This window comes from Melanotaenia boesemani, chromosome 4 (genome assembly GCF_017639745.1).
Source record: "Melanotaenia boesemani isolate fMelBoe1 chromosome 4, fMelBoe1.pri, whole genome shotgun sequence".
In the NCBI taxonomy this organism is placed as follows: Eukaryota; Metazoa; Chordata; class Actinopteri; order Atheriniformes; family Melanotaeniidae; genus Melanotaenia; species Melanotaenia boesemani.
This window is the reverse complement of record NC_055685.1, coordinates 4,551,954-4,791,431: the sequence shown is the minus strand read 5'-3', so window position 1 is coordinate 4,791,431 and position 239,478 is coordinate 4,551,954. Positions and strand designations below refer to the sequence as shown.

At 40.9% G+C, this 239,478-nt stretch overlaps 12 protein-coding genes and 2 long non-coding RNA genes across 25 annotated transcripts; 8 read left to right on the top strand and 6 right to left on the bottom strand.

Annotated features, from left to right (window-relative positions):
- Positions 1-14,670: 14,670 nt before the first annotated feature.
- Positions 14,671-35,616, bottom strand: LOC121637646. Its single transcript, XM_041981832.1, has 8 exons — positions 35,597-35,616; positions 34,370-34,474; positions 34,187-34,267; positions 21,987-22,400; positions 20,432-20,563; positions 16,925-16,975; positions 16,621-16,686; positions 14,671-15,414 (listed from the first exon to the last, which is right to left on the bottom strand). Exons 2-8 carry the CDS (start codon positions 34,380-34,382, stop codon positions 15,344-15,346), a joined length of 828 nt encoding a protein of 275 aa, XP_041837766.1. The 5' UTR covers positions 34,383-34,474; positions 35,597-35,616; the 3' UTR covers positions 14,671-15,343.
- Positions 35,617-47,535: 11,919 nt separating this feature from the next.
- On the bottom strand, positions 47,536-60,083 carry vps37c (VPS37C subunit of ESCRT-I). The gene is made up of 5 exons (XM_041984262.1): positions 59,547-60,083; positions 59,090-59,199; positions 54,925-55,096; positions 52,843-52,925; positions 47,536-50,645 (listed from the first exon to the last, which is right to left on the bottom strand). The coding sequence occupies exons 2-5, from the start codon at positions 59,180-59,182 to the stop codon at positions 49,917-49,919; spliced, it is 1,077 nt and encodes a 358-aa protein (XP_041840196.1). The 5' UTR covers positions 59,183-59,199; positions 59,547-60,083; the 3' UTR covers positions 47,536-49,916.
- Positions 60,084-62,355: 2,272 nt separating this feature from the next.
- On the bottom strand, positions 62,356-82,416 carry si:dkey-9i23.16 (uncharacterized protein LOC571915 homolog). 5 transcript variants are annotated; one of them, XM_041984269.1, is made up of 6 exons: positions 82,277-82,416; positions 70,238-70,316; positions 70,031-70,141; positions 66,512-66,568; positions 63,195-63,365; positions 62,356-63,060 (listed from the first exon to the last, which is right to left on the bottom strand). In XM_041984269.1, exons 2-6 carry the CDS (start codon positions 70,310-70,312, stop codon positions 62,950-62,952), a joined length of 525 nt encoding a protein of 174 aa, XP_041840203.1. In that variant the 5' UTR covers positions 70,313-70,316; positions 82,277-82,416; the 3' UTR covers positions 62,356-62,949. The 5 variants fall into 5 exon arrangements, with proteins under 5 accessions (XP_041840203.1, XP_041840204.1, XP_041840200.1 ...); XM_041984270.1 differs by having other exon boundaries at positions 70,238-70,313; positions 82,277-82,415; XM_041984266.1 differs by lacking the exon at positions 82,277-82,416 and adding an exon at positions 81,382-81,482.
- Positions 81,570-93,827, top strand: tmem176 (transmembrane protein 176). Of its 3 annotated transcripts, none has more exons than XM_041984265.1 (7): positions 81,570-81,696; positions 84,384-84,515; positions 85,352-85,462; positions 85,924-85,980; positions 86,214-86,360; positions 90,962-91,078; positions 93,592-93,827. In XM_041984265.1, the coding sequence occupies exons 2-7, from the start codon at positions 84,390-84,392 to the stop codon at positions 93,649-93,651; spliced, it is 618 nt and encodes a 205-aa protein (XP_041840199.1). In that variant the 5' UTR covers positions 81,570-81,696; positions 84,384-84,389; the 3' UTR covers positions 93,652-93,827. The 3 variants fall into 3 exon arrangements, with proteins under 3 accessions (XP_041840199.1, XP_041840198.1, XP_041840197.1); XM_041984264.1 differs by having other exon boundaries at positions 81,573-81,696; positions 84,387-84,515; XM_041984263.1 differs by lacking the exon at positions 81,570-81,696 and adding an exon at positions 82,549-82,575.
- A 3,377-nt stretch (positions 93,828-97,204) lies between these two features.
- Positions 97,205-105,493, top strand: tmem109 (transmembrane protein 109). Of its 2 annotated transcripts, XR_006010126.1 has the most exons (4): positions 97,205-97,535; positions 102,239-102,341; positions 103,960-105,006; positions 105,095-105,493. XR_006010126.1 is itself a non-coding variant. In XM_041984290.1 (3 exons), the coding sequence occupies exons 1-3, from the start codon at positions 97,332-97,334 to the stop codon at positions 104,331-104,333; spliced, it is 681 nt and encodes a 226-aa protein (XP_041840224.1). In that variant the 5' UTR covers positions 97,205-97,331; the 3' UTR covers positions 104,334-105,084. The 2 variants fall into 2 exon arrangements, 1 of the variants encoding a protein (XP_041840224.1); XM_041984290.1 differs by lacking the exon at positions 105,095-105,493 and having other exon boundaries at positions 103,960-105,084.
- A 1,306-nt stretch (positions 105,494-106,799) lies between these two features.
- Positions 106,800-123,017, bottom strand: wu:fc21g02 (cleavage and polyadenylation specificity factor subunit 6). The gene is made up of 14 exons (XM_041984288.1): positions 122,935-123,017; positions 118,962-119,007; positions 118,217-118,364; positions 118,082-118,139; positions 116,594-116,675; positions 115,279-115,394; positions 114,998-115,166; positions 113,696-113,826; positions 112,432-112,515; positions 111,631-111,660; positions 110,057-110,125; positions 109,809-109,943; positions 108,480-108,602; positions 106,800-107,883 (listed from the first exon to the last, which is right to left on the bottom strand). Exons 2-14 carry the CDS (start codon positions 119,002-119,004, stop codon positions 107,773-107,775), a joined length of 1,299 nt encoding a protein of 432 aa, XP_041840222.1. The 5' UTR covers positions 119,005-119,007; positions 122,935-123,017; the 3' UTR covers positions 106,800-107,772.
- A 3,571-nt stretch (positions 123,018-126,588) lies between these two features.
- Positions 126,589-140,729, top strand: zgc:165520 (uncharacterized protein LOC571872 homolog). Its single transcript, XM_041984289.1, has 10 exons — positions 126,589-126,800; positions 127,331-127,405; positions 127,484-127,583; positions 127,667-127,741; positions 127,879-127,949; positions 128,228-128,336; positions 132,571-132,644; positions 134,329-134,463; positions 135,040-135,150; positions 139,259-140,729. Exons 1-10 carry the CDS (start codon positions 126,771-126,773, stop codon positions 139,334-139,336), a joined length of 858 nt encoding a protein of 285 aa, XP_041840223.1. The 5' UTR covers positions 126,589-126,770; the 3' UTR covers positions 139,337-140,729.
- A 552-nt stretch (positions 140,730-141,281) lies between these two features.
- kdm2aa (lysine (K)-specific demethylase 2Aa) lies at positions 141,282-176,192 on the top strand. Of its 3 annotated transcripts, XM_041984286.1 has the most exons (26): positions 141,860-141,876; positions 142,362-142,413; positions 150,195-150,333; positions 151,328-151,406; positions 151,508-151,554; positions 151,769-151,947; positions 152,034-152,140; positions 152,227-152,320; positions 153,386-153,539; positions 153,620-153,735; positions 153,823-153,949; positions 154,881-155,101; positions 156,542-156,619; positions 156,945-157,072; positions 157,184-157,307; positions 159,096-159,224; positions 160,777-160,860; positions 163,963-163,995; positions 164,101-164,206; positions 167,382-168,002; positions 170,842-171,007; positions 171,160-171,396; positions 171,484-171,647; positions 173,322-173,468; positions 173,558-173,776; positions 175,285-176,192. In XM_041984286.1, the coding sequence occupies exons 2-26, from the start codon at positions 142,378-142,380 to the stop codon at positions 175,464-175,466; spliced, it is 3,717 nt and encodes a 1,238-aa protein (XP_041840220.1). In that variant the 5' UTR covers positions 141,860-141,876; positions 142,362-142,377; the 3' UTR covers positions 175,467-176,192. The 3 variants fall into 3 exon arrangements, with proteins under 3 accessions (XP_041840221.1, XP_041840219.1, XP_041840220.1); XM_041984287.1 differs by lacking the exons at positions 141,860-141,876; positions 142,362-142,413 and adding an exon at positions 141,282-141,433; XM_041984285.1 differs by having other exon boundaries at positions 141,823-142,413.
- Positions 176,193-177,860: 1,668 nt separating this feature from the next.
- On the bottom strand, positions 177,861-183,148 carry spcs3 (signal peptidase complex subunit 3). Its single transcript, XM_041984291.1, has 5 exons — positions 182,947-183,148; positions 182,195-182,268; positions 181,821-181,897; positions 179,347-179,462; positions 177,861-178,068 (listed from the first exon to the last, which is right to left on the bottom strand). The coding sequence occupies exons 1-5, from the start codon at positions 183,087-183,089 to the stop codon at positions 177,936-177,938; spliced, it is 543 nt and encodes a 180-aa protein (XP_041840225.1). The 5' UTR covers positions 183,090-183,148; the 3' UTR covers positions 177,861-177,935.
- A 3,443-nt stretch (positions 183,149-186,591) lies between these two features.
- On the top strand, positions 186,592-200,981 carry LOC121638062 (ankyrin repeat and SOCS box protein 5-like). The gene is made up of 7 exons (XM_041982496.1): positions 186,592-186,776; positions 192,354-192,433; positions 193,944-194,051; positions 194,133-194,286; positions 196,186-196,320; positions 198,292-198,483; positions 199,157-200,981. The coding sequence occupies exons 1-7, from the start codon at positions 186,656-186,658 to the stop codon at positions 199,282-199,284; spliced, it is 918 nt and encodes a 305-aa protein (XP_041838430.1). The 5' UTR covers positions 186,592-186,655; the 3' UTR covers positions 199,285-200,981.
- A 3,442-nt stretch (positions 200,982-204,423) lies between these two features.
- Positions 204,424-206,755, top strand: LOC121638063. The gene is made up of 3 exons (XR_006009984.1): positions 204,424-204,730; positions 204,924-205,026; positions 206,457-206,755. It is a non-coding gene; the product is annotated as an uncharacterized LOC121638063 (long non-coding RNA).
- A 528-nt stretch (positions 206,756-207,283) lies between these two features.
- galnt7 (UDP-N-acetyl-alpha-D-galactosamine: polypeptide N-acetylgalactosaminyltransferase 7) lies at positions 207,284-227,189 on the top strand. Of its 2 annotated transcripts, none has more exons than XM_041982495.1 (15): positions 207,284-207,609; positions 209,039-209,150; positions 211,341-211,653; positions 213,292-213,458; positions 213,630-213,760; positions 213,869-213,948; positions 216,085-216,267; positions 218,386-218,503; positions 218,575-218,697; positions 219,019-219,134; positions 222,579-222,681; positions 222,764-222,862; positions 223,649-223,774; positions 223,916-223,946; positions 226,087-227,189. In XM_041982495.1, the coding sequence occupies exons 1-15, from the start codon at positions 207,487-207,489 to the stop codon at positions 226,191-226,193; spliced, it is 1,932 nt and encodes a 643-aa protein (XP_041838429.1). In that variant the 5' UTR covers positions 207,284-207,486; the 3' UTR covers positions 226,194-227,189. The 2 variants fall into 2 exon arrangements, with proteins under 2 accessions (XP_041838429.1, XP_041838428.1); XM_041982494.1 differs by lacking the exon at positions 216,085-216,267 and adding an exon at positions 215,686-215,868.
- Positions 227,190-228,757: 1,568 nt separating this feature from the next.
- On the top strand, positions 228,758-234,899 carry saraf (store-operated calcium entry-associated regulatory factor). 2 transcript variants are annotated; one of them, XM_041983783.1, is made up of 7 exons: positions 228,758-228,968; positions 229,366-229,544; positions 229,683-229,875; positions 229,963-230,217; positions 230,294-230,477; positions 230,582-230,679; positions 234,011-234,899. In XM_041983783.1, the coding sequence occupies exons 1-7, from the start codon at positions 228,902-228,904 to the stop codon at positions 234,034-234,036; spliced, it is 1,002 nt and encodes a 333-aa protein (XP_041839717.1). In that variant the 5' UTR covers positions 228,758-228,901; the 3' UTR covers positions 234,037-234,899. The 2 variants fall into 2 exon arrangements, with proteins under 2 accessions (XP_041839717.1, XP_041839716.1); XM_041983782.1 differs by having other exon boundaries at positions 230,291-230,477.
- Positions 234,846-237,644, bottom strand: LOC121638795. The gene is made up of 2 exons (XR_006010080.1): positions 237,418-237,644; positions 234,846-235,844 (listed from the first exon to the last, which is right to left on the bottom strand). It is a non-coding gene; the product is annotated as an uncharacterized LOC121638795 (long non-coding RNA).
- Between the last annotated feature and the right edge of the window lie 1,834 nt (positions 237,645-239,478).

Here is a 239,478-nt window from a genome sequence, read left to right as displayed (position 1 = left end):
TGGAAAAGAAGTTGGTTCTGATGGGAAAACCTTGTATGGGTGATATGGTGACTCTCTGTGAGGGAGACAGACAGTCAGAAGTGACCTCACCAGAACTGTTTCTACAAGTTTCTGTGTCAGTTTAGAGTCTGGAAATGAGAACAGCTGCAAAAGCACATTAAAGCATCTTCTTACCCTCCAGCTGGATCTGCCAACGTAAAAGCTCACTCTAGGGGTCCTACACCAGGGGCTGAAAGAATAGTGTTCCCAGATGGGAACGGGGTGTATGTAAGGAATCGTCCTAAGCTAAATGGCAGTTCAACATTTGCGTTCTGACTGTGTGTGAGTTCCTGCAGTTGCAGTAAAGTGTGTGTCTTCTCACTGATCTGAGTCGTTCATTGAGGGGAGTTTTTCCGGACACCTCTCAACTGGGACCAAAAACCTTTGTTGCGTTCTTCTTCATGAACTTTGATGTCATTAGTGGACAAAGTGACCCCGACACCAGGCCGAATAAACAGAACGCTTTAGAAAGCTAAGTAGGAATTCTGCAGCGGAAAGAAAGACTTGTGGAGCTGGACGTAGTTTAATGTGTCCATCCTTAGAGCTGCAGTGCGTAGACGGGAATCAGAGCGTGGACATGTTAAATACTTCCAATGTTGTAAATTGTTACTAAAAAATAAATTTATACTTCACCACAGTGATGAATATTAGAGCAGCATTTCTTACTTTGTGTTTGATGGAGAAAGAAAACAGAAATAACAGACATGAGAAATGATGAATCAGATGAAAGCTGCTCCTGGATGAAGTGTCTGTGTGTCTGCTGCTGCTCTTCTCTTCTGGAGATGTTACCTCAATGTGTCAATGTGATTTTACTGAAGTACAAGGGAACAGCAATAAGAGACGGAGAATTCTCTAGAGGCAAGCGTCCATGAATAAGACCCCTTCGAACCTTGTCACAGTCCTTGTTTTTGGAAGGAACGAAAGCAGCTGATGATGCTGCGACGTCTCTTAGCAACCACAGTGATGCTTGATCAGCTGTTGCAGACTTCTCAAAGTTACTATGACGACAGTAACTTGATGACATCCTGAGATGCTGGATTGCTCTAGAAATGAAGGCAGTTCTCTTTCTCTTCCAATATCACCACCATCTTCATATTATTATGTTTCCATGTTGTTTGTCTTCATTTCACAACTTTACCTCATATCCACCAGGCCCCGCCCCAAAGCTCGGATGTGCTGCTCTTGATTGCAGTCATGATTTTCTGCCGCAGCCACTCTCTCTGTCACACCTGAGTTTTTGATGTTATGATCCAAAGGAACAAATCTCCTTTTCAGGAACCTTCTTCTGTACCTGAAGGGTTTTACTTTTGTTATTTTCAAGACCAGCAGCTGTTTTAGAAAGCTGCAGAGAATCTTTACTTAATCAGAACATGAGTTTCCTCCTTTATATCAGTGACTCCAGAGAAACCCGAGTCTTTTTTTAACCTCTTGATGTCAAATGTTGTCAAAAACCATCTCTGGCCTTATTTCTTAAAAAATATTTATTTATATCTAATTAAATGTATCTATTCATTATTTACTATTATTTATGCATTTATTGTTATTTTTATTTATTTGATTTATTTATTCAATATTCAGTTGCATTACATTTTATTCCAGTCTTTTTTTCCTTATCTTTTCTTCTTCTTTTTTTTTTTTTACTGTATTTATGTTAGTTTTATGTAATTGTAAATAAATGTAGACATTATTTAAGGTTAACAGGCATTTTTATTCATTTTTATGAGATAAAATAAACCTTTAGAAATATGAAATCATGTGAAACAACTGCGTGCAGTTTCAGGACTGATGCTGATTTAATTCTGTTTATATTTTCCCTCCTCATTTAATCTCCTCTCATATAGTGTCAGACCCATTGTCTCCTAAGCCCCTTCTGCTCTGCCTCCCCTCTCACCCCCATCCACACATCATTTTATAGATTAACATTCACTTTGTGAAGATTTTATCTAAAATCAGGACTTGCATCATCTCTGTCTGGTTTATATCATCAAGTTTGTTCACAGCAGTGAAACGGAAATGTGGACATGATGCTTCATAACTCTAATAAAAACAGGAAAAGCACTTTTAGGAAAAAATCTGGGTCCTTTTGTAAATAAAGAAATTTTTTAGTCTGGAACTGCTGTAATTTAAGACATGGGTATGAATAAAATATTTCACAAACATGGGAAATGTTTGTTTGTTTGTTTGTTTGTTTGTTTCTTTCTTTCTTTCTTTCTATAGATATACATCTATATGCACAAATTAATTAATCATGATTAATCATGATTAATGACCATTCATGACTATGCCTGAAATTTGCCCGGTTTAATTGTATTTTATCAACAGAAAAAACCAATGCTTAAGAAATTCATTGTTAACTGACCTTCACTTGGGTTTTCTTCACATTTTTTACATTAGATGATCACTTTAGTTGTAATAATCAGTTCAATATTTCATGCACTCTAGACCCTACAAAGAGGTTTCATATGTGCCCCCCTTTTTTCTTTCCAGTGCCCCTGCCTGGCCCATAATCAAAACCTTTTTAGACACATTGCACTCATACTGCCAAGGAAATTGTGACCATTATTATTCACACACATAAAGTCACTTCCAGACATCAGAGTAAAAAGAAAATGTTATACAGCATAACATAATGTAAACACATAAACAAAAAACACGGGATGTTATATTAGGCCTACAGTCTTACAAATAAAGTTGGAGTTTCACAACTAAATCACAACTAACACTGGTCACTGTCCTCATCCTCCCTCTCCTGGTCGTCCTCCTTATTGTATGGGCCAATACTGGGGATGTGAGTGGAATACTTCTGTAAACTGTATCATCAGTCATTCCATAGTTTATTTTCTCCAGTATTTTTCTTGTCATTTTCACCAACCCATCCCATGGCAACACATCCAGGCAGGCCCAGACCCCCTGCACCAACCAGTCCCTCCACCTCTAAGAGAGGGGGGACACCCCCAGGCACCAGGGCCCAGAGCCCTTGCCCAGCCCTAGAATAGCCCAGCCACCTGGTCCAGGGCCGACACCCAATGACCCAGGCACCACCAGGGGCCATGCCCCGCCTCCACAAGGCAACCCCAACCGTAGACCCCCCACAGCCCCCGACAGGGCCGGACAAAGAGCCGCCCCCATTGCAGAGCAGCCCAGTCCCCCACCATGGGAAAACACCAAGAACCCGCAACTACTAGTCCCCCCGCGCCAATATCCAACCCCCAAAGTTACAGTCCTCCACCTACACTAAGTGATGGAGCCAATCACAGGGGACCAGAAGGAGTGAAATTCAGCTAACTGGTTCTTTGAGGAGGCAGACATTGTCTCACTACTGATGTGGTCTACTAAGAGATTCCTAAACTGCTGAATACAGAGATTATTTTTGGTTTTCCAGTTCACAAGGATAGTTTTCTTTGCGATGCATAAAACCGTGAGGATCATGTGTGCATAGTTAATTGCCATATTAATGTCACCCAAGTCACCTAGTAGACACAGTGTGGGGTTTGCAGGAATATTACCTTTAACCATGTTGACATGTCTGCGGACAGGTGTGCAGGACCACAAGGCATGGAGATACTTGTCAGTCGTGTTATCAGTGCAGTGTGAGCAGATGTTTGATTGTGACAGACCCATCCTGAACATCCTTTGTCCTGTATAATGAGTTCTAAGCAGTTTACTCGGTCAAATACTTTTTCTTCATCTAAAGAAATGACTGTGGATTCCAGATTTTGTAGGGTAGAATAATCTATTATCTTAATTAATCTGTGTGTTAGTACAGAGGTCTCCAACCCTGGTCCTCAAGGCCCACTATCCTGCATGTTTTAGATGTCTCCCTGCTGCAATGCTCCTGATTCAAATTAATGGCTCATCAGTAGACTTGTGCAGATCTGGTCAGAGAGCTGTTGAATTTGAATCAGGTGTGCTGCAGCACGGAGACATCTAAGACTTGCAGGATAGTGGGCCTTGAGGACCAGGGTTGGGGCCCTCTGTGTTAGTAGTCTACCTTTAATAAAGCCTGTTTGGTCAGGATGTATTATTAGAGGGGATATTTTTCCATCCTTCTGGCCAGAGCTTTGCTGATTATTTTAAGATCTACATTTTTTACTGAAATTGGACGGTAAATGGATGGAAGTGTCGGGACTTTTCCTGGATTTAATAGTAGAGTAATATTAGCTAAGTTCATTTGAAGGTGTTTTTTGTTTTTCCTTTATTTCTAATATCATATTGTAGAAGGTGGGTGCCAGCATTATCCAGAATCCTTTTTTAAATTCTGCTGGATAACCATCTGGAGCTGGACCAACTGGACCTGTACCATCTGGACCATTTGGACCAGGACCATCTTGACCTGGACCATCTGGACCATTTGGACCAGGACCATCTTGACCTGGGGCTTTATTGTTGGGCATATGCTGGAGAGCTTCATGGACTTCATCGACTGAAAGAGGTGAATCCAAAGTCATTTTATTTTCTTGTTTTAATTTTGGAAGATTGACGTTACTAAGAAATTGATCAATATTCTCATCTGTTGTGTGTAGTTATAATTTATATAATATTTTATTGAATTCTCTAAAAGTGTTATTTACCTTGTCAGGGTCGTGGCTGATATTTCCTTCTGAATCTTTTACAGAGGAAATGGTTGTTTTCTCCTTGTTTGTTTTTAACTGGTTAGCCAGGAACCTTCCAGATTTGTTACCATGATCAATGTTCTCCAAACGAAGTCTTTGCTCCAAGAATTGTCTATTATTTCATTAAGTTCAAGTTTAGCTTTCCTTATAGCTTTCAGAGTGTGTTCTTCTGGGGAGACATGGTAAGCATCCTCTAAGGATTTAATTCTGAGTTCTAACTCTAAAATTCTCAAAGTTTCCTTCTTTTTGTTATGGGAAGAGAAGGAAATTATTTTCTCTTGCAATACTGCTTTTCCTGCTTTCTCTTTATTTTAATAAAGCCGCTCTCTCCTGATAACATTAGACCCACCGCTGCAGCAGGACCAGACATGGAGGAAGAGACATGGACAGCAGCCTCTGTATGTGGCCAGTGAGCAAGAAGTTTGAAAAGGAAAATAAAAACCTATGTTAACGCGTATTTACACCAGCCCTAAGATATATATATATATATATATATATTACCTCTCACCTCACCCATACAGCCCTCTGCATTGTGAGAGACTGCAGACCCTGCAGGCTGAGGGACCACCAGACTGTCAGGATCTTGAACTCTCTCCCAAAGCACACAGCCACTTTAATCACTTTAGCCAGACTATATGCTAACTCAATCTTCTTTGTTGCAGGAGTGGGTGGAAGCATAGCTTATATAATCCCACCCCAGTAAATTACAACAATCTTCAGATTTTTGAAACATTACCACAACCACTACAAGCCATTAGACAATCCATAGAAACAGTAGTCCTAAGTAACAATATTTGGGCCATATAATCAATATCTCCCAATGAAATATGTTTTATTGTACAACTATGTAATAATAATAATCATCGCGCTAACAACAATACTGTAATTATAATAACAGTGATACCCATATAGTAATATTATTCTTATTATGTCACGTAATCTATAAGCTTACAATAATCAATTACAATGATAGAGTTATTCAGTAATAATATTAATTATAATAATAATAATAAAACAATAATAACAATGATAACAGCAATGACAATAGCAACAATTATAATAATTACAAGAGAAATACGCCTTCATACTACTTCCTTCCAGACCATTTCTGTACTGTTCAAATACCATCATTTTATATACAGATTTAAATATATTGCACTGACTGTATTTTTGTTTTGTCTATTAATTATTATTTACGGTGCTTATTTACTTTGTGAAATAACTGGTTTTGTTTATTGGCTTGCATTCTTTATTTCATACACCAAGGTTTAAGATAACCATAATTTCAATTCTGTTTGTCCTGTGCATGCTGTAGAATTGACAGTAGCTGACTTTGATTTTGACCATTTCTCTGACTTCCCCAGCAAAATCTGAGACTCTGGATGAAATACTGAAGTAACATCATACATATCTGCTGATGGTGACCAGTTTGATCAGCTTTTAGTGGTTCCTACTATAACGTTGATTAGGTGTGGATATAGATTCGGCCACAGCAGGAGATGAAAACAGAGAGGAAAGAAGGAAAGAGACAAGGAGCCAGAGTCAGGACCAGGAGGAGTCTGAAAGAAAAGTGAAAAAACTTGGGAAAAGAAAGTGAAGAGGAGTGGAGGAGAGAGGACGGCTGAGCAGACTGAGACAAAAATAAAACAAACAGGAAGCTGATGTAAACGGAAAAGGAAAACCACAATCTGTACTTGGTAACCGTCACGTCTCACTTTCTCCTCCTCCTCTGTTTTTTTTATAAAAACAATAGTTTCTGTACTAGGACAGAAAACGCAGGTCAAACATGGGTCTTTCCATCTTTTCACTAAGATTAAAACCACATGTGGTTAAAAGGTAAATTAACATTTGTAATGAAGACAAGTTTTTTTGTATGTTAAGTTATTGCAGGCAGAATTAAACAGATAAACATTCTGCTTTTGGGTGCAAGTGTGACACGGCTGGAGAGCGAGCAAGGTGAACAGAGGGAAACAATACCAAGTGGGAGTGGAAAAAAATTTTATTCTTTCAACCCAATAAAATTATGTGCAGTATTGTTATAGGCGTGAACTAACTCTGGTAAACACTCTGCCCAACGACTCTGCTTCTCTACCTCTAGGGTACGGAGCATATTCAAGAGTGTCTGGTTAAAACGCTCTACACTGCCGTTTCTCACAGGGTGGTATGGTGTGGTGCAACCTTTAGCTATACCATAGGTCTCACAGAGGTGCCTCATCAATGCCAACTCAAAATGTGCCCTTTGGTCGGAATGAAAATGAGCAGGGCAACCAAATGGCTAAATCAGGGAGTCCATAGTGTCCTTACTATAGTCTGAGCGATCTGATCACAGGTAAGAATAGGAAAACGAGCCCATGCAAAACGAGTAAAGTAAATGGCAACTGGGAACCTGGAGAGAGCATCTGCATTTGCATTACTTTTTCCTGGGCGGTACTTTATGTCATAATCAAAGGATGCAAACTGTGCCACCCAGCGTTGTTCTACTGGACCCAGGCAAGCAGTCTGAAGATGAGCCACAGGATTGTTATCAGTATACACAGTAAATTTCACACCAGTCAGGTAGTCCTTAAACTTTTCAGTCACTGCCCATTTCAATGCTAAAAGTTCCAGCTTAAATGAGCTGTAATTAGCATCATTCTGTTCTGTGTGATGTATGCTACAGCTGGCATAGGCTCCATGAAAATGGAAGAGGTTATTTTCCATCTGTGGAGAAACAAATCAAATCTCAGCTAAAACACCATCAAAAACAAAATGGCCACTTATTTTTTATGATTTATTGTATTGGAGGCATTATCATCTTTAAATCAGATGCAAATGGTAAAATAAATAGGCTCAGAAACAAAAAATAGCAGGACCTCACGTGGTTTATTGTATTATATGAACTAAATGTAATACAGTCACAAACAAACTACTGTGGAGATTTACAGCCAACAACAATGGCTGGGAACCATCTTTAAAATGTATTAATCACATTTTAAAAGGTAGAACTTTGTGTTATAAGATATCAAGGAGAGGTAAAGGTACACTATTGCTGAGTCAAGCTCTTGTAGTCCCATTCACAATCACTGGCCCTTGCTCAGCCTTTTTCACCAAGAACCCAACGTGGAGCTTTCTCCCTGGAAAGATCACTTATCAAGTCATTGAAGTCCAGTTTTCTATTTTATACAGCTATTGTATTATATAGTATCTCCAGTTATTTGTAATAGCACCACAATCCTTATTTCTGGTGGCCTCCAATTGTTTTGTTTTACTCAAAGGTGCTTTCAGTGATTTCACCAAAAATGTCAAGGGAAATTGTTTTGACTACCAATACTCCATGTCATTGTTTCGCTCATGTAGCAACACATAAAAGTCTAATTTAAAGTTTCCAGGTGCTGCCTTCTGGCTGGCTCACTCTGGCTGCTGATAGGCCCATCACTTTGTCATAGGTATGAGTCATTTTCCCCAATCAGTCTGTAGGCTCAAAGTGAGTGAACTTGCATACAAATAAAACCAGATCAAAACGAAGTAAAATCCATGCAACAAATAAAACCAAACCACATAAAAACATGCACTAAATACAAATAAAATCTATCTATATATATATAAAAAAAACTAATTAAAAGAAAACCTCTAAGCAATAAAAAAGCACAATGGTCACAATATGTTATTCTTATATAAATTCAGCCAGACTGATTAACCTTTTTCAACTTTCATTTGTAACTTAAAAGTCAACATGAGCTGGAGCAAAGCTCTTCAGTAACGATAAGCAGAACTGGTCAAACACAACGTTTACAGACAACTTTCTGACAGTAAATCTGGATGGTCACTGTGCAGTATTTTTATTGGCTAGTTCACAAACATTATAATGGTTGTGTTGTCCATCATTCATTTACAGTCTTTTCCCAGAAGAAATAAACCAAACAACAGCTGTATTTCCTCCCACACACCTGTCCAGGTGACTGAAATCTATTTTTAAAGCTCCACTACTGAACTTTGGCAGATTTTCTCATTGAGAACTAACAACAGCTAATTCAGCTTCCATCTTCATCCTGTCTCTTCTCTGAGGCTCTCCAGGCAGTAAAATCAGCCCAATGTGGACTCTTCTGTCTTGTTCTGTCTCCCTCATCCTTTTACTCTCTTCCTCTGACAATGTTCTGTTGGGTTTCTTTGCTGAATCAGCCATGGTGTGCATTCAAAACGGCCAGTGTGCTGGTATCCATTTGCTGGCATGCGACACAATACTGTAAAGCGAAATGCTGCTGTAAAGTGATGCACCGGGACAGAAAAAAGTTATGAAGAGTGGTTTTTCAGCCTTGGGATGCTGCAGGGCAATAACTGTCAGTGTGCCATCAAACCGAGCCAGAAACACAACATTTTAAAGTCAGAAAGTTATGTATCACTACTGTAAATCTCAGATGTAACTGAAGCCAAAGGTTCCTGCTGTAGTACCTCATCATGCTGTTAACTGTGCTTCCCTTGCCTGGACGTGGGTCACCGGGGCCCCCCTCTGGAGCCAGGCCTGGAGGTGGGGCACGGAGGCGAGCGCTTGGTGGCCGGGCCTTTGCCCATGGGGCCCAGTCGGGCTCAGCCCGAAAGGGTGACATGGGCCTTCCCTCCCGTGGGCTTACCACCTGCAGGAGGGGCCATAGGGGTCAGGTGCAATGTGAGCTGGGTGGCTGCCGGAGGCAGGGGCCCTGGCAGTCTGATCCTCAGCTACAAAAGCTAGCTCTAGGGATGTGGAATGTCACCTCTCTGGTGGGGAAGGAGCGTGAGCTGGCGCGCGAGGTTGAGCTAAATGTAGTTGGACTCACCTTGATGCATGGCTTGGGCTCTGGAACCACTGTCCTTAAGAGTGGCTGGACCCTCTTCCATTCTGGAGTTGCTCCCAGTGAGAGGCGCTGAGCAGGTGTGGGCATGCTCATTGCCCCCAGATTTGGTGCCTGTACATCGGGGTTTACCCGGTGGACGAAAGGGTAGTCTCTCTCCGCCTTCAAGTTGGGGGACGGGTCCTGACTGTTGTTTATGCTTATGCACCAAGCAGCAGTTCAGAGTACCCATCCTTTTTGGAGTGCTTGGAGGGGGTGTTGGAGAGCACTCCTTCCGGGGACTCCCTCGTTCTGCTGGGGGACTTCAATGCTCATGTGGGCAATGACAGCGAGACTTGGAGGGGAGTGAGAGGAATGGCCTCCCTGATCTGAATCCGAGTGGTGTTTTGTTGCTGGACTTCTGTGCTCGTCATGGACTGTCCATAACGAACATCTTGTTCAGGGATAAGAGTGTCCACATGTGCACTTGGCACCAGAACACTTTAGGCTGCAGTTCGATGATCGAGTTTGTAGTTGTATCGTCAGACTTGCTACTGCATGTTCTGGACACTCGAGTCAAGAGAGGGTGGACAACTGATCACCACCTGGTGGTGAGTTGGCTTAGATGGTGGGGGAGGATGCCGGTCAGGCCTGGCAGAGCCAAGCGTGTTGTGAGGGTCTGCTGGGAATGTCTGGCGGAGTTCCCTGTCAGAAAGAATTTCAACTCCCATCTCCAGCAGAGCTTCAACCATGTCCCGGCTGAGGCGGGGGACATTAAGTCCGAGTGGGCTGTGTTCCGTGCCTCTATTGTCAAGGCGGCCAGCCACAGCTGTGGCCATAAGGTCGTCGGTGCCTGTCGTGGCGGTAACCCCCGAACTCATTGGTGGACACCAGCAGTAAGGAATGCCATCAAGCTGAAGAAGGGGTCCTATCCGGCCTTTTTGGCCTGTGGGACTTCAGAGGCAGCTGATGGGTATTGGCGGGCTGAAGGAGGGAATACTTCAAAGACCTTCTCAATCCCACCAACATGTCTTCCGATGAGGAAGCAGAGTCTGGGGTAGCTGGTACTGGCTCTCCCACCTCTGGGGCTGAGGTGGTTAAAAAGCTCCTCGGTGGCAAGGCCCTGGGGGTGGATGAGGTCCTCCCAGAGTTCCTTAAGGCTCTGGATGCTTTAGAACTGTCTTGGCTGACGCGCCTCTGCAGCATCGCGTGGACATCTAGGACAATTCCTTTTGACTGGCAGACCGGGGTGGTGGTCACCCTCTTCAAAAAGGGGGACCGGAGGGTGTGCTCCAACACAGGGGGATCACACTCCTCAGCCTCCCTGGTAAGGTCCATTCAAGGGTGCTGGAGAGGAGGGTCAGTCGGATAGTCGAACCTCAGACTGAGGAGAAGCAGTGTGGTTTTCGTCCTGGTAGTGGAACAGTGGACCAGCTCTACACCCTCTTCAGGGTCTTTAAGAGAGCATGGGAGTTTACTCAACAAATCTTCATGTGCTTTGTGGACTTGTAGAAGGCATTCCCCCGGGGACTCCTGTGGGGGGTACTCCGGGAGTATTGCATGCCAGACCCACTTGTACGAGCTGTCCAGTCCCTGTACGACCAGTGTCAGTGTTATGGACAGAATTTCTAGGTGCAGCCAAGGTGTTGAGGGGATCTGGTTTGGTGGCCTCAGTTTTGGGTCTCGGCTCATTGCGGATGATGTGGTTCTGTTGGCTTCATCGGGCCATGATCTTCAGCTCTCACTGGAGCGATTCGTAGCCGAGTGTGAAGTGGCTGGGATGAGAATCAGCACCTTCAAATCTGAGACCATGGTCCTCAGCCGGAAAAGGGTGGAGTACTCTCTCCGGGTCTGCAATAGGGTCCTGCCCCAAGTGGAGAAGTTCATGTATCACGAGGTCTTGTTCACGAGTGAGGGAAGGATGAAGCAGGAGATCGACAGGGGGATCGGTGCCGCCTCTGCAGTGATGCGGACGCTGCCTTGGTCTGTCTTGGTGAAGAAGGAGCTGCTCGAAAAAGGCAAAGCTCTTGATTTACTGGTCGATCTACGTTCCCACCCTCACCTATGGTCACGAGCTGTGGGTAGTGTCCGAAAGAACAAGATCGCGAATTCAAGCAGTCGAAATTAGTTTTCTCTGCAGGTTGGCTGGGCTCTCCCTTAGAGATAGGGTGAGATGCTCCTCTGCATCGAGAGGAGCCAGATGAGGTGGCTCGGGCATCTGGTTAGAATGCCTCCTGGAATCCTCCCTGGTGGGGTGATCCGGGCACGTCCCACCGGAAAGAGGCCCTGACCCAAGACACGCTGGACGGACTACATCTCTCGGCTGGCCTGGGAACGCCTCGGGATCCCTCCGGATGAGCTGGTGAATGCGGCCGGGGAGAGGGAAGTCTGGGTTTCCCTGCTTAGGACACTGCCCCCGCGACCCGACTTCAGATAAGCGGCAGAAAATGGATGGATGGATGAACTGTGAGGAAAGCTTTTGAGGCACATGGAGCTGTAACTGGTGTTTCACAGGAGAAACTTTACATTTAGACCACAGTAAGGTTAATCTGAGGTTCTCCACATCCATAGGCTGTTTGTCTTCCACGTATTGACTTACATGGACACTGGTTTATCAGCATATAGGCATTGTTGGTGTATGAACATGAATGAATGCTCGGTGGTTGTAGAAGCTGTTGGTGCACATTGGTTGCCACATTTCTGTCAGTCTGCCCCATGCTATAACTAACTTACCATCACCAATGTGTGAATATGGAGTGAGTGAATAATGTATTCAATGTGAAGTGCTTTGCTTTGAAGTGCTATAAAAATCAAATCTATTATTATTATTATTATAACATGGAACATAAATGTGATGCATTTATTTTCATAGTTTTGAGTTTTGAGTTGATTAGAATCAGAACTATAGACTTCTTCTGTACAGCCAGAAAGTTATACCTCTGAGTGTAAAAAAAGAGCCTCAAGGGTCCGTTCTAGGGTCACTTCTTTTTAACTTTTATATAGATAATATTGACCAAAATGTGTCCAATGCAAAGTTACAATTTTATGCTGATGATAGTTGGATGTATCCAGACACTCACTCTTTTAACTTTTAACACAGTTCAGCACGTTTTAGGATTTAAAACTTGTAATAAATGCTGACAAAACCAAAGTCGGGCTTTTAAACGCTGCAGCCAAACCACAGATCCTGATCCTGAGACTGAGTTCATATAATGTTACAAAATATCTGGATATTTTAATTCACAAATCTTTTTACTTTACTGCACATATTCATCAGCTTGTAAAAAGGTTGAAATTTCAAGGTTAAATCCTGGTTGCTACCACCTTTCTGTTGATTCTGATTGTGGGGATGTCTTATACATCCATGCCTCATCTCATGCACCATGCTCTGGATCATGCACCATCATGGGGATCTGAGCGTCATTACTAATTTGACATCAATCACCCATCATTGTTTGTTATACAAGCACCTTGGAAGGTCCGCAAGCTAACTCAGCATATTTTTGCTTGCACAGCCATATTTGATCTACTTCCCTCCTACCTCTCAACTTTCCTCCATTAGAAGACCTCAGGGTCTTATTGTTTTAATTTACTTATTGTTTAATTTACAGGATTTTCTTATCTGTGGTTGAAACAGGGCTGGAAAAAAGACGTTCATGTATGCCGCTCCTTTACCCGAAGTTAACTATAACAAGACTTAAAACTTCATGACTTGGTCTCACTGAACACTTTAAAGAAAATATTCCATGTTATAAACAAGTTAAATATCCATCCATCCATCCATCCATCCATCCTCTACATCTGCTCATTCCATTTCAGGGTTGCAGTTGGCTGGAGCAGCTACTAGATAGAGTGACAGGTACACCCTGGACAGGTCGCCAGTCCATCACAAGTCCAGCACACAGAGACAAACAACCACTCACACTTACTAAAGGTTAAATAAATGAATAGAAATAAAAAAAATTGAGATCTTTATTGGGATTTCTACTGTGTAAAAATATAGCCCAGTTTCTACAAAAATGTCAAATCTAAACATTTTTCACATATGAAATACTTGGTAGTTTCACTATAATATTTTATGTTCAAAGTTGTGAGGTGAAAATATTTCTTAGAAAACAGCTTTCTGCTTGGTGACGGGAGGCAAGACCAGTGAGTAAAATACTTGATTTTCCATAACGATGTATACCTGCAAACTGAGAAGGTGTGAAAAAGGTGACTAACTAAATTTCTCTAGAAGGATCTGGAGCGATTTTGACATGCAAATGAAGCATTCTGGTGTAATCTGAGAGGAAAATTAAAAGGAAAAGACAACAAATCTTGCTTTGTTGAACTTTTATAATACTGTGATTGCAGAAAGCTGTGTTTAACTCCCTTCACTTGGGTCATCAGCTCAATCTTAAACCTGGTCTATATGCACCTCATCCCTGACTAAAGCTGCGCTACATAAATAGCGTCTTCCTCCTTAAACTCCCTCATACTGGAAAACAATTGTTCAGATATCATTGGCTGGGCCGTAGATAATTTTTCAGGAGCATAAACGTTTGTTAAGACCAGCTGCATCGAGCCACATTAGTGAGCCCCTATAGTGAGTATAACAATCAATCATTAGACCAGAAACTGGTGTGTGTTTTACTTTCTTCTTATTTTACAACAATAATGTAAATTAAAATAAGATAACAATATGAAAACATTGGAAATCACCTTCCCACAATGATTCACTTTAAACTGACTGACATTGTAGGCTAACATTAACACACTAGTCACTGATGTTAGCTGACGTGCTAACAGACAGAAGTTTCCATTATAACGTTTAACATGTTATTGTATTATTTGTTATTATATGTTGGTGTCCGTGGCGATGCATCACAGGAAGCTGCATCATCAAACGTGCTTGACATAGCTTTTTACCACATCACTCCAATCCACTAAGAGTTAGAACATGGTTAGGGTTCATCAGATTAAACACACCTCATACCTGCACACTTGTTGCTTTTTAGTAAAAACTGCCCTTTCTGAATCCAAACATGCATCCATGTGAATCATACAGATTGACGTGAATGTCGTGTTGGAAAAGGTGAGGTTAGAGAAACAGATCTCCACACAGCAGATTATAGTGTTGACAGATAACCAGAACTAGCTCCAAATAACCAACAATGTCTACAAACAAAATGTCAGGGGTAAAGTTGTTGTTATCCACGACCCCCCCCCCCCCCCCCCCCACCCCCCACCCCATATATACTATATACTAATATACTTTGCAGGTAGGATGTATATTTATTTGAACCCTAACCATGTATGTTTTAACCCTTAGTGGGTTCGAGTGATGTGGAAAAAATGACGTCCACCTTTGAGTGATATATATTAACATATGCACTAATAAACACATTCAGGTTTTTTCCAGAGGTGTTCTTTTTTTCTTTTTTTTACTAAAACACCTTATCCTGGTTGGATTTAGGCTGTAACATCACTGTCACGGTTAAAACCAACAGGGACTGCAAACATTGAACTCCATCACTTCACAGTTTCTCTCAAGACCACGAGGAGGTCACATGTTTGAATGTGGATATGAACCATGGCAACAGTTTTAGGGAAAGCTGATCATGACAGGAACAAACAATAATCTAAATACAGAAGTTGTATCAAAGTTTCAAGGATTTTCAGTTTGTGTTTGTCTTGAAAAATCACAACAAGTCTACATATTGTAAGGAAAACATGTTCACAGGATATACAGAGACAGGATGGGATGATCAGTGGCTGTTGAAGATTACTGAGTTTAAGGCCATCTGAACCAACATTTCAAATGTTTTACTCTTCTTCTATGAAACAGTCCTCTCTGAAAACACACAAACAGCGCAAAATGAAGATGAGGACAAAGATGACTCTGATGATGGGGGTGGAAGACTCGTGTTAGAAATCGTAGCCACTGTTCCTGCTGCATGACATGTCGCTGCTGTCTCTGACCGTCAGACGCTCCAGAGCTGATGTGGTGACACACAGAAGAAAGCCATGTTTAAACTTCTATCCACAAACAACAAACAGTTTAACACCCTGTTTAGTTTCCCTTTCAAGGTTAAGTGATGAATCGTCATGGTGACGAATCTGCCACGGTCACAAATTGTTATGGCAACTAACTGTTATGGTGATGAATTTGCAAATCGTTATGGTGACGAACTGTTATAAAGATTAACTGATGAATTGTCATGGAAACAGATTTTATGGTGGTGAACTGACATGTTACAGCTGAACTGTTACGGCGACGAGATGATGATAAACTGTCACACTGTAACGGTGGTAAATTGTTATGTGATGGTGCTGACATGATGGTGGTGAACTGCTACAGAGAAGCGTTAGTGTTAAACTGTCATGTAAATGGTCTGTTAGGGTGACGGGTTGTTGTCAGAAAACTTATTTGTGTGAGTTACGTTTATCATTTCCACATCATAGCTCTTTCTGTCACTTCACTGGTGTGTCTGAATAAATCTGTGAGCAAAAGTAACAGAAATGTGAATGACTGAATGTCGTCAGTTTGTCACATGGAGAAATTAAAGTTTTTTTTCCTTCTTTAGTCTGCATATAATGGACCTCTGTGTCAACACGAAGAGATTAATTTAAAATGGAAAAACTATCCATCCAAAACTCAGCCAGGAAAGGCTTGTTTTATTTTATTATGCATATATTGGTTTTATTATGTAAAGCACTTTGTGTTGCTTCTTGGCTTGAAAAGAGCTTTAAAAATAAAACTTGATTTGATTTGATTTGATTTCCAGAACCAGGCAGAGTTCTGGTCCAGACTGTGATTAGGCCCCTCAAGGACCTTCACAGAGTTTTCCTGAAGCCAGCCACTAAAAGGGTAGTAAATGGGCTAAATCCTGTTTAAACAAATAACCCACCGTGTCTTTTTAAAAACAGTTTCTAAAAGGCAAAAGTGTAATTTGAGAAAATTGTCTCTACCCTTTGAGATTTGCTTTTAAAAAAAAACTTAATATACACACACACACACATATATATAAATATATATATATAATTTTATTTATCGGATATTTTATTTATTTATTTTTTATTTGTCCATTCGGAGAGGTATGTGCAGACTAAGAGGACAGAAATATATTTCAGGAGAAAGGATGCAAAATGTTGAAAAAGGTCTGAAAAGTTTCTGCTGTAAAACTGACCATCATGTATGTTACCTGGATACGACAGCCTCTTCTCTTCATCGTTGCTTCTAACTGCAGCTTTCCCTCGATGGTAAGAGACTGACAGAGACAGACAGCACAGTTACACAATGTACGACTAAAACAGTTGGGACTGTGTAACTTATAAAACCAGAATGCTGGTATTTACTCGTCTCATAAACCAACACAGAAAGCTTAAAACTGTGAAAGTGGGACATTTTTTATTGTTTCTTTAAATATGAGCTCAGTGTGACACTAACAAATGACGACATGTTTTATTGGCTCAGCATTTTTAAGAAACAGGGTTTAAGAGACTCACCGCTGTGACTCTGAGTTGGTCCGATCCAGCGTTCTCTCCTTTTATCTGATACTGAAAGCAACAACATTCACATCAGCTCAGCAGCTAACAGGAAGAATTTGTACGGCAGAGCTGCAGTAATTAAATGAGGACTGTAGGGGGTGCTGTCTGTGTGAGACTTTATCAGTTGTGAGAAGTCATCAGTTTCTGCACGTCTGTGAAGAAGAGTTTGTTTGCTCTGTGTACACACTCAAATATTAAACACCTGTTTTGTGGAGCAGTTTGCATCAGTGAGATTCATAACCAAGATGGCGGCTCCAGACTCTCAGCTGTTTACACTTGTTTTGATGTTTTTGTTCATGTTTTTACTCGCATTTTAAGACTGGAAACCTTAATCCAGAACGGAAAGGCTGACCTGCTGGAACTGGGCAAAAACTACGAATTTTCTGCATTGCCAAAGCCAGATTTTATTCTACCCGAACTGGAATGGACGACAGAGGCCCTCACCATCCCCCCTCTGTGACCCAGAGTGAGGAGGAAACAACGTAAACAAAAGCGGGGCTTGCTGGGCGGGCTGGAGGAGCTGTACTGCCTGATCACCGGGCAGATGAACGCTAATCCAGACTGTGATTGTGGCTGGGGGCTTTAACCATGTGGAATTAAAATCTGTCCCTTCCAGAAGCATGCTAGGCTGCAGCAGCTCCTCACTTTGGGATGCAAGATCATATTTCTGTGGAGCTGATCCCTGCCTACAGACCTCTGATCTGCAGGACCAAACTCACCACCATTCAGGTTTGGACTGAGGAGTCTTCCTTAGCCTTACAGGACTGCTTTGAGCACACAGACTGGGGAGTGTTTAAAGAGGACGCTGATCTGGAGGAAAACACGTCGTCTGTGCTGTCCAACCCACAAAAGCACTCACAGTTTTCCCCAGTCAGGAGCCCTGGGTGGAATGCACAGTTCGGTCCCTGCTAAAAGCCCAGGATGCAGCCTACAGAGCAGGAGACAAACTGGCTTATAGCAGGGCCCACAAAAACAGAAAAAGGACATCTAGCTGTCAAAACTAAGGCACAGTCAGTGCATTAAGGAGCACTTCAATGACAACAACATATGAAACATGTGGAAAGGCATCAAGACAGTCATAGAGTCCAAGCCCAGAGACTAGCAGGTCAGCACGACCCCACTCTGCCTGACACCTGGAACAGCTTCTTCCACTCTTCGACTCTCCAGCAGCAGAAGTACTGTTCGCCCTCCACAGCCAGAGGCAGCATCAGCTTTTTACCCTGCAGCTGCACTAAGGGATCTCCACAGAGGTCCCATAGCCTTCCACTGTTCCTGTCTGCCTGAAGTTGTGCCTGTGCCCAAAAACACAACCATTACCTGCCTCAGTCGCTCTCACCCCAGTCATCATAGAGTGTTTTGAGTGGATCCTCCTAAAGCACATGAAGGACACCATCCCCGCCGGCCTGGACAGCCTGCAATTCGCCTACAGGGAGAACCGTTCTATGGAGGATGCTGTCTCCATAGCACTTCATACAACCCTTACTCACCTGCAGCCTTCCTACACCCGTGTTAGTATGCTGTTTGTGAAATTCCTAGGTGGTGAGGATAGGGAAGTCAACATCTTCACCACTGGAATGCTGCAGGGTTGCGTGCTCAGCCCTGCCTTCATTTTAGGGTGCACTACCCCTTTAAGTTCCTGGCCTCTCCTGGACTGCGAACACTTCACACCTGGCGACGAAGCCCAACAATGGCTCTTCTTTCTCAGGAGGTTGCTGGGTCGGGACTCTTTTCTCAGCTGCTGGTGAAATTTCACAGAGCCACCACTGAGAGCATCTTGTGTCTCAGTGTGATGGTGGGGTATGGCAGCTGCACAGAACAGGACAAGAGAAACCTGGACAGCTCAGGGGATTGTGCATCGCCATCTACCAGATCTGGACTCCATCTCCACCACCCGAGTCCAGAAGAGGGCCAGATGCATTGCAGCTGACCCCACCCACCCAGGCAATGCCCTGTTTGTACCGTCTCCATCAGAAAAGCAGTACAGAAACATTAAAACCACCACAAAAAGACTCAGGCTATGTCCACACGGCACTGAAGCCGGTTCAGGTGGCGTCAAGTAGAGAAAGGCTTCAACATCCGCACGAAACGGCTGTAGTACATACTACAAAGCTGTGGGGGCGCTACGATGATTAAAGGGTAACACTCTAAAGCCAGAATAAGATGTAGTGCATGTGCATATAATGACATATCTGCTTGTTCCTGCTGTTGATGGTACAACAGTCCAAGACTGTGTTGTAAAAGCAGAGCATTTTGATGCTAAAGCTGTACCATGACAGTCTGGAGCAGCACCTCAACACAGCTGGTCATCGACGTCATTATTGTTGTTGTGTTTGGCGTGTGTTCATCACACTGATGTCATATCCTCTAGTGGTGCAGTAAAGCTGTCCTCACAGTACCACTGACGGTGAAGGTTTCAAACCTATCCACCTTGGTACCTGGTTTCAGATGTGATCTGGCTCATGGAGGCTAATTCCTGGCTTCATGGGGATGATAGGTAGATTGCTAAAATACTTTTGTGGTTTCACTGCAGTTCGGCCCCTCAGAGACAACTTCTTCCCCAGAGCTGTGAAAACAATAGCCCCCCCTGTAGTTCAACACTTACACACCCCAACGGTACTCGCACACATGCACCCAACCCTCCATATCCACACACACTGAAGATTCACACCTTCTCAGACACACACCTACACACAGACCTCCGTCCTTGCATGAGGATGCAATTTATCAGCCTGTAAATATTACTGCCTGCTGTGAATTCTTATTTTCTGTCAATATAGAGGTGTTTTTATATTACTTTTATATATTTTATTTCTTCACTTATTACTTACTTATGTATGCTTATTATATTTCTATTTTCTTATTTATGTGTGCTAAGCTGAGCGACTCCTCAAACTTTTGTTATGCTGCATAATGACAACAGAGATCTTGAATCTCGATGTTTGTGGTACACACCAACTTGGTCTCCACATGAACACTTTGACAGTCTGGTGACTAATTTCTCTGAAAAAAAGAGGATGTTATGAACCTCTTTGGATTTAGAAATATCTAAATTATAATCTGAATGTTTTGAAGTCAAAACAATCAGCTGAAACTTGTAATGTTAAATTTATCTCTTTGTTGTTATAAGTACATTATGAGTTTTCAGGCTTGAGTAGTTTGATCCATCAGCTGAGAGTTTCTGCTCTTTCCTCCAGCTGTCTCCATGGTTACAGCCATCAATCAATCCCCTCTGAGTTGGCACGAACAACAAAAAACCACAACACAGCCTCCTCACAGCCTTCAGCACAGAAGGTGTGGAGCAGGGCATCTGATTCTATTCTGTCTGAGTCTTTATCTTTCTTGAGCATAATCTTCAATTTAATGACTTTTAATCTAAAATATATGAGTTTTCAGGTCATTTGCACATCTGTGCTGTGTCCCAGTGTGTGTCGGCATACATGTGTGTTAGTGTGTGTGAGCACTCACGTCTGCTCTGCAGGGCTGTGACAGTCGGTCGGGTGAATCGGATTATTAAAAGGACCAGCAGAACGCAGCAGAGCAAAGCTGTCACCACTTTGAAGGCCTGCAGCTCTCTCTCCACATCTGGGGGATCTTCAGCTGGACAAACACACAGATGTTGCTCTGATGTTGGATCATCTACAGATCAGGTTCATATCATTTTTCACTGCTTTGTTTTGGCAGCATAAAGGCAGGAAAGTCCATCAGTTTTATTTCTGAACAAACTCTATTTCCAGAAAAGTTCTGACAGTTCCTAAGAACAAAAAAAACTAACATTTTTTGTTTGTTTAAACCTTTATTTAAACAACACAAGTACAAATATTCTTTAGTCTCCTTACTGAAAAACTTAATTTTGAAAACAGAAACAGAAACAAGACATTCTGTTCACTAATAAAAATTTGAATAAAAGTTTAAATAAAGAGTTAAATAAAGGTTCAAACAAAGGTTCAAATAAAGGTTGAATTAATATGTCAAATAAGGTTTAAATAAAAGTTTAAATAAAGATTTAAATAAAGTTTTGTATTAAAGTTAAAATAACGGCTGAAATAATGTTTTAAATAAAAGTTTAGAAAAAATTTGTATAAAAGTTTGAATTGAGGTTTAAATAAAGTTTTGTTTTAAAAAATTCAAATTATGGTTTAAATAAAGTTTTGTTTAAAAAAATTCAAATTATGGTTTAAATAAAGTTTTGTTTAAAAAAATTCAAATTATGGTTTAAATAAAGTTTTGTTTAAAAAAATTCAAATTATGGTTTAAATAAAGTTTTGTTTAAAAGTTCAAATAAAAGTTTCAATTAAGTTTTGTATTAAAGTTTAAATAAAGATTGAAATAAAGCTGTGAATAAAACTGAATGGAGGTTTAAAGTTTTGAAAACAACTTTGAATAAAGTTTTAATTAAATGTCTGAATAAAATGCAGAATAAAGGTTTAAATAAAAACTTGAATAAAGGTTTAAATAAAGTTTCAAATAAAAGTTTGAACAAAGATTTAAATAAAAATTTCAATAAGAGTTTGAATAAGTGCTGAATCAAAGTCTGAATAAAGGTTTAAATATAAATCTAAACTAGTGACTAGTGAACAAATGACGGCCATTTTTAACGCTTTTCAGAAAACTTTGGGCAAATGAGGTTTGAACACTTTAAAAAAAATGGACTCTGTAGGGCAGTGGTTCCCAACCTGGGGTCCGGGATCCCCAAAGGGGTTCCTGAGGCTTTGACTATCCAGAGCAGTTGTGATTAACCACACATTGTCCCTATTTTAAGATAAAAAGGGTAAATGTTAATTTAACTTTGGCTCTATTGAAGGACAGGACTCAGCCAGAATGCATCATTTATGGTGAGAATCTGACTTCTGAAAGCATCAAACAAGCATAGTTTTACATGAAGGCGGTATTCAAGGAAAATAGGTTGGAAACCACAGCTGCAGGGACTCTGCAGATACACCCTGTAAAAACTGAGAGAAACATGTCAAGCAGCTGAAATGATTTTTCACACAGATGGTGAAACTTTGACCAGGAGACCAACCTGTGCATCTGACGCTGAGGGGCTTACAGCTGGCCATCTTCTCGGCTCCCGTCTTGGTTATGTTATAACCCTCCGTGTTGTCCTTGTCAGTTGACCAGCTCTTCACATCCATACAATATTTATTGTTACACACATTTTTCAGAAGGATCTGAATGTTTGCATCCGGGCTGTCACACACAGGTAAGGAGGACTTGTTGAAGGAAAGATACGGGATCAGGTAGATGATGCCTTCACATTTCTTTGTCCAGTTGACCGTGAGGAGGCCCAGGATGGGTGTGAAGCTGTCGGCGCTGGAGGTGGGAACCACAGAAGGTTCAGTAGGAGCAGCAGAGCAGGAACAGGGGCTGGTGGAGGTGTTGGTCAGCTCACTATTATTGTGTCCACTAGTTTGGGGTAGAGATGATTGGTTCAACCCTGGGAGGAACACATGACTTAGTACAGAAAACACATAAACTGATTCTATAAATCAGACAGCATCACTGTGCAGGTATGTCAGGCACCTGTTCAGCATCTACTAGCCGGTTAAACATGTACTGACAGTCCATTAGCAACCAGAAAGACTCATCAGAAATCAAAACTGGGTTGTGATAATGGAAGAAGAAAGTCTGTGGTAAACAACAGTTTCTGACCTCAGCTTGTTGCATATTATGTACAAAGATGAGCACATTTTAAGGCTCAGCCTTTAACACCGTTTTCCCAGACTTGCCGGCCCTGAAACGCCACAGCCTGGGTTCTACCCAAAATAACTCAGCCCATCAGCTTATAAAAATAAATAAATAAATATATATATATATATATATATATATATATATAAATAAATATATGTATATATATATATATATATATATATATATATATATATATATATATATATATAATAAAAAAAAAATACATATTATATATATTTTTTAACATGTTTTTTAAGAAACCTATATATAATATAATATTAATATATATAGTAAAAAAAAATTATATATATATATATATACATATATATATATATATATATATATATTTTTTTTTTTTACATGTTTTTTTTTAAGAAACTTGATGGGTCGAGTTATTTTAGGTAGAAGCTGTAATTATTTTTATGTATGTTAGGTTCAGACGCTGGTCCTCCCCTCCAGGAGTCTGAAGTTGAAAGCAGGGAGGACAAGCTGAGCGCTGGTCATGACTGTTTGTTCGGAGAACCACGTTTCTGCTCAAAATCCTGTTCCTGGAGAACTCGCGTCTCCAAACATTAAATCACTGAAAAGCAGCAGGTTGCTGCTCTTATGTTGTTTCTTCTGCAAGATTTAAACCGTCAGCGTTTACAAAAAGTCCTGCAGATGTTTTAATAAGATTTTACTTGAAAAATAAAAATGAAACCTGACGGAAGCTCAGCAAACGTAAATGCTGCAAAAACTTCAACAGAAATGTCCCACAAAGTTTTAGATAAGGTCCAACTTTTATTTATTGATTCTGTTGAAAGATGCGTTGATATAGATCCAGTTTTCATCCGTGTAGTTTTGTGTCAACAAATCAATCAAACATCATTTTTTAACAAATCAGAATGCTTGATCACACACTTTTCCCACTCATTTTTAATCATTTTCCTTCTGTTTAAGCTGTAAATGCGCTAAGGTGTGTCCATTCTCATAATTACCTCGACACACTCTTCACTCACAGCAAGAGTTTCATGGGGAAAATGTTCTCATTTTCTCTGTAAAGCTCTCTGAGCTCTGACAGTTTTGCAGATGTGAGTTTTGGTAATTTGACCACAAACCCGCCGTGCACGTTGGGAGGCGGCACAAGTTTCAGCGGCATGAAATTCAAAGCCTCTGCAAACACAACTGAAAGTACCTCAGTGTTACACTGCGGGAGAATGCCGACATTTATTTGGTTGATTTTTTTCTTTTTTTTTTCCATTTGGACATTATGTATGCTTTAATTTGTTTTTTATTTATTTATTGTCTGTTTTCAAGAAGAAAAACTAATAAAATTGTTTTACTCTCCATGTAAAGACATCTGATGTCATTAATTTGTGCTTCACTTCTTCTTTCTCAGCAGGAATCCCTGCTTAGGGTAAAGGTGCTTGTTGACCCCTCTTTCCTGCCCTCTCCAACCCAGCTGGTCCAGGCAGAAGGCTGTCCCTCCTGGATCTGGTTCGGCTTTTACTTCCAGTTAGAAGGAGAAGGAGTTTTTCCTCTTCACTGTCGCCTCATGCAGCTCAGGAAGATTTAATTAATTTGATTAATCAAATTATTACTTACTTAAGTAATTATTTCTGTGAATTTGTTTATATGAAAACAATTATGTTTTGGACTAATGTGGATCTATTTGTTGTAATTGGATTATCGCTGGACTATAATGAACTGAATTGAATCGGGCTGTTTGTGAAGTGCCTTGAGATGACCTTGTCGTGCATTGCCACTGTATAAATAAAGCTGAATTAAAATGGTCTGTACATTTCGAGCTTAAAAAGTCTGATTTCATTAGATTTACTCTCATCTGTGGTTTACATGCAGTAAATAACCATTCTGAGAACTGTCATGCAAAATGTAAGAAATTCATTCTGAAATCCAAAATAAACAAAAACCATTAAACACAAACGATTTTAACAAGTTCTGAGGGTTTAGTTGTAAACGATAAGCTATAAATAGATGCTGAAGTTGACACATCCGAAGCAGCAGCACGAGTTGTGTGAAAGACGAAATGTTAAATGTGGATTATTGTCGTATTAATGAATCTGTTCCTGCCTGTAAGCTGTCAGGAAGCCTGAGGAAGACCGATCATAGCAGCTAACACACTGAGACCCAGAGGCGATTCTTGGATGTCCGGGAACTCCAAGCAAAATTTTACAGGGGGCCCCTCCACCCAGCATTCATTGCCCTTTTATTATGATATTGTATAATTATAATAATAACATTAACATGTTAATAATGTTATCTTTAAAGGGGTTGTTGTTACAGCATCAAATTCTTCAAATGCAATTTTTAAATGTTCTTTGATGCTTTCACTTCTTTTACTTTTTCTATTTTATGATTTAATCTAGTACAATACAGAATATTAAACTATGTGCTGAAACCTGAATTATAACCCTTTAGGACTATGTTTACAGCTAATATAGAACATGAAAGATGGATAAAGATATAAAGATAACATAAAGGTGAAAGTCTGAAAGCTGGACAAGAGAAGCTGAATTCTTTTAAGAGAAAAACATGAATTTGGTGTTTCTATTCAATTCTGAACATTAATTGAATTATTTTCCACAAAATGAAGCAGAAAGGCAGCTTATCTAAGTACCATCACAAGTCTGTGAGGTTCAGGTACCTTCAGGTGAATTTAAGTTTAATTCCTCTCATTAAACTCAACAATAACCAGAGATGTCGAGCAGACTCTACACGCTGGGGAGGATTAAAACTAACACAGACTTATTCATTTTATCGTAAGAGAATGTAAAACCATGAAATGATTCAGTGTAAATCCCAGCGAGATGCGATTCTGCTCAGTGAAGATGGACTGAGAGAACCAGTCAGAACCTGAGATTCTTTTAGTTTGTCCATGTTAAAGAGAACATTATCAGTACACGGCACCATTAATGCTGAATGGAGTAAGAGAAGCTCTCATACGCAGCACATTTCAAAAGAATCTTTCAGGTGTGAAACATCAGAGCCCACAGAAAACATCAGAACCAGCTGAAAATATCAGAACCAGCTAAAAACGTCAGAACCAGCTAAAAACGTCAGAACCAGCTAAAAACATCAGAACCAGCTAAAAACATCAGAACCAGCTGAAAATATCAGAACCAGCTAAAAACGTCAGAACCAGCTAAAAACATGAGAACCAGCTAAAAACATCAGAACCAGCTAAAAACATCAGAACCTGCTGAAAATATCAGAACCTGCAGAACACATCAGAACCAGCTGAAAATATCAGAACCAGCTAAAAACGTCAGAACCAGCTAAAAACATCAGAACCAGCTGAAAATATCAGAACCAGCTAAAAACGTCAGAACCAGCTAAAAACATCAGAACCTGCTGAACATATCAGAACCTGCAGAACACATCAGAACCAGCTGAAAATATCAGAACCAGATAAAAACGTCAGAACCAGCTGAAAAGATCAGAATCTGCTAAAAACATCAGAGCCTGCAGAAAACATCAGAACCAGCTAAAAACGTCAGAACTAACTAAAAACGTCAGAACTAACTAAAAACGTCAGAACTAACTAAAAAACGTCAGAACTAACTAAAAACGTCAGAACCAGCTAAAAACATCAGAACCTGCAGAACACATCAGAACCAGCTGAAAATATCAGAACCAGCTGAAAACGTCAGAACTAACTAAAAACGTCAGAACTAACTGAAAACGTCAAAACCAGCTAAAAACATCAGAGCCTGCAGAAAACATCAGAACCAGCTAAAAACGTCAGAACTAACTAAAAACGTCAGAACTAACTAAAAAACGTCAGAACTAACTAAAAACGTCAGAACCAGCTAAAAACATCAGAACCTGCAGAACACATCAGAACCAGCTGAAAATATCAGAACCAGCTAAAAACGTCAGAACTAACTAAAAACGTCAGAACCAGCTAAAAACATCAGAACCTGCAGAACACATCAGAACCAGCTGAAAATATCAGAACCAGCTGAAAACGTCAGAACCAGATAAAAACGTCAGAACCAGCTGAGAAGATCAGAACCTGCTAAAAATGTCAGAACCAGCTGAAAACGTCAGAACCAGCTGAAAACGTCAGAACCAGCTGAAAACGTCAGAACCAGCTAAGAAGATCAGAACCTGCTAAAAACATCATAACCTGCAGAACACATCAGAACCAGCTGAAAATATCAGAACCAGATAAAAACATCAGAACCAGCTGAAAAGATCAGAACCTGCTAAAAACATCAGAACCTGCTAAAAACATCAGAACCAGCTAAAAACATCAGAACCAGCAGAAGATATCAGAACCTGCTAAAAACATCAGAACCAGCAGAAAATATCAGAACCAGATAAAAACATCAGAACCAGCTGAAAAGATCAGAACCTGCTAAAAACATCAGAACCAGCTAAAAAACATCAGAACCTGCTAAAAACATCAGAACCTGCTAAAAACATCAGAACCAGCTAAAAACATCAGAACCAGCTAAAAACATCAGAACCTGCTGAAAATATCAGAACCAGCTAAAAACGTCAGAACTAACTAAAAAACGTCAGAACTAACTAAAAACGTCAGAACTAACTGAAAACGTCAAAACCAGCTAAAAACATCAGAGCCTGCAGAAAACATCAGAACCAGCTAAAAATATCAGAACCTGCAGAACACATCAGAACCAGCTGAAAATATCAGAACCTGCAGAACACATCAGAACCAGCTGAAAATATCAGAACCAGCTAAAAACGTCAGAACCAGCTAAAAACATCAGAACCAGCTGAAAATATCAGAACCAGCTAAAAACGTCAGAACCAGCTAAAAACATCAGAACCTGCTGAAAATATCAGAACCTGCAGAACACATCAGAACCAGCTGAAAATATCAGAACCAGATAAAAACGTCAGAACCAGCTGAAAAGATCAGAATCTGCTAAAAACATCAGAGCCTGCAGAAAACATCAGAACCAGCTAAAAACGTCAGAACTAACTAAAAACGTCAGAACTAACTAAAAACGTCAGAACTAACTAAAAAACGTCAGAACTAACTGAAAACGTCAAAACCAGCTAAAAACATCAGAGCCTGCAGAAAACATCAGAACCAGCTAAAAACGTCAGAACTAACTAAAAACGTCAGAACTAACTAAAAAACGTCAGAACTAACTAAAAACGTCAGAACCAGCTAAAAACATCAGAACCTGCAGAACACATCAGAACCAGCTGAAAATATCAGAACCAGCTAAAAACGTCAGAACTAACTAAAAACGTCAGAACCAGCTAAAAACATCAGAACCTGCAGAACACATCAGAACCAGCTGAAAATATCAGAACCAGCTGAAAACGTCAGAACCAGATAAAAACGTCAGAACCAGCTGAGAAGATCAGAACCTGCTAAAAATGTCAGAACCAGCTGAAAACGTCAGAACCAGCTGAAAACGTCAGAACCAGCTGAAAACGTCAGAACCAGCTAAGAAGATCAGAACCTGCTAAAAACATCATAACCTGCAGAACACATCAGAACCAGCTGAAAATATCAGAACCAGATAAAAACATCAGAACCAGCTGAAAAGATCAGAACCTGCTAAAAACATCAGAACCTGCTAAAAACATCAGAACCAGCTAAAAACATCAGAACCAGCAGAAGATATCAGAACCTGCTAAAAACATCAGAACCAGCAGAAAATATCAGAACCAGATAAAAACATCAGAACCAGCTGAAAAGATTCAGAACCTGCTAAAAACATCAGAACCTGCTAAAAACATCAGAACCAGCTAAAAACATCAGAACCAGCTAAAAACATCAGAACCTGCTGAAAATATCAGAACCAGCTAAAAACGTCAGAACTAACTAAAAAACGTCAGAACTAACTAAAAACGTCAGAACTAACTGAAAACGTCAAAACCAGCTAAAAACATCAGAGCCTGCAGAAAACATCAGAACCAGCTAAAAACGTCAGAACTAACTAAAAACGTCAGAACTAACTAAAAAACGTCAGAACTAACTAAAAACGTCAGAACCAGCTAAAAACATCAGAACCTGCAGAACACATCAGAACCAGCTGAAAATATCAGAACCAGCTAAAAACGTCAGAACTAACTAAAAACGTCAGAACCAGCTAAAAACATCAGAACCTGCAGAACACATCAGAACCAGCTGAAAATATCAGAACCAGCTGAAAACGTCAGAACCAGATAAAAACGTCAGAACCAGCTGAGAAGATCAGAACCTGCTAAAAATGTCAGAACCAGCTGAAAACGTCAGAACCAGCTGAAAACGTCAGAACCAGCTAAGAAGATCAGAACCTGCTAAAAACATCATAACCTGCAGAACACATCAGAACCAGCTGAAAATATCAGAACCAGATAAAAACATCAGAACCAGCTGAAAAGATCAGAACCTGCTAAAAACATCAGAACCTGCTAAAAACATCAGAACCAGCAGAAGATATCAGAACCTGCTAAAAACATCAGAACCAGCTGAAAATATCAGAACCAGATAAAAACATCAGAACCAGCTGAAAAGATCAGAACCTGCTAAAAACATCAGAACCAGCTAAAAAACATCAGAACCTGCTAAAAACATCAGAACCTGCTAAAAACATCAGAACCAGCTAAAAACATCAGAACCAGCTAAAAACATCAGAACCTGCTAAAAACATCAGAACCAGCAGAAGATATCAGAACCAGCTAAAAAACATCAGAACCAGCTAAAAACATCAGAACCTGCTAAAAACATCAGAACCTGCTAAAAACATCAGAACCAGCTAAAAACATCAGAACCAGCAGAAGATATCAGAACCAGCTAAAAAACATCAGAACCTGCTAAAAACATCAGAACCTGCTAAAAACATCAGAACCAGCTAAAAACATCAGAACCAGCAGAAGATATCAGAACCAGCTAAAAACATCAGAACCTGCTAAAAACATCAGAACCAGCTAAAAACGTCAGAACCAGCTGAAGACATCAGAACATCAGAACCCATTTAACATGTTCTTAAGTTCTGATTTAGATTTAAAGGATTTCTGGACCAGCAGGTTCTGTTTTACTGATGTAGTACACAGTAACAAGGTTCTGCAGATGGGTTTGTTTTCAGCATCCTGGAAACTGGATCTTCATGTTTTGGTCTTCAGCCTGAACCATGAACGAGATCTTATTATTTTTTTCTACATGAAGAAAACAGAAGACAGAACCTGGACCTACATGTTCTCAGACAAGTTTTCACCCAAACAGATAAATTAACTTATTGTAGTTTTCAGTCATCCGGTCAGACCTAAACTCCACAGATTTCTATGATTCTAACGTATAATTTAATAATAATAGTCTCACTCAGGGATTAATAAAGCTCTTCTTTTATTTGATTTATTTTAACTAACTGGAAGGCCCGATGGCCCGTCCACACTCAAGCTGGGAGATTAGATAAAATAACATTGAAATTAAATTTTAATTCAAATATAAACTAAATTGAATCTAGCAGATTTAATGTTTTCCTAAGCTAGAAAACTGTATCAGTTAGCAATAAATATCATGATGATGGTGAGTTTTTAAGGTACTATGGACGAAAATTAGAATCTTGGCAAATTCTGCATATTGACAGAAATATATCGTATTTTCATTAATATGCATTTTCCCATCCAAATAAACAACTGGCTGAATAAAATGAAGGTAATTTGTATTGTAAGATTACGATGATCCATCCAGTTTCTGCCGCTTATCCGGGGTCGGGTCGCGGGGGCAGCTGCCTAAGCAGGAAAACCCGGACAGGTTTACAGTGAACTGGACTGAACGGACTGTAGGCCTTACCACTATAAAACTTAAACCATTGAATTGAATTGAATTGAATTGAATAGAATTGAATTGAACTGAATTGAACTGAATTGAATTGAATTGAATTGAATTGAATTGAACTGAACTGAATTGAGCTGAAATGAATTGAATTGAATTGAATTGAATTGAATTGAATTGAATTGAATTGAACTGAATTGAACTGAATTGAATTGAATTGAATTGAATTGAACTGAACTGAATTGAGCTGAAATGAATTGAATTGAATTGAATTGAATTGAATTGAATTGAATTAAATTGAATTGAATTGAACTGAACTGAACTGAACTGAACTAAATGGAATTTAATTGAATTGAACTTTGTGACAGATTTACTTTATTTTGTGATTTTAACATTCATGTTTAATTATCTGTTGCAGAATCTTGTTATAGTTCCAGTCAGTTCTGATCCAGCCATCAGACTGGATTTTCGTTGGACTGGTCTTTACCTGGTCCGACTATTGGCTCCATATTTCATTATATTCTTTAATTGTGATGACAAAACACTGGCTCTCTGTGGAAAAACTGTGCCCGTGTTTTCTTTCTGGTCATAATAAAATACACAAAACATAAAGCATTCTTTAAATAAACACATTAAGAATAAAGTAATAAAAATATTTCTGTTTTACACTAAAGAGCCATTAAATGACTGATTATATGAGAGTAGCTTCGATGGTCCGGCTGCAGATCGGCTCAGTTTCGGCTCCTCTTGATTCATACTGATGAGCAAAAAATTCATGTTTAGATTGACGAGCACATCTTCAGATTAATTTAATTTAGTCAAAATCATCTTCACTCGGTCACAGCATGGTATTCAGTTCAGTTCAATTCAATTCAATTCAATTCAATTCAATTCAATTCAATTCAGTTCAATTCATTTAATTTCAGTTCAATTCAGTTCAGTTCAGTTCAGTTCAGTTCAGTTCAATTCAGTTTAATTTAATTTAATTTAATTTAATTTAATTTAATTTATTTAATTTAATTTAATTTAATTTAATTTAATTTAATTTAGGTTTATTTGTATTTTCCCAATTCCCGTAAATCGCAGGTCCAGTTCAATCCAACTCCTGCGCTCCCGTTAATTTCGGACTAAAAGATGTTCCATCTTTAAAATAAAAATATTGCGGTGGTATTTTCTTATGACACACTGCTGTGTCTTTAGCATCTTCTGGCACAAAAACTGGGTGTCAGCCATTTTTAATTTGAACAAATACAAAACAGAGATCCTTGTCACCGTTTCAGATCGTCTGCTTCATCACGCTCCCTCAGCTCTTATTTTATCTGTTCAGCAAAACATAAACTAACAAATCATTTAAAGAAATAAGAAAAACAGAGAAAATCCCATCAGCGGACACCCACCAACGGGTTAAATGTGTGTAGCAAATCCAGGCTCGGTTCGTGTTAAACATATTAAAATCACTCAGTCGTGATCCTGCAAACTGAGGAATTTACTTGGATTAATAACATTTCATTTTATCCACTTCGATTATATCACAGTGGGATCGTTGCTCTCTGACAGTAAGTAGAAAACTAAGATAATAAAATTCATTTTAAATCACCGTTAGTTCTGTTAGCTTTAGGGTTGATTTGACGATTTTATGCTAAATCAACTGTTTTAAAGGCCTTTGTTTCAGATTAAATGTTAGAAATTTAGTTTTTTAGCTCAGGTAAGTCTCATTGAGATCAAAGATAATAAAACATTTTATAAACAACCTCTTCTGCTGCACACAGACCAGGTAAACTGCAGTGATTTTAGCAAAGCTTTAAACTCATTCAGGGTAACGAAGGCCTGAAGCTGAAGTTCAGATTATAATTTGCTCCAAGCATTACTTGCCAAAAACCTGAAACGCTTTCAGGACCAGGTCAGTTTGTACTTTGGGGAAAGCAAATTGTAGAACACCCGTGGATAGAAGATTGTAACTCCCATCTTGTTAAAAGACACATAAAAAGGGTGCAATGATAGTTATTTTGATCATGGCCACATATGAATAACTCAGTCACATAAAGACGTCCAGTTAACTTTAGAAAGAGCTGCTGCCATCGTTCTGAGAGCTGACGTCTAAAAACCGAAAGAAGCTGAGTGGCTGAGTAAGAAGTCAGTCAGAACCTCCCTTTATAAAACATTTATTTCTACCACAAGGCATTTTTATTATTTTTAATCTTTATTTCCTGTCATTAAGTAAATGAGCATTTTTCTATTTATTGTTTATTTGGACGAAAGTTTATTAATCCTGCAGAGAATTTACAGCCTTAGCTCATTTTCCTGCATCGTCCACAGACGGGCCGAAAGTACATAAGAACCAGAGTGAAACATGAACACTACAAATTCATCAAAATATAATGAAAGCCAGGACACATGGGTCAAAATACGTCAACACTGAGTGATTACACCTGATTAATATGAATGGTTGGGTCATTCACATGACTGGCTTTTAACAAACTGCCTCAGTTTTGATCCGAAATTATCAACTTTTATTAATTATCAGCAACTTAACCCCCCAACTGCTACCGACATGGTAGCCCACTGCTTTGTACCAGAGATGTCGAGCCTAACTTCCTAAATGGGATTAATGAAGTAAAAATTATTATTATTAATATTATTATTATCAAAGTCTGTATTAAGCTGCACAGGTGGAATCTCTGACCCACTCAGCTGAAGAGTCTGATCATGTCAGCACTTAAAAGTCAGATTAAACAGCTTAATGAGACACTTTCTTCACCTTCCAGCAGAGTTTTCTGCTTGTGACATAAAATCATGTATTGAGTGTGTTTGAGCCATGTTCATAGTTTTTAGGCCTCTGCTTGAATATTTAAACTCCATAATGAAATGAGTACATCTGCATCCTGAGTTTGAATACTTCTGCAGTCATAGTAAAGGGGAGGTTTACTAAGATGTGTAAATATCAGTGTATGTGTGACCGGTGGAGAATAAATGAAAATTGCACACATCACAAATGAAAAAAAGTCGGGCTTGCCTAACAAAGCAGCCACTTCCAGGATGAATAGCTCTTAGAAATCATGCGGCTTTAACTCTTATTTAGTCTACTTGTAGTACAATATGTGAACAATATTTTCAAAAAGCTCAGCTGTGATAAAGCAGAACAACATTAGGATTTAGTACAAACAGGCGCACGAGGTTTTCATAACAGCCATTTTGTTACAGTTTGGCACCATCTGTCCTCAACATCCCCAACTTTGGGAACCTCAGTTTATAAAAGATTAAACACAGTTTCAAAGTTTCAGATTTTTCCTCAGCCTGTCCCCTCAATCACTGAACCATTTCAGTTGAGTCTTTTTGTTTAACTCCTGTTTTGTTTGCGTGGCAGCAGGAAATGACCAAACGGATCCCTGCACTGATGCACCGTTACCGGTAGCAACCCTGTAAGTAATGGATTTAGTTTCCACTCCGGATAGATGGCCGTCTAAACACCAAAGCTCACATGAGAAGTTAGATGGATGGTGAACATGAAAGAACTGTAAACCAGACTGAACGTGACTCGAACTGTGAAATAACCAGAACATCTCTGTGTAAATGGGACCCACTTCAACAGGCTTAGAAAAGAACCAGTGGACTGGTTCTAGAGGTTGGTTTCTAACACTGCAGGCTTCACTGAACAGAAGCTCTCAGTTGTCACTCTTCATTTTTAACATGTTTTGGTCCATTTAAGGAAATTCAACGGAACGTTTTTTCCAACCGCCCTGTCTTCTGTGTCTCAGTATTCAGTAGGAACCTAAACCAGATGGACTTACCTGCAGCCACAAGAACAACAGATGAGATGATCACCACGGTTCTGAGATCCATTACTGTGAACATGAGTGGATGAAGACAAACTAAGAGACGGCAGGAAAACAGACAAGCCAAATCAAATCAGAACGCCAACAACAGAAAAAGTGATGAGAAAGGAAGTGATGCAGAGGTGTAAGACTCCTCACCCCCCTTCTCCATACAGTGAATCACTTCATCCCCAGCCTGCTGCCGCCGCCAGTGAAGCTGCTGCTGCTGCTGCAAACCTGCAGATTTCCTCCCTTCAAAGGAAACTGGGTGAAGAGGGCGGGGAGAGAAAAAAAAACATGATCAACATGGAGGAAGGAGGAAGAGGTAGGAGGAAGAAGAGAAGGGAAGAGCTACGAGACTTTAGACTGAACTTAGTTTCAACAAGTACGTGAGTCACAGGTCAGAGCCATGTGGTACACCAGCACGAAGGCTTGACTAAAATGACCAAATAAAAAGTTACTGATATTATTTAACAAGAAAAATAATCATAAAAATACACGTAGAGATAATGGACACGAGCTATAAAACATCAAGTTTTTACACAGTGAAACCTCATAAAATTTCATTCTGATCCAAATGATCATTAAAAACCAGACGTGACTGATTCTCATTATTTAGTGACAAATCCAGAGGAGCAGCTCACTGAACCTTTTCCCACCGCAGATAACAAGAGTTAACAGACAATAAAATCTGGTACTTTTTGCAGACCAAGATTTGTTTTATAGATGATCATCTAAAGAAAACCCAATTTTTATATAAGTGTCTGTACCAGTTGCTAAATGTGAAGTTTGAAAGAGAGAAAACCATCAGTATGACTCAGTCTCGTAATCCTGAACGATGATAAAGATTCAGGAGCTTCTTATTTGAAAAGCCTGATTTTTGTTTTGCTGAAGAGAATTAAAAGCTTGTTGTAGTTATATTAAAGTACTGGCGATAAAAAAACGTGTCATTTGTTTTCAATTTTAAAATAAATAGTAAAAAACCAGCACATGTACTGACGATGTCATGATGATGATGATGAAGGTGTTAGTGATGATGTTTGAAATTTCATTAATTTTATTGATTTTTGTAGTTTGTGAAGAATTAAATTATTTTTATTATCATTTTAAGAAGATTTATATTTTTCACGTTTATTTAATTAATTTTATAAGCATTTCTTTAAAATATTGATGTTCATAAGTTTTTTTTGGATTTCATGTTTCCCATGCAATAAATATATGAACAATCATTTTCCTTTAAAAGACAAAAAGTATCAACATTGTTATTAATGTTGATATCAATGAAAAAGTATAGTTAACAAATGATTTTGTATCACAAGACAAAATGTTGGTAAAGTTTATCCCTACTTCAGTCACACTGAGGAGGATAGAAATAACACCTTCTACCTGAACACACTAAAACCTCCCAAACTGAGGACTTTCAAACCAACCACAGCACGATCAGCATGTTTGTTTTAGTATTTTTTCATCCACTGCATCAAAAGTCCTAAAATATCATTACAAACACAGTTGCTGGAAAGCGTGAGGCATCGTTGCCAGGGTAACACCTGAAAGAGCTTGAAGTATGAGAATAAAGATTAGCTAAATTTAATTTTCTTATATATTGTTGTATAATTTTTCTTTGATATAAGCTTTTCTAAATGCATACTTTAAAAGTTAATCATATAAACTGTCTCAGGAAGCATCTGGTCTACAGCTGGACTAAGACCAGCTGTGGGACCTTCTCCACAGCTGCTTTGTTTTAGCCTCTAATCACCATCAGCATTGATTTTTATAACTTTTAAAGTTGGTTATTTGACATCTAATTCTTGTGTTTCTTTCAGGGGCAACCTAGTGAAGTAACGTACCAGAAGAGGAGACTGAAGCCAAACATCACCAAAACGTTACTTAAATTTTTTTAAAAAACTTTGCAAAGTCGCACAAGCATTTGTCTTAAATTTAGTTTTAATACAACTTTATAAATAGTTATGTGATTACTGTCCCAGCTGCATAAGCATAGTTTTTTTCTACTTTTTGGCTTTAAAGAACACTGAGTTTGACAATTCAATACTTATTTAAAGAACACTGATGAAAACAGTAACACAAGGTTAAGAACATATTCTGTATTTAACTTATTTAGCTTAAGATGAGGCAGCTGGCCGCATGAGAATAATGAGGTAATGACGTAATGACTACTGACGTTTCCGATGCATCACACACGGAAGCTTTGGCGACCGACTGGGTGCACACATTTAGTTAACCTATTTTGCCACCTTGATAATTTTGTTTGCATTTAGTTAATATATTTTTCTTTGAGTTTCCAGTTCCTGGGATTATTACAGTCTTCACCATCACCCGCTGGGATTGGTCTATTGACCTTTGCCTCAAGACTCCTTGCACCTTATCTATCTATCTATCTATCTATCTATCTGTCTGTCTGTCTGTCTCTCTGTCTGTCTGTCTGTCCTTTGTATTTGGTAAGTAAATGTTTTTTACCTAATGTACTCAGATGTGTCGCTGAGACAATGAGACAACATTTAATCAAACTATAAGGGAGATTTTAACATAACTGTTTGTGTGATCTCGACTGGGTGAACACTTCTCGAGAAAATATGAGCATTTTAAGTTCATAATTATTTTATTGACTCGTCCGCCATGTGATATGGCAGCTTAGCACAGCAGTTAAATGTAACTTAGGAGTTCGCAGCACTTTGATTAAAGAAACGGTAAACAAACTGTTGTAATCCTGGCTACTTGTCCTCCACTAGGCTTTTATTTTTATATATAAATATTTTTTTTTATTTTATTACTTCAGGATCACTGTATGCCTTAAAGAACATATTAATGTTGTTTTATATGGGTTAACCATACAGTCTATGGGGTCAACGCAGTTATTTATGTATGTATAATATCCAATGTGCTTGCAAGATGTTACGCGTTAATCTAGGCTTTTAATTTGAAAGAATTATTCTAACTTCCGGGCCGTCTGTTAACATGTCTTCATCTTTCAATTCAGAAGGAAAAATAAAAAAAGGAATTGCCAAAATCCAAAAACGGGCCGGTTTTTAAATATGTTTTTCTTGTATTTCATCTTTGAATTCTGGGAATAGGAAAGGAAAATGGGTTCTGTTTTTCCCTTTTTCCAATTTTGATTGTAAATGAAAAAACAGAAAAATGACGGTACTTCCGTTTTTCCGATTTTGGTTTAAAACGAAAACAACGAATTGCCTGAACGTACACGGACCAAGAAAGTGTCAGAAATGTGTTTCTGTAATCAAACACAACGCCACGTGGACTCTTCATTCCTCTCAGTATTTTAGGTGATGAGTGAGTTCAGATCTGAAATGTCTCATATCTGAACACGAAGCGTTTCCAGAAACAGTGTGTGGAGAGAAAATGAATAAATACATGATCACCTGAATCTGTTACGAGCAAATATCTTCCCCCCCTTGACTCATCTGAGCTTCATCTTCCCACATCTCCGTCACTCTGTCTTCATCCTCCTCCTCTGCTTTACGACGCCGTAGAGATGAAACAGTTTTACTTCTTCCTCTCTGTTTCTATGCTTTTCTCTTTTAAGCCTCTTATTCTGCTCAGGAAAACATTCACAGTGAATTTGACCTTTACTGCAGCTTCCTCACAAACCGTCAGCCATGAGACAACCATCACGTTGTAATTAGCTCGTGAAGACATGACAACATCCCAGGCTCTGATAGTTACTGATAAAATCTGAAAATAAATAACATTTATTGGTCACTGTCAAGATCTAAATTATTAAATTAAATCTATCACCTATAATAAATAAGAGAAACCATGTATTTAGCCTGAGGTGTGTCAAACAACTCATACAGCATCATCTGGATATTGTTTATACGTGAAAATACAACAGACATGGTCCCAGGATTAAGCCTTGAGGAACACCTCTGGTCAAACTGAAGTAGCTAGAAGGAACACCTCGTCTCCAAACACACTGAGATCTGACTGAGGGATGATTTTCAAATCAACCACACCATGATCAGCATGTTTGATGATCTGCTGAGTTAAAAGCAATAAAAGACCAATAAAAACACAGTTCCTGCACACAGCTATGTTTAGTGCAAAGCAGTTTCATTAACAGTAAACATTTATTCAAACCCACAAACCTGCTGTGTTCCAGTCTCGTGAGGCAGAGACTTCAAGAGAAAATGAGAAATTTCTTTTATTTACAAAGAAAACAAGTTTTTATTTGTCAAAGAAAAACACTGAATATTTCATAGATGTGACTAAATCAAGTCATAGCATCAAAAATCGGACATTTTTAGAGCACATTAAAAAAAATTAGCAGTAACACAAAGCTTTACTTAAATCCACAAATCTATACATCGATGCAACATGAAGACTTTTCTTTCTTTCCTTCAGTTCAAACCAATATTTTAAAGATTTTCTTACTTCTCATGAATAAAATCAAACAGACCACATGATTATGTGTGTGTGTGTGTGTGTGTGTGTGTGTGTGTGTGTGTGTGTGTGTGTGTGTGTGTGTGTGTGTGTGGGAGGTGGGGGTATAGTTAAGTCTTTTTTTTAAGCCTGTGCATTTTTCCATTTGCACCTGTTAGAAATGCAAACAGGAGTTTTATATGTGCCTACATTAAAACCCACGTAAACGTTATTAAAATAAAGAACATTCACCAGGTCAAAGCGTATCGTGCAGCAAAGCACCTGCATGATCCCATCCCACGAACCTGCAACACCAACATGACACAAGTTTTTCTGCTTCACGTGTGACTGGGACACATGACGGACGATCAGCTGACACCAGCTAATCATGGTGATGTTGGGATAATAAAAAATAATTCTCCATGTAAATTAGTTTAAATATTAGACATGAAAGATTAAGATTTTTAATTAATGTTGTTTGCTTGTTTTTAAATTAAATTTAATATAAATTCAATGGAAACAGAAATTCTAAATGTGATCATTTTAATTGTGTCTGTGAATCATTTTCTATGACATATTTAAAACAATTTTTGTGTTAAAACCGTATTTTACCTGCAGCTCATAGCAGGTGGGAAGCCCAGAAGAGGGATTTGGTTGCTGACTTGAGCAAAGATCTTGGAGCTGCTTTGTGATTGTTACAGCCGCAGTGAGTCTGTTGAAGTTCCTACAGAAACTGGAGGAACACCAGTAGACTCAGACCACGTCTCAGTTCTGGCATTTAACACCAGCAAACTCAGATCTGCTTTTCATCTTTCAAGCCTCACAGCAAAAAGCTCAAATGTAGGAAAGGGAAAGTTTAAGGACTGGAATTTCTGTCTGACTGAAGCAGATGTTTCCCTGCAGTTAACAGCTGGTAACAGATGATCCAACAATCAGCCGTTTATTTGTCTAAAAGAAAAACTACCAGTTGCTGCAGCCGTTGTTTGCAAATATGAAAACGATGAAAAGTCGTCTGATTCGTTGATCTGATTGTGACCTCATTATGTTCTCTGTCTGTTTGCTTTAAACTCTTCATTTTTATTTCTATGAATACATTATTTTACACTTTACACTGTTTATAAGTAATTATTTAATAAATGTTTGTCAAAAAGTTCCACTAACTGTGGTTCCCAGAAAATGTTACAGGCACCATATTAACAACACGCTGCAACAACCAGTGATGTAATAACTAATGTAATAGAGCCAATAACATAATAAGTTGCCAACAATGCAAAAAGTGATTATGTTATTGGCATGATAAAAAATAAATACTGCAGCCAGTAAAGTAATCACACATAAATAAAACTGTCATTTCTCAGAAATTCATTATTTTTTAACAGTTTTTGTGCAGTTTGTTCATTAAGAAAATGTTTTTTTACTTTACTGGCAAGTCATTATGTAACTGATGTTTATTATTGGCCATTATTCCATTACTGGTTGCTACATATGGTGAATTAACATTGTTTATTAAATTCAAATGTTTTTCTTCTAACAAAGTGAGACAATGATGATGATGATGGAAGATTAAGAAAGAAGTCAGCATGCACCACGCCGTGTGTGTGAGCTCAGATCTGAAATGTCTCATATCTGAACATGAAGCGTTTCCAGAAACAGTGTGTGGAGGTTTGTGTCTGCAGGAGAGAAAATGAATAAATACATGATCACCTGAATCTGTTACGAGCAAATATCTTCCCCCCCTTGACTCATCTGAGCTTCATCTTCCCACATCTCCGTCACTCTGTCTTCATCCTCCTCCTCTGCTTTACGACGCCGTAGAGATGAAAAAGTTTTACTTCTTCCCCTCTATCTGCTTCTAAGTCGCTATCAGGCCTCTTATTCTGCTCAGGAAAACGTTTGTGAATCTGACCTTCACTGCAGCTTCCTCGCCAACCGTCAGCCATGAGACATCCCCCACGCAGTGCAGTTCGTCCTGCTTCATACAGGTGACAAACAAAATCTGCTTTTATTGATCATCTCAGGATCTATTTTCACAAACCGACGAACAGACAGAAAACTTCTCTTTCATGTACAACTGTTGCTGTTTTTTTTCAGCTATTCTTATTTTAAATATCATGAAATATGATGAACAAATACGAGTTTTTAACCTGTTTATACAGAGTTGTTACCACGGTGGAAACCAGTTTATGCACGGGTGGAGAAATATTTGCAAATAAACCAAATATATAATATGTATATGATATTATAATTTAATAAAAGCAGCTAAAATTACAGCTAAAATAAAACAAAATCAATAAAAGTTTAAAAAGATTAATTAATTTTTAAAAGCCTGTAAAAGTAAAATATGTAAATAAAAAAAAACTATGGTAGCATTTTTTTTGTTTGTTTTGTGTTTGTTTTCTTTTAAATTAATGCATCTGAGGGTTTTTATAGATTTTCTGACACCAGCGACATTTTCCTTTATATGTAAGTTTCCTTTAGAAAGTTCAGTGTTGTCACTAATCTGATGTATTCTCTATAGACCTATTTTAAATGCTCCAAATGTTACACTGTGAAAAGAGAAGTTAAAAGAAGGTGAATAAATAGTTTAAATTGGTAACAAATGACTGAATTAAGTTTATTAAGGTTCAGTTATTAAGTTTGTCCAAATCTACCATTTTATTTAAATTATTTAGCTTCTTTCAGATAAAGAATCTGAATCATTCTGACTAAATTTCACAGAAAATCCAGTTAAAATATTCAACTTGTCCCAAATATTCCCATTACACATGATAATATGGAGCGACAGCACATCATTTATTCATATATGTCCACATTTTATTTCTGTTTATTACTGAGACAGAACATCAGATAAATGAGCAGCTTTATTTCTACTGCAAGGTTGCATTGTGCTGCATTTCTTTCCGTCCTCCACTCTCACCCTTTTAGACCAAGACTCCCGACAGCATCCTCACAGGTCCAGATGTGGTGGACCCTGGTGATCCCGTCAGGTGCACCAGGTCACCCGACGCTGTGCAAAACTTAACAGGGTTAACACTGAAACAGAACACAATATTCACAATGTTTTAATGTAAACACAACACGGCCGTAAAGCAGTTTTATAGGGTATCAAACACAAAAGGCTAAATTCCTGCTGCACACATTTCCCATGAGGCTTTGCAGTCTGCACAGTTTGTACTGAATGATTTAAGTAGGTCTGACTGTGAAGTGGAATTCATTTAATAAATTAACTTAATTCAATCATTTGTTGGAAATAGGAACAATTTATTTACCTCTAGAGATCCGAGCTTTGACTTGCGTTACAGATTTCTTCTGGTTTCTGGAGTTAAAAGAACAAATAAATACAAATTTATGATTTATGATTGTACATATTTTTATTACCACGTCTACTATACATGATTTGGCTATAAATATAATTTAAAATTGAAAAATAAAATCTCTTCTGACACCATCAAATGAAGCGCTGAACAGTTCCAGTTACACAGAATTTAGTTTTATGGTGCAGAAAACCAAACATGCGACGTCCTGGTGGGACAAACCGACCAGCTGATCCAACAGAGGAATGAGGGGGATTCATGTGACGAAATGCTTCACATCAACGTCTTTAGATCCGTATATTCTTTTTAGAGTTGGTTTCAGTTCAACTCGATTTAATTCAGTTGAAATCTATTCAGTTTAATTTAGTTGGTTTACTTCAATTAAATTCAGTTTATCTTGATTTATAATCATTAATTCAGAACAAAAGTAATCTCAGGACACTTTCCAATATACAAATAAATATAAAATCCAATTCAATCCAATTCACAGCTTCAGTTTGAATGTTAGTTTGTAGAATTATAATAATTAAATGTTATTAATTATTTCTCTTCTTCTCAAATATATTCTGTATGGAGTTATTTTAAATTCTCTCTTTTTTTCGTGCTCCTAGTCCCGCATCTCCTCATTATCTCTAGCAAAGGAGCTAAATGAATATATATATATATATATATATATATATTATTATTATTATTATTATGAGACGAGTCCGTTCAGGTGGTCAGGATTACTACATACATTTTGGAAATGTGTACATTTAAAATAACTTGTTCCTAAAACGTTATTGTTACTGTATGATAATGTTAAAAAATTCAGATAATACTGGATTTTTTACTTCGAGACGCCTGTGATTAAATTGTTTCGTTATTTTGTAGATCTAATGTGATCTGTTATCCCTTGTATAAAAACAAAATACAGTGGAAAAAAATAAAGAGTTTAAAAACAAAAGAGAAGGCCTGCAATAAAATAAAATAGAATTAAATATTAAATATAAAACAAGTAAAAAGGTACAATACATGAACAATAAAAAATACATAAAAATAGTAAATAAATAGAATAAGATAAATCTATCAAATAAAAATAAATTTAAATTAAAAACAGAAGTGGTCTGTCAGAAATTTCAGGCTCTTCATAAAATGTTTGCTAAAGAATAATTTATTAAACGTAAACAAGGTGTACTTCTCTGCACTAAGTAAAAGGGGAAATGAACATTTAGAGTCTTTGTGCTGTTATTTTGCTGGTCCGGCCCACTGGAGACCACGTTGCTCTGAACTAAAATACCTTTAAAATCTCTGACCTAAAGCAGCTTTCATCGGGGAATTTCTGAGGATCAAAAGATAGAATAGCTTAACTCGAAAGTTAATGATCCATCCATTATGGTGCGAGGTTATATCTGAACCAGTCCCTCTGGAAGGTCTTACAAACGCACACAACAAGGTAGATCATTTCTACGGGGTTTGGCTACTTGGACTGTGTTGGACCTCATCTCTCTGTGGACGGGGATTCATGAACACTGACTATTATGGCCTGTGGTCACTTACACACAGGTTATCCTCTGCTTGTATGTCTGCAAACTGCTGGTCTGAGCTGCGTTTTGTTTTTGGTTTGTGTCTTTTGATTTATTAATAAAAAGAATAAAAATAAATAGAGACTGAAGCCTTATCAGCTGATTAGTAACTTATTGGCCACTAATAAAATCTAATGATCATTAGTTATTAGTAGCAGAAAATGCTGTACTTATTTTTAAACATTAACAGTAGATTTGGATGTAAATGGGATCCAGCAATGAGGTTTTCTTCTGATCAGCACTGCTCACACAATCAAACAGCACCACCTGGTGGTCAGAACCAGATCTATCTGAGACTTAAGGCTGCATCTCCATGGATCAAAAGATTTAAACTGCACTTATTTATAGAGCTGGTGTAGGAACAAAAACCGGCATACACCATTATAGTCAACTTTTGGGATTTATGAAAACCAAACTTGACGGGAAAATGTTCCTACCTCCACGGCAACTCTGACCCAGGTGTACGCACAAAATCTAGAGGAAGGGGAAACTGCGGTACAGAATAAAATCAAGGAAATGATGTGAAATGTGAGATATTTGTACACAATCCACTATTACCTTTCACACCACATGTTAGATATGAAAGCTGTTTGTAGAAATGAGTAAAGACAAACATTCAATATTAATTCTGCTAAGAGCGCACACTCTGTAAAAAACAAACAAAAAAAAAAAAACAGGAGTGTCAGGAAAAAGAGAGATGATATTAATAAGAACCTCAACCACTAAAACATGTTCTGTCATTGTAAAACAAAACTTACATGTTATAAAACACATCCAGATAAATAAGGCGACAGTCTGCTGCCAGCATGTAGCAGTCAGTGTAGCTTTGGTCCTTCATTCCAGCAGAGCAGGACCAGACTGGAGGCTGGAGGTCTAGAAGTGATGCAACGCTGACGAAACACACAAGAGGAGGATTTCCTTTTATTTATTTATTTTGAAACACAATCATTTTTTATTGTTGTCCTAATTTCTGTCCAGAGGGTCTTTATTTCCCGCAACTCCTTGTCTACCTGGTTAATAGCGGTGACTGTGTCCCTCTGCACTGCCCACCCAACTGTAACACCACCCACCCAACTTTAACAACGCCCACCGAAATGGAGCACCGCCCACACAACTGAAACACCACCCACAACCTGCTCGCCGATAGGTTTACTATCAGAAACCCTGAGTTTACCTGTTTCCTTCCACCTAAACCAGCTGTCAGGGATGGGTTGTTTACTTACTTGAATCTGTGAGCATCTTCTGTTTATAAGCAGAGTTTATGAAGTTACCTCCCTTCTGCAGTTTTTCCTCTGTTCCACCATCTTCACAGCTGCTGCAGATGTGTTTATGTTTTATCCAACATCAAAATAAATGCTGCTGTTTGTTTTCCTGTGTCTCTCACCGCAGCTCCAGACCTTTGGACTGAAGGCCTCTTTCTGTTGAAATGAACATATTGTCGTGGAACATCCTTCGGCATCTTCCTCAGACTCTCATCCTGCATCCACCAGCTTACCTCTGTGTATCCTGGCTCTGAGCTTGAATGTGCGCCATCATCTCTGTCATGGAGAGCAGAGGATAAAGCAGTAGAAAATGGACGTGTTACTGGTCTGAACTGGAGCTCTTGATAAACTTATCAATGCTGGCTGAGGGGGTTCTGATGATGTCACACAGGTCATGTGACTCTGATGTTAACCAGAATCCTGTAAAGCAGGGCTATTCAATTAGGTCCTACAGGTTTTCAATGTTTGATTCAATGGATCCAACAGCCTATGAAACACAACAGCTCATTAATTTGAGTCAGGTATGTTGGAGCAGGAAAATATTGAAAACCTGCAGGACTGTGGCCCTTACAGGACTGAACTGAATGGCCCTGCTGTAAAGCAATATGCCAGTTAAACTGGAGTGAAGCTGTCCCACACATTACCCAAAAATGGTGTGAAATGTTTGTACTGTTATCATTTTATTAAAGTTATTAAATGTTTATAACAGGGGCGGAGCTAGAGGGGTGGCCAGGGTGGCACTGTCCACCTTTGAAATCTGACTGGACACTCAAGGTGCCACCTCAGGTGACTGACAGGTCACTGTGGGAGGAGAATATCACCAGTATCACTACACCAGTCTAAAATAAGTTTTTAAATAGTTTTTAAAAACTTTTTAAATAGGTCCCATTTTGTGCAAAATAACTTTCTAAAGGTTTTCTAACAGTCATGTGTCCTCATAGCCTGTGTATGAGGCTGAAAGTTAAAAAAAAAAATTTGGTCACCTCTCTTGCTTGCTCCACTTTTTAGCGTACGTGTGCTCAAATGGGCGAGTCTGAGATCTTTCCCTTTGTGACCTCACGAAGGGAAATAACTACTTCCCCGGTAGGAGATTCCGCCATTGACACCCTCCCCCCACCAACACCACCACTACATTTGGAACGGCTGAAATTAAGAATAATACACTTTGAAAAAAATGTATGAGACCTTTGACATTTGACAATTGACTGCATGTTCCCATGAGAAAACTACTGATGTTATTTATTAACCTGAAGTTAGGATGAAGCTATATAGCAGTGCTAATCTAGTTATGGTGGCGCTAGAATAGTTTTAAGATAATGCAAGGAAACCATGTCATATTTAGTTTTCCGTGAGTGTATCTGGGGATTACACAACAACTCAGTTAATCAGGATTTTCAGATTGGAGCTGAAAATAAAGAGTGCCTCAGTATCCACATTACTTAGCACCTGAATAAGCCTAGCAAGGCTGCAAGTCAATTTTTACATAGCTATAAACGTCAGAAATATATAAGGTAATAAAATATGGAGAAATATATCCTGTAACCAGATTTATTTTGTACAGGGATGTAAAGTAAGGAAGCGAAAGGGAAATATTTATGACTTTTTTGTAACAAGGAAGGAAAAAGATCAGGCTGAGACAGGCCCCAGTCAAAGCCAGAATTACTAGGAGAAGAAGCCGTTGATCCCCCTACAGCAACACCACATACTACACCCCCCAAAAAACAAACTTACTTTTCTATGGACTTCTTTCAAATATTAGATTATTAATGTAAAAATGCTTTATTTCTCACGTCTCTCTGACGGGACCACAGTTATCACAGCAATGAATGTGTTGTGTTGGAGTAACAGAATCTCAGTGCATGACCCTCTTGATGAAGTCTCGCCCACCCCTCCCCATGTACAAAAGTCTAGCTCCACCACTGGATTACAGGGGTCATCAAAGGTCAACCAGCCCCACAACTGTGCAAAGTTTTGGTTATTTATGTTATTGCTCACACGTGTGTGGACTTTCTCCAGGACTGAGAAATAATTGGCTGAGTGGATTTTGATTTAGGATTTTACTCTTGTGTGAAGGTTTGGAGCTAAAATAACCAGTTATTATATTTATTGTTGCCCAGATAATAAAACTATAACCTACTATATTGGCTGAAGAGGTTGTATTTAACAAATCATTTGCCACCCAGGGGCATTGAAACTTTGGACAACTTTTAAACTTAAATATTCTTTGATATTTTTAAAATCATGGGGGCAAAAACAAAACGTTTAGAAACATTTGAAAAAGTTTCCCCTTTGTATTGTTCAGTGTATAAACTCCAGGGGAAAGTGTCCTCTTCCTGTACACAGAATAAGCTCAACGTCTGCTCACGATGTCTTCTTCATGGTCCCGTTCTCCAGAACTCTGAAACTGAGTTACACTTTAAAAGCTGAACATCAGCGTTTTCAGCTTTTATTTCCATTGGTGTCATTTGGTTTTTTATTTTTTTGCCCCCTTTTAATTTTGCTATTTGCATGTTTATTTCTGTACAGCACTTTGGTTCGGTGTTGGCTTTTTAGTGGCATCATTTTATTATCTGTTTCTGAGCACAACTTTAAAGGTGATTAAATGTGAAAATGTGTCAGAATCCTGAACGGATCCATAACGACATCTGTGGCAGATGTTGCTCTGAATCTGTGGACATTTTCTCCTCCACACACTCGTTCTTTGATTCCTCGATCCTTTGTTCAGAAACTGTTAGATTTAAAATTCTGTATGTTTCTAGCAGCAGAAGTGAAGACTCTAGGCAGCTTCGTTCAAATCAACGCCAGTTTAATTATTCACAACCAAAAGAAAAAAAAAACAAAAACAAGATTTAAACAACCTACAATCATCAGGATCATCGTGTCAGACCAACATGTCCGACTCTTATTTCCCTCAGAATGTTAATTAATGCTCGACCATATTAGGACGTTTCCCTTGTGCTTTTTCTAAAACACGATACTATCATCATCATCATCATCTGGCACTAAGTGCTCAGTTTAAACCTCATCATTCATGTCTCAGTAGGATCTGAAAGCTCCTGGTGATCCAGGCAGAGTGTGTGTGTCTGTGTGTGTGTGTGTGTGTAAAGGTAAGACTCATCTGCAGCTCAGGTGATTCAGGAGTTTGACATCAGCAGCTGAGGTGGTGGAGGAGAAGATGAAGAGCAGAACGGCTCATCATCCTTAAACACTTCTGTCAGATACAACATGACTACTGGACCCATCAGACACAGCTGTCTGACATCAGTGACATGATCAGTGGCTGCAGCAGGTAAGGACAGGTGCGCCTCCATGCTGCGCTCCATCTACAGTACGACTGACCCGGTTTGGAGAGGATCAGCTGGGTTCTGATGGGACTTCATCGTGATCATCCAACTTGTCCCACCTGACACAGAGACAGTCCAGAGGACGCTGCTGGCGGATGTCAGCAGGTGGAGTCGACAACATTTCCACAAGAAACGTGGTCGTGCAGACGGCTCAGTAACAGCCCAGCAGGGACAGAAACGATGACTGAGCGTTGAGTCTCCGACATGCTGCTTCTTCCCTTCACTCAGCTGCTGAACGTCCACCTTCATCATCTCCACATCGAGGAGCAGCTTCTCTCCTCACATGGTTCGCTGCAGTGGGTCCTGGTGGGAACCAGGTGGGTGCAACAGGTGGAGGTTTGTGAGTTAGAAACAACCCTCTGCTGTGCACCAGGATGACTTCAGTCCTCAGATCAACAGGGTGGATGTTGGTTGGTGCAGAGGGAGGAGCCTCCATTCAGCACTGAAACACTGCAGCTTCAGTGACCGAATCGGTCTACAATGGGACTGAACCGCATTATAACTGGACTGATTCTGATTGCAACAGGTAGAATCTAGTTTTAACCGGAAAGAACCAGAACAACTGATTAGATCTGATTCTAACCAGAATGAATCGGACTAACTGGATTAAATTGGACTGTATCTTGAGGTGAGGTTTGTTGTGAATTGGAGCTTTACAAATAAGTGAATATAAGTCTAAATAATAAATCTGATCAGCAGTCTCCACCTTCACACGCACGGCACCAAGACATGGACCAAAGAAAACTTCAGACCATGTTCAACAAGCAGATATGAAGAGGAAGGGTGGAGGCAGAGGAAGAGGGTGAGGCTCCATGTGGAGGACAGAGGAGAAGAAAATCAGCTGATCGAAACTAAATGTGTGAAGAAGTTATCAGACGTCAGGTTTACAGTAAACTTCTCAGAAGTGATGATGATGATGTGGCGCTGTCTGGTGAAACAAACTGCAGATATCCTCCATGTTCAGGGTCATACTGCAGTAATGTTTCATATGATCCTGACCCACAGACTAAAGCTGAGCTGAGAACCACCTTCCTGCATTTTACTGAACAGAAACAAACTTTACTGAGTCACGTTCAGTTGCATCTGGGTCTTCAACCTGCTGGCAGGTGGATTTGAGCTCAGACAGCTTCACCTGCTGTTTGCAGTGATTTCACGATGTGGCCAGCAGGTGGTGCTGTGGTACAAAGACACCAGGAGAGGTCTGGGTTGGGATTATTCTATCATGTCAGAAAGTTGGCCTTTTTTTTGTCTGCATCAGAACTGATTCAGTAAAGCTGTTTTCCTTTTCTGATTTCTCTGTGAACAGAAAGAAAATCCCGAAGTTACAGCAGCTCGTGTCCAGATAGCCAATAACTCTGAATCCACACCAGCAGAACTAAGATGACGGATTCTAAAATCTCCTTTATTTAACTGCATCTTGGGTTCTATTGTGAACACAGCTGGATCATTTCGTACAGCTGCTACCGATCTTCATCAGGAAGAGGAGTGTCCCTGTGTGTTCATCAAGACTTCATAGCAACACACACGCCTGAAGAGGAGGGAGCCTCGGACAATAGGAGGAGGAGGAGTGGATGAAGCCACAAACAAGTGTTTAACACTTCAACACAAGGCAACAACCTGAGACTAGTGTGGGGGGGTGACTGGGCCTGACGGGGGGTGACAGAGGACTGACATGGACAGAAATAGTGCAACAAAGTTCAGTAAAGCAACAGACCTCTGAAGAGATTAGAGGAGGGAGGAGAGAAAAGACAGAGGAGATGGGGGGGCAGAAAGAATCAAAGAAGGGAAGAATGATGAAGAAGTGAGGATGAAGAGGTGTAGTGCTTTCAGGAGAAGGGCTGTGGAACTCCATATCCCGGTCTGTACATGGGCCTCCCTGTTGGGGACTGAGAATTGGAGTAGGGGGGCCCAGCAGGGTAGCTGTAGCCCCCATAGCTGTAGGAGGCTGGGTAGGGTGCAGGGCCGCTGGAGGGGTGACTGGGGGTGTACTGACCAAATGCTGAGCCAGGATGGGGGGTGGGGAAGGAGGGCTGGGCTGGGTAAGGGCAGGTGACAGCAGCTGGAGGCCCAAAAGCAGGCCGGGGCCCAGAGTAGCCCCCTGCAGGGGGGAACGGTGAGCCAGATGGTGGGTAAGGACTGAACTGGGGTGGAGGATTGTTTGGGACTGTTGCCGCTGCTGCAGGAGGGGGGTTAGGAGGAGAGATGGGGTATGGGCTGTAGGGGAGCCCGGAGGGGCCCCCAACGGTCGGGGGGACCGGCTGAGAGGCGTTCTGGTAGCTGCAGGACTGAGGTTTGGAGTCCGGCTGCTGCTGATGATCTGTTGTTGTTGCTGTTGTTGTCTGTTGGTTCCAGGGGGAGGGGGTGGTGGCGGCGGTCTGACTGGCGCCTGCTGATGATGTCATGGAAGTGGGGTCGCCCTCACTCCTCTGCCGCAGGATTTCTTGGAGTTTCTCCATCCGAACACGTCTCCTGTGAGCCAAAGAGCGAAGGGACAGGAAGCGCTCCATGAAGGAGTCCAGTGGCAGAGAGCCCTCGAGAAACTCATCTGCCAGAGCCTGAAAACGCGCACACACACACACACACACACACACACACAGCACAATGAGCGTGACCATTTTTCTTAACACTGCTGCCATCGCTTCCTAAAGCCCAGGGACCCACAGTCCTGGTCACTGAGAACCGGTGTCCAGCAGGTTTTTAGAGGCATCCCTGCTGCAACAGACCTGATTCAAATGAAATGGATCTCTAACAACTTGATGCCAAGTTCTGCACCAGCCTCTTTATCCATGAACTGGAGGCAGATGTGTTGCAGCAGGAAAACATCTAAAACCTGCACAACACTGGTCCAAGAGGACCAGGACTGGAGATCCCTGCTGTAGACAATAACAGACTGCTGTGTTACTGATGCTTCAATGAAGTTAAAAAACAGAAAACCCAAACACCAGACCAGTGCTGGCTGTCAGTGTTCACATAAGTGCTGTGTCACACGCTGTGTTCAATAAAGTTTCAAATAAAAAATAACACCAGACCAAATAATCAGTCCACTTCAGAAAGTGGAGAATACCGTGAGAGTGAAAAAGTAGGACAGAAGTGGAACTGGACGGGGTGCTGGAAGCCACCACCTCCTCCCATCTAGTCTCCCATCACAGATGAAGATGTGGGATGACTACGGACCAACCGTTGCAGATAAAGTTCAGATCGGCTAACTGAGGCCAATCAAACACTAAAATCATTCATCTAAAGATAATCCTGAATGTTGCTGCATTGTTATGTTACCTGGCAACATTTTTAAATTCTCTCGGTCATCTGAAAATATAGTTTATTTTGGGAAACCGTAGTTTATAATGAAGCCTGACGACTCAACCATCAACTTTCTGGACCTTGCAAGATGTTTATGTTTACTTCAACAGAGTAAAGTCCTCCTACTTTGGTTCTGGGGAAACTGGTGTGAACGTGGGCTGGTTTGCCAGAAAGCACCAAATTTCTAAGAACCAGAAGCAGAACCATGTCTGTCTGAAAGCACAACAGCCTTTTTTAATTGATTTGTCTTCTTTGGTTCTTTGTTCAGTTTGTTTAAACGTTTGATTAACATATTAAGTAGTAACTATTTTTAATTACACACAAAAAGAGACTTTTATGAAAAAGTGAAATAAATAAAAAGGTGCTGGGTGCTGCACGGAGGAGCTGCTGCAAATCTCTGCTGAAAGTACAGAGAGAACGTTTTGGACATTTTGGGTTTTCGCTCCAGAACATCTGTAGAACATTTCAGGACTCAGGTGTGTGTCAGAAAACAACTTCAAACTGTGCTGTACGAGTGTGTGAGAACAACTGAATGTGCCTTGCATGGCAGCTTCCGCCATCAGTGTGTGAATGTGTGTGTGAATGGGTGAATGTGATATATGATGTATGATGTAAAGCGCTATATAAACACAGACCTTTTACCATTTGGACAGATGAGTCCAGATTTACCCTGTTCCAGGGTGATGGGAGCATCAGGGTAAGATGAAGGATGAAATGCCTACTGCACAAGCCTGTGGGGGCAGTCCATGATCTGGGGTTGCTGCAGTTGGTCAGGTCTAGGTTCAGGTCTAGGATCAGGTCTAAGTTCAGCAAAGAATGTGGCCAAAGTATTAGGCCAGCTGATACCAGAATATACTGAATGAACAGGTTATTCCATCCTCCCTGATGGCGCGGCCATATTCGAAGATGACAATGCAGGATTCATGGAGCTCACACTGTGAAAGAGTGGTTCACAAATGGATTGGCCACCACAGAGTCCAGACCTTAACCCCAGTGAGAAAATTTTGGATGCACTGGAGAGGGCTTTGAGCAGTGGTCGGACTCTCCCATCATCAACACAAGTTAATGGAGAAAAATCAATGCAAAACTGGATGGAAATAAATCTGCTGGAATCAAAACTAAAGGCGGTCTAATGAAATATTAGGGCATGTGACTTTTCTTTGGTGGTGGTTTTTTATTTGGTATTATCAGTGTATTTAAAGCACTGTCTATAACATAATAAGGTCATTTTGGATAGTGGCCTACGACTTTGGAAGAGATGGGTCCAAATGTGGCTTTTTAAAATGTACCTGCATCCACTTCTCCAGCTCAGAGTGGGAAAAATCAGCATGTGGACCCAGATGTAGTGTTCTCACTATGATGAAGAAGTGATATTTAGCTATGGCTAAATCCTGATGTCAGCATCGTCAGGGATCCTGACCTGTGCATCACTTTATCAGGTGTGAGACTGACCTCTGACTCTGCCTCGGTTCTGCCACTCTCTGTCTGTAGTCTAGACAGCAATGCTTCTGGAGACACCTGACCCATCATCCCATCTGAGGAAGAGGAAGAGAGCAAATTGGACAGTGAGAAATGTAGAAAAGCTAGTGGTGATTATCAGAAATTAGATGTAACAGTGGAGTTTACAAAGCAGCTTGTCTGCAGATTTAAATTCCAAATAATCAGGAACACTTCTGATTTTAATCAGCAGTGGAAAACATACAATAAGCTCAAACTGTTTAAGCAACAGCTGGAATATTATATAAAATCCCATATTTATAATAATAATGGATTAGATTTATAAAGCGCTTTTCAAGGCACCCAAAGCGCTTTACATTGTGTATCCATTATTCATCCACTCCTCACTCATACCTGGTGATGGTAAACTACGTGTGCAGCCACAGCTGCCCTGGGGCAGGCTGACGGAGACGTGGCTGCCAGTCCGCGCCTACGTCCTCTCCGACCATCACCGAACATTCACCCACATTCATTCATGCCAACACTGGAGCCAAGGAGGGTTAAGTGTCTTGCCCAAGGACACAAAGACAGATGACTGCGGGAGTGGGAATCGAACCGCCAACCTTCCGGTCATTGGCCGACTTGCTCTACCGCCTGAGCCACTGTCGTTTTGTTAAGGTTTGACTGGTTCAAACTGGTGAGATCTCCAGTACCAGGTGTGGTCAGCTTAGGTCTGAAACTGGAGCTACAGCTGTGTTTATAACACGGACTGGACATTGAAGGTCTCTGTGTATGGACCAAACAGGTCCAGGACAGGAAGTCACATCTGTCCTGCATCCTCACACATCTGGAACTGTGACTGTACCTGTACACCAGGCGTGTCAAACATACGGCCAGAGGGCCAAAACTGGCCCACAGGATGGATTTAGTTAAAGTGAAACTGGCATAGAAGACATTGTCTGTATTATTTTACTTTTTAATAAAACTGACTGTAATTCCTAATTTGTCCATGTCAGGTTTAACTTTTTTATGTTTAAATTAATAAATTTACAAGTAAAAGGGATAACTTGTTCTACCTTTTCTAGGTCGGACTTCATCTCATTAAGAGGATTTATACTGTGAGGTGAATCAGTTCAGGTGGTCAGGATCACTGCGCACACGGGAAGGTACATGTATGTTCATTTAAAATAACTTCTAGATCTTCAAAAATGACGAATCATAATGTAAAACACTGTATTTTCTGTATTGTTCCAGATATCTGTGATTAAATCTTTGTAATTGTGTAGCTCCACTGTGATCTGTAAGTTATAATGTACATGTAAATATGAAAATAAACAAAATAAAGAAATAAAATAAATACAAAGAAAGATTTAAATAAAGTAATATATACATACACACCATTTAAAATCAGTAAAATGTGTAAATAAATAAAATAACAGAATTATGCAAATGTGTAACTGAGGCTAAATGTTGCTGAACCTGCTCTTTTTTCCCCAGAAATTGCAGGTTGTTCAAGTGTTTTCTAAAAAGTTTGTTACATGTAAACATCTTGATGTACTTGTACTTCTTTGCACTTACAGAGATAAATGAGGCGTTTTCATAAGTTAATATGCTGTTGTTTTACTGGTCCGGCCCACTGGAGATCAGACTCGCTCTATGTGGCCCCTGAACTACAATGAGTTTGACCTTCCCGCTGTAGACGTTATTATTTTACTCTTTTCCCGTCAAAGTCTCAGCTTGTTACAAAATGTCATGCAGCTGAATTAATATATATTTACACTTAACTGGTTTTACACAAAGATGCAAAAGATGGAAGTTTGGAGCGTCTGCTGAGCAACAAGGAACATCTGAGTCTGGTTCAGTGTTTACATGCAGGACATCTTCAAGCTCCACCTCAGGGTGTGCTCCAGGCCTGAGAGCTTTGACATGCTCACACAGATTTATAGGTCTGGAGTTGTATAAACACTGATCCATCAACCACTTCCATATTCTACATCGAGTTGCTCAACAGACCAACGACATCACCACAGCAGTGATTTAGAGTCTGAACTCTTCATCCCTCTCTCAGTGTGCTCTTCCTCCCCCCGTCTCTCCTACCTCTCAGGGAGCAGTGATGTCTGTAGGTTTCTCTGACGTCCTCCAGCTGAGAGTATCTGGCCACCAGCACCTCCTTCTGGGACTCCAAACGAGGCTTCATGTCCAGGTTTTGCTCAGCCAAGCTGCGGTTTGATGCCAAAGCCATCTCTCTCTCCAGCTGGATGTTCTGGATCTGAAGCAGAGAAAGTGAGGATTAAATGGAAATATTTTCCTTCTTTTACAAAGTAACTATCCTTCTGTGGGGAGGCAGTGACAGAACAGTGTTAATTAATTAATATAGTATCATAAATTCCTACAGGAGTCAGTTCACACACGTTCATACACATTCATGTCCATGCTTCAGTTTATTTTCAAGTTGTGACTGTGTGGACGAAATGTGGTAAAACGTCTGGTTTGTTGAAATTTACTTTGGGATTTAGTGGACAATTTGTTTCCTTTTTGGGCTTTATTTGGTTTAAATTTGCAATAGTTCTTTTTCTGGTTAATTAAAACGCCAGCTTGTGATAAACACACATAAAAACATCTTTATCCTAATCTGCTTGGTCCAACAGGACTTCATAAAAGCTGCAAACGTCAAAAACCTTCTGCGATTAATCCACTTTAAACTGAACATTAACAGTCTGATGGTTTCTAAGTATAACCTGAGGATATGTACACAGTTCAGCTGTCAGATTATTTCAGAAGAAGTGAATGATAAATGCAGGAGGATGCCGAACATCAGCTTCTCTCAGAGACGGATCATGGTGATGTGTGGTTCTACAAAAAAGTTGAAGAAAGAAAGGCAGTGTTTTCTTCCAAAAGTCAGATGACAACTGGAAACAGCTGCAGTTTTGTTAAATTAAGTCAGGAACACAAAGAAGAGGCAGAAATTAAACATTTGAGGTCAGATGTGATGAAGGCTAACTTGTCTGGAGGATTGCAGGTTAGGCTTTCCACTATGAAGCATGGAGGTGTGAGCATCATGCTCTGGGCACTTGTGAATGGACGGTGGCTGTGAGTGGCCAAAATTCTTCCAGCTGATAATCATAAGTGAGCTGATTCAGTGGCCTCAGGTGCAGCAATGACTGCACTACAAGTAACTACTTCAACATTGTGTACATGTGTACTGTCTTCTTTTAAGTCCTTGGTTCTTTTAAGCCATTATTTATCCTAACTGGTGCTCTAACACCTATCACCTATCCAACATTTGCCCTCAAGGACCCACTTTGGACACCTCTGATATACATGGTTCATTCCAAGAGAATAAAAACATTAGTTATTTTAGTAAAGTGATTAGATACCAACAGAATCACAGTACATTCAGTTTTTTTATCTGGTTACACACCGCACCTTTAAAAGAATATTCTGCACCACTGCGGAAGTTTGATGAAGTTCAGTTAAATTAATAATTAAAGATGTATGTTTCAGTCTTTTGACCTTCCTGTTTGTGCATCCAGGACCTGCAGCGTTTATACGCCTAGTTGATCATTCTCTGAATAGCAAGATATTATCTGATAATATTAATACATAGTACAAGTTCAATATTAATACGCACCTACCTGTTAATAATAAATTTGAAATAAATTATCATTTATCAAAGCAAAGTTAGTTTGTGGACCAAAAAAAAAGACCTGGCTCATGGCTAATAATAATCACGGCATATATAAAGTTTCTTCAGCTTTCTGAGCAGCAACGTTTGATCCAGTGTTGCTGATGTTTTATTAACAGAAAGACACAGTTTTCTATGGACCACAACAACGGCATAAACAAAGAAAAAAGCTCCACTATTAGCTGCTAACAGCTCTAACATTAGCCCATACCGACTCATTCCGTCCTCTTTCCACACACACACACACACACACACACACACACACACACAGTAAACATAAAAATGCTGCCCTCTAACTTCCAGCCAAACCAATTTAATTAAGATGAGTCATCATTCACTGTACTGATTGAGCTTCTGACATGTTCAATGACACTCTGTAAATGTCATTACAACACTAACTGAATGTTTCATCTCAGCTGAACTGATTCTATAAGCACAGTAACAATTTTAACATGAGTTACATGTAAAATGTCACAGCCTGTTAAAATAATAACTACGTTGCCTGTCACAATAACAAATTTTGCTGTGGATAAATTTTCTCAGAAATGATTGCGATAAACGATAATATTGCGCAAAGCTATCATGTGTTGTCATTTTGAGACCATTTTCAACTAATATAATGACAATGCCATAATAATTTAAATACACCCTTTCAAAGATCAATAAACTTTCATTTCTAAAGAACATTTTACACTGGAACTGGAAGAAAATTTAAATATCAAAACAAAAACAATTAGAATGGACTCTGTCTCATTAACATTGAATGAAAACCAAACACAACCAAAAACATAAGTATTATGGATAATAAAGTCTCTGTTCTGTAAACAAAACTGCCCTTCAAAACATGTATTAAACATGGGGCTCAGACAGGGAAACCCAGTAAAACTGCCAGTTAGTATCACTTTATTAAAAAAAACTAGGGAAAAATATATTCTGGGCATCGTTGCTGTTTGTGAAGCTGAAATATCTCCCTCATCACTGTGTCAGACTGATCTATGACCACCTATGTCGGGATTGGGAATCCTCCCGAACCTCTTGCATTGCTCTTGATGTGTATTTCAGCATGAGAAATCGGAGGTTTATAGTGAGAGCGTAAGAAGCCACTCAACTGCGCGGGTCTCACGGCCGATGCGTGAGAGTTGGCAGCTCTGTAAAACAAATGCTGCATACCGGCTCGCACAGGTTAAGTGCTTCACCACGGTCTCGTGCTGCAACATGTTGCTGTCAAGTATGACACGAGAGAGATCACTCCTCAAGAAACCAGAGCGTTCAGTCAAGATGCTCCATAGTAAAACCTGTTGTCATACACAGCCTATGGTAAAGTAAGATAGAAAAAAAAAAAATAAAAATTATCGCGGCTGGCGAACTCATTGAGCTCATTTTTTCTTGCCGTGCAATTAATTGACTTATTGCGCCTAGTTGACCCATATAAACAATACAAACTTATCTATTGATTGTTTATTATTGTTATGAACAACAGACAATGAGCGCCTGTCCCACCTACCAAGCTTCTGGTTGTCTGTTGTGTTCAATTTTGCTTCAAACTCAAGTTTGACAAACAAAGGGGCTCAGAAATTACACAGAACCTTTTTTTTTTTATCTTTTTATGTGGGCAGATAAAAGTGTGGAGGTTTTATGTTTATTATTTTATCTATTACCTGTTTGGAGGCATTGTTAATGCAAAAATAACTATTTATTTAGATTTTATCTTGTCGTTGTACAGTTCTATGGTGTGATTTTATGATACTGGTGCTACTGGTCTCGGGTTAGATCTGAGCACTAAGAGAACATAAACCATGCATCATTTAGAATGGGAACCCAAACGGCAGCGGAGGCTTTCTGAATTATTATTGTTTCCACAACCAGCACCAAGCGGTTTAGATCAGTCCAATATAATTATTGTACAACAGGGACCAAAGTTTTGATTTACACAGTAGATATGGTTTCAGAACAACAGCAGGTTTATCTAAATTTTACAGGCCTGTTAGTTTAACAGTGAAAAATTGCCAGAGCAAATCATTTCTTTTAAATGCCAAGAAATATTGTCAGATATCTAATACAGAAATCAATAGCCTGATCATTTGAGTTTGAAGACACTGTGGAGAGCTGTTCTGAAATTAAATAAAACATTATGTTCACCTCGTTTATTGTTTCATTGCTCAGATAGTTTCTGCTGCCATTTAACAGGACATGTGTAAGGAAACTGGGTTTTTGATTTTTAATGAACTGAGGTCAAATACTGTCTGTGCAGAGGAATCATATTTCCAAGCTGTGAAACAGAAAAATGAGAGGGAGCTAAGGGTTCCCTGTCATCATGGAAGAGATAGGAAGTGAAAGACCTGACCACCTGGAATAATCAGAGCTTTTTTCCTCAGAAAAAAATTCAGAAATCTTTCAGAGATCAGTTTGGGGTATTAAACTGGAAACCAAGAATGTGAGTTTGAATGGTTCATGTTATTTTATTGTCCCCGATCAACAAACCAACCCTTAGAAACGTTATCTTTTCAGCCCCTAAAGCATGGAAATCTGTGCTACACGTAAATCCTGCTTGAGAGCATTGCTACTCCTTTCCTTTACCTCATCAGATTCCTGAGCCATAGACTCCACCCTCTCCGGGTTGTCCAGGAGCTCCTGAAGCTCTGATTGGCTCAGGTCCTGGAGCTTCTCCATTTGATTTGCCAGGATTGCTGTCAATCATAAAGGAAACAGGAAATAAGCAGTTAAAACCAGAGCTTAGAAACAAACTGGGCACTCACTTTAATTTAACTAATCTTGAGAAAGTAATTATTAGTCAGTGTTGATAATTTGAGAAGCATTCGCAGCACGTTAAAGCCAACAACCAGTTATCCAGTTATTTACATGTTTTCTGATAATATGAGCTTCTATTTTACCAATGCAAAGGGATATCTTTAAACGCCCCCCATCTTGTAGCTAACATGTTGAAGTCACATAATTTTCTGTGTGGAAACATGTGAGTGGGTGTGGGGCGTGAGGCTGGCTGTTCGGGACAGTGGACAAATGAACCGGTACTTACACGGTAACAGCAGACCACATTCAGTGTGACACTGACTGCTGCTGACATCTAACACCACCTATTTCTGTCCACTGTCAACTGACGGGACACGTCTCCGGGTCTTCGACTTGCCCTGACGGGGTCCAGCTGAACCAATCCGAGCCGAGTCGAGCCGTGTTTACCGCTTTTCGACCGGTTAGCTAGCTAGCTACCCGGCCAACGTCCCGCCTCAGCTGACGGTTCCGCGTCGAGCGAGCTGTTGTGAAGAGCGGCTGTGATCGCGATGGCAGTCAGCCAACGTCAACTTCCAAGAAGCCCAGCGACGCTCCAACATAAACCGATCCCTGAGTCGCTCTGTTTGACCTCGACGATGGCCACACACACGCTCTGTGGTCCCGCAGTGTTCACCTTAATAAACAGACCGAATAAGTCAGCGGAAGACGAGGAAAAGTCGACAAAATCGTTGGCAAAATAGGAAAGTTTCACTCCACTATTACAGGAACCGCCGCCATCTTTGGAACTTTCCACGGGTCGCGGGTGGTTTCATACAGTTAACACATATGATAACACAGTACGACTATTTATTATTATTATTTTAACATTATCAATACGTGTTTTAATTTCTCAGCGTTTAGACTTGCTGCTATCACCTGACACATATGTGTAAAGCGGTGTAAAAAGAGACCGCTACCCCTCCACAGCGGAATGGTACATTCCGAGCTCAGCTGATCCGAGGGAAACCCCTGTGAGATGTTCACGGTCCACACGAACTGCAGCGGGAAGACTCGAATCTGTGTTCGGACACTTTCCAGCCGCATTCGGTCTGAGTCATATAGGCGCGCACAGATCTGGTTTTGAACCTGATTAAAGCAAACACGATGTACATAATGACATTCATTATGTACATTCCTGAAGCTGTCGTTGGCCAGCAGCATCCTGAGAGACCACACTTCACAACTTCTTTCTTTTTTTCCACGAAAAGGTTTGGGCCATTGTTCATTCATAGGACACTGATGGTGACATTTTAAATTACTTAGACTGTCCACAAAAACAGTTACTGTCAGTTGTCAAAGCTATTCCCGTGGCTCTGGTAAATCTGGTTAAAGGAATGTTAGCAGTCTTATAACACCTACGTTTCCTGCTCTCTGTACTGATGAATACAACTTGAAGGAGTCATCACCTGGAAATTGCACTTTTTCATGTTAGAACATGTATATTGGTGTTGGACCAAAGTGTTAACTTCCCTGAAAGCATTTCTTTTGAAGACAGTCGAGTTTGTCCCTCTGGTCTCTTTGTTCACAGCATCCCAGGAGGCTATTTGAATAAGCCAGCCCCTCTTCCACGCCTAAAGTCATGCTTTAAGTGTAGAATGATATAATGATATAAAGTTATGCTTTACTGCTGACGCAGCCAACACTAACAACAACACTAAGGGACGAGCCTAACAGTTTAACTCCCTGCAACGTACAAATGAGACCGCGTTTTCTTTTTTATAAGTGGGATGAAGTGTAAATGTAAATTTTTGTAAACATTTTGTTGTAAACGTGGTTCTTTTTGTGGGTTTTTTTGTTTTTTTGTTTTTTGTTTTTGACAGCAATTTAGCACCCCTTCCAACAGATGGCGCCAGCCTGAGCTAACTGAGCTAACTCGGATCTAATGTGAGCTAACCGGCTAATGAAGGTAGGCGGGCTAAAGCTAAGGCTGTTAGCCGGCTAAAAACCGCGTTTGTGGTAGGCTCTCCCTTCTTTCCGCAGATATTGGATACCTGTTAATCAAAAGGACACACCCCTAAATATGCTGAATTTCAAGATTAAATAACATCCAAACAGAGAAGTTAGAAAATAATTCACCACCCTCACAGTTGTCATGAAGGTAAACTTGAACTATTAATCCTAAAATGTTTTTTTGTACCAGGCTTTAAACATGTTTATTTCTGCTGTGAAGTTGGTCTTTTTAACATGGAAGTCTATGGGGATTTGCTCTGTTTTGGAGCCCCTAGTGGATGAGGGGTGAACTGCAATTTTATTGCACTTCTGCATAGGCTTCACATTTCCCCACCGGAGGTTGCCGTTTAATAATAATAATAATAATAAATCTTTATTTGTATAGCACTTTAAAAAAAAACAAGGTTTACAAAGTGCTGAACAGCACACAGCAAAATAAGGTAATAAAATCAACAAAGAATTAAATCAGACTCCGAGCCTGAGAGTTAAGATACTGAGATGATGGAAGAAACACGTTTACAGTGTTTCCAAAAATTTACGTGGCAGAGCACTTCACCCCACTTATAAAAAAGAAAACACGGGGCTCATTTGTACATTGCGGGGGTTAAACTTTTAGGTTCATCCCTTAGCGTTAGCATTAGCATTAGCTGCGTCAGCAGTAAACGTCAGTGGCCAAAAGTATACATGAAATTGTGTACTGTCCTCTTCTATGGTCCTTTTCAGGCAATGTTTATCTCAAACGACGCTCTAGCACTTATCAAATATTAGATTTCTGTATTTGACCCTTGATATATTTACACACTGCACCTTTAAACAGCTTCAGACCTGCTTAAAACTCAGGATTTGAACCCTTTAACTGCCAGTTTGATTATTTGAATTGCTTCATTATTTATTAACAAAAATTAATTGTTTCACTTTTTATTACAAAAAAACAAACAAAAAAAAAAGGATTTGTTTTCCATATAATAAATATCAGGGGGATGGTTTTTTGGTGGTGATTAGTCTTGAGAGGGAGTCTCTGACACTACATGAAATATACTAATGCATTCAAATCCGCTTTGAGACGTCCAAGACTAAAAAAAATCTGTTTGATGACTTTACAGCAGTTTTAGTTTTGTGGACATATTTAATTACTGAAGTTGCCAGAGGGAGTAAACCTGAAGAGGGTACAGGGGTTAAGGTTGCAGTGGTCTTCAAACAGCCCCAAGCACTGAAAACAGCGATAATTTCTCTGGTTTGTAGCGGCAGGAACTCCCTTTTTCCCAGCTCTACAACAAATGGAAACTGTGACCTCAGACTTCGTTCTGGTGAAAACGGACTCACTGTTTTAGATGAAGCTTGACGCTGGGCTCTGTCAGCCCCGTTCTTTGGCTCACAGATTCCACAACAAGCTGGAAACTGTGACTCACTTTCATGCTGCAGAGCTCTCTGCTCATTTCAGACCTGATGACTGTTTTCATTCATCCACCTTCAGCCTCAGCAGAGATGGTGGACACTCTGTCTACTTTTAGCCAGTCTGGACAGATGAAGAGTTACAGGCTGACACAAGGCCAGATGTTACCCATCCAGACAAGTAATTCAATTACAGAATTAAACTTTATTCACACAGTGTGCTTTATATATGATTATCAGTCACTGCAAAATGAAAATGTGCACAAGTTAAAGAAATATCTTCACTGAAACAGAGGCCTGTCTCTGTGTTAGTCTTTTTTAAGTGTTTTGATGGCAGAGATGGACAGGAGAGAGTGCATGACCACGGCTCCAGAGTCATAGATCAGCAGCAGCTGGGTGATGCTCCAGGAATAAACCTGCTGGAGACAAGAGGACACATCAGTACTTACCACCTCAGTATTAATCTTTCCATGTCTACATGTTTACAGGAATGAAAACTCATGCATGTTTTATTAGGACAAATGGCAGAAAAAAGAGTTAGAGGAAAACTGACCGCCAGCTTCTCCGGGGGACAGTGGTAAAACGAAGAGTCATAGTAATGATCCGTAGGATGAGGCGGACACTGTTCTTGGTTGTGTTCAGAGTTGAGGCTGAAGCAGTACAGGCAGAAGGCGAGCAGCGACCCCAGCAGGCCGAGCAGGTTACTGCAGGCGCAGCCACGGAGCTGTGGAAGAGCAGTCCACAAGCAGAAGAGTCATCTGATAGCTAGAAGCCCTCAGATGGCACAGACCTCTATGGAGGAGTAAAAGTGCCACAATGAAATCATTAAATATATCATTAAATAATTACTTAAATGTGTTATTAAATAATTAAAATGAGAATTAAGTACATTAATGTGTTATTAAATGTATCATGTAAAAACATATATAATTATTTCACTATTTAATTGATTATTTCATGGTCCTGTGTTGCAGAGCTTCATGAATTTATTTTATCTGTCAACCTAGTCCATCAACAACAACAACCAACAGACATTTGTTATTTTTGCTGTAACCAAACTTTTAATGGTATTTTTGGCATCTATACATAAAAGTTCAAAATATTAATAAAAGGCTGGAAAGGTCATTGGTACAAATAAAAAGGAGCATCTGACAACTAATTAGGTTAATTGGCAGCAGGTCAGTAACATGACTGGATATAAAAGGAGCATTTACGAGAGGCAGAGACTCTCAGATGTAAAGCTGAACAGAGGTTCACCAATCTGAGACAAACTGGGTCTAAAACAACATAGTATTATTTAATTGTGATAAAAACTACCTATACTGTTGATAAAATTAGCAAATAAAAAAAAAATTGTGGGTAAAAATGGCTCATAACGCCCCCTACAGGGTAAAACCAGGTTTTGTTTTTTTGTGACATAGAGTCGTACTTGGGGCTTCTTTAAGCCACGAGAAAATTTTAAAACCCCACAGCCCCCTCCCCCCAGAAGCAGATAAGAGGGTCCTCGCCTTGCGAGCATAGAAAACCACGCCCACCAACGCATGTGAAGGGATGTGAACTTATATGGTGTAGATCTGCTAGTTTTAGAATTCTGTTCTTTCACAGAGTTTCTGATGAAATATTTCTGCAACAGGACGGATTTGTGCTTTTGAAAGGTGTGAAAGTAACACCAGACTTTATTCTTTACCTGCTGATCCTCATCTGGCAACAGACAGCAGCTCAAGTCGTAGCAGCAGCAACTTCCAGCAGCTGCCACAACCTGCCGCGAGTCTCCACAGCTTTCCAGAGCTGCTGGAGCTGCTGACAGGCAGCTAACAGCGCTAACGGCTCAGACTGATACGTCCAGGACCACCTGGTTCATGTGTAGCTGAGGAGGTTCAGGAGGGGAAAAGTCTTCCACCTCAAAGACGCTCTGTGGCGTAGCTGCTTTGTGAATCTCGCTTTGCATCTTTCCAGCTGCTGCCTGTCATTCAATCATTTCTGACTGTTTATTCCCGACCCACCCACTCTCCACCCCTGATCACCCCACACCCTCCACTCCAACCCTTGTAGTTTCTGGTATTTTTCAGAATTCAGCAATGGGTGGAGTTACACAGAAAGTAGGGGGTGTAGTTACACTTTAAAAACGGACATGTTTCTCCACTGGACACCACTGTATGGGCTCAGGAAGACTTCCAGAAATTACTGTCTGTGTACAAGGTTCAGCCTGAAATCCACAAATACAGGTTTAAGGCCCATTTATGGACCCATATGTACATGAACAGGAATGTCCGTTTCAAACATCATACGTTGCCACCCTCACACTTCCATGCATCTTTTATTTTGCAGTGGTTGTTAAGCCAATTCACCCACGATGCACAGCTGTTGTTCATCGTAGTCTTCTTCTACTTACATATGCAAACGTGAAGGGAGAAGGACAAAAGTGTCTGTCTTTTGCATTGAGCATCATGTAATCATGTAAAGAAGAAGTCATATGTGAACAGGATCCAGAAACACTGCCGTCTTCTCTGGACCAAAGCTCATTTAAAATGGTCTGAGCCAAAGTAGAAACTTGTTCTGTGGTCAGATGGATGACCACACTAAAGAGACCATCAGACCAGAATGGGACAACATTCCTCTCCTAAAACTCCAGCAACTGGTCTCCTCACTTCGCAGATGTTTACAGACAGATGTGAAAAGAAGAGGGGATGCTACACCATGCTGAACATCACCCTGGAACTACTTTTTACACCATGCCGAACATCACCCTGGAACTACTTTTTACACCATGCCGAACTTTTTACACCATGCCGAACATCACCCTGGAACTACTTTTTACACCATGCTGAACATCACTCTGGAACTACTTTTTACACCATGCTGAATATCGCCCTGGAACTACTTTTTACACCATGCTGAACATCACCCTGGAACTACTTTTTACACCATGCTGAACATCACTCTGGAACTACTTTTTACACCGTGCTGAACATCACCCTGGAACTACTTTTTACACCGTGCTGAACATCACCCTGGAACTACTTTTTACACCATGCTGAACATCACCCTGGAACTACTTTTTACACCATGCTGAATATCATTCTGGAACTACTTTTCACGCCGTGCCGAACATCACCCTGAACTACTTTTTACACCATGCTGAATATCACCCTGGAACTACTTTTCACGCCGTGCCAAACATCACCCTGAACTACTTTTTACACCATGCTGAACATCACCCTGGAACTACTTTTTACACCATGCTGAACATCACCCTGGAACTACTTTTTACACCGTGCTGAACGTCACCCTGGAACTACTTTTTACACCATGCTGAACATCACCCTGGAACTACTTTTTACACCATGCTGAATATCATTCTGGAACTACTTTTCACGCCGTGCCGAACATCACCCTGAACTACTTTTTACACCGTGCCGAACATCACCCTGGAACTACTTTTCACGCCGTGCCGAACATCACCCTGGAACTACTTTTTACACCGTGCCGAACATCACTCTGGAACTACTTTTTACACCTTGCCGAACATCACCCTGGAACTACTTTTTACACCATGCTGAACATCACCCTGGAACTACTTTTTACACCATGCTGAACATCACCCTGGAACTACTTTTTACACCGTGCCGAACATCATCCTGGAACTACTTTTTACAGACATGTTGCTGCCATCAGAGTCACTATGAGTTAATGTTTTCCATTAAATAATAAAATGTCTCTGGTATGTAGTTTATGTTCTACTGGGAATAAAATATGGGGTGATGAGGTTTTATAAATAACTGAATTATGTTTTTACTTGCATTTTAAAGAGTATCCCAACTTTTTGGGAATTGGGGTTGTAACTTTTACAAATGAGCTTTCCCAGCTTACCAGCAGTCTGCTCGGGTTCCTCTCATTGGCCATGGTGAAGGATCCTCCTGCCACGATCTGCAACAAATGAAAACTTTACAGATTAACATAATATCCTCAATATCATATTATCTTTAGATTAGTTTTTAATTTTAAGTGAAAAAGTATATTTCCTTTGTTTGCCTCTGGTTTACTTTTGAACATATTTCCCATTAATATGTGTTTTTTGGGTCACACTGACTGTGTGTGACTGTGTGGCAAAAAATTCTGCTTGGGGCCCCATAAATGCTCAGGTTGGCCCTGAGTGGTGGGCTACATCAGCAGGAATGATGAGTCTGCATACAGACTGGAGATGAAGCTCCTGGAGGATTGGTGCAGAGACAACAATCTGCACTGATGTAGAGAAAACCAAGGAGATGATTGTGGACTTCAGGACGCCCAAACTGAGCCCATCCCCTCCCCTTTACATCAGAGGTGCAGCCATGGAAGTAGTCTAGCTTTAAGTACCTGGGCGTCAACCCTGACAGGAACCTCACCTGCAGCACCAATACATCTCATCTGATAAGGAAAGCCCATAAATGCCTCTACTTCACTGGGAAGCTGAGGAGAGCTGGGGTCAAAAGCTCTGTCTTGATTTCCTTTTCCGGATGTGTGGTGAAGAGTAGTCTCTGTTCCAGCATCACTTTGTGGAACGGAGGCTGCATCACTGCAGAGAAGAAAAGACTGGACACGGTGGTGGAAGCTGCTCAGAGGCTTACCCACCACCACAGACATCTATACCACCAGATGCAAGAGAAGGGCCTCTGGGATCATGAAAGACCCCATCCTCCCCATCCATGCTCTGCTCCTCTCCCCTTTGGCAGGAGGCTGGGGAGTATCAGACACAGAACCACCAGACTGAAGAACAGCTTCTATCTGGAAACTGTAGCACTGCTGAACTTTTTTTTTTACATGTGGAATAGCACTGGGGTTCCACAGGAGTCTGTTTCAGCTCCTTTTCTTTTCACACACACTACACATCAGACTTTAGGTACAACTCAGAGTCCTGCCACATTCACAAGTGTTCAGAGGACACAGTTGTTGTGGCACGTGTGAGCGGTGGACAAGGGGGGGAGTATAGGGACCTTGTGGAGGCCTTCACAAACTAAAAAGGACTGTCTTCTGTACACCACCAAGACTAAGGAGCTGGTTGTGGATTTCAGGATAGCTAAAACAGCAAGCCAGGAGGAAATAGAGACTGTGCAGTTCTACAAATACCAGACACAGCATACAGGAAGTGGCGGAGTCACCTTTTCTTCCTCAGGCTGCTCAGGTCTGTAGTGTCAGCAGTGACATGCTGCAGATGTTCCATCACACTGTCATTGCAGGTGTGCTTTTCTATGCTGTTGTCTGCTGGGGGACTACAGACAGAGGCTGTAGGCATCTACAAACTGGTAAAAAGGCAATTTCAGTGCTGGGTAGGCAGCTGGACCCTATTAGAGCTGTGATGGAGCAGCATTTCCGGAGGATCGATTGATTGATCTACACGATATTGCCAGAAGTATTCACTCACCCATTCAAATAATTGAAATCAGGTGTTCTAATCACTTCCATGGCCACAAGTGTATAAAAATCCAGCACAGAGGCATGCAGACTGTTTCTACAAACATTGTGAAGGAATGTGCTCAGTGAATTCCAGTGTGGTACTGTGAGAGGATGCCATCTGTGCAACAAGTCCAGTCGTGAAACTTCCTCACTCCAAAATATTCCACAGTCATCTGTCAGTGGTATCATTATAAAGTGGAAGCGACTGGGAATAACAGCAACTCCGCCACAAACTGGTAGGCCGCGTAACATGACTGAGTGGGGTCAGCGGATGCTGAGGCGTATAGTGCACAAAGGTCGGCAACTTTCTGCAGAGCCAATTGCTACAGACCTCCAAACTTCATGTGGCCTTTGGATCAGCTTAAGAACAGTGTGAAGAGAGCTTCGTGGATTGAGTTTCCTCGCCCAAGCAGCTGCATCCAAGCCATGCATCACCAGATGCAATGCAAAGCATCGGATGCAGTGGTGTAGAGACGCTGCTACTGGACTCTGGATCAGTGGAGACGCGTTCTCTGGAGTGACAAATCATGCTTCCCCATCTGGCGATCTGATGGAAGACAGTGGGTTTGGGCGTTGCCAGGAGAACGGTATTTGTGTGACTGCATTGTGTAAAGTGTAATGTTTGGTGGAGGGAGGATTATGGTTTAGGGCTGTTTTTCAGGAGCTGGCCATGGCCCCTTAGTTCCAGTGAAAGAAACAAAATCCATGGGGTGGCGTGGCTCAGTGGGTAGAGTGGTCGTCTTGTAGCCTGAGGGTTTCCAGTTCAATCCTCGGCCTGTTGAGCTTATGTCGAGGTGTCCCTGAGCAAGACACCGAACCCCAAATTGCTCCTGATGGGTCATGATTGAGTGCCTTCTTGTGTAAATATGTGTGCGAATGGGTGTATGTGATGTGTAATGTAAAGCGCTTTGGGTAAAATCGCTATATAAATACAGACTATTTATTTAGTATTTATTAACTCTGAGTGCTTCAGCATACCAAGAGATTTTGGACAATTCCAAAATTCCGACTTGTGGGAACAGTTTGGAAAAGACCCTTTTCTGTTGCAACATGACTGTGCAACAGTGCACAAAGCAAAGTCCATAAAGACATGAATGAGCGAGTTTGCTGTGAATAAACTTGATTGTTCTGCACAGAGTTGGGATGAATTAGATCGGAGGCTGAGAGCCAGGCCTTCTCATCCTGCATCAGTGTCTGACCTAACACATGCACTTCTGAAAGAATGGTCAAAAATTCCTAGAAACACACTCCTAAACCTCCTAAATCTATCTATCTATCTATCTATCTATCTATCTATCTATCTATCTATCTATCTATCTATCTATCTATCTATCTATCTATCTATCTATCTATCTATGTAAATATTAAAGCAGCTTGGAATCATATGACATGTTGCTGTGGCTGTTATTCTTTGGTTTGGGTAACTAAAACAACTAGTTAGATTAGTTTAGTTCAGATGGGAATATTTTCAGGCCTCTCCTCATGTCAGCCTGTGTTTCCCTGTGTGAGGTGGATGTTGTTGCTTCATGTCACCACTGAGGGGCGCTCTGAAGTTAAAAAAAACTTTGCTGGTTATTCACGGCACAGTTATAGAGATTATTATTATAATTATTATTATAATTATTATTATTATTATAATAATTATTATTATTATTATTATTATTATTATTATTATTATTATTATTATTATTATTATTATTATTATTATTATCCCAACAGAGAATATAAACATACAAAACATGTTTAAAATAAGCATGAAGCATGCATGTAAATGAAAAGCATTAGTATAAACTGTACCTATCACACCAAATTACCAATGTTCCTCAATAGTAATCAAATAATATTAAATTGTGTTTCTTATCATGTTTCTTATCATCAGTTACAAGCTGTTTTCTCTGTCATCTGAAGGTTTTCTTCATCTAAGCTGAAGCTGAATCTGACTGCTGAGGGACGTACCAGGATTCCCAGGATGAGCGGCAGGATGAAGAGCTTTGGCAGATTGTGGTCAGTGTGGGCCATCGAGGCAGACAGCAGGACCTGGAACAGCCCCAACAGGATGGTCACCACCTGCACACAAAGGACACTTACTACCCATTCATGGAGGTCACAGGTTCAATTCCTGTAATTTTGAGTGAACGTAGGCTGAGCGCTGCCTGATCTCACCGCAGCACTTTCCGGATCAAACCAGGGGACGAGACGATGTGACCGAGGTCCGGCCGCTGTCTCCTCAGAAGCCATGCTGCTGCAAAACAGGACATTAACAGCAGGTCCATCAGAGCACTGTTAGAGTAACTTTATTAGTACAGGTTCCAGAGACAGGGACGACAAACCGAAGCTGGGTCAGATTACAAGTATTTTGAGTCTTAATCTCTGGTTGTTCCTCTTGTCCAGTCAAACTGGAATCTAAGTCTTTTGGTTGTTTTTTAAAGCTTCATTCAGTTAACTTATGGGTCAAGTTTCCAGACTAAATAAGCAGAATCAGCTTCATGTGTCTAAAGATCTACAGCATCTGCTGGTCCAAACAAAAGTTGTGAAAACAAGCAGATTGGCAGAAACTAAACTAAACTCTGAGTCTAAAATCAGATGGAGAAACCAGAGACTGTTTATAAGATAACATAACACTTTACTGTCCACTTGCAGCGAAAATTGTGCTGCAATATCGTATCAACAATCATTACAGACAAAACTGTAGCCTTACAAAACAGACTCTCTAAATATCTGTAAAACATAGAATCCATGAAAACATCCTTTAAAAGTGCGAACACATCCATCCATTAAGAGCTTACAGATAAAAACCAGTGTGAAATGTAGAATAAATTAATATTTCTCCTCAATCTACCTGATAGGAGCTGCTGATACTCTTCGTAGAGGATGTGAGAAGGGTCTATGGTTATCTTATTTGCCAGTCAAAGGGTGTGTGTAGAGACCACCCACCCACAGCCACTGGACTGAAGAGCTAATAGACCTGAGAGGTTCCACAGGCAGATTCCATGAGACCAGACGGTAAGAATTTTGTTGAAAACTGCAGCCGTCTGCTGTTGAGGTGTAGCAATATACCCAATCAAGCTTTTTCCTCCCTCTCTACCACCCCATAAAACTCCAACAAAATGTTGTCCCATTCTGGTCTGATGCAGGATTCTAGCTACTCTACCGTCCTGGACCTTCCTTGATTTCTGCTTTCATGATGCTCCAGATGTTGTGTACTGGTGAAAGGTCTGGACTGCAGGCAGGCCAGTTCAGCAGCCGGACTCTTCTCCTGTGAAGCCATGCTGCTGGGATGGATGCAGGATGTGGTTCAGCAAGGTCTTCCCTGAAAGAGACGTTGTCTGGATGGGAGCAGATGTTGCTCTAAAACCTCCATGTACTTTTCAACATTGATGGAGCTTCACAGATGTGGAAGCTGCTCACGCCATAGGCACTAATGCAGCCCCATCCCATCAGAGATGCAGTTTTTCACCTGTCCACTGATAACAAGCTGGATGCTCCCTCTCCTCTTTAGTCTGCAGGACACGCCGTCCATGGTGTTCTAAAAGAATTTCACATTTTCATGCGTGTGACAACAGAACAGGTTTCCACTTTGCCTCAGACCATTTTAAACGAGCTTTGGTCCAGCAGTGTTTTTGGTCCAGCCGTGGGGGCTCTTGCTGGGGCTCTCCTCTGCCGCCCTTCGGGTGGGGCTGGAGTCGTCTTCGTGGTGGGGTGGCTTGGGTTGGTGCTCCGGGTCTGCTGCTGAGGGCCCGGGCCTCGGGCCCTGGTCTGCCTCTTGCCTCCTTGGAGGCATGGTCGCATTTGCATGATCTCACTCATCACTCTTCATCACTGATCACTCCTTGTTTCTCATGACACAGTCACTGAGTTGTCTAGTGGGTTTTTAATACTAAGCGATAAGTATAAAATTTTTTTTTTTTGTATTTTTCCTGTGAGTTAGTATCTGGTTGCTGTTATGTCTTTTTGATTTGGTTATTATTTAAAAACTCTTAATGACTGGCAGCCCTGTTTTTTTTTTTTTTGTTTGTTTGTTTTTTTTTCTGTGTGTGTGTTTCTGTTTTTTGTAAAAGTTGTAGGAAATTTTCTGGTGTGTTTATGTACAGGTGTAACAGTTTGTTGTCTGGTGATGGTGTGGATTGAAGGGTCGTTTCCTTCTGTCTGTGATCTTTTTGTCTCCTTTCTTCTTTCCCTTTTGCTCTTTTTGTTATTTTCCATCTTTTTCCGTCCCCTCCGGTCAGGTCCAGCAAGATTACATAGATTCTGTGATTCAAAGTAAATAAATAAATAAATGAATCAGATTATCAAGAGGAGCCTTACCCATAGGCCTCCCCTTGGCAGAGCAAATTTGTTCAGCACGATACAGCAACCAGATTATCATTTTGCTTGCTATGATGCTGGACAGGACAAGTTAAAAAAAAAAAAAGAACAGGTTTCCACTTTGCCTCAGACCATTTTAAACAAGCTTTGGTCCAGCAGTGTTTCTGGATCCTGTTCACATCTGGCTTCTTCTTTGCATGATGGAGCTTTAACCTGCATTTGTGGATTTCCTGGTGAACTGTGTTCACAGACAGTGGTTTCTGGAAGTCTTCCTGAGTACATGCAGTGATTTCTAGTAGAGAATCATGTCTGGTTTTATTGCAGCGCTGCCTGAGGACCCCAAGATCATCAACATCCAGCCTTGTCCCCTGCACACGGAGATTTCTTCTGATTCTCTTAATCATTTGATATGAATCACTGTAGATGGTGGGATCTTCAAAGTTCTCATACATTTACCTTAAAGAAACATGTTTCTGAAATTGTTACGCAACTTTTTGACAGTTTATCTCAGATTGGTGAACCTCTGTCCATCTTTCCATCTGAGACTCTGCCTCTCTGAAATGCTCCTGTGATACCCAGTCATGCTACTGACCTGTTGACCTGTTTGTATTTTACAAAGCATCCCAACTGTTTGGGAATTATATTAGTACTATTAATCACAGCAAGGCCTCAAATGTCAAAGCAACAGCAGAGACCTGGTCTGATCAGATTCTATTACAGAAATGTGTTCCCAGGTTTTTGTTGCCCCCGTTCAACCTCTTTATGGAATTGGGGTTGTAAATGTAAGAAATTACATGCATACAGCTGATGCTGGTTTGAATTAGATTATAGAAGGTTTCTGTTTAGGTAAAAACCGCACTGAGGAGGATTTCTTGAAGAAAAATGTAAACATTTCAGTTACAAAACCTTCTGTACTTTATATTTGATGGTCACACAAAAATAATTGTGTGTAATGTGATGGAAACCACAACTGAGTAATAAAAAAAAAATCTTTTCTGAGTATTTTTGGACCCTAATCATGTATCTTTAACTCATCATAATAGCTACTGAAACAGAGGCTGACAAGTGATCTGAGGAGCTTTGATGATTCAGAGTCAAGAGTTTACTGGTTTTTTACCACAACCTTCCTCCTGACAAGTCTTTTTCCTTTTCATCAGGTCACAACCGCGTGGAAACACCATCAAAAGGGGAACTGTGGGAGTAAACATCCCTACTGGACAGTTTTTCAGTTTCATGAGGTTGTTTTGGATGTGAACATGTTGAGGTGGGAAAGAAACCAGCAGTAGTCAAAGTACTGTAAAATCTCAGTCCTGAGAAAACACATGAACCTCCGCAGCTAACTCCTTAAACTACACTGTTATCATGTTTAATAAACCTTAAGCCAACAGAGATGAAAACAGCCGAAGAACAACATGATCACGCAGCTGGAGACGGTCAAAGTGGGACGCCCATAAAAGGAAGTTGTGTGTGTATGTGTGTGTGTGTGTGTTGTGTTTATGAAAGAGCAGCCAAACATGTTTCTGTTTTCTGCGTATCGGAGCGGATCCACAAAGACGGAGGAATGGAGAACAAAATGAGGCAGTGAAAGAGGGAGAAAAAAGGAACTGAGTGTGTTAGTTCATGAAAACCACATGTCACTATCCTCTGAGGAGAGACAGGAATGCTGCAGGATGAGAAGCAGATGTGGAGGCGAGGGCGGGAATGAGAGGAGGAAAACACTGCTGGTGATAACACAGACGAAGGAGGCCCCATAGAAAAATGGAGGACATTTTGTTCTATGATAATCTGGAAAAAGTCCCTTCATTAGAGTAAATATTTATGTTACAGTTGTGAAAAGCAAAGTCCACCCTCTGATTCTTAATTTTACTTATCAAAACATTTTAAACTCCTCTGGTTCTCACCAGGTGGTAAAAGTTCAGCTTCAGATGCATCAGACTGTCTCATCATTTACTGAAAATGAGCAAAAAGTCAGAATCACTGTAAGAACTGTGTCCACCTCATGATGCAGCCGCTTGTAGAAGCTGCTTTAGTATCAGTAATTGAAGTAAAGGTTTACTGGATCATCTTCTCAGCCTCTCATATGGTCGTGGAGGAACTCTTCTTTCCATCGTTGCTTCAGCTCACTGAAGTTTGCATCTTTAGCTTCTGCAGCTCTCTGAAGGTCCCACCACAGCATTTCTGTCAGATTGAGGTCTGGATCATGTCAACATCTTGATTCTGTTGTAGATCTGCTGCTGTTTGGGATCATTGTCCTGCTGCACGAAACAGTTTCAGCCAAGCCTTAGCTGCCAGACAGACTCGTGTGTGACTCTTATACATTGGTAGGGACGAATCCAGGTAAATCCTGGAAGTAAACCTTCTACCAAAGCAGAAGGAAAAAGAAGCACACTATTTTCTTAACAATGTCTGGAAGGACTTGTGCAGTTCTTGGCTGTTTGAACAGCAGCGGTACCTGATATAACCGTAGAGGAAACACTGGATTTCTACGGAAGCGTGGAGCTGTCACCCAAATAAAAAAAAAATCGGACCTTATCACGTTACAACGTGATAAGTTTATTGTAAAAACGTAAAACGTATCACGTTAAAACGTGATAAGTTTATTATAAGAACATAGCCTGTACTGTATGCAGATGTTGTTACGACCTATATTGGAGCAAAGTACATTTTATGGAAAATATACTCATCAAGCAGAAACTTTTCAGTTCTTTTTGACAATGATTAATTGTTCTACTCTGGTTTATTGTTGTACAGAAATGAGAAACACGTAGGTCACCTGCCTGCGCACAGTGAGACGGTGCGTGTGTGTGTCTGAATTGCCACAGAGCAGGCATCCCCAACTTGGGAACTCTTGAGCCAGTGTCCGTTATTACAATAAAGTATCACGTTATAACGTGATACGTTTCACGTTTTTACAATAAACATATCACGTTATAACGTGATAAGGTCCGATTTTTTTTTTTTTTATTTGGGTGACAGCTCCACGCTTCCGTAATTTCATACCCAGCTACATCAGCATAGTAAATTTAGGTGAACAGTGGGCAATCCAACACTAAATTCTACATATCCATGTTTCTGTCCATCATAACAAGACGTAACAAGTGACATTTGTTACACTAGTTCAGTGGTTCCCAAACTGGGGGGCGGGCCCCCCAGGGGGAGCCCAGAGCTATGTTAAGGGGGGACGCTGCAAGGCTAAATAAAATTTATAGTTTTTTCAGTGCTAACAAAACATGGACAAATTTGTGAAAGTACCAAATCAACAACAGAGATTTCAACTTCCTAAAAAAAAGAGACAAGTAAACATGATGAAGCATATTTCGCTTTGGACTTGACCAGGTAATAGTAGAGTAATTGTAAAGGTCAATGGTGGGTAATGAAGAGAGACCACAGTGTGTTTTATATCTTAAAATATCAGCATCTGACAGAATGAAGCCAAACAAGTTCTATCGTTACTTGGGGAAGTCTCATCCTGAACCCAAAGAAAAGCCTGTTGATTACTTTAGAAATAAACTAGTCAGCTGTCATATATAGCAGAGTTGTTTTACTAAAGCAGCATCCATCTCATTGAAAGCTCACCTCACCTGAAGTAGATCAGTTTCCTGGTTTAAAACGTCTCATACTGTAGCAGAGGAGCTGAGAGTCCCTTCTGCCACTGACATGGTTTTAACTATAGTTAACGAAGTAGCAGCCAATTAACTAAAGACTATTTCAGGCCACATTTCTTCGTATGTTTCTTTGTAAGCATCGAGGTGCATGTGGTAAGGGGATCAGGGGGGTGCCTGCAGAAAACATTTGGGAACCACCAAGAGACAAGGTGCTGCAGTGTTGCTGAGAGTAAATGACGTTTAGTAAATTTAACGTAATTTCTTCTTATCAGGGGAACTTTGTGACCAGAAAATAAAAACCATTCAGTCTTGGACCACAAACAGATCATGTACAGGGGGGTCCTGCAGCCTAAAGACCAGAAATAACAGAAATATGTCAGATATATTACATAAGAGAGCTTTTGCAAAAGGTTGAAGCCATTTCTTTACCAAGTTTTGTTCAATTATATCCAGATTTGAGTTTTCTATTCCAGTGTGGATTGTCAGTTATTAAAAGCCATTTCTGTTTCTGTAGTTTTTAGATCGCCAGATAAGACGTCCTCATCAGTAACTGTGGACTGCTGTCTCAAGTGGTCAGTCCAGTAACTATCAATGTTGCTGTCCATGTCTGCATGCAGTTGCAGATAAAAGTCACAGCAGTAATGGCACAACACATAAAACGGTCATAGGAAAGGTCTATACCAGTGTTTCTCAATCCTGGTCCTCAGGAACCACTGCCCTGCCTGTTTTAGTTATTTCCAACTCCTACATATCTGATGATTAACTGAACTGCTCGTCAAGTTCTTTGCAAACCTGCTAATGAGTCATTAATTTGAGTCAGGTGTGTTAAAGATGAATACCTCTAAAACGTGCAGGGCAGTGGTCCCCGAGGACCAGGACTGAGAAACACTGGTCTATATGGAGGAGTTCTTGGTCCCCTCAATAACTATAAGATGTCCAGGCCCAGATCATCATCCCCCCACCACCATGTTGACAGTTGGTCTGAGGTTTTTGTGCTGCTATGCCGTATTTGGTTTTCTGTATTTTACATCTCCACTTTGGTCCAGAGGACATCGAGCAGACATAACTGGGTTAATCTGGCTACTTTTGGCTCCGTTCTCCTGCAAGCCTTCCAAACAAGCCATACTCGTATTTTTCTAATTGGACTGTCATGAACGTAAACATCTACCATGCTAACTGAGGCCTGGAGAGTCTGAGACGTAGGTCTTGGGTTATTTGCAGTTTCTCTGAGCATTCTAAGGTCAGACCTTGGACTTGCTGGGACATCCACTCCTGGGAAGATGGTCATCTCTCTTGAATGTTTTCCACTTGTTAATGATCTTTCTCTTTGTACAATATTAGACTACAAATAGTCTGGAAATGACCTTATACAAGGTGTAGTGTGAGTTCAGTCCTAGAGAATGCTGCAAGTTTTTGTTATTTCCCTGTTTCAACACACCTGATTCAAATGAATAAGTCATTGAGCAGAATAAGCTGTTGGATCCAGTTAATTTGAACCAGGTGTGTTGGAGCAGAGAAACATCTAAAACCTGCAGGACTGCGGCTCTCTATGACCGAACTTGTCTACCCTTGCCTTATAACCCTTCCTAGATTGATGGACAGCAACATTTGCTTCTCTAAGATCATTGTTGATGTCTTTCCTCCTTAGCAATGTGTAAACACACACCTGAATACTGCAGAGCAACAAACTGACTAAATTTCTGCTTTTATGGAGGAACTCACTCTGTTCATGATCAGTTAATCAGTGCTTTGACTGCCAAGCAGCACCTGGCTGCTGCTAAACCTTTAAAATCCAGCAGAAACAGAAAAGCTGGATGCAGCTTTTCACACACTTATTCTGACTTTTAGTTCATGTCTAGAGAATAATGACACAACGTGATGTGTCATGTTGTTGATGTGAAGTTTGGTGCCTGATGAGGTCCAGCCGATTTATGATGTCCTGATACATAAAACTTTAGACTACGGTGGACTTGAACAGGCAGCTGCAGGTGTTTTATGTGCTAGATTGTGATTAAACTACAATAACATCATCACTAACAACATCCTCTTCCTCTGCACAACAGTAAATATACATCTCATGAACAAACTACATTTGTTTTTGTGTCACAAAGCAGAAAAATTTCATAAAGCGCAGGTTTTTCTGTATGTGTGTGAAGGTTTTAGAGAGCGGGCTGTCTCTTTAGCATCATTATTCAGCGTATAACCCGCTGATCTGTGTCGTAGGGACAAAGTTAACCTGTTAATCCAGTCTCAGCTTTACAGTGTTTAAAAAACAGTCTTTAAAGCAGATGAATGTATAATTATAGTCCTGATCCAAACTACTCTAATGCTTGAAATTGGACTAAAAGAAGAAATCTTTCCGCTTCTGCCGGCTCTTTCACTGCAAGTAAACTGTAAACAATAAAGCCCCACGATGCAGCCAAGGCTGGAAGTTATTATGGACAAAAATTTGAACTAAAGGAGTATTTCACTTCATCCTATACCCTTTTCAAACTTTGAAAGCTTTGATTTTCTGTTAAATTCTCAGATTTCTTTCTTTGAAATTTTAGTTTTTGAAATAAAATACAAATAAAAAATGTTTGTTTAAAAATGAGTTATTGTGAATGATGAGTGGATCTTTGATTCTGACTGATTGCTGTCTTCATAAAGAGGAAGGTCACACTGTAACTCCACAAAGCACATCTGAAATCTTTCATTATTTGACAACTGTAGTCAAATTATTTATTTTACAGTTGTTACTCTGATTTATTATTATTATTATTATTATTGTTGTTGTTGTTGTTGTTGTTGTTGTTATTATAGCTTGAAAATACCATGATAACCACATTTCCTTCCTCTGCAACAACTTTTTCCTCCAGAATCTTTATTGCCATGGTAACAAGTCTTAAATCAGTGGAGTGACCAGCAGATATTATTTGTCCTCAGCCTCCTGGCATCTGTTTTAAATGAAGAGGGAAGTAAAAAGTTTGATAAAGTTGAGTAATTCTGGCTTTTTTATGATGTCGAAATGAACTTAAAATACATCATCACTTCATTCGACTTCTGAATTCAAATGTCCAAATGTTCCATGTTTAAGTAATTATTGAAAAAAAAAGCTCTAACAAGATGATTGTCCCTTGCTGCAACAGGTGAATTAAAACGTTCCTGACTATTCATGTGTTAAAGAGCTGAGAATAAACCCAGCATGGGTAATGGGCAAAAAGCTACTCACTCAAGTTCAAGCTGGGATGGGGGGGTTGGGGAGGCATCGTAGTCTCCCGGAGTACTGGGGTGGGTGCTGACCCAAGGCAGGCAAGTGACCTGGGTTCTGGGCGGGGCAGCCCCTCCTTGGTGAGGAGGGTGGCTTTTAGGCTCACAAGGTCTGGCTCTTGGCTTGTGCTCAGGGGGTCAACAGGCCACTGGCCCTGGTCCTCTGGGGTCCATACTCCATTGCTGTGGGTGGTCTGACTGCAGCCTTCCTCTGCCTCCTTCCGGGTGGGTCCATGCTCCTTCCTGTGGTGGGCTGTCTGGTTCTGGCTCCATCATAGTGCTTGGGAGCTTCTCTGCTTTTCAGCTTTAGAGTAGTTGCATCACTCAACACAACTAACACAACACTCCCTCATATCTAGCACTCATGCATGCATGCACACACCTATATACATGCACTCAAAAGTTTGGAAACATTTTCCCATTAGATTCTAATTTTGTTGTTGTTGTTTGTTCCACCTGGGAAATTCCTTCTCTGTATTTAGGCTGGCCAGTTTCCAGCGCTTGGGCAGCAGTTGGAGGTTAGGGGCCTTGCTCGGGGGGGGCATGTACCTGGGGAAGTGAACCCAAATCCTCCAGACCCAAGCCCACCTCTGTAACCCCCTAGGCTACCACTCCCCATCATTCAATGGGAAAGTGTGTCCAAACTTTTGACTGGTAGCATATGTTCTGCTGTTGTGGTTGTTTTTTGGTAGCTCATGATTTTGTCTTCTTGCAGGTTCTCCTGATGATTGTCTTCTGTGTTTTCAGATAGAGGTCATATATGTTTTCTGTTTCTCTACAGTTGTTGCAGCTGGTTGTATTTTTTTCTGTTCATACTTGTTTTCTAGCTTTTGTATCTTTGTCTCCTCTCTCCACTTTTTGCTTTTCTTTTCTCTTCTGTTCACTCTCCTTCCTTTTTCCCCTCTGTCAGGTCCAGCATTAAAATGTAAATTAAGCAAAAAATAAACTAATATTAATAATAATAATAATCTAAAGAGGACCCTTATATCCATAAAGCTCCTCTTGGCAAAGCAAATTTGTTTGGAAAACACAGCAGTCAGACCATCATTCTGCTTGCTATGATGCTGGACGGGACAAGTTAAAAAACAGAAACCCCAGAGGACATTAGCGGAGGAAGCGAGAGAGGAAAAGAAAGAGAGAAAGTGACAGAAAAAGAGATAAGACAAGAGTCAACATCAGACTGACTTTTACTGGCTGGAGAAATCTCAGAGAAAAGACAGGATGAATATTGTGCTGGATTAGCCTTAGACAGGAGGTGCAAACTCAGTAGTTGGGCTTCAAAACCAGGAAAATAACTAACTGAATAGTCAAACACAGTAAACACAGTAGCGGAGCCATGCAGCAGCTTTCTTTCTCTTCTCCTCACAGAGATCAGAAGGTGAAAAGGAGTCAGGTTCACTGTGGCAGGTGAAGATCCTTCACAGTGATGCTGACACAGCCTCAGAGGTCCTGCTTCTTAGTTACAGCTGAGAAGAAATAATGGATTAATGAAGTTCTGATAAAACTCTACCTCTCCTGGACAGATAGTTGCTGTCAGTAACACTTCAGCCAGCAAAATGTGTACACTAAAAAGCTGAAAACATTATTTTGTCCTGTGGATAACAAGCAAGAAATGATGACTAAGTTGTAGAAGTGGCTTCATGCTGAATTACACTAACAGAGTGAGTAGAGAGGGTTCACATACACCTGGAAGACAGCAGCCAGCTGTCAGCCATCACCTCCTGAACTCTGAGGGGAAACAAAAAGGTAAAGAAACCTGCTGAACTGTTCAACAAGTTCAACTCTGGGTCTTCTCAGTCATCTATACAAAAACAAACACTCCCATCTGTCCACCAATCAGAGCTGTGGCAGAAAATCAGCAGTGGGAATATATGAGCTGTGACTTGTTGAATAAAACGGCGCAGGGCAGATTTACTATCAATGAAACAATGCAAAGAGAACAGAAATCTACTGTGAAGCAGGAACCACACTGTACCTGAAAGACGATAAAAACTGGAGCTGCTGTCAGAAAGTGTCTGATGTTGAGCCATCAGTAAAGACGTATCCAGACAACCAGATCTCTCTTCTTCAATAAGGACTGGTCATTATTTTGTCCTCTAACTAACGTCAGCACCAACACAGTGTGGAGTAAAGCTGCAGGTTATTTACCTCGAAATGTCAGTGGTGTCAGAGTAACACCGGTTCGGGTCCGGTTCTGGTCCCAGAGGAAGATGTTTGCTGTCCTGCGGCTGGGCCGTTCACCGTGAAAGATCTGAGGAATGCACAACCAGCAGAGGAAGTGAAGGAGGAGCTCCGCTGGATTTCTTCCAGAGATACACAACTCCGTTTTTCTTTGACCAACAAGTCCTCTCACGCACCCGCCTGGACAGAGGGGATACCGGGGACGCGCATCAAGCCTTCCTGACGCTCCACCGAAGACTGAACGGTGAAGGACGATTTACCGGCATTTTGATCGAGTCAAAGGTAGGAATGAGATTTTTAGAACTTCTTTTCTACCCAGGTGTTCTGAGGGAGGGGCTGGTGTGGGGGTTAGCTCTATATGTTGCTGGCTGCTGGAGAAATTAAGATGACATTACGCAATACGCTCCGATCGGTTCGTGCGTAAAGAATGCGTAAACTACCATGTAGACAGGTTTCATATCATACCACTGTTTTACCCTCAATTATTTTTGCTAGGAATCATGTTAGACTTTGTCTTCTGGTCCTTCATCAAACTGACAGATGAGGAAAATAAACCTTTGCCCCACCAAAGTCTCTTCTTTCTGTTTGCTGAACAAACAGATCAGGTTTTAAACCAACTCGGAGTCTGATCGCAGCTCAGTAAACCTCACAGCTCTGCAGAAGACCTGAACACTACCTAACCTCCTCCAGCCCAGCATCCTCATCTTTATTTCTACATTCAGCCCAATAAAAATTATAATAATTTTTAAAAACTTAGTTAATAAAAATGAATTTTTGCTTTATATCATGATGGGGGCTTTGATCACCAGTTCTAATTCGTCCAGTTTTAGTAGATAACACAAGTGAAGTTTTGACTTTTTACCTGGTGGATTTAATAAGGAGAATCTCAGATCTTCTTCACGCCACAGAAAGATGAAGAAACTTCAGCAGTTAGACAGAGGACTGGAACAGAACAAGAAATAAAAACTAGACGCCAGGAACCTGCAGATGGTTAAAGATCCCAAACAATGGCGGAGCTAAACTTTTATATGGGGAGGAGGGGGGCAGAGGGTGGGATAGACTTTATCAGGGGGTCACATACTAAGAAAGAAAATTGTTTTGCTCCTCTCTCTGACATTACTGTGATGACTGTGGTCACATCAGAGAGACATGAGAAATAAAGTAAGTTACAGTTTACAGATTAAGTGTAAATATTTGCAAGTTCAAAAAGCTCCATAGAAAGGTAAGCTGAATGTTTTAGGGTGCAGTATGAGGTAAGAGGGGGATCAATGGCTTCTTTACCTGGCAGTTCTGGTTTACTGTCTGGTGGTGATGGTAAACTGGATCCTTGCTTGGCTAGTGTTGGAACATAGGGGTTGCTGGGTTCTTTCACAGCGTGAACGTTGTCATGCCATTTTCCAAATAAGTCTGAACTATTTAACTTTTCCTCATTCTTATATCATTGACTGGTTAAAGACTATATTTCTCCACATTTTCATGTTGTAGTTTACTTTAAAAATAACTTTCAGCTTTGGTAGCCTCCTGTTAAACTTAACTGAATCATCAGTTCAAGCTCATAGCTTTCTTCTGCTGAGACATTTGAATTTCCCCACCTTGGTACAAATAAAGTCTTATCTTATCTTATCTTATCTCATCTCATCTCATCTCATCTCATCTCATCTTATCTCATCTCATCTCATCTCATCTTATCTTATCTCATCTCATCTTATCTTATCTCATCTCATCTTATCTTATCTTATCTCATCTCATCTCATCTTATCTTATCTCAGCTTATCTTATCTTATCTTATCTTATCTCATCTCATCTCATCTCATCTCATCTTATCTTATCTTATCTCAGCTTATCTTATCTTATCTCATCTCATCTCATCTTATCTTATCTTATCTCAGCTTATCTTATCTTATCTCATCTCATCTCATCTTATCTTATCTTATCTTATCTCAGCTTATCTTATCTTATCTTATCTCATCTCATCTCATCTTATCTTATCTTATCTTATCTTATCTCATCTCATCTTATCTTATCTTATCTTATCTTATCTCAGCTTATCTTATCTTATCTCATCTCATCTCATCTTATCTTATCTTATCTCAGCTTATCTTATCTTATCTTATCTCATCTCATCTCATCTTATCTTATCTTATCTTATCTCAGCTTATCTTATCTTATCTTATCTCATCTCATCTCATCTTATCTTATCTTATCTTATCTTATCTTATCTCATCTCATCTTATCTTATCTTATCTCAGCTTATCTTATCTTATCTTATCTTATCTCATCTCATCTCATCTCATCTCATCTCATCTTATCTTATCTTATCTTATCTTATCTCAGCTTAGCTTAACTTAGCTTAGCTTAGGCTGTGCTAAACTTGGAAACTGAGGAACTCTGAGCATTCTTTAAAGTTTACATTAAGCACCAAGGTGAGAACCAGTGAAACCAAGAAATGACTAAAAATTATCTTCAAACTAATCCAGTGCTACCAGATTAGAACTGCGACTTAGCTTCATGCTAACATCAGGTTACATAACATTAGTTGCACTTGCACAGGGACACGATCTCTTTCGGATCCCAATATTCCTAAGGGATGACTAATTAGGAAACACTTTTATTTCAGACTGGTGTAGTGATACTGGGGATCCATGTCTGGAAAGATGTTTCTTTCCTCCTCCTCCAGTGACCTGTCATTCATCTGAGGTGGCACCTGGTGTGTCCAGTCAGAGATGGCCAGTGCCACCCTGACCACCATCCTAGCTCCGGCCTTGCAGATTTTAACATGGTGTGAAGGAATCAGCTTAAAACTGTTGATCGGAGGAAAACAGCTTAGAAAAGCAGGCCTTCACAGCCATTACAACCATTAGAGTCCTGCTGATGGTTCCAGTTTACCTATACGAGGCACAGAAAGCAGTTCATGTGAGGTCTACGACCTGGGGTTTGGTCAAGCTCATGCTGAGCTCTGCTGTCCTCAGCAGGTGATGGCGGTGTCGGTCTGCAGAGATCTGACGGTGCAGGTGATGGAGGATGTGAACACAGTGAAGCTGACGGACCGACAGCAGGAGATGAGGGCCGCCATCCAGAGAGGAGAGCCCAAATGTCTCGGGGTGAGCCCACCACACTGGTTACTTGCTACTGGCTAGTAGTTACTGGCTAATGGTTACTAGTTACTGGCTACTACAGTGGTTACTGTTTACTATGCTAATTACTGGTTGCTGGTGACTTGTTCCTGGTTAGTGCACTGGGCAGTTACCAGGAACTAGTTAAAGATAACAGGTTACTGGTGACTTGTTACTGTACTAGTTCAAGTTAACTGTTACTGTGCTCATTAATAGTTACTGGTTACTACAATGGTTACTGGTTATTACGTTAGTTACAGGTTATTATTTACAACATAAGTTACTGTTTACTACATTAGTTACTGATTATAGATAACTGGTTACTGATAAATAGTTACATGTTATTGCACTGTTAACTGGTTATAGTTACTACACTAGTTACTAAGCTGGTTACTACACTGAGTTGTGGTTATTAAATCGGTTACTGGTTTTTACACTGGTTACTAGACTGGTTACTGCTGGTCAGAGAAAGTTAATGGAGTGTCATCAGTCTGGAGAGAAAGAAATATTTCATGTTAAACTTGTCAGCGTTGATCATTTTCAGACATTTATTCACATTAGAAGTTGTGTTTGCAGATGATTTCCACACCTTCCCAGCATGGCAGTCGCTAATGGTTACCATTAGTATGTGATGTGCTAACTAAAATAAGACAAAGGACCTGAGCAGCAGCTGTTCTTCATTTCGTAACCAAATTACTGTTTGTGTCTCTGAGTTTTGAGAGTGCCTTGATATAACAGCACCATACAGTCTTCCTCTTCATCTGCTGATGCTGTAGGTATTGTAGCAATGAAAAGTGTGTGTGTGTGTGTGTGTGTTTGTGCAGGTGAGTCAGGTGATGCTGGGTGTGATGGTGATATCCTACTCCATTCCTCTGCACCTTGTTGAGTTCACCGACGTGGTCGCCCTGGGTGTTCCTTGGTGGAGCGGCCTGATGGTGAGTCTGCACACTGTTTCTATGCTTTTACGTAAATCCAGGCTGATGAGGGAGGAACAGGTTTTGTGGGTAACTTAGTTGGTTTAGGAAGTGACTGGGTGACGTGTCAGCTGATTGAACTGCATTCAGGGTGTCTTTCTTCCTCGCTGCAGCTTATCCAAACAGCCAGTGACAGTGAACGCACCACTCTGAAGCTAGGAGCTTCATGAATGAAACTCTGGGAGGGAAGCCTTCCACTGATTTTCTGGAGGTTTTCACTTAGCAGTGCCACCAGATATAGTCCTGTTAAAGAAAAATGAGCTGTGGATAATGTTTGTGTTCAGAACATGAACATCAAATGAAGAGTTTGGTGCTTGAGTCAGGTCAGACGTAGGTTGTGTTTTTAATTCTGACAGCTCTGATGATAAATTGAAAGGCTTTGACCAGCTAAACAGAACAAACTGAATGTGTCTACTTGTCAGTTCATCACAGCAGGAGTGGTTGCCATCATCCTGGACAAACACTGCACCATGAAGTTTGTGAGTCTGACACACACAAAACACACAAATCGCTCAATGACATGCTAAAAGCAGCATTTTTAGAGCTGAGCCCCATAACACAGTAAGACGCAGCAACGTTCATCAGCAACAACAAACAAACTAATCAATAATGAACATATCTAACAATTTGTTGACACTGAATCTGAATAAAAAAAACAATAATGTTCTCATGAACGTCTGTAAATGCTATAAATATACATATATGTGTTCAGCTGCAGGTGTGTTTGATGGTCAGCGCGGGGAGTTTGGTGCTGTCGATGGTGGCTGTGATCATCTACTCCGTGGACATGGACAAGAATCCAGAGGTTCCCTGTCAGAAGATGTTCCACGGCAACTGTGATGACAAACACTTTGCCACGGTGGTTACAGCTTCGCTTCATGTCATGTTTTATGTGTTTTTGTTGTTTGTCTCTATGTTGAGGTTCATATCCCTCTATTGCATGCATTATGATGCCAGTTATGCAGCTTCTTCCTGCTGAGATAAACATATACCTGCATAATTTGCAGTATTGGGCAGCCATGATGGAAAATGTCAGAAAGCAGCTAATGTGTAACTTGCCGTTGCTATGACACCAGAGCCATTCTCTGTCATCTGACGCACTCAGAGAGAATGTCAGAGCTTTCAGTTCATTTGTAGGTCAGCACTCTCCTCCAACAAACAGTCGTTCTTAGTGCACAAAGAATTATATTGAACAGTGAGCGGCAGAAGGGTCCGCTGAACACAGATACTATTTTTCATGATTCCGCTGTCTTCTATGTGGTTTTTTAGACAAGTAAAAACATTCCTCCTCTCCAGGTGGAACAACACCTCTGGATGGTTCCTGAAAAGAAAGGTAAAAAGGAAAAGAACAAAGCAATAATTTAGGGTTAAGATGAACAAGAGAAGTAGAGAGACAGCCAGGGAAAGGAGGAAAAAAAAGAGAAAGGACAAAGGCAGATGAAAGGAGGAAGAAGTGAAAAGAAAGAGGAATGTGGAGGAGGGATGGAGAGATAAGGAGAGAGGCCGTAAGGAGGACGAAAGGACAGTGAATGACAGCGATAGGGCAGACAGAATGGAAGACGATGAGAACGGGGACAGGTACGTAAATAGTGACGTCCATTTCAAACGTTGTCATACGTCATCGTCGTCCTCATACTTCTGTGCTTGTTTTACGTTGCCATGGTTATTAAGTCAGTTCCTCCACTAGTGGGCAGTGCTGAGTTCAGAGTTCACTCCTGCGATCGAACATCAGTTTCAGACACCGGTGGGCGGCGGGAATGCATTGTTATAAAGTTTTTATCCAGCCGCCCAGCTCGTCCTAAACACTCACATATAGTATTTCTTCAAAAGCTTGTGTATTTCTACAGTTGTTGTACCCGTCTTCATTCTTCTTTTGCTTTTTTGTCCCCTTCCTGTTCCTCTTCTTCTTCTCTGGTTTGTTTCTTTCGCTGCTCTCATGCCAGCTGTTCTGCTCAGCGCTGCCCCCAATTTGATTAAACTATTAACTTCATGTTTGCCTTCCTAAGAATTATGTGGGGGGAAAAAACATTGTTATTGGTTCCCTTCATTGTGAAATATTAAATCATTCAAAGGGATGCACTTTGGAAATGAGGCCAGTCAAAAATTAGTGTGTTGCCTGAGTGCGGTAGAAGGGTATCTATCTAGATATAAAGATTTGTCATTTCTTTCATATTTATGTTCAACTGAGCTTCATGTCCTTGAATTACACCATATATTCCTGATCTTCTCTGGTTCTACTCACACTGCAGATGGGAAATCTGGCAGTTTGTTCTCCACATGAGTCAAAAGCAATTTGTAATTGGCTCCAAAATCCCGAGCTTCACTGTCACTCCATTCCTCCGAGTTCTCTTGACATCATTAGATCCCAACTTTAAGAGCTGTTGCTGAAATGAGTGAAGTTTTACAAAAGTTTCCCCGCAGATGTTTATTTGCTACACAGGCATTGGGACCTTAAAAAACTGATGGTACAGAAGGTTTCCTTCACGCTGCTGCTTCTTATAAAGCAGGAAGAATGACGGAAAGGTTCCTGCAGTCTGAAAGAACCTGCTTCCATCACTGATGTGCTTTTATCCTCTTGTTTGTCAGCAGTTTGGAACTTGTAATAATTTAGTCTCCTATTATTTACGTCTGTTTTAAATTTTTATTATTCATGTTGTTGTTTTTTAAATTGGTTTATGTTTCTTTGTATTTATGTTTTGTATTCACTTTGAGTTTGTGGTCATTTTGATGACATAATAGAGTAATTTGGTCCATCAGTTTCTGTTTGTTGCTTTGTGGTTGGTTTGTGTTTCTGTGTAATTATTGCAGATTTTAGTCTGCTGCTCCTCACATGGAGCTCGCTCTGCCTCGTAGATCAGAGCTGCCCACAAACAGGGATATGTGCTTCAGCTTGCTTCACTTACAATCGGCACGTGGCACATTTCTACTGGGTTATTTATGGCTGCTTTCATCTGTGTTTTATACCAAACTTCTGTGGATCAAAGTTTTACTGCTCTGATTTCATTACTATCATATCACACTTATTGTCATGATGGATGGATGGATGGGTGGGTGGGTGGATGGATGGATGGATGGATGGATGGATGGATGGATGGATGGATGGATGATTGGATGGATGGATCAATGAAAGGATGGATGGATGGATGGATGGATGGATGGGTCAATGAAAGGATGGATGGATGGATGGATGGGTCAATGACAGGATGGATGGATGGATGGATGGATGGGTCAATGAAAGGATGGATAGATGGATGGACGGATGGATGGATCAATGAAAGGATGGATGGATGGATGGATGGATGGATGGATCAATGAAAGGATGGATGGATGGAAGGATGGAAGGATGGATGGATGGATGGATGGATGGATGGATGGATGGATGGGTCAATGAAAGGATGGATAGATGGATGGACGGATGGATGGATCAATGAAAGGATGGATGGATGGATGGATGGATGGATGGATGGATCAATGAAAGGATGGATGGATGGAAGGATGGAAGGATGGATGGATGGATGGATGGATGGATGGATGGATGGATGGATGGGTCAATGAAAGGATGGATGGGTCAATGAAAAGATTAATGGATGGATGGATGGATGGATGGGTCAATGAAAGGATGGATGGATGGATGGATGGATGATGGATCAATGAAAGGATGGATGGATGGGCCAATGAAAGGATGGATGGATGGATGGATGGATGGATGGATGGATGGGTCAGTGAAAGGATGGATGGATGGATGGGACAATGAAAGGATGGATGGATGGATGGGTCAATGAAAGGATGGATGGATGGATGGATGGATGGATGGATGGATGGATGGATGGCTGGATGGATGGATGGATGGATGGATGGATGGATGATGGATCAATGAAAGGATGGATGGATGGATGGGTCAATGAAAGGATGGATAGATGGATGAATGGGTCAATGAAAGGATGGATGGATGGATGGACGGATGGATGGATCAATGAAAGGATGGATGGATGGATGGATGGATCAATGAAAGGATGGATGGATGGGTCAATGAAAGGATGGATGGATGGATGGATGGATGGATGGATGGATGGATGGATGGGTCAATGAAAGGATGGATTGATGGGACAGTGAAAGGATGGATGGATGGATGGGACAATGAAAGGATGGATGGATGGATGGGTCAATGAAAGGATGGATGGATGGATGGATGGATGGATGGATGGATGGATGGATGGATGGATGATGGATCAATGAAAGGATGGATGGATGGATGGGTCAATGAAAGGATGGATAGATGGATGAATGGGTCAATGAAAGGATGGATGGATGGATGGACGGATGGATGGATCAATGAAAGGATGGATGGATGGATGGATGGATCAATGAAAGGATGGATGGATGGGTCAATGAAAGGATGGATGGATGGATGGATGGATGGATGGATGGATGGATGGGTCAATGAAAGGATGGATGGATGGATGGGACAATGAAAGGATGGATGGATGGATGGGTCAATGAAAGGATGGATGATGGATGGATGGATGGATGGATGATGGATCAATGAAAGGATGGATGGATGGATGGGTCAATGAAAGGATGGATAGATGGATGAATGGGTCAATGAAAGGATGGATGGATGGATGGACGGATGGATGGATCAATGAAAGGATGGATGGATGGATGGATGGATCAATGAAAGGATGGATGGATGGGTCAATGAAAGGATGGATGGATGGATGGATGGATGGATGGATGGATGGATGGATGGATGGGTCAATGAAAGGATGGATTGATGGGACAATGAAAGGATGGATGGATGGATGGGTCAATGAAAGGATGGATGGATGGATGGATGGATGGATGGATGGGATGAATGAGTCAATGAAAGGATGGTTGGATGGATGGACGGATGGATGGATGGATGGATGGATGGATGGATGGATAGGTGATTTTATATTCTGTTCCTGATTCATGTCCTGTGAAGTTTAATGACAGAAGTCTAGAGACTTTCTTGGATTTTCAGGTTTAGTTTTTGTGCGAAGTGTGTATTATTTGATCTTACACACACACACACACACACACACTCACACACACACACACACACACACACACACACACACACACACACACACACACACACACACACACAGGTGTTTTGGACCTTTGTAAGGTTTTGAACACATTATCAAGAATAATTTCAGGTTTTAGCTCTTTTTTGTTGAAAATGATTCTGGATGTACCTCTGAGTTCAGGTCTTTTTCTTTAGAATTGAAATTCAATCAACACATATTTTACAATAAAAAATACAAATGGAACTTTCTAAACGAACCCTGGAAAACAACAAACCGGTGCAGCTATTTTTTAATTCTGTCACAGTAGATTTATCTCTGCATGTTTATATCTATGGCAGCTGCAGGTGTGACTGATCCGAACATACATAATAAACATGTTTTCTGTGCATCTCTCATCTTCCAACAGAAGCTGAGCAGAGGACTCAAGTCATCCCTCCTCGTCTTCACGTTGACCCAGACGGCCATCTCTGCCATCATATGCTTCCTTCTCTTCAGGCAGCGACGCAGCTTTGGACCATACACTGTAAGTCTACAGTCATTAGTCAAGATGGCATGTAATTAAAAATAAGTCTAAATTAAACCAGAATTACAGCCGCCCGTGCTGAGATGCTGAGATTTCTTGTTGCATTCAGCTGCTGTGTTGAATGCAACATGTTGTGTCAGGTCATATTTTAGAGTCACTTATATCACACATATATCACAGTATTTCCGCTGTGGTGAGCCAGTGTTTAGAAGCTGGTCCAGACGGTCCAAATGGTTTTAATCCATGCAAAGGGACAACATCTGTTTTGTGACAGAGCTGACTTTAATATCTGACACAGAACTTCACATATTTTTTGCCACACTTTGTTTATTTGAAGCAGCTGTTCTGTTGTAAAGATGTGCCAGATTGACATAAATAACCTGTTAAACATGCTCAATATTTTCGACACAATAAACATTTTACATGATCAACATAATCAATATGTTCTTCAGGATTAACATGTTTGAAATAATTGACATGTTCAACATGATCAATACCAGCCACATGATCAACACGATCCACACAACAAAGACAAGTTCGATGTAATCAGCATGTTCACCGCGACTGACATGACCAACATGTTCCATACGTTCACCTTCATGGTTATCAACACGATCAACATGTTTGACATTGTGTTTGATGCTCAACATAACTGGTCTTGATGGACATTATCGACATGATCGACATTGATCTACATGTTAAAAATGACGTGTTTGGCTAAATCAACTTGAATGTGACCTTCATGTTTGACCTGATCATCCTAATCAACATGACCAATATGATCAACATGACTGACAAGTTCCTCTTGCTCAGCATGATCAGCACTGCGTCTCTCAGCTGGTAGCATATGTGCCAGAGGACATGTCAGTGTTTACTGCCTGTTACTAATGAAACAACAGCAGGTTTGTTATGATGTGATAGTATGAAATAAAATCAGAAATGACTCGTGATAACTGACAGTCACGCTACTCCATAAAAAGCAGAGTTTGTACATCACTATAATGTCCGTCAGAGGACATTTTTCATTTCATTCATATTATAATCAGGCTAAGAAACCATCTCCTCAGTAAACTTGGATCAAGTCTCAATGAAGACAAAGATGTAAAAGCACAGTTCAAGTTCCTGCAGTGACCTGATCAAAATGATTCAATCAAGGCCAAAAATGAGCGGAGCTCTACATGAAACACCCTAATAATGTCTTCAGATCACTCCGATCGTGTCATTCGTGTGAGGAGATGAAAAAAACAATTACATGCAAACAACACAAATATTAAAGACAGCTTAGTAAAGAAAAGTATGACAACTATTTCAGGCATACTGGCAGTTCAACACACAGCGGATGCTTCATGTTAGGCTGCCCGTCATTATGCCCGTCAGTTAAACATTACTTGTTTTGTAAGTAAATGCCTGTGTGCTACCAGAAAATAAGGAATGCTGCAGCTGCCCTTGGTTTGCGAGCTTTGATTGTGACCGTGTGATTTGATTGGTGGTGCTTTTCTATAGTAGAATTAGTGTCTTTGTTTTCCAGCGGTGTTAAAACGGTTTAGCTTTTGTCTTCCTCGTTTGGCTGACTGATAGTCGTGTTTTTTTATATTTGTTTGGTAAGACGTAAAGCCCTTTTGGTTTCTCTTTTTGTTATATTTAGTTAGTTTATAGTTAAAAGTAGAATGTGTTGAGCTAGTTTAGGTTTGTAGTTGTGTATAGAATATTTGGTTAAATTTTAAATATTGGAGCTGCTTCATCTTTTATTAATATATCATAGAATAGTTGGCCAGTTTTTCATTTATTTATTCTTGGTTTTGCTTTATACTGGTTTGTTTTGAGTTGAGTTTAGAAAATAGCTGTTTTTATTGTGTTTTTGGTTAGCAGCTTCGCTACCCCCAACACGTGTGATTCACCCCCTTTTTTCTATTATTCCTCATTTCTGCCTGTGATAATAAAATCCACGAGCCCCCTTTTAACCACCTGTCCACAGTGCTCTTTTGTTACGCCTCATATCTTCTAGCAGGGCTTGGTCGTAACACTTCATCTTCCACAAACAGCTGAGGACTGGAATCTCTCTGGTATCCTATAAAACAGAGGTCCCCAGCCCTGGTCCTCAAGGCCCACTTTCCTGCTGGTCTTAGATGTCTCCCTGCTGCAAAACTGATTGAAGTTAAACGGCTTTCTGACAAGCTCTGCACAAGTCTGCTAATGAGCCATTAATTTGACTCAGGTGTCGAATGTCTGCAGGACAGTGGGCCTTGAGGACCGGAGTTGGGGATCCTGCCTATAAAAGATTTTCTTTGCTATTGGGCCATATAAACTTGAAATTTGAAGTCTGTAAGGAGTTTGTCCTTGACGTTCATCCACAGACACCATGAAAACAGCTGTTCACCGAAAGCTCCATCAGGAAAATACACCTCTGTAACAGGAAGACGTTCACACATAACATGAGCCTGAATGTGAGGAAACACATCCCCGGGCCCGTGCCTTTTATCATATTAATAGGACTCTCTTGCTTTCTTTCACAGTCCCTGACTCATGCGTCTCCACCGAGCCCGACAGCTCTCACACCACCTGACCTGAACTGACCAATCACTGGACAAGAAGTCAGCAACCTGATCAGCTGTTTATATCTGTGAATTATTGATCATTGGACATGTTGGCGGCAGCTTTTCCATCAGTCTCTGTCCAGGCCTTCCAAATCTGTTCTTTTCAGCATCATGACTCAAACTGAAGAACACCAGAGCTGAAATACAGGAAGAAACCAAACACATCAGCAGACAGGTTCAAGTACTGAACCCGGACAAGGAGGCAAAGGAAACAATCTGATAACGGTACCAAATGTTCTGGGTGGACGAAGTGGTGAGCATTCAGCACCATCACAGCAGATCCAGTCATTTACATACAGTGGCCACTTTATTAGGTCCACCTGTTCAATTCATTGTTAACACAAATATCTAATCAACCAATCACATGGCAACAACTCAACACATCTAGTCATGAAGACGTGGTGAAGACGACTTGCTGAAGTTCAGACTGAGCATCAGGATGAGGAAGAAAAAGTGACTGAACGTGGCATGGTTGTTGGTCTGAGTATTTACTGGGATTTCCACACACAACCATCTCTAGGGTTTCCAGAGAATGGTCTGAAGAAGAGAAAATATCTAGCGAGCAGCAGTTGTCTGGACCAGAATGTCTGGTTGATGTCAGAGGTCAGCGGTGAAATGGGCAGACTGGTTGGTAAGTCGCTACACACTCCACAAGAACAGAGAAAAATGTTTTCGTTCTCAAGGTGGCAGGAAGAAAATTATGTCATTTTCTTCCCGCAGCCCAGGTCTGGGAATTCTAGCAGCTTGTTTTCGACACATCATCTGGGAAGAACTTTTTTCGTGTGTGGTGTCTGACAACCTCTGTGTAATGGATGAGAAATTTAAGTGGGCGTGGCCAAAACTTAAAGTGAAAAGTTGTCATTGGTTCTTTTCCACTGATGCAAATGATTCAACAAAGTTGAACAGAGACTTAGAAACAGCTGATAAAACAATGATGATGTACAAAAGTCTATACAACACACATAAGTCATATAACGAAATGGACGGCTCACCACGGATGAGGTTTCTTGTGAAGTATGAAGTTACCGCGCCACAACAAACTCTCTTCTTTTTTTTGCCATCTCATGAAAACAAACACATTTCTCTGTTCTTGTGGAGTATGTAACACCTTTAACTCAGATCAGCACTGGCTCCAGCCAAGGTCTGCAGCATAGCATCTCTGAACACACAACACGTCCAACCTTGAAGCAGATGGTCTACAGCAGCAGAAGACACACCGGGTGCCTCCTGTCAGCTAAGAACAGGAAACTGAGGCTACAATTCACACACACTCACCAACACTGAACAATAGAAGATGGAGAAACGTTGCTGGTCTGATGAGTCTCCATTTCAGCTCCACATTCAGATGCTAGACTCAGAAGCTGCTGGAAACATCATGAAAACATGGATCCATCCTGCCTTGGATCAACGCTTCAGGCTGCTGGTGGTGCAATGGTGGTGGTGGTGGTGGGGGACAGGGGGTATTTTCTTAGTACCAACGTGGCCTGGTTTAAAGACTAGGACGTTCCATCCCTTTATGACCACAGTGGAGCATCTTCTGATGCTACTTCCAGCAGGATAATGCACCATGTCACAAAGCTCAGATCATCTCCACCTGCTTTCTAGAACATGACGATGAGTTCATGGACTCCAACGGCCTCCACAGCCACGAGATCTCAGTCCAGTAGAACAGCTTTGGGATGTGGTGGAACGGGAGATTCTCATCATGGATGCAGCCGACAAACCTGCAGCAACTGTGTGATGCTGTCATGTTGATATGGAGAAAACCTCTGAGGAAGGTTTCACCACCTTGTTGAATCTTTGACACCAAGAATTAAAGCAGTTCTGAACTTCTGGTTGCAGGTTGTACCTAATAAAGTGGCTGATGAGTGAACATCAGCTTCATGAGACAGAACAGTTTGTCTCCAGCGCTGCATGGTTTTACTTAAATACACCCGGACTTTGACTATTCCACATCAAACCTGTCAAACAGCTCAATGCAGCAGCAACAGCTTTAACGCATCTGAGGTGCAGACAAGACGCTGCTTTCAACAGACGTTTAGTTATTTCCTAATTAGAACGTATGTCAAAACTATGAGCAAAGATCAGGACACTAATTGTGTAACCTTGACAAAAATGTTTTCAGTGCAGGGACAGGAAAAGCCAAGTGAATGAGGAAGAAAAGTAAGAGCATGGAGTTTCACATCATGTTTGTTTCAACCGCGATGCTCTGCAGCTGTCCACAGAACGTACAATCTTTCACACTTCTGTTTTCCAAAGATCTGCTCAACCAGCGTGTTATGTTGAACTTGTTGCCACATACCGCATCTTCATCATGGTATTCATCCATTCTGTACAAACTCTGACACTGTTGTCGATTGTATACCAAATAAATCTATAATCAATATAAGCGAAAGGTTTGGTTGTGTGTGTTTGTCAGAAGATACTGACTGTTGAAGACAGTTGGGGCAGAAAGTCAGAAACATCTGAATCTTCATCATGATCCAGATGTTTCATATGTCAGCTGCGCATCACCGAGTCTCTGAGGAATACGACTCTAAACATAACTTCACATTCATGAAAACACTATTTTTCCACCAGGACTGCTGTGTGTGTGTGTGTGTGTGTGTGTGTGAGAGAGAGAGAGAGAGAGAGAGAGAGTTGTTTTCACAGCAGGAGTTTTTCTGAAGTGTTTAATAACCCCAAAAGGTTAAATTCAGTCGGGTTTTCTTGTCTTAATTCTGTCAGTGAGAGCACTTCAAATAAAAATAAATAAAGCAAATTAATAACCTTAACTCAATTCAATTACCTGTGTAAAGCCCTATCTATTATATTTATTACATTCAGTTTCTGAGACCTTTTGCATCACCGTATGGTAAAAACTTTGCTCAAAACCCCGTTGTACACAACCTGATACTTGTCACTGTCACTTGTTTTTTTTTTTTTTACTTTTGGTTAAAGGGCAAAATAAAAGCTTCAGATTAAAAATTTGAATTTCCTCCCCATGTTTTACTTGGGTCAGGTATTAAAAGGTTAAGTCCACTTCATTTCAGTTCAACTCAGTATAGTTCAGTTCAATTCATCCATTCATTTTTTATATTTGATTTTTCCAAAGCAGCTAATAGACAAGAGCTAAGGTATACCATGGACAGGTCAATGAAATTAAATGAAATTAAATTAAATTGGTCTGCATTATTAGAATAGGAAATGTGATCATGTTGTTCAGTATATATTATCCATACTATAATGTGTATTATGTATATTATAATGCATGGGTGCCCAAAGTTGGTTCTCGAGGGCCGCTGTCCTGCAGATTTTCCAATGTTTCCTGCTTCCACACGCCTGACTCAAATGAAATAGATCCAACAGCCTATTAAGTTTTTGGTTTTTTGGTTTTGCACAATGACTCATCACTTTGAGTCAGGTGGTTTTGGAAGGAGGGACACATCAAAAACCTGCAGGATTGTGGCCCTTGAGGACCGGAGCTGGGCACCCCTGTTATAATGTATTTCTGTGTATGACGTCCTCACTGAGCTCTTTAGTTGCGCGGGGTGCCCTGCAGGTGGCAGTCACCCCTTCTCTTTCATACAGTGTTTTTCCACATCCTGTTGGAAAACTTTCTTCCTGCTTCCCACCTTGTTGTAGGTGTGAGTCTCTGTTGTTGGAGTCAAACTCTCACAATGTTTTGTTTTTTTAAGCGGAAGTTTTTTTGTGGGGTTTTCGTGTTTGTTGTTTTGGTGTTTTCCGTTTCGGGGGAGAAAGTCTTGGAGAGCCGCTCTGGGTTCATCCAGGAGCTCCGGGAAGCTGCGGCTGACCTGGCAGGGGAGGGGAGGATCCTCCTGGGCAGCCTGGCAGAGCAGCAGACGGTGCTGTCGGTCCAGAAGGTGAGTCCTGAAGTTCTGGACCTTACTGGGGACAGGATGATGTTTAACCCGGAACAAACAGGTTTAAAGTGATTTTATTGATTGTGAATATGATTAAAACAACACGGTCTGGTTCAAAATCGACTTGTTTCACGAGTCGCACTGCGCAGACTCTGGTGATGTGTCGTTCGTGAACAAACCGGCTGTAAGAGCCGATTCTTTGTAGTGAACGAGAAGAGCCGACTCCCTCCGAAAACAGCCGATTATATGTTAATACTATTATGTGACAGATAAAATGGGGATCAGACTATCATAATATAGTGGTACAGGCCAGGTAGGCATAGATGGAGCTAGATTTAAATTACAAGTGTGTCTGGAAAAAGTATAGAAATCAGGTAATCTAGTATTTAATAGTCTTAATGTCAAAACTATTTAAAATCTTTATTAGATTTTTTTTGTGTTCAGTTTTTTATTTAAAGTTTCAGTAAGATTTTAAATAGTAATAGTATTTTTAATGAACAAATAAAAGTAAAAAAGGCTTTTGTTAAAAAAAAAAAAAAAGAATAGAAAAGTTGCTCACCAGCATTCAGAACATTTGAAATTGCTAATTTAGGTTAAAATAGAAGCTCTTCAGTGGTGTTAAATTAAGAGCCATTTGGGAGCCAAAAGAGACCAATCTTTGAAAAGAGCTGGACTTTCCATCACTTGCAGACTTTAGTATTTCTTTGAAGTACACAAAGATAATCTGTTTAATGATGCTGAATAATGGCGGGATAAAGTGTAAAAATGAAATAAAGTGTTTCAATAAAGTAAAAACAAACAAAAAAAGTGTTAAAAAATATTCCAGACCAAATAATAACTACGCCTCAGAAAGTGAAGAAAGAAAAAAGACTGAATGTGGTGTTACATGTCCATCTTTCCTGCTCTGTGATGTTTAATTATAATTTGACAAAATGTAAAGGATTAAAATTTCACTAGCCAGTTTCTGTTAGCTGGTGTGGACTACCCAACGTTATATATAATTTACTCAGTTATCTGAATCTGAATATAACTTGTTTAATTTTGTTATAAAGGTGCCTGGTGACTTAAGGCCCATTTATGCTTGATGCAGAAGATGGATACGCAGATGGACGGACAGTTTCGTTCGTCTTGTGCATCAGTTACGCATGTAATTTGGTCCGTTTTCAGGGAGCTTAGCCACCCTTTGCTGGACTCAGAAAACGGAGCGATACCACCGGGAATCGCAGGGGCAGCGCTGAGCAGAACAGCTGATATGAGAGCAGCGAAAGAAACAAACCAGAGAAGAAGAAGAGGATTAGGAAGGGAACAAAAGAGCAGAAGAATAAAGACGAGCACGACAACTGTACAATTTGCTTGAGTTTTTGAAGAAAGACTATATGTGAGTGTTTAGGCCGCGTTGGGCGGCTGGAAACAATGTTAAAGCGACGCTTTACCGCCACTAAACGGTGTCTGAAACTGACGTCGACTTGCGAGAGTGAACTCTGAACTCAGCACTGCCCACTAGTGGAGGAATGGACTTAACAACCATGGCAACACAAAACACATATGGAAGTATGAGGACGGCGTCGTATGACAACGTTCAAACCAGACGCTGCTTCGTACGGGAGTATAAATGGGCCTTAAACCATCAGCTTTCAGGAACAGATCTCCAAGATGTTTGTGGGAAGTCCTCTCACTTTGCTTCTGGTTAAACTGGTGTTAACTCTGGCCAGTTCACCAGAAAGCACCAAGATTCTGAGACCCGCAAACAGAACCAGAACCGTGCCTGTGTGAAATAAAGAACACACAATACAGATTTTCTGTCATTTTCTCTGACGATTATTGTCGAATCATGATTATCATGTGTAAATGAATTTCCCAGCACTATAATGTGTAAATGTAATGTATGTAATATATGTCTGTTATGTCTATTAGTCTTATTTATTTCAACCTCTTCATGCCAAAATAACTAATATAACAAAGTGAAGTAACTGAGAAGTCTCATTCCAGCTACATCTTATCTGCTGTGTAAAGAATAAATAAATCCTACATATTAACTCTGGATTCCTCTCAGATGGAAAAGGCTACAGAACCTCTACCTGCTTGGGGATATGGGGCGCCAAGTGTAAAAATTCAGTATAAAAGTTGTAGCTGACACATTTTCACTATTTATCTCACTTTTCTCACATTTAGCACATTTTTCCTACATTTTCCTACATTTAACATAACTTTTAACCACATGTATAATGGTCAAATAGAACATCTAAATCTAAATTTTAAATCTAAATCTAAATGCTATATGTTAAATCTAAATGTTATATGTTATATCTAAATGTTAAATCTAAATCTAAATGTTTAAATCTAAATCTAAATGTTATATGTTAAATCTAAATGTTTAAATCTAAATCTAAATGTTATATGTTATATCTAAATGTTAAATCTAAATCTAAATGTTTAAATCTAAATCTAAATGTTATATGTTATATCTAAATGTTAAATCTAAATCTAAATGTTAAATCTTATATCTAAATGTTAAATCTAAATCTAAATGTTAAATCTTATATCTAAATGTTAAATGTTAAATCTAAATCTAAATGTTTAATCTAAATGTTTCGGATATATGCTAATTAACCCCGCCCCTTTTAACCTCAACCAATACGCTAGTAGGGAAACACTCGCTCGCACGCACATACACACACAAACACAGGTCTTTACTGTGAATGTCTTTCGGCATTTACGAGCTGCACTTCAAAATACACTTCCAACCAACCTCTCACACCATTAATGGTAAGATGCATATATTTATTTTTAACTTTCTAAACAACATTTTGCGGACTTTTACTGTTAGCTAGCTACTTAGCTGTAGCTAACGTCCAGGGCAAATTTATCGCCATCACTGCCGTCACGTCACAAAGAAAAGTGAAGTGAACCAAGAATGCATTTCCTAATCCTTAACTGAGTAAATGTTGTAATGTCCAAAGTTTGTGTGTGTATTATTTAAAAGTACTCAGTCCATTAAGAGAAATCTTTGTTTTCTCTTTTTCAATAGGCTCCTCTGCCATCTATCCCTTGACGAAATGGGGCTTCATCAGGCTACTTGAGCCAAAGTCAAAACATATAAAAACAAGATGCTTGCCTTTTTCTCCAGAAGCATCAGTCTTTGTCATACCCAGACCAGATTAGCTTAGGCTGGTCTCGTTGGAAATTTTTCCTTTTCCACATCATGGTCTAAAGATCAACTAAAGAGCTGAAAAGTCTGCAAAATGTTGTTTAGAAAGTTAAAAATAAATATATGCATCTTACCATTAATGGTGTGAGTGGTTGGTTGGAAGTGTACTTCGAAGTGCACCTCGTAAATGCCGAAAGACATTCACAGTAAAGACCTGTGTTTGTGTGTGTGTGCGTGCGAGCGAGTGTTTCCCTACTAGCGTATTGGTTGAGGTTAAAAGGGGCGGGGTTAATTAGCATATATCCGAAACATTTAGATTAAACATTTAGATTTAGATTTAACATTTAACATTTAGATATAAGATTTAACATTTAGATTTAGATTTAACATTTAGATATAAGATTTAACATTTAGATTTAGATTTAACATTTAGATATAACATATAACATTTAGATTTAGATTTAAACATTTAGATTTAGATTTAACATTTAGATATAACATATAACATTTAGATTTAGATTTAAACATTTAGATTTAACATATAACATTTAGATTTAGATTTAAACATTTAGATTTAGATTTAACATTTAGATTTAACATATAGCATTTAGATTTAGATTTAAAATTTAGATTTAGATGTTCTATTTGACCATTATACATGTGGTTAAAAGTTATGTTAAATGTAGGAAAATGTAGGAAAAATGTGCTAAATGTGAGAAAAGTGAGATAAATAATGAAAATGTGTCAGCTACAACTTTTATACTGAATTTTTACACTTGGCGCCCCATATGGGGAAGCCTATTATTGTAAACTATATTATAAATATGGTTTTGAACATTTATTTTCAACCTGAGTAGAGAGTTTAGAAACATAGAAAAAAACATCCAGCTAGCTTTGACTTCCTGCTTCCTTTAGCAGAATAACTGTCGTTTCTTTGGGACATAAATAAAACTGCAATAGTGAAAATAAATAAGTGTGTAAAACTGGAATTAGATGCTGTTTCTTCTACGGACTTTGACGGTTGCATACCGACGACTAAAAGCCATGAACCTCACGTCGGGCTCATAACGTTTGAACAGCGAAACTGTCCGTCACAAAAGACATCTTTATTTTTTTTTCTCATCTGTATAACGTAACGTTCAGTGAACGCATCACATTAGACCAACCCGAGTTCAAGCAAAGCCATCATATAAGTGACGAGGTGTCCGTTATCATAAATTAATGGACACCCTCCAGCCAATCAGATTCGGGTATTCACCATGACCGTAGTATAATGCGATTTAAATGCACATTTCTTTCTTCACAGAAGGAGGTTTTGTAAAGACCTGTTTCATGAAGTGGCCTTCATCAAACTGAGTCAGATGAAGAGTACAAAGTGCATGAAAGTTGAAAGTCTGCAGCAACATTAATCTGATCTCTAAACCCAGGAGATTTTCTGTGCATGCAGGCAGCGTCGTACCACTGGTGATGAACCCACTCGGATGGTGTTTTTGTTGTGGAGTAAAGTTCCTGAAGGAGCTTCGCTCTCTGCTGTAACCATGTCTCCTCCCTGCAGGCTTTCTCTCAGGTCCTGGGTGTTGTTGCAGGAAGTCTGGCTGGTGGTCTGAACGTTCTGCTGCAGTACATGTCCCACTTCCTGCACGCTGCCGGGATCCACGGTAACCAGTCAACCCATGGCTAACTTTTTAGTTTGCTTGTTTTCTCCTCATGTGGTAGAAGCAGCCTTCCAGCTTCATGGATGCTCATCTCCAAGATAAAATGAACACAAACTGCTGGTTTTTCCATGAACACTGATCTTTCTGATCAGTCAGAAGTTTGACCATTCACTGTCAATCAGAGGATAGAGAGCCAATTATCTGTTAACGTCCCTCTTCCTTCCTTCCTTCCTTCCTTCCTTCCTTCCTTCCTTCGTTCGTTCGTTCATTCGTTCGTTTGTTCTAATAAAACTGAAATATGCATGTCTGAAGGAGATCATTTGTGGACAGCCTGATCTGTAGCTGCGTTTGTTACAGTTTTTCGCAAAATAAAAGCAATATTTCTACAATTTTGAAAAAACTCTGATTTGCAGGTGTTTCCATTAAACGTAATTCTCGTAAAATCTCGTCCTGTGAGACTCCACTTAGGAGATTTTTGTAAAACTGTATTTTGTTGTTTGCTATCAAGGATGGTAGTTATACTCCTTTCTTTAATTATTTGTAAAAAGATTTCCGTCTCCTCTTGCGTCTACTCATACCGCGCCACCTTTACTTGAAGTGAACTGGTCATGTGATCCCCTACGTCACATCCGGGGACGTGGAAATGCAAAGAACAGTGTTTCCGTTACACTTTTGTGATACTTCTACATCGACACGTCTGAAAAACCACCTCATGAGAGCGTAAAAACATTTTAGCAATATTTGAGAGGTTTTTCTAAATTTAGGTGTTTCCATTTTCAGTTTTGCAATATTTAGGTTTTGTGCAATTTTAGCAGTAATGGAAACGCAGCTTATGAGAACCCCAGAACATCAATCCAATAAATCTTTTATTTAAATTTTTTATTGGTTTAGAACAAAAACATCGCATAATATTACCCCAGAAATTAAATTAAATTAAATTAAATTAAATTACCTGATAATATTGAACATGCTTCGTAGTTCTGGTTCCTGCTAAAGATCACATGACTTTTTTATTATTCTGTCCAGTCCAACTTTATTTATAAAACACTTTAATCACAACAATTCAGTACAGCAAAGCAGCAACAAAATATAAAAAACGTACTAAATACAGTAGAACTCAGGCAAAAACGTGAATCTTCACATCTTCAGTTAGAAAACTGTAAAATGACCACAAACAATATAAAATTCTAAAATACATTAATGATACCAAAGCATCACCTCAGTCTGTGTTAAAAGCCAAATTTTTGTTTAACCCAAAATAATCTGAACCTACTTTGTCTATTTTTTCATACTTCTAATTTAGCCTTTTATACCATATAAAATGTTTACATTACCCATGTTTGATATTCTTTTTTCTTTTCCAGCATAACCCCACCTTTGTGATTTGATTTTTTTTTTCACTTTACCCAACTTTATTAACATAAAACAAACAAAAAAAAACAAATGATAAAATCCGAATTGAAAAAAATGACTTTTTATAATAAAAACCACAAACATGCAAATATGAACAGAAAAGGGAAAATTGAAATATAAAGAAACTGTTAACAAATATTTCCTCTAGGACACTTTCTCCAGGTGTGTTTTTTTTTTACATCGGGTGTGTGGTGTTTTTGTTCCACAGGGGGCTTTCCCATCAGAAAGGTGACACCTGAGGGGCTGATCTTTGTGGCTCAGTGGGTCCTGGTCGCTCTGCTTTGCTATTGGCTGATCTCCCTGGTCTTCCGATTGGTTGCCTCGGCTCTGCGGCGCGCCCTGTGGCTGCTGAAGGTGGGCGTGGCCATCGGCTGTTTCGGGCTGATCCTGAGCGACCACCGGGCAGGAACAGAGACCATGGTGGTGCGGCTCGCCATCCTGGTGTGCGTCTGCGTGCTGCTGGGGGTGGGAACCTCAGGTGGGTCCGTGGCGGCAGATAAAACGGCTCGTCTGGAGGAGCAGGTGAAGATCCTGGAGCGACGTCTCAGGGACATGGAGAGGTGGACTCGGACAGAGGAGTGAGGGAGGAGGCTGCAGATGATGGAGCTGTTGCTCCTCCTGAACTTTTCATGTTTTAATCTTCATTGTTCTGACTGACACACGTTCAAACTGTTTGGATGGGATGACTGACTATAGGGAGAGAAATAATTACATGTCCTTTTCACTTCTCCCGTCCCTTCAGAAACACAGATCAATCCGCTGAAATCAGAGGAAAACGACTGAAGCTGAAAGTTTTCCACGTATCACAGTAATCCTCTGCTGGTTCTGCTGCTCCATCATGGAGAACCTGCCCCCGACCGCACAGCAACACATGGACGTTCTCCATGTCCATGTATAGGTTCTCTCCAGGTTCTCCAGCCTCCTCCCACAGTCCAGAGACATGATGTCAGGTTAACTGGTGGTTCTGATCTGACCTGAGGAACGAGTGAATGGCTGTTTGTGATGGACTGCTGACCTGTCCAGGTGGGATAGGCTCCGCCCCCTGTGACTCTGGGTTTCCATCCTGTTTACAGAAGCTGTTTCAGGAAGAGTTCTGATTGGCTGAGAGGAGCAGTCAATGGAAGCAGCTTGTCAGACACAAGAAAAAGAAGGAAACACACACGTTTCTGCCCATCAACACTTTTTGGATGCAGCTGTGGGTGTGGTCACATGATCAGAGCAGGAAATGGCCACGTGTCGGAAAACTCGTCCTCAGGTTGCAGGTGTGTGACAGCTCTGAAGACCCGACTCTCAACCATCACATCAGACCTGACTGATGTGATGGCTGAGAGTCGGGTCTTCAGAGCTGTCACTCTGCTGCAGCCTCCTTCAGCTGAGGCCGCTGTGGAGCAGCAGCTCAGGTGTGTGACCACCTGTGGGGAGAGGAGTCCTCACACAGCCGGACCTCCATAACTGTAACTGGTCTCACCGCAGGAGAAGCAGACCAAAAGTATTTGCTCCTTAGTCCCAATGTCTTTAGATGAACTCAGCTGGCTTCTCATCCGGTTCTGAGGAAAAACCAAACCAGTTGACCTGCTTCTTGGAGTTTTAACATCTGCATCTGATGATCTGTGGGCTGGAGGTTTGCTTTCAGCATGTTTCACTGGGATCTCAATAAAGATAAACCAAAGATGCTCTTCATGTTCAGAGATGAAAGTGTGCAGCCGGGCCTGTTTTTATACAATAAAAGCTGTTTGATTCTTCTTTCCTGGTTTTCCTCGTGAGCTGAAGTCAGGACATCAGCTGATGTCTGCACGTGCAACAACTTTCACATTAATGTGTGAAAGTGACGTCTGAGAAATATTTTACTGAATGAAGTTAGCAGTTTATTTTTGGTTCCTCTTCCTCTATCCTTCTTTTCCTTTACCTATTCATCCTTCCATTCTTCTTCCATCCCCACTCACCCAAACATCCTTCCTCTCTGCCTCACCCAACTTTCATCATCCTCCCCCTCACTCATTCTTTCATCCTTCAAACCTTCCTCCCTTGCTCCATTCTTCCTCTGCCTTAACCACTCATCCTTCCATTTTCCCTCCCTACCCCTCATCCGTCCATCCTCTCATGTATCTTTTGATCTCTCCCACCCCACCTGTCTTTCCTCCATCTTGCCTCACCCATCGATTCTTTCCTCCATCATCCTCTCCCTCCCTCATTCATTCATCCTTCCATTCTTGCTCCCCCATCCTTCTTTCATCACCCTCCCACTCATTCTTTCATCATTTGTTCCCTCTGCCTCACCCGTCCCACCTCCTTTCCTCTCCACCCATTCATCATTCCCCCACCCCCCAATTATCCATTCTTTCCTCCATATCTTTCTCTCATCCTTTATCTTCCCTTCCTTCCATAACCCATCTGTACACAAACGTACCACCTACTGTTCTAACGTTTCATTTCCTACCTACCGAGACCTCCTACCAATGCATTGAGCAGGAAAACGTTTCTATATGGCTTTGAGGACGCGCCTGTAAACCCACGCTACCCTCAGCTCCTGGACCTCTGCAGTACCTCCGTGTGAGCTTTTTGTGTTAAATTAAATTGATGCGTTTTATTTATTTTTAATGCTTGTTCACAGAAATTTTATTTTATAAACTTTATATTATAAACTATTCAAAATAATTTATAATTCTGATAATTTATAATTGTTAGAATAGTACATATTTTGAATTTTTCATTATTTAATAAATGGATACATTCAGTTAATTTACGCTCTCATCCTACCTTGATAGGATCAAACTTATTTTATTCTCTATTTTCTGCAGACCATCTTCAGTTAGTTTAACCACTATTAATCCACATGTGGCTAAATGATGGTTTAACTAACTAACTATTTGATAGCACAAAACTGAATTTTATGAAAAATATTTGCGTTACTCTGTTTTGAAAGTGTAGCACAGAACTACAGATATACAGCCTGCAGTGGGATGTTTCAACAAGGTAACACATTTCCACAGAACACCGGCTTCATGTTTATCCTGTTCGGGGGGTTAAGACAGAAAAACAGAAGCTGACTCGGAGATCCAGACTGTATTTGTCAAAAACTGATGGATGAGGAAAATTTAACAAAGTGGAACAACAACACGTCACTTACATCAAAACCTGCAGACATTTGGCTCCAGTTACATAGAAACAATAAAAACATCCTGTTACGATCTACATATGTACTTCAGTTCTACATCATTAGTGTTACATGTGAGGAATGTCTCTGCAGAACACAAACTCCTAAAACCTAAAATACAAAAGTCTACATACAGCAGATAGGAAGGCACCACAGTGTTGAGCCCAGGAAACCCAAACAGAACATTTCTAAGTTTTATTCACCAATGCTAAAGAAAAAAACAAAAAAACCTGAAGCTGCTAAACTTTGTACAACATGCTGACAAGGAAACTGGTCCAGAACTGGGCTTCATGTGGTTCCAGTTCTGTCGCTCACCCAGACGTGCAGTCAGGACTGAATCGGAGAGAAGATTCAGTTCCATCTGTTGGTTGGTTTCCGAGGTAAGGCTGTTTTTCAAGAGCTGACTCCGTGTGAATAGAGCTAAACTGAACTGGTTTGGTATTGGATTTGCTTACATTCTGTCAGGTGTCAGAGTATGGAGACATTTTACTGTCTTTAATCCAAAACCTTTGGACAATGTTTTCACTATTCTCTCTCCAAGCTTGCAGACTCAAAACGTCTCTGCTGGTGTGTGAAAATGTTCTGCTTCACCTCTGTTAGAGGTATTTCAGTGTCCCAGAAACTCACAGTATTGGGAGATTTAGATTTGTATGCAGCATCGTATTCAAGAGTAAAAACAGGTTGGAGATGAAGCAAAACTTATTAACACACCAGCAGAGACTTTTTGAGTAGGAGGATGCAGCTCTGGATTAAAGACAGAAGAATCTGTCCATAAACCAGCTGGACTGAACGCATCCACCTGAGCCAGTTCTGTGATGTGAAGCAGCAGAGAAGTCGTCGCTGTGCGTCAGAGTGAGGACGGAGCATCTACAGGAAGTTGCTGGCGTTCTTGTCGATCTGGAACTGATAAGCACCCCCATCAGAGGAGCTGAGAGCAGCGTTGAAGTGGGGAGGTCCAGGCTCTGCAGCAGTGCCACCCTGTGTGTGACAGAAGAATTTCAGAGTTTTTTTTGGATGATTTAACAGTTGTTGTCATGCACGCCTGCATCAGCAGTCCCGCCATTTACACACTGAACACCAGGGTCCGTCTCTGGATGGGACGGTTTGGTTCGATGAACCCTGATCTCTGTTGCGTGTCCACAGCCAACCTCACCTCGTATGTGGCGTATCAGCTGGACAGCGATAGATGCCTCAAAATACCGTGACATCATAGCAATGTGACGCCTTCCTTGAATCATAACGAAGTAGAACGTGACGCAGAAACAGAGGAGGAGAAATGTATGTAAATATAAATATGCTGCTGTTCCCAATTCGTTCTAATATCCGGAAGTGACAATTTTTTGGTCCAATCAATGGACTGCAGTATGTAAAGCTCCAACCTTTGTGGTCGGATCAGTAAGATTGGACCCCCAATAGAAGAGTCCCGAAAAAAGGCATGCTTCTCCGTTTTCAAAATGCAAAACTTATGCATCCCGTGCTGCACCGAGCCGGACCCCCGATGGAAACGGGGCTTTAGTCTATACTAACAGACAGATGGAAACGTGTACACACTAACACGCCCTCCTCCTGTATACCTGTGGAGCAGCAGTCAGCAGAGGATCAGCCGGTGATGAAGCTTTTTCCTCCCTCTTCATCACCTGTCCAGATTCAGTGGCTTCTGTAGGTGGAGGATAGCTGGATGTGACTGGAGCATAACCCTAGAAACACACAATGACTTAACGTTACTGTCAGCCACTTAAATACTTAAACGCATTAGAAAAAGCTGCAGACATTGTGCAGCAGGAGATCATGGTCCATGTAAGTCCAACTGAATTCACATTTTTTGGTTACAGGAATGTTTTATGCTGCAAAAATAAAATCAGGATTTTATTAGAGCAGAGCAACAGACTGGAATGATTTCTATGCTATGCGGATGATACTCAGATTTATTTCTCCATGAAGCCTGATGAAACCAATCTGTTTGTTAGATTATCGCTAAAATTAGGGACGTCTTGTCTCAGAGTGATGCAGAAAAACTAGTCCATCCCTTTGTTACTTCATGGCTGGATTACTGCAATTTCTGCCGTCCCAAATATGCCCTGAAATGTCTCCAAAATGCTGAATCAAGGATTCTGATGAGAACTAGCAGGAGAGCTCATATTTCTCTTTTTAGTGGATCCAGGATAGAATTTAAAATTCTTCTCCTCATATAAAACTCTCCATGACCAGGCTCTCATAGTTCCATATAATTCCAACAGAGCTCTTTGCTCTCAGACTGCAGGTCTACTTGTGGTTCCCACAAAGAGTTCCCAGAGCCTCCTATTGGACTCCCATTGGAGAACTGCAGGTCAGGCCCCTCTCTTATGGAAACACCCCAGTTTGGGTTCAGGAGGCAGACACCCTCTCTACTTTTAAGATCAGGCTTAAAACCTTCTTTTTTTGATAAATCTTATAGTTAGGGTTGGTTATCCGTCCCTTAGTTATGCCGCCATAGGCTTAGACTGCTGAGGGATGCTCCATGATGTACTGAGCTCTTCATCTCTCTCCTCCTCATCTTCCACTTAGAAACATATGACAGTATAGGCATCATTAACGTATTTCTCCTCTCTCAGCAGGTATTCCTGGATAAAAATTGCAGTCCTTGTTGGTCTAAACATTCCTTCTGATGGTTCATACCATCACATCATCATTTCCTTATTAAACAGGTGGTAAAAGTTTGAACTAATGTCTGATCAGACTCTCGCACATCTTAATATTTTACTCTTCCCTCCACATACCAGAACTTTTAAACACCTTTACTTGGAGGAAAGAATTTCCTTGTTGACATGAGTTGCTGACAACAGGTTTTCCTCATTTTAACTTCAAAAGGTCAGAAATCAACATTTCTATCAAGAGTTCTGATAAGTCAATGAGTTGGATCATACCATTGGGCCTACAGGTGCAGGGGGGTACTGGTCCTGTGGTTGGTAACCCCACTGTTGAGGCTGTGCAGGGAAGGCCATAGCAGGACCAGGAGGAGGATAGGAAGGGTTCGGGGGAGGGTAGGCTGGGTTGAAACCCTTCACAGGAAGACATGAAACAGGAAATAAGAAAGTCAGGTAATTAAAAAATAAAACATGATGTCTTTGTCTTTAGGTTTGTTCATATTATAAACATAAGGTGGAGAACTCACCGGAGAAGGTGGGAAGCCGCCCCCTGCTGCTGGACCAGTATTAGGAGGTGGAGGGTAGACTGTGGGACCCTGTGAGGCAAACACATGATGTGGACATGTTCAGAGTCCAGGTCAGGAGATCCAGAGTCAGACCACACTGAAAAGCCTTACATAAGTCTTTTTCATCTTGTTATAAGAGTGATGTAGAAGGCAGAAGCAGAATGTGTAAGATTATTAATCATGTTTTAAGAGTGTATAAAATTTAAAAGCGCATAAAAATGTAAAAATAACAAAAACAACTAAATGTATTACCATAGTTATGCAGACGATACACAGACATATAACAATAAAACCTGGGAACAACATTCCCTTACAAAATCCCACTAAATGTCTTGAGGAAATAAATAACTGGATGTTTTATAATTTCTTACAAGACCCAAAGACAAAGTGCTAAAAATCAGTGCCCTGCTTTAATCTGCTGTGTTAAAAAGCTCAAACCAGGCCAGAATTCTAAATCACTTAAATCACCTTTTACCACCTTCAGAATATTTTCAGGATTAAAGGACTGATGTGTCAGACTGACTTGGAAAAATTGGTTCATGTATTTATTTTCAGCTGACTGGACGACAGTAACAGCTGCAGCTGATCCAGAACGCTGCTGCTCCAATTCTCACCAACACCAGGACGGATCATATCGGTCCTGTTTTTCTTAGATCTTTACACTGGCTTCCTGTCCAACACAGTTGGTTCTAAAATACTGTGGCTGGTTTAGGACCAAAATACATCCCAGACCTTCTGCTGCACTATGAACCTGTTCCCAGAGCTGGAACTAAACACGGAGAAGCTGCTTTTTATTTTTATGCACCCTTAGTTTGGAATAAGCTCCCACAGAACTGCATTCTTTTGAATTCAATAATTGCAATTAATAGTTTTTGGCTTAAAAACGAGACAAAGCATGAAATGAAATCACTAATAATGGATTAGATTAAAATGTACTTAAAGTGTTTCACCACTTGTTTTAAGATATTTCTCACTTGTCTGAAGCCTGGATGTTTTCTTATTTCAGGAAATCTTAACAAGTGTAATAATCTTACTGCACTGAGAGATTATTTCACTTGATTACAGTCTGATTTTCTCAAGTTTAGTCTTCTTTTTCCTGATATTAAGACGGCTCATCAATGCAGTGGACATGTGGTCAGATGATGTTCAATAAGGAAGATTTTTTTCTTTAATTTCCCTCCTCATCTGCTGTTCTTCATCATTGCTGCTTCATCACTTCCATCACAGTCCTCGTCCCATCAATCTCATCCTCCTTTAAAACTTTTCTTTTCTGTTACTCCTCCTCCATCTTCTCCAGGAGTCTGCTTCATCCAACCTTTCCCAAGGCTTCATCCTTTACTCCGATCATCAACCTTTATTCACATCTCCTCACTCAAGAATTTAAGAGATTTGAGGAACCGAACATGGTTCAGAGCCGTGAGCTGACTAACAGGGTTCAGAGACGCCAAGTCACTGAGGCCGGATGGACCTGAGATGATTCGCCATGATGCATGAGAAAAATCAGGAGACTGAGGTCATACATGACGTGTACATACCATGTTAGAGTTTGGGTCATAGTAGTTCACCTGCAAACAGAGAAATACATTCATCAGGCCGGGTCACATGACTTCACACTCGACTTCAAACATGTCGGTAAGCTTGTTTTACACTTTTATTAATGTTACTGAATATGGAATATAATTCATCCTTATTAGATAAACACACACAAAGAAATATCATTATGTGTGTTATATGTGTTTCTATACCAGGAGCATTTAATTAAAATCTAAGGAGGTCCAGTTAGAAAAAGCTAAAGGTTTGAGAGAAAGCCTGGTAGATCTGCATGTAATCAGTAACTGTCTAATTTAGTTAATATTTATTTACATGTGACATAGAACTGAATCTTTATTCATATCTGATTATTATTAATATTCTCTTGTTTACTAAATAAATGTAGAGCTGCATTTCACAATCAAAGAAAATAAATGAAGTGTGAAAACCTAACTAGAAAATAAAATAAAGGGAGAAAAAGCTGGAATTTCTACTTTTCTGTTTCACATCTTGACTCAACAGAATCAACCAGATTTACAGACAAATCTCAACAACTGAAGCAACTTTCTTCCCTCTTTTATTCAACTGCTCCACTTTTTCCTCAGTGCGAGAACTGAGCTCCAACTCACCCTGCCAGGATCTTAAACCTGGACCTGAACAGAGTCAGGACCAATCGCCTGTCAAATAGAAACCCTCCACCAGGTTGTAAATCATTACTTTCTGTTTTGGCTGGAGGTCCGGGTCCATATGGGACAGCTTCTGGGTCCCATATGGACTGGGTCTAGTGACTTCTGTTATATACTCACCAGTCCTGGTTCTCCGGGGCTACTGTAGGGAGGACAAGGTCCAACAGGACCACTGGGAGGAACATGGACCATTTCTGAGGAGGTCTGGAGAAAGAGAAACAGGCAGTCAGAAGATTTCCTGACTGATTATCTGATGTTTTTTTTTATATATTTATATATTTTTTATATATATATATATCCTGCTCGCTGAGCCACTCTTTCACAGTCTGAGCTCCATGAATCCTGCATTGTCATCTTGGAATATGGCCGTGCCATCAGGGAAGATGGAATAACCTGCTCGTTCAGTATATTCAGGACCTCATTCTTTGGACATATAATGTTGCTGAACCTAGACCTGAACCTAGACCTGACCAACTGCAGCAACTCCAGATCATAGACCGCCCCCACAGGCCAGTAGGCACTAGGCATGATAGCTTCAGCTTCTTACCCTGATGCTCCATCATTCTGGAACAGGGTAAATCTGGACTCATCAGACCACATGACCTCTTTCCATTGCTCCAGAGACCAGTCTTCATCCTTCCTAGCAAACTGAAGCCTTTTCCTCCAGTTACCCTCAATTAGTGGTTTTCCTATGGCTACACAGCTGTTCAGTCCCTTGAGTTCTCTTCACATTGTTCATGTGAAAATGTTCTTAATTTCACTATTAAACATAGTCCAGAGTTCTACTGTTGTTTTATGATTTGATTTCATCAAACGTTTTAGTGATCACCATCTTTCACAATGTTTTTCTGAGCACATTCATTCTTGGAAGATGGTGGTCCCTTACCATCTTTCCACTTTTTAATAATCCATCAGTTCTTAACCCAGCTTTAGTGGTTTCTGCTTAGATGTTTTCTCTGCTTGATGCTAATGATTTGATCCTTCTTAAACAGACTAACATCGTTTCCACGACCACAGGATGTGTCTTCACGGTTGTTTAAGAAATGAGAAGCTACTCATTTAATCAGTAGGGTTTAAATAACTTGTTGCGGCTGACAGATAATCTCCTTGCAGGATTTATCCAGTAGGATCCAGTTAAATCTTTTTTGGTCAGGCATTGAAACTGCAAGCCTAAATCATGGGGCTACCACATAAGAACATAACCCCACCCACCCAACTACCCACCCAGTTTTCCCATTATTGCCCAAAAATTCTGAAACATCTTTTCAGTTCAAACGATGAAAAACAAAATGGAAGTTCGTTATTCCAGCTTTTCCAGTGGATGAACCTGGATTTAGTTTACTCATCTTAACTGAACGTTTTATCACATCATATGCACACATACCTGGAGGGTAGCAGACGTTGGGGCTTTCTTCTTGAAGATCTTCTTCCGACAGCAGCAGCAGATCCCAGTCGGAATTCCCAGCAGTAGGAGCAGAGCTATTAGAGGGCTTCCTGATGTGTACTCGTGGTGGTCTGCAGAGGGAGAGGAGGGACGACACTCAGGTTTTTAACTTTTAAAGAAGGACGGATCCATGAGCCGAGCTCAACTACAAATACTGATTCAGATCCTGGTTCAGCATCGGTCCAACCAGAACCAGGATCACAACCCAACCAAACACAGTTCAAACCCCAACAATTATATGGGAATGTAAGAAAACCATGAGAACAGCTCTGCCCACTTTAGAGCTTCTGCTAACTTCTCCACTTCAGCAAACCACACAAACATGAGACTCTGCTGGTTCCAAAGACGTCTGTCTCATCATGGTGGGACAGAAACTCTGGAGCTAGCAGCCAGAACCAGAAATCATGTCTTACTTTTGCTGTTTTGTGGTGAAAAGTTTGATCCCTGCTCTAAAAACTCTGTTAATGTGTTCTCCTATGACTCTGCCTTTGTTTGACATGAATCATGAAGGTCCTGCTGGTTTCCATGGAGATGAAGGATGTTTTATAATGAAGGAGTCACTCTTTCTATCATAGACTATCTTGGGCTTCACGTCTTTCTGGATCCTCCTGGTGTTTCTAAGGTGAACGTGGGGCTATCCCTGGACCCTCCTGACTCTGACCATTAATAGAGGTGTCCATCATCAACATCGGCTGATGCTTCCTGACATATTTACGTGTGTAACACCTCTATTAAACACCTGGAAACCTGCTCAGGCTCACTTCTTAAGCTTCTACTGTTGAACAGTTCCTCGTCAGACTTTACTCATTCCTGGATGAACTGGGCTGCTGTCCTCTGGTTTTCACTTAAAATGATGTTGTTTTCTTTTAGAAGGAGATAACATTTACATGTCACCATCTTTGGATAAAACTAGAACCTAGAACACATCTTTGGTAAGTGTACCAGTGCAATCATTTTTAAAATGGCTGGAAGGAGCTGATCACTTCACCGTGACATGTGGAGGAAATGTGATTCATGATAGCTGAGCCATAGCTGAGATAACTGGAACTGGCATGAGTCTGACTGTAAAAACTTCTTAGGTATAACTTAAGAACAAATTTAAGAAGAGTCATTGGAAGATTTGTGAATGAGACTTCTTGACTTTTTCTAATCAGAAGATCAGCAGAGATACGATGAAGATGAGGATGAATATGACGAATCATGGTGAACATGCAGGTTTAGTGGAAGCAGCTCTGGATCCACCTGTCAGGTCCATCCTGGTCACAGATACCACTCTGTCCTTCCGGTCTCTCAGGGTGTACTGTCCCTCATCGCTGTAGTTCACATGTCGGATCTCAATGTTCATGGAGTTGGCCTGAACCCGGTCCCAGTAATCTGGAAGGTCCTGGGACACGCGAGCACCATCACGGACCTGCAGGACACAAACAATCCTGAGTCTGGATCACCAACAGTAATTCAGAATTTCCTATAATCAACCTGCTCCTCCAACAGTCTGACCCAGATCCGCATGAAGTCCATCTCACCAGAGTCACGTTGGCAGCCGGTCCGGAGAAGAAGAGGTTTGCGTCGGCCTGGTCCACGCCCTCCAGGGAGATGTAGAGACTCTCTCCTGCGACGCACTTCACATAATTCTGTCTGGCTGCAACCGAGAAGGAGGACAAAGATGATGAGCAGAGTGCAGCGGTATGGTTTCACTTCATCTACCACTACCAGCCCTCATCAGACTGGAACAGAACACAAAACCTGGACACCCCGAATCTACTAAAGACCTATAACTCCCATTTCTGTGATAACAGCTCATCTCCTCCTCCAGAGCCTGACTCCATCTCTCTGGTTTAGAGTCAGAGGAGAATGTTCTGCCCCATGTTCTAATGATCCCCGCATCATGGAAAACAGGGTACAGAAGGAGCACGTTTCTGTTCCCCAGGGTACAATCTGGACTTTTGTATGCAGTAGGGCTCCCAACTGGACCTAAAGGTAACTATTAGTACCCATCTGAGGGTGTGAAAAGTACATTTATGTTCTCAAGTATTAAATGGTCCATAAAATCTGAAGTTGGAAAAAGAAAAGAAAGAAAGAAATAATTAAACAAGCTTTACGATGACGACTCTTCCCTGATACATTCGAGGGGTGTGACTAATGCGTTAATTACAATTAATTTAATATAATATTCAGAACTCTGCTGCTCGAGTCCTCACTAAGACCAAGAAAGTGGACCACATCAGTACAGCTCTGAGGTCTTTACACTGGCTGCCTGTTGGTCAGAGAATAAACTTTAAAGTTCTGCTGCTGGTCTTATCAGTTTCTTATCAGTTCCCAGAGTCAGAACCAGACATGGAGAAGCTGCATTCAGCTTCTATGCTCCACATGTCTGGAACAAACTCCCAGAAAGCCTCAGATCAGCTGAAACACTCAGTTTATTTAAACCAGGTTAAAGACCCACCTGTTCTCTGCTGCATGGAACTAGTTTTTATTTAGAGTCCAGATTTTAAGCTGAAATATTTTTAAACTTGATCATGTTTTAATGCTGTTTTTATCCAATGTTCCTTTTTCTTTTGTTTTTAATGTTAAATTAAGCGTCTTGTATTCTGTAAAGCACTTGGAATCACTGTCATTGAATTATGCTACAAATACACTAAAATAAAAATGTAATGCATTTAATCGTGTTTGTGTTCCAAACAACAGGGAACATTTGTGAACCTTGTTCACCGATTACACTGATGCACACGTCACAGCTCAGCTAATATGGGCTCAATACTAAGTCAAAGATTTTGCAGTTGTGAATTAATATATCTGCACATAATTTCAGAGTTTGCATCAGAAGTTGGTTTGACTCACGTGTCACTTCCACATTGACAGAAGAGATCTCTTTATTCCAGAAGTTTTTCTGGATGTACGTTCCTCGGTCTTCATAGGTCACCTCATAGAAACACACAGATGAGGATCACTGGGCCTCATTCACCAATATCTTCTTACAAATCTTCTTTAATTTGTTCTTAAGTTGTGCTTGAGAAGTCTTTTTTTACAAAAACCCTTATTATAAGTTATTATTACAACTGCATATTGTGCTGCCAGAATATGCACCCCCTTCTATATCTGACTTCAAACCACTTGCAATGCCTTGGTCAGTTATCCCTAATACTTGCACACGCACACACAAAATTACATCAGCCTTTAAAATTACATTATTTGGATCTTTACTGGACATGAAGGGACTCGTAGTCTAATTATACTATTGAATTACTAAAGCTTGTAACATGTCCATTAAGATATAGGTTAGGCTAGCCTACAAATGCATATTCTGGAAGTGCAGTCTGCCAGAATACCCAGTAAAGGCAGGGGTGCTTTTTTCGGCACAACACCAGTCCTACTCTGCATAGGTAAACGCCCAAAAAATGCCCAAAAACAGGCAGGATTTACGGGCCGTGTGCAAACAGACACAGAGGAGAAACAGATGAGAAAAAAAATAACAAATATTTAAATTAATAATAAAGTTTTAAAGTGTTAACTTGATCATAAATAACCACATGGTGAGCTTCAAATCATAGAAAAATGGTGCACCTGCTGTGGCATCATTTTAAGATGCGGTTCACCTACAGAGCATCTGATGAATCCTCCAGGTGGGTCTGACAGGTGTTACTAACCAGAAAATAACCTTGATTTCTTAATAAAACCGATTACTGTAATAAAGAGACACTGCTGTAGTTAATTTTTATTATCAAAGACCACATTCAGCTGGTGGATCGGGGAGTCTCAGGTGACTTGGACATATATGGAGGGATACTCTTGTGGCTGAGGGAACAGATCTGGTGTGTGTGTGTGGGTGTGTGTGTGTGTGTGTGTGTGTGTGTGTGTGTGTGTGTGTGTGTGCAGTCTTTTACACTAATGGTCTCAAGAAGACCAGAATTAGATGCATCTTAACTGCGACTTCTCCTTGAATGAATGAAATGGATGAAAAATAGTTTAATTTCCCTTGAGGGAAATTATAATGTTTGGATCTGCAGTATCTTTGTATTTATCTTAAATAACTAAATGTTTTGTACTTCACCAAAAGTTGTTTAAAAATCTGACAAAAACATTACTGTACTTTTATTTTTGTATTTTACTGAACAGAAAACAACACCAGTGCTGATCTTGTTTGCACGTTTCGGCTTTCAGATGTTCGTAAACTCCGTACGAAGATTGTTGAATGCCACAATTTTTGTAAAATATCCGTAAGTAGGATGTAAGAACAACTTGTACGTAAGAACGGTTAGTAAATGAGACCCACTGGAGCTTCACAGCTGATATTCTGAGAAAATGTCAGCCATGAAATCAGATGATTACCTTGTCGATGTAAAAGCGCCTGTCGCTGCCGGTGCCCGACACCCTGCCTCTGCTTACCCTGCAGAGACACAACAGCATGTTAAAAACACAGAACCTGCTGGACCACTCAGCCAGTTGACATCCTCCATCAGTCACCTCTGTCTGAACTTCTCCCAGAGCACAAAGGTTGAGGTGGGATTATCGGCTGAGATGAACTCCATCTTCTCTGCACTAACAGAGAGGTAGATCTTCAGCTGGCTGCCGTGGGTCAGACGCTCATAGGAGTCCTGGACAGTGTACGACTCTGAGACAGAAAGCAGATCCTGAGACACCTTCTGGACCAGAAGAACTCTGGTTCACCTCCACATGAGTGGAACTGTGGAAACTTTCCTCTCTGACAGTTTATTTATAATGAACTGGCTTTTTCCCCCCAATAACTGTTCTGATATGTTTTTGTTTGACAGCAACGCGGTGCTGGAAGGTCCAGTTTAGATCTGCACATCAGAAAATACTTCATGTTAGGCCAAGTTTTAATATAATCAATCATTTTTAGGTTTTTCTAGAAGATGGAGATGGAATTAGATGTTTTTAATTTCTCATCAAGCTAATTCCAAATCTGCAGTCTGCGTACAAAGTTAACGCTGGTATATTTTATCCTTCGTTTTTTCCTGGTAATTCAGTGTTTAAATGGCAACATGATGACTGTTGCACAATAAAGAGGACATGATTACGACGTGAAGGCTGCAGGTGTGAAACCTGGATCAGGCGCCGTGTGACATGAAAAGGAATTGTCTCCTTGTGATTTGCTAATCGCAAAGTTTTTAATCATGCATGCATGTTCCTGTGTGAATTTTCACAGATGTAGCAGAGAATTTAAGTGATGATGGAAAGAGATGCTCACCCACACCGAGAGACGCAGCCAGCAGGATCAAAACCCTCCACATTATCTGCAGACGAGTCAGAGAGACTTTGTTAGAGGCAGAAAAAGACGAATCTTCCTCTGAGACAACATTAGGACTCGTTCAGTTCAGCTGTAAAAGTTGTGTCCTTTCTGATTCTAACTGTGGAGGTTTATTACCACCCACAGATGGTGGACTTTCTCTGATGGTTTCAGTCTCCCAATCAAAGACACCTTCTGCTCCATCTCAACAGTGTTTGTCTCAGATTAGCTGTCGATGTCCCGCTCTGCACTTTCTTCTTCTTTACTTGTGTTTGTAAAACATCTCAAATTCTCCCTCTTTGCTCTCAGATTGCTTTGAAGCATCTAAACTCGTCCACCCAGCAGAGCATCGGGGACCATGAGACCCTCCCAGTGACCTCCAGGTGAGGAGACATTTACTGAAGCCAGACTGAAGTTTTCAAAGCAGCTGCATGGGCAAATTTTTACAAATAAAATGGAGCTTGTACATTATATAGAGAAGCTTAGAAGCCACACTTGTTTTAAAAGTTGGCACACAAAATAAAACATCCTGATATGGAGAGAAACAAACAACAAAAAGGATGCAGGACAGGAGCAAGGCCGAGAGAAAAGAGGAGGAAATTCGAACCATTTATTCTAAGTGGCCACTAGCTAACAAAATGGATTAGCTTGAAGTGCTAACAAGGACACAGAGGGAATACAGAGAACGCAGTTTCATGTGTTTCACTGAGACATGGTTGCAGGAACGTCTACCGGACTCTGATTGTGTCTGTACACAGCCTTAGGCCTACACAAGCAGATCAGGACTAGGATTTAAGCAGAAAAGTAAAGGTGGGTGCATTGCAGTGCTTTTTAACAACAGATGGTGTCATCCTGAACGCACCACCGATCTACATCCAGGACATTGACCTGTTCGACATCGTCTAAAAACATTGTGAGTTTTAGTCCACATTATTTACCTAGTGAGTTTACCTGAGTTATTCTGGCAGCGGTTTATATCATAGCTGGTACTGTTGTGATGTCATCAGTGCCGTGGTTGCTAGGCTACAAACACAGCATCCTAACGCAACATCTGACCCTCTGCAACGTTACCAACAGGTTGTTGTTAGAGAAAATCAGATGTTGGACTTTTATTTTAAACAAAGGTTAAAAACGCATCCAGCTCCTCTGCCCCGCCTCCTTTAGAAAGATCAGGCTATAACTGGTTCTTCTAACCTCCACCTACAAGCTCATCGTTCATTAACCAGTCATCACGCAGACTATTAGAACCTGGTCTAAAGAAACTGAAAATGCTCTGAGAGGCCACAGAAAAAAAAGAGAGAAAAAGAAAGCCTTCAGGGAGGGAGACGGGGAGCTACTGAAGACAACACAAAAACAATTTAAATCAAAAACTTAGGAGTGCAAGGAGGTCTAAAGGAAAAAGCAGCTCCAGCAGAACAATGTGAGGGATGTGTGGTCAGGAATGGAAAAGATCACTGGCTTCCGGTTAGAGGGGGATCAGACTGATGGAGGTCTGGAGCGAGCTGATGAGCTGAACATTCAATAGGTTCAGTTCAGCATCAGCCCATATGCTTATTGTCTCTACCTGCTTCAGAGAGCTCGCTGTCATCTGCTCCAATCAGGCAGCACTTAGAGGATCGTGTTCTTGGATTTCTCGGGTGCTTTTAATATAATGCAGCTGCTCTGCTATGTGTGAAGATCCATAAATCCCAGGCAGATACCTCCACAACCATCTGGATTTATACTGGCTCACAAACACACCACAGTTTGTGAGACTGGCAGGTTGTGTGTCTGAGATGGTGGTCAGCACCACAAAGGACTGTTCTCACCATTTCTCCTCACTTTGTACACCTCAGATTTTTAAAGCCAAGTTACATTTTTTTTTTATTTCTTTATTTAATTCACAAATATGTAAACTAGGGATGTACCGATACCACATTTTCCCTCTTTCCATTAACACGTTCATTTTGACACCCCTAGTTTTTTCACATTGGTATAGTTTCTGTTGTATTGGGACACTTTTATGAATACTGACTACTAGTACACGCAGATAGTATCGGACCAGTATCCCATACTAGTACTACTGGTATCGGTGCATCCCTTGTGTAAACCATTTTATGAGGAACTTTATGTTTTTGTGAATGTGTGTTCAAATCCAAACTGAAATATTAAACATTTTGAATACATAGAAAATAACTTTACACGTGCACACCTTAAAAACTGCACGAGCCTTTTCCACAAAAATTTTTACCTTTAAGCTCACAGATATGATCATTTCCGTGTCCGTGTTCAAAAACGTTTAATGTGCAGATAAATCTAGAAATGTGCATCACCTACAACCTGCACATAGAGTGTAAGTCTCCTTTTATGTGTCCAGACTTCTCACATTTCTATAAATACATGCTGCATTTAAGTGCAGTGGAAAGCTGGGTTATCTGGATTTTAATCATATTCAAGTGTTAATTTCTTCTATAGTAAGTTCAAAGCGGGGAAATGCTTTCTATGACAGAACCTTGGTCACAGATAGGTCACATCTGTGAGGTTAAAGCCTAAAATATGTAAACGATAGCTTGTGTTTTAAACTAATTTGCAAGCAGCATAAGTAAATCCCAAAGTGGTTTACACATTTGCACACAGAAATGATCTTTCTAGACCTGTTGATGGTTTTCTGTGATTGGATTGACTCTCCTTGAACTACACAGAGTACCAGCACAACTACCTCTTTAATCATCTGAGAACACATTTCTGACCACTGAGTGAAATGACCTGGAAATGAGGGGGAGATGAACAGTGGCCTTTCTGTGTGGAGTTCGCATGTTCTCCCTGTTTATGGTGGGAGGAAGGTTAATTGGTGATTCTAAATTCTTGTGAATGGTTGGTTGTTTATCTCCCTGCAATGGACTGGCGACCTGTCCAGCGTGTACCCTCTCTCTCATCTGCTAAATGCTGGGATAGGATCCAGCTTTCCTATGATCCTTCATTGGACATAGCAGCATAGATAATGGATGGATGGTCTAAATACTTTAAACACTGAAGATCGCTTCAGTGCTTCCTTTAGGATGGGAGACATGGGAGCATCCTATACAAAAGAAAGGAGATGGTTCCCACAATTCCCTCCAGCTGCTGCTTTGAATGTAATGCGAATTATGTTTATCCAATTTTACTTAATGTGATCAGTGACTGTGAAGACATGATCCAAATATGCACTTAATACACACACACACACACACACATATATATATATATATATATATATATATATATATATATATATATATATATTTTTTTTTTTTTTTATCTAACTCAAGAGAAGACTAAACTTAGAAAAAACAAAACTTGCTAATAAACTGAGGGGTAAGCAAACTGGTGACTAGTAACAACAAAGACTGACATGACAACAAACTGGCAACGAGCCAAGGAAAGGAGCCTAACACCGGACCTGATCATATCCTCCACTGTTACCTGAAACCTTTTCACTCACTGGGAGCAGCGTTGCCGTGAACTCCGGCCCCCCACGCTCCCCAGAGGCTCGGGAGAGACATAAACAGACACTACTATTTTCAGCAGACCCTGAAAGCCCCACAGGCCCCGCCCTCCTGCCTGTACACAGCAGCGATTTAATGCTTTTGTACGCTGTGTCCCAATTCATATAGTCGGCAAGAGACAGGAAGGCGTGGTCGCGTGCCCAACAATGCAGATTGACACCCACACGCACGCAACGCACTCTCTTTGACAAACATCCTTACACTGACATGCGCTCACATTTCAAAAGCTTTATCTGAACCTTTCGGGTGGGGCAGTTTTTAGACGGTGGTGTCCACCATCTCTCTGCCGGTAGACTCCGAGCTTCTAGGAACCGGTCCAAACCAGAACGAAATGGGACTTTAATTTAATTCAGCCAGATGCAAAGACCGAACCCTAACAAAGTCATCAGTTATTTACCAGTATTACTCACCCTCCGGTGTGGACCGCACGCGCGCGAAAAATCTGTCAGGTATGAGGAGCGTGTGAACGCTGCCGTCAGTCAAACCCTCAGTGGGAGGAGACGGGGACAATGATGCCTTTACGGGTGTGGGAAACATCCTGAAACATATGAAAACGATCAATACTGAGAACAAACGGACTGTGTTTAAAGACTAACACTACATGCCGCATCTACCCAGTCACACGCATTCATACACAAGTTCAGAGTTTCATCGACATATACACACATCCTGAACAGATGCATTGAGGGCTTCAGTGTCTTATCCAAGGACACGCTACTTTGCACCCTATATTCCGGGGAGACTAGGGATCACTCCACCAACCTTCTGGATGGCAGACAAAAGCTCTTCCTTCTGACCTCATCTTCATTATCGTCTTCAATGTCGCTGTTTTGATCTTAATCTTTTTATTCTTCTACATCAGCATCATCATCTTCGTCATCATTATTACCTTCATAATGATCATCACCATCTTTATCATCTTTTACTTCTCTACTCCATCCCCATCTTCATCATCATCACCAAAGTCACCATCATGAATGTCATCATCATCATCATATTCATCATCATCAAAATCATCAAAATCATCATCATAGGCATGGTCTTTGTCATCAACACCACCACCGTAATCGTCCATGTCATCTTCATCATCATTATCATCATCATCATAGTCATCACCACCATCACCATCATTTTCATGATGAAGGTGTTGCACACCCAGAATGAATGCACATGTTTAGTTTTTCAGATTCAGATTAAGCTAAATTTGTTTCAACAACTTGTTTCTCATTTGCTAAAACATTAAACTCTATTAAAAGCTAAACTGTCAGAAGCCTAAACACAGGTATCAAACCAAAACGCTAAAGCATGTTTCACCTCGTTGGACACTACTTACAAACACATTTGCATTGGGATGCACTTGTGGTAGAAAATGGTAAACACATACAACACACAAGTGTCAGCGGCTGAACACAACAACTCAAAATGGATTTCCCCTTTGGCTTTTAAATCATTTAGTTCCTTGGGATAACCAGTTTATGGGAAGTAATTTTATTGAATGTTTTCAAAGAGAAGGTTTCTGCCCACAGTCGACATACAATTGAAAAAGAGTAGAAAAGAAGTGAAATAAACGTCAGGTTTATTTGTTCTGCAGGCTCCTACAGAGCGAGGGTCAGTGAACATAACACCAGTGGGACTCCTCAATTAGGGCTGCTCTGCATGCTTAGGATGGCATGTCCTGTTTGGAAAGCAGTTTTCCTTCTGCAGATGCTCCACCCAGTGTCTCATGAAAGCAGATAATGCAACTAACACCTCTGTCTGCAGCTGCATCATATAGGAGGAGCCTCAGTCCTGTGTCTGGTGTCAGTGCAGCCAAGCATAACTGCAGGAATGTGGTTTGTCTCCAGCCCTTTGTTCAGTTGCTGGTATGGGCGCCAAATCTGACCAGGTAGAGGAGATATGATCTGTTCAGCAAGCTCAGAAATGCAGAGAAGGAGTTTCTCCTTCATCAGCTCGGAGTCATTGATAGGACCTTTCAATGAGCGGTAGAAATCCAGTGAAGTAGGAAAGAGTCAAGGAGGCGGCGAAAATATACACTAATATACACATTCACACCAAAAAGAGCTTGTTAAACCTCAGTTAAAAACCTCACAATGAGCCATTTCTGCTGAGACTGGGAGATCTTCACCTAATAAGGCCAAGGGGCGAAGCCAACACGTGGCCATTACCACCCACTTAAGCCTTAATTTTTTTCTAACTCATCCGTTTAGATGTTATTTAATCTTGAAATTGACAGGTATCCAATATCCATGGCAATGAGGGAAGAGTGCAGCACAACCGCAGTTTTTAGCCGGCTAACAGCACACCTTAGCTTTAGCCTGCCTACCTCCGCAAGCTGGTTAGCTACTGTTAGCTCCAGGTTAGCTCAGTTAGCTCCGAGTTAGCTCTTAGCTACAGGCAGCTCGGAGTTTGATGGGTGTCAACCATCCACCCCCACCTTCACAGTACCCCTCTAAGCTCTACCTCTTTGCCCATTTTTTGATTTTCTGGGAATGACGACATGCATGACGTAGCCAAGATGGCGACAGTTGGAACCGCCCAATGAGCTCTTTAAAAACCTACGGGTGACGTCATGGAGGCTCCGTCCATCTTTTATATACAGTCTATGGTTTCACATTTTTACAATAAAACTATCACATTACAACGTGATAAGGTTCCTTTTTTATTTTGGTGACAGCTCAATGCTTCCATAAGTATAACATGGTGTTTGGTATATATAGTATTACCTAGTTATCATTAAATGACAGGGAATATGGTAATGACTATGATTTTTCTTTTATTATCATTAGCTACGTTTACATAGACAAATATCCAATCGAAATCAATCTGATCAGAGAATTCTGCTGACCTGTTTACATGGACGCTAGATAAAGTGGTCCCATCAGTTGTATTTGCATGATGGACGGATTTAATACGATTGTAACGCTTTTGACATGCGCAGTGCTACCTGAAGAAATGTTTTTTTAAATTATTATTTTGAACCTTTTGACGTCTCACAGCAATGTTAAACTCTTTCAGTGTCTAACAACAACGTTGTTTCCACCACAGTCAAGTTTTGTTTTGCTGCCACCATTGTTCAAGTCTTCCCTGAAATTAATTTCGTCACGTAACCTCCACGTGGTTAAAGCATGTCCAGAAACAACATCCACCACAAAATGACTGGAATAAGTGTAGACGTGATTATTTTTTCCTACTGATCCGGTCGTGAAAAGGTCTAAACCACCCCTCTCAGTTGGATTGAAAAGTTACTACTGCTATTATTATATATTGGTATTACTGTCATTATTATGATGGTTGTCATTAAATTATTATTATTACTGCACAATTTCATTATGATATGTATGTGATGTATATTGTGGTTATTGATAATCAGTGTGGTTTTGGTAAGACAATGATAGATAAATAAATACTTGTCTGATCCAAAAGGAAATGTGAGAATTTTGTATTAATAAGGATTGGGATATAAATAAAATCTCTAAACATGTTTTAAATGGACTTGTACTTATATAGTGCTTTTCCAGTCAGGTTTGACCCCTCAAAGCGTTTTACACTACATATCACATCCACCCATTCACACACACACTCATACCACGACAGGGCTTATAGTAGGCTTGTTTACAGCTACAGTCCCATTCAATTCACCGTAGTCCAATTATCCAATTAAAACAAATCTATTTTATGGTCCACATTAGTCCAATTTATCAGAACTTTGTTACAAGCCAATTAATAAAAATAATTGCCTGGCTATGGGAAGGAGGAAGTTTTGGTTTGAACTGGTTCTGTCTACATGTGTGTAAATGGGTCTATATGTCATCAGGGCCCAGTTGTCAGCTTTGATTTGCTGGGCAGTGTTTTCTGGAGGGGTGGAGGGGGTGTGGGGGGGCAGCAGAGAGAGGTTTATCTGAACACTGCTGTCCTAATCCGGTCTTAGAGGATAGAGGCTTAGTTGGTAGTCAAGGTAGGTTGACCACAGCTTGTCTCAGAGGGAAACAACCTGTTTGGTTCCTGTAAAGTGGTGAATTATTCCTCATATGAGCTCACCTCTGTCTCTGGATCTTTGTCTGATTCCAGCAACCATCTTATGGTCCATTCTGCAGGATAATTAGCAGCTAATCATCTCCACTGACTTCACCTGGAAGCCATCTTAAAGACTGTATGCTACGGGAAGCACTGCTAAACCGAGACCTGCACAGTTGGATTTCACTGGATTTTTCTCCTTTTCTGTTTCTATTTTTACTGAACTTAAAAAATGAAGGACCGACTGGCACAGCTGAAGGAGGTAGATCTCTTACTGCTGGTTTATCTGTCAGGTTTGGGCTTTTCTGTGGAGCACCTGTTGACTACATGGGCCTTCGTACCTGCTGTAATCATTCTGATCAGTCAGGCTGCAGATTTGGCTTAAACTATTACAAATATGAAAGATTAATTTCACTCATGCTAACTGAACAGCAGTGTTTGATGCTAATTTAAAAAATCTGAACGCTCTTAATGAACTTCTATGTTATTACAAAAAACAGAACAAATGGATTAATTAATCCTAAAATTACTACCATTAGCTGGTAGTTAAAGGAGATTATTGTGGGGTTTTAGGATTACAGATGGTTATATATTCATTTAACTTGATAAAGGCTTTATGTGATACACACACACTTTCACAGAAATGATGGTTTTCAGTCAGATGAAGCTTCATCATAAAGATCCAGAACTGAGGGCCAATTCAGGGCCATTTTATTGAATGAAACAGTGATTTTTCTGTCCTGTGTTTGTTCTAGTCCATCACTTGTGTTTTTGAATGTGTGTTTTTAACAGAAGAGCGACGCCGGAGGAGACGACATTGAGGTTCCTGTGGAGAATGAAGCCTTCATGGACGATTTCTTTGCTCAGGTGTTTCCTTCTGTCTGCGTCACTGTGCTTTTCAGAAGACACAAAGATATGTTTCTGACCGTGTGTGTGTGTGTTCAGATTGAGGATATCCGTACCAGCATCGACAAGATTGATGAGAGCGTGACAGAAATAAAGAAACTCTACTCCTCCATCTTGTCGGCCCCCACACCTGACCAGAGTAACACTGCCACTGACTCACACGAATGTCCTGCATGGATTTTTTAGCTCCTCCTGTTTGCTGATTTCCACTCTCTGTTTCAGAAACACAGGATGACGTTGAAGCTCTCACCAACGAGATCAAAAAGTCCGCCAACAACGGCAGAAACAAACTCAAGAGTCAGTATTTTTTCTTCTTTAGTGAAAATGTCAGCTGATGGTGTCATAAGCCGTAACAGACCAGAAAGCTCTAATCCAGCCCTCTACCACGGTTCATGCTGCGTTTATGGTCCTGTTTATTTCTGTGTGTGTACCAGGTATTGAGCGGCAGCTGGAGTCAAATAAAGATGAGAGGGCCTCAGCTGACCTCAGGATACGGAAGTCACAGGTCAGAGATGCAAAGTGATTCATTCAGCTCATATTTCCTTCATATACCGACATATAATCTCACATTAAAGCTCTGAAGCTGACAGCTTCAACCTGCAGGTGACAGAGATCACACTCTTCTATATGATGCATAAGAATCCGAAAACTATGCAGCACATGCTGTTTTTTCTCAAAACAAACAGACATCCTTTCCTAAAGGAAACTAAAAGTGCTAAACAACATTTATTAAACAGAATTGAAAAAAAAAAGTCTAAGCATGTGTAATTTTGTCTCCTGCAGCATGCAATTCTGGCCAAGAAGTTTGTGGAGGTGATGACAAAATACAACGAGGCTCAGGTTGACTTCAGAGACAAGAGCAAAGGACGAATCGCCCGCCAGCTGGAGATCAGTGAGTTACTGATGCGCTGTGTAAAGTCAGTCCTCAAGGGTACTGCAGGTTTTAGATGTTTTCCTGCTCAACACACCTGATTCAAATCAAATGGATTTAATAGCCTATCAAGTTCTGCACAATAATTCATTTGTTTGAATCAGGTATGTTGGAGCAGGGAAACTTCTAAAACTTGCAGAATGAGGGCCAAGGATCCCCACCACTGCTCTAGGGAAAAGTCACAGTCCTGCAGGTTTTGGTTGTTTCCTGCTGCAGTACAGCTGAATCAGATTAATAGGTCAACATGCTTGGCATTTCATTTGAAATAAATTTGTTGGAGCAGAGAAACTTCTAAAACCTGCAGGACTGTAGCCTTCAAGGACCCGAGTTGCCCGTCCCTGCTCTAAGCAAGTCCTTCCCAACCTGGGGTCTCCAAAGACCACAAGGGGTCCACAAGGTTTTGACGTACAGAGGCTGCGTGACTGCCATCACAATCTGCTATAATAATACAGTGAAAAACTCATTGTTTGCATTTTTTCTGTTTATGAGCAATTACATTGTTTTTTTAGTTGACGTCACCTCTGTTGTTGTGTCCCTTGTGACCTTCAGTAAAAGTGTAGCCGGAATATAATAAAAAATAAATAAATAAATAAAAAAAAATCAGTGTATATCAACATCTGCTTGTGTTTATTTTGCGGGTAATGATTCTTTTTGTAATTAAATTGATTGTTTAATTGAAATCAGGTTACTCACATTACATGAGTAACCCTCAACCGGTTAAACAGATGATTCTCTCACTATGAAAAGCAATGGTGCGATGATGTGAGCATGAACATCTGGACAACAGGACAACAGGGAGAGCCGAGTAGATTCCACCTTTTACTGAATCCTGGTCATTTATCTGACTTGCTGTGAAACTCAAAGGCTCAGCAGTGTTACAAGATATAAAACTATTATCTAATTAAAACAAAACTAAAGACTTACCATTGTAAAGTAATTAATTAGATATTTTTTAATATTCATGTTGATGTTTAAATTGCATTTATTTCTCTCGTTAAATTTGGTTTTTATAATATTTTGTGATTGTTATTTGAGGTGCCAGTGTTGTAGTGTCCCCAGTGCTGTTTGTGAGGGTGAGGACAACACGTGCGTGTATGATGTTACATGTGTGTGTGGCTATATGTCATGCCTGTGTGTGTACTGTATGTGTGACTAGTTTTTGCTCTGAATATCTTGATGGGTTAAGATACTGTAGTTTTTTTTTTGTTTGTTTGTTTTTTTCTAATGTGAAACACTGTTGCAATTTGTTTTGCACGAAAAGTGTTTTATAAATAGTTTGATTAATTGATGGATTGAAAGGCTTTTATTTTTCTAAGGATATTTAATATTTCTGAATCTCATACATGCTTTGTGTGCTCTCTAGTATTCTAAAGGGGATGATCATTTCAAAAACGATTAATTGTTGTGATTTTAACTTCCAAACTGTTTCCACTTGCACTGCTGAAAGAAGTTTGACCAACACTTCTCTAGATTGACAGAAGACGATGTGATCATAGTACAGCCTGACGTGGAACTTAAATTATTAGCAGTCAGTCTAACAGATGCAGCTTGATGCAGACGATCATTTTATCAGCACATTTCATTGTCAGATATTTTTGAAATACATAATTCACTAATATCAATGTAGCAGGAACTGTCGTCCCACTGGATTATAAACCATCACTTTTCACAAAGAAGTCTACTGAATGTAAGGAAAGACGATCATAGGTGATTTTATTTTGAAACCTCTATCCCATAAAAGGTGGGATGTAAAATGTAAATAAAACCAGAAATCAATGATTTCCAAATCTCATAAAATGATATTTTATTCCCAGAAGAACATGAAGATATGTAGAAGCTCATTTTGAATCTGATGGCAGCAACACGTCAGAAAATAGTAGTTCCAGGGTGACGTTCAGCGTGGTGTAAAAAGTAGTTCCAGAGTGACGTTCAGTGTGGTGTAAAAAGTAGTTCCAGAGTGACGTTCAGTGTGGTGTAAAAAGTAGTTCCAGGGTGACGTTCAGCGTGGTGTAAAAAGTAGTTCCAGGGTGACGTTCAGCTCGGTGTAAAATGTAGTTCCAGAGTGATGTTCAGCGTGGTGTAAAAAGTAGTTCCAGGGTGATGTTCAGCACGGTGTAAAAAGTAGTTCCAGGGTGACTTTCAGCGTGGTGTAAAAAGTAGTTCTAGGGTGATGTTCAGCGTGGTGTAAAAAGTAGTTCCAGGGTGATGTTCAGCACACTGTAAAAAGTAGTTCCAGGGTGTAAAAAGTAGTTCCAGGGTGAGGTTCAGCATGGTGTAAAAAGTAGTTCCAGGGTGATGTTCAGTGTAGTGTAAAAAGTAGTTCCAGGGTGACTTTCAGCGTGGTGTAAAAAGTAGTTTCAGGGTGATGTTCAGCACGGTGTAAAAAGTAGTTCCATGGTGATGTTCAGCACACTGTAAAAAGTAGTTCCATGGTGTAAAAAGTAGTTCCATGGTGAGGGTCAGCATGGTGTAAAAAGTAGTTCCAGGGTGATGTTCAGTGTAGTGTAAAAAGTAGTTCCAGGGTGACGTTCAGCGTGGTGTAAAAAGTAGTTCCAGGGTGATGTTCAGCATGGTGTAAAAAGTAGTTCCAGGGTGTAAAAAGTAGTTCCATGGTGAGGTTCAGCACGCTGTAAAAAGTAGTTCTAGGGTGTAAAAAGTAGTTCAATGGTGACGTTCAGCATGGTGTAAAAAGTAGTTTCAGGGTTATGTTCAGCATGGTGTAAAAAAGTAGTTCCAGGGTGATGTTTAGCATGGTGTAAAAAGTAGTTCCAGGGTTCAGCGTGGTACAGCATCCCTTCTTCTGTTAACAACTGTCTGGAAACGTCTGGGAATTGAGGAGACCAGTTGCTGGAGTTTCAGGAGAGGAATGTTGTCCCATTCTGGTCTGATGCAGGATTCTAGCTGCTCTACAGTCCTGGACCTTGGTTGCTGGATTTCTGCTTCCGTGATGCTCCAGATGTTGTGTATTGGTGAAAGGTCTGGACTGCAGGCAGGCTAGTTCAGCAGCCGGACTCTTCTCCTGTGAAGCCATGCTGCTGTGATGGATGCAGGATGTGGATGTGGTCTTGCTGAAATCTGCAAGGCCTTTCCTGAAAGAGATGTTGTCTGGATGGGAGCAGATGTTGCTCTAAAACCTCCATGTTCTTTTCAGCATTGATGGAGCTTCACAGATGTCGAAGCTGCCCACACCATAGGCACTAATCCAGCCCCCATACCACCAGGGATGCAGCTTTTCACCTGTCCACTGATAACAAGCTGGAAGCCCCCTCTCCTCTTTAGTCTGCAAGACACACTGGCCCTACTTTCCAGAAACTAGTTTACTTTTTCAACAGTTTTCCTTTTTGCTTCAGACCATTTCAAGTGAGCTTTGGTCCAGAGAAGATTTCGGCATTTCTGGATCCTGTTCACATCTGGCTTCTTCTTTGCATGATGGAGCTTTAACCTGCATTTGTGGATTTCATGGTGAACTGTGTTCAGTGATGTCTGGAAGTCTTCCTGAGTCCATGCAGTGGTTTACAGCAGATAATCATGTCTGCTTTTAATGCAGTGCTGCCTGAGACCCCCTAGATCACCAGCATCCAGTTTTGACAGCCTTGTCCCACCCCCCACAGAGATTCCTTCTGATTCTCTGAATCTGTGGATGATATTTTTTACTGTAGATGGGGGATATTCAAATTCTTTTTCTCAAATTGTTCCACAGCTTTTTGACAGTTTGTCTCAGATTGGTGAAGCTCTGTCCATCTTTCCATCTGAAAGACTCTGCCTCTCGCAAATACTTCTTTTATACCCAGTCATGTTACTGACCTGTTGACATTTAACCTGGTTAGTTGTCAAATGCTCCTCCAGTTGTTTTTTATTTGTATCAGTTATTTTTCCAGCCTTTTGTTGCTCCTGTTCAGTCTTTTTACAGACGTGTTGCTGCCATCAGATTCAGAATGAGCTCATATTTTCTCTGAAAATGTTTCAGTTTCAACCTCTGACATGTTGTTTATGTTCTACTGAGAATAAAATGTGAGTTGATGAGATTTGGAAATCACTGGATTCTGGTTTTATTTTACACAAAATCCCAGCTTCTCTGGAAATGCGGTTTGAAACAAACGTGTTTTAGTTTAAAGTGATACACACTGTAATACCGTGTTCACAAAAATCTGTTTATTTTCAACTCCTCAATAACTATTGTGCACATCCTCCACAGCTGGAAAAGCAACAACTGATGAGGAGCTGGAGGAGATGCTGGAGGGAGGAAATTCTGCCGTGTTCACTGCTGGGGTGAGACTTACCATATGCACACAGAATGGACACAAAATACATAAACACATAAAAAACTGTCCATCGTAGACTGGTTCATTATGGAAAATAAATCTGTGACTGTTTTTTTAATGATCATTGAAGTCCAGATTCATCAGGAGGTGATGAGGAGGACACCTTCCTCTTTATGAGCAAAAACACCAACAAGCATCACCCTTGTCAGTTTGAAATAATAATGAACAATAATTGTAACTTTATTAATCCTGATTGGGAATTCATCCTCTCCATGTCTAGATTTGATAGAGATGCGTAGGGTGCCATGTTTCGGTGCCTAGGGGGATTAAGGGCCTTGCTCAAGGGCCCACATGGTTCACTTCCAGACCGACCCCTGCAACCACTGCGCCACCACTCCCCTCCCACCAGGGAGCGTGCTTGTTGTGTTTGTTGAAAGTTTACATTTAAATAAGAATAAGCTAAAACTTTTTAACAAAACTAGATACATATTGACACACAGAACACGTTTTTCAGCAGGAAACATCAAATGTTTGTAAACCAGTAAACAGCCTGGGAACGGTCTTCAACAGCTTGCTCAGGGACATATAATCCATAAAAGTTCAAGTCCTGGATTTACATATGGCCCCTTCAAGTGTACAAAATCCCCCTGTTGTTGTGGAAGATCAGCAAGTTCCTCTGCAGGTGGGTGGATCTACCCGATAGTCCAATAGTGCTGGTGGAGGTGGTTCTCGGTAACAGCTGGTCCAACAGGAAGTGAGAACAACATGGCATATCACCAGATCCCCTCCAGGGAGGCTGGACATGCTGGGGCCAAGTTCTGATGAGACAAAATTGAACATATCAAGTTTCTGGTCCAGTCTATGTATAATGTGCTCCCAGGGCCAGTGAGTCTTCACTGCTTGACCTTATCTCCGGGACTCAGACTTCTGGTCTGGAGCTGCCACATCCTCAGCTGCTGCCCGGAGGCTCTGGGAGAGGACTGCCGTCGATATTGCCTCAGCCAGGTCCCCCTACAATCACCTGGTTTATCTACTCATCCAGTGGCTGCACCGAACAGCGGAAAACATCCAGATTACCCACTTCATCAGGCTGGAGAGATGGCCAAATCACATGATTCTAATTTAATTTATTATTAGTTTATAACAATTAGATTTTAAATGCTGTTAATAAAACAATGTGATAGGAACTTAAATAGAGGAGTGTGTTTATGAACAAAGTTTTTATAGTTATGACTTTTATGTGGGATGTTATATGTTTAATTATATTTGCACTTTTGCCATTCAACTGTATTTATTTGTTTACCTGTCCTGAGACTCCAGATTGAAATTAGTCTTGGCTAAATCTGGTATAATCCATCTTCTCTCCTCTGAGATGAATGTTTTTGTTGATAGACTCTAACAAATAAAAGTATTCATGAACATGAAAAGGCTCCAGCAGGTCTCCTAACAGCACCCAGTGACTGGCAGCTTATGGGAAAACTTCAGTTACTTCAGCTCATTACAATATGAGCCATATATGCTGAGATGGTGGGTAGCTACCACAGACATGGGTGGAAGACCTGCTGCCTGCCGGTTACAGGTGGCTGGAGAGGATGTAGGGAGGTTTTATTATTTTCTGAAAAATATCAGGAATTTTTCTTCATTTTCACTCCGACCTTTTCTCATGTCTTCATCTGTTTTCCATTTGTTAGATCACAGAGTCTAAGATCAACCAGCAGGCCCTCAATGAGATTGAAGCTCGCCATAAAGACATCATGAGGCTGGAAAGCAGCATCAAAGAGCTCCATGACATGTTTGTTGATATCGCCATGCTGGTTGAGAACCAGGTACACACACAACCATAACACCTGAGGACTATGTAGCGACAAGCACCAAATCTCTTTGTTATATCCCCGCTGTTACAGCCTGATTTGTTTAAAATAAATCCTGTTATTGCCATTATACTAACTGTTTAGCCGATACACACCTTTCATGAAGCAGAGTTCTGTTTAATAAATATTTATTTGTATAGTACCATTATCATTTACATTTCATTTCATTTAAATTAATTTACTGGAAAAATGGCGGAAAATATTCATCTACATCACTGTGTGCTGCACTTAACTCAGGTTTCAGTTTTGCATTTTGTTGTTATATTATGAAACAGATGTGAGCCCACGTTCACACCTTTCTTTGAGCGGCATCAGGAATGAAAGCTGTGACGTTTCCCCTGTTCCTTCAATAACCGGTCGACTTTCATTAGCTGAAAGAACACACACACACACACACACACACACACACACACACACACACACACACACACACACACACACACACACACCGCTCTCAGTATAAACAGGAAACTGAAGGTCACAAACAGGCTCCACATGTGATCCATCTCCATGCTGTTCTCTCCTCGCTAGGGCGGCATGATTGACAGGATTGAGAGTAACATGGATCAGTCAGTAGGCTTCGTGGAGAGAGCCGTGGCCGACACCAAGAAGGCTGCCAAGTTCCAGCAGGAGGCCCGCAGGGTGAGTCGCACTCAGGAGGACAGAACCAATCAGAGAGGAGAAGCAGGATGGTATTAATGGGGGTAATGATGGTGGTAATGGTAGTAATGATGATGATGATGATAGTGGTAATGATTATGATAATTGTAGTGATGATGATGGTGGTAATGGTGATGATGATTGTGGTAGTATTAATGGTGGTAATGATGATGGTGATGATTATGATATTGGTGATGATGGTAGTGATGATGATGGTGGTGGTGATGATGATTGTGGTGATGATGATGATGGTAGTGATGATGATGATTGTGGTAGTATTGATGGTGGTGATGATGGTGGTAGTGATGATGGTGGTGATGATGATGGTGGTGATGATGGTGATGGTGATGATGATGATGATGATGATTGTGATGATGGTGATAATGGTGATGATGATAGTGGGGGTGATGGTGATGATGATTGTGATAGTGATAGTATTAATGGTGGTGATGCTGATGGTAGTGGTGATGATGGTGATGATGATGGTGATGATGGTGATGATGGTGATGATGATGATAATGGTAGTGATGATGATGATTGTGGTAGTATTGATGGTGGTGATGATGGTGATGATGATGATGATGATGATGATGGTGGTGATGATGGCGATGGTGATGGTGATGATTGTGGTAGTATCGATGGTGGAGATGATGATGGTGGTGATGATGATGATTGTGGTAGTATTGATGGTGGAGATGATGATGGTGGTGGTGATGATGGTGATGATGATGGTAATGATGATGGTGATGATGATGGTAGTGGTGATGATGATGATGATGGTGGTGATGATGGTGGTGATGATGATGGTAATGATGGTAGTGGTGATGATGATGATGATGGTGGTGATGATGGTGGTGATGATGATGGTGATGATGATGGTAGTGGTGATGATGATGATGATGGTGATGATGATGGTGGTGATGATGATGGTAATGATGGTAGTGGTGATGATGATGATGATGGTGGTGATGATGATGGTGATGATGATGGTAGTGGTGATGATGATGATGATGGTGATGATGATGGTGGTGATGATGATGGTAATGATGGTAGTGGTGATGATGATGATGATGGTGGTGATGATGATGATGATGGTGATGATGATGGTGGTGATGATGATGGTAATGATGGTAGTGGTGATGATGATGATGATGGTGGTGATGATGATGGTGATGATGATGGTAGTGGTGATGATGATGATGATGGTGATGATGATGGTGGTGATGATGATGGTAATGATGGTAGTGGTGATGGTGGATGTATTGATGACCTGTAAAAACTCCATGACTACTGAAAAAAGACGGTGAAGATGTTTTTCTATATCATGCTGAGTCATCAGTCTCCTTATTCTAGATATATTCTTCAGGTGGTAAAAAGGCCGATTTGGTTCAGTCTTTTGTTTTTTATTGCTGACAGAAGCTGGACACTCATTTTTAAATGTTCGTTTTTGTTTCCAAACACAAGGATTTTAGTTTTATCTTCATTTAGCTGAAGAAAATTCTGACACATCCACATACTCATTTGACTGAGACATACTTTAAAATAGAGTGTCCTGTTGAGACACAAATATAGATTTAAATTCAATTATTAAATTCTTTTTTGTATATGTTTGGAAAATAATTTTTAATTAAAGCTATAATCAATAATTTAACAATATTTTAACACTCACAGACACAAACAATCAATCTTGACGCCCTCTGGTGGCCATGTTGCTCCATAACATAGCAAGAATTTCCTCCATCTGCCTACAGTAAGGAAAACAGCTGATTCTGACTTTAAATAATAATTATTTAAAACGTCAAAAAGTTATATTAAATTAAATCAATAGATCTGATGCAACTTTAAAAAAAAATACTACTGAAATCAAATCAATGTAGTGTTTAATATTTGCCATCACAGACTCTAATCACTACCAAGGTCCCTTCTCTCTATTATTTATTATATGGAAAATATTTCTTTTCTTTTTCATTTTTTTTGACAAATAATTAAATAATTCAGATAATTAAACTGGCATTTAAAGGTTTAAAATCCTGAAAATTATTTAATGTGTGGTACTTTTGAGCAAGTCAGAAGTTTTAAAGTGATTTATGTGGAAAAAAGCTTAAAAACTGTGAATGTGTGATGATTATTTCGCAGTGTTGCAGTGTCAGCAGAAGGTGAAGGAAATGCTTTACAAACCATTTTCCAAGAAAACTTAGACCCTTTCATTATGTCTTTCATAAAATCCTTGGTGCATTATTTCCTGGATCCAGTTCATGATTTGAACGATCCGAGCAACCAAACCCATTCTGGTCTGCTGGTTGACCTGATGAGGTGCATGTGATGTCGTGTGAAAACCATTAATACGACCGGCTGTGTGGGTCAGGGGATTAGCAGGAGGTGGCAGCAGGTCAGCAGAGGTGATGCTGCGTCTGAAGTGCCCACGTCCACAGTGACGCGTCTTCTTCTGCCATGTGACTGAGCTGAAAACTTGAGAGCAGAGCTGAAGCTTTCATTCAGGGCGCTGTGTGGTTTATTCAGAGTCATGAGGTAGAAAATATCATCAAAATAAGTCTGAAATTCAGGGATCTCAAACATGAGTCCTCAGGGGAGGGAAACATCTAAAACCTGCTGGACAGTGACCCCCCGAGGACCAGAGTTTAAGATCCCTGCTTTATCAGTTTTATATGTTTTTATCTCCTCAAGCCTAAACTATTGCAACAGCCTTTTTACATGTCTCACCTAAAAATCTAATAATCAATTCAGATACCAGAATTTTTACCAGAACCATGAAATTAAACCACAGTACTCCCATTTTAGCCTCTTTGGCTCCCTGTATGTTTCAGAAAGTGGCCTTTCGCCCTCCCATTTATCAGACCTTTTACAACATGAGCTTGTTAGAAGTTTGAGATCCTCTGACTGAGGATTTTTATTTATCACAGAGGTTCGATTGAAGACCAGAGGTGACTTTTGCTTCTAAAGCCCCAAAACGAGCTGCCAGAGGAAATCTGGTCAGTGGAGTCAGTGTCACATTTTAAATCTTCTTCTTAGAACATACTTTTATCTGAGAGCTTTGCTGATTTTATCTGATTATATTTATTGAGTTAATTATTATTCAACACTTTTCTTTCTATTGTGTTGTTTTTAAAGTTATTTGACTTCATTTTATTGCTGTGTGAAGCACTTTATAATGTTTGTTTATAAAAGTGCCATATAAATAAAGTTATTATTATTATTATTATTATTATTGTTATTATTATTTTTATTATTATTATTATTGTTGTTGTTATTGTTATTATTATTATTATTATTAACAGCATCCCTGCAAATAGTCTCCTCCATCTGTAGGCTAGCCCTGGTACTCTGGTCCAACATGATGCATACTGTCTACTCTGTAGAACTGACAGTACCATGGGAGGAGGCCACTGATGAGGCCTGTGAGAGGCAAATGCTGCGTTACAGAACAGCAAGGCTGGAGAGCGACAGTCCACCCAGCGGAGGTTGGCTGCCTCGGCTTCATCGCAACATCTACCTTTAAACTCCTTAAAGACTTGGAGAACTGTGGTTAAGTTCTGAACCACATCATCAGGGAAATATCGGGGACTGCTCAGGTCATTGTGGACCAGGAGGAAATACTCTAGTTGGGCTTCAAGAAGTTAGGGACTCACACCCAGGTCTGATCGGTCTGTGGTGGGCCTGACTCAGTAGAGTGTGTATTATGAGTAAAAAGCCGAAACACTTGATGATGTTGGCGTACACAACAGAAGACGTGTCCCTTGCTTGTACTGATGGAGGACACCTGGGGTAAATTTTGTGCAGAGGACCTTAGAAAAGGAAAATGAGATATTCCATCATGTCATATGCTTTGAAATGACAGGAAACAGGAAGCATCACATGTCAAAGGAAACTGCACAGCTTGGTCCTTCTAACAAAGCAAAGCACAGGTGGTGAAATGATCCTGATAATACCCTAGACCCACAGGTTTATTAAATGTTAATGGCCAGCTGGTCTGGGTCAGCGGGTTACTGACTGGGATCTTACTCAGCTTTGGATTTGAAAGGAAAGTCGTCATATTTAACATCCTCTCTCTTCCCGTCTTTCTCTTCTCCAGAAACAAATGATGATCTTCTGCTGCTGTGTGATTCTGTCCATCATCCTCGGCTCGTTTGTCTACAGCTTCATTAAATAGAGGAAACTGCATGAGGCCCCCATCGGCAGGGTCCACAGATGGGACCGAACAGAAGTGCTCTCATGTGGTTGTGGACTCAATCTCAGGTCATTTCACTTCACAGAAATAAGGGCTGCCCATATCTGCATTCATACTCAGCTAGTTTAGTTTAGGTCATGAAAACTTTAATAACCCTGTTTCTAAAATCATTCAAATGAACTGAAGAAAATCCTCCCTCCTGTCCTAAAATGTCTCAGAAGACATGCTTTGACACAAATCCAACTCTTTCAGTTATAGGATGAAGTCAACATCCATGGACAGCTGCAGAGTCATTTAAAGTGAGAGAAGAGACAACAAGGAATTAAAGATAAAATTAAAGACTTTTTCCTGCAGAATAATCCAACTGTGGTTTGTTTAAACATCACTTAACCAACGGACCAATCAAAGGGTGACCATTAAAGCTTCATGCATGTATAAAATATATTAGAGTGGGTTTCAATAGACAGCATCTGCTGCTACAGCACAATGACTGCTGCAGTACTTAGGTTTAATTGTGTGGCATTAGGCTCAGTGTTGGTTAATGTTGGTGTATATGTGTAGGAGTATTTACTCTCCAACGCTCAATCTGCAGCACATCTGACCAGCTGGGTGGTCACCAAAATATTCCCAATTCACTGTCCAGAGACTGTGGAAAAGCACAGGAAATGTGTCCACCAACCTGCCCGAGCAGACTATTCCATCAACTCTCAATTCCATGTTTGTTCGCTTTTTCTAAATCAGCTAGAGTTTACTTCTTACAGCTCTGACAACTCTGAATTATAATCAGGATCTTCCTTCAGCACACCAAAAAGAAGACAAGCCAAACAAAGAAACTGAGTTGATAGTGGTGTATCAGACCGCTACACAGCACTTCATGGAGTTTGTATCGTAAGTATTGAAACAGCTTTTGTTTTTCTTGTGTACATTTGTCTGTGTGTCCTATAATATGGAAACATACTGTGCCAATACTTATGCTATCAACTGCATCTAATTCATAGCGTTCATACATTGTGGATATTTCATGTGCTGTGAGTGTGTGTGGGCCTTTTATTCAAACGCGTTTTCATTTCTGTGAAGAAACAGAGTCAATGATGTTCTAGTTAAACTCGTTTAGATTTAATGTTGAACTCACAAGAGGAAAAAGCAAAAATAGACAGGTTACATCCCAACAATAGGTTTTAATTTTGAGTGTGAGATGATAAATGGAAATAAACCCTGTCCTGCCTTCAGGCTCTTTTATTGCTTGCTTTAGCTCCTTGAGTTTTGTTTTCATTACAAAGATCTACTTCATTTTTGATATTTCTATGTGTGCTTCCCATCTTTTTTACAGGACAGCTGTATTAAATCTTGGTATGATCCTTGTTAGTCTTTTACATTTCCTAAGTTCCATAAGTTCCTCACTGACTAATGGGCTCACAGAAAGCTATAAAAACACATTAGCTTATTTTAAGATAAATTATTCAATCTTAAAACAATTAAAATTTATAATATTTAATGTTGGTTGTGGACTGAAATGAAGCAGACTGGAAATGAGAAGAGACAAACAGCCAACCAAAACTGGATCAGCTCTGTTATTCAGCATTTTTTGTGTGTTAGGAAGTCTGACAAACACATGGTGTGATTTTTGCTTCCTCATGAACCTGTTTATAGCTGTGTAGGAGGGAGCAGACAACGTGGTTGTTTCTATGTCTTTTGTAGCTTCGTTCATTTGTTGAAAAAATAAAATAAAACGAGTCTGTTATGCATTTTTGTTCTTTGTTTTTTAACTTAAATTTTAAGATCAACAGTCTGAGCTAACGTTCCGAGGCATGACTCTTCTTGCTCGCCATACTCGAGCTGTACGCAATTTGACGGACGAGCCCCGTCCACCAATCAGAAGACCCGTCTAACATTTCCCAGCCAATCAGCAGTGGCTGTTCCAAGGTGCACTTCCATTTATGGATTTGTAGACACTTCCTTGTTGGGGTATATGTACAAAGCGTGTGTCTGTGATCTGAGAGGCGACAACCCGCAGAACCGTTTTCATCTGACGGATTACTTCAAGTGTCCTGTAGTGGTCGGATCTCTGGGATTATGGGGGTAAGCGCTGTAAATCGCTTTAATTTTAAGCAAATTTTGGTAATTTCGGACTGATTACTACTTTTACTGGGTAATGGGGCGGTGGATAATGTGTCTTATTGTGCCATTGGCTGTCTTTCTTGTCTGATTGTGTGTTCATCCAATTATTGGTCTCGGTTGAGCAGCTCAACCAATAAGACGTGAGATCTTTTTGTGGGTGTGCCGTTATTGGTAGTTTGTCAGTTCTTTCACATGTCCATTGGGTGCTCTTGTCCAATCACAGAGCACACAATTTCCACGTTGAGTGACATTGCTTTGGACCAATCAGCGGTTCACATGTCCGTTTCTGATTGGTCCAAAGCGGATTTGTGGGCGGGATGTACTGATATTTTGCAAGGAAACAGAAAATGGCGGCTGTTCGGAGTTATTGTACTGTGCTGGAATAATGAAGGATTCCTTTTCTTGTTGGGAAACTTCTTTGGGTGCAGTAAACTATTGCAGTCCAGCCCGAACTCATGTTTGGATTTCTGTCAGAATAAAAAGGGAATCTCCCAGCCTCATAACAGCAAGCTAGACTCGACTTTAAACAGTGTAGATGTGGGACAAAGCAGGACTATCCCCTCTGTGTTATTGTTGTCAGCATAAACATCTGGTGGAAATGTAGATTTAGAACACCGATTAAGTTATTTTAAGTTATTATTTTAGTGTAATCAGCTGGTTACAGTTAGACCAATAACCGATAACTCTAGTTAGAGATCAGAGTGAACTGTTAGCTAACCAGAGGATTGGCGCTCCTCTTTTTGAACAGAAGAAGAAGAAACTTAATCAAAGTTGTCGTCGGAAAACTTCTGGACTCGCGCTTCGCAGCTTTATGTTTACTATCTGGCAGCCATGTGGCGCCACCGAGCGGGTTAACGTTTCTCCTCTGCCTCGGTAACTCTGCGTCCAGGGTCTCCCGCTGAAAAATGGATGATTCCAAGCCGAGATACAGCAAAAGGCTGGTAAGTGTGAGCAGGATGGAAATAACGAAAGAAGCAGCATCTTCTGTTCTGACTGAACAGGGACGGCTAAATGTGTCAGATGATTTAATACAGTCAGAAAGTCAACATTTTGTGTCAGGTTTGCATTGGTAAAGTTTGAGTAAATGGGAAAACACAACAACACCAATGTGTTGGAGTGCGTAGTTAAAAGGGAAAATAGCTTGAAATAAGATTGCCTGCAGAGTTTTGTGGTTGATGACTGACTTGAAGTTAGAAGTTTTAATGTGCTGCAAAATGATTTAGCTGTGTTTAGAATATACATACATACATATATATATATATATATATATATATATATATATATATATATATATATTGTGTGTGTATATAATATTTTTTAACAATCTTTATTATCACGTTGGAAACATTGTACAAATAAACATGACATTATACAACACATGCAATCTTACAGACATGACACAACATAGGAGTACAAGGAGTAAGCAAAAATGATCATATAAAGTAAGTTTTGAACAGAATAACTAAATATTAACCAAATAATACAATGCATCAGGATGCATACTTATCTAGTAATATTAACCACAACATTCTTCATAAGACCTGATGTCTTGAGAGCTTTTTTTTTTATAAACTTTACAGAGTCATACAAAGATTTAAGTTCCACATAAAACTAAGATTTATTTGGCGTATTCAGAAGAAATATAGCATTTATGGATGTGAAATCTACCCAACAAACACAGTAACTTTATTAAACCATTAACTTCCTTATTGTTACATTCAACATTTAAGAATAAGACCATATTTTCAGTTATAGTGATCAGAGCGCCATGAGATTCCCAAATCAGTAAAGATGTGAGTCCAAAGGTTTGTAGAATAGGGACGTCTATAAAACAAGTGAGAGAAAGACTCAATATCTATGTAGGATTTTAATGTGTATTTCTTTAATTTTATTGGGGATAAAAAATGTATTAAATTCAGTCCCAGCATTTTTACTGATGTCAGGAAATATCGCTCTCCAACGAACAAATGAGTTTGGATGCTGACTATTAAGAGAAGTAAAGACTGATCTAATATGAGAGCCATAGAGCAGGAGTTATTCCTGACAAAGGTGTGTACAGAGCATGTGCTCTAATGAGAGACAGTAGACTAGTAGGTATGCTTTTGAGTAATTTGGAGTGCACAGAGCGAGAAATGTCTAATCCTTTTCATTGGGTTAATTCTTCATAGGTAGCTAGGTCCCCGTTATCATTGAAAAGATCAAAAACAAACATGACACCTTGGTCATACCAGCCTTTAAAAATAGGGTCTTATTCTTGTAAAACAACATGTTGGTTGTTCCGTAAGACACATGTTTGAGGAGAGAAGTTGTGTTTGAAAGCAAGTTTCCAGGCGTCCAGGGCTTGTTTATGAAAGTTGGAAAGCTCGACTGGTAGTGTGTTTGACACAAACTTACATGACAGCAAGAAATTTAAACCACCACATTTGTTAAACAAAAAAATGGGAGTATAAAACCATGGCTAATGAGACAATGTTTTAACCAACTGATTTTGAATACACCACTGATAGTTTGAAAATCTAATACATGAAGACCTCCCTCTGCATACCGTCGGATAAGTGTTTTATTTTTTATATTCTCAGTTTTGTGTTTCCATATAAATTTAAATAAGAGTGAATCAATAGCTGCCCAGGTTTTGTGATCCACATATAAAGATAAAGTTGGGTACATAAATCTAGATAAAACGTCTGCCTTAGCAAGTAAAATTCTACCTATAATAGTAAGATCTCTCTGTAACCAACACTTAGAGACAGATTTTGACTTTTCAATTTTTGGCATAAAGTTTTGAGATATTGTCTCACTAGCAGTTTTGCTCAATGTGATACCTGAGTATTTAACCTATTTTTTTTACCTTTATATCATCTATCGAGACAATATTAGAGTCATGTATGGTCATTATTTCACACTTTTTCTTATTAATTGTGAGACCAGAAGCTCTGGCGAACGCATCTAAAGCCTTTATAACAACAGGGACTTAAAGTTCATTTTTAAGAAACAAACCGGTGTCATCGGCCAGCTGACTGATGGTTAGAACGTTCTCCTCTATATCAATACCGTCTACATTCATACAATTAATAATAAACAGACTGAGAAGTTCAGCAGCTATTAGAAATAAAAAGGGTGAAGTTGGGCACCCTTGTCTTATCCCACGATTTATATCAAAACGAGGAGAGGCACCATAAGCCAGGGATACACAGCTATTAGTATTTTTATAGAGTGTACTTATGATGTTACTGAAACTTTCTTTAACCCAAAATATTGCAAGGCCTCAAAATAAATGAATGTTCCACAGTATCGAAAGCTTTGTAAAAGTCCAAAAACAAGATCAGTGACTTTTTATCAACTAGATCTCCGTAATCTAAAATATCTAGAACAAGACGAATATTATTGGAGATGTCATCAAACCCGACTGCCTTAGAGATAATTTCCTCTAAGCAGAATTTTAATCTGTTAGCGTACAGTGCTGCAAGTGTTTTATAGTCTGAATTTAGCAATGTTATAGGACACCAATTATCCAGATAGAGAAGATCCTCACCAGCTTTAGGAATTAAACATATTAAACCGTGCTTCATGGAGACAGTCACTTCCTTGTTTTGGGCACAATCAACAAGCGCTTCTAATAACATTTGTTTTAAATCTTCCCAAAAAGTTATCTAAAATTCAGAAGGACCGGGACTTTTATTAGCTTTGTTAGTTTTTTTTTATTTTTTTTATTTGCAATTCTTCTAGAGTTATTGGACCTTCACAAAGCTCATAACTCTTCCTAGAAATTTAAGGAATGAATGGGGAAACTCTTTAAAAAAGAAGTGTATAGCTTCTGATAAAATCTGGATACAAATGAGGAAATGTCCTTTTTGTTATCAACATATAAAGCAGATATTTTTCTCGCCTCTCCACATTTTTTCCCAGATTAAAAGAGTAGGATGAATTTTGTTCTCCATGTTCCAGGCATCTGGCCCGAGACCTTATGAAAGCTCCCCTTGCTTTTGTCTTGGAAAAAAGTTCCAGGTCTTCCTTTAATGAGTGCAATTGCAGCTTATCTTCATTACTTGGAGCAGGTATTTTTAAAAGATCATTTAGCTCTTTTAATTTATCAGCGTAAGCCTTATTTTGATCACTTAATTGTTGCTTTCCATAACGCATTAAGAAACGTTGACATTCATTTTTAAAAAAACTCCCGTTTTTGTATAGGCGTAATGTCAGAAACGGAATTAAATTTAGTAATAATTTAATAGCCAAACGATAAGCTGATTGCTGTAGAAAGAATTTAATTTCCAGTATCCAGGTTTGTTGCGGTGAACAGAGCTTAAAGGTCCCATATTATACACTTTATTCCCAATCTGAGACCATTCATTAATATCTAAATGAAATATTTCCGCCATGGTATGGACAAATCGACCCTCAGTTTGAGTGCAGCGGCTTCTCTTCACCTCCCTCTTTTTAGCAGCTTCAGAAATGTGCCGTTTATGGTGGGCGGAACCCTGGTGGAGCAGCTCAGCTGTTGGCTCCGCCCATCGCATCGCCCGTCATGAGGTGATTGACAGGTTAGGCCTTAGCGGTTACTAGACGCTGATTACAGCGTAGTGAAGGATAAACAAACGCCGGAACACCGGAACCCATTCCTGAAGAAGTTCGAGCAAGAAGACTAACAGTACTGCTCTTACCTCTCCAGCTGTGTCACGGACAGTTGGTATTGAACCTGGCTTCAGCTTCAAACGGTTGGCGAAGCCTGCTTTCCATGCACCCATGTTGTGGAAACAGTCCTCTTTGAAATGCTGGCCACAGACATGCAAAACCTTTGGAAGTTTTCCGGGTACATTTCCTCCAAAAATAAAATTAATCCACTCAGTCCTCGTGGGTTCAGTGGATGGAAGTAAAAAAACGTTTTCGTGTTCATTTATGCAGCCACAAACAGAACAGTGCTTCTGTCGCTTAGCCATGTCCGCTAACGAGGGTTGCCGAAGAGGGAAAAACACTGGGCGCTAGGTGATTTTTAGAGGGCGGGCTTTGAGAGCCGGTAGACGGGTCCATCGCTCTGTGGGGAGTGGTTATTGTCCCTTATGACGTCATAACGTACACGCTTTCAAACAAGCTCATTTCAGCGCTTACTTCCCTAGAGGTGGAGCAGGGGGGAGAGAGAGCGCCTGAAAGAGTTTCACACTTACGGGTCTCCTACACATGCGGGGGGACCAGTATGACTGTTCCAAAACCATTAAAAAGTGAATTTTGCATAATATGGGACCTTTAAATTTGATAAAGATTAATCTATTCCAGCATGATCAGTTAAGGGAGCAGCAGTGATGTTACATGTTTGGACCAAATTATCAGAGATGAGCCAGAAATTTAGACTGTTCACTTAAGACAAAGACAAAGTTTTGCACTTTTTTCTGCACAGTTCAGCTTTTTGATTAACTTCTATTTCTGCTTCTACAGTCGTACTGTTTACCTGTGTTTCGTATACGTATGTTTGATATTCATTTATCGTGTTTTTCTCTAAATGTATGGGGAGTACGAGATTTCATTAAAAGAAAAGCTGTGTTCAGAATATGGGACTGGTTGTGTTTATTGAATTGTGTGTGAGTAATTAGACTGGTCTAACCATGTAATTGACTCAACAAATTAATTAAAACCTTTGATCTGGGACTGCTTGGCTTTGTAAAATGCACAAGTTGCAGTGTTGTATACAGCGTTTTCATACAGCATACTTGCTATTCCAGATGAAAAGTTTTTGTTCTTGGTCTTAAATTTTGTGAAATGAATTTCTTAATAAATGCGACTTATTTTCCAGTGCAACTTATATAGTTTTTTTCTTGTTTTTTTTTTTTTACTCGTCATGACACGTTTTATGACTGATTTGACTTATAATTATAGTCCGGACTTATAGTACAGTAATGGTCACAAATAGTTTAGCACTTATGTTAGTCCACAACACAGTTAGTTGCTGTTAGGGTCTGAGTCACGTTCTAGTATTTTCTGACAGAGTAAAAGAGTTAAAGGACATCATGACAGTTTGAGAGAGAGTAATGTTTATCATTTTAACTTGTCCTCTCACATCGAGGAGCAACACGCAGCTGACGGAGTGATGAACGCTCGTTCTGGAAACATTTTGTACACTTTTTTAAAAGCAGTTGTAAAAGCAGTTACTTACTGGCTTTTAGGCTGTCAGCTAACGTCATGCTAGGTTGGCATAACTAAACACAAACAGGGAGGAACTTGCATCAGGTTAGCACAACTTTAGCAATGCAACATGAATGAAAAGCATGACCGAAGCAACGAAGCACGGGTCATTTTCATGACACGTGTAGGGCTGCACAGTTACACAGTGTGATTTTGATCGTGATCACGATTTTGGTGGCCACAATTAAATGAACCTGATCGTCAACGATATTTACATTCAAAATATGAGCTCTGCTGCTTACATATCTGATCACACACATTCTCAACCAGTAGTCTGCCAACCACCAGGGGGGCGAACGCAAGGCCACGGCTTCATTAAGCTGCCTAAAGAACAAGGGCGCACAACTTTTCACTCAGAAGAGGCTTGTTGCTCACACGGCAGCTGCATTAAGAGCCTCTGTTTCATGACCAGGCTGAAAATGAAACGTACAAAGCTGCTGCTGGATGATCCTGCGCTGGCTTACCGTCAGATATTAATGTTTATTAATGAAGAGTGTGGATATAAATATTTAAAAAGTTAAAAGTGTTAACTTAAAAAACAAATATTGACTGAAGAATTTAATATTATTATTTTTTTGCTGTTCTAAACACTTTTACGTTGTCTTTTCATCAATTTTTGCCTTTCTCACGACATCCCTCTCCATGGTACTAGCATCCATTACAATTATACTAGTGATGGGGTGTTCGGCTCTTTTCAGAGAGCAGGTGTTCTGTCAGTTTAGCATACATTGTCAGATCACCTAACACCTACACCTAACCCTAACCCCAACCTTAACCTGCATGCACATTAACGTATCTTAAGTTACTCTGATGCATTTGCTAAACTGACAGAACATCGACTCTTTTGGCTCATGATTGGCTCTCAATTTAGCATCTTTTGTAGCCCCATAATTCACATTAACATCTCAAAAATGATTGGTAAATGTATTCTTTTGCATAATTTATAATCTATTCTAATTTGAAGTTTAATTTTTCACTAAAAAATGTTGTTTATATTCATAGTTTGTTTATAATTGGTGCAATAAAAGTACATGTTTTTCTAAACACGGTGAACAATCGTGATTAATAATCGTGATTACAATATTGATCAGTCATAATCATGCAGCCCTAGACACATGACAAACAGAGTTAAACTGAAACTGATGTCATTCTTAATTTCACAACGTCTTATAAACATACCTGTCGTCAAGCGCCGCTGTGCGTACTCCTGCAGTGCTGCCTGGCTGTTGCTACAGCTGAGTGAAAATGAATTGAGTCAGAGCGCCATCTAGTAGAGAAACGGCGCAACGACATAATTCTGCACAACTCCGACACTTGACAACGTTTACCGTTTTATGACTAATTAAGACTATATTGGCTTTCGGCAAAACTCCGGCTGATTATGATTAGTTTGAAAAGGGCTCGATTCGACCTGCCGATCAGTCGGTCAGGCTCTACCCTGTTACCATGGTAACTGACTCTGTGAACTAAACCTGCTTGGCGTCTGGTTGTCAAAGAAACCCAGAGTTTTTGCCTGTGTCCTCCCACCTGAAGTAGATGTTAGACATAAATTGTCTATATCAGTGGTTCCCAGCCTACATTCCTTGGGGACTCGCTTCACACAAACACTAAAAATAACCTGCCCCATCCCGTGCTCAAACCATGCTTGGTTTTATGCTTTCAAAAGTGAGATTCCAACCATAAATAATGATTTCTGGCTGAGTTCTGTCCTTCCATAAAACCCAAGTTAAAATAATATCATAGAATTTACTTTTGTTTTTCTTAAAATAAGGACAATGTGTGGACATTAATCACAATGACTGAATGTTCAAAGCCACTGGAACCCCTGTGCTCTTTGGGGGAACCTCAGGTTGGGAAACACTGTTCTATACCAGCACAATCCCAGTGATTTAGAAGCTGAATGAATACAGATTGTTTATGGTGGGAGAAGATTTTTCAGACCTTGGTGAGATATTCCTGATAAATATCTCATTGAATGTTACTGTTCTACTATCATTCTAATTTTCAGGCCATACATGTCCAACATCCACATCATGGACACGCACTGACATCATAGCAAGTTTGTGTGTAGTTTTTTTTTTTTTTCTTGTAATGGGACATTTCTTTACAATGGTGACAACACAGAACATCAGGGTTTCCTCAACCCTGTACCTTGAGGATTTATTTTCTTTTTATAAACACTTTATTTAAGGCATGTTATTTAAGGCAAGCATGTTGTGTATTTCATGTGCGGTTTTGCTGTACAGAACTTAGAGCTTTCTGGCTACACTCTTCTGATCTGCCTCCACTTTTTTTCTCCCCCGCTAGTCTTTCTATGAGACTTATTTAATGAACAGCTGATTGAGGTGTGAAGAAAGTACGAAAATGTTTACATCACACAGACATCGCCGCGAGATAAGCCTCTATCTGTTGTGTTTTATGGTTCTGTCGGGGTTCTGGTAGGTTCTGGTTCTGTGCTGATCCTAAGGTCTCCTTCTGTTGTCATGGTAAATGTTTCCATGTGTTGTTGTCGCCTGTCTAAATCTTGCCTCATATTTTGTCATCACAGCGGGCTGGTACCCGGCGGCGTTACCATGACGATGGCATCTCGGACGAGGAGATTGATGGAAGGAGGATGTTTGACTTGGAGGAGAAGGTCAACAGTCAAAGGTTCAGTTCTGACCGTGTCGTTCGCATGACGGGCAGAGGTAGGAAGCCATGGTGCACTTCATGTTCAAAAGGCCAGATTAATCCTTAAGTTTATCAGCCCAAAACAAGTGGCCACGTCATCAAGTCCTTCAGACACACTGATACAGATGTTTTCTTTGCACACATGCACCTCAGTCCTGTCCCACAGTCTATCTAATGCTACTTTGAAATGAAATCTTATCGTACCATTTGCCATTTTGTAACTGTGTACGACTCCGGTTGGACTTAAAGCTCAACAAGACGAGTTAAGCTGCGTTTACTGAACGTTACATTATATAGAAGAGATGAACCGAGGTTGATGCCTTTTTTTTAAGTCGTTGGTGTGCAATGGTCTGCAGAAGAAATTGTATTTAATTCCAGATATGTGGTCGTGTTTCTTTATTTCCACTGTTCCAGTATTATTTGTGTCAAACAGCAGCTATTCTGCTAAAGAACATCTGGAAGTCAACGCTAGCCAGATGCTTTTCTAAGGTTTCTACATTCTCCACTTAGGTTGAAAAGAAATGTTTGAAACCATTTTTATAATGTAGTTTCCAGAAAGAAACCTCCAGGTAGAGGTCCTGTAGCCTTTTCATCTGTTTTCTCTGACAGTTAATCTGTAGGATTTATTAAGTCTTTACACAGCAGAGGGGATTTAGTTGGAATGAGACTTCTTGGTTACTTTTCTTTGTTTCGTTAATGGTATGTTATGCCCACATCAAAATATAGAAATAAGCGTTACAATAAGGAGTATTGATGTGATTTTACACATTTATAGTGTTGGAAAATAAATTCATTAGCAACTGTGATTATTGCTCTAACAATAATCATTAATCTTGACATCCCTTCTGAAGATGTGTTCAGATTTATGTGGAGTTATAAATCCTCCATCATGTCATATTCAAACCAGCGAGGTCTGCAGCATCCTGTCCCGGCTGCTGTAGACGCGACACAGATGCAGAGCAGAACAAGTTCGTATTTGTATTTGATTTTTATGTACATTGCATTTCTTAGACTTTTCCTACGAGTATGTCCAGAAAGAAGGCCTGAGGGAACCGATCATCTTTGAAAAATCAGAAGGACTGGGAATCAAGTAGGACCATGCGTTATCTTCCTCTTCTAATTTTACTGGTTCGTGTGACAGATGTTACTGTAGTAACCAAACAACATGCTGACTGATGTCTGCTTCTGCAGGATGCCGGATCCAGACTTCAGTGTCAACGATGTCAAGATGTTTGTGGGTAAGATTCAGTTCTGAACTTATTATTATTGTTATTCTTGTTCTCTGAGATGTGTTTAAACAGAGTAAATATTACAGATTAAATTTCACTGACATTCGTAGCAGACGTAATATTTGCAGTTTATTCTGTTACATCATCTCTGAGAGACGGCGTAATTAAAGCCTGATGTGTGTTATCAGAGCAGGAGTTTCTGACTAATGTAACTCCCTCTCAGGTAGCAGACGTATGATAGATGTGATGGACGTGAGTACTCAAAAGGGAACGGAGATGTCCATGGCTCAGTGGACACGTTACTACGAAACACCTCCGTCTCAGAGAGATAAGCTCTACAACGTCATCAGCCTGGAGTTTAGCCACACCAAGCTGGAGAACCTGGTCAAGAGACCTGCTACAGTTGGTGAACTCACTTCATAAAGGACCTGTGTTTGTGTGGAAACCTTCTAAGGTTACCGGTAACTAGTTTTTGCTCACGTCTGCAGGTGGATCTCATAGACTGGGTGGACAACATGTGGCCTCGTCATCTGAAAGAGAGACAGAGAGACTCCACCAACTCCATCAATGACATGCAGTACCCCAAAGTTCAGAAGTAAGGCCCTCAGACGGCATGTTGTCTTAACACCACCTCCTTCATTCCACCTGCAGACATGATCTAATCCAGCTGGTTTTTCTCAGGTACTGTCTGATGAGCGTCCAAGGGTGCTACACAGACTTTCACATCGACTTTGGAGGCACCTCTGTGTGGTACCACATCCTCAGAGGGGGCAAGGTGGGTCCAGACAGGACTCAGTCGTGTTTTTATCTCAGCTTCCTACTGCCTGGTTCAGGAAGTTGATTGTTGTGGGTTGGTGGTTGATAAGTCTGATGTTTGTCTTTCTGATCACCTGTGATTGGCTGTTCAACACAATTCAACATTTTATTTATCCTCAAGGGGCAATTTCAAAAGCATAAGGAGCAGAATCATTAAAACTACAGGCAGAACATCAGACAACATAAGGACATACACAAAGCTAATGGGTGGGGTCAGTGTTCAAGAGCTGGAGACAGAGGTGGACCTTCTCCAGTGTGTTCTGCATCATGGACAGTGCAGCGCTTGTGTAGATATATTAACTCTTATTGGTTCACAGGATTGGATTTTTTTTTGTGTCACATGAAAAATAATAAAATGTTAACAGTTTTGTTACAAACAATGTTAATTTAGTGGAACAGGTGGTAAAATTTGCTCTTATATTTGTGAAAGTTGCAGACCCCTGAACTAGCTATTCATTAGCTGTTCACCACCTGTTCTGTTAGCTGTTTACCGGCTGTTCCGTTAGCTGTTTACCGGCTGTTCCGTTAGCTGTTTACTGGCTGTTACGTTAGCTGTCGACCGGCTGTTCCGTTAGCTGTTTACCGGCTGTTCTGTTAGCTGCCGACCGGCTGTTCCGTTAGCTGTTTACCGGCTTTTCCGTTAGCTGTTTACCGGCTGTTCCGTTAGCTGTTTACTGGCTGTTCCGTTAGCTGTCGACCGGCTGTTCCGTTAGCTGTTTACCGGCTGTTCCGTTAGCTGCCGACCGGCTGTTCCGTTAGCTGCCGACCGGCTGTTCCGTTAGCTGTTTACTGGCTGTTACGTTAGCTGTCGACCGGCTGTTCCGTTAGCTGTTTACCGGCTGTTCCGTTAGCTGCCGACCGGCTGTTCCGTTAGCTGTTTGCCGGCTGTTCCGTTAGCTGTTAATTAGCTGCTGATTTGTTATTAATCAGAAGATGAGTCCTGCTCAGACGATCTGGTTATGTCTCTCAGCCAGCAGTTTCATGCTGGTCCAGGGTGTTTGTAGTGACTGGTGTGTGTCTTCAGGTGTTTTGGCTGATCCCTCCAACCCACCCGAACCTGGAGCTGTATGAGAACTGGGTGCTGTCAGGAAAACAGGGAGATGTGTTCCTGGGGGATCGAGCTTCTGACTGTCAGAGGATCGAACTGAAGCCAGGCTGCACCTTAATCATTCCATCAGGTACTCAGTGAATGGAGCACTCTGAACATTTTGAGGGATTTCATGATCCAGTGGGCCTAATGTCTTTCTGTGATAACCAGGATGGATCCATGCTGTCTACACCCCCGTGGACTCCATGGTGTTTGGAGGAAACTTCCTGCACAGCTTCAACATCCCTATGCAGCTAAATATCTGTAACATCGAGGACAGGACGCGGGTAAGTGTGAACTTTCGGTTCTGCGAGGACTCTGTAACAGCAGGTGATGGATCTCAGAGTTCTGGTCTGTTCTCACCTTCCCTTCAGGTTCCAGTCAAGTTTCGTTATCCTTTCTTCTACGAGATGTGCTGGTACGTCCTGGAGCGCTACGTCTTCAGCCTCACCAGGACCTCCTACCTGACTCCTGACTTCCAGAAACACTCCCTGGGTATAGGTACGTCTACAGAGTCCACACTGTCTCCAGCAGATGTTTCTGATGAAGATTGAGCTGGATCAAAGGTCTGCTGTGGGAACAGAAGCTCTTCGGGTTCAGATGTTAGGGTAGCTCAGGCTAATGTAAACGTTTCATCTGTTCCCTCCCAGGAGCAAGAAGGCTGATAAGCCCCTTTCACTAGAAAGTTAATGTTGATTTATGAAAAGCTATAAAATACCGAGCGACCATGAGAGGGATGTGATATGCAGGAGAAATGTTAAATTGATAATGAGCTTTTCTTGCAAAAGTGCCTGAAATTTCTTAAAGGCTTGATTGATATGAGCACACTGATAAATTGACAAAATATCTTGTAGGAAATATAAATATATATATACAAACACACTCACACCCGTAATTTTCACGCATTCTTTTTTAAACTTATCCTTCACCAACATGTCTGCTCTAGAGGATCTCTGATCATCTCTATGTTTGTGCAGCAGCTGCTTCCTCCTCCTCTCATGTAGTTCTGTTAATCATGGTGGTTGTCAGATCAGCTGATCGGCTTTTCTTTTTTGTTGCGTTTGTTCATCGTGAGAAGGCTGAAGCTAGCGGTTCATGGTTCACACCGTCACATATTTACCTCAATACCTCTACCTTCTCTAACACAGTAGTTGGCTGGTGGTAGACAGGTTTATACTTCAGCTATGCAGGGGCGGGTCTAGAAAAGTTTTGATGGGGGGCCAGGCAGGAACACTGACCAGGAAAAGAGGGGCTCAAATGAGACCACATACATCATCGCGGTGTGCAAAGTACTGTCCCACCCCCCTTTCATGTGATAATGTCTCCAGGTGATCATTTAACACGTAATCCAGGAAGCGCTCATCCCGCTGTTATTTTACGTGTTAATGTTTGTCTTTATTGACTGTTTGACTAATTTGTCTCCCTGTGTCAGGTCTGAAGCGTCCCTCTGGCTCAGAAGCAGCCAGTGAGCTGCAGGAGGATGATGATGATGGGGATGAAGAGTCTGACAGACTTCCAGTCCCGATTCATCTGACTCCTCTGGAGCTGGAAGGACTGTGGAACCTGCTGGGTAAACTGGAGGCTCTGCCATCTAATAAGAAGTGTGTCCCGGCAGGAATCCAGAACGCCTCGGCCCTCATCATTCACATCAAGGTGCCGCCTGACTCTGTTTGTGCTGATCGATCCTTCCTTCCTTCCTTCCTTCCTTCCCTCCGCCAACCAGAGATTATGTTTTCGGCTGCGTCTGTCTGTCTGTTGGCAACATAACTCAAAAAGCAATGGACGGATTTTTAAGAAATATTTTCAGGAAATGTCAAACTGATTGGATTTTGGTAGTGATCCGGATCACTGCCTGAATCCAGGAATTGTTTTTAACGCTCAAACGCCAACATTCCAGTATCTTCTAGATCCACCAGAGGGGGTCATTTTGACACCATGCCGAAGCAGCATAAAAATAATAGAGGTGGTGTTTACAGAGGCCATTTTTCCCCCCTTTGAGTTTTTTTTTCATCATGTGGAAGTAGAAAAAGCTTCAATAAATAAATAATTTGTTAACGTGGGATTACTTTGGGCTTGTTTTTCCAAATAGAAAATGTCAAATACTTACTAGCTTACAACTTTCACCTATCAGCTAACATATAACAAAACTAAATCTTTTTTTTTTAACGTGAACAGCTCAATAATGAACGCTCGCGGGTCATTGTGGCATGGATGCAGCTCCGGTAGCCGACCTCTGCATTCAGTGCAGCCATGTCCAAAATGTTATAAAACACCAGAACAGGCCGTTTTTAGTTGCAGCTGCAGGTGAATGCTGCCTCGCCATCTTGTCAAGGATGTCTAAACGTGGTCCTGCTGTAGTAAGAGGAGCTGATCATTTCTACCCCGTCTGAGTCTTCCTCATTCATTTGCTGGAGCATAGCCAAAGCTTGTTGTGCATTCATTCATCTGTTTCTCTTCATTTTTTAAATTCTTTTCTGCAGAGTAAGGTCTGTTTTTTTTGTCTGTCTGTTTGCAAGATAACTCAAAAAGTTATGGATGGATTTTGATCAAATTTTCAGGAAATGTGAGAAATGGAATTAAGAAACAAAGAAACCAGTGAACAAGTCACCAGCAGCGCTTTTTTAAGGGTTCTTTATTATTGGGAGATAGAGATAAATTTGCCATTACAGCTTCTAACTCATCAGATAATGCCCAGAATCAATGGCAACCCCCCCCCCCCCCCCCCCCCCCAAAAAAAAAATCAAGATGACATCATGGTAGATGTTAAATACACTAACTTCTATCTCAAATTGCGGCCATTGGAGAAAATACAAATTTCTTCAATAACTTTAAGACAGTTATAGCCATTTGTAAGGGTAAGTTTCCATGGTGAAGGATTAAAAAAAAAGATTTGGCATCTATCCTGATGATGGAAATAGATGGTGATATGAGCTTGAAGTGTACATAAGAGTGTAGGCATGGGGTTGGTAACTGGGTGGCTGTTTTTGAGGTTTTTCTCAGGTGAGTGACCCTATGGCTTGGTGGAGGTCTGCTCTATCTGAGTGCTTTAAGTTTACTTATTTAATTATTATGTAATGTTGCTCCTTCCTGCAGGCTCTACTGAAGGAACATGCTAATGACAATCCCAAGCTGTCCTACACGGGGAAACCCATCATCACGTGGCCGAAGAGGGTAAGCAGTCTTCACTTTTAGACGACTGTCTCCACAGACCAGAAACAACTGGTCCTTCACTCCTCATGTTCCTACTGTAGGACTCGAACACTGGAGAGATTTTATTTCCCTGATGAAACATCTCATGTCAGGTCATCCACAGGGACCACTGCTTGTGGCTGATGTGGTGTCTGAGACTGTAAAGATGTTGTTGCCATGGTGACTGGGCCCAGTTCTTGTGCTGTAAAGAAAGTGGTTCTTGTTTCAGAACAAATGTCTGCAGTTGAAATGTGTTTGAATGTTGGATGAATATTGGAATTATTGCTGCTTGACTTTTCTCCATCAGCCCTCGTGGTATCAGCCTCCTCCTCCTCCTCCACCTCCTCCTCGGCCCAAACTGGCCACCACGTCCATCATTCCACGGCCTCAGAAACCAGCGTCCTCCATGTCTGTGCTGAGGCGACGCAGAGTCAGGTAACAAACCCTGTCCTCTGGTTCTGTACCGGCAGCGTGCTGTCAGTTAGCAGGAAGTAATCTGTGTCTCAGCTGTGCTCAGTCCGCTCGCTGTCCTCATCTCTCCTGCAGGTGTAAGCGCTGTGAGGCCTGCATAAGACCAGAGTGTGGAGACTGTAACTTCTGCAGGGACATGAAGAAGTTTGGTGGACCGGGGAAGCTCAAGCAGACCTGTGTGCTGCGGCAGTGTTTATCTGTAAGGGATGCTGTTTCATTCACCTTTTTTGTACTGTTTAATAGCAGCTCTCAGTGCTCTGCAGCTCATTTTAAACCATTCACTTTGACTCTTATAACTTTGACACCTCAATCTTACTCCCTCTAATGACCCTCATGTACAAAAATGTCCACACAAACTGCTTTTTTCATAAATCACTGTTCTGCACATAACTCCCCAACATTCAATCATTTTCAGTAGTAAAACCCTTTAACACTAGACCCACTAATATTCCAACACTCCTAGAACTGCCGAGTAGGGTCATTTTTACCAGCCCCTGCTGCAACAGCGCAAATAATATATAACAAAATAACCGATTTCAATATTTTAGTTAATTTTAGAGGAAGATAGTATAAATAAACGTTGCTGCAAGCCCTCTGACTCGCGCGTGCGTCAGACTCCTTGATCGTGTTTCAAGATGGGTCGGGTGGGTAGCCGACATCGCCGCAGACCCCTTGCGTCCTTTGCGTGGGCCGATCAGCTACCAGGCTGAGTATGTGTGGTGGGTGACTCCTCAGTTGTGACAAAAAGCCGGGACCTTTTCCCTGGTCTTTGATCTTTCATCAGGTCATCCTCAGTAGATGACTCGTTACCGGGTAAAAATGATGGATCATCACTTTCTGCCCCCACCGATTCCTCCACCGTCTCGTCAGAATCCTCCTCACCCACATCCAGAGTTACTTCTCCTCCCTCCGTCACTCAGGTCTTGGAATAATAACCAAACTTCTTTGGCATTCATCCATCTATTGTATTTATCCGTTTGTCAAATTTAGCACTAGATTACCCTAAACGATTATAAAACCCTATTACTCACTCTCTGACAGCTGTCAAACACATGTGCGTTACTAAGCAACCAGGAGTGGCACGAATTGGGCATGGCGTGAAAACATCTGACAGCTGAACACGGTGCATTAAATTAGACGGTAGAAATTACCTCCTTGGCGGTTTTAGGTATATATGCTCAGATTTCTTTTTCTTGTGATCACACACTTACTCGACCCATTTTAGGAAAAGTCATGAATTGGGAAAAGTAGGGATTTTATTTTGACAGAGACACAAGTGTTTGAAAAGCCAACGAGGTAAAAATTTACCCCCTTGGCGGTACTAGTGTTAAATGCCAGTGTAATTATTCCTTGTGTATTTTTATTGCAAATAAACTCAAAAATGTATTATTTTCCATAAAATTAATATCAGGGGGTGACTTGAGTTCAGATACTCCCTCTGGACGCCTTGGTGGCCAAAAATGCCCCATGGACTTCCATTAAAACTACATTTTTATCTTAATGTCACTGTGCCACAAAGTGTTTGGTGAGAGAAAATCCTCACTAGTGATCTCCCTCTCAGAGCATGGTGATATGAAACCACCTCATGGAATGATTACAATCTAAAAAAAACACAAGCCAAATTAAATTATAACCAATATTTCAGAATAATATATTGGTGTGGTGTGTTTGAGTTATAGTTGATACCAGGGATTATTTCCTTAATAAAAATAAGTTTCCCCTGACTGAATTCTAAAAAATAAATAAATAAAAAGAACGGGCCAGTCTCGAGAATGGCTCTTTCCAAGGAACAGCTCGTCAAGATCCAAACAGATTCAAAGAGCCTTAAATCCCATCTGGACTAGACGGCTAACCGAACACCTTCTGTCAGAACGTAACTTGGATATTTCTGCTAATGGATTACTGTGGAGTTGTTGTTTAGTGATGAATGAACCTTTTGGCTTGTGTTTAATCTCTGTATGATGACCGGTCCGTCCTGTTTGTCCAGCCGGGCCTTCCTCTGTCTGCAGTGTGTGAGATCTGCAAGGAGCCCAATCAGGAGGAGACCGGAGACCCGTCCCTGACTCTGATGGAGTGCTCCAACTGTGCTCAGATCGTCCATCCTGCCTGCCTCACGGTACATCACATCTCTTTACTACTGATGAGCATGTGGTTTAGTTTAGACTTGCTGGCGTCTGTTTCCTCCGAAGAGTCGGCTGAGCGGTGTAAATCAGCTTCTGTTCATTCGTTAAACGGAGTGGCTGCACTTCCTCTGACACCATGTTTGAAACAAAGATTTTATGACGTATTATAGGACCAAGTGTGAAAATGTGTAAAATTATACCTATCGAGTTTCACGTGAAACTGGCTGCAGCTGAGTTTACGCAGGTGCTTCAGGAAACAAAGAGCGTTATTGGTCACTCAGATCATGTTTGCCTTGATTCCCTCTGGGAGGCGCTACCTCGCTCCCAGCAGGGAAACAAACAGATCAATTATTTTATTTGTCTTGCCATCAGGCTTTTAAATGCTTGTGACAGTGCTTTATGTGATGTGCTACATGTTGTTTTTAGGTATTAATCTATTTTATCTATTTATTTCTACTGTTGCATTTTGTTGCTGATGGTGAAACTGCAGCACTTTACGGCTGGATCCTGTAGCTGCTGATGTTCTGTAGGCTGACTGATCTGAGTGGAAAGTGTGGATAAAGTCCTGTCCCTTCGGGAAAAACAAAGTGTTTTGAATCCAAGTTTAATAAACCAGAACCTGATTGTTCAGACGTCACCTCCACAGACCGTGTTCAGAGGCGTAAATTTGGCATTTAGGGTGAATTCCCACCAGCCTTTTTATTTGAATCCTAGTCCGTTTGCTCAGAAAGTCGGCTTTGTTTGGGGAATTGTGAATGAATAAACATCATAGGCCGGGAGAAACGCTGTAAAAGTTCTAATAGAAATACGGTCAACCCACGACGGCTAGGATCTGATGCAGCTCATGTTTTACTCTGATGTGGTGGAAACAGACGCAGTCCTGCATTCGCCAACAGATGAGCTACTCTTTTCCATCGTGGTATATCTTCTGCTTCGGTAATTGTTGATGAAGCACCACCTCTGGCGAAAAGGGGAGCGTGTAGTTTTAGAGGTCTGATTTGTTGAGTAGCTCGGGTCGGAATAATGTCGGCTGTCCCGTTAGATGACATCGCTATGTCCCGCTGCCTCACAGGAGCACACCAGATCATCACCATCCTGGACTCACCTGCTCAGCCTACTTTTATCTGGAGGAAGATTCAGGAGCTTTAAGTCTGAGATAAAGACTGGAAAACAGCTTTTTTTCCATGGAATTCCATTAAACTCGAGCAAGAAATCAGTCACAATGTTTACAGTATAGAGTTGTACAATATACACCTCCCGTTTTTACATTTTTCTGTACCCACTCTTAACCTGTTTTAACCTCTACACTTTTATTCCTTTTACCAGCTGAAGATTCTCTATTTGATGTACTTTATGTATGTGTCTTATTTTTCATGCACCTCAGTTGTTGTGTGGTTTTTCTGCTTATTTTAGACGTGTCTTTCTTAGGAGTTTTTAAGTTTGTGTTGTCCCAGATGCAGCTGCTTGGCCTCTGTCCATCATCCTTAGTGAGACCTCTGTCCATCACTGCCTGATGCAAACCTTCGTTTCTTCCCGTGTCTGCAGGTTCAGGGTGAAGGAGTGGTGAACAAAGACCTGCCCAGCTGCTGGGAGTGTCCCAAGTGTGTGATGGGGATCACAGAGAGAGAGGTAAATGATGTCTTCGTCGCTCTGAGCTGCCGCTCACACACACTTTGCTGCAGAGTATCAAAGCTAACGGGTTTGTGTGTCTCCTGTTGGTTTCCCATGATTTACATTTTTCTTTTGCTTCTCGTTGGTTTTTTACGTCCTTTTTTCTTTCCTTTGGTTTGATTTAACTGTTAGTCATCAGGCAGTGATGAATCGGTGGCTGCTGGTCAGCACATCCGTCCCCACGGACCCCTGGTCCTCAGGCTGGGTCCAGGGCCCTCTGCTTCAATAGGGGGTCCTGTGGGCTCCCGGCAGGATGGGGAAATGGTCTGCTGTGGTTTCTTTCCTTCTCCTCCTTCCTGCTCTTCCTCCTCCTCAGCATCACTGCTGTTGTTGGCAGCCCCTCTGCCTTCTCAGCCAATCAGCTCGGGACTGGTGAGAGGCGCTGCCTGCTCTGCGTACACCCACCTGTCTGTCGCGCTGACCCACCCCGTTTTTTCCTGTCCATCGTTCTCAGGAGCAGGTTTGACCTCTGGTAGATGAAGTCTGGCGTCTTATTTTCCCTCCTCCACGCGGTGAATGATCTTCATGGCATCTGCATTGTGTTGAATGGTTCCCATGAGTCAAATTTGTGTAGACGTCACGGTTCCTCACAGAACCTCTGAAGTAGAACTTTATTTCACCGTCTGAACCGACCAGGTTTGTCTTAATTCGCTGCATTTAGCCTTCTCTCCATCCTCCAGCTGTGATGTTGGAGAAGCTGATGTTTTCTGGACCTCTTGTCTCCCCTTTCAACCCCTCAGATGTCCTACGGTTCCTCCTGTTGGCTGGTTTTTCCAAGGAGGCAGAAATGTAGAAGTCTCTTAGGGCTGATTTAATAGAGAATGGACTGCTTACGTCACTGGGGTTTTGTCTACCATGTTGGGAGTCAGGAGTACTGCTGTTGTTTAAGTTAGTTTTGGTTCGATCAATTCATGCTCCACAAGAAGCTTCATCTAAGACGGAGCGGCTATTACTGTTAATTAAACTATCCGATCAATCTCGTATCAGCAGAGCGTGGAAGTGACAACGTTCCGCCTCACACTTTTTCACGTTAACCACGCCCACCTCTAATGTCTGACCAATCACACAACACGGCCCACGAGAAGAAAGTTCTGCTCGGCTGATGCCTCCAGAACAAGCCGCACGACGTCTCTGTTCACGTCTCCAGAACAAGAAAAAAGTTCTCTCTTCTCGTTGAGTATGTCAGAGCTGTTTCAGTCTCAGATGTTTGGTGTAAGTTTGTACACCCGTTGTTCTCATAATGTATACGTTCATATATTTAATTTCAGAATCTAAATATTTCATTATCTGACAGTGGTCTAAATATACAGGATTAATTCATTTAATACATTTTCAAGTAAAAGCAGCAGTGAAAATCTGCTGTCCCCTGTCAGGTTGGTGTTATTTACAACAATAATCTTAAATAAGTACAACATAAATACATAAAATTGCATAATGCCAATTTTATTCCTATTATTGCACATTCCCATTTTAAAATGCATCATACAGTCATTAAAATATGTACTAAAAGATTGTAGATTATTATAGATTATTATTATATATTACATATAGTTGCACACCTGTTGTTAAGAAGCGTAACAGAACAACACCTGGACAACATACCATCCCAGCCTTGTTGAGGGAAGTGATGTTCTCATCTGCACATGGGCTTTTTCGTCCAGATCGGTCCCGTTTCATGTAAAATCCTGCAGCCCGTAACCCTTTCTACATGAATTCTCATGTGTGCCACCTCACCTGTTCTCTCATCATCCCGTTCATCTAGCAGAAGCCATCTTCTGCTCACACGAAGCCCAGACTGTCCTTTAAACCAGATCAGCTCAAAGCACATCGCCTGGAAAGTTTCTGCAGAAGTCCACGATTTGATTTGACGACATGTAACGCTGTCAGGTTTTCTGAATAAGACGAAGATGGAAAAAACAGCGGCCTCTGCTGAACTGCTGTAAACAGGTTTGTTCTCCCAGCATGGTGGATCGGTCTCACAGCGTATTCAGATTTGCAGGGATTTTATGCTCCATTTCTAGAAACGTTGAAGCTGTGCACATTACAGAGATGATTTGTCTGGTTCGTTTTTTAGCTGGAGATTGTGTAAAACAGTGTAGGAACTCCTCTCTGTTCCCACTCTGGATCTGCTGGAAAACCACGTCGTCTTCTTCTGTAGGACCTTTTTTTATCTGCCCGTGGGTCTGGATTCTCCTTCTCTGAGCATCCTGTCATGTCTGACTCGTCATGTTGCCTCTGAACTTTCAAAGTTGATCTGTTTGGTGTGAACTATGATCAGCGGGTCGATGTCCCATAGAAACGGGTGTTTCCACAGTGGGGGGATATCGTACAGCACTCGACGGGATGTCAGTCAGGGATCATTATATTGATCTGTGTGCTGACGGTGTTTCTGTGCTGCAGTCCACAGGTCCGCTCACTGACCTAAAAACTGGTCAGAAACGTGAAGGAAACCTTCTGATGGAATCTCAGTAACAGATTCTGGCCCAGATTTCTTATGAGCAGGAATAGTTTAGTTATAATAAGAAATTATTGGTCATATTTAGCACGTGAACTAACAGAAAGTGACTCTTCTGGTCTACTTTCTCTCCTGTCTGTGGTTTGGGCTGAACTTACGAACCTTTGGGTGATATTTTAAGTCGATTTATAAAGTAAGTGTTTTAATGTCATGCTGTCCTCATCAGTAAAAGGTCATTGTTTCCCTCCCTCACCTTGTACCGTGACATGGTCGATACCTGTGGTTAGAAGTCAAACTGATGCACCACAAATCTCACCGCAGCAGCTGCTTTTACACTTCTGGTTTTATGAGAATGAAAAACACCTAAAATGTTAATAACTGGATAAGAGAGGAACCAGAAAAGTCTGAAAGCATCGCCTGACATGTTGATGTTGCTGCGTGAAGTTCCAGCCACAGCTCATTTTTCATGTTCGTGTCTCTGGCTGCGAACAGTCTGAAATAAACGAAAGCTTTCAGTGGAGGCTGGATCTGCTGGGAGGAACTCGGAGCTGATGGGTTTTTTGTTTCTTCCCAAGGAGTGATCCTTTTTCCTCTTTTCTTCACAGTCTAAAGGCAATAGCAGTGAAAGTCTTCCACTAGTGAGTTTCTATCTGAACACACACATCACACCATCCTCGTCAGTCATTCTTGGTGCTTTAGATATTATTCATTTACTTCCTTCTTTTCTTTCCATCCGTCTCCAGAAGAGGAAGTCGTCTTCTCTGCTGGATGCTCGGATGGCTAAGATTTACCGCCGGCACCTGCACAGCCGCAATGAGGACGACTCGGCCAGTGATGATGATGATGAAGGTTTGAGTGTTAAAAAGAAACTGAAGCACCTTTAACCCTTTAAACTCCAAAACTCGCACGACATGCCGCGATTAATCGCATTGTTACGCGCAAAATGTCTCTTTCCTTTAAAAGAAGGCCTACAGCTTTTAAGAAAATGCAGTAAGTTTTGGTTAACAAACATCAGGGGTGTTTAACCTGCAACTCTGGAGCTGCAAGTGTCTCTCTGGACCTTCCACATGCCTCTAAATACGTGGCTAAAATATTTTTTTTAATCTACCTTTCTTGTCATTAGGTTGGAAACCAGGGACTTTTTTTTCTTTCACTTTATGTCATTTTCCACAAATATCTACATCCCTTAGAAGAAAGGTTGTTTATCCTCTTTTTATAAAGGTTTTATGTTTTTCTTTATTTTAAAACCTAAAAATGGAAATAAAAATGTGATTCTTCAAAAATAACAAACATCCTATGGATATCCTATATTAAATTGCCTTTTTGAAAAAGTCTGGTAACATTTGCGTCTCTAAAGGAGTTTTATTTAGCTGGCTGAAAGAAAAATGACTCTTTGGATTGGAAAGGCTGCAGACCCCTGCACTAAACACATAAACAGGTTTAGCAGCAGTTTTCTCTTTAAACACCAACAGTTTAAATATTTCTTCATATATATTTATAAAATCACATATTTATGAGAAAGAAGGATGAAATGTTCAGGATTTACTAACTAAAAGCTAAAAAGTCAGCAGGATGAATTTAAAGCTGTGAAGCTGCTTCCTTCTAAACACAGAAGGAACAATATGTGATGAATATCAGCATCAGGTGAACAGACAGAAAGCAGGATGAGAATCTCACAGCTTCTAGATGGTGAGGAGAGAGAAATATTCACAATATGCACAATAACTTCCATCCATGCAGCTTCACTGCTTCATTATCCAGGTTTCTGGTCAATAAATTCTTTAAACTTTAATTTTTAGCTTGACTGCACCTGCAGCCTCCACTATCGGGAGTTAAGGGGTTAACATCTGGTTTCCGGGTGTAACGTCAGGTCTGTAGATGTAACTATAAACATGTGTGGTATCCACAGAAAGTCCAGAATCTCAGCTACCAGCTCAGTAAAACCATTTCTATCACCAACAAATACAGTTAAGACAACATACAATTTAAAGACCAGGTACACAAAGTCCGAAAAATATGTAAACACAGATGATGACTCTCCATGAACATGAACAAACGGCTCCTCTACGGAAAGCTCACATCTCACAGATTCACAGCTGGAAGTTTCATCTCACTACGACCAAGATTCACCGAACCAGAGACAGAAGAAGACCCGACTTATGCTTCACGTTTGTAAAAGTCAGAAAACATGTCTTACCTTTGCTGTCTTGCATAAATTACAGCCGCATTTATTAAAATAAATAAAAGTTTCTCGTCTTTTGGGAGCAGTTTCCCTTCCAAAAATCACGATGTTCTATCCATCTGCATGGGTTTAGACAAAGACAAACGTCGGTTCTTCTTTTTTCTTAAGTTCCAGACGGAAAACGTCATTTTAATAAACCCGCTCTGTCCTGATTACATCAGACGCACCGCTGCAGCAGGGAGGAGAGACATATATATATATATATGGGGCTAAAATGGTGTAAAATTAATGCATCAATAAATATAGTATAGTGATGGACAATTTATGTGAGATAATAAAATAAAAAAATCTCTAAATGTAAAACTTGTATGAGATGTTATTTGTATATTGCGTGTTTCATAAACAATTGTTTTTTATTATGTTATATTTTTAACACTGTGGGTTTGCTTTAAGGGCCGCCTGCTACGCTACACCATCTAAACACCGTGCCCACAGGACCATTCAGCGACAACAAAACCCACATATTTTCCTCGTCTTTCCGTCTGGCCCTGGACTCCTGTAAGGGTTTAGTAACCGTGTTGCTCTGGTCTTTTGCCTCAACTATCGGTGAAAACTCTGACAGAAACAGCTTCTAAACTTTCTGCCTCCACACCGACATTGGGAGGTGGAGGAGAGGTGACTGCTCCTGGTGAAACAGCAGCTAGCTTCAGGCTTAGCTCCCTTCACTTCACCCAGCAGTGGTGAAGCAGACACAGGACTCTGCTTTATTTTTAATTTATTTATGTTTTTAACAGGTCCTGTCCAGCATCATAACAAGCCGAATGATGGTCTGGTTGCTGTGTTGTGCTGAAGAAATTTGCTTTGCCAAGGGGAGGCTTATGGGTATAAGGCTCCTCTTGATAATCTGATTTATTTATTTTTTTATTTACTGTTAAATTTAATTATGGAATCTATGTAATCTTGCTGGACCTGACCGGAGGGGACAGAAAAAGAAGGAGGACAGCAAAAGGGAAAGCAGAAAGAAGAAAAAGAAGAGAAAAACACCACAGATAAAAGGCAACGACCCTTCAATCCACACCATCACCAGACAACAAGCTGCTACACCTGTACAGAAACACACCAGCAAATTTCCTACGGCTTTTACAGAAAAACAGCTTACAGTAATCAAGAGTCTCTAAATAATAACCGAACCAAAAAAAACATATTACAAACGTATCACAACAACAACTGAAGTACCAGATACTGCTATTATTGCTAAAGCTGGTAGCAAAACATTCACAGCGAAACAGGAAGTTTCTCACAGCGACTTCCTCTGCTCCAACGTTCCCCCTCCTTACGCTGTGCGTTCGTCCTCTCCAGCTCCACCATGCTGAAAGGCGCCACGCTGTTCGTTTAACAAGCGATGTAAACAGATATAACTCCAAACCAAACGTAGACTTAAACGTCCACTTTAAAAAAAAAAAAAAGCCATCACCTTTGTGCGCTGTTTCGACTAATCGATTAGTTGATTAGTTGTGCACAGCCCTAATATAGCAAGTTAAAGGCCAACCAGAACAATAAAACAGAATTTATGACTAACTGTACCTTGTAGAAAAAACACAGATCAACAGTAACCAAGCTCTGCCAAGTCTGGACTTTCAGGAGAAAAAATATTTACATTTAAAAAAACATCAAAACCGTATTTACCGTTCCTGAGAAATGGTTGACAATACAAGCAATAGTATTTGGAGGCGCTAAAATAAATTCATAACTGGAGTTTTAAGGGTTGATGGCATCTTTTCAGAGTCTCATTAACGTCAAACTGGTTAAATATCTGTTTGTATTTTGTGCTGATCTCTGCAGCGTCTCACAGGAGGAAGATGGTCCATCCACGAGGGGGCCATTCTTCCAGAAGGGCCTTTGGAGCCAGCAGGAGGGGTCTGCTAAGAGGAGGCTCCTCCCACAGAGGGAGCAGAGGAGGCCTGGTGGGTCACGGCTCCGCCTCCGTCCTCAGGCTGAAGAGAGGGATGGGCATGAGGGAGGCGGGGCGGAGAGGACGGGGCGTGAGGCTGCGCGGGGGTTCCAGGATGCAGCGCCGAGGAGACGAATCCGACGAGTCGGATGATGATGACGAAGATGATGAAGACGATGATGAAGATGATGATGATGAAGAGGAAGAGGATTGCGACAGTGAAGGAGAGAAAGAACGACTCCATCGTAGACACAGGAGGAGACGCAGGGCTGACTATGATGACGATGAAGATGACAGCGAGGAGCAGGAGTATGACCCTGATGAGGGGGACATGGATGCAGCAGAGGATGAAGAGGAGAAGCAGGATGAGGAGGAAACGGAGGAGGAAGGACGCTGGGATTCAGACCCAGAACCCCCCGTCCTCCTGGTATCTGACCTGAGCGACGACCTGCTGAGTGGCTCCTACCTGACAGTCACTCTGCAACAGCCACACAAGGCCCAGAGGCACTCAGGTAACCATGGTAACACTCATCAACTGTCAGGACTGCACACACCAGGATACCCTACCTCTGCAGCTGTTAACACATCACAGATTCATACATTTAGATATGAGACACACAAAACATTAACTCTGTTCCTGCTAAATGGATGTAGGTTACCATGGTAACAAGGTTTAAGTCCATCTATAAAAGCCTATAAGTACAAAGACTGATCATTATGTGTGCCACTACTACACGTGCACTAGGAAAAAAACCCGACCCGCGGGTCCCGCTCTTTTAAAAAAATTGGACCGCACCAAACCGCCCCGCACCTCCGTTTCTATTTTTTTAACCCGACCCGACCCGCCCCATTAAAACACATGTTATGATATTGACGAATGCTTTTATTTAGTCTGAGAAAGGTGCATATGGTCTCCTAAATTGGCACTGGAAACTGGCAACACAAAATGTATTTTCATTTGAACGTTAAGCCTATAAACATAAATAGGCAAATAAAGCGTTTAAGCGTTTTACTGTTATAAAGCTCATAGCCAATGCTGCTGTTGTTGTCTGCACTGATTACCTCGTTGAACCTGTCCCAAACCTGTGATTTAGCCATTTGACCCTCTTTCTTCTTTTTAAGGACGTAAACTCCCGAACGAATGTTATTCAACACTTCTTCTTCCATCTTTTGTTGCTTGTCTGCTTGGCGCTTTCTGCACGTAGCCTGCGTAGCCTACTACGCGCCTACGTGGACATTACGTTACAAAACGTGACCTGTGTTTAAATAACTGATAAATATTTTGTCTTACATATTATAGTAACAAAATGTAGACACTGATTAAGGTCTTTACTTTCAGTTTGACAAAAAATAAAATTAATAGATAGAACTAAATATTTCAGAATAGTAAACCACACCAACCCGCCCCGAAGTGAAGCGAAAATTCTTTGACCCGCCCCAACCCGACCCGCGGGTAACCCGCGGGACCCGCGGGTTAGGAGGCGGCCCGCGCATCACTAACGTGCACTCTCTCATCCTTAATTAGCTTATTATTCCCCTTCTTCTGTTTCCGTAACAGTTTTCTGCATATAACTATAAGTTTGTTAAAAAATACAAGCAAAAAATACAACATTCAATATTCAGCTTTATTGAGAGAAGTTTGCTGTGACAATGCCGTAGTGATAAAACGTACGGTGTTTATGAAAGTTGTGAAAAACTGCAACATTTCTCCCATAGAAACAATTAGGATTATGTTGAAAGGAGTGAAAATCCAAGAACACTTTGGAGCCCTATAATTCAGGCTTACTTTCTCATAGATACTTCATTAGAAGTTTAAACGGATAACAACAGATAAAACTTTTACTATCTGAAAGGGCATTTTAATATCTTTTACGACTGTAACACAATCATAGTTTAGGTTTTATGAAATTTGAACAAATTGCCATGGAGCAGCCAAAATTATTCAGAAGATTTCTTAAACAAACTTCTTTCACACATACATTTACATAACAAAAATAAAAAAAACGTAGGCATTTTTCTCCACAATTTCCTTCAAATCTCCTCTGAGTGCAGAGCACACCCAGCATTGGCTCTATTAATTTCCATTAACTTTCAGCTCAGCTTTTCTCAAGTCAGGAGGTGAGGGGCCAGAAGAACTTCGTATAAGAAAAATGCCGTCCTTGTGTCCAGCAGGTCCTTCTGCTGCTCATGGTTTAAGAATTGTTTTAACACAAGGTACTGTTTTTAAACTGTGACTGGTTGTTTGAGAGGTGCTCCAAGCCTGAAATCAACTGAAATCTGAGTCTTGAGAAGAGAGAAGACACAGTCATCATAGCAATCATGCAAACACCTCCCATACAGTCACATGTAGTGACACACAGCAACAACAGTCACATTATATTTACAAACAACCAGTTAACTGAGAAAATAATCATTTCTGGGATACAACCAAGCGGCAACCTGCAGTGGTAAAAAGTGAAGCTTATGCGGAAGTGCAAAAAATTGCAGTTCACCCCTCATCCACTAGGGGGTGGCTCCAAAACAGAGCAAATCCCCATAGACTCCCATGTTAAAACTTCACAGCAGAAATAAACATTTTTAAAGCCTGGTACAAAAAACATTTTAGGATTAACAGGTCAAGTTTACCTTCATGAAAACTGTGGGGGGGATTTTTTTTTTAACTCATCCGTTTGGATGTTGTTTAATCTTGAAATGCAGCATAATCATGGGCGTGTCCTTTTGATTGACAGATACTCAATATACGTGGCAAGAAGGGAGAGTGCAGCAAAAATGCGGTTTTTAGCCGGCTAACAGCATGCCTTAGCTTTAGCCCGCCTACCTCCGTTAGCTGCTTAGCTACCGTTAGCTCCGAGTTAGCTCTTAGCTACAGGCAGCTCGGAGTTTGATGGGTGTCAATCATCCACCCTCACCTCCACAGTCCCCCTCTCAGCTCCACCTCTTTACCCATTTTTGGATTTTCTGGGAATGATGACAGGCATGACGCGTGGGAATGCCCAACGAGCTTCAGTTCTGCTCTTCAGAAACCTACGGGTGACGTCACGGAGGCTCCCCCCATCTTTTATATACAGTCTATGCTGCTGACCTGCATGTTAATTGATATTCAGTCTATGGTTACCACATTAACCCCTTGATGCCTGTTGTCACAAATTTGCTACAGCCCACCTTTGACCTTTTTTTTAAATATTATTATTATTATTATTATTATTGTATTTTATTCCAGTCTTTTTTTTTGTTTTTTTTTTTCTTCCTTAGTTTTTACAGCATTTATTTGTTTTTTATATAATTGTAAAAAAATAAATACATTTAGGTGTTTGTGATTGAAGTGAGTTGGACTCTGTGCTCTCTGTTCAGGTTCCATCGTTCCTAAACTGGAAGCAGCCATGGGCCCCAGGGCAGCTGGAGGTGGAGGTGGGGGTCAGCAGGGCTTCATCCAGAGAAAGGCAGCTCTGTCCAGACCTTCACGGCTCAGAACCTCCGACTCCACAGCTGACAGTCTTGCTCCTAGAGGACCGGGCAGGTACAGGCTCACTGTGGATTATGAATCATGTCCACAACAGATTGTTTATTTCTCTAGATCGGAGATCCTGGAGAGACTGGTTAGCAGCCTGAAGATCCGGCTCTGGGTGTAACATCATGAACACCACGTGACCCTTGTGTACCATGTTGCAGGCCTCGTCTTCGCGGTAGCCACAGCGACAGAGGAACCAGGACTCACTCTGCATCTTCTTCAGGAGATGAGGAGGCTGCTGCTCCGCCTGCGTCCTCCTCCCTGCTGGCTCTGCCATCCTTTAAGGATGTGGGTGGTGACAGAGGAGGGGAGAAGGAGGTTTGGGTGTCTGTGTTCAGATACCTGAACAGGGCAGAGCTGCTGGCCTGCATGACCGTCTGTAAGGCCTGGTACAGGTGGTACGTTCCACACTCTGAGCTATGTGTTTGCAGCATTTAACCCACCGACGCTCTGACCTACCACTGCTGCTGCCTCTCTGTCTGCAGGAGCTGCGATAAACGTCTGTGGAGTCACATCGATGTGAGTCGCTGCAGCCCGCTCAGTAACCAGGCCCTGGCAGGAATCATCAAACGCCAGCCGTCCTCCCTGGACCTGTCCTGGACGCCCCTGGCCAGGAGACAGCTCAACTGCCTGCTCACCAGACTTCCAGGTACAGAGGTTATAACCGATGTAATCAGCAGCTCATCGGCTCCTAACATGAGCTGAGATTAACAGTAAATATACTGCAGATGGCAGCATAATCTCCTCCAGACTGGTCTGATGTTTCAGCTGAGCTGCAGGGAGTCTGAGCTGATTTCACACCTTCTCATCAAACATTCAGTTGTGTCGTATCATCCTTTTATTATTTTTTTTAGAGAGAGAGAGAGAATATGCACATGCTGTGGGACTGATCCACCATGTTGGGGTAGAAATCGTTGTGTTTACAGCAGTTCAGTAGAGGCCGTCGTCTTTTTCTTCTTCGTTTTATTCAGAAAATCTGACAGTATTTTGTCTTGTCAGATGAAATTGTAGACTTCTGCAGAAACCTTTCCAGGTGATGTGCTTCTGGCCGACCGTGGTGTTGATATAAAGGACAGTTTGGGCTTCATGTGAGTAGAGTCCCAGTGTTGTTCTGTCACACAGGACTGTTTGCTGGTTTCAGACTGTCATTGCCATCAGATCCAAGTTTTTAGTACCTTTTTTTGTTCTTATAATAAATAAATTTACTTCCAAATTTAATTTTCATAAACAAGATGTATTAAATTAATAATTTAATCCTGTATTTTCGGACATCTGTCTTTTTGGATCCACACAGGTGACATAAATGTGACACAATGTTCAGTATGATGGTGGAGTTGCAGCCGACAGTTTAAAGACTCGCAGGACTTCATCCATTAGTTTGTAAAATGGCTGCTTAAACATTAGTTTTAAATTCTTGAGGTGTCTAATGTCTGAGACAGAGGCAGGTGGAAACGCACCTGAATCTGAGCTTTGTTGTTGGACAGCTCCAGTGGAATGAAGTTATAATTAGAGCAGTCGAGCTTCTCCTGTGAGGTTACCGCATGAATGAAAACCAAACATAACCAAACATGAGTATGATGGATAAAAAAGTCTGTTATGTATAAAAAAGTGCCCTTTAAAAATATATAAAAATAATAAACATGAGGTATAGACAGGGAAAACCGGCAGAACTGCTAGTTAGTATCACTGTATTAAAAAATAAAAGAAATTATATATATATATATATATAATATGTGTGTGTGTGTGTGTCATTTGCATCATACTGTGCATCATTTGTTTTTTTGTTTGTTTTATTTTGTAAAAATTTGTGAAGCTGAAATATCTCCCCTCATCGCTACGTGTAAGACTGATCCATGAGCAGTGAGGGAACCAAGGTGCTGCTGTCACGTATGACATGAGAGAGATCACGCCGCAAGAAACCAGAGCGTTCAGTCGAAATACTCCATAGTGAAACCTGTTGTCATGCACAGTCTATGGTAAAGGGGGGGCTAATAAAAATTATCGTGGCCGGCAAACTTTTTTCTTACAGTGCAATTAATTGACTTATTACTTATCGCGACAGGCCTACCGGTGACGTAAGCTTTTCATTCTTTGTACCCACTTAATGCAGTTCAGGGTCATGGATTTGGGTATCTGATGAATCTGGGTTCACCTGGACAGGTCAGAGACAAACATCCAATCAGATTCGCATTCGAAGGTTCAGTTTAGTTACCCTGACATGTTTTTGGACTTTGGTAGGAAGCTGGAGAACCTGGAGAAAACCCCCACATGGAAACTCTGTTAGCTGGAAATGAAACTGGTAAAAACTGGTCTGTGTCTTCAGGTCTGAGGGAGCTCAGGGTGACCGGTCTTCCCTGGTCCTGTCTAGAAGCTCTGGTCTCTCCCACTCTGCCCCAGCTGAAGCTTCTGGACCTGCGGTGGTGTGACGGAGTGAAAGACGCCCAGATTAAAGAGATCATCTGCCCGCCAGGTCAGTACCACACTCTGAACTCAGTGAAGTATTCTGGGAGCTGGGTTTTGGTGTTGTCCTTCAGATGGTGTGAATCCGTGTCTCTGTAGGACTTGAGTCGTCCCGCAGCAGGCTGAGGAACATGGTGACGCTGCACCTGTCCGGTCTGGAGGTCTGCGAGTCCACTCTGAGGCTGCTGCAGCGCCACATGCCCCAGCTGGAGAGGCTGGACCTGGCTCACTGCAAGGACATCACTGATTCCTCTGTCGGCCTGCTGGCAGCCAGCGGGACCCACACCCGCAACAACCTGACGGAGCTCACGCTGGCAGGTGGGGGTCTGAACGCAGAACTGTTGAATCCTCATGTCTAAGCTTTTCCTATGATCAGTAGTATCTCAGCAGTCAGAGGAGGAGAAACAGGGTGAGTGAAGGTACAGCAGCAGGCTGCAACAAACAGCCAGCAAGACGGCAGCTGCCAGACGTTTTCTCAGAAACACGAGTGAAGCGATGTTTGATTTAAAACCCGAACAAACCTGTTATTCATCAACACAAATCCTTTGTTCCTTTTGAAAAGTCCTGGGAAGTGAGAGCAGGATGATTAGCTCCACCTCTTCCTTCACCCACAGACTGTAACGACGCCGACGTCAGAGAAAGTCGCGTTAACAGCACCTGAACACGGACAGCTGAACCGGTGTGACGTCCTGTAGGGACTACAGAGCAGACCACAGACCCTTTAGACTCACAGTTTGAGCTGTTAGACCTGAACATTCAAATAGGAGCCTTGCTGACTGAGTGGAGCTGCTAACACCAAAATGTGTTTTAGGACATATTCACATTGGTGCTGTTTGGTCCACTTTAAATGAACCCTGGCCCACTTCCACAGATAGCACGGTTAGCTTGGAGCAGCATAAATGCACATTTAAACTCTGGTGTGGACCAAAAGCCCCGTTTCCACCAGCAGGTCCGGGGTCTTGATCTCTGTCTGCTGTACCCGTACACCGTAGGCTGCATATCAGCCGGATAGCGATAGATGTGTTAGACACGTGATGTTATAGTAGCGCAACATCTTCCCTGAATTCTAACAAAGGAGAAGGAGAATGGACATCCAGGAGTTTGTGTTCCTTCTTCTTGACATGTGGCTTTAAACAACCAAAAATCCAGCCTATATTTAAACAAGGAACTGTTCCTGGTTTGTTCTTATTGTCGTGTTGCACAGGAAGTGATGTCATTGTGTCAGGCTCCACCCTCAACAGAAACCAGACTGCAGAAACTCGGTGCTGCTACTTTGTTTACTTTCAGTGAACGATTTGTTTTCAGTTCTGGAAAGTGAGCCAGATTTTCTTCTTCTTGCTGCTTTTATTCCTCCTGGTGAGTGGTCATTTCAGGGATAGCGCCCCCTAGTGAACAGTAGTTGTAATTGAGCAATGGTGTCCAGAGCTTTGGTCTGCAAGTCCAGTGTGAAACCAAAGCAAACTAAAGGAAGATTTGACATTTCCCAGCATTCCCTGCCTGATCAGACTGAATCTGCTGGCTATCCTGGTGTGAATGCATGCCAAGACTTCTGGTCTATCTGCTGGGTTTTCTGTCGTTTAGGTTCAGAAAGAGTCATTGTTGGAGCCTGTGTCAGGATTCCTTCATCGTTAGAGTTCAGAGGAACTCCGAGCGGTCCGTGTGGGTCAGTAGATGGTAAAAATATTAATGTCTGAAATATAAAGGCTACAAGTCAGGTTCAGTGATGGGGAGATGGCTGCACCTCTACTAATGTGTTGTCATGGATATTGAGTGTTGAACCAGGAAACTGAAGCTCTAATTCTGTGTGTCGGTATGTGTGTGTTCAGGCTGCAACGAGCTGACGGACAGCTGTCTGTCCTACCTGAAGCGTCTGCCATCTCTGACTCTGCTGGACCTCAGAGGCTGTAAAGGTGTGAGCAGACGGGCCTGTGACGCCTTCATCTCGGACCTGTCCCACGTGGCCCTGTTCTGTATGATGGAGGAGAAGCTGATCCAGCGCCTCGACTGACTCCTGCAGCTGGTAGTCTCCATAGTAACCTGGTGCTTCAGAAGGCGCCGGTCTGGACGAAAAACCTCACGGATCATCTGTTTGTTGATCTGATAAACTTGAGTGGATTAAAACCCTGATATGTTTCCTCAGACTGCAGAACATCAGACTCATCTGTCCAGATGTGGCTGGTTAGTAAAAACTGGATTTGGTTGTATTCATGTGTGTCCAGTGTTACAAAAAGAAGATCAGATATTTATCTTCTGGGAGGAAGAAAATAAGATGAAAAAGATAAAAAAAGACATTTTTTGTTCTATCGTTACTGAACCTGAAGTGAGGAGGTGTTTGCTGTTGATGTAGCTGCATTTTATTTGAACGTTAATAAATGTGTGTGTGTTAAATGATGACACAAAGGGTCAGGATGCAGTGGAAATGCTGTCAGAGGTGCTTTCTCTTCAGAATAAACTGACACATTGATCTAACCTGCTGCTTGGACTCACCTGGATGTTTTGATTGTCCGGGTTTCTCCAGAAAATGTCCCACAAAGAGGCATCAATGCTCGGGTGAAAGCAGGACTGCAGAGCTGGAACCAGCTGACAGCCGGAGTTTATTCTCTCGATTCCCAGAGGAAGATGTTATCAGAACATGCTGACATGGTCTAAACCAAACTGGACCGACATCTTGCTCTGCTATTGGTGGATTTCTCACTTTCATTGATTATTAAAGGTAGACCAGTTTGAGCTGGTTTAACTGGAGTTTTCCTTCAGAAGCTGAACCAGAACATAAACACGGAGAAAAAAATTAGTCTTGTGGATCTGAAGGTTTCACATAAAATCAACCCTGGTGAACATTCAGACATATAAGACCAAAACCTTTGAGCTCTTATTAGACTATTTATCATTTATTTCAGTAAAGACATGACTGAAGCATCTAATTACAAAATAACAGATTTCAGGTAAAACCGATTTGGCCAATCAGAGAGAAGCTGCTGCAGAGACGTGGTCCACCTGGACCAGGGGTGCCCAAACTTTTTGCCTCCAAAGGCCAAAGTGAAAATGTACGTGAGCTGTGGAGCAAACAGCCATTTTATTTTTAAGGGTGAAACACAAAGATAAATCTTTGTTCTTTTAATTATTGTTGCAAATTCATTCTTTTCCATCAGTGCAAATGACGCGCAGCAACATCAATATGGTAAAATAACAAAGAACAAACAACAGCTGCAGGCACTAAAATATTGTGTGAAATGTCAACGTGGCAACACCAGTACACGAAGCTGAGCCTGTCGATGTTAGGCTGCACCTGGCTCACTGACAAGGTATGTCATGGAGGTGTGAGTCAATCTTTCAAGTGACATACTCAAACAGTTTTGAGACGTAAAAGGCTGGTGGGCCAAACTTAGCCCGCGGGCCCTACTTTGGACACCCCTGACCTAGACTGAAGTAAACTAAACTCACTGAGTGACTTAAAGGTGGCAGAAATCTGCTCAGAACACTGTGGTTCGGCTCTGTAACAGGCACATTTACGACCTCCTGCACAACCGACACCTGTTCACACTCGGGTGGAACTGCTGCGTTCAGGCCGCTGACGTGAAGCAGCTCCAGCTTCTGCTCCATCTAAGATCTTCCAAACACAGAAATCCAACAAGGGAATAAAACCATACGAGGAGGATGTGTTTCTTTTTTTTTTTTTTTGTACAGTGAAAATCTGATTATTATAGTTAGATTGTAAGAATTACTGACATCTAGTGCTGAAGATGGGCATAGCACGTTATGAATGGACAGCAGTCACCTGTGTCCAAAATTCTTCCAGATTTCCAGCACGACTTCATCTCTATCGATGACCACAACACAGGTAACCATTTAACCACTGTGTAAATGTGTACAGTCTTCTGGTCCTTTTAAGGCGTTACTTATCCCAAACGGTCCGCTAGCAACTACCAAACAAAACTGGTTCTGCAGTTTTAAAGCTCAGGTTCTTCACATTCGTCCAGGGACACTGTAGTAAAAATGGTGGTACAGACATGGCAACTGTCACGTATGCAGACTCTCAGTAAGTAAATATATATGGCTCTTTCGAAGAGAAAGAAAACACAGTTGTTACAAAAACAGCTGTTTTAGTAATTAGATACAAATCTTAACAGTTTTTAATAATTTTTTCTTTCACACTGCACCTGTAAAACGTTATTTTCCACCTGGTCGTTGTGGAGCTGATGGATCCAACACTGAGCTCTGCAAAGTGACTTTTGATTTCTGTTTAAAATACAGGAAAGATTCAGCTGCTACGTCACTGACCAGGTGAGCAGGTTAATTCCCAGACCCTCCATCAACTCCACACTGCCTCCACAACAGTGGTGGGATCCATGTTTTCCTGCTCACATTTCCCATCGCTTGTTTCATTCATTTCACACAAACAGGCTTCAGTGTCTGTTTTTATTACAAACCAACATTTACATCGAGAAGAAGCAGTAAGGAACAGCGAGGCTGCAGCTCTCTAATAGCTCTTGGTGGTCTCGTACGTCCCTGGGAAAGGCAGGCTGACTTGTCCACTTCCGGCTACCAGTGGGAGGATTCCAGCGTTGGGAACAACGTTCCAGGACAGCGTGAGGGTGATGTTATTATTGGCCCTGCAGACGAGACAGAACAGTCAGTCAATGTGAGCTTCAGTTTACTACAGCCGATCTTTACGTGTCACATTCTCCACAAGATAGTCGCTTCACGTCGTGTTCCAGTTCCCAGTACTAACACGGACATGGCGTCTCCCTGAAACAAAACCGACTCTCAGCCTCCGGTTTGATCACTGCTGTCACCGTCTCCACCTGATTCAGCCTCATATTTGATTCTTTTATCTGTCTGATTCAGCAACGTTTGATTCAGTTCTGTGTGATTCAGTGATGTCTTGTTATGCTGGGCTCACACCAAACGATTTTCACGGTCGCAGACTAAAAACGGAAGTCTTTAGGAAATCTTAGGAGTTTTGCTGGAGTCACAGCGCGCTCCCGTCATCTCAGCCGTTAGGTTTAAGCTGGTAATCTGCACTGTTTAACGTCAGTCTTTCCCTAGTTTTGAGTCTGCAACTATCAAACTAGTTTGATATTATCGCAAGTTTCCATGACGAAACACGATCAACAACCAATAGATGAGCTCTGACAAAAGCAGGAACAGGAATCCTGACAGAACACCGGAAAACGGACGAAAAAGAGAAAAAAAAAAAAAAAGGAACAAGAAGCGGTGATGAAACGTCGTCGGTGGACCGTCCAGAAAGAGGAGTGGACGGTTATTAAGACGTAAATGTCTGCCGTGGATCATTTATGTGTTACAGTATAATGATCTAACAAATGAGAGAAGAATAAAAACTCATTCATCCTCCAGATTCTGATGATTCGGTGTAACACCTGGTGGAGATGCAGAGCCACACTTGATGATGATGATGTGTAAGTCTCTCCTGGAGGGAAACTCTCCCCTTGCTTGCTTTGCTGTGGGCAGATCAGCCCTGTTCCATATTAAATGTCCAACATGTCACAAAAAATGCAGAAAGAATCTAGTTGTAGTCTAGTAAATAGTGAATCACAGTCTTTGTCAAATCTCAGTCTGAGACTAGGCTCAGACTTAAAACTCTAAACCTTGGTCTTTAGATGTGAGCTGGTAGTTTTCTAGTCTTTTGCAAATCTTTTAAAAGTCTTCTGGTGTAAACCCAGCATATGGCCAAGAAACAAAATCTTAAGGTTGATGGTCTCTGGTCCTCAGAACACCACGAAAATCATAATCAGTAAACAGCTGCCGTCCTCACAGCGGCCTGATTACACCCGCTCCTCTTGGCTGGGTGATGAGCCTGACGTGGAGTTCCACTTCTGGCTCTGTTCAGACCGAGTGAGCAGGAAGTTAGCTTGATGCTCTGAAATCACCTGAGTCCGTTCCCGTCGTCGAAGAAGAAGTATTTGGACTTCATGTCTCTGAGGATCAATTTGGTGTTTTCACCTCGAAGAACGATCTTATCCCACAGCACCACCTGGTTCAGAGCCTGAAACACACACCCATGCACACACAAACACACACACACATTTTCAGTCTCTGGACAATCGTCTACAAAAACATGTATTAAACTCTGTGGTCGGTTAAACTCATGCGTTGCAGGAAATCAGAAACCAGCATTTAGAGCAGAAAGATGTTACAGCTTCACCCTGAACTCCAGCTGACCTGATGATGATGATGATGAAGGTCTACCAGCACAGCAGTACTAAACATCCTGTCAGCTGATCCAATCAGAACCAGCCAATGTAGAAACAACAAGCTAAACTCTACTCAACCAAAATATAAACCAACAAGCAGGAACAGAGTTAAAATGACCTGACATGGAACATGCAGGTCTCAGGTCCAGGTGTCCACTCCCAGTAAGACCTGTCTGGGTTATGGGACATGACAATGTGGTGTCCAGTCAGCGTGATCAGCACAGACACGGTGGGTCCACTTTGGACCCAAAAATGTGAACTTAAACCCTGACGCCACACGTGTCCAAAAGTCATGTATTTGTTGACACCCATGTCGTGTGACAGGCGTCTCACAGTGTCATAGTTCAGGTAGACGTATGACATGGACTTCACACTGGTCTCCATTTTATTCACACCGACTAGAATGGGCAATGGTACCAGCATGACAGGGTCCAACGACATCTCTGGTGGGGAACCATGGTCTTTGAAGGCTGCAGTCATGCAGATTTTCAATGTTTTCCTGCTCCAACACACCTGATTCAAATTAAATGGATCCAGCAGCATATCAAGTTCTGCACAATGACTCGTTTGAATCAGGTGTGTTGGAGCAACGTCTAGCACTTGCAGGATGGGAACCAAGGTCCCCCACCCCTGACTAACATGTAGTCCCTGGACAATGACATCTCTGTTCTCCAACTGGCCGGTGTTCTGTCAAAACATGATACCATATCAGAATATCCTACTGAAGGCTGAACTTATAGTTCTCTTATAATCTTTTATCTTATTTAAAATTATATCTGCAGATCTGTGCTACCCCATCAGAAAAGAATACAGCTTATATTTTTCATACAATTCGCAGTTTTGTGCCGACGAAACATTTAGTTTAAAGATCATCGTGACATCATGGTTGTTTAAAAATCAAACTGTGAATAAATCGATGAAGGTAGGATCCCTGAACCGTGTCAAATAACAAATGTGTTCATTCATTTATTATATAATAATGAAAAAATCCAAATATTTGAAAAAAATTGTATAATTTTATGAAAATACAAAAATAAAATAAAAGTTTTTATTTCTTATATTATTAATAATAAATATGTATGGCTAAGATATATAAAAGTTATTTATCTTTACTTATTTCATGGTAGTTTGTGGGTTTGCATTGGGGGGGGGTTCCCTCAGCCAGAGGCTAATGTCTTTTGGAAGGACCTTTTTGCGGAATCATGGACGTTTCACAACAGGGAGGTAAAGCTGTTCTGAAACACGGAGTTGAGGGTAGCATGGATTTATGGGCTCGTGTACACAGAAACGACGTTTTCATGCTGTGTGCAGAAGGCGTAGGTAGGACGTCTGGACGGGTAGGAAGGAACTTAAGAACATCGAGACAACATGTTTCAGCTCCAGCCAGTGGTGGACCTGGACACTTGGTACCTGGTGGAAGCCTTTATCTCCATATTTGAAACTCTAACGAGAACATGTATAAATAAAAAGTCTTCTGCAAGTCAAATAATACAAGCCAGCTTTACAAGTACAAAACATTTGTCCCACATTTTACATGTCTACTGGAGAAAAATATTTCTCAAATCCATAACTAGGTATAGAGAGTGAGGACCATGATTCTGTGTCCACAACTAAACTTTACCATGTGGAAAAGCACCGCTGTGACCATGTTACCAGGGCAACGCTCCGTAAAGGTGAGTCAGTTTATGGAAGATTAAAAAATGTCTCTACTATCAGCTAATTGTATTTAAATGTTTTATCCATAAACTGACCAACGTTTAAGGAGCTGTGGTGGTTGTGCTGGCCTTGGTCAGCTCCCTCTGTGATTGGTTAGGGTTCAGAGAAATCTGGTTTTTCAGCAGATGTATAAAATGTGTTTTGTATTTTCTGACTTGCAGAATAATTCTATACTTGTAGATTAGTTTTGTGTCTGTACTTGTTACACTAACAAATATAAAGATCCAAGTAACAGAACTACTCTCCCTATCCCAGCATAATTTTACAACTTACTAACAGAAAGTCCAAATGTTGAGGGAAGACAAGGTCAAAAATAAACGTTCACTATCATTGTTACACTAAAATATTTAAATGCAGAAAACACTATAGATGAAATGACTGTACATAATCTGCTTTTCTGCCCCACACATGCAAAGCCAGCTGGAAGGACTTACATTGCTCTTGGTGGCGTACTCTGCAGACAGGTAGAGAAACAGCTGTTTGACGTTCCAGTCAAAAATGGGCTGCAGATGTGTGAAAGTTAAAGAACAATATGAGTTTAACGCCACCAGACTGTGTAGTTTGGTCTTTGTCACACAAACTTCATGAATAAAGACTTTAAAATAAACATCTTCAGTTTGGAAACAATAAAAACCACAAACGTTTCCCCTCACAGAGAACAGCCTGAGTGCAGGACGTCCCACAGAGTCACGATATTAAAGCAGATCCTCCCACCATCCGCAGCAAGATGGAGGACACTGACTAAACTGAGAAGATCAGTGTTATCCTGTTTCTCCTTCATAAACATACACATTGCTGTGAAGGATATCAGCTGAGACGTCAAAGGTGATGAAACCTAGATCGCTCCGTTCTCTGGGTCCGGTGAAGTCATCTACGTTCTTCCTGGTAAAGAGATGGAAGAGAAAAGGCTGAACAAGCTGGAGGACACAGGCGAGCTGATAACAGAAATGTGCTGGAAAATAACAGGAAAACACACACAAGTTTCTCCACAGAACAAAGAACCTGCTGAGATTCAGAAATAACCTTAAAGATTCAGATATGTAGATATTTGGGTTATTCCATGCTGAGTCAACCTGAGGTTCTCCTATAAAATCCAATTATGTAATTTTAAAAATGTAATTCGGCTTTATAATTATAATTCTTACATAGTCCACTGTAATCATTTTGTAGCTATTTAATTCTTCATTTTATCCCACTCAGGTCACACAGAGGAATCACTGACATGACTGAGGAACAACAACTTTAACTGACGAATGAATACGTCCATGTTTAGGATATCTGTATGAAAAGGCTTCCCAGTTGCTTTATTGCCGCCCAGACGATGGTCTGGCTCTGGTGGAGTCTTCTTCCTGTTCAGCTCCGAGAAACGGAAGCCACCGCAGAAGCTGCAGCGACATGATGTTCATGTAAAATGCAAAATACTCAGATCTGTCTCCGAGCTGTTCGGCCTCCGCTATGTTCTAGTAAAGCTCCATGAAGCAGAACACCTGTGAAAGCAAGCTGGCTGCAGAGAAACACCTGGCTAACAGAACTAGCAGCTGTCACGGAGGACGTTCTTACAGCATAACTTTGGAAACGCGGATGTCCACCTGGACTCTTCTGTCTTTGAAGGCGGTGGTGATGAAGCAGCCGAACGTCAGAGCCGCCATGACGCTCAGAGAAAAGGCGAACAGAGAGTTAGCTCTGGACAGAACCGTGTTCATCTTTAAACCGTGTTTGGTACCGCTTTAACGACAGTCAGCCAAAGAAGGCGGAAACGGAAAACCATGGAATTCCGGTTTAAGATTTTCAAAATAAACTACACGATAATGACAATTCAGCTAATTAAAGAGCACAGACCAGTTTTACCGAATAAATGTTTGTATTCGACGGCAGAATATTGTTAATCAGTGTATTTTTCTTGTTTTCTGTCTGTTTCCAGCATCCTGATGTAACATCGTCCTGGAGACATGTTTGCTTTATGTGACTACACTTTCGGTCTATTCACTGACGTATTTCCGCTAACTAAAAAAAAAACAAAACAAAACAGGAAATTCTTTTTTTTAAATAACGTGAGATTTATTGAACATGCGTACAGACAAAACAACGGCACAAAATCGTCACAGTTGAAGCAAAAAGTGCACAGATTAAACTGATTTGTAGTATACAAAGGACATTTATATTTGTCTTAACCAAAAAAACATAAAAATAAACCAACTAAAAAGTATGCATTCATAAATATACATGGGGACATAGGCGACATTTAGACTCCAGCAGTGAGAACAGGCTGACTCGTTCTCCACTAACTTTACAGACGTAGCAAATAAAGTCAGTTATTTTTTTTCCCAAATAAATGAATTTGGTATAAGTTTGAAAAATCTACATTTGTGGGGAAAAAATTACCAATAAAATTAAATTATTATCCAGAAAATCCCATTTTCTGTTACAGATAAAAGTAGTAGTGTCAAAGTAGCCAGGTCAATTTCCCTGGACTGCAGCCAGGTCCACATACTGTATCCTTAAAAAAAGAAAGAAAAAAAAACTGATAAAATCACAATTGAAAAATAAATTATCTAAATCTTCAGAATATTTGTCACAAAATGCACAGCCATTAACATCTCATTTGAAATCAGTTTAATATAATCATTAGTGAAATAGATCTCATTAAGAAGCTTGAACTGTATGTATGGAGCTCTCAGCTCAGGGACAATCTTTGTGCACAAGCAGCAGCATCACAAGCAGTGATGTTTCTGGTTAAACTAGATTAACAATTTTCTATTTTATTCAGAATATTCCTATTCTCAGACGCTACTTTATCTTTAGAAATTAGAATTCCCAAATATTTGACCTCCTTTTTCACCTTTATGTTGTATAATGGCTGCAGTGGATGATCACAAAAAGTTAAAGTTTCACATTTATCTATATTTAACTTCTGAAGCTCTGGAAAAGAAATTTATCATTTGTAAAACTAGTCATCGGAGCTCTGGGAGCCGTGTCCCCCACACTGGAGAAGTGGCTCCAACAGATAACTAAAGAACCATCAGACAGACAGAAGATTGCAGTCCTAGGAACAGCTAAGATACTGGAGGACCCTCAAGCTCCCAGGACCCTGGTAGAGGACCCGAGCTGGAGATTAAATGCCACCCAGCCTATCCAGGGAAGCTGGGTAATAAAATAAATTAAACAAAAGGAAGTGGTCACTTGTCCTTTTAGTGACTTTATTGAAATAAATGAACATAATTGGGCATCTTTCTTTTCCTCATGTAATAAATCCAAAGATATTTAGATTCTGATTTTTGGGGGACCTTGATCAGGTTAAACAATTCTTCTTCAAAAACTACAAAACTTAATATATTCAATTCTAGACAGAATTATTTTACACAGCATGAAGATCAGTCAACACAATACATTCATAAAAACTTTATTCTATTTGTGAAAATGCTAATAAGTTTAAATTTATAATTTATTTTTTATCTGGACCACTTCAGACCAGCTCTTATGAAAATCCTTCAAGATTTACGCTCTTCATATTTTCATATAAATTATTCTACAGAGAATCAGGATCACTGCTCGCAGGAAACACAGAAATAAACATTGTTTGAGGGTTCAGTGATGCTGGTGTAGGATTTAAGTAAATCTGCTCTTCCTGTTTTGAGGTCCAGTTATTTAGAAACCATGCAGGGCTGCATTATGGTCCAGACCCAACTGTGCTACTGTATCGGTCAGTTTCACAAAGACAGAACGATTTGTTAATGAACTGCACACACATGATCAACGTGGTCACAGAGGTCTGCATGTGTGTGTAGCCAGCACTGAAATACAAACCTGCAAACAGGTAAGACTGAGATGGCAGAACCACAAGAAGTCACAGCATCATCATTTTGTTTAAAAAAAAAAAATCTGTGTGATTCAGCAAACGGGTTAGATAGATCAAGAAAAGCCTCCATCTGGAAAATGCATCGTATTCAGACTTTAGCTGTTAAAAAGCCACTGACCAGCAACAAGCAGGTATTTGCAGCTGCTGGTGTACCTCTCCATGCAAGATACTCCAGAGGCTGCAGTTGTGCATAAAACTGTATTTCAGCCACATTTAACCAAAAAGAAACGTTTGCAAAGGGTTCAGAACCACATGAAGACTCATTTTTAAACAGCTTCATTCACTGATGAAGGCCGTGCTACACTGGATGGTCCAGAAGGATGGAGTTCTGGGTGGTTGGTGGATACTACCAGTAAAGAAACACTGTCAGCAAGGTGGTGGTGGTGGAGAGACGTTTTGGGCTGGAATAATGGGGTTGAGATGGTAGAACCATTTAGGATAGTCTGTGATAAATCTGTTTGTCTAATTGAGCCTTAACTGCTGTGGTATGAAAGGTTTCTTTCTGAAGTTAAGACATTACTCCATCCAAAGATGCAGAAATACCAGCAGAATCTTTGGCTGCTATGGGTATAAAGAGAGAAAAACTCATGGTGGGACCACCATCATCCTCTGAAGCATATGAGGGTGGGGGACAGTAGACCTCCAAACAGCAACTTTAGGAGGAAATTCTGGTCTCCTCAACGACATCCAAACAGAAACTTTCTATGGACTTCCAAGGTTAATGATGAAAGAGATGTTAAGGTGATGTTAGAGAAGGACTCTACGTTAACATGGAATTGAATCTGGAAACATGTCTCCCTCATGTTTTCATTATTGGTAGTTTTGCTCAGGAAAGCACATTTTATGTTTATTATATACATATTATATATTTATATTTATTTACTACTGAATCTAATTTTTGAATATTTAAAAGTCGTATTTGTGTCATTCACATTGATTATTTAGCAGAAATGAACAAAAACAGTGTAATATTTGGAATACAGTGTATGAAACATTTATACACACAGAAAAATACAAATTATGTCTGTATTAATAAAAAATATATATAAATAATAAAAAATATTATAAGTTACATTATAATTTTACTTAATTATATTATATTATAATATGTGATATATTTTTGTGGATATTAGATTAAAAATGGACATAAACCCAGAAGTTCTGTTGATCAGAACCAGTTCCGGCCCATTCTGACGCTGAGATCTCTGCTGTAACTCCATCACTCCATCGAGCTGCTTCAGGTATAAAAAATATCGCCTCCCGCTGCGGCACGTGAGCTGGTCACGTGCCCGAACACGACGATAACAACAACAAAGTCATCCAGCCAATCAGAGTCCTCCCTGACTCGTCTCACTCGCCGCGTCTCGCACTGCCCCGTTTGGACTGCAGCGCGTGAGCCTCGGCGACGGGAACATGCTGGTGGCGCCGTCCGGAGCTGTACGGATGTCCCGGAAAAGACCCTCAGAGCCGGCCCCGCTGCCCAGGGACGCCCCGGAGAGGAAGAGGGCTTGCTGGGGGATCCTGATCAGCCAAGGTCGGTACACCGTGTGCTCTCTGCGGAGCACGAGCTCACTTAATATGACAGGATAGAAAGAGAAAATGTGTCAGCAGTGTTTCTAAAGCTCATGGTGCGTTCAGGGTTTGACATTTAATCCTGAGGCCTCATACCTCAGAGCACAGTGTGTTATTGAGTGTTGGAGGGCGTCATTAAGTCATTATTATTAAAAAATAACTTGTGAAACTAGACAGAAATGATCTCCGGAAAGTTCATGTTTCAGTAATCAGATAAGATTTGTTGCAAAACTGATTTTAATTGTAGCTCATTAACTAAATTTGAACCTAATGAAGTTACACTGTCATGTAATTGTTGTCATGGAAACCAGGCAGAGGTGTGAGTGCTGCAGGGATGCTGAAACTCACACATCAACATCCAAGCTGTCAGTGTGTTTTCTGCTTTAATAAACGATCCAGAAGCTTCCAAGTTAAACTTTGTGACCCTGATAAATAAATCTGACGTAGAAGTTTGTTAACGTTATGTTTGGAACAAAAGTTAGCCAACGACACGGTGGTAACAGAGGTGGATCAGATTGGAAGATCCTGATTAGAATAATAATGTTATGTTATGTTCCTGATAATCTAAAAGCCGTGTTAGGTTTATACATATCACAGATGGATTCTGGGATTTATAAATGATCAGAAGGGTTTTAAAATCTATTCTGTGACTGACTGGAAGGCAGCGTAAAGATGTTAAAGTTGGTGTGTTCAGATCTCTTAGCCTTGTTTAAAATGAAAAGCAGCATCTGGATGAGCTGCAGATGTTTAATGCTGTTTTTTAAGAAGTCCTTTTAAAAGACCTTTACAATAATCCTGTTTATTGGAGATGAATGCATGGATGAGTTTCTCTTGGTGTTTCTGGGAAACTAAACTTTTAAATCTGCTGATGTTTCTGAGCTGGTAAAAAGCTTCTTAGTGAAGCTTTGATGTGGCTGCTGAAAGTCAGGTCTGAGTCTATCAACACTCAAAGGTTACCAACTTGGTTTTAAGAGCCCGAGTGTTTACCATTGCTGACCCTCTTCTCTTTGCTACCAAACAGAATAATCTCAGTTTTGTCTTCATTTAATTGTAGAAAATTCTCCCTCATCCAGGTGTTTATTTGCTCCAGACACTGACACAGTAAGTCTATTGGACTGCAGTCGTCTGGTGACAGAGACACATAAAGTTGTGTATCATCTGCATAACTCTGATAATTAATGCTATAGTTCTGTAATATTTGACCCAAAGGGAGCATATACAAGTTGAACAGAAAAGGTCCAAGGACTAACCCTGGGAGACTCCACATGTCATGGCCACTCACTCAGATTCATAGCTGCTGATCGTAACAAAATAACTCAGACCTTCTAAATAGGACCTGAACCAGTTAAGGACCGCTCCAGAAAGTCCAACACAGTTTTCCAACCTGTGCAACAGGATTCTGATCTACAGTATCAAACATAACGCTGAGATCCAGCAGAACCAGAACTGAAACATGACCAGAATCAGTGATGGAAATCTTCATCATGTTAAGGGTGACATGGTTTCCTTGTGTTTGCAGCATCTCTGAACTCAAACATTAGAGTTACAGTAAAATAACAACTCATGCACTCACCATCGTTCTGTTTCTGGGGCAGACTGGAGCTCATCCATCTGGGGCCTGCTGCTGGTGGATCAGATGAGAAGACCATTTACATGTTGATAGCTAACAGCAGAGTCATTGGTTTGGTGTCTCAGTGACGTATGAGGCAGAAGCAGCCTGACAGCTGTGCAGCTAGCCGTTCAGTTTGCTGGTAAGCTGGTTATTTTTAGACGGTGCAGGTGGCTGTGAGTGTACGTCGATCCCCAGTCCCACACTGTGAGGACAAGCCAAAAGTGTGGACGTCCTCTGCTCTTAGTTCACCATGTCCTATGTTTACCAGTGGCTGGATGTGCCGTGGGGAGACGGGGATATGGGTACGTAGGACAGAGGACTAAGCTGAATGCTGCCCTGAGAAAATCTATGCTGCTAAGAAATTTATGTAGCTGTACATGTAAGTGTTCACAATCAGACGCTGTAGCATAAAAAACCTCAGATTCACATTACTCCTTCATCACTATATTACATTTTGCGGGAGCTTTCATGGCTTCACACACTGCTGCTCCACCATGTGTTTCCAGGGTTGCCAGGTTTACTAAATATAAGGGATTCTGGGCTTCTATTTTAAGAAACTAGTTGCCTGTTTTGGACTTTTTGGATGCTTGTTTCTGTCAGAAGACCTGGCAACACCAAGTCCAGAAAGCGTCCTTTCTCTTTTGATTTGTGAGTGTTCATATGTGGTTTGCTGAAGTATTTTTATTACCTTGCTAAGTAATGTTGGCTTTGGTCAAGCTCTCTTTTCTTCTCTTACCCTGTATGACTGAATTCTTGTTGTTATATTTTCCAGAATGTTTGCTTTTAGTGCCCCAACATTGTGTTTGCATGTGGTGAAACTGTAAATCTGCAGTTTTCAGAATAGTCATGTTTGTCTGTAGATCATCGGAGGCCTTCTGACACAGCTGGAAGCCGGCTTTTATTGATGCTCTGGTTGTACGAAAGCAGAAAGCTGATGCATGTTGAACTGGCACTGCAGAAAAAAGGAGGCGGGTTTTTACATACAAAAAGTCATGCCAACTAAATCTCCTCTGCTCTGTGAAAAATGAATAAACCCTACATATTAATCGTGGATTTCTCTCAAAGAAAACAGCTGGAAAAGACTAAAAGTTCTCACTTAACTTGAGAAGATTCAAACAATTTCTTAAAAATCTTACCAAGATTTCATGAAATCTTGAAAAAAATATCCAGGCTTTAGACAAACACGTAATATCTTAAAACAAATATTTTAATGACCTTTATTAAATAAAATCAAAACAAACAAGCAAAACAAAACAAGACTCAAACCAGCCTTTTGGTGCTTCTTTCAGTGTTTCTTTCTCACTTTGAGAAACAAGATGATTCCTCTGAATTCAATAATTGTTTTAAAAACACAAGAAAAAAAAAAAGTCGATCATCACACTGCGGCCTAGTGTCCTGGTGCCAAGAGCACATGTTGACACTCTTATGTCTGAACAAGGTGTTTGTTATGGACAGTCCATGACGAGCACAGAAGTCCAGCAACAAAACACCACTCGGATTTGGATTAGGGGGGCCAATCCTCCTAATCACGCCCCTCCAGTAGTGATGCGCGGGTCGGGTTTTTTTCCGACCCGCGGGTCCCGCTCTTTTAAAAAAATTGGACCGCACCAAACCGCCCCGCACCTCCGCTTCTATTTTTTTAACCCGACCCGACCCGCCCCATTAAAACACATGTTATGATATTGACGAATGCTTTTATTTAGTCTGAGAAAGGTGCATATGGTCTCCTAAATTGGCACTGGAAACTGGCAACACAAAATGTATTTTCATTTGAACGTTAAGCCTATAAACATAAATAGGCAAATAAAGTGTTTTAAAGCGTTTAAGTGTTATAAAGCACATAGTCAATGCTGCTGCTGTTGTCTGAACTGATTACCTCGTTGAACCTGTCCTAAACCTGTGATTTAGCCATTTGACCCTCTTTCTTCTTTTTAAGGACGTAAACTCCCGAACGAATGTTATTCAACACTTCTTCCATCTTTTGTTGCTTGTCTGCTTGGCGCTTTCTGCACCTGCGTAGCCTACTACGCGCCTACGTGGACATTACGTTACAAAACGTGACCTGTGTTTAAATAACTGATAAATATTTTGTCTTACATATTATAGTAACAAAATGTAGACAGTTTGACAAAAAATAAAATTAATAGATAGAACTAGATATTTCAGAATAGTAAACCACACCAACCCGCCCCGCAGTGAAGCGAAAATTCTTTGACCCGCCCCAACCCGAACCGCGGGTAACCCGCGGGACCCGCGGGTTAGGAGGCGGCCCGCGCATCACTACCCTCCAGGTCTTGCTGTCATTGCCCACGTGAGCATTGAAGTCCCCCAGCAGAACGAGGGAGTCCCCGGAAGGAGTGCTCTCCATCACCCCCTCCAAGGACTCCAAAAAGGGTGGGTAATCTGAACTGTTATTTGGTACATAAATAACAGTCAGGACCCATCCCCCCACCCGAAGGCGGAGAGAGGCTACCCTTTCATCCACCTTGGTAAACCCCAACGTACAGGCGCCAAGTCGGGGGGCAATGAGCATGCCCACACCTGCTCGGCGCCTCTCACCGGGAGCAACTCCAGAATGGAAGAGGGTCCAGCCCCTCTCAAGGACAGTGGTTCCAAAGCCCAAGCCGTGTGTTGAGGTGAGTCCAACTATATCTAGCCAGAACTGCTCAACCTTGCGCACCAGCTCAGGCTTCTTCCCCACCAGAGAGGTGACATTCCACGTCCCTAGAACTAGCTTTTGGAGCCGAGGATCAGACCGCCAGGGTCCCCACCTCTTGCAGCCGCCCAGCTCACACTGCACCCGACCCCTATGGCCCCTCCTGCAGGTGGTGAGCCCACAGGAGGAGAGGCCCATGTCACCCTTTCCGGCTGAGGCCCACCGGCCACCAGGCGCTCGCCTCCGTGCCCCATCTCCAGGCCTGGCTCCAGATGGGGGCCCCGATTACCCACGTCCCGACAAGGGAAACCTTGGTCCTTGCTTTCTCATCGTCATAGGGGTGATTTGAGCCACACTTCGTCTGGTCCCTCCTCTAGACACCTCTTTGCCATGGGTGACCCTACCAGAGGCATGAGCCCCCGACAACATAGCCGCGAGGATCATCAGGACGCACAAACTCCTCCACCACAATAAGGTGGAGGCTCAGGGAGGAGGTGTTTCACCACTTGTTTTAAGATATTTCTCATTTGTCGAAAGTCAAGGATTTTTCTCTTATTTCAGGAAGTCTTGCCAAGTGTTTTTTTTAATATATTAAGATAAATAATATTTGTGTGTAAATTGGTGCTGGGAAATCTTGAAACAAAATTGGGTGTGAAAAATGCTATATGATATGATGATTTAACTTATGAATATGAAATGAAATGAAAATACCCTTTACTGTACCTGGCAACAAAGCCTTCCTGATTCTAATTTTATCTGTCACACACTCGGTCCTGGCATTGATGTCATATCTGTGTAGTTCACGCTGGACGTTTCAGTCTCTAACTTTCTAACTCTTTAATTTCTTCACTTTCCTTAGACCCCTCGTCAAAGCCTTCTGCTAACAGGTTCTCTGGCTGTGACTCAGGTTATGAGTTGTTGTCTTTCAGTTGCAGGGTTGCTGGCCCATCCCCAGCTTTCCAAGCCTGCATGCAAGAATATTGTTGGGCAAGATACTGAAGCCTACATGAGATAATGATAATGATTATATAATGACACCATAATATCTTACTATTATGTCATTATTAAAAATGTCTTTCTTGTCTCTACTAGAATTTCACGGTTCTCATGTGCAAAGATAATTGATCTCACAAATAAATTGAATTTTTATAAAAGAAGGACAAACAAGAAATAAAAACAAAGGTTTTACTTCAGTTTTAGCAATGATTTATGTAAAACTACATTATCTCTGTGTTTAACTTGCGTGTAACTATGTGTGTGTGTGTGTGCAGGGTCCTGGGCAGACCGCTCTCCGCTCCATGAAGCAGCCTCTCAGGGTCGTCTGCTTGCTCTGCGGACTCTGCTGGCTCAGGTAACATCATCATAAAGGACACACACTCTCAGGCTGTTTGTTAACAGCCTCAGAACATGTTTAGACAGAAATATCAGCGGCATCATAGATGAAATGGGAGGCCATTCAGCTTTATCCAGGGAACATCAGGCTCGTTGGACCCGACATGTTTTACCATCATCTCGTACAGAGAAGAACATTTTTCATCAGTGAAGATCGTAACAGACTGAGATGGCTGCTTAATCACAGACTGGCCCTCATTAACAACCACAGGGGGTCAGTTAGTTAACTGTAGTCTGTATGTGGTCATCAGACATGGAAACCACGTCATTCAATGTCCAAACACATCAAGATGCAACACGACTAAATTAAGTAAAAGGAAAACTTTATTATTCCCCTGAGTGAAACAATGATCCAGTAGTAGTTTTTATTTTATAAATAAATTATTCTCAACCATATTGTTCCAGGGGCAATAGCTGTCATATTTCTGTCTTACAGCTACTTGAAGAAGCCTCTGACTGAACACTGTTGTTTCCTTATTGTCATATGAAGGATTTAAAGAACTGTCCATAATTTTCGGCAACTTGTGCATCATTTTTCTCCAGCCGATCAGCTCCAGTAGCTCCAGATCAGTCGTGATTCTTTAAACATAATATGGATTAACGTGCAGATCTTTTCCTTTACTACGACATGTCTGAGATGAAAAGCACTAATATGCCACCTCATTTTACCTTTCTTATAACTTTATTGTCCTGATCTGCTTGTACAGTCAGCAGCGGCGTATAGATACATTAGAGACGGAGGTCTGTTGCTACAGTAAAAACTATTAAAAACCAGTAAAAACCAAGTACTGCATTCTCTATATTCCTTCTGTATCTTTGTTAGCACTTCGAGGTCATGCATTTCGTTAGCTGGGAACCTCACAAGTCCCATGAATTTCCTCCACTTTTCTCTCTGCCTTGCTTCTGCCCTCCATCCTCTTTATTTGCTCTCCTATTGATTGGATCATGTGTGTTATTTTGCTCATCAATGCGGCTTTGAAGAGCTTAAAGCTGCAGTGTGTTACAAAATCAAAGGTCAATGACAGAAAATTTTAATATATCATGAAAAACTGTTTCTATTGGTATCTACTCATTTAACTAAAATAACCGTTAGGTCTTTATCCTCTTAGAATCTACTTGCTGTGGGTCCACATACATGCCATCTGCCATTTTTGTGCCACCATGTTTATTACGGTGTCTTTGACAGCTCTGAGTGTGAAGCTTTAAAGCTACAGAAACAGCTTTGTTTGAGGAGCTAGAGCATCATTTGGGAAAAGTAACAACACCTTAAAAGGACCATAGAAGAAGACAGTACACATGTACACACAGTGGTTTGATGACTGTAGTGCAGTCATCGCTGCATCTGAGGCCACTGGATCCACTCACAGATGAAAACATGTTTATGTCTGGAGGAAGTTTGGTCATTGACGGCCACTGTCCATTCACAGCTGTGTTTTACATTTGAAGTAAGGTCTGTTTTATGTTTGTAGGGGTATCACGCCAACATTGCGACCATCGATAATGTGACTCCTCTCCACGAAGCCTGCCTGTCGGGACACGTGGCCTGTGTCCGAGCTTTGATCAGTGCTGGAGCTAATGTGAGTGTCGGTTCAGCCTCCACCCTGCTGACATCATCAGGCGTGTGTGTGAGGACGCTGTGACGGTGTGTGTTTCTGCAGGTTAACGCCGCCACCTTCGATGGCATCACGCCGCTGTACAACTGCTGTTCGGCCGGGAGCGTCGGCTGTATAGAGCTGCTGCTGCAGAACGGAGCACACACACATACGCTCCACACACACCTGCCCTCAGCTTTACATGAAGCCTGTAAGAGAGGTAAATACACACAGCAGGGAGTCTGGTTCCCCCAAATGTACGAATAAACCCGTCATGGTCAGCTTTGCAGTGCAGGAAACTCCACACAAACATCAGACCAGTAAAATAACAGCGTAATAATTTATAAAGAATTACAAGATGTTAATATTTAAATGAACTATCCTATTAGAAAACATCAACAACGTGTTAGTGCAGTTTCAACACTAGTTTTACTCAGTTCACCATGTACTCGTTCTTTTACGTGTAAATGATGAAATCTCCAAACATTTAATCCCAAGTATCCAAAACATGAAAACACAGAATTTTACGTTATGATCAGAGTAACTTTTCAAAAGCTACGAGTTATTTTAAATGAACTGAAGTCAGATCTTTTAAGTAAGAAAGACATAAAACATGGAAGAAGTTTTCCCTTACCTTGAAAATGTTTTATATGTAAACATACAAATCTAATTTCACATGGACAAGTTAGTAACTTCAGTTACTTTTATTAAACAATTGCAATTAATATTTCTATGCCAATTTCACATTTACCAAATGCATCCCAGACTGGACCCTCTGGCAGGTCGGATTTGGCCCCCAGGCCTTATGTTTGACACTCCAGAGTAAGATGTTTGATGCTTGCTCTGGAAGAGTAACTGCTTGACTGCATTATTCCAAAGATATTCCAGGGGAAATGTCTGGAAATCGCCTGCGGGACATGCAGTGGACGGTCCTGCTTCATCCTTCTCAAACCCAAACTCTTCATTTATTTGTCTTTATTGTGGATCTCAGAACTTTAAGCGTTTAGATTTTATAGTTTTTCAAATTTATCACCACAAGGGGGCAGAATTTCACCAGCTGAGATGTACATTTTTATTTTTATCTTTTTCTTTCCAGCCTTCTCGATGATCCAGCTTGTTGATCATTCCTGGATCCTTTCATTTTAACTGAAAAATCATCCAGGAAAACAGATTTATCAAATAGAACGATTAATTATTAATTAATTAATTATGAGTTTTCTCTTTGGATTTCTCATCTGCAGAGCAAAGAAGTGTTTTTTTTTTATTCGACATCATGGGTATTTCCTTTTTAACTAGTGAGGTTTTTAACAGTTTAACCAACCATGATGACCTTCAGCAGCTTCTAAAATGATTTTAGAATACTTTTATTAGTTTTTAAAGCTCTAAAAAAGGTTTTAGTCTTAAATATTTATCCCACTTGCTTTAGTTTACAGGCCTCCCGGAACCCTCAGGTCATCGCGAGCTGGTTTCTATTTAATTCCTAAAGCAGAAACCATGTCATATAGAGACGCATCCTTTAGTTTTTATGGTCCTCGCTTGTTGAACGGCCTTCCTTAGGACCCGAGAGCAGCTGGGAGTGTTAATATTTTTAAAAGAAGGCTTAAGACCTTTTTAATAAAGCTTTTAATTGCATATATTTAATTAGTATTCATGATCAGTATTTTATCTACATTTATTCCCGTCTTAGTCTCTTATGTTAAATCTGGTTTTATTATTTTCTGATTGTGTTTTTTAATTATTATTATTTATTTAACCCACTTATAGTGTTATAAGTGAGTTAAACATTTTATTTTAACTTCCAGCATTTTTGTACAAACAGTGATTTATAAATAAAGTTTGACGGGTTCAGCTTTGCGTTAAATTCACGGTGTTGTACAGCGTTACAGTGGAATTCAGTGTGTCTCTCCGACAGTGAAACGGTGAGCTTGTAAAGTTTACAGTGTTTGTTTGGTCAGTAACTGGCGGCTGTGAACTGCACCTGTTTGATAATCTGCTGATTCATTGATTATCTTTTCAGAACTTTATCTATGGCTTTAATACAGCTGATAACAGGAGAACAATGATAGCGAATGTTTTGCTGTGTTTACCAGGTTTGCTTTTGCTCTGTATGTGTGTTCAGGTAAAAGTCAGTGTGTGGAGTCTCTTCTCACTCATGGAGCCGATCCGGACCATCAGGTACCTCACCTGGGTTCTCCTCTGTACGTCAGCTGTCTGCACCGACACACAGACTGCTCAAAGATCCTGCTGCACACAGGTGTGTCTGACTTCCTGAAACTTCATCCTCTTCCAAGAGAGTTGCTATAAACCAGCGGTAGTGGCTGCAGACTGGACTTCAGGTCTGCTTTAATCAGTTCCATCCTCCATGAGTCTGAAGTTTAACTGCATTCAGACATGTTGGAGTTTTTTGTGGGTCAGGGATAGAGAGCCCAGATGACTGAGGTAGCGTCATGGAGACTGGATGATGTTCTCAGCCTCTCATATGGCTGTGGAGGAACTCCTCTTTCCATCGTTGCTTCAGCTCATTGAGGTTTGCAGTTTTGGCTTCTGCAGCTCTCTGAAAGTCCCACCACAGCATCTCAGTCTGGATCAGGTCTGGACTTTGACTGGATCATGTCAACACCTTGATTCTGTTGTAGACCTGCTGCTGTGTTTGGGATCATTTTCCTGCTGCGCGAGACAGTTTCAGCCAAGCTTTAGCTGTCGGACAGACGGACTCATATCTGACACCAGAATACTATCCAGAGGAGTCCTCGGTCCTCTCAATGACAGCAAGGTGTCCAGGTCCAGATCATCATCCCTCCACCATCGTGCTTGACAGTTGCTATGAGGTGTTTGTGCTGATATATATGCATATATGCTGTGTTTAGTTTGACATAGTTTCAGACATCTCACGGTTTGTTCAGATGCAGCTTTGCGAACGTAAGCCGTGCTAACATGTTCTTCTAGAGAGAAGCGACTTTTTCCTGCAACCCTACCAAACAAGCCATACTTGTCCAGTTTTTTCTAATTGTCGGGAGGTTTAACATCTAACCTGCTAACTGAGGCCTGGAGAGTCTGAGGTGTAACTTTCCTTTTTTAGTTTCTCTGAGTGACATGTGGTCTGACCTTGGACTGAACTGGGACGTCCACTCCTGAGAAGATTGACTGCTGTCTTGAATGTTTCTCTTTGTACGGTAATGGACAAAAAATTGTTTGGAAATGAGCTGATAACCTCTCCAGGTTGATGGCAGTAATGGTTACTTCTCTGAGATCATTGCTGATGTCTTTCCTCCTTGGCATCGTGTAAACACACCTGAATGCTTCGTCTTTGTCCAGTACCTACGGACTCAGTGTGATGTGTCATGTGGTTCATCTGAAATTGGATTAACTGAATTTTAAGACCTAATGAAGCTGAAAAAACGTTTTTCACATGACTGTGTCCTTATCTCATGATAGCTTCCCAGATCAATCCCAGAGATGGATTCATCACTTAAATTAAGGAAGTTGAAGAGTAAAACACAAAGCAGGTGTTGCATACCTTCTACTTAGATGCTGCAACTGTTAATAAATGTGGACTCTCCTCTCAAGAGTGTTGCTGCCTCCTGTTGCTCCTCCTCAGAGCATCAACCACAGATATGCAGTTTTTCTATAGTAATAAAGACAAGATCAGGAGCTGATCAGATAAAAAAATTAATCTAAAAACTCCTTCCTGAACTTTGTGCTCTGCAAGGCAATCAGATGCTTCTGCACTGGAACCCCTGTCTGTCTCTGCCAGGAGCTAAATTACTACTCATTTCAGTGCTAACTGAGGTCACTGAAACCTGTCAGCATGTTTAGCTACATCCTGTCAACATATATATTTTCATTTCGATGGCACCCTGCGTGTGAGCGTGCACACTCAGCTAAAGGTTGTGTTCTGCTGAGCTTGAGTCATTTTCAGAGAGAGATGAGAGATAAACTGAGGAAGAGGAGGAGAGGCTTCCTTTCTAAATGCTTCAGACAACCTCAATGTCACCAGTGTGTTGTGTCATTACACATCCTACACCTACCACACACGCATCTTGGATGTTTGAACAGTCATCTGTAGCTGTGTCTGAACTTCTTATAGAACAAGTTTGATGTTTCACATCGAAGCTGGAAAATGAAAGTCTGTGTCTGTAGTTTTGTTTCTTATCTGTGTTCAGAGCCGTCCGCGTGATCTCGGACCATGAAGGTTAGAAGATGTTTGTCCTCTTCTTGTATGCAGGAGCCAGTGTCAATGTGGGCAGAGGAGGTGACAGTCCTCTGCATGCAGCGGTCAGACAGGACAGCAGAGATCAGGTGGCCATGTTACTGGACTACGGTGCCAACGTCAACTCCAGAGACGAAGGCGGTCGGCGGCCACTAGAGCTGGCTGCTCCTGGAGGACCGACCCAACAGCTGCTGGTTGCATTTGAAGGTACTGATGTCTGGACGGACAAACCCTGGCCCACATTTATGTGCTGTTTTCACAGACAAACCCGTATCTGTGTGATAAGAACATTTACAAGTGTGAAATTTACCAACTTTCAGTGAAGAGCGTCTGTATGATCTGAACTCCGATCTAAAGACACACAGCATCCAGAACAGAACCAGGAAACCAAACCTCAGCATCCACAGAATACACTTTAATAATTCTTCAGATTATTTATCCCTCAGATTAATAAATCTCTTCAGGTAGGATCAGACCTGCCGTCATAACTTCCAAACACACGTGGGGCCGACGTGTCGGGACCCGTCTGATCTGCTGGTGTCCTTTGTCTGGACCCTGAACACATCCGGTTCTGTTCAGTTCTGCTGGACAAACCAACAGTAGCTGAGATCAAACCGGAACTGGTTGTTCCACCAGTGGTACTGGGAATGTCTGAGTTCTGACCCAGTTCTGTTGGGTTCTGGGACGTAAATGAGCATGAACGTGCGCGGCCCAGGTGGTTTAGATCATGTATGATCAGCTGATCTCTGACTGACCGTGTTTCATACAGACAGATGTTTCTGTATCTATGAGCATTTTAGATGCTATTAAACAGAACTTTGAAGACTGAATCACCTTCCTGTTGTCCCGGCTGTGACAGAACCACTCTGCCTGTCTCCAGGTTCTCCCAGGAGTCTCTGCCAGCTGTGCCGACTGCGGATCAGGAATGTGATTGGTCGGTGCAGACTGAAGCATCTTCCTCGCCTCCCTCTTCCTCACCTGCTCACCCAGTATTTGGAGAACATGTAGAAGGATACACAAGAATGCAGCGCAGCAGGAAACTGATGCTGATCTCATGCTGGAAGTCAGGATGCTGGATTCATATCCTCATACAGGACTGACTGTCTCTGGAACTGGAACAGTTTTCTGAACAGAGCTTGATCTGTTTACTGTCTCTGGATTGTAGTCATCGTCCACTGGAACGTAACTTCTCTTTTATCTGTGTGTACAAAATTTACAAACTGCTGAGCGATCATTTCAGTGAGTCTGAGGGTTTCTGCTGGTGATGATCTCACCTGCTGTTCAGTTCCTCTGGAGTTAAACCCGAGCCTGGAAGACCTCCATGTGAGCTAAATAGACACAATCACAATATTATAGTGGTAAGAATTCTTTTAATCAGACAAGTTTTTTTTCTTTTTTTTTTAAGGTGTTGTAATTTCACCTTGACATGTTTCGACAAGCCAAAAGATAAATAGATGACATACTGGAAAAAGTCAAATCTGGCCACACACAGCTCACAGATTATTTAAACCAAATGGACAGCACTGGGAGCATCAGATTCACACACGAAGAGGAAACAAACCGAACCATAAACTCCCTGGACATGAAAATTCACCACAAAGACGACGGGAGTATAAAAAACACAGCATGCAGAAAAACCACACACACACACGATCGATAGTCAGGACACTTGATGAACAGGCCCGCATCGTCACAGAGGAGGAAGACGGCCATGAGGAAAAAGAACATACGACACGCACTGACACACTGCCAACATCCAGAATGGGCCATGATCAAAGAGACAAAACCCAAACAAAAACAGCAGCCAGGACATGGCGACCATACCTTACATCAGGCGTATCAGTGAACGCTCACAGAGGACAATGAGACAACACAAAATCAATACAATAGAAACGCCACACATAAAACTTCGCCAGCTCCTGGTACACCCAGAAGACAAGACTGACTCGGACCAAAAGTGCTATGTAATATAAGAAATCTCATGCAAAATATGTGAAAAAAAATGTACAAAGGAGAGACAGAGAAGATTTAACACAAGTAAAATCAAACTCAGAATGAATGTGAAAAAGAATCAATGGGACGACTTTCAAGATCACAAAAAGAAAAAGCAGGAAAAGTGAACCTAAAATCAGCCCAGTCAGATCAGTGCAAAAGAAAAACGCCATGTCATGGACAACGCAAAAGTCATCGGATCAAAGAGCAACAAATTCAGACGCTGGATTATGGAGGCCATAGAAATCAGGAAGCGAGCCAAGAGCCGAATCAGCTGTGATGAGGGGGCATCCATGCTGTCCCACGTGGGATTCTCTTCTGACCATCGGGCGGCAGGAGGCGTCACCAGCCGGGCAAAATCTGTCAGGATGCCGGGCTGGATACCGTCAGCTGATACAGACAACACATGACACACGTCAGATGACGTTTTCTGAAGAAAACTGAACTTCCAGTCGAAACATGTCAAAGTAAAATTACAGTCCTTAAAAAACTCTGTCAGAAGAATTCTTACAACTACAACTGGAAGAGACACAATGAACCCAGCCACGCAATCACAATATTAATTAAATGTCCAGAGTAAATAAACTACAAAAACATCTTACACACTACTGATGATATTTTTTTATTCAGCGTTTTTTTTTTTTTGGGACTCATCTGTGCTTTATTGTCATGTCATTTGAATGATCAATAAATGATGTTTTGCTGCATGAAAATGAGCTTAGTGTTGGTAGTGTTTTCTCCTGTAGAGACAGGACAGCTGTGTGAGCATCAACATCTGGATGCTGCATGTTATTATCAGGACATTTCACCGTCAGGAACCTCACATTTCCTCCTGAAGGTTTCTGAAGGGCCGTGTTACAACAACATGTGAACCACGTTAACGGCTGAGTCCTTTCTGTTCCGTCCATCCACCAAAGTGCTGAACAATTTTGATATGCATAAAACACTAAATCTCTAAATCAGTAATCAAAGTGTGAAAATATAGAGTAAAATATTTAAAAGAAACAGATTTTTAAAAGATGGAAGTGAAAGAATAAATAGACAAATACAATTAAAAAAAGCTATGCGGACATGTTAAGAAAAGCAGGATGAGCTTCTCAACTGGTCTTAAAAGTCAGGTAAAATGTTTTTTCAACAACATTTTATAATGGTCAATGGTCTGAGGCTCTCTTATGTAAAAAAAAAAAAAGAAAAAAAGGCTGTTCTACTGATTAGAAACCACATCTGAGATCACCTTTTTAACCCGCATCCAGGAACATTCAGTAGTGGCTGATTCGTAGACCTTGAAGGTCTGGAAGGAGTACGAGGCTGTGTAAGCTCAGATAAATAAGATTGTTCCATGTCATTAAGAACACGCAATGAAATATTAAAATTTAAAATTTAAACAGGCCAAAATAGGTGTAGTGTGATCACACTGTTTCTTTACTGTCAGAGGGCAGACTGCTGCATGGCCTGCACACCAACATATAAAGAGGTGCATTAATCTAAACGAGAAGTGATGAAAGCATGGATCACTCTCAGAATCGTGTGGGGATGCAGGCCTTTACCCTACTGAGAAGTTTAAGCTAAAATAATTTAAAGGACAGTCAAACAATAGGGCACATGACAATAGGGATTTAAAAGGAAATTTAACTCCATTCATTACTGTTCATCACTAAGACAGGTCAGAAGATCCTGGATGGAAGTACGGGTTTTGACTGGAAGATACTTCTGCAAATCATCTGTAAAACAAAAAGAGATAAAATACCTTAAAGATGGACGCCAAAGGAAGCATATATACTGAAAAAGAACAAAATAGACCCTGGAGGTACACCACAGGTACACAGCTGAGGAATAGTGACCCAGACTGATGGAGAAAAGATTTAAACCGTGTTAACATCACACCTTTAAAGCAGAAACAAGTGTCAAGGAGCGATAAAAGAATATTATGATTTCCTGTGCTGAAGACGGCAGTCAGGTCCGTGTTAGTGTGTAACAGATTGTAAGAGTGGGTGTATTTTTAAATTGTTACGTTACCTACAAGAGCATGTTAAGGCTTGTATTTTTGATTTGCAAAAATGATTGTTTTTATTACATAAAGCCCTTTTTTGTATGAACTCTTCTTCATAAATTAAATTTGATTTTATTTAAAAATCTACAACAAGAGAGATTTATTACAAGAAACTAAAGATATTGCAATAGCAGAATGAACAAAGTACTCATACCAAACTTAAATAACAAACTCCAAATGGACTGATTAAGGAAAGACAAATGAGGACGGGGTGGATGAGGTTCTGGCAAACATGGAGACCTGACGCAGAGGGAAATAATACCAGAAACAGAACATGAACTGAAAACAAAACAGAAACAGAGCCGCAAAACTTGACAACCAAACGTTCCTCAACAGTTCACTTAAGTTAACATTTATTTTTATGGCAAAGGAAAAACAAACATTTAGACGACATTTATAAAATGTTCACTCCTGGAATATATGTTTAATAAAGAAAATGTGAAAATAACAAATGAAAAGAAAAGACCTGAAACAGAAAAGTGCAGCTTCAGGGTCAGAATAAAAACTCATCTGCTCCTGTAGGAGGACAGAACCCAACAGAACCTCCACTTCTGGACTCACGTTTTCCCAGCATCAACAACTGGAAATGATTCTGCACAGCGAACATTTTCTCTGATCTGCTCATGAATCAGGACAGATCAGATCACCTGTTGTCTCTGAGTGGAGGTTCAGGTTTTGTTTAGCCAGCAAACACAAAACATCCGGGCTGTGTTGAACTTTGAGGTGCTATGCAGGTCTCAGTCCGGACTCAAGGGACAGAGTCCGCCATCAACACAGGATCTCTGAGAAAAGACTTCATCAGGGAAAAGTCTGTTTAGTTCCTTTTAAAATGTACATACGTAAACGGTACATTTATGTTTTCATGTAGCATATGGTTCATATTTGAACTGTTGTAAAATGTAAATGTGAGGATACAATAACATGAAAGAGTCTGCGCTGGAAAAAACAAAGAAAAAAAAGAGAAATTATTAAACAAGCTCTGGTCAAAAATGAAGGTTCTACCGTTTGCTGATAGATTTGTGCACTTCAATTTTTTCTTTTTTCTTTAATTTAGCATGCTCTTAACTCATTTTTTACTTCTTTCACATTATCCTCATTTTTATCTAGACCTTGACAGTAGCTCAGGAGGAAGAGTGGTTGTCTGCCAGTCAGAGGATTGATGGTTTGAGCCCTGGTTTCCTGGTACAAATAAGTACCCTCTGTTGGTACTACAGCAGACATTCCCAGAGTCTATAAGAGTTGAATGGGAGGCAGAGCCTTCGGTTATCAGGCCTCTCTCATGGAACCAGTTAGCAGTTTGGGTTTGGGAGGCAGACACTCTCTATATATTTAAGATTAGGCTAAAAACCTTGCTTTTTGATAAATCTCATAGTTAAGGGCGGGCTAGCCATCCATTATGCTGCCATAGGCTTAGACTGCTGAGGGACGTCCCATGACGCACTAAGCTCTTCCTTTCCTTTCAGCTCTCTGCTCTTTATTTCCCATCTATAAACTTATGACAGTGTGGGCATCATAAATATCAATGAATATATATTTTTCAATAAGGAGTCCAGTCTATTCTGATGGTAAATGACGAGTTTGTGTTAATAAGTGTGTGAACTGAGGCACTCCAACCATGACGGTCTTATGAAGCTGAAAGAGAGTGTAGAAACTGCTCAGTATAAGAAGTTATTCTATTTGAGACCAAGGGAATGTGCTGTTTTATAATCTTTATGCTAACAGAAGCAGCTGGTAAGCTGAGACGTAATGATAAACTGATGGATTACGATGTTTGCTGACTGTTGCTGGGTGTTGTCTGCCTGCCTGTGTGGAAACAGACTGTTGCTAAATATGTGGATTATCCTGTCTGACTGCAGAGAACAATCACATATCTGCCTCATCGCAACTGAAATGTGAAGCCATGATGATTAGCCACGTCAATAAGGGGGAGGATGAAACTAATTGATAATTCTTTCATTATATAATTACAAGGCGCCACCACCCAGACTAGGTCATAACAAAGATGGATTTCTTTTGTGTCATTAGCTGCTGCAGAAATAAGTCGGTTGGCTCACAGAGAAACAAAAAGCTCATCATAAAAGGTTCTGAATAGAAAAAATAAAACACAGAACATCTCAGAAAACATTAACAGAAAGAAGCAAAGCCTGAAAGACAAAGTCCAGACTTAAAGAACTAAACCAGAACCAGAAATCCTCTGGAACCACATCATGGGGAGCAGAAACAGCTTTAAAATGAACTGACAGGCAGCTTGAGGGGAGGAGGGAGAGCTGGTGGTGTGAAACCAGTCTGAGACTCAGTTACAAAACCAGTTCCAGCCACACTTCCCTGCTGGGAGCTCTGAGATTCCTACTTCAAATGAGCAGACCAGAACCTCCCCTTCCCCATCTAAAATCCAACATGGCTGCTCTACAGGTAAGCAGAGGAGTGCAATAAACACACACACACACACACACACACACACACACACACACACACACACACACACACACACACACACACACACGCACACACACACACACACACACACACACACACACACTCTTTACTTAATGTCATCAGTTTGATTCTTTCAGTAAAAGCTCATGAGATTTTAAACTGTTTTCAGGGAGGAACATCGATGCAAGAGCTTCAAATGGTTCATGGAGGAAATAGCTTATGACATCCCACTGCACTACCCACTTCCTCCCAAAAATGTTGAATGGGGAGAGGTAAGCATGCACACACACACACACACACACACACACACACACACACACACACACACACACACACACACACACACACACACACACGCACACACACACACACACACACACACATTCAGATAAATGATAAATAAACCATCTATTTTCATAATTATGTTTTAATCATTGTTGAATAAAACTGATTTACATGAATTACATGGAGTTAGCTAGGAATAATAATATTATTCTTTAAGACTGCCTATATGCTGGTATTGTTGGTTTACATTCTTTTACAGAAATTGTATTTATGTAAATTTGATCATTTTATGCTCTGCTTTTATGTTTTTTATATATTTTTATTTTTGATTTTATTTGCAAAAAGACTTTTATTGTCAATTCACTATATGCACCAGACATACAGGAGAAAAAAAAACAAACAAACAAAAAAAAACAAAAACCCAATAGTAAGGTCAAGATAAAAGTACAAGGGCAGGAATAAAATAAGGTAAGTAAGGTAGGTATTCACATTTTTCAGGGCCACTGTCCAGTACTAAAAACCTAAGCTCCATGAATACATGATGAAGATAACAACAAGGGAATAAACACTTAGTGAATGTCTCAGTCAGTGGAACCTGGAGGAGAAGGAGTTGGATGATCCATGAAAGGAGGAAAAACCCCTACATGGGATGTATCACCGACAGACAGCTGAAGTGGCGGATGTGAACAAGTCCTACCAATGGCTAGAGAGGGCTTGACTGAAGGACAGCACAGAGGCGCTAATCATGGCAGCACGGGAGCAAGCCTTGAGTACCAGGGCAACTGAGGTCCAGGTCTGTCACACCAGGCAGGACCCCAGGTGCAGGTTGTGCAAAGAGGCCCCTGAAACAATCCAGCACCTCACAGCAGGGTGCAAGATACTGGCAGGCAAAGAATACATGGAACGCCAAAACCAAGTAGCCAGCATAGTGTACAGAAACATCTGTGCAAGTGACTCCAGACAAACAACATCAAACATCTCAGTCCAGAAGAGTGTAGTCCTATGAACAGCTAAGATACTGAAAAGTGCCTGAGCTGGAGATGAACCGCCATCTTTATACAGTATTGATGCTGGGCAAAATATACAATGTACAAAAAAGCAGCATTACTGCAATTACAGTAACAGGAAAGTGATGTAAAAATAAAAGTTGCTTAATTATGTGTGCTGGGATGTCCTCTGGAGCCTGTGGTGGTGGTAACACGAGGAGGATATGAGGCTGATGGACAACCCCCACTTCACGCACACATGATGCACCTTGTATGTGACAGTTATGTATGTATATATGTATGTGTGTGTACAACTGGTCTCAGAGCTTGGTCCGCATTACTGGCAGTAAATCAGATTAGTTTCAAGTGAGGGTTGGAATCCACCAAAACTGCTATTTGTCGCTGATTCTGTTAATAACTTTTTTGGACAGAATTCCTAGGTGCAGCCGAGGTGTTCCGGTTTGGTGGCCTCAGGATTGGGTCTCTGCTCTTTGCAGATGATGTGGTTCAGTTGGCTTCATCTTCAGCTCTCAAGTGGAGGAGTTCACGTATCTCTGGGTCTTGTTCACGAGTGAGGGAAGGATGGAGCCGGAGACCGACAGGCGGATCGGTGCGGTGTCTGCAGTGATGCGGACTCTGCATCGGTCTGTCATGGCGAAGAAGGAGATAATCCAAAAGGCAAAGCTCCCTCCCTCCTTTTCAACCCGTCTCCATTTCCTTTGTTCTTTAATTTTTCTTTCTCTTACTATATTGTACATTGAACAAAAATAAACAGAACATCCAAATAACGGTGGTACATTACAGAGACTAATTATAAAACATAAGAAAACTTTATTAAAAATGACTAAAGTAGATGTAATGAGAAGAAGAGAAAATAATATAAAATGCACATTACATATACATATTTGCACACATATAAATAATAATGACAGCATACTTAATCCAATAACCAGAATTCACACTTAATTATTTAAAAACAATTTTTAAAATGGCCTTTTTATCTTTTAATTTAGAGTTAGATGGTATGATATATATTCGTTACGAATTATATACTGTATATATATATATATATATATATATATATATATATATATATATATATATATATATATATATACAGTATATAATATAATATAATATAATATAATATAATATAATATAATATAATATAATATAATATAATATAATATAATATAATATAATATAATATAAAAGCTGGAACGCGGGCAACTGGGCTGTGACGTCACCCCCGTTTGCTGCTCCTACTTCCGGGTTAGCGGCGCGCAGCCGTACGCCGCAGCGGAGTCAGAACCGGATCAGAAGGATAACAGCAGGAAATGAGAAGAGTGTGTGGAACACAGGAAGGAATACTAGCGGACATTCTCAGTCAGTATTGATTGTTATTGATCAGCGTAGAGCGGGAACCCTGTTAGCATCCGGCCAGGTAGCCTAGCTTCCAGCATGAGGCTCAAAGTGGGATTCCTTCTTCGGAGTCTGCTCGTCATAGGGACGTTTCTGGGTCTGGTGCTGCTCTGGTCCTCTCTGTCACCCAAACCCAACGACGAGAACCCGTTTGGAAAGAGGGTAAGAACAGGGACTTAAGTGTGTCACAAAGGGAGGTGCCAGCTGATTCCCCATGACTATTCGGTATGTTGACAGTCTAGTTTCAGTCCTGGTAACACGCTGGTTACAGGTGACCCGCTCCTCCTATTGCGAGTCTTCCATTCACGTCTGTGCCAACACAGATATCCAGGACCTTTCCAGGATCCTTCCAGGACTTACATCCGCATATGTCACCATGATGGTGTGAGTGAGGAGGCAGGCAGGCTCGAGGTTGGGCTGAGTGGAACATAGTCTTCAAGTGTATTATTAATACCCCAAACAGAAATTTGTTTTATGTGCCTGTGGGGGAAGTTTGAGTCAAATTTGACACCAATAATCACTAATGCTACTGATCGAGCTGCGGTTTGTGTGATTGTAAATCAGAGTGTGTGGAGAGTACCAGATTGTTCAAATGTTAAAATCGTTGTCCAAACCTCAAAAAGGTGAAACATCTTTGTATCTAAGACAGTGAAATCCTGGGATCTGTGTCAGCTGTTCTTCTCTGTTCTGTTGGATTATCAACTACACATTATGTAGAACCTGTAATTATATCAGAGGGAGATGTAATTACATCAGTTTGGAGTACGACTACAAAACTCAGCTTTTTCTTAGCTGATACACACTAATCCATCCATGCATGCAGTGTACACGAAGGATCCACGTATGCAGAGTTTCAAGATTCATCTTGGGTTAAATGATCTGGTGGTAGACATAGTCCCACACTTTAGGTTTGCAGGTTTAGAAAAGGATCTTCTTGATTTTTAATAGTAACAAATATTGCAGAAGTGTCAGCAATAGAAAATTAAATGAGGAATGATGGAAGAAAATTTTCTCATGAAATAACAAAAACAACAAAGAAGTAGAAAATTATGAAAATTAAAAAGATAGTCACGCATGATTGTTAGAAAATTAAAGAAAATTCTTTATATGTCTTATATTTTCTCATCATTATTTCCTCTGTACATTTCCTCATTCATGCTCTTCTTTTTACTTTTTCTTGTTAGTGGTACTCCCATCATACTGTGCTGTGCTAGCCAAGCTAGATGACCCAGCACTTCTCTCCTGTCTCATCTGTTGCCACAGCAACAGGATACGACTGGTCCTCACCTCCAGCCTCCACCTGATCCTCAAACATCTGTAGCCTGCAGTTGCCATGATGTTGTGAGGCTGCTCATATAAAACCAAAACACTGTCTGCACGCTGCAGATCTGGACCTTTAGATCTAGCGTTGCCTTCAAGTTCACATCAGTCTGTGTGTCACAGCAGGAGCTGCTGGTTCTGAACAGAGTGGGAGATTATATCACTGTACATGTGCTGGAGGCTTCTTGTTCTGGTTGAATTCAGCTGCATTCACAGCGGTGATTTTCAAACCTTCAGTCCTGTGTTTAATGTCTTATTGTCCACCACACAGGAGGACAGTTTGCTGCCCAAGGGAGATGTGGCAGGTCAGTTTAAGGCTGTGGTGCCCTGGCCTCATGTGGAAGGGGTGGAAGTTGACCTGAACTCCATCAGACTCAAACATGGTGAGACACTCAGTTCCACTCAGTGTATGTATGCGTGTATGTATGTATATATATTAGTGCTGGGCAACGATTAAAATTTTTAATCGCGATTAATCGCATGACATGCTTAATCGCATCGTTACTCGCACAATGTCTCTTTCCTTTAAAAAAAGGACTACAGCTATAAAAAGAAAATGCAGTAAGTTTTGGTTTACAAACACTTCATCAGGGGTCTCCAACCTGCAACTCTGGAGCTGCAAGTGTCTCTTTGGACCTTCCACAATAGGCTCTAAATATGTGGCTAAAATATTTTTTTGAAATCTATCTTTCTTGTCATTAGGTTGAAAACCATCATTTTTCACAAATATCTACATTCCTTAGCAGAAAGTCTGTCTATCCTCTTTTTTTTTTTTATAAAGGTTTTATGTTTTTCTTTATTTTAAAACCTTAAAAATGGAAATAAAAATGTGGTTCTTCAAAAATAAGAAACATCCTATGGTGGCTCTTCATTAAAAAATATATATTAAGTTTCCTTTTTGAAAAGTCTCGTAACATTTGCGTCTCTAAAGTAGTTTTATTTAGCTGGCTGAGGGAAAAATGGCTCTTTGGATTGGAAAGGCTGCAGACCCCTGAACTAAACACATAAACAGGTTTAGCAGCAGTTTTCTCTTTAAACAGTAACAGTTAAAATATTTCTTCATATATTTTTATAAAACCACATATTTATGAGAAAGAAGGATGAAATGTTCAGGATTTACTAACTAAAAGGTAAAAAGTCAGCAGGATGGATTTAAAGCTGTGAAGCTGCTTCCTTCTAAACACAGAAGGAACAATATGTGATGAATATCAGCATCAGGTGAACAGACAGAAAGCAGGATTAGAATCTCACAGCTTCTAGATGGTGAGGAGAGAGAAATATTCACAATATGCACAATAACTACCATCCATGCACCTTCAGGGCTTCATTATCCAGATTTCTGGCCTATAATTTCTCTAAACTTTCATTTTCAGCCTCCGCTACCGGGAGTTAAGGGGTTAACATCTCGTTTCGGGTGTAGCGTCAGGTCTGTAGATGTAACTCTAAACATGTGTGGTATCCACAGAAAGTCCAGAATCTCAGCTACCAGCTCAGTAAAACCATTTCTATCACCAACAAACACAGTTAAGACAACAAATTATTTAAAGAGCAGCTACACAAAGTCCGAAAAATATGTAAACACAAATGATGTCTCCCCGTGTCCACCCCACGGCATGAACACGAACAAACAACTCCTCTACTGAAAGCTCACATCTCACAGATTCCACAGCTGGAAGTTTCATCTCGCTACGACCAAGATTCACCGAACCAGAGGTAGAAGAAGACCCGATTTATGCTTCACGTTTGTAAAAGTCAGAAAGCATGTTTTACCTTTGCTGTCTTGCATAAATTAAAAACCGCATTTATTTTAAAAAATCCTCATAAAAAAGTTTTCCGTCCAAAAATTACGATGTTTTGTTCATCTGCATGTACTTTCACAAAGAGATACGTCGGTACTTTTTTTTCTTCTTCCTGTTCCAGACAGAAAACATCTCTTTATTTTAATAAACCCGCTCTCTCCCGATCACGTCAGACGCAGCGCTGCAGCAGGGAAGGGAGACATGGACGCCATGTTTCTGTCATCAAAGCCAGCGGCCAGCAAAAAAAAAACATAACGCGCGATTAAAAAATTTAACGGCGATAATTACGCGTTGCGTTAACGCGCGATTAATTATATAATGTATATGTGTGTGTGTGTGTGTAAATACTTGACATTTTTATAAAAATGACATGTTCTCTATTTAGTGTGGGGGAATAACTTAAACTTCCACTGTAAACTCAGTCTTCTTCACATCGAATCATCCTGGATGAAAATGTGCCATCCACAGCCACATTCCCATTCTCAGCTAGTAACCTGATTACATTTCACTCGTTGAGTCTCTGTTGTGTGTCATCTTCCTTCCTTCCATCTTCCTGTTCTGTTTGCTGACGTGATGGCCCTGGACCGTTATCAGTACTTTACACCTAGAAGACAAACAAAAAATAAAATTTGAAACCATGATTGAATTTTCCATTTAAACCGCCCTTTAACCAGCAGTCTGCATAGATTCAGGTCATTATTTTCCTGTTTCTATCACACTGGTCTTAAACTGCACCCTTTGAGTCACCTCTTGGTTTGTTCCTGTTGTCTCCAGGTGGGTCGGACCATCTCCCGGACCAGCAGCCCAACCAGAAGCAGGTCATCCAGCAGCAGTATGTGACCTTTAAACCTCACACACATGATTACACCAACCCTGTTCTGAAGAAAGGCATCCTGGGAAATTTTGAGCCCAAGGAGCCCGAACCTCCAGGGGTCCCTGGTGGCCCTGGAGAGGCAGGCAAGCCATTTGTTCTGGGTCCAGAGTACAAAGACTCCATCCAAGCCTCCATCAAAGAGTTTGGCTTCAACATGGTGGCTAGTGATATGATCTCACTGGACAGAACCATCAGTGACCTGCGGCATGAAGAGTAAGAACACACACACGCTTCACACATTTTATCAGCTGTTCCTGATGCTGCTTCTTGTAAAAATAGTACAGAACCTTGGGTCAGAACCAGTAACGCATTGACGGGTTAATATGATTAAAATCAGAGTAAACATCATGTTTTCCTCCCGCTGATAAAACCTCCTACTGCCATGCAGGTAAACAAAAAGTGGAAAACAAAAATTGAAATCCAGATACTTTTCTCCATCTTTTTGTCCTATTTATACTAGGCTGGCTAATAATAATAAATTAAAAAAGAAACGTGAAAAGTATCTGTCCAAGTACAGAACCCTGAGGAACTCCATGACCTACTCTGTTAATGGAAGTGATGAGTCTTCCTCACACACTAAACTGAAATCTGTCAGATAAATATGACTTAAACCAGCCTGATGTGGTTCTTTTAATCCCAATAACATGTTCGAGCCCTGTGACTAAACGTTCTGATCAGTGGTATCAGATGCAGCCCTGAGATCCAACAGAACCAGTAGACCACGAGGAGAGCATTGGTAACTTAAACCAGGTCTGTTTCTGTACTATGATGAGCTCTAAATCCTGACTGAAACTGAGGTCTGTAATTATCTAACAGTCCCGGATTGAGAGGAACTTTATCGTTACGACTGAGAGTTGAAGGACACCACTGCTGCTGTTGTAGGAGCCATTTTAAAAACTTGTATTTTGTTTGGGCACTAGGTGGTAGCATGTGTAGCCTATGTCGCTGCTTATTTAAGTGGGAACCTTTCTGCAGGTGACAGGTGTTGCTGGTAGGAAGGTGAACACAGTTTTTGACCGTTCATTGCTCATTGATTGTTCACTCAATTCTTACACCTAATGTTGGACAGAAAATGAAACACGTTGCTGTATGGATAAGCCACACTCGTGCATTGGGAAAGAGCGGTGAGCCCCACAATTTATGGATTTATTGAGCACTTTAGTAATAAAAGAAACAAACAAATTGGATTTTGTGCATGAGTACGACAGCGACGATGACGCGTCAGGAAAGTTCCTATTAGCAATACTCCAGGTGCTTTAAGCAATAGGCTTAGCACCTTTACAGCTGTGATGAAGTTTCCTCTCAGCTGCTGTGTTCTTTTACTCTGATGTGAACTTAGAGGTTATTAAAATCATCAGATCAGAGAGAATTATGCAGAAATACAGTTAATGTTCACTTTAAATTCCAGAACAAAGAGTTAAAGCCTGCAGTTGTGTGTTCAGGCACTCCCAAGTGTGCGAATAAAGATCGTTCAATGACGTCAGTGTGAACGACCTTCGTGATGCAGGCAGTCAAAGATAACTAAACATGGCTTTATTTGACGTTACATGACTTTTTATTTTATTTTATTTTATTTTATTTTTACAGATTTTTTTTTTCCTGACATGTTCTTACTTTTTCCGTCTATTTTCGCTGCTCAACGTCTCCAAGAACACGCTGCTCTGCTGCATGTTTAGTGGTGCAGCAGTGAAACAGGTCCCCCTCAAACAGTTTCCTTTTACATAACGTTCCCATCATTGTTTAGGTTGTTTAAACCAGTGTAGAGACAATACCGAAAACAGATAGTTCTTTCTTCTTCCTGTTGGAGGCTGCAGACTCTCAGGATGACTGTCCCTGATGTCTCCTGTCCAGGTGTAAGTTCTGGGATTATGATGACAGACTGCTGACATCCAGTGTGGTGATAGTTTTCCATAATGAGGGCTGGTCAACGCTCATGAGGACTGTCCACAGTGTCATTAAGAGGACCCCCAGGAGGTACCTTGCTGAGATCGTCATGATAGACGACTTCAGCAACAAAGGTGAGTTTCCTGATCAGATCCTTAACAAATCCACACCAAGCAGAACAGGACAGACTGGACAGGAAGCCACGGAAACGATACTGACTATACAGCAAAAACGGGCCTTAATGTGAAACTGGAAACCAGTTAAAATTATGTGAATTTTCTGTGTTTGTGTGTGTGTGTGTGTAGTCCATCTGAAGGAGCGTCTGGAGGAGTACATCAAACAATGGAACGGTCTTGTAAAACTCTTCAGGAATGAGAAGAGAGAAGGACTGATCCAGGCCCGGAGTATCGGAGCCAAGAAGGCCACTAAAGGACAGGTATGCGCCCACCTGGCCGCTGATGACCGGAGTCATTAATCTGCTGCAGACCTGGTCATTCTCCACCATGTGACGTTTTCCACAGCTTCCTGTCTTTCTGTGTTGCAGGTTTTGATCTACTTGGATGCTCACTGTGAAGTTGGAATCAACTGGTATGCTCCGCTGGTTGCACCAATTTCAAAAGACAGGTAACACACACACCTGTTGTGCCTTACATCTGCTGCTGTCTTATTAAACAATAACATCTCGCTGTAGCGCTCACAGCAGATCAGAAGGTTTTATTTCATGTCTGTTGTCTGACAGCATCGGTCTGCAGGATCTGATCACCTGGAACTCTTACAGGTCCCTGTTTAATGGGGTTTGAGGGTCCATGTGATGCTCTGCTGGACTTTATTCAAGTTGCACTCTCCAATCAGAAAGCAGCAAGCTGTCCGGTTGGTCAGAACTGTCAGTTGTCACGGTCGGAGTTGTTGCTTTGAAGATTGATTTTAACATAAATTAAATTATTGCTCATAATTTTACCTTTCAGTTCCTATTTAGCTCTGACTACTGGACTGTACCATTATTACCCAGAGGGGGGAGACCACAGCTGTCCACAGAACCAGCTGCACCCGTTTCATACACTCTGTTGGACTATGAATTCGTTTCTCAAGTATAATAATATAATAATATAATATGCCAGTTATTTGCAGTTTATTGTCGCGCCTGCAGCTGCCTGGTGGTGATGAAATGCAGGCTGTGAAACACTGACATCTACTGACTACAGCTGGCCTCTGTTTAATATGTGTACATGTATAAATACAGGTACATATACACTCAGTGGAACACTTTTATCAGGTCCACCTTGCTAGTGCAGAGTTGGAGCTTTTCATTCTTGGTGTCTTAGATTAAATAAGGTGTTGAAAACCTTCCTCAGAGGTTTTGCTCCATATTGACATGACAGCATCACACAGTTGCTGCAGGTTAGTTGGCTGCAAGCACGATGAGCATCCGTGTTTTCATAATGTTTCCACCAAAATCTGAGCCTAGCATCTGAATGTGGAGCTGAAAGGGAGACTCATCAGACCAGCAACGTTTCTCCATCTTCTATTAAGGTTATTATAGATAATATTCACAGTGTGTGTGAATTGGTACTGGGAGGTCTTGAAACAAGTTTCTACAGCTAAAATTGGATGTGAAAGATACAATAGGATCTCAGAGTCTCAGTGGGATTATTTAACCTAAAATGCATGTAAAATAGGCAAATTTAGGATTTTATAACTAAGAAATAAAGACTAACTCAAAACACGGTTAATAATCTTCCACACTCTGCTCTCTGAGTATATAATTTTTATATGAATTTATTTAACCATTGTTTTGGCCTGGCGAGTGTCAGAAAATGATTGTAAATCAAACCTTTTTGGCTGCATATACGATTATAAGACTTGGTAAGACAGGCCATTTTTTTAGTACATTCTTCTCTGACATAAAGATGACATTCTGGTCCACAAAACTGCTGCTCACTGGATATTTTCTCTCCTTCAGACCATTCTCTAGAAACCCTAGAGATGGCTGTGTGGGAAAATCCTAGTAGATCAGCAGGTTCTGAAATAGAGCAACAACCATGCCACTTTCAATATCACTTAAATCCTCTTTTCTTCCTCATTCTGATGCTCAGTTTGAACTTCAGTGAGTCGTCTTCACCGTGTCTACATGACTAGATGTGTTTAGCTGCCATGTGATTGGCTGGTTAACACGTAGTTAAACAGATGGATAAAGTGGCTGCTGAATGATGGTTTAAATCTATAAATATTGGTAATACATAAACTCAGGTAAACATGTGTACATGTAGCAGAAATCAAAGTACCAGGTACCAAAAGTTGAGACTCATTAAGTGGAAATAAAATGTGTATGTATATTGTGTGTGTGTCTGTGTGTGTGTGTAGGACAGTGTGTACAGTACCCCTGATAGACTATATAGATGGTAATGAGTACAGTATGGAGCCCCAGCAGGGTGGCGATGAGGATGGCCTGGCTCGAGGAGCGTGGGACTGGAGTCTGCTCTGGAAGAGAGTTCCCCTCAGCCAGAGAGAGAAGGCCAAGAGAAAACACACCACCCAGCCCTACTGGTACAAACACACCACCATCTGCATGTCAAAACTCATCCCTGGTCTCTTTCTGTCTCCACCTCCCATCCCTCCTGTCTTACCCCACAACGTGTCCTGATCTGTCTTGGTTTTCGACCCCATCACCTCCCCATGTCTTTGTATTGTACACCTCATGGTCACCACCCCCACACCTCCCCCATGTATCCTGTATGCCTGTCCCCACACTCACTGTGTCAGAACGGTCTGTACGGTGCCTCTGATCGACTCCATCCACGGACAGAGCTTCATCTTGGAGCCCCAGGGTGGAGGAGACAGCGACGGCTATGCTAGAGGAGCCTGGGATTGGAGCATGCTCTGGAAGAGAATTCCTCTGGGAGACAGAGAAAAAAAATTCAGAAAAACTCAAACTGAGCCATATAGGTACAAAAAACCGATGCCTTCTGACCCGTTGGGACATTAGGGGAGCAGAGACGCCCCAGATAAAGATTCCTTATGATATGTCTGACATTAGTGCTGAATCCAGTTTAACATTCAGGCCAAGTTTCCAAAGAGGCCTGAACAAAAAAAACTGTGGAATTAAAACATCTGCTAAAATCAAATTAACCTGGAAAATATTATATGTGTGTGTACATATAATATACATGCATGTAATGTTGTGTACATATCATAACTAACCAGCTGAGCCCAGCCTGTAACTGATGGTGGGAAATTCCTGTGGTGCGGTCTGCTTCCTGGTCCTGTTTGGTGGGTTTACTCCAGCATGTCTGAGCTTCCCAGTTAACATGTCGTATGTGGTCTGTTCCGGGGTGTGGGAATGCCTTCCAGCCTCTCCTGATCAGGTCTAACTCCAGGAGCCATCTGAGTTTGTGTTGGGTCTTTTAATGGGTCTGCAGGCCAGTTTCTGGTGTGGGTTGGGTTTGGGCTCAGACCTCCATCTTCACCCTTTTCTCCCCCAAAATCAGTTTGTCATTGATCATGAGTGTTTGTTTCATGTGATGCACTTTGATGTTTTTAAACACGGATTTGATGTGTTACTGTGACATGATGTCACAGTGCTGCATCTCATACAGCATCAGTTATACAACCTCAATTATAGAAGAGTTTGGACCTTGTGTAAAAAGTTAATAAGCACATAATCCAGTAAATTCAAAGTCTCATCAGGACATATTTTATTCACAATAGATAATAAACAACAAATCAGATGCTGAAAGTGACATTTTACCATCTTATGGAAAATATGACCGTATTCCGAATTTATTGACAGCAATACATCTTAAAAAATTAGTTGGAACAGGGTGATGAACCACTGTGGATTTCTGCTTCCATGATGCTCCAGATGTTGTGTACTGGTGAAAGGTCTGGACTGCAGGCCAGTTCAGCAGCCGGACTCTTCTCCTGTGAAGCCATGCTGCTGTGATGGATGCAGGATGTGGTTCAGCATTGTCTTGCTGAAATCTGCAAGGTCTTCCCTGAAAGAGATGTTGTCTGGATGGGAGCAGATGTTGCTCTAAAACCTCCATGTTCTTTTCAACATTGATGGAGCTTCACAGATGTGGAAGCTGTCCACACCATAGGCACTAATGCAGCTCCATCCCATCAGAGATGCAGCTTTTCACCTGTCCACTGATAAAAAGCTGGATGCTCCCTCTCCTCTTTAGTCTGCAGGACACACCGTCCATGCTTTCTAGAAAGAATTTCAAATTTTCATCCATCTGGCCACAGAACAGTTTTCCACTTTGCCTCAGACCATTTTAAATGAGCTTTAGTTCAGAGAAGATGGCAGCGTTTCTGGATCCTGTTCACATATGACTTCTTCTTTGCATGAGGAACTTTAACCTGCATTTGTGGATTTCATGGTGAACTGTGTTATTAAAGGTTGGTTTCTGGAGGTCTTCCTGAGTCCATGTAGTGATTTCTAGTAGAGAATCATGTCTGGTTTCAATGCAGTGCTGCCTCAGAGCCCCAAGATCACCTACATCCAGCCTTGTCCCCCGCACACAGAGATTCCTCTGGATTCTCTTAGTCTTTCGACGATATTATTTACTGTAGATAATGGGATCTTCAAAGTCCTGATACTTTAAATTGAAGAACATATTTCTGAAATTGTTCCACAATTTTTAGACCGAGTTTGTCTCAGATTGGTGAACCTCTGACCATCTTCCATCTGAGAGACTCTGCCTCTCTGATGCTCCTGTTATACCCAGTCATGTTACTGACCTGTTGCCAAAAATACTCCTCTAGTTGTTTTTATTTCATGCCAATGACTTTTCCAGCCTTTTGTTGCTCCTCTTTCAACTTTTTCAGATGTGTTGCTACCATCAGATTCAGAATGAGGTCATATTTTCTGTGAAATGATAAAATGTCTCAGTATCCACATCTGATATGTTGTTTATGTTTTATTGGGAATAAAATGTGGGTTGATGAGATTTGCATTGCATTCTGATTTTATTTACATTTTACACAGAGTCCAAACCTTTTTAGAAATTGGGTTGTGTATGTGCTTAGCTGGTGCTCATATGTTAATGTGTGTACTTGTAGGTCTCCAGCTATGGCTGGAGGTCTCTTTGCCATAGAGAGAGACTTCTTCTTTGAGTTGGGTCTTTATGATCCTGGACTTCAGATCTGGGGAGGAGAGAATTTTGAAATATCATATAAGGTACGTATGGATTGTTGGGGTTGTGGAATCACATCATTCCAGCACTGACGTTATTCCTCCTGTGTGTGTAGATCTGGCAGTGTGGTGGACAGCTGCTCTTTGTACCATGTTCTCGGGTCGGTCACATTTACAGACTTCAGGGATGGCAGGGAAACCCTCCACCTGCACATGTTGGATCTTCACCCACACTGAAGGCAGGACCACCAGATTCCAGACGAGATTTACACAACTCATATTCATGGAAATGGATTCATTAATCTTTAACCCCATCAGTTTATACACACACACACACACACACACACATGTACAATAAAACCAGGAACATTTTGAGTGTTTTAAACCTCACTGAAAAGTCAGATACAGTCAGTTGCTTCCTGACAATCATCTGCTAAAGCTGAGCTTCATCATTCAAACTTCACTTCCACCATCTTCACATGCAGTCACTGACTGTAGTTCATCTAACGGTTGTTATGAGGTGACTGGACTGACACTTGCATATTTGTGTGTGTCTACAGAACTATGTTCGTGTGGTGGAGGTGTGGTGGGACGAATACAAGGACTACTTCTACGCCAGCCGTCCTGAAACTCTGACGCTGGCTTATGGAGACATCAGTGATCTGAAACGCTTCAGGTACACACAACATATTTACTTCTCAGAGTTGTTCATGCTGTCTGTTGTCTCGTACGTGAAAGAGCAGACAGCTGCCTGTTCATGAGGAGCAGGTGTATACCACTGAAACATTTTAAACCGTTTCCATGAAAACACCAAACAGCTGCAGATATTTATACAAACATGTTCAAACGTATATTTAAAAACAGTACATGAGGCAGAAACCGAGTTGAAAGTGAATATTTGGTCTGACCCCTCTTAGAGAAGCTTTCTTTCTCTAAGTAGTCTTTAGGAATATTTCTCCAGGTTCCTTGAAGGATTTTCCAAAGCTCTTTGGATGATTCTGCCTTTGTTCTGATCTCTGTCCAGATGATCCCGCACTGCTTCAGTCATGTTGAGATCTGGGTTCTGGGGAGGATTCATCCCTACATCAGCCCTGTTGCAGCTGATTTTCAGTCCAGTTCTTGTGTCATGTGGCATACCTCAGCCTTCCTGTTTTCCTTCCTTAAAGGGGCAATAAGCGGAAATTCATTGTTTCTAGATTGAAGGAATTAAAAAATTGGCATGTGAAGAACTAGAGGTGTAATTTAATCTGGAGTAAAGCATGACGTCTCGCGTTTACCAGCCAGTCCGTCTGCATGTTTGTGTACATTCATGTGAATCACGCCTCCTCTCTTCTCTCAGAGCCCTCGGTCCTCTCTCCCTATAAAAGGCTGTTGCTCATATTTTTGAAGCTAAATGGTGAATAGCAGAATGAAATGTTAACCTATAAAAAAACTATACTGTTGTTGGCGAAGATGTTGCCGGATAAATAAAGGGAATAAACGTTCCACAAAATGGTCATATTGTTTTGCTCAGTGTCTTTGCACTTTGCACATTTGTTTGCAGATGAGGCGAGTTGGGGGTGATTTCACTTTTTGCTCCTTTAAGAATGGCTTTTTAACAGCCATGTTTCCATGGAGACCATTTCTGATGAGGCGTCAACCCAGTGTTGTTTTCGTCAACGATGACAATGACTAATTTATTTAGTTGACGAACCTTTTGTTCATGACGATAACGAGACAATGACGAGCTAAAAATGGCTCTCTGATGATGAAAACATGGCGAGACGTTTGTGAGATTTCACTGACGAGATGAAACAAAAATGTCCAAGGCCTGATTGTCCGACAAAAAAAATACACGACATTTCAGCCTATTGTCAGCTCAATCTGTCAGTCAGCAATGCTGCTGCATCTTGGCCACGCCCACCACCAGACGTGCAGCGCACACACAGATGAGCAGTTTATTCATTCATACATGAATAATGGCGGTAGTGTCGACGAAGGGGTTTGGTGGTCGGAAGGGATGAAATGATATATAGACATATTTTAACTATAATCCATCATAATTTCGCTGGCAGACCAGGTCAAGTTGAACATGTGTTCCTCATCCTTTGCTCATATTTTGGGCATGTGTATGTTCTGGGGGGAGTTTTGCAATTCAGAAAATTCTCACAAATAAAGCCACAGTTACCAAAGGATTTTGTTGCTCTTTGCTTTTTTTGGAGTAATTGATTCCACAGTTAGCACTTTATCTGTGCAATGCATAACCCGAAGTAGATCAGAAAGTATCTGCTGTTGGCTGGGAAACCTTCTAAGTCTAAAATCCATTCCTTTTAATTTTGTAATTATTGAAGAAAATAACCAAACAACAAGCTCACAATGTGTTTCTATATGTTGAAATTATAGATCTGCTATTTTCTTGTGACATTTTTGTATGATGAAGTAGGGCATCAATTGTTGAAAAAAGGTGAAATATAGAAATAAAAGGTTTCTGGCCAACAGCAGTAAAGTAAAACACGGCAGCATTTCATCCCTGTTGATGGGAAAGTCTCAGCTAAAGCTATGAGTCTGGTAAAGGATCTGGTTATTATGTAAAAGCATTAAGGTTACTTGTTTTATGAATTGCAATACTTGTTATAACCTGACACCCTTGATTCCACTTTTTAATAAGTATTATTGACCTAAATTAATTTGTTAAAAGACTAATTCTTTTTTTATTTGACTAAAACTAGACTAAAACCTTTTTGAGTTTTAGTCAATTAAAACAAACATAGAAATGACTAAAATGTGACTAAAGCTAATAAACATTTTCATCCTGAAGACTAAAACTGAGATGCCTGCCAAAAACATCACTGCGTCAGCCATCAGTAGATGGATCAACTGAAGGTTCAGATGCATCTCTCAGGTCCTGGTTCAGGTCTTTGTTGGATTTGTTCCTGTTTCTTCTGGGGATACCTTTCAGATCCGGATCATCTGCTGTGGATATGTTTTAATTCTTCTCATTTTGTCCTCTGTTTGTTCAGTTTTCAGCTAACAGCTTTTTACCTTGTTGCTGCTAAACTCTCATTTTCTGTCTTTGCTGTTTTTCAGAGATGAAACTATAGAAAAGGGAACAAATCATGTGTCTTTGTGACAGGCTGCTAGTAACAAAGAGCCTAGAAATCCTATTTAAAACTGGTTCTATAAGTTTTCTGTTATGTAGTGATGGTCAGATGAAGCCTCATGAAGCATTGAAGCATTGAAGCTTTCCAGCGTCGAGGCTTCATGTGGACATGAAGCCTCCTGTTGGCCAGAGTGTATAAAACAGGCAGCTTTGATCTGTGACATACTGTGTTTTGGGCTTTCTGATTAAAACAAAGATATGACCATAGAACTGGCTTCTATCATTACAGTGCATTTTCTAGTGAGTATACTATGACCATACCGTAGAGGGAAATTGACAAAAAGTTTTAAAAATTACATCATAACTTACACAGCTTTTCCAGCCTTTGAAAACACTCTTTCACACGAAGAGGCTTGGAGTGAGCTCTGAGCTGCTTTCTGAACCAGTACAACCGGGCAGCTAGGCTTCGTACGTAATGGATGCCGTCGCTCCTCTGAAATAATACAAGCTGCCATGCGCGCTTTGTGAAAACACTTTTTGGATTACTCGACACCTGCTCTGAAGATTTGAAGCAGGATGTCCCGTCCCTACTGTTATGTGTCGACGCTACACTAGTTCATCTGTTCGGTTAGGAGCCTGTTTTACGCTCTAATGATTCATAGGTCAGAGATAAGCGGCTTAACAAGGAAAGAAAACATATTTCTCTGTAAACTGTCAGGCACAAGGACTGGACTGAAAACAAGGAAAAACGTCCAAAGAAAACCTTTGAAGGACCTTCATAAGAATGAGCTGTTGATCAAGACCACTTCAATAGATCGCAGCAAAGCCTGATATGAGGAAATGAGGACTGGATCTGGACTGTAGAGAAATCTCAAAATATACAAATGTGACCAAACATTCTCCTAAAAATGACTGAATATAACATTTCTGTGTGTGAAGCTGAAGACGTAAAGATCTCATGCAGTTCCTTCCTTTTCTTTACTTAATGTCATCAGTTTGATTCTTTCAGTAAAAGCTCATGAGATTTTAAACTGTTTTCAGGGAGGAACATCGATGCAAGAGCTTCAAATGGTTCATGGAGGAAATAGCTTATGACATCCCACTGCACTACCCACTTCCTCCCAAAAATGTTGAATGGGGAGAGGTAAGCATGCACACACACACACACACGCACATTGAGCTACTGTTTTTGATTGGTATGACTGGTTTGTACTATTTGTCTGCAGATTCGTGGCTTAGACACCAGTTACTGTATCGACAGCATGGGACACAACAACGGGGGGAATGTGGAAATTGGCCCCTGTCACAGGATGGGAGGCAATCAGGTAACACTTTTGTCAGCTGATTAAAAGCAATTTCACTTTATTTAAAAGGTGTGGTCGCCGTGGTAACAGCTGAATGAAGAGGACAGCCTCTGTGTCCTATTGTGATGAGGCACTCAGTGTTGGAAGAGGTAAACTCGGCATGAAGCGCGTTGTTCGGACACTGTTGATCATTCTCTCATGAACCAATTAAAGTCATCATAACAAGGGGCGGGGCTTAAAACATATCAGGGTGGTGGAGAAACTGATCCGGGCTGCTCTCAGTACTGAAGGATTCCTGTGATTCTGGAGGACACAGTGAGGACAGAAACAACAAGAGACACTAACCCTTTGACTCAAAAGCTCACACATAGCATGGAGACAGGCAACAGCAGTCACCTGAATCACATGCTGCTGCAGACCCCCCAGTCTGTGCTGGAGGTCCAGAACCAGACACCTTCAGATCCTGACCAGGGTCACAGTCCAACACCCCCCTAAAACAGACCCAGACCCTGAACTTTGACCTCCTACAGTACCACCTGCAGGGTTTCTCTGGGCACGATCTCATCTGACTCCTTAGGGCACCTGTGGTAAAGAGCTGATGAAGTGCTGCACAGCCTGGTCAGAGTGAGAGCAGTGATACCTGATGGCTCTGGAGGAACCGTCCCTGACCTCCGATGACCCAAAATTGCTCAGAACCTTTAGCGTCTCATCAGTATCAGTGTGTTAATGTGGAGATCAGACCTGTGTGTGTGTTCAGGTTGAGGCCGAAGGTGTCTAACTGCTGTATTTTGATCCGTATGTGTGCAGCTGTTCCGCATCAATGAAGCCAACCAGCTGATGCAGTATGACCAGTGCCTGACCAGAGGAGAGAGTTCAGCCGTCATCATCACTCACTGTGACCAGAAGCAGTACACTGAGTGGAAGTACTTCAAGGTGAGACACCAACAAGATGTAACACGAACATCCACGGAAAAAAGAAATGACTGTTTCATATTTATGATTTGTGTTTGGATTCCTTGTGCTGAAACTTTGGACATCTACAAGAATTAAAAACCTCTTTTTTTCTCTTTCCAGGATCTCCATCGCTTCACTCACATGCCAACAGGTGAGTATGTGATCACACCTCACCTGGCCACCCTAACCTTCAGCGGAGGAAGGAGGATAAATCAGTGGCCTGAAGAAAACTGTTCAGATCATCTTCAGAGGCTGCTGTTGTTCTCAGTGTGATCAACAACACGCTTCATATGCATGTTCTGTTGAGAAGCAGCTCATTAAATTAACAGATCTCTTAGAAGTTAAATTCCTAATGTGATGATGATAAAAACACACAGTTCTGCTGGATGGTCGCTTTATTATGGGAGCCAGTGGATTAAGGCACAAACTGCAATCTCAGGCTTATTTTTGCATTTTTTCTTCTGTCATGAATTTCTGCATGTAACTTGTCACAATTCTGAAAAAAAATATGTGAAAACATTCGACTTCATCAGGAGAAGTGTGCTTTGACATTTGGTAGCGATCCAGTGCACATTGCTTATGAAAATCATAAAAAAAAAGTGACATTTTTTCCCATAGAAATGAATGGGGTTTTTTCAAAATGAGTAAAAAAAAAAAACAAAGGCCATGTTGGAGCCCTATAACTCGAGCATAGTTTCACATAGAAACTTCATTCAAAGTTTAAACAGGTGCAGACAGATCGTATTTTGTTTGAAATAGCACTGTGAAATCTTTTCCTGTGGCGTATCCACACTCCAGGGTGATGATAATATAAATAACATTACATTTACAAGATAAAAGAACAAGTTAAAAACAAGGCACAAACAAAGCAAAACTACAAAGGAAAAGCAACACCAAGTTCAAATAAAACACAGAAATGCTCAAATAAAAAGTTTATGTGCTAAAAACCGAGCGAAACGGGTGAGTTTGTAGGTCTGTGGAACAGGAAAAGGTGTAGGGGTGGAGCCTGTCCTTTAGGTAAGGGGGGGCCTCGTCATGGAGAGCTTTATTGGCGAGCAGGAGGATTTTGAATTTAATGTATGGGTTAGGGAGCCACAGAAGATTCTGGAGGACAGGGATGATGTGGTGTTGGGGACTGCTGTGAGTGAGGAGGCGGGCGGCAGAGATTTGAATGTACTGAAGTCTGCTGGTAGTGCCATAAAGGATGCTACTGCAGAAATTTGTGTGAGATGTTATGAAAGCGTAAATGAGTGTTTCAGTGAGAGAGGGGTGGAGGCGGTCAGTGTTTTCAAGATGATGGCAAGCTGTTTTAGTGACAGGTTCAAAGCGTTGGGTGAAGATGAGTTTAGCAGCAAAGATAACGCAGAGGTTCCGGCAATCGGGCGAGGGTGGAGTTTTTGAATGAGAGATGAAAATCTTTAATGGATTTACTGGAGTTAAGTTTGAGAAAATTATTTAGCATCCGGAGACTAATATCTGAGAGACAGTTTGAAGGACTAGTATGAGTCTGGGGTTTGATTGATTTGCCACAACCTCTAATTTTGCCCTTTTAAATGATTTAAAAAATGCCCCAAACAAACTTTCACACTTACAGTTTCTCCTGTACGTATACAAATTATACATCAAAACGTAAGTGTTTTCCCTTTCTTTCATCCAACATGACCGTCATTATGATAGGCTTCACGGTTTTCTTTTTAATTGCCTCCAAGTGCAGAAGACACCCACCCCTGACTTCCATTAATTTTCTCCTGAAGTGAGGAGGTGAGGTGTTTTTAACCTGCCATAAAAACTACATAGGACACCTTAAAGCAGGGGTGCCCAAAGTCGGTCCTCGAGGGCTTCTGTCCTGCAGATTTTCCAATGTTCCAGTTTCAACACACCTGACTCAAATGAAATGGATCCAACTGCTTATTAAGTTTTGCACAATGACCTGTTTTGGAGCAGGGACACATCAAAAACCTGCAGAATTGTGTGACACAGCAACAACTTTCATTTAATGAACCACACACACATCTGTATCACATTGTGAGGACATGCCATACACATATTTACATACTAATGTCTGCATGTTCCTCGTGTTCTTCCCTCCTGCTTCTCCAGGAAGGCAGGTGGCCCTGAAGCATCTTATTAAAATGTCCTCAGAAATGTTCTAGTTTGATATTAATATGTTTTAATATATCTGTAACCATAAACCAGGATAGGATCAAGCCAACCGGCTGAACATGCTGTATCATCAACATTGTCCACAGTGTTCCTCAATGTAGTGATGCTCACTGATGTTTTCCTTCCAGGGAAATGTCTGGACCGCTCCGACCTGCTGCACAAAGTCTTCATATCCGACTGTGACAACAGTAAAACCACCCAGAAATGGGAGATGAACAACATCGTAGCTGTGTGAGGACTGGATGAAGCTTCTGGAAGCTGGAGGACAAATGTGGGCTTTTATCAGAACCCCATCCATATAAAATGTTGAGTCTTTGGCTCAGCTGCACCTTCCAGCCGACTCATGCCTTTAATAACGTGAATCCCACAGACGGAAGGAGGACCAGTAGGACCGCTGGACCGAACTGAAGCTTTCTCTGACCTTCTGTGATGGTTGAGTTTACATCGGTTCTCTCTTTGATCTTTTGGGAATTCTGCTCTTTCCTAAACTTTGATTCGGGAAGTTCAACTTCATTTTTCTGATTAGCTCACTTACCAAAGAGACCGTGTGAGTGGAGGAGGATTTACTGGGATCAGATGTGCTTGTTGTGGATGGTACGATATCTGAAGTGGTCAGAGTCTGGAACCACCAAGCACTCACTGGTTCATCATCATATTCATTAAGTTTTATGAAGTTTTGTGTCTGTAAACAATGAAAACGGAAAAAAATCTGTTGGATTTTGTGTCGCCATTTTAGTCTCATCAACTTCTGAACAAATGATGAAGGAAAAGTGAAATAGAACAAAATCCTGAAAGAAAACTCTCCAGTTCTTCATATCACTCCAGGTCTGTGCCAGGAACTGTCTGGACACAACTCATTTTTTCTGACTGGTTATTTTTCTGTTTCTTTGCTTTTATTTCTGGGAATAGCGGCAGACTTCAGGCTGCCGGCCTCACCGACCGTTTGCAGCCAGGTGACCGGGCTACTGTGACCAGGTGACCGTCTGGAATAAAAATAAAAAAAAAGTTGGGGTTGTTGGGACGGGACAGATTCTGGTGGGGTCATGAAAACGAGATTTGATGGTGTGGATCATGTTTTCAGCGTTTTTACAATGTCAAAAGAATTCCTTTTAAAGATGATGGTGTGTGTTATGTGAAGGGCCTGAATGATGTACATATCTAATTTATAGCAGAGATTTAATAACGTGGGCCATATGTTTGGTGACTGAGGAAATTAAAGACTTTTGCTACAGCTCTGTGTTGTCTCACTTCATGTGGTGGACTTAATCCTCTTGGGACACGTTATCTGAGATTTAAATTGTAAAACTTGTTAGTGATCTGCAGAAATACTCTGATTACTCTGCAGTTGTAAGGTGATGAACAGGAAGCAGACTACAGAGTACTGGTCAGCCAGTTTGTATACAGAGAATTAAAAATCTGTCAGGAGCCTCATCTTTGTTTCCATCAACTTCCAGCCTTCATCAGTTATGACAAAACTATAAGTTTTTTTTACCCAACAGGTGAAGTTTAAATCATTTATGTTTACAGCAAAGTCATTTATGTTCAGTTGTCTTTGATGATAAAGAACTGAAACATTCCTGGTCACAGATTTAGCTTCCTCACATTTACTGATGGGAGAAAAGAAAACATCATATTCTAGACTTCAGGAAACTAGAACCAGATCTCACCAACTTTCTGCAGAAGAACAACAAACTTTATTGAACTTTTGTACTAGCAAAACAATAAAACACAATCTGCTGAATTATGTTGGAGCCTCAACAAAATGTTGCTGGGAAATTTGTCACAAATGACAACTATCCTAATTTTTTTTTAAATATAAAATTAATAGTAAATTATATGTATGTATATATATATATATATATATATATATATATATATATATATATATATATATATATATATATATATATATATAAAAGAATAAAAAAAAACGTATGTAATAAAATCAAGACTTTTGAATTATAGAAAAATGAGCAGTAACTAACCACAAAAATATTAAAAACCACACATTTTTAACAGACTCTAAAGGGAACATACATACACATACTGTCAAAAAGCTGCCTTAAAATAACACATGGCTCTGGTAAAATCTGAGTTTGAATGCCCTTTTAAACAAATTCAAGTCATGTTTTTTAAAGCTGCAAGAACCACAAAAACTTTTAAGAAAAAATAATTATATGTATACAAAAAATGCCAGTACAATCAAATCATCCAAATACTGCTATTTTATTTTCCATTTAAAAGCTAAATCTTACTTAAAAAGATAAAGATGGGCAAGATGTTTTATTTATTTATTTATTATCAGGTTAACCAGTGCTGGAAATTGATTGAGAATCTCAGAATTCATTAAATTTGTATAAAATAAAGTATTAACTGTTTCAGTGTCTGAGTTTAAAATGAATTTCTTTAGATTTGGGTACGACTGGAAATAAAGAAAAAGTAAGAAATTTAGAGGTATTATTTTTCAATCAAATGAAATGGAAAATATTGTTTGTGGGGTGTGTAAATGATGAATTTTTATGTTTTTTTCCACAAACTGACACCCATTCTGTAATTATGTACGAAGAATACATTAAATCTCTTTTAGACAAACGAATCCGTCCCAAAGAAATAGCTCCTATGACTTTTATAACACACCAAGTTATATTTACTGATACATGATTATGTCAGGGATCCCACTGCAGTCTGGCGGGTTTGCAGGGATTTTCTTCTTCTGAGACTCAGCATGAGAGACATTGACACTCCTCACCAGTTGGTAGCGGTAAAGCACCGATTGGTTGTTTTCTAGATGACGTAACACATCAACAGGAAGAAGAAACGCTCCAACACCAAAACACTCAACACGGAAGCAAAAGTTTGTTCAGGTGTCAGTCGGTCCAGAGTTGATTCGCCGTTTGCTCTTCCTGAAAAGGTCTGTTGGGTTGTAGAAGGAAACGTTAGGAGATGAAATTATTTATCTCGGCTCTGCTGCAGGTGTTGTTGGTGGGAAACATCCACAGCTGGAATGACGGTAAGTTCCACTTCCGGTTTCTGGAACGTTTCATGACAAACCTACGTCTTTAAAGAAAAAGACTCAGAACTACAACAGGATGAAACCCAACAGTAAAAAGCCGGTAGATTCCAGAAAGTGGGTTATTGTAAAAACTCTAAGTATGTTACAGAAATAGAAAGTTAAACCCAGAGTCTGTTACTATGGTAACCCATTCCGTGAAAGTGCGGGCTCTCTGATAGGTTTATTAGAGGAGTTTCTACCCGTCTCCTCCCACCTCGAAGTACACTGCTAGTTGAGTTGATGTTTCCTCCCGAACCCTCCTTCATACTGATGATCAATAAGGTTTTATGAAGTAGTGGTATTATTATTATTATTTTGGACTGATAAAAATCAGCCAGTGTGTCTTTGTCTCCAGGCAGCATCCTGCTCAGAGATGTCCAAGCTCTGACTTTATACAGGAACCGCTACACCACAGCAAGGCGCTCCAACCCTGTTCCTCAGCTGAAGTGTGTCGGAGGCTCAGCGGGCTGCCACGTCTTCGTTCCCGAGGTGGTTCAGTGTCTGAACAGAGGCTGGGATGGGGTGGATGTACAGGTGAGGTGGTCAGCAAGTGTAATGTCTTCCAGATGTGGATGATGGGGCTATTTCTTGTGTCTTGTAAATGAATGGTTTGTCCACAAAGGATGGTCTGGATGGATTTCCTGCTGTATTTTTGCTCTCTGTCCCTTACAGTGGGAATGTAAGACCGATATGGACAATTCGTACCGGTTTGGTCAGATTGAGGTGAGCTGTGAGGGTTACAACCATCCTGCAGACGCCTACGTACTGAAGGGCTCCTGTGGACTGGAGTACACACTGGAACTAACTGAAGAGGGCCAGAGGAGGACTGGAGGTAGCTTTGATGGTGGATTTAAAGGACAGGGAGGTAAGAGGATGAGGATGATGGACAAAGATACTTCCAAACAAAGACTGGATTTATGATAAAAGTACATTTTCTCTTCATCTAACTCAGGTCTTGGGGGCTTTGCCTCCAGTTTCTTCAATGGCTTTTTTGGAAACAAGCCTCAGCAGAAGTACCAGACCTTTGACCCGTCAGCCAGTGAGCCTTCAGGAGGTCTGCTGGTTGTCGGTGTGCTGCTGCTTTTAGCCTTCGGTGTCTACAAGCTGTTCCTCAGTGGGGACACGACCCAGTGGGGGCAGGCTGGTGGGCATCAACGCAGCTCTGCAGCAGGACCACCACCCCCAGGATTCAAACCAGACTTTACAGGTAGCTGATGAGTAATAATGGATGGTCCGGTTTGCACTCCCAGGATGTTCATGTTCTCTTTGTTTCTGCTCAGCAGGAAATCCTGGAAGCAACCCAGGTTATGGTTTCCATAGCGACTATACTCATGGACCACAACACCAAGGAGGCTGGGCAGCTCCAGGGACAGGTGGAGGAGGCTGGGCGTCCCCGGGGACTGGTGGAGGGTTCTGGACTGGCATGGGAACAGGAGGACTGCTCGGATATCTGTTTGGTCGTCAGAGGTTTGTAAAGAGGTGGAGGGAGAGAATCCAGACTGATAATGAAACTCCTTCGCTGTTAGCTCTCATTAGCTCTCAGCTTCTTCTCTGTGTTTTTTTTTCTTCAGAAACCAGCCCTACAGGCCGCCTCCTTCTAGAGATGGCTTCTTCTCCGGTTCCTCCTCCTCCTCCTCCTCCTCTTCCTCTGGGACCCGCACAGCTTCAGGTAGAAACACTTAACACTTGCTAACAAAGCTGCATGCAGATAGATGCACAAGCAGAAGTCAGACTGGAGAGTTTAAATTTAAAACGTAATTCCTGAGAAAAAATGCTGCATGTGAGACAGAGAAGCAGTGAGAATGTTGGGCTGGAAAACACCAGATAAACCAGTGTAACCATTTAATGAGGATCAGTTGGTTCTGGTTTTCTGGGTTTATGTGGAAATGAAAAGTCTTGCATCTGTTTTCTGGATTTCTGAGTAGCAAAGAGTTTCTGTCAGGTGATCATCAATCAATCAATCCAACTTAATTTATATGTCAGTTTTCATATATATATATATTTTAACTCAAAATTCTTTACAGGAGAAGCCAAAAAGTCTCTGTCAGTCTCCCACTTACTCACCTACAGAGAAATGATGTGATTGAGCACACAATTTAAAACTGAACAGAGGAAGTGATGTCAGTGAGGAAATAAAAAAAAAAAAAAAAAACTAGAGAATTAAAAATAAATCAGAATGTATGTATATATATATATATATATATATATATATATATAAAATGTATATGTGTATGTATATGTGTGTGTATGTATTAAATACATTAAATAAGACAAAAGTAGAAATATCATACCCCTCGAAAAACAGATCAAAATAAGATAAAAACAGACTGAAATAGGCTAAAGAAGAAAATGCAACAATGCATACATGCAATAGAAAATTGAATAAAGTAGTAATTGAGATACCTAAAAAGCTAAATTAATCTGGAAGTAAATATCGATTAAAATAAAAGCCGGTTTAAAAGTGTGGGTTTTCAGTTTTGTTTTAAAACCATTAGTATTTGCTTCTGTCTGCAGGTACACAGGAAAGTTGTTCCATAAACTTTGGCCATAGGTAGAGAAAGTTCTCTCCCAATGGATTTTAGCTCAAACTTTGGGAATTATTATCAAATCAAACCTTATTTATAAAGCACTTTTCGTGCATAAGAGCTGAAAAGTGCTTTACATGATAAGAACTATTTAAAATAATAATAGCAGGGCTCCAGAATGAATGAGTGAATTTTTCATCTACGCGCACAATGGCGACCAATACATTTTCTGGTCTTTTTCTTGTCGGAGTTATAACTGATTTTTTTTTGTCGCTAACAAACTTCTGCTCCCCTCTTCAGCCCAGTAGTTCACAGTAATGCACCAATTTGCTGCTGGTTTGCCGACTCAAACTAACTTTAATACGAGAAAAGGAGACGAACACCAACGAAGAAGACGGCTGCCAATGTGCGTGTGAGCGGGGACGAACGACCACTGTGATTGGCTTATGTGTGGAAAGAGGCGGGTCTTGGGGGAATTTATTAATCCTCAGTGTTGCCAGTTTAGCAACTTTGTCGCTTAATTTGGCGAGTTTTCAGACCTCTAGCAACTCAAACACGACTAACGACAAATCTAGCGACTTTTTCTGGTATTATTGGAGACTTTTGGGGACTGACGTGAATGAAGGTTAACTTTTCCGAATGAAAAGCGAGTGCTGTGTAAACCCCTTCCCCGTCCAAAAGCACGAGGCTTGGTCCTCACAGCCGCAGCTTCCAGCTGCATTCAGAGCAGACGACGTTCACCTTTCTCTCATGACCAGGCTGAAAATGAATGCTGGATGATCCTGCGCTGGTTTACCGTCAGAGTAATGTCTATTAACAAAGAGTGTGGACAAAAATATTTAAAAAGTTAAGTGTTCCAGACTACTAATTAAAAAACAAAATACACGTAAAAAACGGAACAAAAAAATAAATACTGACTGAATTATTATTTTATTTATTTATTTGCAGTTCTAAACATTTTAGGTTGTCTTTTTTTTTTAATCAATTTTTGTCTTTCCCACCACATCCCTCTTTATGGCAGCATCCATTACAGCTATATGTACTAGGCTGATTATGCTAATTAAAAACTTCTAGCGACTTCTAGGACAGCCAATAGCTACTTTTCTTACTGTTGGAACAGTGGCTGGAGAGGAGCGTCAGTCCCTGAAGCTGTTTATTGCCAGGAACTACATGGACCAGTCATACCATGGCTTATGGGGGATGATGGGGACAAAGTTGCCGTTCTGCTTCGACTAAAAAATGAAAATCAAATCTGATTTGATTTGATAAGTTTTATGTCTACTTGTTTTGTATTAGTGCGCCGGAAAGATGTGTCTTTTTTATGTTATGTCAACTGCAAAAAATGTGAATTGAAACATTGTAATTTCTGAATTTATTGTTCAAGTATTTATAACTAACACAGTGAAAATGAGAGGAAATGTAAATATTTGGTTTGCAAGGCGATTTCAGTGTACACCCCTAAATTCTGCTTGCACTCCTAAAAATTTAAGTTAGGGGCCACTGTGCTCCTCGTAAAAAAAAGTTAGTCTGGAGCCCTGAATAAAAATACAAGGACACCCAAAATTAATCACAAAACAAATTAAAGCACACACACTTAATCATATTCTCTCACACACAGGCTAAATGTACATGGAGTCAAACCCCCCACCCATTGACCCTACTCTAAAATAAACTGTCTCTAACTAAAAAAATAACAGTATGAACAATCATGTCTTGGCACAAGGTGAGGCGAGGAAATGATATCCTAGGAGTCCACACCAAGAGCCATCCAAACCTGCTACTACAAAGGCTGTTACCATGGGAATGACCCAGATCAGGGCAGACCGGGTCCACACCAAAGCCATAAGGCTGCAATGCAGGGCCCCAACTACCCCAACAAGTACTATCCCCACAGCAATGACCACGCAGCCAGAACAGGCAAAGCTCCCAATGCAGAGAGGAAAAAATAAATAAAAACAAAGAAATATCAAATTAATCTAAAACTGTAACAACAAATAAGACCAGTACAAGCAGAATTAAAATACATAAGTAAATAAATAAAATGCAAAGTTTAATAACTAAAGCCCCATTTTCCACCAACGGATGCAGGACGGGACGTTAGGGTGCGGATCTGGTTTGTAAAGTGTAATCTTGGTGCGTTTCCACAGCCAACCGTAACCTTACCTGCCTCAGCTACGTAACAGCATGACGCCAGCGCAGCGCATTCCTTAAAGTAGAACCAAAACACGACTCCGAAACAAAGGAGGAAAATACACACACTTAGGAGGAGGTTTGTGGTCTGGCATCCTCCAACAGGTTGTGTTCTTTCTCTTGCCGATGCTTCATGACGCCCTTTTAAACTGAGATTTAAAATAAATTTTTAAAAAACCTAGCGTTGCAGAAAACTAAAATATGATATGGGGCAAAAACGCTAAGATTCTTTTTAGATTGGGTTAAAGTGTGTTTCATCAGCTGACTGTGTGGTTGCTTTTTTAGGTTTTGGAGGAACTAAGAGAAGATAGAGGAGGTCCGTGTGGTGGTCCCGGGTCGTTTGGAAGAGCAAGGCCGGATTTTCAGGAAGAGATTTCATCAATATTTATCTGTGATATGTAGAGAAAATAGCAGTTTTCTTTTTTAAAAGTGTTTGTGTGTGTAGGGGTGGGCGGTGGGTTCAACCAGAAAAATCAGATGATGAAAATAAATATGTTCCATAACCTTCAGTTCATTCATTTTCTGTATTTTATATGGAGGAGTTTCTGTCCACCCTGAGGCGAAAGCTCAACTCATTCTGGTCTGTTAGGAGGTTCTGGACCAGGCAGCAGGGATCCAGTCAGAGGATGGACTGGTCTCATGATGGTTCCCACAGGCAGTGAGTCTCTGCAGAGCTCCCTTCCTGTCTGAAAATATTAAACTGATCCCATTTCAGAAGACTTGATCTCCAAACAACACAAAGCTTCCTGATCTGCTCACAGGTTTTATATCATCATCATTCTGGACGTTTGCAGCCGTGCAGGTTGTCACACGGCTGATTGCTGTGGGGAATCAGGTCAGGGTGTAAGAACTAGTTGAGCTCGCGCCAAACCAAGGCCACCATCAGTTCCAGCCTCCCTCTGGTTCAGCATGTCCTCTGCAGAGTCGCACTGGATTTAAACGTTTTCATTGAAACTAACACCACCTCCATAACTGCTGCTGATGCAAGAAAAGTTAACTGAGAAACGTCTGAAATCATTTAGAAATGTGTTGGAAGAATTTCTGAACAATGAAACAGTAAACAGTAATCTGTTAATGTTGAGTTTTCAGCCTCCGCTATGATGAATAAAACCTTCTGAAGGATGTAAAAAGTTGGATTTATTGCAAACTTATTAATAAAATATTCTCAACATAACATTTGAGAACATGTTTTCTTTCAATACGATAGCATGAGCTTATGATACTTTTCCTTATACAGATACTTTTTGCCTCTTAAAGGAAAAGTCACGATTGTACAGTGTGCAATAAAGTCTTCATATCAAAGACAATATGAAATATGAAGAAAAGACATTAACACAAATACTAGAAAGAAGCGCTGACTGCATTGGGTCGGGGTTAGGTTGATTAAAAACAGTGGGGTCTACAGATTCGCTGTATCTGGGTATCAATGGGTAACTTAAATGAAGATGAATATAAATACTTTTAAAGTGACAGAAATAATCAGTGTGAGATTATTTATTACTGCATTAAACCAGCAAAACATTGAAACACAATCATGACATCTGATTGGCTACGGTAATCATGTGACATGGCAGAAATCCATACTGATTTTCACACTTAATTTTATTGCCTAAAAATCTCAGAAGTGACAACAAAATGCATGTTTTGTATCAGCACAGTGGTTTAGTGATTTATGACGACCGGATCGGATACCAAAGTATTGATTCGAGTATCAGTGCGGCCGCAGAAAAACTCAGCTCAGTGCATGAAAACCAGCTGCCCTCTGCTAACAAACCAAAGTCAAATCATCCACCCAGTCACTGTGAGGTGTAAATGTACACTCATAACGCCACATCTTTTTTCTTCATTTTCTGAGGCGACTGAACTGGCAGGTTGACCCAGCCTGACTTTCCCGGTTTTCCTCCCAGAGAGATGAGACCAGAGTCCACACTGGCCTGGTTTTACTGACATAGAGCTGCTGTGTTGTAAATCAGCATCTCCTGCCGTCCACTGTTAAAAATGACTCTTCACAATGGAGACGGTAAACACACAAATGGCTCTTGTCTTTGTTAAACATGATGTGGATCTTTTCACATCCCTGTACATCCTCCCTGCCCACCTTCTGGATCTGAAGTGTGACCTAGAACACAGGAAACTGGATGAAGCTCCTGAATGATTTCTAGTGTTTCAGTCTTACTAACGTGAGCTGCAGGAAGCCATAAAGTCTCAGGTTCTGGTTCTGCCGGTCAATCAGAGCAGGAAACTGAATGTGGATCAGTCTCCTGCTTCTGCTAAACTAGGCGGATTCATCTTTTTACTGGTTACTGTCAGTCACTTTAGGAGACTGATGGAGACAAAAATGACATTTGTCCTGTTTGAAAAGGACTTTTCTTTTTGGGATCTACAGATTAGCTGATTATATGCATATGAATCATTAATTAGACACTTTTTTGTCATCAGTCTCCGCATAGAAAACATGCCAAATCCTGTGTTTATGACGTAAAAACACTGCTGTGCTTTTTAACTGCAACTTGAATGAAATCTCTGAATCAAATTGTCCATTTTATCCAGAGTTTTGTTTCCTTTCACACAACCATTAGCAAGAAAAAAAAAAATGGAGCAGATATACAGACTGTATATCATCTCATGTAGAATGCTCAAATAGTAAAATGTGAATTCATCTCCGGCCTACATGCTGTGTAATCTGTGAATAACTTTTGTACTTTAAATAACAATTTTTGCTTAAATCAATGGTTCCCAACCCCTTTTCTTCAGGGACCACCTTCATGCAGATACTAAAATGCCATAGACCCCCCGCTCCACCCTGTGCTGGAACCATACTGGTTTTAGGCTTTAAAAAGTGAGATTCTCACCATATATTATGTATTCTGGTTGAATCCCGTCCTTTGATAAAGCTCAAGTTAAGTTAATAACATACAGCCTTACCTTTTCCCTTAAAATTTGGACAATTTGTGGACATGAATCACAATGACTTTAACGTTCAAAGCCTCAGGGACCCCCTGTGCTCTCTGGGGGACCCCAGGTTGGGAACCACTGGCTTAAATGACAGAGATCACATTTTCTATCTTTCCAGAAATAATTACTGGTAAGAGTGTGTTAATCTAAACTCTCAGCCTGTTTGCTGCACTCTTTTATAAAGTGACATCATTCTTCAGGGATTATTGGGTGTTATTGTGTCCACATTTTAGTTTACATGGCAGAACAAAGCTGTACTACTGATGTTTGTGATGGGAAAATTCTTCTAAGATCACTTTACCATAGTTTTTCTGACCCTGGCCTTAAGTTTTACCTTTAACTCTAATATTCTGTTCTGAGGTGTATTATCCTTTCGGTCTACCCCTACTTCCCATTATTTCCCCACATCCCTCTCTCAGCCATGTCTATTATTTCTGGATCTAAATGACTCCCCACATCTGCAGAACTGCCAGTTTGCTTTCTTAGTGACAGAGATGCAAGAAATGATGAAGCTATAATAAAGATAAAAGAAATAATTGTAAAAAGACTATAATTCTTCCAGGTACAGACGGACACAAATCGTTTCCTCAACTGATGAATTTATTGAAGCCATCTTGGTTGACTCATAAACACACCGTGAAAACTAAAGGACACAGACAAAACGATAATTAGCTTAAAGAAAATAAATACGACTGACAAATAAAACTATTGCCACAAAATAAACAGACAAACAATACCTCGTTGGCTGAGTACCGTGAGAAGAATTAGCATTGGTCTTCTTGTCTCTTCTTAGGGAACTTATTTCTCCTTATTTTTACACCTTTTCACATATGTCTTCTCTTCTAGATGTCGCTTCTTCTGACCTAATTAACTCTGCACACAAAGCTTTTTAGTTTCGCCACAGTGCCACCTAGTGGTGCTCAACCATACTAAAAGACTAAATACACAGAAAATAGAAAATGAAAATGTGGCAGTTACAAAGACATTTTAACTACTTGTCTTTTACTTAAATTACTTTAAAAGATTTTCCACCACATGGACCCCTAAAAACAGCTGCTCTGAAAAGCTGAATCTCTTTCTCGCCGTTATTTGGACCAGAACACGTCACAGACATTTTATTGAGACTTTAATTGTGTCAACATGTGGAAACAGGACAGAACATGACTCCTTTAAGGATTATCAGATCATGACTCATGCTTTCTATGATTTCCAATATCCATAATTAGGCTGTTCATCATTGTTTATTTTAAGACTATTACTGATGGTAAAATGATTCATACAATAGTTTTGTAAACAACACAAATATAATCTGTATAATTGCAAATAAAAGTGAAGAAAAAGGATGAATTAAATATTTAGCAAGGCACTCAGATGCACTATATATCCTCTTCTATGCTGGGTGTTGTGTTTTCTGGTTGTTACTATGCTCCTCCGTCTTCGTTTCTTGCCGGTTGTTGCTATGATATGAGGTATGCTATGAGATATCCGGCTCAGAGGACTAGATTGTAGATCAGTTGCGGGACAACATCATTATGTGTGTGTTGTTTTGACAAAACTGTTAAATGCCTGATTTTTTATCTTCACGTGTGAAGATAGACAAAAGATCAACCAGACAAAAAACAAAAAAACTCATAAAAATAAATCCTTATGTGTGTTCCAGCCTTAAGGTGAGATCTGTTAAGAGCAGGGAAGAGGACTTTTAAGATGCTTAGGAGTTCCCTAAGCAGAGGACAGAATGGGGGACAGAAAAGGCAGGAGAGATGTTCTCCAAACACTGGATGTCAGTGAATTAATTAAACATTACAGATTTGATTGTGCAGGAATGACCTTTGTGGTTTTTCGTGAAATATACCTCACAAAACACTTTTATGCTCATTGACCAACTGAGCCAGGAGCAAACACTGTTCTGTCCAGTCGCTATTCTCTGGTTTGTGGTGGATCTGAATGCCAACCAACACTGCTTCTTATAGGCCGGTCACCAGTTACAGACATTGATGGAAGCTGAGCCATTTTACCCTCGGTAACACAAAATGGAGTTGAAATGTTAAATCATGGTAAATCAATGTAAACAAATAGAACTATCAGCATACTGTGCGAGTGGGTCTGAGTTTCTACATTCTCTGTAGGATAATTTTAAAGTAAAGCTTACCATTTATATAAAATTTTTTATGTAAAATATTATTTATAATAACACAGTTTTTATATAGATTAGATTCTATGAACAAGTTTATTGATTCTCTACAGTCCATTTTCACCAAAGGTGTACCTAGCGTTTAGGTTTAACCAATCACAGCTTTTGACATGGTGACTCATGCCGAGCAAGGAGGTCAACCACACCTCCTCACTGGAGTTTCTGTCCTTTCCTTTCTCAGAGTTCTCTGAGAATGTTCTGGAATCACTCCTAAGCTAAGACTCCTTGTTAGGAATTTTTAGGCTAAGTTAGGATCTCTCTGCGATCCTAATCTCTCAGGGCTGGTTGTTCAAAAAATTTAATCCGGATAAAAGCTTCTCGGATTTCATAATCCATTTTTTCTGGACGGCGGATCACTTAATCCGGCTTACTTTTCTGCCGGTTGTTCAAAGCAAAATAGGATTGGATCACTCTGATCCAAAACCCTTTTTTCAGGATCATGAAATCCAGATTTAAAGCATGTAGATCAATGTGCGCTGCCGGCTTTGTGAAGAACAACGGGTAGACAAGACTGTTTGCTTGCCTTGTGTAATATGTGCATGTATTGTCCTGCATAACATTGCAACCAGGTGGAATCTCCCTCACAAGGCGGCACGGCTCAGCAAGG

What these genes read in the sequence shown, in the direction of transcription:
- tmem176 (XM_041984263.1), top strand. An exon ending in GAGAGCCCAAATGTCTCGGG is followed by an intron (nt 84,516 to 85,351) that starts GTGAGCCCACCA and finishes GTGTTTGTGCAG; the next exon opens with GTGAGTCAGGTGATGCTGGG. An exon ending in AACACTGCACCATGAAGTTT is followed by an intron (nt 85,981 to 86,213) that starts GTGAGTCTGACA and finishes ATATGTGTTCAG; the next exon opens with CTGCAGGTGTGTTTGATGGT.
- galnt7 (XM_041982495.1), top strand. Translation starts at nt 207,487, where the DNA reads ATGAGGCTCAAAGTGGGATTCCTTCTTCGGAGTCTGCTCGTCATAGGG. An exon ending in AGTGACCTGCGGCATGAAGA is followed by an intron (nt 211,654 to 213,291) that starts GTAAGAACACAC and finishes TCTCCTGTCCAG; the next exon opens with GTGTAAGTTCTGGGATTATG. An exon ending in CTGAGTGGAAGTACTTCAAG is followed by an intron (nt 223,775 to 223,915) that starts GTGAGACACCAA and finishes TTCTCTTTCCAG; the next exon opens with GATCTCCATCGCTTCACTCA.
- LOC121637646 (XM_041981832.1), bottom strand. An exon ending in CACAGCCCTGCAGAGCAGAC is followed by an intron (nt 16,976 to 20,431) that starts GTGAGTGCTCAC and finishes TGTTGCTTTCAG; the next exon opens with TATCAGATAAAAGGAGAGAA. An exon ending in ACCAACTCAGAGTCACAGCG is followed by an intron (nt 16,687 to 16,924) that starts GTGAGTCTCTTA and finishes TGTCTCTGTCAG; the next exon opens with TCTCTTACCATCGAGGGAAA.
- spcs3 (XM_041984291.1), bottom strand. Translation starts at nt 183,089, where the DNA reads ATGAACACGGTTCTGTCCAGAGCTAACTCTCTGTTCGCCTTTTCTCTG. An exon ending in CGCGTTTCCAAAGTTATGCT is followed by an intron (nt 182,269 to 182,946) that starts GTAAGAACGTCC and finishes TCTCTTTACCAG; the next exon opens with GAAGAACGTAGATGACTTCA. An exon ending in CACCTTTGACGTCTCAGCTG is followed by an intron (nt 181,898 to 182,194) that starts ATATCCTTCACA and finishes TAACTTTCACAC; the next exon opens with ATCTGCAGCCCATTTTTGAC.
- si:dkey-9i23.16 (XM_041984269.1), bottom strand. Translation starts at nt 70,312, where the DNA reads ATGGCTTCTGAGGAGACAGCGGCCGGACCTCGGTCACATCGTCTCGTC. An exon ending in TTGATCCGGAAAGTGCTGCG is followed by an intron (nt 70,142 to 70,237) that starts GTGAGATCAGGC and finishes CTTTGTGTGCAG; the next exon opens with GTGGTGACCATCCTGTTGGG. An exon ending in GGAACCCGAGCAGACTGCTG is followed by an intron (nt 63,366 to 66,511) that starts GTAAGCTGGGAA and finishes GCTCTTCCACAG; the next exon opens with CTCCGTGGCTGCGCCTGCAG.
- tmem109 (XM_041984290.1), top strand. Translation starts at nt 97,332, where the DNA reads ATGTTTTGTTTTTTTAAGCGGAAGTTTTTTTGTGGGGTTTTCGTGTTT. An exon ending in CGGTGCTGTCGGTCCAGAAG is followed by an intron (nt 97,536 to 102,238) that starts GTGAGTCCTGAA and finishes TCCTCCCTGCAG; the next exon opens with GCTTTCTCTCAGGTCCTGGG. An exon ending in GCACGCTGCCGGGATCCACG is followed by an intron (nt 102,342 to 103,959) that starts GTAACCAGTCAA and finishes TTTGTTCCACAG; the next exon opens with GGGGCTTTCCCATCAGAAAG.
- zgc:165520 (XM_041984289.1), top strand. Translation starts at nt 126,771, where the DNA reads ATGAAGGACCGACTGGCACAGCTGAAGGAG. An exon ending in TGGACGATTTCTTTGCTCAG is followed by an intron (nt 127,406 to 127,483) that starts GTGTTTCCTTCT and finishes GTGTGTGTTCAG; the next exon opens with ATTGAGGATATCCGTACCAG. An exon ending in CGGCAGAAACAAACTCAAGA is followed by an intron (nt 127,742 to 127,878) that starts GTCAGTATTTTT and finishes TGTGTGTACCAG; the next exon opens with GTATTGAGCGGCAGCTGGAG.
- saraf (XM_041983782.1), top strand. Translation starts at nt 228,902, where the DNA reads ATGAAATTATTTATCTCGGCTCTGCTGCAGGTGTTGTTGGTGGGAAAC. An exon ending in GGGATGGGGTGGATGTACAG is followed by an intron (nt 229,545 to 229,682) that starts GTGAGGTGGTCA and finishes TGTCCCTTACAG; the next exon opens with TGGGAATGTAAGACCGATAT. An exon ending in TGGGACCCGCACAGCTTCAG is followed by an intron (nt 230,680 to 234,010) that starts GTAGAAACACTT and finishes TTGCTTTTTTAG; the next exon opens with GTTTTGGAGGAACTAAGAGA.
- wu:fc21g02 (XM_041984288.1), bottom strand. Translation starts at nt 119,004, where the DNA reads ATGTGGAGGGTTTTGATCCTGCTGGCTGCGTCTCTCGGTGTGG. An exon ending in TGTCAATGTGGAAGTGACAC is followed by an intron (nt 115,395 to 116,593) that starts GTGAGTCAAACC and finishes TCTCGGTTGCAG; the next exon opens with CCAGACAGAATTATGTGAAG. An exon ending in CGGCTGCCAACGTGACTCTG is followed by an intron (nt 115,167 to 115,278) that starts GTGAGATGGACT and finishes TGTGTCCTGCAG; the next exon opens with GTCCGTGATGGTGCTCGCGT.
- LOC121638062 (XM_041982496.1), top strand. Translation starts at nt 186,656, where the DNA reads ATGCTGGTGGCGCCGTCCGGAGCTGTACGGATGTCCCGGAAAAGACCC. An exon ending in GGGGATCCTGATCAGCCAAG is followed by an intron (nt 186,777 to 192,353) that starts GTCGGTACACCG and finishes GTGTGTGTGCAG; the next exon opens with GGTCCTGGGCAGACCGCTCT. An exon ending in TGCGGACTCTGCTGGCTCAG is followed by an intron (nt 192,434 to 193,943) that starts GTAACATCATCA and finishes TTATGTTTGTAG; the next exon opens with GGGTATCACGCCAACATTGC.
- vps37c (XM_041984262.1), bottom strand. Translation starts at nt 59,182, where the DNA reads ATGGAGAAGCTCCAGGACCTGAGCCAATCAGAGCTTCAGGAGCTCCTG. An exon ending in TGGCTCAGGAATCTGATGAG is followed by an intron (nt 55,097 to 59,089) that starts GTAAAGGAAAGG and finishes TCTCTGCTTCAG; the next exon opens with ATCCAGAACATCCAGCTGGA. An exon ending in GAACCGAGGCAGAGTCAGAG is followed by an intron (nt 50,646 to 52,842) that starts GTCAGTCTCACA and finishes GCGCGTTTTCAG; the next exon opens with GCTCTGGCAGATGAGTTTCT.
- kdm2aa (XM_041984285.1), top strand. Translation starts at nt 142,378, where the DNA reads ATGGATGATTCCAAGCCGAGATACAGCAAAAGGCTG. An exon ending in TGGTCAAGAGACCTGCTACA is followed by an intron (nt 151,948 to 152,033) that starts GTTGGTGAACTC and finishes TCACGTCTGCAG; the next exon opens with GTGGATCTCATAGACTGGGT. An exon ending in CAGTACCCCAAAGTTCAGAA is followed by an intron (nt 152,141 to 152,226) that starts GTAAGGCCCTCA and finishes GGTTTTTCTCAG; the next exon opens with GTACTGTCTGATGAGCGTCC.